The 285,201-nt window shown below is 48.9% G+C and overlaps 3 protein-coding genes across 8 annotated transcripts; all 3 read left to right on the top strand.

Annotated features, from left to right (window-relative positions):
• Window positions 1-3,739: 3,739 nt before the first annotated feature.
• On the top strand, window positions 3,740-38,689 carry IP6K2 (inositol hexakisphosphate kinase 2). 3 transcript variants are annotated; one of them, XM_006130886.4, is made up of 6 exons: window positions 3,740-3,885; window positions 29,669-29,967; window positions 32,174-32,396; window positions 33,252-33,427; window positions 35,303-35,478; window positions 37,905-38,689. In XM_006130886.4, the coding sequence occupies exons 2-6, from the start codon at window positions 29,766-29,768 to the stop codon at window positions 38,400-38,402; spliced, it is 1,275 nt and encodes a 424-aa protein (XP_006130948.1). In that variant the 5' UTR covers window positions 3,740-3,885; window positions 29,669-29,765; the 3' UTR covers window positions 38,403-38,689. The 3 variants fall into 3 exon arrangements, with proteins under 3 accessions (XP_006130948.1, XP_014432905.1, XP_025044348.1); XM_014577419.3 differs by lacking the exon at window positions 3,740-3,885 and adding an exon at window positions 4,591-4,632; XM_025188563.2 differs by lacking the exon at window positions 3,740-3,885 and adding an exon at window positions 29,487-29,505.
• A 51,035-nt stretch (window positions 38,690-89,724) lies between these two features.
• On the top strand, window positions 89,725-189,757 carry NCKIPSD (NCK interacting protein with SH3 domain). Of its 3 annotated transcripts, XM_075938841.1 has the most exons (13): window positions 89,726-89,975; window positions 129,590-129,702; window positions 131,947-132,148; window positions 138,632-138,719; window positions 142,067-142,695; window positions 165,798-165,968; window positions 167,547-167,633; window positions 168,795-168,933; window positions 182,035-182,115; window positions 182,977-183,105; window positions 185,279-185,371; window positions 187,025-187,197; window positions 188,132-189,757. In XM_075938841.1, the coding sequence occupies exons 1-13, from the start codon at window positions 89,805-89,807 to the stop codon at window positions 188,333-188,335; spliced, it is 2,280 nt and encodes a 759-aa protein (XP_075794956.1). In that variant the 5' UTR covers window positions 89,726-89,804; the 3' UTR covers window positions 188,336-189,757. The 3 variants fall into 3 exon arrangements, with proteins under 3 accessions (XP_075794957.1, XP_075794956.1, XP_075794958.1); XM_075938843.1 differs by lacking the exon at window positions 129,590-129,702 and having other exon boundaries at window positions 89,838-89,975; XM_075938842.1 differs by lacking the exons at window positions 129,590-129,702; window positions 131,947-132,148 and having other exon boundaries at window positions 89,725-89,975.
• A 17,615-nt stretch (window positions 189,758-207,372) lies between these two features.
• CELSR3 (cadherin EGF LAG seven-pass G-type receptor 3) lies at window positions 207,373-283,930 on the top strand. Of its 2 annotated transcripts, none has more exons than XM_075938834.1 (35): window positions 207,373-211,895; window positions 232,202-232,834; window positions 240,614-240,836; window positions 241,729-241,844; window positions 243,911-243,999; window positions 244,934-245,091; window positions 245,545-245,708; window positions 246,843-246,968; window positions 248,535-248,704; window positions 249,090-249,275; window positions 249,547-249,657; window positions 251,587-251,755; window positions 252,193-252,334; window positions 253,600-253,720; window positions 254,424-254,607; window positions 254,813-254,914; window positions 259,987-260,081; window positions 261,564-261,773; window positions 262,272-262,455; window positions 263,606-263,755; window positions 264,817-264,982; window positions 265,421-265,588; window positions 266,052-266,178; window positions 267,456-267,662; window positions 267,883-268,057; window positions 269,581-269,693; window positions 270,516-270,595; window positions 271,503-271,629; window positions 274,326-274,439; window positions 274,871-275,007; window positions 275,357-275,463; window positions 275,960-276,133; window positions 276,573-276,773; window positions 278,012-279,170; window positions 279,996-283,930. In XM_075938834.1, the coding sequence occupies exons 1-35, from the start codon at window positions 207,455-207,457 to the stop codon at window positions 280,021-280,023; spliced, it is 10,857 nt and encodes a 3,618-aa protein (XP_075794949.1). In that variant the 5' UTR covers window positions 207,373-207,454; the 3' UTR covers window positions 280,024-283,930. The 2 variants fall into 2 exon arrangements, with proteins under 2 accessions (XP_075794949.1, XP_014432917.2); XM_014577431.3 differs by having other exon boundaries at window positions 264,814-264,982.
• Window positions 283,931-285,201: the final 1,271 nt, after the last annotated feature.

Genomic DNA, 285,201 nt, shown 5'->3' with positions numbered 1-285,201 from the left:
CAGGGGGCACTCATGTACTAGCAGACCTGTAAATATTTGATCTGGGGAGCTGGAGACCATGCTTTGTTTGACAATAAACCGGGCCCAGGTGCTTTGTGTCTTATCTGATTCTGTGGTCCTTGGGGGTTCTCTGAGTCTGCTGTGCTGCTATCTGCACACAGCCAGTGCAATTCACATGCAGCTGAATGGTTATCGTCATTGGACAGAGCAATATATTGTCAGGACAGCACACTGATGACACGTAGCCACAGTTTATACAAAAAAGTTAGGTTGGCATAGTCAGTGCTTAATTTGTAATAAAAAAGATGCCAGGGCTCAAGCAATTAGGTGCTGAGGTTCAAGCAGTTTTCTTATTTTCATAACCGAAGCAGCAAGTCCAGGTGTGCCACAGCTATGAACTGCCAACCTTCTAAATGCAGGGACTCCATACCAGTACAAATTAAACACTGAGCTTAGCTAAAGCATTTAAGGGTAAATTCACAGCCCTGAGCACCAGAACTATGCCACCCTAATCGCCTCTGTCTTTCAACCTGACTCATGTTGCTTGGGGAGGCAGAACTCCTACAATGGTGGAAGCAGTTTTACAACAGCATAGTAGATGTGCTGCTCTAGTGTAGACATGCCCTTACTGTAGCAAAAATAACCTTCGGGTAGTGAGCTGAATCTGTCTTCATCTGGTAGTTCTTCACTGCTCTGTGTAAAGGGAGTGAGTCCCACAGCCTCAGATATGTGCTAACTTCTCTCTCCCCCCAGCAATAATTTTGCTTTTTGTTGACCGTCTCAGCAGAAAAACCAAACAGTAAATGTGTATGAACGTCCTGTTAAAGGGTGTTCCTTTTGGGTCACGGACAAAGCACAGTGGGGGAATGAGACGCTTGCACTGCTGCTCCCTGTGCTGTATCAGTTCTGTGGATGAACAGAAGAGTCTTTAGTTTTCACAAATGTCAATTTGACACTTCTCACCAGCTCTTAAAAGAAAAGGCAGATCTTTGTGGAAACATGTGGTGGTTCTTTGTTTTGTGAATGCGGCACTCTGAGAAGCACTTTTGAGATTGTCTGGATCAGTAGAATTTTCAGTGCTAATTGGTGTCTACAAGGTGCACCTTCCTTGTTTATGCAAGGAAGTAGTTTTCCTGTAGCTCTCACCTCTGTTCAGAATTAAATGTCTTGTATAGAATGACAACAAGACAGAGCCCAGGGTGAGTGTTCAAAATAAGAACTATGGGGTCATCTGAAGTGCCACGTTACTGAAAGATTGATCCAATCGGGTCACCTGCAAGGCCAGGTTACCAAGGCATTGACACTGTATCCATCTCTCAAAATGTAACCAAGTCATTAGCTAATGACGGAGCTGAGAGGTACAAAGGGCCTTGGAGGAGGATGGCATCTGTTCAGAAAATGAACATGAGAGGAATATAATCAAGGGCACTAAAGCAATGAAGGGAAGTGTGAGAACTGAGAAGTAAGACACAATATTGCACCTGCCAAATGAGGCTCGGCGTCAACAATTTATTACAGTCATGAACCATATCGAGGAACTGAACATAGGAAAATGAGAGGAATTATGGCATCTGAGGGACCATCCCATAACTGGACTCCCCTTACGTACATCTATATAAGAAGGACAGAGAAAGGTGCAATGAGAAACAAGGCATGAGGAACTCTAATACTGTCATTATTAATATGATAATATACTCACCACTCTGGAAGTATAATAATCGCTCATGGACAATGGGCTCAAAGGGCCACACTTCTGCATCTACTTCTGCATCGCATTTTGTGGCAACTGCATGATTTCTAGCGCACCCATGACCATGTAAACAGTAACTAAAATATGCAAAACTTACTAAAAAAAAGTTGCCCCAAATGAGAAACTGCCAACCTAACAAGCTATGATCATACTCCACAGCCACCTTGAGAGAACAGAATTTAGAACAGAATCATATGTCCCCAGGCTTGGGAAAATTATTTCCAGAGCCAAAGGCTTTTACTGAGAATAATGCACAAATTTCCAAACAAATCTGGAGGCTCTTAATCTCACTATTGCTGCAACATGGAGTGAAGGGGAGTGAATTTTTGGTTAAAAGAATCTAAGGCATACAATTATTGTTTATATTGTGCTGCACCTGTGTATGGTTAAAACAGATACAGATGCCTGTAAACCTCATTTGTGAAGTGGCACTGCACATTTCCAAATAGGTATCCCTAAGAATAATTTGTCCTTTGTTGCTTGGCGATGACTGACATAGGAATTCACAAATATAAGAGGTTTGATGTGAGCATCATACTGCTCTGCAGCATGCTCTGGGTGTTCACAGCAGTGCCAAAGTGTCTGATATCTAGAGATGGCACAAAAGGTCCAACCATTACTTTTGGTACAGAGTTCTTTACTGGGTGCTTTGTGAAACAAAATTGCAGTGGCTTTTACCACATTTAGATTCTATTTAAAATTAGCACAGAATGCTAATAATTTTTACCTATGTGGATGTATCTGATCTCATGACTAAATTACAGCTGTCAAACGATTAAAAAAGTCTTAATTAACCATGAGTGTAACATAAATAGTTGTTTAATCACACTTAATTAATAAAATACCAATTTAAATGTAAAAAAAACAAATACTTTGGTAGCACTTTAAAGACTAACAACATGTTTTGTTAGTCTTTAAAGTGCTACTAGACTATTTGTTGTTTTTTGAAGTTTTTCCTGTTACAGACTAACTGGGCTACCCCTCTGAAACAATTTAAATGTATTATGAATATTTTGGATATTGTCTGCATTTTTAAATATACTGACTTCAGTTACAACACAGAATGCAAAATAACAGAATGTGTTATTGTTTAACAGTGTGATTAAAACTGATTAATCATGACTTTTAAATCCAGTTAATTTGTTTTGCATTAATTGTGACTGAGAGCCTTAGACTCCATAGATGACAGAGAGAGTCTGTTGCTTAGTAAACTGAACTGCAATATTATTATTTTATTGATTTTATACTTTCCTGGCAGCTCTATTGTCATAGGTCCATTAATGGGGTTGCAATTGGCCCTCTATTGTCACTTCACAAAGCATTCAGCCGAGGGCATCTTTTTACAGTAGGGTGACCACTCCGGCTGTGTCCACGAAGAACAGGAATAAATGTTTCGGGTGAATGAGATGGGTTTTACCAACAGAAACAAAAGCAGGACTAGGACGTAAGCCAATATTTGCATTTTCTGTATCATTCGATCCAGCTTTCGCTTTAGCTGGCTGCAGATCGGCTTGTCAGAGGGGCAGTGGCAAAGGGGGCACGTTGCACGTGACGGTATCACTAAAGGCCCCGTGAGCCTTGTGACAGCGCAGGCTGCAGTGCTGGGTACGCACCTCACCGTTCAGTGCAACGTGAGAGCTGGAAGCAAGGCCAGTGAGTGGGCCACCCGAAGGAGGGCTGGCTGGCTGGCCGGCCGGCCACATCCGGCGCTCACCTGGGGCTGAGGAGAACCAGAGCTTATGGGGTCCGAGGGAGAGGAGCTGCGAGGGAACCAAACCCATATGGGCACCAAGCCCCCGCCCTTGCAAATGGAGGGCAGGGCGCGAGCCCGTCTCGAGGGAGCACCGCACAGGAGACAGCTTAGCGCAGCTCAACACATCCACCACCTCGAGCATCCTTCCCCCTCCCCCCGTCACGTGGCACGCGCTGCCGGCCTGGCTGCCCTAGTAACAATGCTTCTCGCGGCCATCCAATCAGCGGGCTGCTGCCGCCGCAGAGCCAATGGGAAGGCAGGGGGGCAGGGGCGGGGCCAGGCCTCAGGGAGGGGGCCGGGGGCTGTCCTGCTCGTCGCCGCCATTTTGGCTACAGAGAAACAAAAGAGGTGAAGCCGCCGGCTGCGGGCACCGGATACTCAGGTAACTTGTCCCTCCCGCCCCTGCTGGGGCCGCACCACCCCTCTTCCGGTAGCTCCCCCCGGTTCTTGGGCCCAGCCCCCGTTGCCAGCCCTCATAGCGGTTTGGGCGGCCGCGCCCGACCCGCCCGGAGCCAGGGACGCTGACAAACCGCTCGGTAGCCTGGGAAAGCGGGGCCGGCCTGTGCAGGTTGACGCTCCTCCCACGGGGACCCGGCCCGGGCCAGCCCAGCTGAGCTAAGCGGATCCCCGCCGCTCCGGGGTCGGGCTGTGCAATGGGCCGAGTCCGCAGAGCCCTGGCCCGCGGCGCTGCTGCGGCCGCCCAGATCCTGTTTCCTCGCGGGACGCGGAAATCCCCAATAATTCTCTCCCCCCCCCCCCCCATGGGCCTTTCATCCGCTGCCTAGTTCTGCCTTCCCTGCTCCACCCCCGACTTCCTCTGGGCACCTCTCGTGTGGCTGGCGTTGGTGCTGCGCCAGGCATCCACGGAAACATGGGCCCGCCTGGTCCTAATGTTTGGCCGACGTAACAGGGAAATCACTTCCTAAAATGCCTCAGTTTCTTTGCGTGCGGACTGGCTTCTTGTTGCACCGGTTTCCACTCTCGGTATTGAATGTTTCTCTGTAGGGGGGTGGGAGCCCTTTAAGCGCCCCAGCATCCTATCTTGTAAGGAGACAGTTCAGTTCCTCTTTTGTCTTCCCACAAACAGCGTTGGGACATTTGGTGCTAGTTTCTGGATGTCATCAAATAGGTAGGCAAAACCCCCTGAGTTTTACGAAGAGTGGTTTTATGCTCAGACTAAACGTGGATAATTTCACTCCTTAAGCAGTACTGTTCAACATTAACTGCTAAAATAGACTGGGGATGAGGGGCTGGGTTTTTTCAGTATAGTGGATACAAATTACATTTAATATTTATTTCAAAACCACCGAAAAATTACAGAAATGCAAATAAGGTAATTACTTCTCTTGCGTAAGGCAACACTTGTCGATTTCAGTGCATATTGTTAAATCGTGGTTTCAGTGAACAAAACCTGTTCTACAAATGTTTTGTAAAATCAAGGTCTCACAAAATCAAGGGAGGGTGTAATAGTGTTCTCAAGTACAGGGGCAAAAAGACATTTGGATTAAGTGAGGTTTTGTAATTCTGGGGTTCATAAAATGTGGTTTGTGTTGTGTTAACATTGCTGCCAAAATAAACTCCAGTTGTAGTTATGTGCAAAACAATCCTACTTTCCACTTTGTCTTCTCTAGAAAGAAGGTGTGTTTTCAACACACTGACACATATTAAAATACACGTTTATTTCCTGGTTATACACTGAATTACTGTATAGCGATGGGCTTTGTCCTTTTTGTATGATACAGTGGCCAAATATATTCCACAGTTATTTCAAAACCAGTATTTTAACAAATGAATATTGTATTCTTGTCCTTTGAATATTCCAGAAAAGCCATGAGGCGAACTTGTCTAAAGAGACAGAGTTTTGGGAGGCCTTTTTCTTATGACAGGGCATCCTCATTAGAAGTCACCCCTGTATATATCCGTTCCACACTAAAGTTGTTGACATTTGTAGGAACTGATGTGTTAAAGTCCTTTTATTCCCCTCTATAAAGCCTGTGAAACACTCCCCCCAATTTGCTTAAATGGAAGTCAGATGCAGGGAAAAAATTCCCAGTTTTGTTTCCCTATAAGGGTATATCTGCACTTGCACCCTCGTTCGAACTAGGGATGCAGATGCAGGCATTTGAAATAGTCAGTGAAGTGGAGATTTAAATATCCTGTGCTTCATTAGCATGATCTCACAGATGCGCTAGTTCGAATCACAGCTGATTCAAACCAGAAAGTGTGTGCTGGGACACGTTAGTTGGAACTAAACCCCTTGGTTCGAACTAAAGTTACTCCTCAAAAAATGAGGAGTTTGGTTTGAACTAACATGTCCGGAGTGCACTTCCTGGTTCGAATCAGCTGTAATTCGAACTAGCATGCTGGAGAGATCATGCTAATGAAGTGCGGGATATTTAAATCCCCACTCCATTGACTATTTCGAATGCCTGCATTTGCATCTCTAGTTCGAGCTAGGGTACAAGTATAGACATACTCTAAGTCCCAAGTTTTTTTGGAACCTATCTTGGATTTAAAGCAAGGATGGCCTGTACTTAGTTTGTCTCTGCAACTTAGAACTTGTGTGTGTGTGTGTGTGTGTGTGTGTGTTTTGTAGTTTAGAAAGCTTCACCTGCTGAATAAGATCAATTTTCAAAATCAAAGGGTGTCTGAAGTTATGTGGCTATAAAATCATGGCAGAGTTGCTGCTAGGAATATGTGGGAATTGTGCATGCTGAATGTGAAGCTTAGAAATGATCTTTGACCTGAGTCGACTCTTTTATTCATGTAAAATTCATTGGCATTTTTGTTTTGTATCAATTTTGTAAAATGTACAAATCTCACCCCATTTACAAGTTATTTACAATTGAATATATTGTCATTTTAAAATAAAACAAATAGCGGTTACTTTTGTGTATCTTGCTTTCTGTTATATTTTGGGAGTATTAGCTTAGAAACTGGCTAGAAACATATAATACGTATTATATATTAACACAGTTCCCTCTCCCTAACTCGTTGGAGAGGAGAATTTTAAATTTATCAAAATACAGGACTATGTAGCACTTTAAAGACTAACAAGATGGTTTATTAGATGATGAGCTTTCATGGGCCAGACCCACTTCCTCAGATCAAATAGTGGAAGAAAATAGTCACAACCATATATACCAAAGGATACAATTAAAAAAATGAACACACATGAAAAGGACAAATCACAGTTCAGAACAGAAGGACAGAAGGTGTATGGGGGGGGGGGGGGAAGGTAAATGTCTGTGAGTTTATGATATTAGAGGTGTGGAAAGGTAAATGTCTGTGAGCTAATGGTATTAGAGGTGATAATTGGGGAAGCTATCTTTGTAATGGGTAAGGTAGTTGGTGTCTTTGTTGAGCCCCCGTGGAGAGTGTCGAATTTTAGCATGAATGACAGTTCTAAATGAAAGTGTCATACATTTAGAACTGTCATTCATGCTAAAATTCGATGCTCTTCGCGCGGGGGGGGGGGGGGGGGAGGCTCAACAAAGACACCAAGTACCTTACCCATTACAAAGATAGCTTCCTCAATTATCACCTCTAATACCATTAACTCACAGACATTTACCTTCCTTCTCTCCCCCCCCCCCCCCCGGCATCCCCCTTCTGTTCTGAAATGTGATTTGTCCTTTTCATGTGTGTTCATTTTTTTAATTGTATCCTTTGGTATATATGGTTGTGACTATTTTCTTCCACTATTTGATCTGAGGAAGTGGGTCTGGCCCACGAAAGCTCATCATCTAATAAACCATCTTGTTAGTCTTTAAAGTGCTACATAGTCCTGTATTTTGTTTCAGCTACACCAGACTTAACATGGCTACATTTCTATCACTATTAAATTTATCAGACACCCACTTGCTAGAGGTTTAAATATAATTTAGTAGTGGATAGCCCATTCTTTCTCATGCATGTAATTTTCAAAGTCAAAAAGGTTGACAACTTAAAAATTGGATATAACAGTCCAAAATCTAAAAAGAAGTTTTTCAGCTTTGCCTATAGCCATTTCCTTAATTTCATACTGACTCAACAGATATTCTGTGTTTCAAGAGTGCATCATAGAATGACAATCTTACTACCCTGAGCAGGATTGAGGAGCAGCACTCTAGAAAGAATTTCAGCAGTGGGGTGAGACTTGAGTGTCCCACTAGGGATTAAACAAATTTTCCTTCAGACTAATATAACTAGCACACAGGAGCGTAAAGAGATTGCGTATCTAGAAGGGCAAGTTCAGTAATAGTGTTGGTTGGCTTTTACATTTGTACATCATAGTATTTATCTATACATTTGCACATAAGAAGCTTATAGTGAAGGGAGTAAGTTGCAGATGTTCTGGAAACTAATATTAAACACCCAAATAACTTAAATGTCATATAAATAAGAAAATCATTTATTTATACAGGCCAGTTTTCTCTAAGGCCACATCTGTGTTAGGATTTGTATTACAATAGCACCTAGAGCAGCGATGGGCAACCTGGGCTGGTGAGTGTGTTGCATCTGTGGCCCTCCTTCATCTCAGTGGGTCACAATCTCCCCAGATAAAGTATTTTTCTAACTATGCGTGCATGCCTAGAATTTGTGGAGTACAGCGATTGAACCATAGGAATACGTTGAAAGCAGAGGGAGTCCCTGGTTCTCACAGTCAGTGTTGTGTGCAGTCAGCGCACACTGCACTTTGCATGCCCTTGCTTTAAGTACATTTCACTTTCATAATACTAAATAACATGAACTGAAACAAGCAGAATCTGGCATCCCCACACATGCCAACAGTTTAAAAAAAATGTCTCATGGGCCACCCACTGCTCACCACTGATCTAGAGGGTCCAGCCAGAATTGTGGGCTAAGTTGTGCTAGATGCTATCTGTAACATAGGATGGTCCCTTGTCTTGAAGAGTTGAATACAAGAGCTTGGTGGGGAAATGATTTCCCCACCGTTACAGATAGGTAGTAGCAGAACTCTGAGCCGAGTTATCCTGAATCACCATCTTGTGACCTGTCCACTGGACCACACTACCTCCTTTTATTATCATTGGTTTTATTATCATTACATGTGGGGTAGCAACACTGTGGGAGTATTAATATAGCATAGTGGATGTTACATGCACCTGGAAAATGGCGGGGGGGGGAGACAGCCAGTTTCTGCCTGCCACCTTGCTCCCAGGGAGCCAGCTGCCACTCCATGTTACTGCCTCTGATACATAGCCAGCAGCGCAGGGTAGCAACTGGCTCCAGGAGCAGGATGGGAGCCTGTGTATAATTGTGAAGAGTAACCAATAAATCCAGACTTATCGGTTAACTGTTTAAAGGGTTATACTTTTACATCCCTAGTATGGAAGGCTATCCTACAAGCATGTTTAATATTGTTTCATCTAACTCTGGTAAGAATTGATCTAGAATACATGGTGTCCAAAATTGTAGCCTCTTCCATCACTGCTTCTACTAGTAAAACTCACTTGGTGGCTATAGTGGGAAATTTTATGGAAAAAAATCTTGGTATAGACAAGGTCGCAAGATAGGGTTTTTTTTTTCATTTTGGTATAGTTCATTTTAATTTGTTGCAATCTTTAACATTATTTTAAAAATTATTTTTTTTCAGGATCTCAATACAGATTGTGTGATTTGACATGTGCCTTTGATTTTTATTGTGTTTTCTAGTGTGAAACTTGTTCAGTAACTAAGAATGTGATCTAAAAATTCAGCTATCTGGTTAAATAGCGTATTCAATATTTAAATGATCATTTTTATTATATTTCTTTGTTGCAGTGTTATTAACCATGCTGCCTTGGTAATTCAACTTTTTTATTTAACTCTGAGTAAGAATGTTAAATTGCAATTATCTGGTTCATCGTGTAGTCGATGCAATTTTATCCTCTCTGCTATTAGTAGATATGGGGGCCTTCCGCAGAGCCACTGCAGGAGCTGGCCATTTCCCCCTAGTACTGGCTCCTGTTCCTCCCCTCCTCCTCCTCCTCCTTGCTGCCTCACATTCAGAGGTAGAAAGAGGGGAGCGAGTAGATGAGAGCGCCATTTGTCTGGGTAGTTGAATAGTCGACTACTTGCTTACATCCCTAACACTGAGTTAGGAATATGGTTTAGGAAATTGGCATTGTATACAATCTGTCCTTCTATTCATAATATTAGGGTAGATGCAAAGCCTGCTGGGTTTCAGCTAGGTGGCTTAAAAGCTGGTTTCCCCCCCCCCCCCCCCGCACCATCTCCACAGTGCAGGGGGAATGGACAGGGGAGGCAGAGGCACAATGGGATACTCGATGCAAGCAGGGACTGAAGCAGTCCTTGCTTGTGACGAGTCCCAACAGCTGCACCTCTGCCTTTGAAATGTAGCAGGAGCCGCAGGTGGCTCTTACTACATTTCAAAGGCAGAGGCACATTGGGGATAGTGAGTGCCCCTTTCCCCCTTAATCAGCTAATCGAGTAGTCATTAGAATTTCTATTGACTACTCAATTAGTCAATAATCAAAATTTAACATCCCTAGTTCCAGAGCCAAGGTCAGTTGAGATAAAGGAATATTGTGTTCTTGTTGATTATTATGGCTAGAGTTTATCAGTATTTTTCCATTACTTTTGATGAGTTTCTGCTAAATCAATCTTAAGCAGTCCCTTACCAGATTAAGATGTGTGATTTGTGCTTGGTGTGCAGAGGAGTAATAAAATAAAAATCCTTCTAGTTTAGTTCATTCACTTGTCTATTGTTTTATTTTGCTGATGGTTAGTTGTCTCTATTGGCAAGAGGTGTGATTAGTATCTAGGCAACCCAAGTCCAGCTAAGCATCTCTGCAACCTGCTTCAAGAGATTAAAATTTTCCATCGCAGGGGAAGAGGATTTTTCCTTTCTACCTAAATTCCTTCACCTGCTTGTTGTTTTCTGTTCCAGATTAATATATTTTTGTAATTATGCAGGAACAATGTGTAAGATACACTATATAACTATTTAACTACAGTTTTTTGTGTGAATAGTTTTAAGGTATGTTGAGATGTGTCAGTGCAGATTTTGACAAACATCAGGATTTTTTGTTGGGATTTTTGTTGAGGTAACATTTCATTTTTATTTGTTTAAAAATTGATCGCTCTATCCTGTTCAGTTACAAAAATTCATATTACCAAGAGAGAGCATGATACGTTTACAGTGCATGTCCACCGCTGTTAATATGCTATAGGAGCTACAAACCGTTTTGATTTGCCAGACAGTGGTTTAAAATTCACTATACTTCTTGAAAGTGGAAGAAAACAAGGTTTGCTAAAATTAAAACTCTATTGAGTGCTTGTAGTCAGGTGCTTGGCTACATATTTCTGGAGGCATTGATTTGATGGCTTAATCACTAAAGGTTTTTTTTTAACTTCCTGCTTCACACAGCAATGGTTTTTTGTCACGAATATGTCTAGTTGTGTTAATGATTGTGGTAGATCTAATGTGATAATATACTAATCCTCAGAATGGATGAGAGTAGTAGTCTTGCTTTGTAAATATATGTAGATGGATTGTTACCTTAGATGTTTGTTACATTTATCTTTATTTAATAAGTTAAAAGACCTGAAGAATTATAGCATAAGTAGCATCAAAATTGCACAAGTTAGTAAAGTATATTTGATCACATTGTTTACTTTTTAATTTCAAAATATGCTATTCAGATCAGTAATGGCCACCAGAGCCAGGGTTATCTGTGTAGAGGAAATTTCATTCTTTTCACAAAAATTAAACAGATGTCATTTTGTGCTAGTCTGCATTTCAGGCTTGTAACTTCAGGCTCTGTTCGTGTGACACTGATTTTTCTTCCAGTGTCAAATACTTGTTCAAAGACAAAATACTGGGTAGTTTAAATTTTTTGTGAGTCCGCAATAAGGATGTTAAGTATCATGTAATTGACTAATCGAATAGTCGATGCATTTGTGGGGTTTCAAAACGGCAGTACAGCATGGAGCCCGGGACCCTGGTGGGCTCCATGTGGCACAGCTGCTTTGAAGTCCTCCCCTCTTTCCTCCCCCCTCCCTCCCCCTGCTGCCTCTATCTGATAGAGGCAGCAAGGGGAGAGAAGCAACTAGTTGACTATCCTGTGGACTATTCCTTAACATCCCTAGTCAGCAACACAAGATTTGCTGCTTGCAGTCTGGTGGATGGAAAAAGGAGATTTTAGGTAGCCATTTACCTAATGTTTGAACCTCTTAGCTTCTCTTCTCTGGTCTCCTTTCCTTTCATCCAGTCTGTCCAAAATTCTGCTTCTTCTCCTGTTTGTCTTCCTGATTTGCCACTTTAAGTACAAGTTCCTTGTAGGGATGTAAGCAACTAGTCAGCTACCTGATAAGCATATCCCTGTTAAGGATGTTAAATACCGGTTAATTTACTAGTCGAGTAGTCGATGGACTTTTCCTCGAGTAGTTGATAGGCACTTTCATATTCCTCCTTTGAAATGTACAAGAAACCCTGTAGGTTCTCTTGAACATTTCAGAGGAGGAATGTGGAACTCCATGTGCAGCCCTGAGCCAGCGGGAAGTCCTGCTGACTCAGGGCTCCACACTGGCGCTTCCGCTTTGAAATGGGCTCTTGTGCATTTCAAAGCAGAAGTGCCTGCATGGAGCCCAGAGTCATGGCCCCGGGCAGCAGGCAGTGTGCCAGCTCTGAAAAGTACCAAGCGTGCCCGGTGGGTGCTCTTGTACATTTCAAAGTGGAAGCACCCACATGGAGCCTTTAAAATGCTTCATGGAGCCGGGGTCATTTCGGGACTCCCCAGCTGATCCCAGGTTCCACACGATCCTGCCGTTTTGAAACTCAGCAGCAACATTTCAAAGGGGGGCAGCACCACGCTGAGCCCGGGATCAGCAGTGCGGCTCTGCCCCATTGAAATGCCGCCATGGCATTGACTAGTATATATAATGATTAAATGTAAGCTTATAATTTAAAAGCTACCTCCCACATTTATATTGCTAAAAATGTCCCAGGATCTTTAGCTTTTTAGCTTTATTAAATCTTTTACCAACTAGAATTTGTCATTTTTCCTATGCTCTATTTTAATCTGTTTTCATTATGCATAGAGGGTCTTGACTAGAATACTTAAATGGCTATGCAGTAGTATGATGCAGAAGGCTTTTACAGTATCTGAGGTTTGTCAGGAAGCGTGGGTGAATCTTTGTTTCATGTTCATTAAAAAAGAAGACTTTCTTTTAGCAGTTGATCCTGTTTTGTGTTTGGATCAATTCCAAATGTACAAATAAATCATGTGGTCATAGAATTTAATTATTACATCAGTTAGATTAATATAGTTCCTGGATACAAAAGTAAGAAATGCTACTGTTTACAAACTCCCTGCCTACTTTGTTTTCTGAGCCTTGCTGTAAGACAGGGGGCTCACTAGGGGAGCCAGATATCGCTCCTTTGGAGCTCCAGCTCAGCCCCCCCCTAGTTCCTCCTGCAGCAGGGAGTCAGTGCTGGTGCTACAACCTTGTGGCTCCCCACAAGATTGGAACGCCTATGCTGGCTTTCTGTGGGGGAAGGGGAGGCAGGGGGATCTGGTGTGCGGGGAACAAGCGGAGCCAAAAATGGCTCAGTGCACTGGCATTTTCCTTCCCCTGGCTGGGGACCAGCCTCAAAGGCACACACTTCCTGCAGGCTTCCCCTTTGCTCCCAGTCCAGCAAATGGGAGCAGTGGGGGGCTGTGTTATACAGTGCCTGCAACGTGGCACGGAAGCAAGTAAATGCCCCTCCGCACTCCCTCATGCCCAGACCCTGCATTTCTACCCCTTCACTTACCTCCTGCTGAGACTCAGCCCACTCCTGCCCCCAACCTTCTCCTGCTCTACCACCTCCCCCCCAGCCAGACACCCTACTCACAGCCTGCTTCTGCACCCTACCTCCCACCCAGACCTTGCACCCTCACCCCCTCCTGCACCCCATCCCTATCCCACTTGCTGGCAGCTCTGTCCCGCATACTTAACCCCTCATTTTTGGCCTCAACCCAGAGCCTAGAGGGGCCCAAAATCGACTAACCCTGGAACCCCAGAAGAGTAAATCTGGCCTGAGACTTTGAACCTCTCAGTCCTCCCCTGGACTGGAGCACCAGGGGAGTGAGGTGTTTCAGTTCCAGGGGGGATGAACATCACTGAAGGCTGGGGATTTGTGGAGGTTTTTTTGGGCTTTTTTGGGTTTTTGCTTTCATCTGATTTTTCTGTGGGACAGTGGCCCCTGCCCAAAAAAGATTCTCCACCCCTACCATAAATAAAGACAGTGTTGAAACCTTTTGTGGTTTTTTTGTGACACATAATATTTTACTTTATTTAAAAATGAACTCTGGCCAACAAGCCCCTAATTGGGGCCCAGCCCCTATTTGGCTGCAGCGTCATATCACTGCTGCACCCTCCATACACACCAGCCCCGAGCCCATCATACTCCTGAACCCCCTGCCCTGAGCCCCTCATACACACACATCCCCAGACTCCTGCACCCCACACATACCCCAGACTTGTGCCCTGAGCCAATCATATCCTCAGACCACCTTCCCTGAGCCCCTTATATGCCCCAACTCAGATTTCTGCACCCCCACATCCCCAACCTCTGCCATAAGATTGACAGAAGACAGCCTGAATACGTGCATGAAGCTGGATTTGACCAGTTATAAATGTGAGAAAAGAGGCAGCAACAGAAGTCCCATTAAATTAAGTTTGTGAGTACAATGTTTCATTTATGCTATTATTAATCGTTATGTCAGTTATCAGTAATAAGCTGTATATTTTCAGTCATGTAAATAGGCATTCTTATATGGCTCTTTGTTGACCACATGTTCTAAATTTTTATGTAGTTTGGCTCTTTGGTTTGAAAAGGTTGCCAGTCCCTGCTATAAAGAAAGTTGTGTCAATTTAACAAACGGTGTGATTTTAAACTGAGTTAGTTAAATTGGTGCCAAAGGTTATATTCTTATTTTGTTTTAAACTAGATGTACATCAGTTTAAGTTGATTTAGGAATCTGTTTAGGCTGTATTGAAATAAAGTACTTTTAAACCTAAACAAAAGTGTCTACACAAGGCTTTACACTGGTTTAACATCATGCCTTAATTTTAAATTAGTACATTTTTTTTATTTAGACAAGTTCTAGACTCTAACCTGTGAAGAAAGCAAAGTAACCAAGCTCTAAGTATTGTCTGATGGTATTAGCTAGGGGTGTGAATGGGTACACAGTTAACTGGTTACCCAGCATCTGGGAGCAGCCCCCTGCCAGTGGCCCGATGCAGGTAGAGGGTTGCTCTAATCTTGCAGGGCTGCTGGCTCTGGGGATTTGTCAGCCTTGCTGAGGGGCAGGGAGTGGGGGACAGGGCTGCCAGCAGCCTTTGTGGGGAGGGAGGGTGGTTGCTGATGGCCTCTTTCTCCAACCCCTGCTGCCCCTTCTAGTCCTTTGTGAAGCCACATGGGGCGTCAGAAGCAGCAGGGCTGGAACAATTCCTGCCAGCAGCATTGGGGCCACTTCAGGCACAGCCATGGCAGGTTCAGGTCGGGGCACACCAGCCCAGCAAGTTGGAATGGTCCCTTCCCACCCCTGTTTAATCAGTTAACCACTTAAACGTAATGTTTAACCGGTTAATTAATTAAACAGGATTTTACAACCCTAGTACTAGTATTAGTAGATACTTTTAGTTAAAAAGGAGTTTTTTAAACAAGTAGTTTATGTTGTCTAATTTATTGTTAAAAGTAACTTGAAAAGTAGTTTTAAAAAAAAACCTGAATATATGCCCTGTATTTAGTGTCATGCTTTACAAAAAATGCTTCCCTTCCTGTAATGACACTCTCCTCACACTCTAGTCCCAGAGCCATGGGAGGGAGGGAGGGACAGGCTTGTAGATTTTTGTGGCACCCCCCAGGTTTTGGGGTGGGGCAAAATGCGTTCAGTATGTGGGAGGGGGATGCTGGGAAGCAGGCTGGGGGTGCAGAGTCGGTGGGCAGTAGGGTGCAGGAGCAGGCTGGGGGATCTGGACAGAAGGAGGTGTATGAGGAAGATGGGGTGTATGGGAGGGAAATGTGGCTCCACTCCCCCACCGCTCCCAGGTAGCTTCAGGGGAAAGCCTCCAGGCCAGCACTTTTTTGCATTGCCATTCAGCCAGAGGGAAGGAGGAGCGGCAGCACACAGAACCTTTCATCCTTCTGCCAGGCCAGTGTTTATCAAACTGTGCTCTGCGCAGCCCCAGGGCTCTGCTAGACATCTCCAGGGGCTCCGCGAGGTTGACAAACTGGAAACATCAATAGGTACAACACATACAATCAGTGGACCGCTGGGGCTCCTCATAAATTTGTACACATGTAAAGGTCTCCGGAGCCCAAAAAGTTTGAGAACTGCTGTGCCAGGCAAAGCTTGTGAGTCAAATTTGGCCCTGGCTTGTCTAGCTCTAGTCCACAAGGGTTGGGACTCACAAGGGTTGGGAAGCTAGGGCTGCAGCCACATGGGGGGGATCTTGAGGCTGAGCATCAGCTTGGGCTCTTGATGCTGGGGTGGAGCCCTGGGCTGCATGGGGTGGATCTAAGCAAGCTGTGGACTGGATCTGGGTGGTAAGTTTCCCCATCTCTGCACAGGGTCTTCACTCAATCATAGTCTTCCGAGATAGAAAAGGCCTGAATTTCTAAAGCATAAAACAAACAGGAAAAAACCCCTACAAACTTGGAACAATAAAGACATAAAATTAAAAAAAATCAACCAAGCTCTTTCAGGCCTTTATTACACAAAATAAAGAACTCAAAAAAGGCACTGCCCCAGTTTTTCACCTTTAAAACTGTTAGGAGGTTTGATTTAACAAAGTTGCCTTTTCCAGGATTTATGTTTATCCTACATCAAGTGCTAGTTGGTACTAGGAACTCTGTTTTGAGAAAGCTGGTGGTGTACATTTAAGGTCACTTTTATGGGGTTTATATTTTATATCTGTATTGCTTTTTTATGTCATACTGTACATACAGTTGCAAAGACAGCTACACATTATCGATTTCTCTACCTGACATAGGCATGGACTCAATATGTTTTGTAATCAAAATAATTTTAAAGCATTAAAAAGGTGATATAAAATGTTGGAAAGTTCTTGAGCTGGGCAGGTCTGTGCAGAGTTACTAATAGTTCATTTTGAGTGAAAAGATTGAGGATCCCTGGTTTTGGCATTACACTACCACTTTGAAAAACGTGCTGACTGGTATGGTATTCACCATTGGAATGTCTTGTTTACTTTGAGAATAGACTGCTATCTTCTATTTAGATATCATTTATATTTATACTGGATTCCAGAGAGCAGATATTAGACTTGTCATCCTCCCCTTGTAGTGAATGTGATCCTGTAGACTTTCCAGGCACATGCCTGTGCCTGCTGGTTTCAATTTGCACTTGCTAGATTGCTTACCTTGTTCTCATTTCCATGCATGTAAAACTCTTTTTAACAGAATATAGAGGGAATTAAAGCCAGGCAGAGTTACAGAGTAATTAAAATATAAGTCATAGACCTTCTGAACATACCTTGTTATCTCAAGCATGGAAAATATTTGATCTCTTCCAGCTGACATCATTTCACTTATTTATCTGTCTGAATGCATGTGAGAGTGCAATCCTGCAAATTAAAACAAAAACCTATGATGAAATCTTAGTCCCATTTAAATAATTGTTTTCAGTAGGGACAAGCTTTTATCCTAGTCATCAGCATATACAGAAATAGGTAATGTGCTGCTAACTACATTAGTGCTGGATTCTTTCAGAAATTCAAGCCTTGGGGAATTTAATTTTCATTTATAATGTTCTCCAAACTTTTCACCCAGTTTATATCTGGTCTGTGATCTCAAATTAGTGATCCAGGATAAATTTGCCTTTTTCTATTCATAGAGGGGCATGACAAAGCTACAAGAGATGATGCTATATAGCTAATTTCAGAAGAATTGGACCAGAGGAGGAAGATCAGTTTCCATTTTTTATTCTCAAATAGGTGCTGCGCAGAAAGATAGCAATGCTTTAGCTCTTTAAAATAAAACTAGAGTTATTGATTTGTGCTTATGTGAATCAGTACATTGTGCAGGATTAATTAAATTATGTAAAAAGATTGCAGTTCTTGTTTACAGCTGTGTTTAAAAACCTTATGAGCAGATGTTTAAAATGTCAGCAGGTGAATCTAGTGAAAAATGTGAAAATCTCCTGTATATGGAAAAGGGTGGGGGAGTTAAAAATACTCTTTTACGGAGTATTGTTCCCAGAATTCATGGTATCATAATTTTCTCCCATAGAGGATTTGGTAGATGAATGTGCAGGTTTTTTTTATTGAAGGGTCAATACCTTTGGAGTAATTTGTCCATTTTGCTTTAATAATATTCTTAGAGCCAAGTGGTATTTTCTCAGAATATGAAGTGGAAATGTAAATGAAAAGAATGTTAGAGAACTGTGCAAAGACTCCAACCTCTAGCTAAAATCCAGCATTTCTTCTGTCAAAATGCTCTGAAACAAACACTACAGGCAGTCCCTGGGTTACGTACAAGATAAGGACTGTAGGTTTGTTCTTAAGTTGAATCTGTATGTAAGTCGGAACTGGCGTCCAGATTCAGCCGCTGCTGAAACTGACCAGCGGCTGACTACAGGAAGCCCGAGGCAGAGTTGCTCTGCCCCGGGCTTCCTGGAATCAGCCGCTGATCAGTTTCAACAGTGGTTGAATCGGGACGCCAGTTCCGACTTACATACAGATTCAACTTAAGAACCCCAGGCATCCCCAAGTCAGCTGCTGCTGAAACTGATCAGCGGCTGATTCCAGGAAGCCCGGGGCCGAGCAACTCTGCCTCAGGCTTCCTGTAGTCAGCTGCTGGTCAGTTTCAGCAGCGGCTGACTTGGGACGCCTGGGGCAGAGCAGCTGGGGTGCTCCTGGGTTGCTCCAGTAGCGCCGCTCCTCGGCGCTACCGGACCAACCCAGCAGCACCCCAGCTGCTCTGCCCCAGGCGTCCTGATTCAGCTGCTGCTGGTCAGTTTCAGCAGCGGCTGACTTGGGACGCCTGGGGCAGAGCAGCTGGGGTGCTGCCGGGTTGGTCAGGTAGCGCCGAGAGCGGCGCTGCGGGACCAACCGGCAACGCCCCAGCTGCTCTACCACAGGCGTCCCGAGAAGAGCCTGGTCTGCTGGGGGGGGGGGAGGGGGGGCACACTAGCTGCTCCCCCCCCCCCAGCAGACCAGGGAGACGCGGAGCAAAGCCGTGGAGGACTGGGTGGGGGGACCGCCCAGACGCGCCGCGGTCCTGCCGCCCGGGTCCTCCGCGGCTTTGCTCCGCATCTCCCTGGTCTGCTGCCCCCCCCCCCCCCCCCCCCCCGCAGACTAGAGAGACACGGAGCAGCTTTTCTTGCCCCGGAGGACGCGGGCGGCAGGACCACGGCGTGTCTGGGCGGTCCTGCCGCCCGCGTCCTCCAGGGCGAGAAAAGCCCCGTTCGTAAGTGCGGATCCGACATAAGTCGGATCCGCGTAACCCGGGGACTGCCTGTATTAGTATATCATTTAGGGGACAAAAGTCCATATTCTTGGCTCATTATGGTCCGTGAATGTCTTACTGGTTATGGCTGTTCCCTAGCTGTGGAAGGGGAAGTGGGCAGTCAGCAACCTTCCCCTAAAGCAGTGGTTCCCAACCTTTTCCGGATGATGACCCATTTTGACAATTCAGGAAGACTTGGTGACCCAAGGCAATTCAAAAACGGGGGAAGGCAGCGGAGGTAGAGCCACTGGAGAGACACTTGGCGACCCTTTTGAAATGTAATGGCGACCCATATTTGGGTCCCGACCCATAGGTTGGGAAACCCTGCCCTAAAGATTCCTTGGTTCTCATTTGGGTGGGGGATTGGTCCTGCCAATAGCTTTTTGCCTGCAAAATCCTTTTGGATCCTTAGTTTGAATTAAATAACATTAACCACCTTTGCTTGTAGTGCAGAAACACTTCTTTTGTGATACATTTCTGGTAAAAAGTGATATATACAGGCATAATAATGATGTGGTCATTCCTCATCAGGTGGGCTCTGCAGGCTGGGCTTTTGGCGGACTAGTAATGTTTTATGTGCATATTCATCATTTGCATAATAAATATGAAAATAAAATGTTACCGGTCTGCCAAAGTTTATGAATGGGTTTGCTGGTCCCCTGGACTACCTGATAAGCATATGCTACGTGCTGCCTCTCTATTAGAGGCAGCAAGGAGGGCAGGGAAGCAGGAGCTGGTGCTGGGGGGAGCCAGCTTGAAAGCCGGTTCTCTCCAGCATTGTCTACACGGAGTGGAAGGGGACAGAGAGGCAGCAGCATCACACTGCCCCTGGGAACTACCTTCCCCCTTCCCTCCCCCCCGACTCTGCAGTCTAAATGTAGTAGGAGCTGGGATCCTAACAGAGATCCCAACCAATGATTGAAGTACTATTGAATTTGACCTATTAAAGTGTAGGTGGAGATGTTACTTTTTAAAAATAAGACCTTTGTTTAACTATCTCTATATAAAAAAAGTTTTTCCTGCAGGACAACAGAATGACGTCGTCACATCACTCTGCATCCTGCCTGCCTCCTCCCTCCCCTTTCCCCAGTGCTCAGCTGCTACAGGGTGAGGAGTGGGTGGGCTGAAGCTGGGAGCCGCGTGGCCTTTCCTCTCCCCACACCCCCTGTGTAGCGGTGGGGGTTCCCAAAGCCAGGAGATGCGTGACCTTTCCTCTCCTCCCTTCCCAGTGTTTGGGGCGGGGGGGGGGGGTGAAACTGCTAGCCATGTGGCCCTGGGAACTGCTCAGCCACGCCCTTCCCCGGTGCTCGAGGGGAGCGGGGGGGACACCACACAGCCACACTCTTCCCCAGCCCCCTTCACACACACACTCTATGTTGGGGGGAGAATGGCAGCCAGAGGGGTGGCGAGAGAGAGCCAGATGGACTTGGGGAGGGGGAGAAGGGGTGAGAGAGAGCTGGGGTGGGAGCCTTGCAGCTTTCCTCTTCCCCTCTCGCAGGTGCTGGAGGGGAGGATGGGAGCTGCTCGGCTTCCCCACTTTCCTGTGATCTTGGGGAGAGGGGTGGAGCTGTATGGCCTTCCCCTTTCCTGGTGTTTTGGGTGGAGAGGTGGGAGCTGCATGGCCTCCCCCCTCCCTGGTGCTCTGGGGGGCAGGAGGGTTAGTTGGAGAGCACAGCAAGCAGGGGGCGTGGCCCCCTAGTAATTGTTAGTGAGTTTTTGCTTAGAAATCTGTGTGTCTGAAAGACTCCTGAAGGTGGGGAGTGCTTGGGAGCCAAAACTATAGTTTTTCTCTTATGTCAGCCTTGGGGCAGTTTATCAAAGGGTAAGGATGATTAAAATTATTTTGTGCAAAAAATTCAAGACAATTTTCAATACACTTAAAATTTCTCTCCCCCCCCCTTTTTTTTCCCCCAGTGGAGGTGTAGTGTGGGGGAGGGACAGTGAGGTGGAACAGGAGACACGTTTTTTAACAAAGCAAGGGGGAAAAAAAGTACAAGGGAAAGCAGAAAAATCGAACCAGAACCTTTCACTCAGAAATTTTTATTGGAGAAAAATGAAATGTTAACAAATTTCTGCAGTTTTTTGGTCAAAAATCAATTTTTTAAAGTTTTGAGAAATACTCAGCCAGTTATAACAAAATGCGATGTGCATTATTATAATTGTAGAAGCTCCCTCCTCCTCCCACCCCTCTGGGCATGCCACACGCAGAAACTCACATGGCCCTGGCAGCTAGCTGCTTTGAACAGTATGCAGAGGCACAGCAAGCAGGGTTGCCTGCCCAAGGTCCTCGCTGGGCTGCAAGATGGTGGGGAGCTGAATGCAGTCTGCGAGCCATATTTTGCCCACCCTTGCTTTAGTCAAAGTTGCAGCTTTGCAGATAACAGTGGTGTTCGGGTGTCAGAAGAGTCTTTGATATATTGTTGACTTGAAATTGAACTCAGGGCAGGAACAGATATCTGATGTACCCTCTAAATAATTTTCTATTCCATTAAAAATGTATGACTAGGTAGCAGTATTACACTAAAGTGACGTGCTTGGAACACTGGTTGTTTCCTTAAATGCATTTAATATAGTTTCTAAGGTGCACCCTGGGGGCATAACCTTATAGCTATTTCTTTGGAGTACAGCCCCACTGTGCCATGATACATCAGGATTTAGAAGACTAGGAATCTGCTTTTGAAAACCTTTATTTAAAACTGTAACTAGTCACAAAAATTAGACATGAAAGCCCCTTTCTTTAAATTGCCTTTGTAGTATGACAAGTGGCTGCAGAATACTATGCATATTTCTCTTGTTCATTACAAGCCATACCTTACTAGATTTTGTGGTGATGATGTGTTTGTCACTTGTCTTTTTATAATAAAAGAGGGCTAGTGGTTTACAGGCATTTACAAAAACTTAATTTAAGATTGGATTTTCAAAGGAGCCTAAGGAGTTAGGCATGCAAATCACATTAGAAGTGAGCATGATTTGGGCACCTTATTCCCTTAGGCTTCTAAATTTGAAGTCCAGTTTACAGAGGTACAACCTGTAATTCTGGTCCAGCAGCACCTGGGCTACGTCTCCACTGGCATGATCCTGCGCAAAAACTCTTTAGCGCAAGAGTTCTTGCGTTAAAGTAGTTCCGCAAGAGAGCGTCTACACTGGCATGTGCTTTTACACAAGAGATGTGCTTTTGCGCAAGAGCATCCTTGCCAGTGTAGACGCTCTGTTGCGCAAGAAAGCTCTGATGGCCATTTTAACCATAGGGCTGTCTTGCGCAAGAAATTTATGTACCCTGTCTACACTGGCCTCTTGTGCAAGAACAGTTGCACAAAGGGGCTTATTCTTGAGCGGGAGCATCAGAGTTCTGGCGCAAGAAGCCCTGATTTCATACATTAGAACATAAGTTTACTTGCGTAAGACCACATGGCTAGTGTAGACAGGCAGCAAGTTTTTGCGCAAGAGCAGCCGCTTTTGCACAAGATTGCGCCAGTGTAGACACAGCCCTGTAGTTCGGCAGGGCCATGGATGTTCCAGGATTGGGGGGTGAGGGAACTGGAAACTCAGCATAATGTGGTGGTGGGGTCGGGAGTCTGGTTCATAGCCCAGCTGGGCTGCTGGGGGAGCCAGCCAGCAGCAGGGAGGTCAGAAATGACCTCTCCTGTTCCAGCAAAATCCCTCATCTGGCACCAGTCAGGTCCTGAGTGTGCCAGACCAGGAAGGTGAAACCAGTATTTATCTTCTTAAAATATGTTTTGAGATTCAGATGTGGAAGAGCAAGAAAAACATTAGGATTAGGAGGATGTGAACTGAATGTAAGAAAAAATTCTTAGTTAAAACAATATTGCTGTTGTACAGAACTTCGTAAAAGATCTTTGGGGAAATGAGTATTTAGTGTAATAAAGCTCTTCATACCAGAACATGTTTGAATTCATGAATTCGCAGCACAGCAGGGAATTCTTGATATCTGAAAAGACTACTTTGTAAGCTGAAGGTAGCTGCAGTTTACTATTACATATTGGTAAAATGGGTGGGGGATTTGTAGATTTGTTTCATAATCTTCTCATAAAGTGAATTAATATGTAGAGTTATACAGGTTTCATTAGGGAATTTAAAAAAAAAACATTTTGGGGGGGAATGTACCCAGAGGAAGGCCAGAGAAATTACGTCTGTTAAATGGAAATAGAGCTGAGTTAGAGAAGACTGAAATTGTGGTGTTTCGTAAAGGTGAATAATGAAGCAAATATTACAACATCATATGTACGTTATAAAAGTTTGTATATAATTAAGTGTACAGCATTATGTATTATGATGCCTATTATTCAGTAATTCCTAGTATTTACAGTTACACTCAAAGTCCTAGCATTGTTTCCAGTCATTCATGTATGCATAAATGCAGCTGTCCTGTTACCCACTATGGTTGTCATCATGTAAACAACTACACGATCTTGTCAACTACATACATTTCTCTCCACCTCCCTGCTGTCTCCGTATCAGAGGAAGCAAGGGGGAAAGTTGAGAACCAGTGTCTGTGAGGAGCTGGCTTAAAAACCAGCTCCCCACAAGCACCGGTTCCGCCTGCCCCCTCCTTGGTGCTGCTGCTTCTGATAGAGAGGCAGCAGCGTGGGGGGGAGGGAGGGACAGGCTGAATTGAATATGCGCCGGGAGCCAGCTTTCAAGCCAGCTCCCTGGGTGTATTTGCTCCCACAGACCTGTCTTCCCACCTCTTGCTGCCTCCTGCAGATGTGGGGGATGGGGAGGAAGGCGGCACTGGCTCGGTGGTGTTGCCTGCCTGCGCTACTGCTTTTATCTGGTTCAGTGTGTGGGACAGGGTAGCCAGAGAGAGGGATGGGGGTGCAGGATCTGATTAGGGGGTGAGGGTGCAAGGTCTGGGTGGGAGGTGGGGTACAGGAGCAGATTTGGGAGTAGGTTGTTTGGCCAGGGAGAGGGAGCAGGAGTGGGCTGGGGGAGGTTGCATGAGGGGGCTGGAGGTATGGGGGTCTGGGCATGTCAGGTTGGGGGGCACTTGCCTTTGCGCTCTGTGCTGTTCCCAGTCATGGCCTCCTGCTACTCCGATTGGCCAGATACTGGCAAACCAGGCAACATTGGGTATAATCTTAGTTTTGATATTTTCTGTTAAATAGAGCTGTATCTGACTGACACTTACTGGGTCTCTTTTTCCAAACTGCTAAAGTGGTTGGTATATTTCTTGAGACTAAGCAAGGTTATAAAGGGAATACAGTAAGCAATGCACTTGTCATTTTCTTTGCTCTTCCATTACTTGTTTAGTTTCATGTTTTTTCGGGCAATAGCATACTTGCTTGTCTTCCTCTGGATACTGCTGAAAATGGCAATTGGAAGGAAAGTTAAGGTGTTGCTGTTACACTGGGTCAGAATAGGAAGGAGTAAATATGAATATTAAAATGAGAGGCAAAGGTTAAGTCTTCATGTTTTATGTTTAGGTTGTGAGTTATTTGGCTTGGGGACATTGTATCATGCATATCTGTGGGACTATAATAATGAAATGGGAACTCTTATGAGGAGTTTGGTGGAAGTGGAGTATGTTTCTTGTATTATGCATTCATCACATTTTAAAGAGCATTGAATTCCTGCTCTTATGACACATTTTCCCTTTGAATCAGGGCTTGTAGGCATTTTCCCTCTGAGTATATAAGGTTTTTAATGGAATGATAGGAGGGGAGGGGAGTTCTTAGCTTTTCTGAGGAACATATTTTGTTCTAATGAATTTGTTTCAATGATGCTGTTTATGTCAATCAGACATATAGGTACATTGCAAGCAAACCTGGTGAAATTCTTCATGGGTTGCTTTGCATTTAGCAGCTATGATTAATATAAATGATTAGTCATTTTATCAAAACTTAATCCAGACTGATATGCTTTGGATAGTCATATGATCATATGAGAGAATAAAATTAATTCATTGAAATGTAGTCTCCACTGAGCAGAAATAACATACTCTTGAGATACTTTACATGATTTCCTTCAGGTCTTTACAGTTGAATATCCAGAAGTGTTAGTATCTTAATAATGACATCAAATCATTTGTTGGGTTAGTTTTTAATAAAAACTATTTGAGTTTAAGTCAAATCCCTCTGACTTCCCCATTTGAATTGTGTGATTAAAAGGAAATGGTTAAATGCATACTCTGTTTACCTGTGTCTCTTTTGCTGGTACAGCTGATTACCAAAAATGTTGCTAGAAAATTACTCCAGAATTTAGCAGAGACAGAGGAATGCTGCTGGGAACACTTCTGAGTCAATTCCATCATGTTGACTCACTGTGTCACTGACCTTTTGAAAGTCACTTAACCAAATTGTTATTTCTGTTCTCCTTCTTACCTAGAGCGCTGGGAATTAATTTGTTAGTACAGCACATCTGGGGTACAGAATCCCAGATTTATATAACACTCTCATTGAGTGAATCCATTATAATGTTTGGCACTCAGTCTGAATGTGAACTTGGTTTGTGAGTAAGTAAAGACAGGGTTTCTTTCCTCAGTCTGTTTTTGAGAATAAAGCCAGGTTCCAAACTGAGTTTTGTTCTCTTGAGTGCTTGTCTGCATAGTAAAGTATCCCAACATAATCCTACTACTACAGCTATTCTGGCATAAGGGCCTGTGTAGATACTTATTCTGTGAGAGTGGGTGATTTTTCTTGCTTAGTTTATACTCCTCCAAAGTACTCTGATTCAAGAGAAGAATATTCACATGGAGAATTTATCATATTTATAGCAGTAAATTTCCTCATGTATCCCAGCCTTAGGATTTTAACAGAATTAGCTTTGTTGAAATCCTCAGTCTGGCATATTTCTAAACCATATTCTTATTTCTTATATCAGTACTTTGTGAACACAGATGCAGAGCATACATATTGTTTCATTAAATATGAAAATATAAGAGGAGCTTGTGTAACACAACCACAATAAAGTTACCTTCCATGTTTTTTTCCCGCCATTAGGAAGGATTTATACTTACCTCTTGCACTTAGTCAAAATAGGACCTTTTTTTTTTAGGTACCGAATTTTCTGGCGTATAAGGCGACTGGGCGTATAAGACGACCCCCTAATTTTCTAGTTAAAACATAGGTTTTTGTCTTATACTCACCGTATAAGACTACCCCCCCTTAAGAGGCCAACCGGCAGCGCCCCTCCGCCTCCCCAGCTTTGCTCCCGGTGTCCCTGGTCTGTTGGAGACGGTCCCCAGCAGACCAGGGGCACCGGGAGCAAAGCCGAAGCGGCGGCGGAGTGCCGTGCTTCTGAGGCTTTGCTCTGGCAAAGCCTCAGAGGCGCGGGACCCCGCCGTGGCTGCGGCTTTGTTCCCGGTGTCCCTGGTCTGCTGGAGACGGTCCCCAGCAGACCAAGGACACCGGGAGCAAAGCCGCAGCGGCGGCGTGCAAAGCCTCAGAAGAGTGGCACCCCGCCGCCACTTCGGCTTTGCTCCCGGTGCCTCTGGTCTGCTGGGGACCGTCTCCGGCAGACCAGGGACACCGGGAGCAAAGCCTCTGAGGACGCCGGCAGCAGGACAGCCGCGGCGCGTCTGGGCTGCCCCACTGCCGGCTTCCCCCGAGGCTTTGCAAAGCCGTGGAGGGGCTCGGCAGTGGGGCAGCTCAGGCGCGCCTGGGCTGCCCCGCTGCCGGAGCCCCTCCGCAGCTTTGCTCCGCGTCTTCCTGGTCTGCAGACCAGGGAGACGCGGAGCAGCTTTTCTCGCCCCGGAGTACACGGGCAGCGGGACCGCGAGGTCCCGCAGTCCATGTCCTCCGGGGCGAGAAAAGCCCCGTTCGTACCTGCAAGTCGGGGACTGCCTGTATACCCGGCATATTAGACGACCCCCGATTTTTGGGGGATGTTTTTTAGCATAAAAAGTCGTCTTCTACGCCGGAAAATACGGTATCTGTGAACTGATCACCCAAATCTTCAAACTCAGAACTTTGCATAAATATGAAATAAGTAATTTGATAAAATTTCACATAGGACACAGCAATTATGAGAATATATAAATTGCTTAATTCTGATTTAGCACTTGCAGTAGATATTGCATAATATATATGGTGCCCTTATCAAATACTTTTATCATTAGAACTAGTAGGATTTTTTTTTCTGTTGAACTGCATACTGGCTAATGTCATACCCAAGTGACTAGTGTTTTCTAAATACACAGTGTGCAAATACCTTATGGACTGTTTGGGTCTATATAAAAGAAAACAAGTTATGGAGTTACACTGAAGTACTAATGAGCTCACTGGGGATGTGAGGGAGGGACATGGGTTGTTTTAGTTGTCTTAGGCGAACTTTCTCCTTTTAGATATTTACTTAATTTCTGTTGTGATGCTATAAGCATAATTTTCAATATAAATTTTGTTGTTCTGGAACAAGATTCGTCAATCTCCACACAGATGTTGTATCAGTGTAACTAAGTTAAAAATATGGTGCTTTTTTAGAAAATTGTTTTTTTGGTTAAAATAGTTATTCTGTTACAACCTCTATTGTGGACACTTATGCTGATATAAAAGTGCTTACACTGGAGTAGATTATTTCCCTTTATCTACTGGAATAAGCTATTACCAGTATAATAATGTAGGCACAGGGTAATGTACAGCTTTTAGATTTACCTTATAATTAAAGCAATATAGTTTTTATTTCTAGACAAGCCTTTGTTATCTAAGATTGAACAAAATTCCAGACAGCTGGATTTTTTATTCCAGGAAGCATGATTAAATACTTGGGGATTTTAAAATTAGTTTGAAAAAATGTGTACAAAATAATTTTAGTAAAGTGTGCAAGCAAGCCTCAAAACAAAAAACTTTGCCCATTGAAATTTAGTGCTCTCTTAGAATCACATTGGAATATCTGTTTTTCAGTAGATTTTCATGCTTTCTCATATCTCAGAAATTGATAAGTGTGTACTGATGCTTGCTTGTAGCAATCTCAGTAGCGGTCAGCATACTGATATATTTTCATAAGATGGCTAGAAATGCACTAGAAGTTCAAAGGATGTATTCTGTAATTTGCTGCAAGGGAAAAATACTATGAGTGCCATCTTCTGGATAAAAGAGTATTGCTTAAATTGTCTGGGTCAGTTCGTATTCATGTAGCTAGATTATCAAATATAAAAAAAACTGTGCAAGATTGTGAGTTCATTGTTTTAAGCTAGGTTTTAAATATCTTTGCCATAGAATATATTCAGTCGATCAATTTGCTTTTGTTTCTCTAATTCAGTCTTGATATAAAAATCTAGTTATTTTATTTTATTTTATTTTGGAAATTTGCAATTTTTATATATGTTAACTTAAGTATGCATGGGAACAATTCCACTGGCAGAGAGAGGTGCCTTAGTTAAAGTATATTTTCCTGCAGTCATAATTAATTGGTTGACCCATTGTTTCTGGTAAATTAAATTAGGAAGGTAAACAGGTCATTGCCTGTCAGACCTGTGGTCACTGCCATAAGCTTCCAGTTCTTGAGTTTTAAAGATAAGCCTAAAGCTGCTAAATATCTAAGAAGGACAAATAAAAATAGCCCAGCGACCTAGAACACTTTGTAGTTTCTTTGAATTAGGTGCCTTATTGTTTATGTAACATTCTTTAAGATGAAATAAAGATGTCTGTTCAATTTTTAGATACTAAAGTTAATTATTAAAATAGGCTCTCAAATTAGAATTACTCAACCTAAATTTGGTAATAAGATTTATGCTTTGTATGATTTTTTTCATGCTGTACTGTTTTATATGTAAAATTAAATGATAAAATAATAGATGACTGAAACTGATTAGTGGTAGTTGATTTGCAGCTTTCTGGGTGCGATGTCTGTTTTCTACAAAAGATTTCTCTGCCTTTAGCTATGAAATATAGTACATTTAAAAATTGGTGAATGATACAAAAAGTTAAACTGTTTAAAAGCTTAATTACTGTGATCAGAACTTTTTACAGGTAATAAGAACAGTGCACAGCATATTTTTATATTAAGTTACTTTTAAATAATATATTGTAGAAAGTTGTGCAGGGTAGATTTTTATAGGGTCTTTTTTTCAGTTCCTGGAAAAGAGGATTTGTCAGTTTAGTGGAAGTTTTAAACTAGTCTTTCTTTATAGCTTGTGTTGAAAGTTTAGTAAAACATCACATGTATTAAATGGAAACCTATGCATGGATTGACAGCGATTGTTTTGAGTAGTTCTGTAAGTGTATACAGTAGCTTATATCTAAAGTGTAACTTGGATCTAAACTCTGCTTAGTACCTACATAATATGAGTATGTGGCATGAAATGCTAAGGCATGAAGTTTTATCTTTAGTTTGCCCTATGGTCCTTTCTTATTGATAAGAAAATGCTGTCAGGGCTCCTAAGAAGAAAAGCTGACAGAAGCAGTATGTTTTTCATGCCTCCTTTCTTTTGTCTCACCTCCTCTTGTTTCCCCTCCTTCATCTTGGTTCAGCATAGCAGCTAAATTTAATTTCCATTGGCTGAGGCTTTGGTGGGAGGGGTAAGTGGCTTTGTTTTTCTCTGCTTGTATGACCTCACTTTTATTTGCCTCAGCACTTAGAGCTGTAAGGTTCTTTTCAGTTTCATCTTTGCATAGAGGATTGTATACATTCAGTTTCCTTTCCTGTGCCTTCATTTTGAAAATACTGTAACTGTTATTAGCATTGGCTGTTCAGACCTCAACATATAAAGTTAACACAAAGGATTCTGTTATATTTATTTTAACAGACTTTTTGAACTGGAATAAATACCTTTTGGGAGACATCTACTTACTTCTGAGCTGCCTTCACCACTGCCACATTGTTTTATCTAATGTGCTACAAGGATGAGCCCTGCATTTGGAGCCATGGAAGTGGAGCACTATGCCAAGGGAGTCCTGCTCGAGCCTTTTGTCCACCAGGTTGGGGGTCATTCCTGTGTCCTCCGGTTTAATGACAAGACCATCTGTAAACCCCTCATCCAGAGGGAACACCAATTCTATGAGACTCTCCCAACAGAAATGCGTAAATTCACTCCACAGTATGAAGGTATGTTACAAAGCCTTAGAAAGGGGTTGGGGCTTTTCTCTAGTGTAACTCTAAGTGTGCTCTCTTTCCTCTAAAATCTCTTCTGAGCAGAAGAGATTTTAGGGGTTTTCTTTTCATGTATTTTGATGTTGTCTGAGCCAGGCTGTGGAGATGCAGGGTGGAGATGCTTGCCAGTGGGTCTTTGGGCTGACTAACAGCATTAGAGTAGAACAACTCTGCTGGTGACAGCCCATATATCTCCCCTAGGCACAGACAGGTAAGTAGCTAACAGCTTGTAAATGTTCTCAGTAATACTTTTGGGATTTTTTTTCTCATTTGTATATATATATATTTTAAATTTTGTTGGCTCTTTATTTTAATGTGTGTCTTCTAGGACTGGGTAAGATTGCTTGAATACATGTTGTGTGGAAGTTTAGTTGTATTGTTTTGTGTTTTGGATTGTCCTCTAACGCTCAAATATTTATCTCCATAAATAACAATATTGGTACAGCAAAGAAAGTTGAAAAGTATTTTGTTAAACATTTGCAGTTTGTTTCTGCCTTTAAGGAAACGAAAATTCGAAGCATTTAGGTAGGCAAGGATCAAGTAGCCGTGATGAGGCTGAGTCAGATGGTATGTAGGAGTGGAAATTCCAGTTCTTTTAAGCATTGCACTAGTTAAAATGCTTCTTTCTTAGTAGGGTTTGCTGTTAACTGCTGTCTGGAGATTAATTGATAAAATAAGTCTGGAGCATTTATTTATTTTGAATTGTTTTTTAAGTATTTTAGACTTGAACACTGAATAAGGGTGACCAAGTTTCTTTAATATTGATTGTAAAATTGAAGGAAGACCTCAGAGAAGATGTTTGAAAGTTACATTGTTTGAATGTTCACATAATTGCTGAGAGGTTTGAACACATCTTTTGGAATTGTTGACAGAAATGTGGTCTATAAACGATACTTTACGAAATGTTATAGAACAATTGTACTAGTATATGTGATTTTTCTCTTTTGGGAGGTATGGGAGGAATTTAGGGGTAAGGGGCCTCATTTGGTCCATCTCTGTTGTTTTTTCCAGGATAAAGCCAAAGGCCAATTGCTAGCTGGCTCCCCCATTTTTTCCTGTAGTCCTTTCCTATGTGGCAGCAGGACTGTCAGTCTGAGCTTCTGCACTCCCTACCCCAGCTACTATAGGTCCCAGAACTGCCTGCCCAGCTCAGAAGTGCCAATCTCTCGCCGAGAACTCTCTCCTCCGGCCGAGTGATGAGCTGCAAGAACTGTGCAGAGTGATTGATTTGAGGATAAAGAGAAAGGACTGAGAAAAATAAACCCTAAAAAAAACCCCAAAAAACCAAACATTCAGCCAGTTGTTACGGCTTCTTCGATAATCATTGAAACTTTCTAATATGGCTCTGGGGGCAACCCTGTCACAACTTTCCTCTAAGACTCTTAATATACAATGCAGTGTTCTAGAGACTCTTGAGATGAGGAGGAAAATATGCTTTCAAGGTTCACCATGTTTCTATGTACTACAATCAGATTTGCTTTGTATTGCTTTTTGTTCTTTATTTTACAAAACTGCTGCATAACCAACATCAATAAAATCTATATCCCAAAAAGGAAAAAAAATGTAAAATTAAACGTGGTGATTCTAAATGGAAGCCATTGAACTAGTATCTGTTGTAATGTGTGACGTTTTTCTTGTTTTGCTCTCCTTACAAGCCTTTCCTTGCCCTTGGAATCTATTCGCAAAAAAATCTGGATAAATGCTTTTTGCTTTGCTGTCATGCAAAACTGAAAGCTTTTGGTGTTTCTATGCAGGTTATTTTTCACTGCAAGATGTAAATATAAAATGTTTTACATCTCTCCTAAGGTCAGACCAGTCAGACTTTTTTAAATTAATAAAATTTTTCAATAATTGAAATCGTCTCCTGTTATTATTTGATTCGTATTTGACTCTGTACATCAGAGAGAGAAAAATCTCTTCTGTCACAATTGTTTTGTCTACATGATAAATTGTCTTCTCTGTGAGGTGTCATTTGTGTCTAGATGTTTTGATATTTGTTAGGTTGACAGATGAGTTTGGCCTGTGGCAAGATTAAAAAACTAAGGACCTGGGTAAGAGAAAAACCAAAAGTTGCTATATTTTTAGTGAAAAATCATGTTGAATAAAATGTTTGCATGTCATTTCATTGATTACTAATTGGTCATCTCCTTTCTTTCCCCAGGTGTTGTGTCAGTTAGCTTTGAAGAGGATGAAGATGGAAACCTGTGTCTAATAGCCTATCCATTAAATGGGGACCATGATAACTTGGAAAGCATAGATAATTCTGATTGTGAACCCAAAAACAAGTTGTTACGGTGGACTAATAAAAAGGCTGTATTATTAGAAAATGACAAGATAACTAAAGAATGGGTTCGACAGCACAGGAAAGAGGAAAAAATGAAAAGGTAGGTCAAAAGGAAGTCAATGTAAAGCTTTGAAAGATAACCATGATATGCTGAATTTTATTCATATCTGTTCTGATGCAGAGATGAATAAAATTCAACATGTGAGGGCTTTGTTTCAATTCTAGAATGGAGGTTTTATCCACTTTTCCTGTTTCTTATGCCGTATGTCTCTTCCTCGCACTCTCATTTCTGTTTATTTTGTCTCCATTGTGAAACACTTTCAGTAGCAGAAGTGGTTTCCATTCAGGTGAATTTCATTTGTTCTCCTTCACAATTACCTTTTTGCAGTGGTCAGTTGAGGAGGGTTCTAGGATTCTGATTATTTTCTAACTGTAGTATCAGCAAAAGCATGGCTGTTCAAGAGAGAAGTTCTGCTGTGTTAAATGAGTCTACTGAAATCTTTTGCATGAATGAATGAGGAAAAATGCAGTTAGAGGTAAAACAGGATTCATGCAGATCTGTTCCCAATTCGAAATCTCTGATCTGTGATGCACTGTAGAGGCAATTACCAGAGAGCTGTAACAAAATTGAAATCTGGAAGACTTATAGCTGTGCCACTGTTCTGCACACTTCTGTCTAAGTAGTTCAATCATCATTACTGTTTGTTTCATAGTCTGTTGAAATCTGCAAATATAAATTAGCATGGAAGCAGATTTACAAAGAGCGAAATATCATTAATGGGAAATTGCGCAGACCCATGTATAATGCAGTAATGGATTTTGTCATTTTGAGATACATGAATAGGCTGAGATGTTGAGGGTCTGCAGCGTGTAATATGTAAAGCTAGAACAAATTGTATTTTTTATTTTCATTTGGCTTCTAACTACTTCTCCCTATTTTTATTTTTATTTTTAGTCACAAATTAGAAGAAGAATTTGAGTGGCTAAAGAAATCTGAAGTCTTGTATTATAGTGTAGAAAAAAAGGGGAATGTCAGTTCACAGTTTAAGCATCATAACCCTTGGAGTATGAAATGTCACCAGCAGCAGTTACGGCGGATGAAGGAAAATGCAAAACATCGGAATCAGTATAGTATCCTTTCCCAGAAGTGTGTGCCAGAACAAGGATGGAGTCTGCTTTTTTGTTAAGATGCCTCCCCATCCCCTGCCAAAAAGCCCAACCCATACTGTAGCTGTAACACTGACAATAGGATTATCTGAAACCAGGATTTGTCCAATAGATGGTGACTATGAAGGGATCATTACTTTTTGCTGGAATTTGTGCTGGGCGACTCAAGGAATCTACAAATCTCTGTGAATCTCTGCTAGTAGACAAGATTCCAGCATCCTAGATAGGGATGTTAAAAATCATGTAATAGGGTAACCGTATAACCGCTAAAAATCTTAGCTGGTACTCCTGCTGCAGGCTCTGCAGTTGTAAAGCCTTTGCCTGCCAAATTCCTGGGGAAGCTGAATATAACCGAAACCATTAACTGATATGCATCATCTTATCCATTAAACAGTTAATCAGGTATATTCGAACATCCCTAATCCTAAGTAAGTTTCCTAATGCATGAGTTTAGAGGAAGGGAATTCTGCTGTTGCTTTCCTAGGCGTAGCAGTTATATATTTGTTGCATATATTAGGATGATGTCAAAGGATTTAGCCTCCACTTCCCCACCCTCTCAATTCTAAAAATGCTATTTTTTCAGATACTACTTTAAAAAGTATAAGGAAATGGTTGGCTTTTAAATGAAGACATCAGAGGTGGAAAGTTTTGATTCCTTGATTGAGAGAGTTCCTTTTGCAGAGATATTTTTTCAGGCTAGTCTGCTGATTCCTAGTTTCAGCTAATTTTTTGGTAAAAGCAAACAATCTAAAATTTAACCTGGGTTTATAGATGGGAAAAGATGAAAATCATTAGTGAATGCATGCTCCTAGAAGCAGATTATACTTATCTGTTCGAAGGGTGTAGGGTTGTTCAGGTGAGGGAAAATGAGATTTCCATGTTCCATTAATGCCAGTGCAGCCATCAGCGCATGCACACTCAACTCCAGTGATGACAAAAGGAGTCTATATGCATGTGAATGTTTACAGTGATGCTGCTTCTCTTCCATAATGCACATATAATCTTAAATATGTTCTGCTTGCAACGGGCACAAATGCTGTAAAGATCTTAAAACCTACATGTTTAGGGGAGGGAATCTTGTGTATAAGGAGTTAAGTATCTGAGGTATTCTCAAAAGCTTCAGTTAAGTCTGTAACTAGAAAAACTTTAAAAACAACAAATAGTCTAGCTGCACCTCAAAGACCAAACATGTAGATGGTATCATGAGCTTTTGTGGGTACAACCTACTTCTTCAGATGACAGTTGAGGTATTCTCAGATATCCATCAACTTCTCATAACACCCTTTTGAGAGAAGGAAGTGCTATCCTCATTTTAGAGATGAGGAAACAAGGATAAAGATTTGTAGTGACTTTCCCAAAGTCATGCAGGTATTTGGCAGAACAAGAAATTGAACCCAGATTTAATGAGTCTCAGTGCAGCATCTTCCCCAGTGAAACATTTTGCCTCTCTTTATAGAAACAGAGCGTCAGCTTTATTTACGCCATAGAGAACTTAAAATTAGATTCTGGTTTGCCAGAAAAAAATAATAGTAAATAATGCAGCCCTGGTGATTTTCATCTCTAATTTGGGGGTGCTTGTAGAGTGATAGAGAGCAGTGCAACCTGGAACCTGTGGTCTCTTTGGGCTTCACTTCCAAATGAAAGGCTAGGTCATATGCAGTCTACTTTGTTTAATGCAAAGTAAGTGTATCTTTTTGGTTCCGGGTAAGCTTGTTGCTAAGGTGCAATCATTAGGCAAAGTTTGGATGCTCCTGTTTTGTAGCCTTTTCTCATTTGCAATGGGGATGACCGAATGCTTTTTAAAACAGTTATTGTAAGGCTTTTCCCTTAACCAGTCAGAATTTATCTTGCTGGAAAACCTAACCTCCCGATACGAAGTGCCATGTGTGTTGGACCTTAAAATGGGAACCCGGCAGCATGGAGATGATGCATCAGAAGAGAAGAAAGCTAACCAGATCCGGAAGTGTCAGCAGAGTACTTCAGCGGTTATTGGGGTTCGAGTGTGTGGCATGCAGGTGCGTCTGAAATTGACTGTGGGTAGGAATGGGCACAATGGGTTATATTTGAAGAGACTTTTTTTAAACACTTTCTGCTAGTAACACTTTTTTGGGGAGGGATAGCTCAGTGGTTTGAGCATTGGCTTGCTAAACCCAGGGTTGTGAGTTCAGTCCTTGAGGGGGCCATTTAGGGATCTGGGGCAAATCTGTCAGGGATAGTACTTGCTCCTGCTATGAGGGCAGGGGACTGGACTCAATGACCTCTCAAGGTCCCTTCCAGTACTATGAGATGGTGGTATGGTACTATTAACAAAGATTTTAACTTTCTTCTGAAACAAGGCTGCAGCTGGTCAGAATGAGGAAAATATCTCTCTTCCAAGATTACAAGTATGGTTGTCTGGTAATAGCAGGAATGTGAAATCAGTAATTTTCCAAACAATCACAAACAAACCATTACAGTATTATCTTAAGTCGGCAATAGGAAAATACATTTTGTTGCTTTCTTAGTCCATTATATTCTTTGCATTTGTAGCCTTAGACAGCTATTCATTATCCAATCATCTCACTTCATGTTCCTCCTCCTTGAGAGGGTCTTACCTTTTAGTCACCTTTCTAATTGAAGGACATTTAATTACTTTCTTCACAACATGAAGGATATAATAGCACTAGTCAGACTGAGGAGCAACTGCATAGTAATCTGCAGTTCTTTCTCTGAATGCCTCACAGTAAATATATCCTGTGAGCTGGAGATCAGAAAACAGACATGTTTGCCGCCTTTCTCTGTGCATGGATCTTACATTTGACTATTAGATCAGCAGCAACAGCTTTTACAGTTAGTACTGTCCTGGAGACTTGTAAAGTCTGGACTCTTTTCACTGCTGAAAGTAAACTTTGTGTAATGTGTAAACAAGAAGTTGATCATTAAAGAGGAGTGATAAGATTTATAGTGCAGATACAGTGAGAGCAGCAGCTTAGGCTTCCATTTAAAGTAATATCCTGTAGCTTACTTATCGTTCTGTAGCAACTCAATGATTTGATTCAGTTCTAAGAAATGCCTTAACTGCTTCACTGCTGCTCCAGTGGTGTTGAAGAGCCACAACTCTCCTGGAATGCTGGCACAAAAGGATGCCCCAGCAATATGGGGCTACATTGGAGGCATAGGTCTTCCTCAGGTCCCTCTAAATTAGACAGCATAGAAATGGTTAGACAGCATAGAAATGGTTAATTAGTTTAGGAATGAAAAGGCGGAAAGAAGCAGTAGTATGCCCTTAACAAATCTCACCAGATGTATACATGACCACTACAACTGATGATGATGGGTCGCTTTACACTCACCTGTTTCCTAGGAAGGTTGAGTGAATCTCTAATCTGTTTTCCTCTTCCCTGCTCTTCTGGTGCTCCCCTTCCAGCTGCTGTGTGGGAGAGTTTAAGCCTCTTCCCTTTTATTTATAGATATTGATAGAGAGGGGGCATGCTTTTTCTTCCCAGAGCTCTGAGTAGGTAGAGAAAATTACTTCTCTACCCACTGCCATTCACAAAAGTTCCACCCTGGGCAGTTATTTGGGGTGCCTCCTTTGTCATCCAGTCAACTGCTCCGATGCCTGATGTGTTCACTCAGCATTCCCTGGTCTGTTTGGTAAAATGAGTGTTTCTGGGATGACACTCAGCTTGCCGCTGCCATTAACTCATGTATCGAGCAGAGGAGGCGCAGTCATCAGAAATGGATGTAATATTTGTTAACCATCATTATCAGTGCTCATTTGGGGTAGAGATTCTGGTTTCCTGTTCCAACAATTTAGAATGTGTGTGCTCTTGAAACATGGAGGCCTTTGCGGAAGAAACATACAGAGCTGTAAGTGATTGTTCCATTTACAGGTCTCTGCCCTGTAAATATAGACTCTACCTGGTCTGTGGGTTTGATATTTTCAAATGACATTCTCAATTGTTTAAAGCAATGATTGCTGATTGTTAAAACCTTTTTCTTCTTCTTGCTTCAGTGTTGCATATGGGCAGTTGCTGTTGTTCAGACTTCCAGCAGTTCTGGAAATAAGTTTGGAAAGGCTGCCAGCAGAGATGTGCTGTAGTTGCTTATGGAGTGGCTGGCCTACATGTTGTAACATGACTTCAGAAATCTTGGCTTCAGCCTTCCTAATCCTAGTTAAACTCTTCATCCCCTTTTTTTAAAATGGAAACGCTCAAGTCTAAGCCTGAGGAATTTTCAGTTTCCTTTGTGACTAGCAATACTTTGGATATTGGTGGGCCTGTGGTTGCTAGCATGCTCTTCTCACCAACTGCATACAAGCTGTTTTAAGAGACAAACACATCATCTTGATAAAACTTGCTTTTTTTCTGGTGGGACATTGTTAATTTTTTTGAGGTGTTCTTCAGAGTTACTATTGTTGGCATCCAACCATTCCTTTTGTTCTTTTTTTCTCCCTGTCCAGGTCTACCAGACGGGCACTGGCCAGTTAATGTTCATGAATAAATACCATGGGCGAAAGCTTTCAGTCCAAGGATTTAAAGAAGCACTTTACCAGTTCTTTCATAATGGCAAATACCTGCGCAGGGAACTCTTTGAATCGGTTATAAAAAAATTAACTGAACTCAAGTCTGTCTTAGAAAAACAAGAATCTTACCGTTTCTATTCCAGCTCCTTGCTTATCATTTATGATGGCAAGGAGTTGCGGGAAGTTGCTGTGGACTCAGATCCAGAGGACTTAGAGGATCTCTCAGAGGAGTCTTCGGATGAATCAGCTGGCGCATATGCGTACAAGCCTACTGCTAGTACTGTTGATGTCCGTATGATAGACTTTGCCCACACAACCTGCAAGTACTATGGGGAAGATAGTGTGGTGCATGAGGGCCAAGATACAGGTTATGTTTTTGGACTTCAGAACTTAATAGGTATTATTAAAGAAATAAGAGACGAAAGCAGCGAATAAACAGTTTGAATGCACATCAGTAGAAAGCACTATAGTGACTCTTTGTATTCCAAAATTATTGGCCACTTTCTAGTGGTAGGAGTCTTTGCAGACTCTGTTGGGTTGGCCCTGTCAGAGTCAGACTTGTTCAGAGGAGGGCATTTACTTACAATGGTGCTGGACCTAGCACTGGCAAATCTTGGTATCCTTATTTATTTTAACTTTCTGAAACATTCCATATTTGACTCAAATACCTCTGTTATCCCAGTGTGTATATGTTCCAATAAATTCTTTTTGTTCATTGTAAATGATGCTGGTGTCATTTCTGGTGTTTAAGAAAGAGAATCAGTGTTACCATATTTTTCCAGTCATATATTAACCGAAAGTAGGTTTGATCACTGGCTATTGAGGGGGAATAAGAATAAATAAGAAATAATCTGCTTAAAAATATCCAATACATTGTTTTACAGTAATTCAGGATCTCATTTCTGTAAATTTTATATGGATAAATAGCCCCATTTGGATATTCAGTAAAATATTACCATAAAGATAAATTGAACCAGAGCATGAATGAGAACCCCGCCAAGGGTTAATCTTCCGCTTAGTTTTAGTTTAGTCACAGCTGCTGGATTGCTACATGATATGAAAACCCTTCTCCTAAAGAGCTTGAAATCTTATGAGACAAGATGCAATAAGAATGTGTGACAGTGAGGTAAGACAAGGGTAACTCACCCCATTTCGGATTACCTATTATACAACCTGATAATGCCAAATAATCTTCAGTTTTTAAGAATACACATCAGCTGCTCCGAATTATGCACAAACTGATAGGCTGCTCTACTGTATATGTCACTGTAAAGGTGAGTCTTGTGGGATTTGAGGGAAGAGTGAGTAATAGCTTTTATGGATCAATTCATGGACAGAGTTCCATGCGCAAAGGGACAGCATGGAAGGAAAGGCTAAGTTGGTACTGTGTAAACAGCTGATATATGTGTAGGTGCTGGCAGAGTAAATGAGGTGATGTGATGGACAAAGTAGGCAAGTTATGAAGGATCCAATGCAGAGATTTAAAAAGGGAATGGTGTTGGCAGAGTGGGCCAGGAAGATGATCTTAGAAGTTGAATTCACATGCATCAGAGGGGAGTGGGATTTATGTATTGAGAGAAGCCAGAGAGAAGGGTGTTGCAGTACAGGCAGTCCCCGGGTTACATGGATCCGACTTACATCAGATCCCTACTTACAAACGGGGTGAGGCAACCCCGCACTAGCTGCTTCCCCCCCAGCAGACCACGGAGACGCGAAGCTAGTGCCCCCCCCATCAGACCAGGGAGACGCGGAGCGGCTTTTCTCAGCAGACACCTCAGCTTGAGAATAAAGGACTGAGGGAAGTGAGGTGTGGGAGAATAAAACTGAGCTCTGGAGAAATGTTTGGCTAGAGTTTCCCCTACAATATGTACCAGTTCCGACTTACATACAAATTCAACTTAAGAACAAACCTACAGTCCCTATCTTGTACGTAACCCGGGGACTGCCTGTAGTCGAGATGGAAGATGGGTTCTGCTACTCTTTGGTCTTTTACTGACACACATTGATTTGCAAAGTGATGTTACCTTCCTCTATTCAAAGTCTACAATTTGCGGTCTTCTGTTCATGCTTACCTATTGAATGGCTGTAACTGTTTAATATTCTTAAGAGTGCTATTCTAAGTTTCTTTTAGAGATTCATAAAGCCTTTACTGTTGACTTGTGTCATAGTTTTGTTTTTTATAGTAGCCATCGGTATTTGGCAGTAGTTAAATATCAGTTCATGTTAAATGAAAAATCTGCACGCAGTGAAATCATCTGCTCTCGTGCTTTTGGAGTAAAAATAATCATGCACCTGCACATGTCAAACTCCACAGCCCATGTTAACCTTATCTGTGGTCTTTCTAAAGTGTGCAAGATGAAACAGAATCAAATGAGTGATCTTTCAGTTTGACTTTTTCACATGGACCTTACTCTCAAAAGAGTTTGGTCTAATGTAACTCAGACATTTGGTGATTCCATAATGAGCCCTTCTTTCCTATGCTTCACTTCAAGTCATTTGAGGATCCCAGGTTCTGGCTGGAGACAAAAATGGTAGTTCAATAGTTGTTGATTTGAGTTTAGCTTTACTGGATGGCAGTGGTCTCACTTGATTACCAGGGATCTTGGAGTCATTGTGGATAGTTCTCTGAAAACATTCACTCAATGTACAGAAGTAGTCAAAAAAGCAAACATGTTGGGAATCATTAAGAAAAGGATTGATAAGACTGAGAATATAGCACCCCTATGTTAACTAGTCAGTGCTATTAATTCATCGTTTTTATCAGTATCGTCCATCTTTTGGTTATGGAGTTTATATATATATAACAGCCCAGGATTGCAAAGCAGCAGAAAAACAATTGGAGGTGGAAATGCAGATCTAAGGAACTTCTTGGACATGATGTGGGTGGGTGGGAAGGAGGGAAGGGCAAGTGCGCCATCAATATGAGTAATTGATGGCTCAGTGGATGAGACAGTCTGAGCAGACAAATAGGCCTTGGCTTTTTTTTCCCCTTTTTACTCAATTATACAAGGGAAAGTGTTGAGCTGGTGTCACCATAATCCCAGCAGACAGGCTGAAGTCACAGGGCCTCTGGTGCAGAAACCCCAGGGATGTTCCCGTCGGCAGCCACTGTCAGGGTTTTGGGCAGCAGCTGGGACTGATGTTCAGCCTGAGAGAGCAGGATTTTTGCAGCCCACAGCTTGTGCCAGGCAGCAACAAGTGCTAGGGAGAATGGGCAACAAGCGCATGGAGGGGCACATTTGCCGTGTACATCAATGTTTCCTGTTTTCTTGCTGTAGGCTGCCACCTCTCCCATTGAGAGCTGCTCCATAGACATACCATGAGCAGTTTCCAAGGGCATCATAAGGCTGGTTAAAATTGCTCTAATCCTTTCACTAATCCGTGAGTCACTGCAAGCATCAGCAGGCAGGCATGTGACTCAGGAAAGACTTTGAAAATGTAATTTGACTGCAAAACTCTCATCAACATGGCTGCCAAAGACAGCAGAAACATCAGGCCCAGGGAGAGGCTTCAAGTGTGCACTGGGGGGTGGGAAAGGGAGATACTCACTGTCCTGTTTAATATTGGTGTCCCACACTGCAGGTCCATAGGTCTAAGGATGTCCCTTTAGTATCCACAGACTTCCTCTGTGGGGCCAGGTGTACTGCTGGGAGGGTGCATGCAAAGCTGCATAGTCATGGACTAGCTAAAAAGGGAGTGTGTTACACAGTAGTTGATCCAGACATGCAGAGAGGGGGCTGCCTGTTCCCCTGCAGACAGAACTGCATGCTCTGAGGAGGCTTCTGGTATGACCTCTGGGCCTGCACAGGTGGTCTGAGGACTTTGGGATGTGACAGATGTGATGGTCTCTGCTCCAGCAGCTTTTGTGCTGGCTATAGGTGTGTATGCTATAGGTGTGTATTCAAGCCCTGTTGCTTTGCAGTGTAGACTCAGCACTACTGTGCTTTGGAAGTCTGTCAAAACCTTCTTTGTCAAGAGTGATGGGCAATCAAGTTTTTTTCACCCTGCACCATAAACAAAAGGCTAGAGCAGCCTTATTTGGGAAGTCAGTGGGAAATCTGAATTAAAGGCAGTTGGACTCGTTTCCACAATTCCTAACCTTCAGCTACAAATGAGTGGCTTGTTCACTGGTTCATAGACACTCAAGCCTGACTGAGGTAGACAAACACAGGGTCTACCAAACTGAGTTTGGTTAATGCTGGCCTGACCTTGCAGTGTAGATGAACCCTTAAGCTCCTTTGAGACCCCTCCCCCCCCCAGCTTGAGTTAAATAAAACCTGGGAGGAGGCCAGTGTCTCCCCAGAGCAAACCAAGGCTGAGACAGAAACAGCTGAAAATAGGTCCTGCCGGATCCTAGAAGTGTAACTGCAGCGTACCCAAAGGGGAGCTGTGCAAATTCAGTCCCAGAGAGGGAATGCCCCACAGAAACTTGTGCTTACCTCTCCAGCCAGAGGCTCCACTGAGTATTGTACAAACGTGTGAAGACACCAGCAAGGAGACTGCCCGAATGACTAAGCCAAATGTTTCTACCCCATCCTGCCCTAAAGCAAAATGTGGAGCTTTCTGATGACACAGGCGAGAGGCCTCAGAGGCCAGTTTCTCAAAAGAACCCAGCACCCACAATCACAGCCAGGCGTTTCAATGGTGCTGCTTGTCTCACAAGCTGTGGGTGCTCAATAAATCTGGCCCTTACTTAGGAGCCTGCTGTGAGATCACCTCTTGGGTGAAGAGCTTCCTATGGGCTCAGCCCTGGGATCGGAGCCTTTCTCCGGCCTCCCACAGTTCAGTGGTTGGATTTCTGAATGTCTTGTTCTTGGAGCGTGGTTGTTTTGGGATGTTTCTCCCCCAATGTGAGGTGGCTGGCCCGGACTGCCCCCGGAGTTGGCTGTCACTGCTGAGTTCAGGGCAGTTCAGAACACCTGGCTGGATGGCGGGGTTCTGACATCACAGGGCACTGAGCAGAGTGCAGAAAGGGCTTCCATCTCCTCCATGTGACTGCAGCAGGGTTGTTTGTGCTCCACCTTCCCAAATTGTTTTTTCTCGTCTTCTGAGTGTTGTGGCTGTAATATCAGTCATGAAATCAGTGCAGAGAGAGCCCCATTGGCCCTATTCTCACCCCCAGAGTGCCTCCCAGTACACTGCATTTGCTGGGGTTCTGTTTTATCTGACCCTAGCAACGGGACTTTCCTTTCAGAGCCTGGCAGAGTCTCTTCTCTGATGCCCCGATAACCACTGAATTAGCCTTTTTTGTGCCTGTGGAGGCGTAGGAAGGTTGTAATATCCGGGCCTGCTGTGCTGTGAGCTAATCTTAGACCCTGTTTGGTGACTGCTGTTGGTGCTAAGCCCCTGGGCGTATAGCTGGTCCGGATCTGGAGCCCTGAGCTCCCTCCCTGCCTGAATGGTAGAAGCAGGAAGAGTGGGAAATCCCCCTCCTCGCATAGTTTCCTTCCCGCCCCACAGCATGCAGCTCGCTGAAGGCAGGAGCCAAAGCCAGTTTCTGGGACTGAAGCGAGGTGCCAGAGGGAGAGCAAGGCTCCTCACATCAGGCAGGCAAGCGCAGGGCAATGTGCGGTTAGCTAATTAGCTGGGGCTTGGATGTGAAGCCAGCTGAGGCCTGCTGTGGGGAGCCCTCCCTGCTGCTGGTTCAGTGGTGTCCCCTGCCACCGCATCTGTGTCCTATTTTAGGAGATGAGGCAAGGGCAGGTAAGTGGGGGCTCTGAGGCTCTCCACGTGCCTGCCCCCAGCCGTGCACTGTGCCTCTGGGGTGGCGGGGCACACGTGTGCGCTTTCCGGGCAGGGGAAATGTCAGCCAGACATAATTTAATCTGAGCAACGCAAGCCCAGCGGTAAGAGGGCAGGCAGTGAGGATGCAGCTTCCCGGGGGGGAATGCAGACAGCTTTAGCTCAGAAGCAGAACACAGAGGGAAAAAATAGCTCGGTAGGGTCAGTGCAGCCAGGGCTGGCTGTGAGTACAGCTGTTCTGCTGGGCTGGGCAAGTCCTGCTCTGGCAGGGGGACCAGAGGGAGAAGCGCCCACAGCCCCTTCACCCGCTGCTGGAGCATGGAAGCCTGCTCTGGCTGGAGCTCCACCAGGCCAGGCCAGAGGGTGGGGCTGGTGGAGGGGAATGGAGGCAGCATGGATGGGGGTGTGCAGGGGCTGGGCATGGGCATGCCCCTCTGTGCAGGTTAAGCTGTATTGAAGGGAAGTGGGCTGCAGGACAACCTGAGAGGGTGCTGAGTACCCAGGGCTGAGTATCCAGTGACAGAGGACAGGTGTTGAAGTGCAGCTCTTCTCTGGGTAAGACTGGGCTCTTCCTACTCAGGCACTGTATGGCTAGTGTGAGGGGCTCAGAGCCACTCCCTCTCCCCCCAGCTGCTGTTGGGCTCAGAGCCATTCTTCTTCCCCTTCCTTCCACAGTGAGAGTCATTCCCTCCATCCTGGCAGCCCAGAGCTGCTGCCCTCCACTTCTAGGCACTGTTGGACTCAGCTGGTGCCCCCAGCGTGATACTGGGCTCAGTTACTGCCCTGGGCACTACTGGAATCTTGTTTGCTGGCCGCAGAGATCGCTATGAGGTTTTTTGCCCCTCTGGCCAGCAGAGCCAGCTCAGCTCCAGGGAAGGGAGCTGAAGTCAGTTCCTCCTTGTGCATCTTCAGCAGAATCCCAGAGCCAGCCCCTATGGCAGTGCAAACCCTCTGGCTGAAATGTCCTTCACAGGATCCTGCAGGATCTGTACTGCTGTGCTGATGCTCAGGTAGGAATGAACCTGTGGATCAGAGAGTAGCAGGGGAATCTGTGTGCTGACAATTAGAGAGTCCCTCTCCCTTTCCTTGGAAACTAAACTAGCGCCACTGAGAGGTCATGAACACAGAGCCCTAACTGGGCACGCTGCAGAGGAAACCCTTGAGATTTTCCCCCATCCACTCTTGCCCATTTTCCTCCGGTCCCACCCAGCTCACCCAGTTTTTCCATGCCAGCCTCTTTCAGTGCTGTCTCCTGGTGTCGCCCAGGGCCGTAACGAGGGCGAGGCAAGTGAGGCACTTGCCTCAGGCGTATAGCTGAGGGGGCACAGAGAAATAATATAGAAATCGAATTATTTAAAGACAGCGCCGCTTCCCTCCCCCGCCCATTAGCATTGGCCAGCCCGCAGTTTACATGTCAGGCTGCACGTTGTCGCTCCGCAATCCAACAGTCACCAGCCCTGGTGGCCGCCCAGTGCATCAGCTGCTTCCGAGTGGCGCGGGAGGCCGGGCACTGGCTCAGCAGTGCCAAGTGCCACCTTAAGGTGCCTAGCTCAGTTCCCGGGCATGGGGCCAGAGGACAAGGGGCTCAGGTTGCCCTGCACAGGGGCAGAGGTGCAAGGGGTGAGGTGGGGGTGTCAGGCTGGGAGCCAGGACTCCTGGGTCTTGTCTCAGCTCTGCCAGGAGAGTGACACTAGGTCTTAGGGGTATGAGATTAGAGCTGGGAGTCTGGGAGCTATGATCCCTGGGTTCTGTGGGTCGGGGTCCAGGCCTTTAGCCCGCTGGAGTCATGGTTTCCCCTCCAAAAACTGAAGCCCATGCTGCTGAACCGCCCGTGCCAAGTGCTTTGAATGTGCTACAGAAACCAAGGGGATAAGGCAGTGACTGGCTTCTTGTGAAAGAAGATTTAGTAAACTAAAATGAATTAAGAACTACCTTTGAACATCTCCGGATCAGAAGAGATTATCAAATATGTCCATTTTATCAATAGAACACGAGGTAGCAAATAATATTAATTTCAATGCAATTATTGATGAGTTTGCCTCATTAAAAGCGCACAAAGTACAATTATAAACAAATACCTAATAGTACCGGACATGGTGATATTTTATAATTATATGTATATATGTATTAATTGTTTCTGCAGATCTCATAACAATAATAATTAAATGTGGTGGTGGTATTGTTGCTGTTTATGTATTTTCTCTTTTTCTATGAAATAACTACTATGAATATATACACGAGGGGGCACAATTTTATATTCTTGCCTCAGGCACAAAATTAGCTAGTTACGGCACTGGTGTCACCCTTGCGTGATTGCCCCAATTGCCAGGTGGGCTGATGCTGTGCCTACAGGTGCCCGTCATAGGATGCTCATCCTGCAACACACACACACACACACCTGTAGGGAGAAATCCCATCTCATGCACTGGCTGCAGATCCCAGTACTCTGGGGCAAGAGTCCTGAGGAGCACTGCCTTGGCATGGCATTGCCTAGCATGGCGGGTTCCTGTCCGTGCGTTGGGCAGCTGGAGGAAAGCTGAAATCGGCAGTTTTACTGACTGCATTCTTCCCCCCCTTGAGTCCTGGCCCAGCCAGCTCTGGGCTCAAGGTACAATTTGTCAGGGATCCTTTCCTCACTGGCTGCTCTAGTGCCTTTCCCAGGCACCTCCAGGCCTGTCCAGTGACAGCCAAGTACTGTTGGGCCACAGGACATCTCACAGTTGAGATGAAAGGCAATGCAGTGGAAATGTCACCTCCTTGGCAGGATCCTCTCCATGGCCTCCTTACCGTAAACCCTTATGGGGCAGCAGGAATGAACTTTGCAATTCCAAGAGCAGCTGTGTCTGTCTGCAGACGGGGAGAAGCCTGGCAGAGGCGGCAGGAAGCCACCGGATTTTACTTCTCTGCTTTCCTAAATTCTTCTGGCTCTGGGAGGACAGCTGGGGTGGGGGCTGCACTGCATGGAGGGATAATGATACTGTCTTTGTCCTATCTTTGGCCTCAGAATACCACCTCATATTGCTCCCTGGCTGTTCCCCCTCAGAACTGGGGCCTGCTGGTCTGGCGTTGCTGATTCCTTGGTGGTCCCAGTGTAAGTGCCTGCAGCTCTAACTCAAGGGGCCAGGGCATTGAGTCTTTAATGGAGATTTCCCTTCTCCAAAATGTTTTATCCTCCCCTCCAAGAGTTTGAAGAGTAGGATTGAGAATTCTTTCCTCCAGCTCTCCCTGGCTTGGCTCTAGGGGCATCCTCATTAGGCTACTGTTCAAACCCCTGCTGACACCTGGTGGGCTGAGAAGCTAGTAGGACTGGAGGGTCACCAGGCTCTGCCCCCTTGGCCAATCACATTATTTAAGCCAGAAAGAGGCCCAGGAAATTGTCTGAGCAAAAGGTGATTTCTTTTTGTTACTGCACCAGATCCTGTTGTGTCTGTCTGCTGCACTTGATCCGCCTCACCACTGCCCCCACCAGACATCTGCTCCCTGCTTGATCTTCCTGCCTCCTTTACACCTCGCCTACAGCCATCAGTTACTAGTCCTGACTTTGACTCTCGCCTCCAACTTCTGGCTCTGGCTTGACACTTGGTTCCAGCATTTGGGTTCTGACTCTCAACTTTGATTCCTGGCCCTATCTTGACCCCTCACTCTGGGAACTAGCAGTTGACTCAGTGCTGACCTTCCCCTTCATTCCCCAATTTGAATGCCAGCTCTGCCCACTAGATATGACTCCTATTCTGAGTGTTGCCTCCTTCCTGGTCCATGATACACAGTCAGTTAAGCCTGGAGATAAAGACAACCTCAGAGGAAACTGGCCAGCCAAACAAAGCAGATTGCAATGCTCTGAGACCTGACTGTACCCAGCTACTCATTCTGCACAGGGCACCTCTAGCACAAAGCATCACCCAGGCTAGTGGAGGGGGTAAGAGCGGCCAGTGTCTGTTGAGAATAGCATTCCTTGATCATCTGCCACCTGATGAATTTGCGAGGGATTAATGACTGGAATCTCACAGCTCCATGTGCATTGGTGAGCCAGTATTACCCTCCTGGGAGATAGAGGCACAGTGCTGAGTTCACTGGCAGAAATGATGTGTTAAGTCCCTGCATCAAACAAATGAACACTGGCCTTTTCACCCAATGCTAGTGGTCAATGAGTCAGGTTTAATCTCGTGACTCTTCGCTGGGCTTGAGAAGGAGTTACAAAGGGGAGAATCAACCCCAAGGTGAACTACCCGGTACTGCAGGTGAAAGGGGACTTGTATGCAGCCCAACGAATGAAAACCAGCACTAGTTTGGAGAAATCAAAAGGCAAGTCTTGCCCCAAGCCTGTATGTGGAGGTATGCCCTGGGATCGGTCTGTCTAGTCATCTGCCCATTGCTGTGGATTCAGAATGCTAACAGCAGCGAGAGAAGCAAACTGGTCCCCTGCGGACCCTCCTCTCACCCTCTCCCTTGTCTAGAACCCCAGAGGCATGTTGGGATTGGTAAAGCAATCTCTTTCCTTTTCTTCCCACCTCCTTTTTTCTCTTCCACGCACTCCTCAGGTTGGTCCTTGGTCACTGCAGGGAGAAGGGGCTTATACTCTGCTGTAAACATGGCATGATTCAAGCTCCTCTTGATCCCCAGAGATTAGTGGGCATGGCTGTGGGTTGGAGGCAACAATGCTGCCCCGGAGTTGCCTGCTCTTGTGCTCAGTGTGGCCCACAATCAGCTTTACATACTGCTGGGCTACAAGCCATCCAGCTCTAACCTGTCCAAGTGCATAAGGCATTTTAATTAATAAAAAAGGATCAAGACTTTTAATTAACCTCCTCTGGTGAACTGGTGGCTACAGGAAAACACCAGCCTGCCGTGGGTCTTGCAGCAGAAAGCCAATGCGCTAGCACTGGAAAATTCCTGTCAGTTCATCTAGTGACTAGTCTGTTCCATGCCGTGGCCAGTGCAGGATCCCAAAGATCTGCAGTCACTGAGTGGGGGCAGTGCAGAGCTGGGGCTAGGCAGCCATGTTGCATCAGGCACAGAACTAAGACTCTAGGTGGCTATTCTACATGAAGGGCTGTTGGGCCACTTTCTGGGCTCTCCCTCAGGCTAGGAGGAGAGACTCCACAATCCAGCCTGCAAAGCTTGGTTTCTGAATTACCAGGTACTATTTCAAGGGCTGCATTTGGCTGCTGTAAAGAGACCCCTTCTTATATCGGGGGCATGTGAAGGGGCTAAAGAACAACTTAACTGTCGAAGCCAACCCTGTTACATAAACTACAACCATGCCTGGGATGACAGGTGAGTGTCGTTAAAACACACGGTAGCAGCTGGCTGCCTTCCCCTGCGAACAGAGGCGAGAGATGCTGGGACGGGGCGTGGCAGCGCTTGGCTGCAGAGAGGTGTCTTGGCTCCTCTTTCCAGTTTCAGTGGTAAGCAATAGCAATGATGTGGATCAGAATGTCTGTCGGATTGCTCGCGGCCTGGCTGAGCAAGAGACGGAGAAGGAGGAGGACACTTATGCTGGCAGGGTGGAAGTCACCTATGGTCATGAAACCCTCTTGCTTCTTCTCTGGTACCTCTCTGAGTGCAGCGCCGTTGATAGAATGTCCATCCCAGCAAGCTGCTTCCCCCTGCGTACCGCAATTCACTGTCATCCTCCGGAGCCAGCTTCCTAGTGCCATGTGAGCCAGCCATCTGCTTCCTTCCTATTCTGTGCATCACAGTCAAACATCCCCTGCCTCCTCTCCAGCAACCCTCCTCCCCCTCCATCCTCTTTCCCACTCCTTTCTCATTTGCCTCCTCTTCTGCACTTCATCCCTGTTAGTGCATCAGTGGCACCCGCCTTCCCGCACGGGTCTGACCTTTGCCCATCACCCTCTCTCACCACACAACATAGCAGCTATACTGAGATGATACCTGGTCAATGTGTCCCCTGTACCAACCCCCTGCAAACCCAGGATAGAGCCCCTGCTCTAGAGACTGCCTCAGGCATAGAACTGACACAGGGTGTGATTCAGGAAGCTCCATAGCAGGGATACAGTAAATGTACCATTGCCCCCACCAGCCGCCTCCTGCCATGACTAACCCAGGGAAGCATGTCCAGTCCTTGGGAGCAGTAGAGTTCTGTAACCAAGCCAAGAGTTTCTAGGAGGTTAAGGGCTAGCGGGTTGCTTCAGTGCCATTTTCCTCGCTGTCTCTGCGCTAGGGTGTTGTTGTCTTTGCCCTGAGGGTCTGTGTGCTTAGGGTTGCCAGGTGTTCGGTTTTGAACCGGACAGTCCAGTATTTGAGCTTTCTGTTTGGGAAACAGATTGAGAAAATAGAAATGTCCGGTATTGTCTAAATAAGATGTAATGTAGATTGTGAAGTAATGTCAAGTGTGTCCGGTATTTTTGTTGAAACCATCTGGCAACCCTATGTGTGCTGGCAGGAGTAGCTGTGTCTGGTGGCAGCCTTGCTAACTCTCGCACAGGCCTTGGCCTCCTTAGTCTTCCCAGGAGCTGCTCTGGTTTTGTATTTGGCTCCTCAGTGAGTGTCCCTGTTTGCTCTGCTCCCTGTGCTGTGTGCGGGTGAAGCTATGGCCTGTGGGAACTGGAACCTACTCACAGTTGCTATTAGTGGTGGGGGGTTGCTCACTGAGCAGCGCTGCAGTGTCACCTCAGGGAGTATTATCGCTTCCTGTTTCCTGGCTTCCCTTAGCACTTCAACGCCTGAGCTGTGCACAGGTGTGTGAGCCCCTCTCTCGTTTCTCAGGACCCTGATCTGAGCTGGTTCGATGACTCATGCACCTCTGCTCTGCTCTGAGAAATCAGTTGCTCTCACCTGGATGGGTCCCTGCGTGTGCGATGGGGGATGCCAAAGGGCACATGCAGCCTAGAGCCTAGGCCTGGCAATACCAGGAGAGCCTGTGTAACACACAGGGGTGGCCCTAGACTAGCTGCCAGCAACTGGCACCCTAGGCAAACCATGCAATCGACGCCCCCACCTCCAAACCCCTCAACCATATTGTGCCACCATTTAGCGCCCCATTTAACTTGGCACCCTAGGCAACCGCCTAGTTCACTCATATGGACGGGCCGCCCCTGGTAACAGCAGCCTAGCGAAGGTTAGAGACCCGGGCTGGATCTCTTTGCCTGCTGGTTGCTTTCTCCTCTTGCCTGTTCTCTTCCTGCTGTCAGGGAGAGGGACCAGGCTCCTGGCCTGCATGCTGGCTACTGCTTTCAATTCTCCCCTGCTGCTTCCTGGCTGCACACACAACACTCTGTCCTGCTCTCCTTTAGCGTGTGTACGTGGGTTAGCCCAAAGCCAAAATGGAGGCAGGAAGAGGCTTCTGTGAATCGCCACTGGCCATCTGGGCAGACAGGAAACATTCACCAACCTCTCTCAGAAATTAATTTCTGCTTTGATCAGGAGTCAGAGGCCGATTGCACAGTGTGAAGGTCTTTGTCGTCTTCCCGCCTTCCACCTGGGCATCCCGTCTGCCTCCAGCCTGTCGACTCTCATGTAAGGGGCTGGTGGCTGCAGGAGGCAGGTCACTCCTGCCTGCAGTTTCAGCTGCTGAGTGCAGCATAAGGCAGCAGAACCGGCCTGTGTCGCGCCTTCCTTTTCCGGGGGCAACGACCCCAGGGACAGAGACCTGTTAGCAGGGATGTCAGTGTCTGTCCTTCTCTCAGACCTGCCGGGCGTCTCGAGCTTTATTCTCTGCTCAGATTTGGCAGCTTCAGCAGGGCTACCTCCTCGATAAGGATGATGTCATCAGCCAGGAGAGCATGGGAGGCTCACCAAGCTGGCTTGCTGAACTGCAGTGTGGTCTAGTGGTTCTGGTGGGGGACTGGGCACCAGGAGCTCATTGGTCTTGCCCTGGCGGTGCTGAACAATCCAGTGAGGGGTGCCCTAGATTAGAAAATCTGGTATGTGAATCAGTTGACCTGGAGCAAATCACTCAACTTCTCAGTCTCCCCAGCTATACGATAGGGACCTGCCCTGTAATGAGAACACATTTGTTAATGGCTCTATAGGAGTTTAACTTGGCTATGAACACTCCTCTCTTCCCAATGTGGGCAGAGAAAATTACTGTTAGTCCTGTGATGTGCTTTGGGAAATGACTGATCAGCCTCATGCCCGAGACTGGTGACAGCAGCTGCCGTCTCTGGCAGAACCTAGCAAAGGAACAGAAGTTCCCATCCTGAAATGCAGCTGTGTCTGGGCTGGAATAAGATAACTGGTCCTCAGCAAACAGGACCGCAGTGCAGCCATGTGGGACAGGAGGTAAAGGGACCTGCAGGGGCATTCTACATTGGCTTATTGCTATTTCCTAAGGAGATTTGTTTTGGCCAGGACACTAGAGCTAGCTGTCACAAACAGTGAAAACGACATGTCAAACACAGCACCACTACTGAATGACTTCTGCCATTCCCTGACTTGACTGGCTGCTCCCTGGAGGTCTCGCAGCCAAGGGCTGACCAGGCCTCGCCCTGCTTAGCAGGTGGGCTAGCAACACAAAGTGGGGTGGCTGCAGGCAGGAAGGGGCTGATGTGCTGCGGAGGATGGGAGTGAAGAAGAGGCAGCAGCACCTGTGCTGCCTGGGGAGGTTGACGCTGGACCCTGCTGCACTGTGCCCCCAGGGATCGGGGAGGAAAGGGTAGAGCAAGGCTGCTTTGCCAACACTCTGTGCCAAGCTGCACTGGCCTTGAGGGAGCCCCTGCTCTGCGATGTTGTTCAAACAGCCCCTGGGTTATTTTGAACAGCTGACATCACAGCCAAAGAGCGAAACAAGACAATTAGGTCTTATACAATGAGAGCAAAGTATTTCCTCCTGCCCTGAGCAGGAGCATCTCAGCAGGGAGTAGCTGTGGTATCCTCAGTCCGCCAGGGGCTTTCTGTGTCTCTGAACCCTGTAGGAATAGATGGGCCTCTGCTGAGTCAGTGTAGGTGAAGCCCCAGAGAGAACCAGCTGGGGTGAGCCACCCACAGCTCCTAACTCCCCCACTCTACAGAGCCTCCTCCGTCGCCAGCCCCCTCACTTCCTACCAGCGCCCGAGGTGAGAGCCTTGGCCTGCTGCCACGGTCTGTCCTGCAGGACGGGGTGTGGTGTGTTTGCGCTATGCCTGCCGCCAGAGCTATTGAATAGCAGGCAAGGCGCCCGCTTGCCTGTTAGTCTGAGAGAGGCAGGTTTCGCTCTGTCTCCTGATACAGACTCCTCCTGCCGCTCACTGCAGGGCATGTGGATTTCAGTCAGGGCCTGGGAGTGTTTGGTTGAGGAGCTAGCAGTGCTGCGTTGGTAAATCACCTGGCTTCCTTTGGCACCTGCCTCTGCTCTGCCAGGCGACCAGGTTCCTAAGTACAACTGGGTTAGGAGGACTCACCTGCTCATTATTTTACCTGTGATGAAGGACAGGGGTCGGCAACGTATGGCCCGTGTGCCGTAAGTGACACACTAGATGGTTTTGAGTGGCACACTCCCTACTGCTGGAGCCTCACTGTCGGCATGCAGCGGACAACGCCCTCCCACTTCTCCAGCAGCAGGTTAGGCTGTGCCATGCCCAGTGGCCGTGGGAGGAGGTGATGCTAGGGCTGAGGCATTGGCTCCTCCGGCACCTGGGGCTGGCCGGGACTACATGTCCTCCGGCGGCCGGGGCTGGGGCCAGAGCTGTGTGGCGGCTGCTCCTCAGGCAGCCAGAGCCACCACCCAGGACAGCTGGAAAGTCACCACATGGCTGTGGCCCCAGATTCAGCCCTGGGGAAGGGCTGGACCTGAGTTAGGGCCACATGGTAGCTGCTCCTGGGGCAGGCCATGGAGCAGCTGTTGGGACTGGACCTGGGTCTGCGGTGTGGCATGGGAGTGCCAGGGAGCTGCTGTGGTGGGGATCAGGCTGCGATTCTTCTGCTATCGCCACCAGCAGAGCAGCACTGGAGACAGAGGCCTGGGTGCTGCTTAAAGTATCCACCTACGAGCCTGAGATCGGCGAACTCGGCAAAGGAAAGCAAGGCCAAGCATTTGCATCTTAATTTATTTATTAATGAAGCTGCTAAAATGTAAGTAGGATTATTAATGACTTTCAAAAGTCTCAATGGCCCGCAGATCCGCAAGTAGAAGGGAATAAGTTAAATCTTGCCATGCCACTTCCGAAAGGCTGCTGACCCCTGATCTCAGAGATACTTTATAGCCATTAGGGCCTTGAATTGTAGACCATGCAGTGGATATAGCACATGTAGTGACCACATGGGCAAGGGTAGCCATAGTATGTCCGAGTGGATTTTTTGGATGCACTCGTATGCTCACCCAGTTCCAAAAAGTGAGGCCTAGCCCCTGTGTTCTCAAGACGCTAGCAGTCCAGTGGTGGGGCCCCAGGAACCCTCCCCACTGTCCCTGCTGCTCCTTTAGCAGCTGGATACAAGACCACACGGTTTGAAGGTAGAGGTGCACTCTTTGCAGAGCTGTGCCCTGCAGGGAGCGGCTGATAGGGAAGGTGGCATCCCTGGAGCTAGAATGATTCTGGGAGCAGGAGCGTTTTCAGCAGCAGTTTGAAAGGGAAAAGGACCAGGTGAGCGAGCAATGCTTTGCAGGATGGGAACAGCAGGGAAGAAGGTCTGAGGCTGGGGAGGAGGGAGGCAGACAGAGTCGGGGGAGGTTGGCTTAGGCATTGATTAAAATTGATTTAACCCTTCAAATGCTACTCAATTTGCTGGAAACTGGAGCTGCAGGGGGAGTTGCTGCCAGGGCCTGGTGAGGCTCTTTCCTGGACTTGGAAAACAGGGAAACCTGCAGCTACAAGGGGGAAGTCTGGCCACGTGCCTGGGAATGCAGGGCTGGTGTGCTGGGAGGGGAGCGGGGCTTGTCCTGAGGCTAGGGAGGTAACAGTAGCGGTTGGCAGCTGCATCTGTCTGGGAAGGCGTTTATCTGGCTCTGGCACAGTATGGACCTCGTCAGGGTGCTTTCTGCTGTGGTGTCTCCCCTCCTGCATTAGTTCTGGGGTGCCTGGCTCCCCACATTAGTCCTGAGGCAGGATGTTCTCTGCTCAGTTTGGACTCCTCTAATGCAGGGTCAGCTGACAGCCCGTGTCTGTGCTGTGCCTCCTCGCCTCCCCCTGGCCAGACGCCACCCTCTTTCTTGAGGTGGGGGGCAGCAGTGCCCCTCACTGGCCCCACAGAGTGGCCCAATAGGCTGATTTCCCTGCAGGCCTGAGAGCTGGCAGCTCAACGGTTCCTTTCAGGAGAGGGCAAAGATCTCCTGGCTCAGATGGTACCGGCTGCCACACACCCACCCTGTGCCCACAGCAGTGACGCAGGCCACAGGGAGCCACAATGCAGGGGTTTGTATGGCACACAATGGGGAGGGACAGGGCTAAGGGACTTGCTGAGTAGAACAGGCTGGGACTCAGCCACTGGGCCTGGGCTCAGAGAGACGCTCCCAAGAACATTTCATGTGCTGCTCTTCCCGCTCCCACCAATGAGTGCAGCATCCACCCCGCCCCCTGCCAGCATGTGCAAATAATCCCGTCTCAGCACACTGAGGACATGAATACTCAGTCGCCAGCAGCCTCCTTCCACCCACTGAACATCCCCACACTGCAGAGACACTAAAGGTAGAACCTCTAGAACTCAACTAGCCTAGAGACCCTCCTCGCTGGACCCCCCCACTCTCCCTGCTCAGGGTACCCTGCAGTCTCTGCCTGGGCCTCAGTGCTCCCCCCAGGCTCCCACCTCTCCCCGCACACAGAGACCTAGCCTCTCAGACCCTGCATCTGGGGACCCTGCACACCCCAGCCCCTCCACATGAAAATGGATCCCTCCTGGCCCTACCCTAGAGGTGTTGCATTTAGGGAGGTGCTATTAGGGTGCTGGTTGTCATGCCCAGGCAAACACCCATGCTCAGAGCTGGGTCAGCTTATCCCCTGAGGCTGCCTGCCACCCCCCTCAGCACTCACAGGCACCCAAGAGCTGGGCATGGTGACCCTCCCGGCTCTAGCATCATTCCGGGCTTATGGACACAGTGAGGCTGCTGCGGAAAGTTTATCGGAAGAGAGAGGACAAGTAAACATCTTGTGTCCTGGGATCCGGGCTAAGAATAGGCAGCTGGGGGAAGCCACCTTCCTAGGATTGTATGGTAATGAGCGGTATGTAATCCTCTGCCCTAAGCTCCTCTTAGTCAGGTCTGAGTGGGATTTCAGCACAGGCAATGACATGCAGGGAGCAACAGCTGAGAGCTATAGGTATCTTATAATCATATTATATCCCCAGCATGGCCTAGCCAGGTGACTGGCCAGTTCAAGGCTAAATACACAGGCTCTGTCCCAGGGTGGGGCATGGGTTTTATTCACCAGCTGGAGTCTTTCTTACCTAAACACCTTACGCTGCAATTGCATCAACTCCTCCGGGCTAGTCCAGGCCAAGTGTGGTCAGTGAGGAGTCCGTCGTTAGCATGGAGTCTGTCGTTCAGCAGGGGAGCCGTGCTGCTGGCTGTCCCAGCTGGGATTTGGACAGTTCCACATTGCGTTCTGACAACCTAAATGCCACCTCTAGCTTCACGTGGTTATGGATGGGCTACTACTTCATCTTGTGTCCAGAACAAGAGAGTCAGGGTGTGAGGTTAAACAGCTGCAGCACTTCACACCAGAGGTGGCTGCATTTCAATGGTGGGAAAAGTGACAGAGTTAGGGCTAGAGTCTGATCTAATTTCCTCCTATATAAAACCAGAGCAGCACTACTGAAGTCCCCAGTGAAACAGGGCTCAGGCGCTGGGTAACATGCTTTGGCTTGATAAGGGACTCGTACACGTCAGCTAGGCAATATGATTTTCCTTTGGGTAGCCTGGTCACAATGCTGCAGGGGGCAGGTTGCTCTGGGACTTGCTGGGAGTGTTTGTCTAGCTCAGTACATGCCTGGCCCCAACACTAGAGTGTCTGTGCAGCTCAGGCAGTAAGGCCTCTCTCCTCCCAACACCCTGCACGGCAGGGGAGTGCTGCTATCTTTGTCTTGCGCATGGGGAAAGCAAGGCCCACACGGCCGAATTGGTTGGTGCCCTGCTGGATTTTTACACTCGCTCTGTAGCAGTAAAAGATCTATCAATCTGCATATCGATCGTATCTGCAGTATGCCCCAGCATAGAGAGAGCGGCCAATAGGCACAGAGTCAGGTCAGTGCCACCCCGTTGCATGAGCCCTCAGCAGAGTGGGTGGGTTAGGACATGGCACAGAGTAGGACGATGTGGCAGGTCATTCCTATGACCCTGCTTTTCCCAGATGCTTATACAGCCAGGTGCTGGTAAGGACAAGCCCTGGGGGCAAGGGGCCTTCAGCAGTCCCTGACTGGGATAAAAACCACCTTTATTCCCCTCCTTGAAATCCTGTGCTGAGAGGGATAAGCCCTCAGAGATCATGTGATTTGCCCAAGGGATGAGCTGCAGAGCAGGGTGCTAGCGTGCAAAGCATAGCAGATTCCAGCTTGCTCTCCCCTCACGGGCTCAGGGGGTGGAGAATTTGTATGTTAGGAGGCTGTCAATCTAATGGGCTAGCGATGGCAGGGGGGTGGCTCACAAGCAGGGATGAAAGTAACTTACATTCTTACAGGTACTGTTGCAACCTCCCCCTGCTGGGGCAGGGTGGGGGGAGGGGGCTTAGGGCAGGAGGTTGGGGGGAACATTCAGAGCCCTGTAGCCAAAATGTAGTATTTTAGTGTTGGTATAAGAATATAAGTATAATGCTAATAACACGTCCTATAAGATTTGCTCATAAGCTTTGAATGCTTCTATTTCACTCTGTCTCTTGCAATGAGAAAATGTTTGCTGCAAGTCTTGCTTCTTGTTAGCATTACAAATTAAGTTGTATCTCTTGTTTGCATCACAAACTAAGTTGTCCTTTTTTGTTATTCCTTTAGTAATTATAGTCCCTTTTAAACTCTAATCTTGTCTGAAACTGCAAAATTGTTTGGTGTGAGTGGAGGATGTGTGGTATGAAAGCTGTCACAAATGCGCACATGGTCAAGAAGAAGTGAGAACCTTGAAGATAACCAGGAAACATCCATTGTACCAGAGACTGAATTAAATTAGCAGAATTGACAGAACCCTGGAGACAGGCAGACCCCCGAGAGCCAGACACAAACAAGAGATAAGGATGGAAAGCCTGAGGATAGTTCTCAAATGAAAACTGTGGAAAGCCTTGAGATTAATACCATTCAAGGATGAATGATTGCAGCATGACACTGCAATAGCCACAGACTCAAATGGGAACTTACATGTTACAACTTACAATGGGGGGGCTTTTGCTATTAGACTGAGTTTTGTCCTGCAAGCCAAGCCTCAGAGGAGTCTTGACTCACAATCAATAGACCCCCGACTCCTTACTCAGCCTTACCCTGGCCAGTAAGACTGACTTGAGACACAACAGACTGGTAACTATACGCCATCTGCAGGACCCATGCGTGTGCGTGTGTGTCTGAATGAATGCATATGCTGCTTTTCATGTACCTTCAATAAATGCTTCATATTGCCTTTTCCCCTGAAAAAGATCGCATCTGCTTCTCATAAGCATAACAGCCCTGCCCCCAGCCGGCCACTCTCTTACCAGTGTGCCACACGGGGTGCACCAGCTTACTTTCACCTTTGCTCAGAAGAGGCTCATGAGCTGCGTAAGGAGCCATTTTCCCAACCTAGGCACCTCTCTAAACAATAATAACCCCCTGCAAGGTGCCAGAGCCTCTGGTGCTGAAATCAGGAGGCCGAGGTTTTAGTCTTGGTTCTTCCTCTGATCCAGCATGTCTGAGAGAGGGTGGCAGGAGCTAGGCTCTCTTAGCTCCAACCCAGGAGTATTAAAGGGTTGGAGCCTGGGGGAAGTGGGCATGCCCTGGCTCTGAAGGGAGCAGTCTAGCCCCCCTGCGTGCCTGCTGGTCCACGGGTGCAGAGGGGAAGGGATGCTGTATATGTCTGGGAATCTCTGGGCAAAGAATTTCCCCTCTCTGCCTCAGTTTTCTACCTGTAAAGTGCAGCGGATACTGTCCCCCTTCTGTTAAGTGCTTTGAGACCCAGGGACAGCACATACTGTGGAAAGTTTTCATTGTTAGTCCAACGACTGATGCTGGGGCGGGGGCTTGTTGTGGGCTGGGGGGAGGTGCAGTGCAGTTGTTTGGGACTGGAGCAGAACTTGTGGGTATTTGGGTAGGAAGCAGAGCAGGAGTGTGGCTTGGAAGGGTGGTGGGGTGAGCAGGATTGGGGGGTTCTGGAGATAAGAGTGTTTATTGGGACAGCAGAGGAGAGAGGTAGTGGCAACAGGAGCTGACAGTTGCAGAGAGTCTCAGATCTGGCCAGACCTGGAGAGGGGAGTGGTGTTTCCTCCCGGAGCCGGCAGCATAACCATCAAGCAAAGTGCTGAGTAGTAGTCACTCCTGTCCTGGTGCATGAGGCAGGACCAGCTTTGTCTTCAGCTGCTGCCTTGTTACCAAGGGACTGTCTCAGGAGCAGGAAAATCTGCTCAGGGCAGCTGAACAGAAACTCAAAGGCTCCTTTCTCCTGGGAGAACCTGGCTGCTAGTTTCCCGCCCAGTCACATTGGCTGGGGTGGGAGACACTGAGGAGCTGCAGGAATCTGACCCCCTAGTTTATCAAAAAGAGCAATGGGCTCAGGGTTTCTGGAGCCCTGTAAATCCGCCCCCACCCCCACCCCCAACCCCAACCTTGGGAAGCTTCAGTGATTCCAATTTTCTGATCACGGTCCTGAAACTACAGACAAGTACCCTATGTCTGCCCAGCTATACAAAGAACCTGCACTGCTCCCCCACACACCGTGTGCAAAATACCGGGCAGATTCTTTGCTGGTGTAATTGCCCTCAAGCCATGGGCTGCTTCTGGGATGAATTTGATGAGAAAGAAACTCCTTTTCATTCACCCCACTGGAGCATCGTGCCGGACTTGGACTCATTGGGGGCCAGTAGCCATCTGAAGGTCGTTATTGCCCCTCAATCTACCATCAGACCAGTAACTGTGTGTGGAAGCGCCAGCCCTTTTATTGGATGTTAATGATTAGAGAACCCTGATGTCCCAAGTTTCAGAACAGCTGGGACCAAGTCTAGGTTGTTTTCATTTTGCATTGTGACAGTGGGAGCGGTTCCTTCCAAGCTGTTTGGTTTGAGCAGCAAGCCCAGCTCTGTGCAGATGTACTGCAGAAACTGGAACACAGGGAGCCAGGGAGGGACACAGATGGGATCTCTGTCTGCCTCTCGTGGCAAGCTTTGTGCTTCACTAGTGCTTTCCTCTGCCACACACAGCTGGCCCATTCTGGACATGCAGTTATTCAAATGGGAATGGCATCGAGTGCAGTGTTGCTGGTGCATGAGGCTGGATGGAGGCCAATGATAAACCAGCACAGCAGCTGCATCATGCACGATGCCAACCAGCACTGTGCTCCCTGGGTCTGCGTTAACTTACCCTGCTCTGTGTAGTACCCAGTGTGTGTAACAAGCCACAATTGCTCTCTGACTTGCCTGTTTTGCTGTGATGCATTGTGGGACCTTGGTGTGTCTGCCTCTCCAGCCACTTGCAGCAGCATCACTCGCAAGCTGATCAGGCCTGAAAGGTGCATTTCAAACATACACACAATTGTATAATCTACCCTGTGGCCCCCTGCCAGGGCAGAGACACTGACTTCCATTCCATGTCCAGATCCCCTTCTTTCCTTCCCGGCTCTCTCACGCCCCCTGCTTCCCAGCCCAGCTCTGGCAAAAGCTTTCTCTTGAATTAATTTCTCCCTCTCTCCTCCTCAATGCAACTCATACTCCAGACCTGGCGTTAATCATCCTATTTGTAGGCCTGGATGGAGGGGAGTCCCGTGCTACCATGTAGTTGCTCTTGGATGCTAAGGAATTGTATTCTCCACTAGACCAGTGTGTGGTCTTCAGTGGGGTTGCATGGGAGTAAAATGAGAATAGAATTTGGTTCCATTGCTCTTTGATTTTCCAGTTTCTTCTGTCTGCAGATCTAGACCAGCTTCCCAATCTCTCCCCCAACGTGGGGGAAGCTTCTTTCTCTCTGCTTTACAAACATTGCCGCCTATCTCTCTGGCTGATGAGCTGACCGAACCGACAACACACATGCCTCTGTCACAGGCTGCGGGCTAAGGGCTGGATATGCTGGATCCTGTGGAGCGCGTCTGACCTTGCTCCTGACGTGGCTCTTGAACACTGACCTCAGGCCCTGCTCTGGCTCTTTTTAAAGAAAATCATTGACTGCATCTTGGCTGGGTCATTTGTTCCAACAGCATCTGGGGCTCATTAGGCCCTTTCGGCTCCCTATAGTGCATTTGGATGCTGTACACGCCTCTGCTGTGCTGAGACAAGATGGGTGAGGGAATATCTTTTATTGGCCCAACTTCTGCTGGTGAGAGACATAAGCTTGCAAGCTAGGTCAGTTATGCTGTGCTCACTCACCTGCTGGTGTCCCTTCACTGCAGCAGAGGAACTAAGAGGTTGAAGGCCGAGCCCCCTACCCAACCTCTCCTTGCACGCATTGATTTCCAAGGGCATGTCTCTGAGTGGGGACGGAGCGAAGTGCTGTGTGCAGGGGATCTGGGAGTAACCACAGCAACCCATGCTAGAAGCTGCCCCTTGGTTGCTGTGCGGCTGGTCTTTTAACTGACACCAAAGGCACCTCAAGTTTTGTTTAGGTGATTTGTAAGGTGTATTGTGAAGACACAGACGAGGTCCGTCCCATAGCCTCCTCTTCCAGGGACAGAATTATTGCCTCCATCCTACTTTCCAGGAATTGCTCCGGTCTAGTTTGAAATGCCCGAGCACCAGGGCCCTTTGAAGATGATTGCAGTCGCTCTTAGGATGTGGTTCTGATATTTCCATCCTACATTCTCCTTGACAGGGTTTCATCCCATTATTCTACTTCTGCCCATTTGTCCTACTTTTATCCAGTCCTCGCTTTCCTTGGTGTATCTTGGTGCTTGTGGACGATTCTGTCCCTTCACAGTCAGAGGAGGAGGAGATGGATCCATTACAGGAAAGACGCTGGCTGCTGGTTACTTCTGGCAGCAGGCGGTACTCCACCCCTACTCCCAACCCACCTACCATAGTGACGAAGAACTGTTATGCTGTCCCAGCAACGAGGAATCACCTTAAACATGGAGGAGGAGAAGCTGTTTACCCCAACAGCCAAGAGGATAGTAGCCACGTCTCCCAGAAGGAGACATAGGGTAGTGTTGGTGGGTGACTCTCTTCTAAGAAGGACGAAGCTGCCCACCTGTCAGCCTGACATGGAACTCATATCTGAGACATTGCAGAGGGATTATCGAGGATCATCGGGCACCTCTGACTACTACCCCATGCTACTCATCCATGTGGGCACCCATGATACTGTGAGGTATCACCCAGAGCAGATCAGAAATGACTACAGGGCTTTAGGAGTAGGAGTGAAGGAGCTGGGGGCTCAGGTGATGTTCTCTTTGATCCTTCCGGTCAAGGGTAGAGGCCCATACAGAGACAGATACTTCTGGAGGTGAATACCTGGCTGGGAGGATGGTGTTGCCAGGTTGGCTTCAGCTACCTTGTCCACAGGAGGCTGTTTTGGGAAGAAGGGCTGCCAAGTAGAGATGGGGTTCACCTCTTGAGTAAGGAGACTCTCATCTTTGGATACAGACTGGTTGACCTATCGAGGCAGGAGACAAAGCCTACAGGTAAGTCAAAAACATGGAGACCTGGGAGAAGGGTAAGAATCTGGGGGTAGCATAGGCCATTATGGCATGGACAAGAGAGAACATAGGAGGAGAAATCAAATCATTATCTTAGATGCCTCTATACTAATGTGAATAGCAGCGGCGGATTTGGAGCAGGGCGAGCGGGGCGGCTGCCCCGGGCCCTGCGCTTGCAGAAGCCTCGTGCATGCGCCGTGTCAAAGGGGGGGGCCCCGCGAAATTGTGCTGCTTCGCAGTGCTTCCCGGGGCCCCACGGCACTCTCATCTGCCCCTAGTGAATAGTATGGAGAATAAGCAGGAAGAATTAGAAATGCTAATTAATAAATGCAGCTATGACATGGTTGGCATCACAGAGACTTGGTGGGATAATATGTATGACTGGACTGTTGGTACAGAAGGGTACAGCTTGCTCAGGAAAGACTGGCAGGGGAAAAAAAGAGAAGTCTTTTTACCTTGTATATCAAAAATGTATACACTTGGGCTGAGGTTGAGATGGAAATAGGAGTCAGACTTGATGAATGTCTCTGGGTAAGGATAAAAGGAGTAAAAAATAAGGATGACATTATGGTAGGGGTCTACTACAGACCTTCTAGCCAGGAAGAGGAGGTGGATAAGGCCTTTCATAAACTAATACTAAGCCAGGTGATAGTTGGAGACTTCAATTACCTAAACATGTGTTGGAAAAATATCACAGCAGAGCAAGCATTATCAACAAGTTCTTGTAATGTATTGGAAACATATTTTCTTAATTTCAAAAGGTGGACAAAGTCATTGGAGAGGGGTTGTGCCAGATTTGATTTTGACAGGGAAGCACTGGTTGAAAAGTAGAAGGCAGCTTGGGTGAAAGTGATCATGAAATGGCAGAGTCATGATTCTATGGAATGGTAGGAGGGAAAACAGCACAATAAAGATAATGGATTTCAAGAAGACAGACTTCAGCAAACTCAGGGAGCTGGTAGGTAAGATCCCTTGAGAAGCAAGTCTAAAGGGGAAAACAGTTCAAGAGAGTTGGCAGTTTTTCAAAGAGATGTTATTAAGGGGACAAGAATATGCAGTCCCACTGCATAGGAAAGATAGGAAGTATGGCAAGAGACTTAAGCAGGAGATCTTCAATTATCTAAAACTCAAAAAAGAGTCCTGCAAAAAGTAGAAACTATGTCAAATTATAAAGGATGAATATAAACAAATAACACAAGCACATAGGGACAAAATTAGACCAAGGCACAAAACAAGATTCAACTAGCTAGAGACATAAAAGGTAAAATGAAAACATTCTATAAATACATTAGAAGCAAGAGGAAGACCAATGACAGGGTAGGCCCGTTACTCAATAAAGGAGGAGGAAACAATAGCAGAAAATGTGGAAACTGCAGAAGTGTTAAATTACTTGGTTTCATTTTTCACCAAAAAGGTTAATAGACATTGGAGCATCTGACATAATAATTGCCAGTAAAAATGAGGTAGGATCAGAAGCTAAAATAGGGAAAGAACAAGTTAAAATTACTTAGACAAGTTAGATATTTTCAAGTCACCAAGATCAGATGAAATACATCCTAGAATACTCAAGGAGATGATTGAAGAACTATCTGAGCCACTAGCTATTATCTTTGAAAAGTCATGGGAGACAGGAATGATTTTAGAGGACTAGAATAGGCCAAATATCTGGCCAATCTATAAAAAGGGAATAAGGACAACTCAGCAACTTACAGATCAGTCACCTTAACTTCAGTACCCAGACATATGATGGAACAAATAATTAAACAGTCAATTTGCAGATACCTAGAAGACACTAAGGCAACAAGTAAGAGGCAGCATGGATTTGTCTAAAACAAATTATATCACTCCAGCCTAATAGCTTTCTTTGACAGGGTAACAAGCCTTGTGGATGGGGGAAGCAATACATGTGGTATAACTTGACTGTAATAAGGCTTTTGATACTGTCTCACCTGACCTTCTAATAACCATACTAGGGAAACACCAGGAGCTACCAGAAGGTGGATACACAACTGGTTGGAAAACCATTCCCAGAGAATGGTTAGCTATGGTTCACAGTCAAGCTAGAAGGGTGTATTAAGTTGGGTCCCACATGGATTGGCTCTCGTTCTGCCTAATATTATCATCAGTGATTGAGATAATGACATAAAGAGTGCTGTGGCGGGGTCCTCCCCGCCCCTTTCCCTTCTTCCCGTGATTAAAGCGTTAGCCACCAGCCCGGAGGCCTAGTCTAGTAGCCGCAACGGGCCCGGAGGCCTAGTCCACAGTCACAGCAGGCCCTGTGGCCTAGTCCACACCCTGAGGGGTTGGGGTAGGGGGTCCGGGCCCTCCCTCTCCACCAGACCCCAACCCAGGGCCCTAATGGTGGTGGGTGGTTCCCACCACTGGCTCAGCGGGGGGGGGGGGTTCTCCCCAAAACGTGCTGAACCCACTGGGGGTTTCCTTGCCCCTTGCCCTGGGTTGCTTCCTACCCCAGCCTTGTGGCCGACGGAGGTCCCACCTGGCGATGCTGGGTTGGCGGTGGTGGCCACGTCAGCTGGTCCTGTCTCTGGGGCAGCAGCGCAGGGGGTGTCTCCTGCAGCGGGGCGGGCGGCCTCCCCGGCATCGGCATTGGGGGCGTGCTCACCCCGGGGCTGGTAGTAGCAATAGCAGCGGTCCCTCCGGCTCTGAATCTGGCGGCAGGTCCGGCGGCGGGCCTGCAGCTTGGGCCGGACCTCCTTCCTCCCCAGCGGTCCGCCCCAACTGAGCAGCCCGGCAGTCTTTTATAGTGAGGCTGCACTTCGAGCATGCCCAGGAGGGCTGTGGGGAAGGGGCGTGCTCTACCCAATAAACGGGCTCCTCTCCCTCCTGCTCAGTGCGGGGCAGGTTAGCCCCGTCACAAGTACACACAAAAATTGCAAATGATTCCAAGCTGGCAGGGGTTGCAGGTGCTCTAGAATAGTGTTTCTCAACCAGTGGTACGAGTACCTTTAAGGGTACTCGAGAGAAGTCTGGGGGGTACATCAATACAACTGAAATTTGGAAAAAACTGAATTTTTGTTTTAAGTTTTGCAGCGTTTTATTATTTTTGTACTTTTTACACTAAAAAATGTCATCTCCCGCCCAGCTCTTATTAAGTTGTTTAAACAAATGTGTTGCAACGGTAGAAAAAAATTGTGTGTGTCTGAAAAATATTGGGAGTATTTCTAATTTTTTTTTTGAAAAAGGGGTACTTTCTAAAAAAAAAGGTTGAGAAACACTGCTCTAGAAGATAGGATTAAAATTCAAAACGATCTGGACAAACTGGAGATATAGTTTGAAGTGCTCCACTTAGGAAGGAACAATCAGTTGTGCACGTACAAAATGGGAAATGACTACCTAGGACGGTGTACTGTGGAAAGGGATCTGGGGTCACAATGGATTACAAGCTAAATATGAGTCACAAAAAAAAAAAAAAAAAGCAAACATCATTCTGGGATGTATTAACCGGGGTATGGTAAGCAAGATACAGGAAGTAATTCTTTGGCTCTACTCTATGCAGATTAGGCCTCAAGTGGAATACTGAGTCCAGTTCTGGGCCCCGCATTTCAGGAAAAATTGGACAAAAAGCCACAAAAATTATTAAAAGTCTAGAAAACATGACCATGTTTGTTTAGTCTGGAGAAAAGAAGACTGAGCGGGAACATGGTATATAAAAGGTTGTTACAAGGAAGAGGGAGAAAAGTTGTTCTCTTTAACTTCTGATGACAGGAAAAGCAGCAATGAGCTTAAATTGCAGCTAGGGAGGTTTAGGTTGGACGTTAGGGAAAACTTTCTGTCAGGGTGGATAAGTGCTAGAATAAATTACTTTGGGAGGGTGTGGGATCTCCATCATTTCAGATTTTTAAAAGCAGGTTAGATAAACACCTGTCAGGGGTGGTCTAGATGGTGCTTGGTTTGCCATAAGTGCAGGGGAATGAACTTGATGACTTCTCAAAGTCCCTTCTAGTCCTAGGTTCTATGATTATTTGGCCAAGTTAGATGTATTTAGCTCTTTTAAACTTCCCTGGGAAATTAGAACTTCCAGGCCCTTAACTACACGCACTATTTTCCCCTGAATTCCCTTAGGGTATGTCTACACTACCCTCCTAGTTCGAACTAGGAGGGTAATGTAGGCATACCTCACTTGCAAATGAAGCCCGGGATTTGAATTTCCTGGGCTTCATTTGCATAAGCGGGGAGCCGCCATTTTTAAAACCCCGCTGGTTCGAACCCCGTGCAGCGAGGTTCACGAGGAGTAACTAGGAAGCCTAGTTTGAACTACCTAGTTCGTGCCCCGTGTAGCCGCGCTGCACGGGGTTCGAACCAGCGGGGTTTTAAAAATGGCGGCTCCCCGCTTATGCAAATGAAGCCCGGGAAATTCAAATCCCGGGCTTCATTTGCAAGTGCGGTATGCCTACATTACCCCGCTAGTTCGAACTAGCGGGGTAGTGTAGACATACCCTTAGTCTTCTCCATCTCTTTCTGGTTCTGAGGGACCCAGAACTAAACCCACTATTCCATTGATCCTCAAAATGGTGCTTCGGTAACCCAAAGGCAATTGCTCCTGTCTTTTTACTAGATTGTTGCCACACTTTGGCTCTCTAACATGATGATTGATAAGTCAGAAGATGACAGGAGCACAAATCTCTTCTCCTGTCTTTGTGAATGGAACACAAGAGGTGCCTGAGGGAGGGCAGAAGTTTGCGTACCTCAGTCCCAAGGAAGGCAAATGCTCCTGAAATGGTGACTGAAGAATTGTTTACTCCCAAATTAAAATTGCTGGACGATCATGGAGAAGCTGGGAGACATGATACATATACCAGCTGGCTATTGGCACAGAGTGGTGGCTAGGAAAAAGCCTGTCCCATGGGGGGGAAAGCCTAGTGTTGAGCCTGTTTTTGAAGTCAAGGCCAATAATATGAAAACTACTTCAGAAGTGGTGCCACCTTCCAAAGGCCTGAGAGAGAAGATATGGAGATGGTTCAGGGAGACAGTAGGCCAGAGAGCTGGGGGGACTTGTTATGGGGAGGCCTGCATGGGATGCTGCAGCTGCAACCATGGTGACAGAGGCTGGCTGTGAGGCCACAAGGGGTGTAGGCCAGGCTGTAGGAAAGAAGAAGAGGCTGTGGGCTTCAGAAGGTACCATGGGGAAGTTGTAGGGGCATGGTAGGGAGTGTTGCAGTCGGGGGAGCAATTATGGGCTACGTGGGGAGGGGTATGGGAGGCACCAGAACTATTTTAAACTCCTTTAGTCTCTGGCATTTTAAAAATAAATCCATCTATTTTAAAGGGTAAAAATATAATCTCGGCAGCCCAATGTTTATTCAGCTCTGCTGCTGCAGCCTCCAATTATCTCTCTTATGCCGCTGTATAATTTATTTTCCTGAGGTGAAGCTGTTGTGATGTGGGAGGTAAAATCTCATGAGTAGTGACCATGGTACCTTAAAATTACCCCGGCGCCCATTGGGTGTCATTATGGCTGCTTCAGAATAGGCTGTGAGCTGCTGGCTGCTTGTTCATATTTTTGTCCAAGAGCTCCATGTGTGATAGAGCCATCCTAGCCGCTAAGCAATGCAACCAGCTCCTCCCTCCCCCTCCAAGAACCTGTGGCCAGGGAGGATGAGCTGGGGTGATGAGATGATTCTGTTGCTCTGGGAAGCGGCAGAAGAAGCCAGAACCCAGCCAGAGCCGTGGATGCACAGGGTATAATTTCCATTCAGTTGGTGGTTCCACTCCCTTCTAGGTAACTCGCATCTTTGAGTTCACTCACCGCACTGTGGGGCTGGATTTTAGGTTTCTGTTGCAATTGGGTTAAGTGTCCCTGAAGGAGCCAGCTGGACCCACCTAGCTGCCTGGAGCTGTCATGGCGGCTCAGAAGTGACTCTCTCCATTTGTCTAGCTTCAGCAAAGGTTCAGCCTGGGAGCTTCTTGTCACGTGTGCGTTTGCTTCTCTTGCCCACTAGCTTTGCCATGGCCTGGCGATTTCACCTCTAAATGTGAGAGAGGAGTGAGTCTCCATGGCCCTCCCCCCCATCCTTAGAGCCTCTCCTGAGGCAGTCAACAAGGGGCCACAGAGGGGCAATTTTTGTGATGCCCCTGGGACTGGAGCGCGAGCTCCCACTCACATCACAGAGGGATTCAGACGGTAATAACTATCGGTCATTCCAGACCCGCTCCAGAATAGAGTCAGTGGAAGACTCTGTAGCCCATTCTTACAGCCTCTAAACTAGCTCATCCCCTTTAATTCCCTTTAACAAAAGTCCTGCAGTTCAGTCACAAGCCTCCATGAGCTGTCTTCTGAAAAGTGCTCTGGGATGAACCACCTTTTATTATTGCATGGGCCCGGCACACTGGGAGGATGAATGACTCTATAGATGAATCAAAGGCCTGGGAGTTAGGACTTCTGGGTTCTAGTCCCCAAAACTGCCCCCCACACTTGACTGTGAGCAATTTAGAACCCCAGTTGGTGTCTCCATTTCTGGGAGGTTATATCTGTAAAATGCTCTGCACTCCTGCAGTAGAAGAAGCCACTGTTGAAGATTAGAAAATCACATCTCTAAAAAATCATCCCTCCTCTCAGGCTGCCATTGGGCATAGGGGCACCAATTTAACAGTATTATTGGGACGGAAGAATCCCAAGCATAGTTACAAGCTGGGGACCAACCAGTTAAGTAGTAGTTCTGCAGAAAAGGACCTGGGGGTTACAGTGGATGAGAAGCTGGATATGAGTCAACAGTGTGCCCTTGTAGCCAAGAAGACTAATGGCATATTAGGTTGCATTAAGAGGAGCACTGCCAGCAGATCCAGAGATGTCATTATTCCCCTTTATTTGGCTTTGGTGAGGCCACATCTGGAGTATTGTGTCCAGTTCTGGGTCCCCCACTACAAAAAGGATGTAGACGCATTGGAGAGGGTCCAGCAGAGGGCAACCAAAATGATTAGGGGGCTGGAGCATATGACTTATGAGGAGAGGTTGAGGGACTTGGGTCTGTTTAGTCTGCAGAAGCGAAGAGTGAGGGGGGATTTGATAGCAGCCTTCAAGTTCCTGAAGGGTGGTTCCAAAGAGGATGGAGAGAGGCTGTTCTCAGTAGTGACAGATGGCAGAACAAGGAGCAATGGTCTCAAGTTGTGGTGGGAGAGGTCCAGGCTGGATATTAGGAAAAACTATTTCACTAGGAGGGTGGTGAAGCACTGGAATGGGTTACCTAGGGAAGTAGTGGAGTCTCCATCCCTAGAGGTGTCTCAGCTTGACAAAGTCCTGGCCAGGTTGATTTAGTTGGGATTGGTCCTACTTGCAAGTAGGAATAAGAGATCCTCCAGAAAAGGGCTTTATTCCGGAGGATCGCGCCAGTCTAGACGCTCTTTTCCGGCTTTTCCCCACACCGGAAAAAAAGCGGCGGCCATGTTTATTTAAATCCCGTGGGGGATATTTAAATCCCCCGCGGATTTCCCTATTCTGACTTGCCTGCTTTGCATGCCTATTCCGTCTTATGTGGCCAGTCTAGACGTAGCCTAACAGAAGTAGAGCTACAACTGCATTTCTCTCTAGCCCTTGGCTCTGCCTGGCACAATGCTGGCACTGGCAGAGATGCCATTCATGTCCCCACGGCATAAGAGGGAGGAAGCAGAGCAGAGGAAAGCTGCTCTGAGTCTGCTTCTACCTCTTTTTGCACTCTCCTCATTTTGTTAAGTGTGTTGGAGTAGCTGGAGGAGGAAAGAGGCAAATCCCAGCTCTGTGCCTGCCTGCCTATTATTTCTGCCTCCCCCTAAGCAAAGGCAGTCAATTTTCTCTGAGGTTTTATATCCATAGCTACAGAAGGCAGAGAGATGTAATTCAGGCCAGCCACTGGACCATGGACTAAGGAAATAGAGCAGAGAGCTGGCCCCATGGCACTTGACATTGCTTTTACAGGTGGGGCACACCTGCCTTTCCTAAACACTGTGACCACCAAGTGAGTACCAGGCAACAAACTACATGGTGGGTCACTTTGGTTCTATAATTACATCTCTACTTTAACCAATGCTGGTGGGGTGATATACAAGCTCCTCAGGGCTTGGGAAAAAGTAAATGTCAAGATGCAAATAGTATGTGCAATCAGCAACAGAGAGCAGCTGGGTGAAGGCAAAGAGCTTGTTTTAGTTGAGCAGAACTATCTGGAGCAAGCCAGGCAAAAGGCTGCGGTAGTTTGTCGTGAGACGTGCAGTGTGAGTGTGCATAGAAGGTCCCTTTGACTGCACACTCCCACACGCCACTCTGGGAGAACTGGCTCCCTTCCCCTGCTGTGTTCCCTGGACCCACACAACCTTTTCTTGTCTTCGTTTCTAAGAATTCCAGCTGTTAACAGCAACTGAATGTTCCTTCTTGGCAGTCTGGAGGGAGGGGCCCAGGGTTTGGAAGTCTATAGAGTCTGATAACATCAGATTATGCAAGAGAACTCTGAGAGAGAGAAGGAAACAAAACAAAACAGCCCTCCCTCTCCCTTCAAAAAGGAGCAATCCAAGCCAGCCAGAGTGGGCTGGCATGCTGACTTTGGTTTCTGTTTACTTCTTGCTCTCTCTCTGAGAGTTAGGACTGGAAGCAATGGCTGGCAGGGCGGTGTCTCAGTGGTGTTTTCAATTAGGGCTCCCTTCCTCACAGGCTCCCTTTCCCTCACCCCTTCCTGACAGCCTGCTGGCCTTGTTTACACTGAGTCCCCATGGCCTCCACTGGAAGCTGTTAAGATCATTTATTCTCATTGCGAGGCAAGCGCCTTTCCCTTGAGGCTGGCAGGAGGCCTTCATTTTGGTGCTTGTCCTCAGTGGAACTAGGGAGCGGAAGCTGCATGAACAAGATCTTACCAGTTAAATTCCCAAGGGTTAACCACAGACTGTCCCAAGGAACATGGAAGTGAGTTCAAAGCAATTCTCCCAGCTTGGAACTACATTGCACTTACTGAAGGCCCTGTACATAAACAAAGTCATACATATGCAGGACCACAACTGGTCTCCCACGCCTTCTTTCTTTCCTTGTTTGTTTCCATGCTGTCTGCATCTCTGCTTGACATCACAATTACTTTACCTTGGGGAATTAAAGCTCTCCCAAGAAGAATTCAGCCCTGGCAAAAACATATATCTAGCCATTGGCATCTCTGCAGCACCTGCTGGCTTTTGGAAACAGCATACGCAAAGCATCTAGCTCAGCAGGAGGTCAATTTGAGCTTAAGAAGGAGCCAGAATTTACCATTATACTTCGTTTGAGAGCTGGTAATATGTCAGGAGCCCCCGTCAGTTCCCCCCTCCCATCCACAGCATCTTCTACCCATCAATCAGCACTTCTGCCTCCCTCTCCATGCCTCCTGCACACCATAATCATTTGTTTCATGGTGTGCAAGAGCCTCTGAGGGGAGGGGAGAGAGGGCACGGCAGGCTTGGGGGAAGGCATGGGGGCATTAGGGGAAGGGGTAGAGTGGAGGTAGGGCCTGGGACAGAGCTGGTGGTTGAGTAGTGAGCACCCCCACTCCCAGCTGGCACCTATAGCTCCAGCCTCAGAGTCGGCACCCGTTCACGGAGCCACATATTATCTTCTGAAGAGCCACAAGTTGTCCAAGTCTGATGTGGTTTCTGAGCATGGAAAGGCTGCCCACCTATTTGAAGTGATTGAAGACAGAAAGGGTTGTAGCACAAGTCTGGTTGCCATGTGGCTAAGCAAGAGAACTTGCACGTTACGAGAACAGCCTCAGCTTACAGCTGAGAAGTACAGTAGACTTCCAATAACCCGGAACCTTTGGGACCTAGGTGGTTCTGGATTATCGGATATGCTGGACTATCAGGAGGTACTATAAGCTGTTTTTTATATATCTATTTATCTCTATCTCTATATACTGTATATAAAGTGTTTTTAACCCTTTTTATTGTAGCACAAGCACTGTCCAGTGTCACACAATGCCAGTGACAGACTGACTCAGTCCCATTCAGTTTCGCTCGGTTCAGCTGCTGCCGCTGCTGCCTAGTTACTCATTTTTTGCCGAAGCTCACTCACTAGGCTCTTGCCATTTTGATGCCGGACTATCGGGAGTGCCATACAATTGGATGCTGGACTATTGGAGTTTTACTGTACCAGTGTATCCAGCTCCAGGGCACATTGAAACTCACTATCTTCTGCAGGGTTCTTCCCCAGATCCTGGATCCTGCCCCTCTTTCAGAGGACGAGCCAGCTGACGCTGTGGGGAGGAGAAACAGTTATTAACAAACCTAGTAGTGAAACTATCTTCAACAAACATATGTGAGCAGCTGCCCATATAAGTTGGCCATACATGTGACTGTCTGCAGCCTTGTGGACAGCCTGCCAGCTTGGAAGATGGATAACCTGGGTTCTAGCCCAGTTCTGCCACTGACTGCTGTATGACCATGGGTGAGTCACTTTCCCTTGCTGTACCTCTCTTTCCCAATCTGTAATGTGGGCATGGCACTGTTTCCCCTCCTGCCATGTGCTCTCTGGACAAACTTGCTGGGCACTATTCATGTGTGGACTGGCAGGCCCACTGGATCCTTTCCCATTAAGCCTTCCCTTGCACGCAGTGTGGTGTTGTAGTGGAGGTGCCATGCACTGCAATGTGTTGTGTGCAAACAAAAAGGAAGGCAAGAATACATATTTCTGCCTGGCAAGAACAGGGCAGCACCACCATCCCCCAAGCTCCTGGATGATTTTCAGTGAACAACAGTTTCCTCTTACTCAGGCTGCACACTTAGCTCTTCCTGCAATGAGAGAGGCTGGGGGAACAATGAAGCCCTAGCTTGCCGGCCTCAGGTTCATCTGCTATGCACTCCCCTCTGCCCCGGCTGCTGCTGCTATTTGCTGAGTGCCAGCAATGAGTTTGCTTGGTGCAGAATGCAGGGTTAGGCCCCCACCCCGTCCCAAAGCGCTTCCAGTCTACAAAGGCCGCAGCAAATGCTACGTGGCCAAGCAATGGAGTCACTGGAGCTTAGCAACGGACTGAGAGTGAATTCATGAGCTGGACATTTTCATTTAAAAGGTTGAAAATGAATTTCAATGAAGTCCCGCTAGCTGCCCCTTTCTGACACCCCTCTTCCCCATTAGAGTTTTTTTCCCCAAAATCTACCCTGTAAAAGTACCCTCAGGTTAGAAAATCGGAAAGTGGAGAGGTCAGGCTTCTGTCTTGTTCCCCACTGCCAGGTAATCCCCAGGCATTCACTGTTGCCACACAGCTTGTTCCCCTTCTGTGACTCTCTAATGGGAACAGGCTTCTGGTGAGAGCTATTGTCCGTGAAGCGTGTGACACAGATTTCAAGTGGAATTTAGTCCCGGGACCCACTAAGTGCTATCAGAGGCCACTGCTGTGCAGCAGTATCACATTTTATGACTAGACATGCCATGATTTATCTGTGTGCTATCACGAACTGTGTTGCTGAGTCATTGCAGGATTACGTCAGTGCGAGCAGAGCTTGTGCTCTCCTAATTTGGCTGGCTCTCACCTGAGCAGTCCCAGGACTTGTGAAGCCAGCCCAATAACACTAGCAGGGGAAGAGATTTGAAAGCAGAGGGAAGACGCTTGTTGAGCTGGGACTGGGAGGGCATTCTAAGGGCAGGAGCAAGCATAGAGTCAAGTGGAAGGGTACAGTTGATCATCGGGGGCAGCAGCAAAGGAGAGATGTTCAGCGCAGTTGTGGAGAGCCTTGAATGGGAGGAGGAGGAGGAAGAGAGCTGGTTTGGGTCTGTGTAGGGAGACAGGTAGGCCTTGCAGGTCTGGGCTCCAGGAATACACCCCCACCCTGCAATAAAGCAAGGGGCATATGTTGTGAACTACAGATGGGCTGGCTTGTCTAGATAATCCAAGTGGCAGCAAGAGCATGGCTCTGACCTGGCAGCATTGCTAACTGTGTGCAGCAGAAGCTGGGCCATGCAAGTCCTGCCCTCACCTGCAGCGAGGGCCCACGGACACAGGAAATGGCATGGATTAGACCCGGAGGAGAGCGAAAAGCCCAGAGTGCTGTGCCTTCAATCCCTTTGCAGTACACCGTGCCAAGCACAGGGTGAGGCCTGGCACTGCCAGAGGCTGTGTGGGAGGGGTGTGTGTATGCGTGTGGGGGGGGGGAGCTGCATTCACCTCATGGCACATGCTGTGCTGCTGACTTCATGGAAATAAGGCTCTATTATCCTCCGTGCAAACAGCAGCTGGGCACATTCCAGGGAAGGCGCTGCCTGCACCTGGCCCAGGAGGTGCCTGCTGCGTGCAGAATGGAGACTGTGCTGACAGCCGGTCCCAGCAAAGCCCTAGGCTAGCTGCCGGGCCAAGAGAGTCTGGGTGGGGGAGCCCCATGGGTTAGCTTGACTTGGGGAAGGCTTGTGTCCTACGGCAGGGGTACGGGTGGCACCATTCAGCTGGTGAGCAGGTTGTGTGTGGGGGGGGAGGGCGGCGGGGGGTTCTCCTTAGCAGGAGAGAGACACAAATGCTGCTGGAACCAGAAGACTCTGGAAGGTTCCCTTCAGTCTGGGCAGAAAAGGGCCAGGCTGTGAGGGAAGTGCATGGTCAGCAGCAGAAAGCCCGGGAGGAGGTAACATGGGCAGAATGAGCAGGGGCAAGAAAGCCAAAGGAGACGCCAACAGGCCTGAGGAGAGAGGACATCCCTCCCCCAACAGATGAATGCAGCTCAGGGGTGGGGGATTGCCCCTGACCAGGGGTGGCCCGTCCATGTAGGCAAACTAGGCGGTTGCCTAGGGCGCCAAGTTAAATGGGGCGCCAAATGGTGGCGCAATATCACTGAGGGGTTTGGAGGTGGGGGGTGCCGATTGCATGGTTCGCCTAGGACGCCACTTGCTGACAGCTAGTCTAGGGCCGCCCCTGCCCCTGACAATCAAACAAATCTTCTTCCACCCACTGCTCTCCCCCAGCTGGGTGAATTCTCACCCCGAGGTGAAGGGGCACGTTAGAGATGTTAGCATATAGTCATTTAAACAATTAACTAATAAACCTGGGCTTATCGGTTAATTCAAACAACCACACACATCAGCCTTGCTGCCTCTGTATCAGAAGCAGCAAGGGGGTGGAGGGAGAGGCAGGAGCTGGTGCCCCTGGGGAGCCAGCTCCTGGTACATGCCGGTGCCCGCAGAGCGTCCTGCTTCCCCCTCCCCACTGCCTCCCACAGAGGCAGTAGCATGGGGGGCAGGCAGGAGCTGGTGCCTGAGCTGGTGCCACTAGCCCTGGATCCCATGGAGCCACCTGCCCTTAGTGCTGCTGCCATTGATAGAGAAGCAGCAGCATGGAGGGTGAGGGAGTCAGGGTATGTCTACACTACCCCGCTAGTTCGAACTAGCGGGGTAATGTAGGCATACCGCACTTGCAAATGAAGCCCGGGATTTGAATTTCCCGGGCTTCATTTGCATGAGCGGGGCGCCGCCATTTTTAAAACCCCGCTGGTTCGAACCCCGTGCAGCGCGGCTACACGGGGCTCGAAATAGGTAGTTCGGACTAGGATTCCTATTCCGAACTACCGGTACACCCCTTCCACGGGGTAGGTTCCACGAGGAGTAACGGTAGTTCGAACTAGGAAGCCTAGTTCGAACTACCTAGTTCGTGCCCCGTGTAGCCGCGCGGCACAGGGTTCGAACCAGCGGGGTTTTAAAAATGGCGGCTCCCCGCTTATGCAAATGAAGCCCGGGAAATTCAAATCCCGGGCTTCATTTGCAAGTGCGGTATGCCTACATTACCCCGCTAGTTCGAACTAGGAGGGTAGTGTAGACATACCCTCAGACAGGAGCCAGTACACACAGGAAACTGACTCCCTACGCTTTATTAGAGGCAGCTGCGTGGAGGTGGGAGCTGATATGCCTGGGGAGCTGGCTCCCCCAAGCTGCCTGCCCCCTTCCTGCCTCCCACCAAAGGGGGGGGGGAAACGGGAGCTGTCTTAAAAGCTGGCTCCCTGCGAGCACCAGCCCTGCTGAGCTGCCCCTCACCCCAAATGATGCCTCTGTATTGGACGCAGCAGCGTGGGAGGGGAGCAAGCAATTTGCTGGAGCAGCCTCTGTCTGTGGGGAGCTCAATTTTTAAACTGGCTCCCCTCGCGGACCTGCTCCGCCTGCCACCCCACCCTGCTGCCTATGATACAGTGGCAGGGGGCTCCCCAGGAGTGGGGCTGGGAGTGCACTGGCTGCCATCCCCACCCCCAGAGAGAGCATTTTACTAACCGTGTAATGGCTACAAATTGTAGCAACTACACGATTACTAAAATACATGACTTCTAACATCCCCTGCACAGGCGCCGGGGAGGGGAGAGCAGGCTCCAGGTTCTGCTGCTCACAGGGTATTTGTGTGACACAGTGTGTGGATTAGGCCCAACAACCACAGCAGAGGTCCTGGGTCACTCCTTGCTACTACAGATGGGAAAAGTCCTTCTCCAGTGCAGGCTTAAATCGTTGGGGGCAGAAAATAGCAGCGCAATGGCCAGCTTCCTAACGAGCCAGGAACCTGCATTGCCTTGATCCTGCTCTGCTGCCTCCGAGTCTCCAGCTGTAAAGCCAGAAGGGCCCATCTGATCATCTGTCTGACCTGTCACAGTTCTAGGATTTCACCCAGATACCCCTGCACAGAGCCCAGTAAATGGTGTCTGGCTGAAGCATATTTTCCCGACAGGCAACCAGTCTGTATCTGAAGTCTTCAGAGTGGGAGGCTTCATCACATCCCTGAGCAGTTTGTTCCAATGGTTAATCACCCTCACTGGTTTACTTTTTTTTTAAAGGTACCTTCTTTCCAATCTGTTTGTCTTTAACTTCCAGCCTTTGTTTCTTATTATGTCTTTCTCTGCTAGATTAAAGAGGCCTAGGGCAATGCCAATTTCCAGTCCAGTTCCTCGTTAGCCATTATAATGTGCACTGCCACCTGGAGTTAGCTGGCACGCTGATCTGTAAGTATGTGATCCTGAAGGTCTGAGTTATCAATAATCTAGTATAGGTAGTAGGGTCACTCCCCCACCACCACACACACTTCTTTCCCCCACTCAGACCCTCCTAAACAGGCTGTAGCCAGCGATTGTAACATTCCAGTTCCGGGAGCTGTTTGTGCCCTTTAAAGGCCGTGCACGTCCACAAGGCTGCACGATGGGCTCCCCAGCAGCAGAACTGGAAGGGACAGAGCCTTGTTTACACACAAACCTCTGGCTGATCTGCAGTGCTGGGAAGAGGCAGGCGAGCCTGCAGGGCTCTGGCTGAAATCCAGCTTTGTCAGAACAGGGCCGGGTGTCTTGGCAGAGGCCAGTGCAGACTTTATCATTCCACCTCTTTGTGTCTTTTAACCGGCACTGAACTCCCCCAGTCAGTGGGGGAAATTGCCTTTGTTTTGCGGGTCTTGCTATCACTCCCTTGTCTGCCTCTGTGTTGAGGTTTCTGGAGTTTGGGTTTGGCTGTGTGAGGGAAAGTCTTTGTCCCGCTCCCTCTTTGCTCGCACACAGCCCCTGGTGTTTGATTATCTGACCTGCCTGGGCTGCAGGAATTAGCTGTGATTCAAGGCCCTTGATGTTGTGCTGTGGAGCGAGAGCTGAGGTTCTGTGCTCTTTGCCACATGGAAAACTCCTGTTTGTATCCTTACAGTTGCTCTGTGAAGCTGCTGGGCTCAGTGCGGGCAAGTGACCGTGACGGGGAGAGGCATTTTAGAAAGAGGTCAGAGAACAATAGCAACAAGCAGCAAAGTGCAGTAGATATAGCAGATCCCTGCCCTCCTCCAGAGGGTGCAAGCTTGCTGCCAGGACAGATGCAGGGCAGGGAGACATTCCTTGTTCATCAGGAGCAGTTAGCTGATGTCCATAAAGCATTATACCATGGCGCCTTGCCCAGGCAAGCGTGGCCACCCACTTTTCCTCAAGGGCTCGCTGGAACATGGGTCCAGGAGTCCCAAGCAATGTTGCCTCGAATCTTTTCCATCCATGTGCAGAATAAATATCGTATGTGCACTGAGGCATGTGCAAATGTCCACCACCAATAGAAATACAAAACCTTGCTGTGCACTCTCTGCAAACCAGCTGAGCGGCATTTGAATTTCTCCTGAGCAGCTGCACAAGTGAACAGCTTACAGGGAACATTGGTCCCAAGGGTTTGTTCCTTCATAACATGAGGTTGTGGTAAGGAAATGTTGAGAACCACTGTACTCTACAAGTGCCAAGGTTATTTCTGCTTTATCTATGACCCCTTGGCTGACTCTCAACAGCACAGTGGTCTGATCACTCTGGGTATGTCTACCCTGCTCTCAGGAAGGGCGTCTGTAGCATCCATAGATTTTGCTGAGCTTTCATCAAAGCTAGTTCAAAAACAACAGCAGTGAAGCCAGGGCAGCACAGGCAGCTGCATAGGGTAGCCAGGCCCACCCAGGACCCTGGGTGCATGTTCAAGTGGCCAGTGCTGCTGCTGCTTCATTGCTATTGTTATTAGAACTAGCTTTGATCTAACTAGATCCGTAGTGGGAATAATTTTCACAGGGGGACCACTTCCCACATTTTGGTATGTGGTCGCAGGCCAGCTCCAAGCTCCCCGGAGGAGGAGGAGGGAGAGAGAGAGAGAGAGCATGTGCAGCAGTGTGTGTGTGGCATAGAGACTAGGATAGTGTGTGGCAGTGTGTATGTGACGCTGGTTGTGTGTGGGGCACTGACATGGTGTGTGTGACAGTGACAGAGAGAGTGTGTGTGCTAAGTTTCTGAGTGAAGCCACCAAGGGAAATCTGTCCTGATCTGTTTTCTCCTCACCCCCACTCCTCTGAGTCACAGGCTTCAGATTGGAGCAGCTCTGCTGACTGTGTGTCTCCCTCTATGACCCCTGCTATGCTGAGATGGGGTACAGGGGCAGGGGAACATCCTGACTTCAGTACTCCCCTCTCTCCCTGGCCTGGTACAGTTAGCAGGAGAATCCTGGAAGCAGCTCGGCTGCAGGATGGAGCAAGGTGCGGAGAGGGGCAGCTGAATACACGCTGTCTGCAAGTATGCATTCTCTGCTAATCAGCTGGGCAAGCCAGAGAGAAATGCTTGAAGGGCCAGATGTGGCCTCTGGGGCCTGAGTTTGCCCACCTCTGAGCTAGATTAAAGTTAGCTCCAATCAGGGCCGGCTTTAGGCCGATTTGCCCGATTCCCCCAAATCGTGCCCCGTGCTTAAAAGGGCCCCGCACCCTAAAGCAAGAGGGCCCCACGCTGTAAATCTGGAAGTGTGCTGGTGTGCCAGGTACGCTGCGGGAGGGGGCGGTGGCCCCGGAGGAGTGCGGCGGCATCTGTGCGCCGCAGGAGGGGTGTGTCGACCGCAGGGATTTCCCTGCGCTGCGGGAGGGGGAGTTGGCCCCTAGGTTTGGTGGGAAGGTGGGACTCTGCCCTGTAGCTGGGGATTTAAAGGGGCTGTGACTTTTTTTTTCCTCAACCAAAATTTGTGGTGGTTTTTTTTTTCTTTTTTGGTCAACAAAAAATCCTGGTTGCTGGGGCCCCATCAAAATGATTCGAATTGGGCCCTGCACTTCCTAAAGCCGGCCCTAGCTCAAGTATATCTACACTTGCTGCAGACACCCTTGATTGTAGGGGACATCCTATCCCCTGAGGATGTGTCTACACTTGGAGCTGAGGTATGATTCCTAGCAAAGAGACACTGGTGCTAACTCTCAGTGAGCTAGAGTGCTAAAAACAGAGTGTAGCAACAGCAACACAAGCAACAGGAGGGGCTAGCTGCTTTGACTACATGCCTACAGTCTGGGATGTGTGTGTGCTTGGGGAGGGTAGCCTCTCCACCTGGTTGTACAGCCACAGCTGCAGGCTAACTGGCTTGGTCTCAGCTAGTATGAGTATAGCTCCTCGAGCTGAGCATCACACCCCTGGTTCAGAGTGTAGATGCAGGTTGAGAGGCACAGGGAGTGCAGAGCTGCGCACTCAGAGGGTTTTGCTGCTTTGATGAAATACTTGCTTCATTTTTGTTGCTTCTTTGCCTGACTTTCGGGATGGTTGCATGCAGGGGAGGCTTCAGCAGACAACCAGGTTCCTCCTTTCCTTTTCCATTCCATTTCCTTTTCCATTCCATTTTACACACTCTTTGAGATAAAAGATTACGATAATCAAAATCCAGCTGCTAGCAGCTTCCACAGCAAGTTCCATTCCTTGTGAGGCAGACAGTCTGCACTGGACAGAGTCTAATACCCAGAGACAAAGCTAATCTCTGGCCTCCCCCCAAGCTTAGCTCAGACCCTCTCTGTAGAAAAACCTGGCTGGAGGGGCTACCTGGCCTTGTGCATCAGGCTACCTCAATCTTTGCTGTTTCTAAAAAAATACCAGTGAGAAATAAAGGGCTAAATGGCAGATGAATGTCAACTTATACACTTTCCCTCTCACAACCCACTTAGCGCCCCTTCTTCCAGTCTTGGGACTGCGTGCCCTATAGAGGATACTGCCAGAGCCATGCTCTGCACCAGCCATGCCACTGTACTTTGAGAATCTGACATCTCTACTAGCCATGTCTCCCTGGGGATGGCAAATGGACACAGCTCCTTGTGGGAAGGGGTAGACTCTTCTCTGATTTATGACTTAGGTCTAAGCAGCTGGTGGTGTGGACCTGCAATGGAACCAGCCCTCAGGAGCCTTTTCTGTTCTACACAGATATGCCTAGGATGATAGGAGACATTAATCCGACTATGAGGACCATAGAAAATGGGTCTGATACTGTCTGAAGTAAGGAAACCTTGCCCTGAAATACAAGCCAGCCTGTACGGAAACACAAAGCCTGGACTTTGAGTCTTCACCTTTTCTTTCTTTTCTGGAGCCAGCACCAGATGGTTTCTAACACTAGAGTGGCTGGGAAGGGAGGAGAGTGACTATCTCCTTGCCAAGTGAGTGGTAGCAATAACTTATAAGGCCAACGAGACTCTTTCTCTTTCCTGGGAATCCCTATGATGTATACATAATAGGGCAAATATAGTGCCAGTCTACAAACAAGGAATTGCAGATCAGTCAGCTTGACTTCTGTACCCAGAAAGACAATGGAGCAAAAAATTAAGCAAATAATTTTACAAACCCATTGAAAATAATAAGGTGATAAATAACAGCATGGATGTGTCAAGAACAAATTGTCAAACCAACCTGAGCTTTCTTTGACAAGGTACATGCCTTGTGGGTAGGGGGGAAGCAGTAGATGTAATATATCTTGACTAGTAAGGCTTTTGATTCAGTCTTGCCTGACTTTCTCATAAACAAACTACGGAAATGCAGGAAAAACTTAAAAAGCAACAAATAGTCTAATAGCACCTTAAAGACTAACAAAACATGTAGACGGTGTCATGAGCTTTTGTGTGCACAACCCACTTCTTCAGATTACCAGAGTGTTGGAAGTCCAGATCCAAGAATAAATAAGGCAAAGAGGGAGGGGAGAGAAGGAAAAAAATGGAGGGGAGGAAGAAAAAAGAGACAGTAAGTAGATAAGCTTCAGAGGGATAGCCCAGTTAGTCTGTAACAGGAAAGACATAAAAAACAACAAATAGTCTAGTAGCACCTTAAAGACTAAATAGTTACAAGAGGCTGATAAGAACCATTAGTTTGCACTTGGAAAGAAAGATGACCAACTCCAGATTCTACACAGTCATCAAGAACCATTAGCACCTTCATTGTTTGGTTGGTTGATAATGTGTGAAATACATGGAAATACAATCTAGATGGAGCTACTATAAGGTGGGTGCATAACTTGTTGAAAAACCATTTCCAGAGAGTACTTATAAATCGTTCACCGTCATGCTGGAAGGGCATATCAAGTGGAATCCTGCAGGGATCAGATGTGGGTCCGGTTCTGTTCAATATCTTCATCTATGATTTAGATAATGGCATAGAGAGTACACTTATAAAGTATATGGAGGATACTAAGCTGCATGAGTTTGCAAATGCTTTGGAGCATAGAATTAAAATTCAAAATGATCTGGACAAACTGGAAAAATGATCTGAAGTAAACAGAATGAAACTTGGTAAAGACAAATGCAAAATACTCTGGATAGGAAAAGAACAGTCAGATGCACACAAACAAAATGGGGAATGACTACCCAGGAAGGAGTACTGTGGAAAGCAACCAGGGAGTCATTGTGGACTACAAGCTAAAACTGTTATAAAAAAGTGAACATCACTCTGAGATGTATTAGCTGAAGTGACATAAGTAAGACATGAAAAGTAATTCTTCTGCTCTACTTCTGCTGATTAGGCTTCAACTGGAATACTGTGCCCAGTTGTGGGAGCTACATCTCAGAAATGAGGTGGACAAATTGGAAAAAGATCAGAGAAGAGCAACAAAAATTATTGAAAGTCTAGAAAACATGACCTATGAGGGAAGATTGAAGCAGCTGAGTATTAGTCTTGAAAAAAGAAGTCTCAGCACGTCTACACTAAAAGGGAAGGTCAACTTAAGATACGCAACTCCAGCTACATTAATTATATAGCTGGAGTCGAAATTTAACATCCCTAAATGTCACTTAATTCTTTGACTGTTTTGTTGGGCTTTATAATAGAATAGAATCACAGAATACTAGAACTGGAAGGGACCTCGAGGTCATCGAGTCCAGTCCCCTTCCCTCATGGCAGGACCCACAACCGGCTAGACCCTCCTGGGTAGATGTCTATCTAACCTGCTCTTAAATACCTCCAGAGATGGAGATTCCACAACCTCCCTAGGCAACTTATTCCAGTGTTTCACCACCCTGACAGTTAGGAAGTTTTTCCTAATGTCCAACTTAAACCTCTTTTGCTACAGTTTAAGCCGATTACTTCTTGTCCTATTCTCAGAGGCTAAGGAGGACAATTTTTCTCCCTCCTCCTTGTGACGCCCTTTTAGATACCTAAAGACTGCTATCATGTCCCTTCTCAGTCATCTCCTTTCCAAACTAAACAAGCCCAATTCTTTCAGTCTTCCTTCCTAGGTTGTGTTCTTTAGACCTTTAATCATTCTTGTTGCTCTTCTCTGGATCTTCTCCAATTGCTCCACATCTTTCTTGAAATGTGGTTTCCAGAACTGGACACAATATTCCAATTGAGGCCTAATCAGCACAAAGTAGAGCGGAAGAATAACTTCTCATGTCTTGCTCACAACACACCTGTTAATGCATCCCAGAATCATGTTTGCTTTTTTTGCAACAGCATCACACTGTTGGCTCATATTTAGCTTGTGGTCCATTATGACTCCTAGATTCCTTTCTGCAGTACTCCTTCCTAGACAGTCACTTCCCATTCTGTATGTGTGAAACGGATTGTTCCTTCCGAAGTGGAATATTTTGCATTTGTCCTTATTAAACTTCATCCTATTTTCCTCAGGCCATTTCTCCAGTTTGTCTAGATCATTTTGAATTATGACCCTATCCTCCAAAGCAGTTGTAACCCACGTGGCCCACTCACTAGTCTTGGTTGTGCATCGCTGGTCTAGATAAAAAATAGTCCAGCCACAAGTGCAGGAAACTGGACTAGATGACCTCTTGAGGTCCCTTCTAGGTCTATGATTCTACATGATAGGGAGAGTGAGTTGATATGAGCATTACAGTATTGCCAGCCCCTATCTTCAGCAGTCATGAGTGAGGTCTCAGCTTAAAAACGCTGAGATAGTTAACGATTAATACATGTTGCACTGATTTTCTTCGCCCTCTGATTTCAGAGTTTTCGGGGTGCACTCAAGTCATGTTCTCAAGCCTTTCTCTACAACCACAAAAGCTAGAAAAGTCTTTTTAAAAGGTAAGCCAATTTCCCCTATTTAAGAATTTGGAAGCTGGAACTTTAAGGAAAAGCATCAACTGTCACCAGATGTGATAAATGATGAGAGCTGGCAACATGCACTTGGAAGCTCTATTTGTATGCTCTGTACATTTATTGTACTAAGGGTCTCATCCAGGCACTGGGGCTCTCTCCCAGCGTGATTCAAGCCACATCTCATCCCTATTCACTGCATGTGACAGCCTCACAACCATGGACCATCAGAACATAAGAATGGCCATACTAGGTCAGACCACAAAGGTCCATCTAGTCCAATATCCTGTCTTTCAACAGTGGTCAATGGCAGGTGCCCCAGAGGGAGTGGACAGAACAGCCGAACAGGTAACCATCAAGTGATCCATTCCCTGTCGCCCATTCCCAGCTTCTGACAAACAGAGGCTAGAGACATCATTCCTGCCCATTCTGGCTAATAGCAGTGCCCATTTCCCCTTCCAGAACACAACTAAGCCCTTTCTATTCTTCCATCATAAAGTTTGCTGAGCAGGCTCAATCATCTGTATCAGGCCTGCTTGTTTCTCCACTTCTATCCAGTCTCCTAGATCTTACTGGCTTACCTGTAAGTTCTTCTCTACTGTGTTGCCATGATAACCTCTTTGGCTTTGCACGGTCTCATTGTGACACCATCTGTGATCTCTGCTCTGATCTTTCCTGTCCTGAAGTCACTAGCTCTTCTTCACTGTCCTAGTCCTTCCCTCTGAACTTGGTGTCATCATTAAAGAACCCACTTTCCATGCCAAGATGGGTTCCTTTGCTTTGCTCCTTGGACTGCATTCCCTAGGGTATGTCTACACTGCAAGGCTATTTCAAAATAAGATATTCAGGAATAGTTATTCTGAAATAACATATCTACGCTGAAGGGAAGCCTCAAAATTAGTCTGAGGCAGGCTTTCCTAATGTAGATCTGCTATCTCAGGAGGCACTGGGGAGGAATAACTTAGAATGGCCCTGGTGAAGGGCTATTTCAAAATAGCAGCAGTGGAGTGTGTACACATGCCTTATTTCGAAATAGCTATTTTGGAATAGGAGTTATTCCTCGTGGAATAAGGTTTACAGAAGTTGGAATGAGCCATCCGTTATTTTGGAATTATTTTGAAATAATGGAATGGCTATGGAGATGCTCACATTGTTATTTTGAAATAACGCTAGTTATCTTGACATAATAGTGCAGTATAGACGCACCCCTAGCTGGCAGATACCTCTTCTCTTTTCCTCACTGACTGATCCCGGCTCACCCACCCCACTGACTGATCCTGGCCTCACTTGAGGGATATAAAGTCAGAGCACAGTCCTTTTAGCATGGCCCTCAATGAGCAGGAGCTGGCAGAGGCTGCATATCCCTCAACCATCCCACTGTGCTTCAAAATTCCTACATGCAGCTCTGCCCCAACATCTATTTGCTGCACCAGGCCTTTAAGTCCAAACAGTGGCCAGGCCTCTCAGCTACACTCAGAAAGTTTCTCTGTCTTCCTGCACAGCACTGACTTAGGGGCATGCTCACTGTGTGCCCAGTGTGCACTGTGCTGTGGTTATTCTGAGCTGTCAGAATATGGATAGCCATTCAAGGATGGCAGACTAGTGGTTTGTGTGCTGGGGCTAAGTCACACCAGAAGCCAGCTGGGCTTCTGGCAGGGTCTAGAATTCAGAGGGACACAAGTGGCACAGGTTAATTGTGTGTAAATTTACCTTAGCCTCCTGCCCTCTATCCACTGGGTGATGTCTCTTGAAAGACAACACTAGGAATCAGGGCCTGGGTGTTTAGAAGGTCGAGAGGAAGCACAGAGCCTGAAAACCTGCTTCGAGGAAACTGCTCCACTTCTAATGGTCCCTGTGTCCGTGCTGAAGCATAACATTTGAAAGCCTAGTGCTATGGTTTATTTTCATGATTACCCAGAATGCTCTGGGAGCCATTTCACAATTGTTCACTAGTCTCCATGTTGGGAATAAGCCAAGTGACACAGATGTGTTTTGATGCACTGAGCCCAGTCCCAGCCTCTCATCTGCTCACACAGCTCTGGTAACTCCTCACTGTGACTTTTCTGGAACAATGTTCTGAAGTACAGAAGACTGACAATGAACTGTGTTCATATTGTTTCATAAACCTTTACTGCCCTCTGCTGGGTATTCATCAAACCAAAGACTGCCTCATGTCCATTTTTGCATTGTTTGTATTGTTTTTTGAACTTTGTCTCGTTTTAAGTGATGTTGTGATCTCTTGTTTTGTCATTGAATAACCTGCTGTATTATACAAGATTACTTCCCAAACGTATCTGGCAGCAGCCATTTCCTGGATCGAATGGATGAGAGACTGATTTCAGAACATAGTAATTGCTGCACTGAATCAGACCCTAGTTTCACCTAAGCTCATTCCCTACTTGTAATGGTAGAGGTTGACTTCAACACTAAAGCAAGAACGTTTATATCCCTGTTTAATTTTATTAAATTATATTCTTCCCATCCATATACATGTCCAGCCCCACTGCCAAGTTCCTATGCAAGTGAGTTGCACAGATTGTGTGTTGTACAAAGAAGTATTTCCTTTTATCAGTTTTGAATTTGCTGTCTTTCAGTGTTATCAACTGTTCCCTTGATGTGGTGTTATGGAACAGGAGGACCTGATCTAACATAGAAAACTTAGAACTCTGAAAAATCTGCTTATAGGTGTCCCAGACTGGGCATCTGAAATCAGAAACCTTTGAGTAGCACTAATTGGAAAATTTCTGGCAAAACATTTTTTCACCACAAAATGTTGATTAATCAACATTTAAATACGCCATGCAAATGTGTTGATTTTTAGACTAGAAAAGTTGCCAATGGAACCCTGCATGCCTAATTTCAGCCTATCTGGTGGGCTGACAGGGAATAGAGAACCTGGGAGCTCTGAGTGTTTTGACTATGAAGCTCACAGCTCTTCTGCAGTCCTGCTCTGGAGTCAGGGCTGCCAGGGCCCTGCCTCTGGTGAACTGCTGTGGAACCCAGGGACCTACACTTTCTCAGGGAGGTTAGTGGCCAATCTCCCACCTGACCAGCTCTCTGGGCTGCCCTCCATCCTGGCATGCTGGTATTGGGTGAACATTTCTGAGATTTTTATCTCTTGTTTTGCTATTGAATGAAAAAAAAATTGAAAACCTCAGACTTGTTAATAGAATAGAAAATACTGTATCCATTCAGATCTGCTTTTGACCTTACTTTCTCTGTGCTTTAGCTCTGCATCGGTAAAATGGGGATAGTAATAATCATCTCACTAGAGGGTTGTGAAAATAAATTAATGTTTATGCACCACTCAGATGCTAAATTGGGGAGTACTACAGAAGAGCCCGTGAGGAAATCAATAAATCTATCTTCAGACTCAGAGCAAGGTATTGTAGAAGCTATTTTATGTTTAGCTAGAAGCCATCTTGTATATCAGAAACCATTTCAGCTTTTCTCTCAAGCACGTAGACCAGAGTGAACTTTCTGTCAACCCGTGAGAAGAGGCCTACAGGATGGGTTATTGGTATGTGTTAATTGGGCTGGTTGGGACAGGAGATGTACTCCCTCGTACCTGTCCGCCATCTTGTTGATAAGGCTTTGTTTTTCCAAATTTAATTGAGGATTTCTGTAATTGGATGCCCTGACATCAGACTGTTTGGCTAAGGGTATAAAGATACTAGGATTGATTGTATTAGCAGCCTTACTGGGCCCGGCTTTGCTGGGACCACGTTTGGCTCACTTTGCTTTACTGATCAATAAAGCAATCAGTTGTTAGCCGCCTAAACAGAGAGGAGCGTGTATTTGCTTCGACAGTATGAATAACATGCAGTAAATAAGGTGTAGGGGCACACACTGAACAACAAGATGAACAAATATTGAATAGCTGCCCATTTACTGAGCACCATACCTATGCACAAAATGAGGCAGGGGTTTGGTGAGCAGGGTATGGGCACATGTAATTAAAGACTACCACAATGCAGATGCCCAAGGGTGCCCAACTTTTTAAATGATCTTTAAATATCACTTTTGCTTGTTACATACTGCTCAGCTTTCCCTTTGATATTTATATACCCACTGCTTCTTCCTCCTCCTCCCCCCTTCCTTATTTTTGGTTCTGGACATCCAACACTGGTCATCTAAAGAAGTGGGCTGTGCCCACGAAAGCTCATGATACCATCTACATCAGTGGTAGTCTGCACCCCTTTGGTTCTCAAAATATGTTCTCGTACCCCTTATTAAAAATCGTTGAAATAGGTCAGTTTTAAATCTAAGATATATCATAAAAATCTGGCATGTCTCACACCCCCACAAAGGGCATCTTGCACCCCCAAGGGGTGTGTGCACCCCAGGTTAAGAACCACTGATCTACATGTTTTGTTAGTCTTTAAAGTGCTACCAGACTATTTGTTGTTTTTTAAGTTTATCCTGTACAGACTAACTCGGCTACCCCTCTGAAGCTCTTAAATATCACTGTTATCTTAAATATCACTGTTATGTGTAATGCCATACACTTGTAGCATGTCCCCTCCTATTCATCTCCTAAGGTAAATATCCCAATCTTCTCAAGCTCTTCCTGTGTGTTTTACTAGCTCCTTGATAACTTTCCTTGCTTTCTTTGAACCTGCAATATTCTGCAATAGTCTTTTTGAGATGGGGTGATCAATACTGCACAGGGTATTCTAGACAAGAGGGAACCTGTGATTTATATAATGGTACTGTACTATTTTCTGTATTATATCCAATCCTATTTCCCCAGCTGTGGCAGATGCTCTAACTTACAGCAAATTAGTGGGAGTCCAATGAGCTGTTCTGCATTCCAAAACAAAGTGCTGTGGTCTTGCCCTTCCTGGCCCTCCTAATTTGGCCCCCATACTAAAGGTAACAAGGAGCTGGGAGAGAATAGAGCCATGTATGTCAGACCTATGCTACTCTTGCACCGTGCTAGTTCCATTTTATACAAGTTCTGTCCACATTCCAGAATCCGGGCTTTGTGGCCTGTGACTAGAGTCCCATACAGCCCAGGGGGGAGGAAGGCAGCAGGGCAATGGGGGCTTGATAGTGGAGCCCAGGAGGGAGCAGTGGGAATGATTAAATGCAGAAATGTCTCTGCAGTGAGCGCAGCCACACAGCAAAGGGTTGGCTCTATGTGGGGCCAGGTGTGGCAGCGGTCTGATGTGATGTGGGGCAGGAGCCCGGAGTGATGTGACAGGGCGGTAAACGCTTGGGGGTGACGGTAATGAGGGGGTGGGGGCGCTATGTGCAGGGGTGAGAGGAGGCCCGGGCAGGAGCCAGGACCCGCATGGAGGGGAGCTGGCAGGGGAGGTAATGCCCCATGGCGGGGAGGCAGGAGCCACGAGGGAGGGGAAGGGAAGGCTCATGCGGCTATAAGGGGGCAGGAGTCACACGGGTGGAGGGGCTGCCCCAAGTGGGAGGGATAGAAGCCAGGAGCAAGGGGAGGGGAAGCCCCCTGCGGGGGGGCCACGCAGGCCTGAGGAACACGCGGGTGCAGCCGCTGCCTCCCGCAGAAGGGGTTGGGGGCGGGGCTGACCCGTGTGCGGAGGCGGGGCCATGCTGGGGGCAGCCGACCCAGCAGGGGGCGCTCACGCCCAACAGACTGGCCAAACCAGGAGGCGGGGCCACGCGGTGACGTCGACCGACCAGATGACGCAGCACGCTGGTGGGTGGGGCCGTGTTGACATCGGGAGCCGGCACCTGCAGGGCCGGGCTGAGCCGCCACCATGTACCGGGCCCTGTACAGCTTCCGCTCCGCCGAGCCCAACTCGCTGCCCCTCGCCGCCGGGGAGACCTTCCTGCTGCTGGAGCGCAGCAACCAGCACTGGTGGCTGGTGACCCGCGCGGGCTCCGGCGAGACGGGCTACGCGCCGGCCTCCTACCTGCAGCGGCTGCAGGTCAGAGCCGGGCACGTGGGCTGCGAGGCGGGCTCGGCGCCCCGTCCTAGGGCAAAGCCGGCCCGGGGGGCTGGGCGGGTTGGAATGGGGGATGGGCTGCCGGGGCGAGAAGGAGAGGACAGGTTGGGGGGGCTAGGGGGGGAGAGAGGACAGGCTGGGTTGGGGGGGCTAGGGGGGGAGAGAGGACAGGCTGGGTTGGGGGGGCTAGGGGGGGAGAGAGGACAGGCTGGGTTGGGGGGGCTAGGGGGGGAGAGAGCACAGGCTGGGTTTTGGGGGCCCTCTTCTAAAATGGCTGCAGCCAATCAGTTGGGCGTTTAGGGATGGGCATTATCCTGGCTGTGGCATGCCAGAGGATGAAACGTGGCCTCTTTGTAGGATGAGGCTTAACGCTAATAACAGAGAGACTGTACTACAGAGACTGACTGAAGTTCTGTAGTGCAGTCTTTAGAGGGCATCTATTCTGGGAACCAGCTACTTTTTAGCCTCTTTCCTCAGAAAGTAACAAGTCATGGGGTGCTGTGCTAGTAACACGGTCTATGCACAAGCTTTCTGTCCCACACAGAGGATGTCCAAATTATAGTCATGAAGTTCTTGAATCAGCTGGATCTGTGCAGAGGAGATGCAACCACTCCTGTCTGCAGCTGTAGAGGATAATGAGGTTAAGCCAAGTATGAGGACCACTGCCTGAGAGGTCCACTGTCGTCTTACCATTTGCTGAGGTGACAGTTTGGGTGTTTTGGTTGCCAAGGACCAGGAAACACTGACCTGGTGATGCAAGTTATGCACTAAACTTCTGTAGGTCAGGACCATAGAGAAGAAACATGGAGCTTTACTCCAAGGACATAAGTTATATGTTGGCCCCTACATATAATGGGTTAGAAGACAAGGGAGTTGGGGGTATCGGTATGGAAGAAGTTATATGCTGGTTCTGTATCCTCTGCTCTCATGAGAGTATGAGGGGGAAAAGGAAAAGTTCACATGGCCTGCACTAGTGAGACTAGATGTATAGTTGGTCGACTCCCCGAGGTTGAGTCAGTGGATGATAGGCTATGTGCTGCTTTTAATGTCTGAATTTACCATTAAGTATTGCTTCTATATTAAGCAGTTATTGTCACAATCTGTATGTTAGAGCAAATGTGCAGAGAATTGCTTTGAAAATGGCTATTTGTAGCTTCTGCTGTGTATAAGTGAGAATGTTTAGCAGCAGATCAGTCACACACATTTCACTAACAGTTAGAATAATATGGGGGCTAATAACAGGCCTGTCCCAGCACTGATGTGGGAGAAGCCAGAACAACCAGCTGTAATGATAGTGGCAGTAATTATAGTCAAGTCAGTGACATTAGTAATTATAGAAAATAAGAGGACAGACTCTTCCAACCCTAATAGGAGTCAGAATGATGAGAGCTCATGCAGTAATCACAACAGCAGGGAAAACCCATACATTTTTGTAGGTGCTGTAGAACAAAAACTTGCATTTCACTGGATAACGTGGGATATAGAGATTACGAGAAGTTAATGCATGCAGCAATTTACAAGCATTTCATAGAGTTTAATCACATTCTTATAAGTCTGATGCCTATCTTGAGTTATTACGAATGTACAGGGGAACTGGTCTGGTTTCCAGCTATGACTGTGTTATGAATTTGATGCCTATAGCTTTGACAAGAGCTGGCACCTGGTCTGCCAGTGTGACTCTAAGATTAGACCTTTGTACTTGAGTAAGGATCCTATCCTGCAACTCCTATTCATGACAATAGTCGGACTTCAATTGGATTACAGGCAGTCCCCGGGTTACGTACAAGATAGGGACTGTAGGTTTGTTCTTAAGTTGAATCTGTATGTAAGTCGGAACTGGCGTCCAGATTCAGCCGCTGCTGAAACTGATCAGTTACAACAGCGGCTGAATCTGGACGCCAGTTCTGACTTACATACAGATTCAACTTAAGAACCTCAGGCATCCCCAAGTCAGCTGCTGCTGAAACTGATCAGCAGCTGATTCCAGGAAGCCCGGAGCAGGGGCTTCCTGTAGTCAGCCACTGGTCAGTTTCAGCAGCGGCTGACTTGAGGATGCCTGGGGCAGAGCAGCTGGGGTGCTGCTGGGTTGGTCCAGTAGCGCCGCCGCTCCTCGGCACTACTGGACCAACCCAGCAGCACCCCAGCTGCTCTGCCCCAGGTGTCCTGATTCAGCCGCTGCTGAAACTGATCAGCAGCGGCTGAATCAGGACTCCTGGGGCAGAGCAGCTGGGGTGCTGCCCGGTTGGTCCAGTAGCGCCAAGGAGCGGTGCTGCGGGACCAACCGGCAGCGCCTCACCTGCTCTACCACAGGCCTGGGGCTTTGCTCCACGTCTCCCTGGTCTGCTGGAGAGGGTGGGGGGGAGGCCACTAGCTGCGTTCCTCCCCCGCCCCCCCCCCCAGCAGACCAGGGACACCCGGAGCAAAGCCGCAGCGGCGGCGGGGTGCCGCGCCTCTGAGGCTTTGCTCTGTCAAAGCCTCAGAGGCGCGGGACCCCTCCGCCTCTCCGGCTTTGCTCCAGGTGTCCCTGGTCTGCTGGAGACGGTCCCCAGCAGACCAGGGGCACCTGGAGCAGCTTTTCTCACCCTGGAGGTCAAGGTGGCGGGACCGCTGCGCTCTGGGTGGTCCCGCTGCCTGCGAGCTCCGGGGCGAGAGAGCCCCGTTCGTAAGTGCGGATCCGACATAAGTCGGATCCGCGTAACTCGGGGACTGCCTGTATTCATGTAAGAATCAGGTGCTGAAATATTTCATAGCACTTACAAAGCTGAAGTTGTAATTAAAACAATATATTTTTAAAATAATCTGTGGACTTGAGTGAATGTACTACTTGTGCAATTTTTTTCTCCATTCTCTTGCTTCATCTGCTCATCTAGTAGTGCCATGCCTCCTTTTTGTCCCTCCACAAAGTTTCACTGTGGTTGGTGCAGAAGTCATATTCACTGCAACTCCTGCCTTCTGGAGCAATCTTCCTGTATTTCTTTGCCTCAAGCACTGTAGTTTAAAATCTCATCTGAAAACCTCTCTCTTCCTTTTTGCCCTTCTATTTTGCTTTCACACTGAAGTACTTTCAAGCCACGGGTTGCATTAAAGATGGTTAGAATGGTTATAGAGATAGTATATTAATCACAAATATTAAAATGAATGTGAAAGCAGGGTTATGACATGTTATGAAAATAGATTCTGGTACTTCATATTTATTCTCCTTTAGTTCAAACATGACTTTCCAAACTGCTATTTTAACCTGTTACCAGGAAATACAGAGGTGGCAGAAAAGCTCCATGTTATTTGACAATAAAGGTTCTGGAACCAGAACTTGACTTGTGATCATACGTGCATGAGGCAGATGAGAATTCAAATAACTGCTCTGTAATTATATCAGTGCTTAGTTACATTGACTGCATCTCATTAAGTGATTTCAGAGTGCTTTGAGGTCAGCTTTTCAGTTCTGTCTGGAGTCAAAATTTGCTTTTATTAGTAAACTAAGTAGACCTGATATGGAAAAACCTTTTTGTGACTTAAGCCTTGCTTTAGACAGTTGAATGGACTGATAGCGACAAGAATGCAAACAAGATACACCACCTCTCTATTTAATAAGTTTGATGCTAATTAAACAGAGAAGTAATTAATGTCACTACGAGCACTACAAGAATAATGAAGCTAACAATTAGTGACAGGGTGTACTGAGCAGGCAAAGAGAGCATGTCAGCAATGGACCGTTGCAAACAAGTCAGTAGGATCATTTATAGTGCAGTCAAGTTATTGGTAAGCAGTCCATGTTCCAACAATCACAGTCAAAATAAGTAAACATCTTATTGCTATTGCTTCCCAGAGGAATCTCATAAAAAAGGATATAGGGATGTGAATGGTTAACCAGTTAATCTGTTAACTGATAAGTGTCACTTTTACCAGGTGATGCTTACCAATTACAGTTAACCAGCCTGGCTAGCACAGTGGAGCTAGGGGTGTTCTAGCCTAGCTAGAGTAGCCCCCATCCTCTTGCTCCCATTTAAGTGGTTTACCCACAGGTGGGCAATTGGATTGGGGTATCGCTCCAAGATTTTAAGAGGTCAAGGGCCGCATTTCTGTGGGGGGTATGTGGAGTCTGGGACAGAGGTTGGGTGTAGAAGGGAGCTTGGGGTAGGGAACTGGGGGTGCAGGAAACCGTGTGAGGTCTGAAAGGGAGTTTAGGTGAAGGAGGGGGTTGTGCTGTGGGGTGGGGAGATGGAGTGTGGTGCAGGACCCGGGAGGGGGTTTGAGTGCAGGAGAGGGAGAATTTTAGCCTGGGGGAGGCATGTATGAGGGAGTGCAGGGTCTGGGAAGGAGTTGTGACCTGGAGGAGGTGGGGAGAGGGAGTACAGAGGGTTTGCTTGGTGACCTGCGGCAGGAGAAGATGGTGACTTGGGATATGGGAGGAGACTTTCCTCGCTCCCCTGCCCCTAGGCCAATTAGGGCTTGCGGACGGGGGAGTGCGCAAAGCCTCCTCTGCTCTCTTCTCCCCCCCCCCCCCCCAAGCAGCGCCTGATGCTTCAAAGCACCATGTGCCCCTATACTGAAGGAGGCTTTGCATGCTCCCCCACCCCCAGGCCAGATAGTTCTTGCCCCCCGCCCCCAGCCTTCTTCGCTCTGCCCCTGCCTTGTGAGCAGCGTGGTGCTTCAAAGCGCCGCATGCTCCTAGTAGGGTGGGAGGAGGCTTCGGGGTGGAGGAGCACGCGAAGCGCTGCATGCTGCTCTCAGGGCGGGGGCAGAGCAAAGAAAGCTTCATGCCTGATTGGCCCGCACCTGGCCCACAGAGGCCATTTTGCCCACCCCTGGTGTAAAGGCAGTCCAATTTGTCCAAGGTACATGGTAGAAGGGCATTGCTGGCACATGATAGCACATATATTAGATATGCAAGTGAACAAAGCCTTGCTGGTATAGCTGATGTGGTGAGGTCTTATGATGGGGTAACTAGGGTAGATATGGACAGTTGGTAATGGGGTGGTTGTTGGCATTGGTTTCTGGCTTAGTGTTTCTGTTACGGGGTGTGAAGTTGATGGTGAATATTTGTTTCAGATTGAGGGGCTATGTATTTGGCAAACCATTCCAGCATAAGATGTAGCTTATACTGGAATAAACATGTTCCTGCTGACACAGTTTATACCAGTTCACCAAGACAGATGAGCTATGTGGACAAAAGCATGTTTTTGCCAGTATAAACTGCATGCGTGTCAGGGTGTATACTGGTATAGCTTTTCTGGTTAAAGAAATAAACCCCTCTTCTAACCAGCATAGATTTGTTGGTATAAATTTTAAGTGTAGAACAAGCTTGGGGGAAAGAACATGGGCCGCCTCCTACTTTTTGCCTTAGAGCAAGCACAGAATTTGAAGCAAAAGTAATTGCTTGCTTGAATTTAGACTTTGTATGAAGTCTTGGCTGAGCACTAAACTGCAAATAGAGATGTGCTGGCAGACTCTGAAATAGCAATATTTGCAAGCAAAACTAACAAACTAGAAAGCTAACAGGTGCTGCTGATCAAACAAGTGAGAATCTACACCTGACACTGAGCTGTCCAGTAATGGCACAAAATAATTGCCTTGAGTTACTGACATAGCAGAGACAAGTGCTGCTAATAGCTAATGCCAGGCAGATGCTGTTGTAGTGAAATCATCAACACAAAAGCTTGGTATTTTCTGATTAAATGGGAAGGAGCCAATTGGCAGAAGGTTTAGTTTTTCATCACAAACGACATGAGTGACACTGAAGTGGTTTCTGAATGGCAGAAGAATATGGAGATTAAATTGGAGTCTGGCTTTTCAGTCCGAGACAGTCATTCATTACAGAAGATGAGCCTTTTGAAGTTTTTTACGAAGTAGTAAAAATTTCAATTTAAAAGCTTCCTCTGGAGCAGGGTTTTTATTCTCTGTGTCACGGAGGAGAGTGGCTGGCTGGTGAAAGAGGAGAAAGATGAGTGTAACGAATAACAAGGATCCTTTCACTGGGTTAAATAGCCCATATGTTACTATCCTAATGCTAAGATGTGTGATTACTTAATGGGAATCTGGAACTGTTCCAAGTTCCGGCTTCCAGCCTATGAAGACCTGAATTGTACCACCACAACAGTAGAAGCTGCTTACTTGCCATCAGTGAGGTCGATGCAGTTGACGACAAGGCCAGAAAAGGCCACTTGGTACATAGAATCTGACCCGCTACGGTTTGCAAGGCTGACTGTAAGAGAATAGTTGCTTTAGCTGTCTTATTAATACTTGCCTAGCCTTGGTGGCCAGAGATTCAAGCATGAAGTTTCAAACACCTAGGTTCCTGGGGATAAGTTTGAATCTTGGCAGGGCCACCTGAGCCCTTATATATTCCATGCAGTTTATAGATTACTGGGCTTAAAGAGAGACTTTAAAGGGTAGGATTTTTGTCTGCTCTGTGTAGACTTTAATGATCTCTCCTGATGATTTTTTTCATAAGTTAGGGTTTGCCTTTCTGTTCTTAGCTAATTTTTTCCCTCCTGTATCTCACTATTGTGCATTGTTACTGTGTGCTAGATGATTACTGCCTGCCACCCCAGAGCTGACTGCATGTAAAAAATACTATTTTGTATACACTGAAAAGCATTTTAGCAACCAGAGAGACTAAATACGTGTGAAATATTATCTAATCTTTCCTGATATCACTGCAGTCAGGGAGCTTCCACTATCCAACTACTGACTCTAAAAACGTTTCTCTTAATATGTAACCTGAATTCTTTAGTTACTGGCTGTTCCTTTTTGTTCTGTTGTTTTCTGAAACGGAATAATTCCTCTCCTTCTTGTGAAGGTTACTATGAGGGTTCTTATGTGTGGTGAAGAACAGAAGGTTCCAGTAAGATACGAACTACTGATGACACTTGGTTAAGAGGACTAGTGTTGCAATCTCTGAGTCCTGTATCCTCGTGGCTCTTTTGTGACAGTCAGTCTCTCATGGGGTTTCCCATGTTGCTGGCTAAGTATGTGACTGAAATGACAAGACTGTTATAGGGAGGGGCTACTGTTTTTCCTCTAGAGCGGTGGTGACCCTGAGATATCTGTGATAGTTAGGCAGGCAGCAAACTAGTCCATGATATCAAAAAGGATGAGAGATCTTGCTGTAGAGGTATCTGGTATTGGCCCCAAGCTAGTGTCCAGATTCTGGATCTGATTGACCACTAGGATCTGCTACTTCAGGTCATACTCTCCAGGCAGGCATTATCTCATGAATACCCTTGAAATAATAGACTTGTTGCTGTAGATTTGCAGTGACTGCATTAGTGGACGGTGTATCAGTTAATTGGATTAATGGGTAAATCTTGTCTTATCGAATTATCAACTAGTTGACTACTTGCATTCTCCCCCCCCTTGCTGTCTCTATATCAGAGGCAGCAAGGTGCAGGGAAGCAGGAGCTGGTGCTGGGTGGAATGCACTTAAGTCAGTTTCTTCCCCCCCCACCTCCAGCACCAACTCCATGATGCTACCTGTCCCTCCACATTGCTGCCTCTGTCTGAAGCAGCAGTGTCGGGGAGGGAGGCCCAGGGGAGGCTGCTCCCCGTGGGGTCCGAGCTCCCCGCGGACAGAAGCTTCAGCAGATCCCCCACAAACAGGGACTGCTGCTGGAGCAACTTGCAGCGGATAGAGGCTGCTTTGCAGCAGCCTCCCCCACCCCCTTTTCTCCAGCAGCCTCTGTCTGCGGGGAGCTCGGACCCCTGTGGACAGGGCCTGCTGCCACCCTGCGTTGCTGCCTCTGTACCACAGGGCAATAGGCAGTTGGTCCACGAAGAGAGCTAGTTTTTAAATTGGCTCCCCTCATGGACCAGTTCCCGCCTGGCATCCCACACTGATACAAAGGCAGCCGTGTGGCGCGGCAGGGGGCTCCTCGGGAGTGGGACCAGGTTGCACTGTCTACCATCCCCATCCCCAGAGACTGTAGAATAGTTGAATAACCACTAAGAATTCATGCTGTTAGTTGACTGTTCTGTTACCTGCTGTCAAACATCCCTAGCTTAAGTAACCATGTACCTGCTGAAAATTTCAGTGGGGCGCAAGCGGTTCCTGTCTGCCCCCCCTTTCCCCACACTGCTGCCTCTGATACAGGTGGCTCCTTGGGGACTGGTTTGCACGGAGAACCGGCTTTTAAGCTGGTTCCCTGCACTTACTTGGAGGCTGCTTGTCACTGTGAATGTGTACATGGCTACACTTTCACATCCTATCCATGACTAGGGCTCTTAGATACTGATGTTATAGGTGTGGTAATAAAGTGATGGGCCTAGATGGGAAATAAAAGGGATCTAAAGCACTGACTGTGCAGAGATAGACTTAGTTTTTCCTTTAGCTTTGGGAGACCCTGTTTACCAGAGAGGTGATCTTAATTCGTTCTCTTTTCAATGTAAATACATGCCCTTTTGTTGTTCTGGGACTTTTGTTTTTTCCTTGTAAAAAGGAGTGAACTTGTGGAAAAATGACCATTGTGATACCATGGCTGTCTAGGAAGGAGCATGGCGGAAAGGGATCTAGAGGTCATAGTGGACCACAAGTTGAATATGAGTCAACAGTGTGATGCTGTTGCAAAAAAAGCAAATATGATTCTAGGTTGTATCAACAGGTGTGTTGTAAGCAAAACTCGTGAAGTCATTCTGCCGCTCTACTCTGCACTAGTTAGGCCTCAGCTGGAGTACTGTGTCCAGTTCTGGGCACCACATTTCAAGAAAGATGTGGAGAAATTGGAAAGAGTACAGAGAAGAGTGACAAGAATGATGAAAGGTTTAGAGAACATGACCTATGAAGCCAGGCTTCATGAACTGGGCTTGTTTAGTTTGGAAAAAAGAAGATTAAGGGGGGGACATGATAGCGGTTTTCAAATATCTAAAAGGGTGTCACAAGGAGGAAGGAGAAAATTTGTTCCTCTTGGTTTCTAGGGACAGGACAAGGAGTAATGGGCTTAAAGTGCAGCAGGGGAGGTTTAGATTGGACATTAGGAAAAAATTCCTGTCAGGGTGGTCAAATATTGGAATAAATTGCCAAGGGAGGTGGTGGAATCTCCCTCTCTTGAGATATTTAAGAACAGGTTAGATAGACATCTGTGAGGGATGGTGTAGACGGAGCTTGGTCCTGCCTTGAGGGCGGGGGGCTGGACTCGATGACCTCTCGAGGTCCCTTCCAGTCCTATGATTCTATGATTCTATGATTGTGAATAATCAACCTTCCTCTTTCTCAGGACAAAAGTTCCTGGCAGAGAGAGAGAGACGGTTCCACGTTACATGGCTTCCTCCTGTAAGAAGGGACTAGTCACTCAACTTTCTGTTAAGCTAATTATTAGAGAAGGCAAGGTTAGCGCCTCAAGATTGGAGAAGGGCTTCCTGTTTGCAGCTGCTATGCCTCACTTTGATCTCAGTGCCTTAATCAGAGCCTCTGAGGCCCAACTTGGCTTTCACATAATTTATGAAATATTTTACTCAGGACTTAAAATAGAGAAGCTTCTCTCTTTTCCCAGTGCTGTGCAGTTTGAAATAGCTGTCTTTTTCTGATCTTCGACCATATGCTTAAACTTCAGTTTTGCTTTGCCTGTGTGGCTCAGTTTATACGCTGCCCCAATCCCTAATTTATTATTAAAAACAAGTGATTAATACCACATTGGGTACGGTGAGGAGATAATGTCAGTCTTGCAAAACACTGGCCTCCTTTTGCTGGACCAGCATTTATCAAAAATAAGTGGCAGTTTGATGTGGAGATAGTTCCCACTTTAGAAAGAAACATTTGTCCTGAAACAAATGAGCTGCTGCATGGCTATATTAAGGGAATAAAAAATAGCATGGAAAATATTACACTACAGTTGTCAAAATCATTTGAGCCCTCCCTAATTTGTATACTGCATTTGGTTCGTGTTTCCCTATCTTTAAAAGCAGGAATATAGGTGGTCTAGAGACCAACCAAAGTAAGATAGTGAGTAGGACAGTGTTTGTGTGGGAAGGGTGGTGAAACAATATGGACTGCCTAATTTGGAAAGGCAGATCAAGAGAACTAAAATGTTTAAGGAGTGTCTTGGGCTGCTATTTACCCTGTCCTTTTATATCTGAGTACACAGGAACATGATTAATTTAAAATACTACTTCATGCAGTCCATGTGTGAGCAATCTGTAAAATTCGTTCTTGGAGCAGAGTATTGAGAATGGTATTTTAGTGATGTTTAGACAAGGACTAGCTATTTATTTATACACCTAGGAATAACAGTGTTAGCTATATGACCCAGGTTGCTTTAGGGTGTAAACTTGAGGTAATTCTTGAAACTCCCCATTGTTTTATTAATTTGTATTGCGGGATTGGAACTCCATTCATGGGGGCTAGGTGCAGGTAATTTTTGGTGGTGCCCAGAACCACTCCAAGCAAAGCCATCCCATCCATAGGATGGACTGGGGCAACTGCCTGCTTTGTGGAGTCCTGTGCTTTAGGGAGACGTGGAGTCCATGGCAACCTGGGGGTCGAGCCGGGGGCCTGGCTCTGGCAACAGCAAGCAACCTTGCACAAGCCTGTTCCTCTCCACTCTGCCCATACCCATTCCACCCTTCCCTGCCCCCATTCCATTCCTCTTCCCCCTCCCCCTCGGCCCTGCCTTGCCTCATTATGGCTCTGAAAGTATAAGCCCCAGCATTGGTGGGGTTGGGCCCACGTTCCTGAATATTGGTGGAACACATGCACTATGGGTTTATATAAATCGTTGCCTGTGACCCCATTGCTCTGGGTGAGTTACAAAAGCAAAATAAGGCAGTTCCTGTCCCATAAAGCTTATTTTCTAAATCAGTGAATTTCATTCATTTGGATGTGCAGATCTGTTAAAACGTTTTCAATGGAGGCGTGGATGCCTCTGCAAATTCAACCACCCGTCTGCGAGCCCTTACCATAGAAGACTTAGACTGAAAACTGACTGAACAGAATTCAGTGATAAATATTGCACATGCTTGGCATGATATTTTAAGGCGGCATGAAATAGGGCACTGAACTGAGAGCTTTTAAGATAATGACAACACGTCCAGCTTTTGACCTGTAGGGTGGGGAATTCACTTGGGATATGATAGCTTACATGCCCAGGCTCATCAGTGAACTTTCACAGTTACACGCAAGGCCCCCTTGTCCCATGCTGTTGCCTCTGTATCAGGCAGCAGAGCAGGGGGAAAACAGGTGAGAGTTGGTGCTCGTGGGAAGCTGGCTTTTAAACAGGCTCCCTGCAAGCACCAGCTCCTGGGGAGCTACTTGCCCCCCTGCATTGCTGCCTCTCTATTAGTGGCATCAGCATGGTGGTAGAGGAGCAGGAGGGTTACTGGCTTCCATGAAGCTACTTGCCTCCCCATGCTGCCCGTGTGGGTGGGTTGGGGAAGAGCAGGCAGCTGGTGGGAGCTGCCTCCCCTTGCATGTCAACATGTAACCACTGAACATTTCAGTGGCTACACATTTACAGAAAAATATTTTAACATCCCCAGTATTCACATCCTTTTGATTACTCAGAAAAACAAAATGCTTTTCTGTGCTCCGAAACTTTATTTGTATAGTCACCTTTCATGGACCCCTTAAACATAGTGTGCGGGTCACCTGTGATCTATGAACCACAGGTTGAAAACCACTGATCTAAACAGTGAAGTATGTCAGATGGCTGAGCTAATTAAGGAGGAGGTGGCAGACGAGAGTGACAGCAATAAGAGCTCGAAGTTACGAAGTGCTCAGTGTTGCACAGTTGACCAGAAGCTCTGTAAGGCTTTTACTCTTTCAGATGCAGCAAGTACTGGTCGCTTCCTGCGGTCATGGAGCGAGAGCAGTTGTGGCAAAGTTCTGCCTAATAAAGGCTCTCTGCAACAACTGTGTGTCATTCTGGTCCTCTGCTGTGACTTTTCACAATGAGTTCAGTGAGTACAGTGTATCACCCTATGTAACTAGAGTGTTCCCTTGTAAGAACAACAACTCATTCTTCAACAGTGCCGATAAATGTACATAAGTGCAATCTGTATTGTAAATCTCTTACACTTCTGTAGAACTTGAATAATTTTTTCTATCTTCTGATATGGTGGAGGTTCTAATGGAGGAGAGAGCCTAATCAGGGCATTGACCCATCGGGATCCTGAAAAAGCATTTAGGCTAAGAATACATTTTTATTTTGGGGAATAAGCAGCTGATAGTGATTTACAGCTGGCTCTGCAATTTTAAGTCCTCTCAATAAACTGAAATAAACCAGCATTTCTTCAGGCTGTCAGGATAGCGGAGATGATATTGTGTAGGGCTGCTGATGCTTTGAGATGAAATTTTATTTGCAAGTAAATTACTCAGTCAAGGGAATTATAACCCTTTGTAATTGCTGCAGCTAAAGACTTAATGTTTTAACATGAATATTTCAGTTTGGAATGATGATGAAAGTAGAAATACACTATTGATCTTTAGCTTTTTTGTTTGTTTGACTGCTGTGAGAGGTTCTCCTCACTTATGGCATATTGATTAAAAATAACTAAGCTTTTTTGAATCCAGTGAAACTTGTTTCTGTGCTGTGGGTTGCTGTATATGATCTATGTTCGTGGCCCACAAGACATACCCATTACTCCTGAACAAGAGGCATTTATGAACATGCTTAGTAAATGTGTACAGTGGTCATAAATGGGTGGCAGGAGGGACCATCAGAAGTCTCAAAGTGATAGCCTAAACATGGAGATTTTACATTGAAACCAGTTAAAGCAGTGACTGTCAACCTTTTCGGACTACTGTACCCCTTTAAAGGATCTTGTTTGTCTTGCATATCTCAAGTGCCATCTCCCTTAAAAACAACTTGCTTACAAAATCAGGTATAGAAATATAAACGTGTCACAGCACACGAACATTCTCTCCACCTCAGCCCTCTTCCACGTACTGAACCCATTTTTGGCTCCACCTATGAGGGCTTGTTGGCCCTAGGCGCTTGAGGGGAGCAAGGTGAATGTCTCCTCCTCCCCCCCCCCCCCCCCCCCCCCCGCCACCTTGCTTCTCTGTTGGCGGCCAGGTCCATGAGGGTGGACTGTTCGTTGGTTTGTTTTTTGCACTTCTAACTTGTATGTCTCCCACAACTGACTTTTTTCTCTGGGTCAGTGATCCCCAGCATGAAGTTCTCCACCCTTATTTTACATGTTATGCTTCCACCTCCCTTTCACTGTACACAGCTTGGGTTCTAATGTCTGTACCCAAGAGAGAAGAGCTATCGTGCTGCTTCTGCTCCCTCACTCTCTCCTCCCTTCCTTCCTCCCAGCCTTTTATATAGCCTTTTATATAGCTATATTAGGGGCAGGCTTTCTGTTGCCAGCTCCATTTTACTTCCTTTAATGACAGCTGGTGTGACAGAGGCCTGAGTCAGCAGTTCTTGCCCAGCACTTGTCACATACCTTAGGGAAGTGGTCCCCAACCTTTTTACACCCAAGATCACTTTTTAAATGACAGAACAAGCCAAGATCTTCCTTCCCCCAAGACCCTGCCCCTTCCATGAAGCCCCACTCGCCCTCTCTATTCTCCTCCTCTCCATCACTCCTCCTCTTCATTACTGGCTATCCCCAATCCATATACTGCTGCTTTTTTTTCCAATTCTTCTGTAGGAAGAGGTTTTTCCAACATTTTGCCTATCTAGACAGGACCAAATGTCAGGAAAAACCCCTTCTTTTGGAAGCCCCCTTATTCCTCATGGAAAGAGAAATATAGGGGTTACCAAAAGAGCATGTTTTGCTTTTTTTTTTTTTTTTTTTTTTTTTTTTTTTAGTGGAAGAGCAAACAAACACATTCCTGGATGCAAAAGAGTTTTTCTGGGATATCTCTGGAATCCTGAAACTCCCGCAGCCTAGCCATACACTTGCTGGGTTGAGACAGGATGTGTAGGCTCTGGGGTGGGAATGGAGGGATTTGGATGTGGGAAGGGGTGAGGTGTGCAAGCTCTGGGAGGAAATCTGGATGCAGGAGGAGGTGGAGAAAGGGATGCTGGCTCAGGAAGGGGGCTCCAGGTCAGGCAGTGGTGGGGTCAGATGGAGGGTTGGGGTACTAAGCAAGCCACAGACTTCTGGATGTGAGGGTTCAGGAATTTTGTTGGTGTATGTGAGGGGCTCAGGGCAGGGGGTTCCAGTGTATGATAGGCTCAGATCTAGGGTTGGGTGGACAGTGCAGGAGTGTTATGATGCTGTGGCCAGATGGGGGCTTAGCCCCAATTGGGCGTTTGTTGACCAGGTCTCATTTGTAAATAAAATACTATGTCAAACACAAAAAGTTTCTGCATTGTCTTTATTTATGAGAAGGGCAGGGAACCTGTTTTGAGTCAGGGGTCACTACCCCACAGAAAAGTCAGTTGGGGCCACACAAGTGAGATGCAAAAAAAAAAAACCCTCCTCCAAAACCCCCCCAAGCCTCACTAATGTAGCCCCAACTGTGCTGGTGGGAGCAGGGGTCATAGTGCAGGGGAAGGGTGCTAGTGGGTGCTGGGGCAGGGGACGGGGTGCCAGTGGGGGCAGAGAGTCCCCTGCACCCACCTCCTCCCAGGACTCCTTCGCCCCCCACCCCCACAGAGGAGGGAAGCCCTGTCACATGCCTCCTCCGGGTCCAGCGCGTGCCTCTCAAGGAGCAGGGAAGCCCCTGTCACTCGCCCCTTCTGGGCCTGACTCCCCCCTCTTGCGGAGAAGGGAAGCCCGTGCCCTCTCTGGGGCCGACCCCCGCGTCCCCCACGGAAGAAGAAGTCCTGTCACATGTCTCCTCTGGGGCTGGCGGGTGTCTCCCACAGAGCAGGGAAGCCACTGGCGCGCGCCCCCTCTGGGCTTGATTCCCCTCCTCCCACCACACACAGAACAGGGAAACCTGCACTCCCTCCAGAGGAAGAAGTCCCGTTGCGTACCTCCTCCAGGGCTGCATGAGCCTCCCACAGTACAGGGAAACCCCCATCGTATGCCCCCTCCAGGCCCGATTTCTCCTTCCCGAAGAGAAGGGAAGTCCCAGCGTGCGCCTCTGGGGATTCTCCTGGTAAGTTCCTGGCACGCTGCAGACCTGGGGCAAGGAAGCAGCCAGTGCATTTCTGGAACCCCTGGAAGTGACGCACAGCAGCAGGACTTCCATCTACCCCGCTGGAAGCTGCCACTACCTCCATTGTTGCTGGAGGTAGGTAGTGGGGCTTCTTGGGGGTGGGAGAAAATGGGGGGCCCGGAACGCCTCGCGATCAACTGGTTGAGGCCTTGTAATCAGCCAGTCGATTGCGATTGACAGGTTGGTGACCACGGCCTTAGGGGCAAGAGAGATGAATACTTACACTTTCCCTCTACCTAGTGGGCAAGGAGAGCTAATAACGGATGAAGCCTGAGTTGTTTAATGCTTGTTTTGCTTCAGTCTAAATTTAGATTAACTACTTGAATAGTCGATGGTATTTCTATTGACTATTCAATTAGTTGATAAGTGCGCCTCTGCCTTTGAACTGTGGCAAGAGGTACATTTCAAAAAAGCCCCCACGGGGGACGGGGAGGCAGCGGGAGTCCCCCACTGGCCCTGCGCTCCCTGCAGGGCTTCTGCTTTTGAAATGTACAGGCGCTCTTCTGGAAACTGATTCAGTCTCCACTCCTGTCATTTCCTGCTGTGCCTCTACCTGCTCTGCCCTGCCTCCCGTGGAGATAGGCTCCCCCCTTGCTGCCTTTCTCTGATAGAAGCAGCAAGGGCAGGAAGCGACTATCAGATAGTCGGCTAGTTGCTTATATCCCTACTTCAGTCTCCGCTAAAAACATTAATGGTGAATAGATAGTCAACACAACAAGAGGGAAAGAATATTTAGATGCTTTAGATGTATTCGGATTCACAGGCTTGATGAAATTCTTCATAGGCTACCTAAGGAATTATCTAAAACAGTCTTGGAACCATTAGCAAAATCTCTTTGAGAACTTATGGGAGATGAGTGAGCTTCCAGAGGCCTGGAGAAGGGTAAATGTAGTAAAGAGAGAACTGATATTTAATATCCCTAAAATGTAGTACCTGTCTTTAAAAAGCAGGTCAGTGAGGACCCAGAGGATTATAGACCAGTCAGCTTATCTTTGATACCTTAAAGATACTAAACAAATTATTAAACAATGTTGAGGATAATAGGCTTATAAGGAATTGATAGAATGGATTTGTCAAGAGCAAATCATGTGAAACCAACTTAATTACTGACATAGTGTTGTGGGGAGAGGTGGAGCAGTAGACATGACTTATCTTGATTTTTTTGGTAAGGTTTTAGCCAGTCTAACAAGCAAACTAGGGAAATGTGGTCCAGGTGAAATTACTATAAAATGTATGTACAACTGGTTGAAAGACCATACTCAAAGCATAGTGATCAATGGTGCACTGTCAAAGTGGGAAGGCATAGCTAATAGCATACCACAAGGGTAATTCTTGGGTCTGCTGTTCTCATTAATGACTTGAGCAATGTTCCCTCTAATTTTTTCCATCCGTGTGTGGAATAAATTTTGTGTGTACTGAGGCAGGTGCAGGCATTCAATACCAATAGAAATCCATGGTGCTTGCTGTGGGCAGTTAGTCAATCAGTTGGGTAGCACCTGAAGATTTGTGGGTGGCCACCTACATGCTCCACTTACAGGTACCAATGGACTTTGATAATGGAAAATCCACATAATCCTTGATAAAATTAATCACCCTCACTGCTAAAACTATGTCTTTTTCTAGTCTCAATCTGTCTAGTTTCAACTTCCAACCTTTGGGTCTTAGCATACCTTTCTCTGCTACACTAAAGAACTCATCAGCAAATTTCTCTTCTCCATGTCGATATTTAAAATCTGATCAAGTCATGACCTTAACCTTCTTTATTTGGATCAATAGATTGAGTTTCTTGAGCCTATTACTAAAGGCATGTTTTCCAATCCTTTAATCACTCATGTCTTTGTCATATATATTGGGATGATTGATTAGTTTGAGTGAGAAGTGGTTGTGTGGCAGCGTTAGTGGTTCTCTACAGGACCCTCTGCAATAAGGTGATGGAGTAACAGCTTGGAGTTAGAAAGGAGTTCATTGGGAAGGGAGGAAGATATGCACACTTTCTTCTGTTTGCAGCTGACTGATAAGGCACAGTGTAAGCTAATCAAGACTAGTCCCAGATACCGCATCTTAGTCCATTGCTAATCTTAGGACAATCCTTGCATAATACAGGTATATTTGTGTGCCCGTGGGGGGGGGAATCAAATCCCAGAATATCAAGTAAGCTTTGTCTGATGCTGAAATTTGGAAAACGCATGAATCTGCTTCTGTTCCAAGAAACAACCTTGCCTTTCTCTTCCCTTCCCTGTATAGCTAAGAATATAAACAGAATTTTTAATAACATCTTGGCTTATTCCCCGATGAAGGATTTTAACTTTATGCTATTCCAAGACAAGATTATGTATTCAGTAACTGAGCTATTGGTCTGGGCAGTGGTAAAAGGATCAATTCCACAAGGGGTATTATTAGAAAAAGAAATACAAATAGCCTTAACACAGAACCATCACACTGTAGTCTGCAAGAAAATTAAACTTGAGACAAGGTTCTATATAAGCAATGTCATATCCCAAATTTTGAGTGTCAGATTCTAGTGGAGTTACACGTGCAAAGGTTTTAAACTCAATGCACACGCTCTATAGTTGTTCCAAACAGGGTGTGGGGGAGGTGCTTATTCTGAAACCTTTTTTGTCAGTAGACATTCCCGTTGTGTAATGTTTTACACTACAAGATGCATTCTGAATGCAGACTTCTTACTGTTGCCAAGGGCCAAGTGTGTCCACTTCCAGCTTGGCACTCAACTGGTACTCCGGCTGTAACAGATCTTCCCCAGATCAGTGTATTTCACTGTTTTATGTCTGATCTATTATTTATAGTAGTGTTTGTTGCAAAGTGCCTTGTCAATTCAAAGGGATAGGAATGCCCTTTTCAGTCTAGTTTAATTGCTATGAGAAGAGTACCTTTCTCCATGACAGGGGTAGCTGAAGCAAAATGCAGGACTATGTAGCACTTTAAAGACTAACAAGATGGTTTATTAGATGATGAGCTTTCGTGGGCCAGGCTCACTTCCTCAGATCAAATAGTGGAAGAAAATAGTCACAACCATATATACCAAAGGATACAATTAAAAAAAAATGAACACATATGAAAAGGACAAATCAGTGTATTAAATGTCTTGCTATGTTCTGTGCCTGCAATGACTCTGCTTTGAACAAATGCAGTAAACATGCTGTATAGCATGAAGGGAGGAAACTGATCTAACAAGGGTGGGTGACAGACTGCAATTCTTCTTGTTGTGTGTTGGATTTGGGATTATTTGTTAAATGTATGCATGTGGATTGCTTTGTCATCTTCTTCAGGAGTCAATGAGAATTAACTTCTAAAGGGGAAGGAGTAGCCACTTTCAAGTCTTGGCAAGTGGATGAAGATTACAGTTGTGTAATTGAGCAAAGTAGGAAGAATTGTGCAAGTAAATGCATCTTTCCCAAGAGTTTATATTGATGGGATTGAAGGAGCAGCAGAGATATAATGAGAAAGATGAGTCTGGCATGTTTCCCAGTCCCTCCCCTAAACTTGATAATCAATACAGAAATCCCCATTTGAACCCTTTGCTAAGATGTTGTCCAGTTTCACTTTCACAAACTTTTGAATTAAGTGTAATCTGAAAACCTCAATGCATTTTACAAATACTAATATGGTAAGCCTCACACCTACGCTTATAACACTAGGTAAATTTTATTCTCATTTTACAAGTGGGGAAACTGGGGCAGAGAAGTGACAGTTTGGTGATTTACCAAAGGTTCCCCTGGAAGTTAGTGTTGGGGCGGGGATTGGAACTTGGGTTCCTGACTCCCAGCCCTGTAATCATCATGTCACATAGAGGCAATATGAAACTTGGTGCAAAAGCTCAGTTCCCTTTTCCATCTATTCTCTTCCCATATAGGACTGGAGATGAATTCATTCTTTTTTGGCTGTGAGCGGGACTTTCTACATCATTGTTGACCCATAAATTGGGGGAGATACAAATATCTGACCTAAATTTGCAGTCTACATAATCTCAGTTATCAGTAGAAGTGAGAATCCTAGATAAAGCTCATGAAAATATTTTATGTTTGTCTTGAGGACTGCTGGGATTCTTCTGAAATAGGGTCCTGATCTGTGTGGTCTGCAGGGATGTAAAATCCTGGTTTAAAAAGTTAACTGGTTAAATGTTAAGTTTAACTAGTTAACTGGGATCCCACAGGTGGAGGTCTACTCCAGCCTGGCAGGGTTCTGCTTCAGTGATGTGGGTAGGGGGGCTGCTCTTGCACAGCTGGGCTGGCCATGACGTATATAGAAATCTTTGGTCAATGTAAAGCGTTAACTGGCTAACCAGTAAGTCTCACCCTTAATGGATGAGGTTTATTAGTTCTGATTAATCAGTAGGGGCCAGAAGCAGCTCCCTGCCTGTCCTCCTATCCCCTTTTAAACTGCATTTTTACATCCTTAACCACTTACCCACGAAGCGTTAACTGGCACATCTGTCTGGGCTGGATCAGCTTCCCTGCCTGCCGCACAACCAGCTCGGCCAGGCTGTTGGTTAACTGCTTACTTACCAGGTAATCAGTTAACCTTTTGCATTCCTAATGGATTGACCAAGATTTCTATATATGGCTGTGAACAGCTTCCTTATGCACCCTTTTGGTCTCCTAGGGGAAAAGTCTTTGTGGGACTACAAAGCTGGACAGTGCCATCTTGGTGAATAGGACTTTGCAGGAACTCCTATAAATCTGAACATCTTGAAATTTGTGTTTGTAGCTGTAGACCTCTGTCTCAGAATCTTATGTGGGATCAAAATACCATGAGATCTGGTCTGCTCACAATGCTTCTAGACTTCAAATGCTAAAATTCAGAGAAACTGGATCTTTTAGTGTTTTGACGCCCATAAGTGGCTTCTTGAGGCAGTCTGAGGGGATGTGAACCAAATTCTACTCCTTGCATGCATTGCGTTGCTTAATTGCTCTGTCAGTGGATAGCCAGCCTGAGCAACTGGTGCAACCTTCTTTCCCCCTGCAGTACAAAATTGTCAACTATGCAGTTTTTCAATTTAGAACTGAGTTTGATCAGTGCTCAAGCCCACCTTCTCTTTGGATGGAAATGACTTCTGATGTTGCAGAGCTAGCCCCATGGGAGGAATCAAAACCATGTTCCTTTTCAGCAAGTTCAGGAGTAGGGGGAACTCTGAAATGCCAGATGTGCGTTGAAAGTATTCCTGTGTGTGTTAATTGAGATCTGGTGAGTGAGACCAGCTTCCTCAGAGATTGATGAAGATGAATGCAGTTTTTTCTCAATTTTTTTTATATTATTTTGCTCAGTCTTTGGACTGTTTTGACTTTGACCACTATGTACCCTGATTGTTTGACCATTCTTATAATGGCAGAAGCATCAGATTCAAAAGTAACACAATTTCACTTCTGCTGTTGCTGTATCTTGAATAAATACAAACTTTCTCTTTTATGGAAGAGACCTGCCAAACCACATTTTCCCTGATTTATTTCACACAGCAAAACCTTTGTTACAAAATGGTGTGAGACTTGTCATGTGGGAGGAATAGAAATGAGACTGAAAACATGATTCATTAGCTACTGCATCTATTTCTCTGTGTTTCCCTCTGCCCTCTCCTCCCCATGGTAGCATGCAATAGTATTCTGAGCAAAGAGCCATTAGTTGCTACATGAGAAAGCTAGTTGCCCTGAATCCAAGGTTTATTAACTTGCAGCAGTGATGAGGGTTAGGTGCATCTTAATTTTGTATTCACTTCGTGCTGTATGTGGTAACTGGGTCACTTTTTCTTGTAAAAGAACAAAATACTAGATTGTGACCTTAAGAACCCCACAGTACAAACCATTATGTGCACTCCTGACACAATTACTCTACCTAACACACTACTGTCATAGTATGCATCTGTAAGAAGTGTCATGTGTAGTATCAAATTAAAGCTCATGATATGGCAGTCACTGATACTGTGTGATTCATGTGTGGATGGTGTATAAAGAAGTGTGTGTGTGTGTGTGTGTGTGTGTGTGTGTTGGAAATAAGTTCGGAGTCAGACTTCCTTAAGCTTTGCAGAATCAAAGGTATTGGAGCAGAGAGCTCTTTTCCAGTTGGTCTGAAGGTAGCAGAGTTCCTTGGCGCTTTCTAGTTTTAAAAAACAAATCTTAGAGGGGTAGCTGTGTTAGTCTGTAACTTTAAAAATGAGTAGTCCTATGGCACCTTAGAGACTAACAAAAATGTATAGTGTCATGAGCTTTCGTGGGCAAAACTCACTTCATCAGATAAGCTGGAGTGGAAATAACAGAAACCAATTAAAAATATATAAAATAAAAACAGCTTCCCAAAAAAGTACCTGTCATTTGTTAATGAAGTGTGTCTGCCCTAGCATCTTTATTAACAAATCCCAACACTGCAGACTTCGTTGGAATTGATTTCAGGCTTATTTTCTTCATTATCTTGATGGCATGAGATAAAAGCATTTAGAGAGAATTGTGTGGCTGTTATCCAAAGGATGATATTGTGTGCTCCAGTGAGTGGGGGGATGGAGGGAAATTGCTTCCAGCTATGAGATTTGGAAAGCCTATACTTGTGTGTGATCTTAAGCTGTTTCTTGTAAGAGTTCCCCAGAGTGACTTGGGCAGGCTTCAGGGATTATTATATGTGTAGACCACATTTCATCTTGCTGTATGAATTCTGACATGCTGGCTTAGAAGCTTCACTTCTTTTTAAACCAAGGGATTGCTGTTAGCCTGACCCAGGTGTAATGGCTTCCTAAAGAACGCATGGTGGAGAACTGAAACAGTGCAATTCTAGACCTAAAGATGAACCTTTAAGTGCCATATGACACTGTCCGATGCCAAACCCCAGATGTTGTCCCCTTTTAATGTTTTCTCTGAAAATTTGCTCCTGCATGTGGGCAAATATTGCTTCAAGGGCTTATTGACTTGTGCAGGGATCTTATCCTGGTCCCAGAAGTCAAGATGGCAGCTCAGGTAATGCTTGTGTGTCAGAGGGTCTCCTTGTTGATTAATGGGACTCCAGTTGACAGAAATGTCAAGTGGTTGCTGCACATTAATCTGAGCCCCTCCTCCACAATGTCGTCATTAATTGGCTAGAATCCTAGATCTCATGATTAAATCTTAGTTTCCTAGATGCCCAGACAAGAACAGACCTCTCGGATCATCATAACTCAGGCCAGAGAACATCCCCAAAATATTATAGAGCAGATCTTTCAGAAAAACAGCCACTTTTGGTTTTGAAAATACCAATAATGGAGAATCCACCGTGACCCTTGGTATGTTTGTTCCAATGGCTCAATACCCTCACTTAAAAAAAAAAAAAAAAAAAAAAAAAAATTACTCCTGATTTCCATTCTGAATTTGTTTAGCTTGAAGTTCCAACCATTGGGGCATGTTACGCTTTTCCCTGCTAGATTGAAGAGCCCACTGTGAGTACTTTGTTCTTTAGTTACTGGTCCCTCTGTATACTGTACTCCATGTACCTGAGGCGCGAGAATTCTAGCAGATAGTGTCTCTGTTGGTCTTTGCCTGCTCCCTTGCTCTCATCCTGCTGCATACCAAGGGCCTGAAGGGTCAGTGCAGAAACTTCTCAAGTTCCTTCTTACTCGCACATGGTCTGAGTTAGAATTTCTAGAACTGAAACTTCAGCGATTTTCCTGTAAATATTTCTAATATTTGCATAGTTATTTGCTATTGTTAGTAGTTTTTATGTGGTAGTTAAAATCTCCACCCTAGGAAATCCTCTGCTCCCTGATGCAGGTTTTAGAGTATGTCCAATGTTCTGAGCTTTAAAAATTCTGTTTCCTGCACCTAGTTATTTTTTTGGTCAGCAGTGACCACTAGCACAGCCTCTGTTTCCTCATACAAGCTCTTATCTGTGCTAAAAGTGGTACTTGCCATTCCTTTCTTAGCCAAATGTGGCAAGCATGTGAACTCCAGATTTGTAACCCAAGTTCTTATGCCCAGGACACAGGGACTTAAGATCTCCTATCTCTTGTGGTCAGGATCAGCAGGCATATAAAAGCAAGGCCTCTTTAGTACCATTCTCCACATCCCCTATTACAGTACTGACAGAGACAAAGCATTGGGTGCCAAAGACTGTGACCCCATTTGTACAGATGATGATTGCTCAGTTAAAGGGAGTAGTGTCACAGCCTCAGTAGAAACCACCAGTTTATTAAGAGTCCCAGTGCATTGACCTTGGTGGTGCAGAGCAGTGAGACTCCGCCTTTTAAAGCACCAGAATCCTAACCCGCTCCAGAAGGAATTTTTATCTTTCTGACCCACATCACTCTCTTTCCCCCATTGATGGGCCTAACCCTCACCCCATTCACCCATTCCCTCTACAAGCGTGGGTGGAATGAATAGTCCAGGGGCACCTTAAAGATTAGCCAACTATATCGAGAACCATGAGCTTTCATCTGATAAAGTGGGTTTTATCCACGAATCAGATGAAGTGGGTTTTACCCATAATTCTATATATTTTGGTTAGTCTCTAAGGTGCCGTAGGACTACTTGTTTTTTAAAACTACAGCAGGGGTTCTCAAACTTTGTGATACCACCTAAAGTGCTAAATGAATTTGTGAGACACCCCCCCCCCCCTCACTGCCCTGGGTTGCCTCCTCTCCCCTTTCTCACCAGATTCCTTGCCCTCCTGGGATTCCTTCAAGGAGTTTGCGGTCCTCAACGCCCTTCCCCCCTGCAGGCTCCTTCCCCCAATCTTTCTCCTCTGTGCCTCTTTCTTTTCCGCTCCCCGTCCGTTCAGTGGGCTTCCCCCGCCCCTCTTCCTCTGACCCCCACGTGCCCTTATTTACCTCCAGGTCCTATGCCCCAACCCAATCCCCCAACCGTTTCCCAGCCACCACTTGCACGTCCGCTCCGGCCTCACTCTCCCGCTGCCGTGCCGCCTCCTGCAGCTGAGCTACGCTCCTGGAGTCCTGCAGCCCCAGCCACGCTGTGTGGCTTGCTGGCGGCTGCCTTCCACAACCCTGCCACTCTTCGCGGCCCGGGGGAGAGGGGTCGCAAATGAAAAACCAAATCTCCCCCCCCCCCGAAGTTGCTCACGACTCTCCTGGGGGTCACAACCCACTGTTTGAGAAACGCTGAGCTACAGATTAAAGCTGCTCCTCTGAGATTTTTTAGCTTGGAAGATGAGCCCGTCTCAGTACTGGTAGCACTGCTGATAGACCTAGACTCGACTTTCTCATCTTTGGAAGGATCAGGGAATGCCAGTAGAAAAAATATTCCCCTCCACCAAAGCAGGATCGAGAATTTCCTAATACTGGACTCGTCCATTGAAGTGAGGATGGCCTCCTATGGGCCAGGGACAGCCTTGATGCTGTAGTAAGTGTTTATGGTATAGCTTCGTAGCACTTCTAGTGCAAACTTACCCTCGTATTGACTGTTGAATATATTCTGTGTCCAATACACTGAAAATGCCTTTTCCAGCCATGCTGTTAACTGGTCCTATAGGTGGCAGGCTCTCGTTGATTCACAAGTCCAGAATAATCCTTGTTTAAGTAACTTCTCATGGCCTCTTGAAAGCTTGTGCTGATGTTAATGAAAGGTGGGTAAAGAGGCGGTCTGTGCTCTCGGGCCCTAAGGTTCTACAGTTGCTGAAAAGGTCTTTGGGATTTTCTGTCTCGTTGATGGTTCTTTTTGTGCAATTCTCACATCTGTGCAGGAAGAAAAATTAAGTGATGGCTTTCTGCTAAGTCTGCTCCTTGAGGGTAAGAAGTGCCTTTTGCTTATTAGTGGCTTTATTAAAGTACATATACCTGAGAACTGCATTTGTCCTACATGTGGCAGACTTAGTCTGGCCTGGTCTAAATCCACAGCTTACCTACCACCTTCATTGATTCCTGTCTCTCAAACCCCTAGCTTTCCATTTTCTTTGCTCCTGGCCAACCCTGCAGATGATAGAGGTGCTGTGAGACTGTTGGCAGTTTCCCTTTAATAACTGTTTGCTGACTGTTGCTATTGATCTAGCAGCGAGCCGTGGCTCAGGGGAGTGAGGTCAGTTTGGCTTTATTTTTCTGACTTTCTCCTTTCAAGTCAGACCCTCTCTTGAAATGGTTGAAGCAAGTTGTAGAACTTGCTAATATCCATGCCTGTGGATGTCGGCAGTATAAGCATTAATAACAGAGCAAGGTCGTGATTTTTTTTCTCCCTTGGGGAAGAGAAACAACTGGTGGGGGAGGGGATACAAATAAAAAAACCTCTATGCAAAAAGTATTAAATAAAGCACAATGCATAGCATGTAATTGATAGTCCTATGCGGCTACACAATGTGTAGCTGCATCTACATCTGTATCCACAAAAATGAGCTGTGAATATCTGCATTGACGTCCATGGGTGTGGGTATAAAGTGGATATATGCAAATTTTCAAAGTTGTAGAGATTGAAATGTGTGCTATGTTTTGACCAGATTTTCCTTGTGCTTTGTGTGCATTTCAACAGAGGAGAATTTTTGGACTTTTGTAAGTAGTATTACTAATTTTTTTCACTGAAGGTTACACAGAATGCTGAACATCCATATGTCAGAAGTTTCGAATAATTGTCCTTGCTGAATTCTATGCTTTTTTACTGAAGTCATGTAAAGACCATCTTGTCATACTTTTCATTCTTGAGTGGCATCTTCAGCAAACAGTCTGCAGTTACCTTATCAGCTATAGAAACAATAGTTGAAAGAGAGTGCATGTTTTCCCTACGTGGGTGTTTGTAATTATCACCAAGTCAGTTCTCAAGATTTGACTTGCATTTTGTGCTTGTGTTGATGTAGATTCTTTTTATAACGTTCTTTTAAATTTGTTCTCGTTTCACTTCTGCCTCCTTGTTTCACTTCTGCCTTCTAGTAGAATGTGAATTTAAATCTGTTCTGAGGAGCATATTCAGAATGAAGTGCTTTGATCACTTCTTTAAACTGCCCGTTTTTTACTGTATTAAAATTATGATGATAGTACGAAGGATGCAGGTCTGATGTGTAGTAATTTATAAGTACTGTATATGACATCGAACCATAGAATATTAGAACTGGAAGGGGCCTCAAAGATCATCGAGTCCAGTCCCCTGTACTCAATGACAGGACCAAGCACCATCTAGATCAGGGGTCTCCAAACTTTTCAGCCCGAGGGCCGCATTAACTATCAAACAGCAGTTCGGGGGCCGACTACACACTTGAGGTCCAAATAAAAAACAATCAAAACATGGATGTTGTTTTTAATTATGTATTTAATATTATTTTATTCAGTTATTATTTAATAACACATTCATACACTACACATGAACACCTGTATTAGTGTGAATGGTGAAATTGTTTCCTGGATGCCAAAATAGCAGACATTTCTGGCTTTAGATTTGTTGTCCCTAACATCAACAGTGACCTGAGATTATCATCGGACAAGTTTGTTCTCAAATTGTTCTTCACGTATTTCATTCTTGAAAATGTTTGTTCACACAGGTATGTTGTTCCAAAGATTGAAAGGTACCTTGATGCAAAAGTTTTGACATTAGGAAAGTCTTCCTTGGGCAAAAACTGGTAAAAACCCACCAGTCCTATTTTGAACTTGTCCCTAAGGAGGTCATTTGCTTGCAACTCAATGACTTCCAGCTGCAGTTCATCTGGGCAACTGGCCACATCTGCTTCAAATGGGTTTTGAAACAATCTCACTTCTTCTGCCTTTGAATCCAAAAAGGTCTCCACGGGCCGGATGAGAGGGCCTCGCGGGCCGCATCCGGCCCCCGGGCCGTAGTTTGGAGACCCCTGATCTAGATCATCCCTAATAGAGGTCTACCAACCTGTGCTTAAGATATCTCCAATGATGAAGATTCCACAACCTCGCTAGGCAATTTATTCCAGTTCTTAACCAAGTTATTGTCCTGCTGAATTATTGGATGCATATGTTGCTGCCTTGTTAGTACAGATCTTAAAGAATAAGCTTGAAAAAGTACAGTATGTAATCTTTCCTAGGTAATGTCCATCTCTGATCTTTGAGTAATAAAGAATAAGTTTTGTATTGTACCATGGGCCTTGGGAGCATTTGTACTGGCAAAATAAATATTCTGATTTCAACAGTGCTATTGCACCAGAGCTAAGCTGCTAATGGAGTGCTTGATGTTCATACTACTGTCAGCAGAATCTTAGCAATGACATGGTGGTAAAATCATCTGAACCCCTGTCTATGCGTGGGGAGGTGGTGGAATGTCCATTGTTTACAAGCAGGTTAGACAAACACCAGTCAAGGATGGCTGAGAGAATACTTAGTCCTGCCCTGAGTACAGGGAACTTGTCTAGATGACCTTTCAAGGTCCCTTCTATGCTATCTCTTGAAGCATTGCTAGCACTGAATAAGCTGCACTGCTGCTGGAAGCTGTTGAAATATGCATACTGACTTCGGCATGAAGAATTGGGGAAGATTGGTAGAGGTGGAATATCATTACTTGCTGTCTGACCCTCCCAAAGGCAAGGAAAAGCTTATTTTAAAAGGGAGAGTTTGGCAGGGCCTGTCATACTGTGACAGGCCAATGAAGTAAATATGTAAAACTTGCACATGTATACACACAGAGCATGGCTGTAGTCCATTGTCTGTTAGCTCACTCAAGGTCTATTTGTCTAGAAGAATGCGTCTCTGAAAGATATGATTATTCTGGACTGCTGAACAAGTTTTGCTCTGTTTAAAGAGCCCACACATTTTAATGAATGACACTTTCCTACTTCTACGTTTTGTATTTGTTTGCAAGTGATTTTGGGTGTATTGGGGGAGTAGTGAGAGGACTGTTTAGAATGTCATTGTAGTCAGTATACCCCCTAGGGTTTTTTAAGAAATGCTAAAACCCAGATTGTATTTTAAATTTCTACTCCCATGTCTGGGAGAGGTATAGCAAGAATACTGACACATTTTGTACTTCATTTTTCAGTAGGGAAAAAAATCACATTTCAAGAGGGCTTAAGAAAATATTTAAGACAAAACTGCCATCAGCTGAATGAGGATGTCTGGAATGAGAAGTGCATGTTAGCATTTGTCCCAGTGCCTTTGGGACCTGGAAAGGGTGTGCTGCTGTGGTCGCAGCAGATTGAAGTGTGCTACTGATGGGCTGTGCAGAGCCATGATGGAACAAAGTGTAAATCTGTGTTAGCCTTTGTGATGTTTGCTGTCTATTCACTCGTGCTTTCGGTAGAGAGATAGGATTACTGATTTATGGATGGTTCTAGAATTCCTGTGTACAATTTAAGTGCATAATTTAAATGTAACCTGTTTGTTACATGTGAAATTCATTTACAAGAGTCTTCTCATGTTTGAGGATCATTTTAGGTGATGTGTAGAGCATAAGATCTCTCTGATGCAATTTTGCTTAATGGATTTATCAAGCTTGCAATTAATCTCTCCTAGTATAATGTTTTTCTGGAATGAAAATCAATATAAATGCTTTTTCAGGTAAAATCTCAGTCACTACTGTCATGGTTACCAGGGAATCTGCACCGCTGTTCCTTCTGTGGTTCTGATCAAGTGCTCCATCTTAGGGATGTCAACATGTAGTTGACTAAACAGTTAACTGATAAGCCTGGGGTTATTGGTTAAATTTATTGATTACAAGCACCCCCAGGCACCAAGGCGGGAAGAGGGGGGGAATTGCAAGGTTATTATGTGAGCTATCAGCCTCCATTCCTGAGCCCTACATCACCAGAGTCATAGGATGGTTTGGCAGGGCTGCCCAAGGCTCCATGCTTTGGGAGGCTCTGCAGTAGTGGATAACCAAATTTTAGTGGTTACACAACTATTCGATAGTCCCTGGGGATGGGGCTAGCAGCCTGGGGAGCCTCCTGCCACCTTGTGCTGCTTCCTCTGATGGAGAGAGCAGCGCAGGGTAGCAAGGGGAGCCGGACTGCGAGGGGAACCAGTTTAAAAACCAGCTCACCTCATGGACTGGCTGCCTGTCCCACCGCGCTGCTAATTCTGGTACAGAGGTAGCGGGGCGGCAGCAGCCCATGTCCGTAGGGGTCTGAGCTTCCTGTGGGCAGAGACTGCTTTGTGGGATGTGGAGCAGCTACTTCTGCCCAGGGGCAGGGCGAAGTCAGGAGGCTCCACAGAGCTGGTACTCACAGGGAGACAGCTTAAAAGCCAGCTTTCCCCAAGCACCGGCTCCTGCCTGCGCGCGCGCACACACACACACACTTCTGTAGGAGGCAGCAAGGGGAGGCAGGTGGATTTGTGGTGCTGGCACATGAGGAGAGCTGACTTCTGGTGCATATCGACTCCCACCTGCCTCCCTCACCTTCTGCGCTGCTGCCTCTTTCAGAGAGGCGCTCCCACCTCTCCCCCTCCTTGCTGTTGTGCCTCTGATACAGAGGCAGCAAGGGGAGGGAATGCATGGACTCAATAGGATTAACCAATAAGTGTAGGCTTATCCATTAATTGTGTAGTCATCTACACGTTGACATCCCTACCCTGCAGCAGCCACCTCAACAGTCCTACAGATGAGACCCATGGGCTTAGGGCAGTCAGGCTCAGGGCAGAAGCAAGAGGTTATATTCCCTTCCCCCACTCACTGTGTCAGCAGGAGCCAGAGCAACACAGCAGCCTACTCCACTCTGTCGCCCATCTCCCAGCCTGCTGTGCTCTGCAGCAATATAACCTGGCCCCAGCTGCTCTACTCTGCTTCCCAAGTGATGCAGCCAGAGCAGGCTGAGGCCAGACCTGGGGTGCTCTGCTCTACTTCTCATCACCAGTGAGGCCTGATCCCTGCTGTCCCCTCGCACCCAGGTAATCCTCCAAGTCACATAGCTTTGGAGAGGGGGGCTTCTGGGAGGGAGTACAAGGGAACAGGGCCTGGTGAGGGTGGGGGTGGGGGCAGGAGGGCAGGTCTGCAGTGGTACGGCTGCAGCATGTAGACCTATCCTAAGTGATAGCTGGAATTACACCTTATTCGATATTCTCAAACCGGAGGGAATGAATGTACAGTAAAACTCCGGTGGTCCAGCATCCAGTGGTCTGGTACGCCTGATAGTCCGGCACCAACTACAACGCGGAAGTGCTCCTGCAGCTGCTTCAAGTTGTTAGTATAATTGATTAAGTGCGGCTGGATCCACAGCCGACACGCAGTTAATGTACCTTTCCTCTCTACTGCCGGGAAGGGGGGGGGGGCGGTGGGAACGGGTAGATCCGCGGGTGACAGGCTGCTGCTGAAACTCACAAGAGATCATCTCCCCTCCCTGCTGCTTTTACCAGTAGACCGATAGTCCAGGATAAAAAGATCAAGTGAGCGAGCTTGCGCAAAAAAACAGAGGCAGCAGTTGAACTCTACTGCCCAAAGGAGGGAGAGATGGGAGACGGGGGAGGGTAGGGATCGGTGGGGTGGGGGTGTGTGGATATATACACTCCCCCTCTCCCACCGACCCCTACCTTCCCCTGCCCCCTCCCCTCCAGGCAGTAGAGAGGAAAGGTACATTAACTGCGTGTTGGCTGTGGATCCAGCCGGAGTGAGTGTAACTGATCAGAATGTCCTGAATGTGGCTGCCTGCCTGTCACCGTCTCTCCTCTTCCACCGCTCTCCTCTTCCACCGCTCGCAGGCTCTGCCTCCCTGCAGCAGGAGGGAGGGTTTGGCACACCCCCTCTCCCTCCCCCGCTTTCCCTCCGAGACCCGCCCCTGCCAGAGTACCTCCTGATAGTCCGGCATTTCTGATAATCCGGCACCACCTGGGTCCCAAGGGTGCCGGATTATCGGAAGTCTACTGTATAATGAAATGCCTCTGAGAAAGATGTCAGCAGTGGAGGTCAGACTCCACACCTCTGATTCTAAATGCATGAACCTCTACTTCCAGAGTTGAAAGACCCAGGCCTGTTAGAGCACAGGCTGTAGCAGATTCATAAACCTATAGTCCAGCCAGCAGAGTGACACAGCCATGCTACGCATGTGTGGATTATATATGCATTAACAGGGTGTGCATAATCCTCAGCTGATACTGCTGTTGAGAAATTCTGCCCTTTTGCTCTTGAGCCCCATATCTCCTGCATTGTGAGGGCATGCAGGCAGTCTCCTCAAAGAACCACAGTCACTGTGCTAAGTAACGGCTCTTTTTAAAGTACAGCAGGAAAAGTGTAAGGAAAAAGAGAGGAGATCAGGCCTTTAAGTGCAGATATTGCTCTTGAGTTTCTGAGATGGCTGCTGCTGAAGCTATGGAGGAAAAGAATTTGTAGCTAAGACATTTGTAATCCTAACTACAAATTTTGCCCGAATAGAATCCATGGTGCTTTCTGAATCAATGGAGCCTCACCTTGACAATCTCATTTTGATTGACCTCAAGAAATGTGTGGGTGACTTACGCTAGCCATTCCTGGCTAGTCAAGTCTGTGGTGTGACTCTGTATGATGATGATTATATGGTAGTGCATAGGGGTCAACTGAGGATGAGACTCTATTGTGCAAGGCAAGAGTAAGAGAGAATCCCCTGCCCTGAAGATCTTGTAGTCTCAACAGCCCAGTCACCCAAAGAGTAAGGTAATGTACAAGCAGAGTTAAATGAGGTAGATAGCAAATGCCATATTGTTTCTGTGCCTGTGTTTTTCTGTCCTTTCAGTGGCATTAGTTGGATGATAAGACACAGGTTTGGAGAGGCTGGAGCAAACAGCCAATCACCACAAGGTATGCCACACACATAAACAGCACAGCAAGCAGGGTGTTTAATAGGCCAGAGAGGTTGTCCTTGGCCTGAAGAGGTTCCTGTCTTAGGGTATGTGTACAAAAACAACCTGGAGTGTGAATGCTGCTTGTTGGCAGGAGTGCTTGGTTGTAGACAAAGCAAAGCCCCCTCATTAGGAGCAGAAGTATTTTTGTGGACAAAAGTGCTGATCAATAGCATTCACACAGGCAGACTTATAGTAGGGATATAAAATCCTGTTTAAATGGTTAACTGGGATCCTGCAGGCGGGGTGTTGGGAGCCTAGCCCAAGTGGCCACCCACCCGTGAGAGCATGGGCCTGACCAAGCTGCTGGCTAACTACTTACCCAATAAGCATCACCCGGGTGAAGGTGATGCTTACGGTTTACTGGTTAACTCTTTATATCCCTAAGTTTTAGCAAAAAGGCTGTGTCAACAACTTTGTTGCTAAAAGCTGTGTAATCTAGTCATGCCCTTAGTGAAGATGTAACTGAGCAGTGATTGACTAAAAAGCAATGGCACTTGGAGTGGTGGTGAGAAGTGAATTAAGTGTCATTTGCTCGTAGTGTGCATTTTGGGGGTGGGGTTTGAGAATTGTTTTCATTGTGCAGTTTGTGGGTGAGGCAGTGGATTGATGTGCTGGGAGTTGAGTGCATCTTTTGGTAGTAAGCCCTTTGGTACTAGTCCAATGATGGGTTTGAGGGCTATAGCAACTGTTGCATCCCACTTTCAGTCAGGAAGCAGGGGCTTTGCAGGTGAAGGGTCTAAAACATTTTTAAAAGAGGAACTGTTTGCAGCTTTCAGAGAAGTAGTCCTCCCTAGATTTTTTTTTTCTTTTCTGCTTTTCCCAAAGGAATCTCAACTAAGTTTTCTCCTGTCATCTTGAACACGAAAAGCCTTTTCTGAAATGCTTTGTGTTTCCCTTCTCCACACAATATATTCAAGAAAGCTCTGCTTTGGCTTTTAAATGGGATCATTCATTAGAGGTGGAAAAGCCTGCCTAGGAAGGGAAAGGTTGGGGAAGCTTTCTCCCAGGCTGCATGCTGGGCTGTTAAAGGTAGTTCAGCCATATCTGTGGTATGTAATGAACAGATATTTGTCTCCTAAGACAGATTCCCCTGCTGGTTTCTCCTTATCACTTGTCTTACAAGAAAACTAAAAATATTCTCTTTGAAAAACTGAAGTGTTTCAGAGAGGCACTTTCATTCCTTGTCTTTTTTGGTGTTTTTCAGTGCTGTCTGCAGGTAGCTGTAAATACACATTTAGCTTAGTAATTATTCCATACATAAATAATACATAGTGTTATCAGAGCCTGCACTCCAGTGCTGTGAAGGCAGCACATTCGACCCCGTGAAGAGAGATTGCATTGCAGCAGCCCCTTCCCATAGCCAATTAAGGTGCATCCTTGATGAGCTTCCAAATGTTCCTCTTTGGCCATATAAATGGTTTCTGTGATATGGGCAGGGCATAAAGCTTGCCTTAATTTTTCCTTGCTTTAACATTCAGACAGAGTGGACCTGATTAAAACCAAAAATCCACATGCACTGAAGTGAGTGCAGGCAGTGGTGATGAATGGTCAGCGCATTCAGTTGGGGTTAGTACTCACAAGTTTTACTATTGACCTGTTTTGACCTTGCACAAATGACTCCCCATACATGGTCTGTCCTGGACCGCAGTTGCCCTATGCCTAAAAGTGAGGCTTGTGTTGATGATTGTCAGATATTTAAGCCATGTCTGTTCTAGAGATAAGGTCAAATATATTAAAGTTGATTTTTTTTAAGCACCTGATTAAGTCAAAGGTTCATGTCCCCACTGTGCACAGGTATTTGATATACAGGTAGTTCCAAGTAGCATGCTCCTACTAGGATAGCTACTGTCTGCTTTGAGAGTTTTGTATTGTGGGTAGCTATCCAGTGCCAACACCCCTTTGCATTCTGGGTTATGCTCCCAGTGTTCGCTGGAACCAAAGTTGTGCAGTGGGTGGTTCTGGGGACATGTCATTAGTGTACCATAATGCACTCATATCCTCCTCCCCCACCCCAGCTTGAGAGCAACAGCAATCTGTCTTTTTGCACCCTTTATTCCCTTGGCTATCTGCACAGACCTCCTAACAGGGCAAGCATGGAACCTATCGTGGATCCCACTGAGCATCAAAGCATTATGATAATGATATTAACCATGCTGCATCTAATGCTGGGATATGACCAGAGCATATCCAGGGTCTGCTGGAGCAAAGATGACTCTTGGGAGACTGTGGATATACTCTTCTGCAAAGCACATGAGTTGAGTGACTGGCAAATGCTGCCAGCATTTGACCCTCTGGACGCAATGGAATGCAGTTCTGGAACCGTCAGAGAACTACAGACTGCGGGGCAGGAGAGGCCCGAGGCCGACTGTGGCAGCTGGCGCCCCAGGCGGAACATGCGATCAGCACCCCCGCCTACAAGGCCATCAATGGCCGTGACGTAATCATCGGGTGTTCTGTGACATCATTGAAGGTAGTGCCCTAGGTGACCGCAGAGTCTGCCTATGCTCATGGGCCGCCCCTGCTGGTGGGACTAAACAGTGATGCAGGCATGGAACCAACAGCTATGGCTGCACAACTTCCATATGAATAAGATAACTTTCATGGAAGTTTGTGAATTGCTTTTCCCCCCATCATAAAGCATAAGAATACCAGTGTGAGACCACCTCAGACAGTGGAGAAGTGTGTGGCCAGTTGCCCTGTGGAATCTTGCAACACCAGACTGCTACTGGCCTGTTGGAAATCAGTTTGAAGTGTGGAAATCTACAGTCGGTGCTGTTAGGCTCTAAGTAGCCAAGGCATTCAATACCCTTCTGCTACGGAGGGCAGTGACTCTGGGAAACGTTGGAGGGCTTTGCCACACTGGGGTTCCCGAACTGTAGTGGGGCAATAGATGGAACACACATTCCCATCTTAGCTCCCCTCCATCTTGCCAAGGAGTACATTGACTGCAAGGGGTATATTTCAATGGTGCTGCAGGCCCTGGTGGATTACAAGGGCCGCTGCACCCACATCAGTGTGGAATGGTTGGGAAAGGTGCAGGACACATGCATCTTTAGGAACTCCTGCCTATTTGGCAAGTTGCAAGCTGGAACTTTTTCCCCAGACCAGAAAGTTACTATCAGAGACCTTGAAATGCCAATAGTGATCCTTAGTGACCCAGCCTACCTCTTACTTCCATGGCTCATGGCACCATACACAGACAGCCTGGTCTGTAGTAAGGAGTAGTTCAACTACAAGCTTAGCAAATGCAGAATGGTGATAGAATTTGGGGTTTTCTGTGTGTGTTTGTTTATAGGGAAAATTCTGCATTCTGTTGACAGACCTCAGCAGTGCAACATTCCTGTTGTGGTGATAGTTGCGTGCTCCATAATATTTGTGAGAAAAGGGGGGAAGTTATTTGTCAGGGGTGGGGGAATGGCGAGGCCCAGCGCCTAGCCAGGGTTTTGAGCAGCTAGATACCAGGGCAATAAGGAAAGCACAGCAAGGAGCAGTGCAAATCAGAGAGGCTTTCAAAACTGGCCATTCATAAAATTATCTTTCAAAGTCATTCATGTTGCTCTCAACAAGGTGCCCATGCATTCAGTGTACCTGCCTTTAACTCCCCTCCCCTTCCTCTTGCCCCTTCAACACAAGCAATAAAAAGACTGTTCAGAAATCGTGTGTGTGTGTCTGTTTATATTTAGGGAATGCAGAAGGGCCAGAAAAGGACTCTAGGATGGGAGCTTTGGAGGAGGAAGGGTGGATCAAATGCAAGGACAGCCTTTTGCTTTGTGACACAGCCCTGATTGAGTGTGGGGCTGCCCTTGACTTCCACTGTCTCCCCGCATTCTAGGGCCCCTGAGAGAGGAGACTATGGAACTTGATGAGGAGAGAATGTTGCCCCACAAGGGAGTGCCTAGAAAGCCTCCATGGGGTGCATCACAACCACTATGGATGGCAAGACTCTCCTGGTTCCTCGCTTCCAGTTCCCTGCATGTTGTCCTGTCCTCGTGCTCCCCGCAGATCAACTACAATAGCGGATTCCACTCGCTTAGGCACTCCCTGTCCAAGTGGGCAGATTGTATTTGCCCCTTGAATATGTCATCCCTCGTCTGTGTTTTCCTGCAGATTTGTGCTGGTCAGGGGCCAGGAGGGTGCACAGCAGGCTCACTGCTGTTTCTGCTGTCATGAAAAGCGAAGGAGATACACTGTAGAGCATAAAACCTAATCAATTGGAGTAAAAGCAAAATGTGTGACGATGTTATGTACAAAGCCACAGTTACGCTTTCAAGTGGCCACTGTGCAGCAGGTATGCCACATAGTTTTTAGGAGAGCAGCTGGACTCGCTTTGGTGGCAAGCATGGTAAGGGTTAGACTGGGGCATGAGCCTGCAGGAGGGAGAAGGTCCAGGCATGGCAGCAGGGGCTCATATGGCACGCATGTGTTAGGCAGCCCTCCCTGTTTGCCAAGAGATTGCAACTTTCACTTCCTGCAGGATTGGGCAGATGCGGAGGTAGGGCTGTGCATGGCGGCAGGGCAGTGGCTCAGGGCATGCTTCATTGGGGATGAGCAAATGGAGGTTTACTGCAGGAGTATTAGCTAATATCTTCCCCTACTTCATCCAGGTTGCCATGCGAGATCAGTCTTCTTCTCCTAATCGCAGAGTGATCGGGAGCAGGTGCTGACTATGTGGCGAGCAACCTGGTTCTTATGCTCCAGTGCTTCGTGCTACAGTGATGCCAGACCACGTACTGCTGGCTTGGTGTGGAAAGGCGTCCTACCATGGAGACTGGAATAAGGCAGGTCTCTCCAGAGACCTTGTGAGAAGGATTAAATAGCTCCTTTATGAGCACTTTATGGAGATGTGCAGGACAGATTCCCGTTCCATCTCCAGACATGTTAACAGGCTGTTTCGGGGTCCTCCTGCTGTCTAGGCAGAGTGGCCACCACAGATCAAACCCAATTGCCTTAACCCACTTCTAGCAAGATTAAAAAATGTGAATTCACCAAAAGTCCTTGGCTCTGTGATATCAGTTACTCTGTTCACCTGCTGATCATTCTCCCCCTCTTCTTTATCCATGTTGTCCTCCATGCTGCCGCTGCCTGAGAAGCAGGGCTGGCCTCACCATGAGGCGGCTGCCTCAGGTGCCAGACTTTGAGGGGGCGCCACTAGGATTCAGTGTAGAAAATGGTGTCTGCTGCTGTGTGTATGTATTCTCTCTGCTCTAGATGCACAGAGATGATGGAGGGCACAGAACATAACAGACAGGCAGGAGGAAAGGTGGCATGGGGGTGTCATTTGAGCTCCCCCTCCTCAGGTGCCTAAATGTTGTGGGCTGGCCCTGCTGAGGAGCGTCTTGCGAGAAATCCATGGACTGGCTAGGGAAGCTGGTCGGCTTCCCCCAAGGATATCATGCAGCAGCTCGTAGAAGCAGCATCTTTGCGGTGATTATCTAGGCCATCCGTTTGCCTCCTTTGTCTTTTGTATGACTACCTTGGCTCCTTTATTTTCACTCTGCACTATAGGATAACCCTGGCGCATCCTTTCTCCTCCATGCCCTCTGCAATCTTGGCATAGATATCTGAGTTTCTTTTGCTGTTTCATAGCTCTGCAAGAATAGATTCCTCTCCCTGCACAGCAGTAAGGTCCAGGATCTCTTGAATGCTCTATGCTGGTGCTCATCTGCAACCCTGGGAACTCATGGAACTCGTGGTCATATGTGCTGCCTGCTTTGAGGTCTTGATCGCCCTGCTGACCAGGGCTTTTCCTAGGCTTTTCCTGTTCATCTGGGGAACAGTAGAGTTGAAAGTCCAGGCCAGAGTGGTCAACATGGGGCACTGTGGGACACCACCAGAAGGTCAAGAACATCAACTTTCACAGCACTGTGTCTGCACTATTGTAAAATCAACCATGCAAGGTTGAATTTAGCATTACTCCTCCTGAAAGCAGGAGTACAGAAAATGACTTTAACAGCCTTGAAGTTGATGGAATGGGCTTGATGGTGTGGACTCACTGTTTAGAAAATTGACTCAATGGGTCTAATTTTGACCTGAACTCCCAGTGTAGACCAGGCCTTGGAGAAATTCAGGTGGAAGGTGCTGAATGTGTCAAGTCTTACTAGCCAAAACCTTATAGGAATATTTCAAGAATAGAGGCCAACTGAATCTTTCCTGTCCTTTCATTCGAGACATTCCTTGTAATGCGAGACATTTGCTCAGGTCCAACTTGCCTATGTTGCTAATGCCTAGCCTGAAAGTTCTGTAGTGTGGTGTCTGCCTCCATTTCTGCTAGGTGGGTTGGGAGAAATGGATCTAGGATTTAAAGTCTGAATAGATAAAACCATAGTGCAAAACAACTGGGGAATGGAAGGTCCCAAGCCATGTTAAAGGAAGAATGAGCAGTAATTAAGGCTAAGATTTAGTCATGTGTATTTTTAATAAGTCACGAACAGGTCACAGACATTAAATAAAATTCCATGTCCTGTCCATGGTTTTTTACTATATACCCTTGACTAAAACTTGCAGGGGCCGCCCTGGAGGCACTACAGTGGCTCATGGAAACATAGCTCAGAAGGGTGCCATGGATGCATGCACTGGAGAGTACCAGCCCAGGAGGATGCTTCAGATACTTGTGGGGAGAGGTGGATGGAGCTGGGGTAGGCTTGCTCGTGGGCTCAGTGTCATGTACTGCCTGTGCCCCGGTTCTGCAGCTCCCATTGCCTAGGAACCATGGTCTGTTCCTAGGCAATGGGTGGGGAGGCAGGGCTCGCAGGCAGAGGCAGCATGTGGAGTAAGGAGATGAGCACCCTCCCCCCACGTAAACCCTGCCCTCCACCCTTCCCCTGAGCTTCCCAACATCCAAACTCTTGCTGCTGGGGGATAGAGTGGAGCAAGACTTTCTCAGCAGTGGCTGGTGTGCCTGGCCTGGGGGCTGCCTGGAAAGAGCTCATGGAAAGTCACAGAATTCGTGACCTCAGAGACACAAGCAGAACCTGAGGTGTAAGTCAGCTAGGTTGAGAAACTGCTTAAGTTTTAAATTTTGTCAGTATGGTGTAGTATTGTATTCCTAAATTCACAGCCACTATGATTGACACAGTTAAATCTGTTCCAAAACTTTTGGTCATGGTCTGACTGATGAATTAAATGTTTTCTAGTGTTTTGTTTTTTGTTTTGAAAAGCTGGTGTTATATTTTCAATAACAACAAAACGTGCTAAATTTGCTGGCAGGCATGTAACTACAAGAGCAAATAATACAATGATTGCTTAAGTGGGAATCTGAAAGTTATTTCAGCAGCAAAATTAATAGAAAAATAGTTAGAAAAATGTGAATAAAAGGGCCAATGGGACTATAGCCAATTGGCATGAGAGGGTCTCCAGATATATGGGCTCAATGTTATTCCAGGGATGGGTAGGTGTAGCAGAAGGAAATGAGCATGCTATAAACTGTGTGTTGCAGTAAAAAGTCAGAAGCTTATTGTGGCACTCTGGATGTGAAATTGATCTGAAGAGCTGTTCCATGCTCTTTGCAATTGATCTACATATAATAAATTGTTGGATTTCAGGCCCCAGAAGGCAAGTGCATGAAGCTGTGTTGTGTGTTTCGTCTCTAACAATAAATCTCAACTAGACAATCCATTTTGTGTACACCTGCACATTTAAAAAAATCAATTTTTAAAAAGTTGATTCTTCAAAGAGGTAGTGAACAGGCCAGGACAGTGGACGCTGGGTATAATCATACATGTTCAGGGCAATTGCAACCTTTATCTTTTTCCCATTAGTCAGCTGAGTTCTCTGTGCTGCCTGTTCCTGTGGATTTCTTATGCTGTCAACTTCACTTACCGTAAAGTGCAATGGAAAGGAATCTCAAAATGAAGAGATGGTAACGTGGCACGTTGTGTTCTTTAGGTGCTGGAACAAGATGTGGTTTTACAGTCCATTGACCGAGCCATTGAGGCTATCCACAATGCAGCTATGAAGAATGGAGGCAAATACAACTTGGAGCAGAGGGATGTCCTCCAGTAAGTATAGTTTGGAGAAGAGCTAGCTAAGTCCCAAAGAGGCAGGGAAAGTGTGAACTTAGTGGTACAGCCACGTGGTGAGGTTATGCATGTTCCAGGCCTGGGTGTGGTTAACGAGGGATGGCTGGGTTGGCCGTTGGTGATTAAAGCCCCACTCTGCTAAGCAAACAAAGGACTGCAGTGCTGTGAGGGAGCCCTCCCAACTCATTGATGTGAGAGCCAGGTGATGAATGGCTGAGTGTCCAGTCGCCGCTGCAGCACCTTGTCTGTCTGCCCATAATTCCATTTTCCGCCAAACCGTGCAGCTTCTCCAAATCACTGGGCACCTGTTTGCCAGTATATTCCTCCACATGTGGTTTGGGGCATCAGATCAGCTAGAAGTTTGCTTGAGAGTTCTCTAAGTGCAAGGAACTGGTTGGGAGGGGGGGGTGTGTGTTTGTGTGTGTGAATATTCCAGTTCAGTTGCAATCCAGATCAGGAGGAGAGATTTTGCACCTTTTTGGCTCTTCCGGTTTACCCTCTCGGATGCAGCTTTCCTGCTGGTTCAAGGTCTGCTGACTGGAGTGGAGGGAGGGAAGAAGAGGGCAACATTGCTGTTAGTGCCGCACAGCACACTCCAGCCACCTCGGAGGGCTGCCTGGGGAGGTGGGGGTGCCGCACCGCATGTACTGGGCAGCTCGGGGAGAGAGGGGGATGCAGCAGTTCAGGCAGTGCGAAAGACTGGCTGCTCCCAGCCCCACCCCTTCTGGGAGCTTGGAACCTTGCCCAGAGGCTCAGCATGGCTGTCTGCGCTCTTGATTGGTTCCTTTCTCCCTGCCCCCAATCTGTTGGGTCACTTGGCCTCAACCTTTATCTTTAAATCTGCTTTTTGTTTAAAAAATCCCTCCCCTGAAGTCATTGATGCTGTGTTAAGGTCTAGACTCCTTGCTGCTTTCTTCCCTTAGTCCTTGCTCCTTCAAGGCCAGGACTGTCTTCTCTGGCAGTACCATCGTAATTGTACCTTCTGCGTCTGCTGTCCAGCCAGTGACCCTGAAACAGCTAGGCGCTTTCCAGACGATCGCTTAGAGAAGTAATACTTCAAGATCCTGACAGTACTACTAAGTGGTTTCAAGGCTGAATTTGCTACATACCTCATATGCAAAAGACTATGCAGCTAGTAGAATGGCGTCTAACTGCCCTGCTCTGAAATAAAAACCTACCTGAGCAGTGCTGGTCTCTGCAAAGTACATGGCTTGCACATCCTTGCATTGAATGATCTGAGTTGAGTTTAAAGCTCCAGATGCGAAGGGATTGATTCCATAGGCACTGATGATTTTTGTGTATGTGAGTCTTGCCCTCTTTCCCCACAATACACAATTTTGTGGTTGTTTGCTCCAAAAAGGGCATCTCTAGAAACTCTCTCAACTGTTGGACAACGGACCTCAACTCCCTGCATCCCCCCCAAGAAGCCTGAATACATTACTGCATTGTACACACAATTTTCTCCATGGGAAAGAGTCTGAGGTAGAATAGTTCCACATGTGACACAAATCAGCCATATTGCTTAGCCCACTTCCGGAAGACTCTGAGACACTGCAGTGCTGAGGACAGTGTAAAAACCTGTATAGAAACAAAGAATAGATATTACTTTCAGCAGGCAGCAGTTTCAGGGTAACCCTTTAATAGCCTACTTCTGGGGAACAAAGCAAGTGGCATTCAAAGGTGGAGAGGCTGAACTGGTATGAGAGCTTGCTGTAGCGGGGTTTCATTGGGAGGAGCATGTTGAAGATTTGGTGTATATTTTTTCTTTCATAGCTTAAAAATCTAAATCTATTTGAAGTAGCGAAGTCAGTGTTTGAGAGAGGGGCATCTTTGTAATACACCATTAACAGTTGCTTGCTGTGAGACTTTTGATACCTCTGTTGAGGTATGTTTGCTTCACCTCAGATCAGTCAATCACAGGCACTGTAAGAGAGCCATAGAGCTAGGTACAGGCAAGTCTAAAGTGTATGGCACAACAGCTAATCCTCAGCACCATGAAATGGCAATAGGTCTCCTGTGAACACTGATTCACAAATTGTGTGCCTTTTACAAAGACCCTTCCTTCCTCTGAGAGATGCTTCCTCGATAGTTCTGTGGAGATGGGCTTATTCCATCCTCAGTAAAGCCATAGTCCAGTGTTGAACTTCTGCTTCTTGGCATTGGACACTAAACTGATTTCTTCACCCATGTCCCTAATGCCCCTGTTCCCATTCCATCTGCCAGGAAACTGATCCATCATCGGAAGGAAACTGTGTCACGCAAAGGTCACACACCAGCCAGTCAGGGAACGATTATGACCCCATCCTCCAGTGATCACCATTTGGATTTAGCACGGCAGCCCAATGGCATGTGCCGGACAGGATACGAGCGACACCACAGCCTGCCAAACACGGAGATCCAAGAGAATGATGAAGGCCTTTACCAGGTAACACTATCTTGGCCTCTTCTAGATTCCTTACTTAAAGGATCCCTTCCTTGTTTATCATACATAATGTTCCCTATATAGTTTCAGTTGCAGTTGTTGCCTTGAACTATAGTGTCGTTTCATTGTTTGCTGTTGTACAGGCATGGCAGGCCTGATCCTTGTGTATGCTTTATTCCTAGAATGCTTTGGGATCCCTGAGGATACAAGACTATGTACACATGAAAGATCTTCTCTTGTTTATGCTGCTGTTTCTTTTTTGACACCTTTTAAAACAGTTGCTGATTCTTCATGGAATACTTTGAAAACGTTGTTTGTAGAGAGAGTTCTGCTTAGGTCTCATTTTACCTGTGTTTTTATTTCCTTGTTAAATATGCATAAAAACAAGATCTCTGTTCCTTAGTAATTCCTCTGTGCCTGCTTATTCCTGTGCTCAACTTGTGAATAGTGAAGTTCCTTTTTCTCTTGTGGACATCCCTAGTAGTAATGGATTTGGGGAAGAAAAACACATTAAATGTGACTTAAAAGCAGAATTTTATCTAAATGGAGCAAAGTTACTTTGAGACATCAACAAGTCTTCACAGAGGCATACCAGGACAGACTTAGCAGCAATTGTTTGGGATAGGTTATGATTACATGGTGGCAGGTAGCAAAGAGATGCGAGTTCCCCTCAGACATGGGACATGTTGGTGTAGGGTTGCTGCATCTGTTTTGGAGGAATGCATTTATAGTGGCACCATTACTCTGTCACTGCTAATAGGTAGAGCTTGTTATTGACTTATTGAGGAAACCGAAGTCTGGAGATAAAAAGGGGCTGGAGTATAGGGTTCCTAACAAATCCCTTCCTTCTTTACCTTAGTACTCTACTCCGTAGGCAACCAAACCAATCCAATGTGGAAAATATCTGAAAAAGGAGAAAACTGGTTCTGCTTTTTTAGGATAACTGGATGCTGCTCTGCTGTAGCCTCCCTCGCCCTCTTCCCCTGTCCCCACCCTGATACAGAGGCAGTAGTGCGAGAGGAAGGGGAAAACTGGTGCTTGTGGGGAGCCAGCTTTCTGTGAGCGCCGGCTCCTACTCCCTCCCCACCTTGCTGCATCTGTGGGAAGCAGCAAGGTGGGGAGGGACCGGCAGCTCTGCCAAACCAGAACTAGTGGCTAGGATGTTGGACACCAGAGCGCTAGCCCCTCACCTCAAGGGCAAGCTATAGTTCATAAAGGTCACTCCTCAGTGTGGCTGGGTGTGGTGCAAGAGGGTATGGAGGGACTCAGGCCTACCCGCTACTCTGGGTCCCAGCCCAGGCACCCTCTGGCAGCAGCCTTGTCCTGCCTCCTTCTCTCCCCTCTACTGCCTCCTGCTCCCTGGGCCACTTCCCCTGTAACACCCTGCATCTCCCTGGCCCTTGCATCAAGGCCTGCTGCCTGGCAGGTGTCATGCTGGAGCCTCCCTCTCTCTAGCTCCCCTGAACCTGCCCAGCACTGCTTTCTCCATGTGCTCCTCTGGGAGCTGATCCTGCACCTTCCCTGGTCAGGCCCCAACTGTTCCCTCTAGGCTGAGTAACTCCTTAAAAACAGGGCTGTCCCTGATTGGCTCTGAGTCCTTTCCTCATTGGCTGGAACTCTGCTCAGGCTCCCTCTAGCCTGCTTTAACTTCTTCCCTGCTGGACTGGGGCAGGTGCCTCACTATGGGGTGTTTGAGCCCCTCTGCCTTGACCTTCTAGGTCAGTGTGTGGCAGCGACATGGTCTGGAGGAGGGGCAGACTGGGTGGGCCTGGCATAGCGCTGGGGAAGCCTGGCTGATGCAGGGCAGGAATCCCAGCTGGCGGTGGTGGTGGAAAGTGGGGGTCCCAGCTCCTTGTTCAGCTTGGGCTACATAACCAAGGTGGTGTGTGGCTCTCCAGTAAGCTGTTGCCTGTGATGTATGTAAGCAGCAGCAGGGTAGGGAAGGAGCAACTTCGTAATATTGATGGCTTCTCTAGTGGTGGTAGATGGCTTTATAGACTGGGAAAGGTCAGAGGAGCTAGAAAGTAGACTAGGGGACTACATGTAGCAGCAAGTGGTAGGGCGGGGGGCCGAGAATGAGACAGAAGTCAGTCTCTCTCTCTGAAAATTACTGTAACCATCATGCAATTGGAATTTTCTCACTGGCCCAGTTGGCAACTACACGCAGATCTGTGAGCATGGCTGTTATCCCTATTCCACTCTTAACAAAATGTACAGAAGCAAGGGGTCACTGGGACTGGACTGTTCCTAGCTCTGCCATTGGCTTGGTGATTTCACTGCTCTGTATCTGTTTCCCATGTGTAAAATGCAGATAATTATGTACAGTTTTTTGAGATCTAATGATGAAAGCATTGTAGAAAAGCTGAGTCTTTCAGTTATAACTTAGCCACAGTAGCGTATCCACTGAAAACATAATTAAGAGCTACAGCTGTCTAAATGACCATTAACTCCCAACAAGCACTACTTTCTATTTTAAAAAAAACTAGGAAATTAAATGGCAAAATCCTTTATTAACATGGAGTTAAGATTGCTTGGCAATAGCTTGTGCCCTTCCAGAATATCAAGTTGAGCAAAACTCAAACTTCGGAAACCCAGGAAACCCAGATGTAAGGTAAATGCCAACATAATCTTAACTCTACCCTCTTTTAATTTATGCCCTAACACACACTTCTACTTACTTTTCATTTTAGTTCAGGTAGCACCTGTCCACTATAACACTGTGTCTACTCTTTGGATAGAATTTCACACATTTAGCATTTTAAGGGCCACTTTATACCTTTTTATAATCCCTTCACACTTGCACACAGGATACCACCTAATCCTATCCAGCACTAACTCCACAGTTTGCTGTCCTATCCCACCTTGCTACTGCTGGTACCCATGACAGAAGGCCACACTGCCCTGCTATCCACAACCTCCGCAATTCTGTATTGAAATAATGCAGAGTGGAACCTCATGGTATGCATGCAGCTCTCCAGTGCTCCTTTTCCTTCCCAGGCAGTGCTTGGAGAAGCACTGATTTGTTCCTGCAGCTCTCCTGCCCACTTTGGCCAGAGAAAAGTTCTGCATGTGGTTGCAAGGGAACATGAATGGGTTTGGGAGTCCCTCTCAGACCCCTACTGCTGGAAGGAGGAAGTCTGCTGGGATTCTTACAGGGGTCTTCCTGGAGGTTTTTTTTATGTGTGTGTACAAGTCTCCATATACCAGGTATCAGATCAATTTGATGCCTTGTCTCACTGGCTTGGGATGGGAAGGGGATGGGAATGAGAAGAGTCTCTGTTATATTCCTCTTCCAGATTCCCCTTGTTTGGAATCTTGCCTTTGCTGCTTTGCCACCCATCAGCAACATGAGTCCTGATTGACACCTTCCCTGCATTGCATTTTGGTCCATTTCACTGAGCTATTGAGAGCGAAAGGCATAGCAATGAAACTCTCAGTGCTGCCCACTTAACAGTGTCACAGTTGTGAACGGAACCCTTGCAAATGTGATCAAGGTGTCGCCACCTTCCTGAGTGTGCAGAGAGAACACCCAGCACCTCTGCTGTTGCTCACCACTTTGCTGAACCGCAGAGGTGCTGCATGTTTTTTAAGAATATTAAAGAAAAGGTTAGATTCTGCAGAGATCAATTGTTCTAGCTTACCTACTCTGGGCAGGAAAGATTTCCAGAGCTCCATGGCACTTGGACTGCTGTATAAACAGTACTCTTATAATTGTTGGAGTCAAATATGTGACAGGTTTGGTAGGGTGAGTGGAGCCAGTGTAGTGTCCTAGAATGAGCCTGTTCCCCCTCTGCACCCAAATAGCATTGTGCTGATCTTATAAACGGATGCAGGCTTCTGCTTTGTGATTGTGCTGAGCTACACAGCTTCATGGCCATAAAGACAGAGCTGACCTTAGCACAGCTGCACTTACAAGAGTCTAGAAGGGCCTTTTGCCAGCATTTTACAGAGAGCTCTTCTGTTCTAATTGTGCCTCACACAGCTGTGCTGTCTCTTGAGCCAAAGACTAATAATTTTTAAAAGGCAAGTAGGTGTAATGCTGGATTCTGGCCAGTTCTGTATTTAGATCCCACTTAGTATTCTGACTTAAACTATAGGGAAGAATAGGTGGAAAATAAATGAAAAGCCCAGGCTGGAAGTTTACATTGGACTCTGGTGTTGCTTTACTAGTATAAGGTGTTTATTGTGGCAATTTGTTGAATTAATTGATCTCCTCTGTCCTAAAAGTATTTTTTTAAAAGCTGGGTGGCACAAAGGGGTAAGAAACCGCCTCCGTGCCCCATTTATCTCCACTCCCAATCTCAATTGATACAAAAGCATGTCATAGCTCTGCATACTCATGTGTGTTCCAATTGGTATCCCTAACTTTTATAGGGACGATGAACTGGAACATAATAGTTCCTGAACCTCCAAAACTAACATGCTCTCTCTTACCATTGCAAAACAAGCCTTTAGTCTTGCCACAACATGATCTAGATCTAAGTAAATCCAGGCCCTGAACTTAGGGGGGAAAGCAGATTCCTACAGTCAAGAATCTTTCATTGAGGAGAATCTGCCTCCAAATCAAACCCCCCTTCCCACTTAAGCAGAAGCTGAAGTGTTTCCATTTGATCTCAACTTTCGCTGTATTGTGTGAGTGGAGGGGTTGTGTCTGAAGTGACCAGAATGTAACAGGTTTAATGTTTAGGTTAAGGCTGCCTCTTTAACTGAACCCAGAAAGAAGAAAAAAATCAGGCAGCCCAGATTGCAGAGCACAGGTGAAATGAGATCTCATTGAGCATGCAGCTGAGACTTACAAGTAGAGCAGCCCATTGGAGTGCTTTGCAGTGATCTGTCTGGGGGAAGTTGTCACTTTAAGAATGGTGTCACTATGCTCTTCTTGGAAAGTTTCAATCTCTGAAGCCTAATGGTGCTAGGAATGTGCTCCAGATGGTGCTTGGTGGGGCCAAGTCATGGTTTACCTTACGCCAATGTAGTTCCTTTAGGCCTGTGTATATTTATTATTTAGGGCTCTTACTCATTCAGATTTCTAACCAGCCTTATTCAGGGCAATACTGCCAACTTTTACAGTTACACTACAAGTCTTGTGACATTGTAGTAAAGCTCTAGCTGCTGGGGTCATGTTATGAGAGCATCTCGTGTTTCATTTAGAACAAAAGTTTGACCCACGTGGTTGCAGAGAAACACTTGAACGTGTCCCCAGGTGGCTCACAAACAAGCTGAATAAAAAGAACCTAAAACACAGCTCTTAAAATCACCTTATTTTTGGAGAGCCTGGTTCAAGAGTTTGATATCTGGTAATACTGTATGCACTTTACAGGCATTCTAAAAACATGGAGAAATTCAGGATGTCAAAAAGACCATTCCCTCCTCAGCCCATCAATATAAATACCTCTCCTTGCAAATACCATTGAAGAGAGAGACTGAAAAAAAGGAGAATTGTAGCATGATCTCAATGTCACCAAACCAGGGCTCCATGTGACCACGCTTGAGTTAAGGTAACTCATTGAGATCACTGGCACAATCCTTCCTGTCTGATACCTGACTTCCAGTATGAGCACTTCTGAGTTGAGCAGTTGCGCTATCACATGAGGACAGAGGCATCTCTCAGGCAGCCAGGTACCAAATAGTGTGTGTCTTTGTAGGTCCAAAGCCACATGTTCAGCCTTTACATGGAGATCAGCTGTCTGCCTGGGCAGATCGCCGAGTTTTGGTGCAGTGTCCTTCCTTGAGGGGAAATACTACTTAAATTGGCTGCTATATTCAATACTGGCTGCAATTTCCTGTACATGGAGCAAACTGCAGTCATGCACATGCTGAGCAATAAAGGTATGGTTAAGCGTGGTGAGATCCCTGTATCCATAAGAAAAGGTCAAACTTAGAATCTTGCTAAGTTGAGAACAAGCTGTTCAGAGTTTTGTGAAACTCTTGTTGAAGCTTCTGCCAACAAGGAACAGCAATGGGATTGTGGCAATGCACAGCTACTCTAGCCCTAGCTTCTCAGTGTCTGTATAAGAAATTGCTGTGGAGGTATGAATTAGGAAGGAACTTAGCTATCTGCAGTCCTTAGCTTTGTCTTTCTGCAAGGATATTTGTAGCTGATGTAATGGATCTTTCCAAAAGCGTGGTTAAATATGCTCACTGTTTGCTGCCTCTCTGGGGCTGTTGAGATCACTGTAAAGGCATGGTGAATGTGTGGGATTGCATCTGGAATAAGGAAAAAGTAATGCTTGGCAGGTCTGTGTGACACACATACTGTGTGCTGCTGAACATAGCAATTAAACATGGGCGGCTTTTCCTGTCAAGGGGAGGGAGTAAAGCAGGGTTTCAGAGTTTCTGCTTTGTTCTTGTAAGAAGCTGCCTACTAATATCTATCTGGAATGATGAGAGAAATGTAGGAACAAATTAACACACACCCAGGGTTTATAATAGGGAGTTTATTTTGATTGTAACTTTCTTTGATTGCTCTAAAATCTTCCCTTTTAGATCCCGCCACAGCCACGACGTGCTGCTCCTGTCACACCCCCACCACCAGAGAAACGCAAGAATGTGCAGATGGAAGCACACATTAAAAGTAAGGAAAAGCTTTGGGTTATATATACAAATTTGGGGCAAGAAGCAGCCAACACTGAAGTATTGTATAGGAAGAAGTGTAATGGTAGCAGCAACTCTGGCTGGTTTTGGTCTGTACCTCCAGTAAAGCATCTCTTGGATTTCTGCTCAGATGCATGTTGGTCTGAAGTTTTGATCAGTCTTAATCAGAAAGCTCCAATGCTGGGGACTAGTGTTTCCTTAGGTCATTTCCTGGTCCTTCAGAATGATTTTTGGCTGACTGGCACCTGTGCAGCTTCTCCTACCAACTCTGGATGCTGGGCATAGTAATCTCTGGACTTCCTAGGATGGGATTAATTTTGGCAGAAGACAGTGTTTGGAGAAGAAGCTCTAGAATATTTGTTCTCACAAACATAACTAATGTTTTGGGGCCTTTGTATTTATTCGCCAAGGAGTATCATAAAGAGATGTCAACGTGTAGTCGACTACATGATTAACTGATTAAGCGATAAGCCCAGGCTTATCTTGTCAACTACATTCACTTCCCCTTTCTCCCTGCTGCTTCTGTATCAGAGGCAGCAAAGGGGGGAATGGGAGCTGGTGCCTGTGAGGAGCTGGCTTTAAGCAGGCTCCCCATGAGAGGCAGCAGTGCGGAGAGTAAACAGGCAGGCTGGCGCTGATACGCGAAGGTAGCTGGCTCTGTGGACCTGCCTCCCCCCCACACTTGCTGTCTCCTATTGATGGCAGTGGGGAGGGAGAGGTAGGAGCTGGTGGTAGGGCGAGCCTATTTAGAGCTGGTGCTGGGGGAATCGGCTTTTGTAGTGCTGCCTACCCCCCCTCCCCCGGCGCTCTCCCTGCTACCTCTGATGGAGTGCGGGGGGGGGCAGGGACAGGGCTGGCTACCTCAAAGTAGCCTTTGTCTGCGGTGGCCTCGGCTGGTTTTTAAACTGGCTTCCCTGGCACCCTACACCTGCCACCCTACACTGCTGCCTCTTGATACAGAGTCAGCAGCGCAGGATGGCAGGGGGCTTCTGGGAGCAGGGCTGGGTTGCACTCTCTGCCGGCCCCGCCCCCATCGAATAGTCATGTAACCACTAAGATTTCACATGGTTACACATCTATTCAATTACACTATATCTATCATAGGGATCTTTCTACAGGGCAGCATGAAAATTTGTGCTTTTGAAAAAAATCTGGATGTGATAATGCCATTACATCACCAGGGGGCACTCACTATTAATACATCGGTGAAAGACTCTGTTAAGAAATGCTTAGCAAGTAACTCTGCTAGATGTCCATCTAGGTCTTTGTGCATGTAATAGCCATGTCAGACTTTTACATAATCAGTGGCTTGTGTCTGCAAAAGACAGGTGTGTAGCATCTTCAACCCGGAACCCAGGGAAGATCAGCTTTTCATGTGCTGCAAACACCATAACTGTTGTTAGTGAGAACTTGCAGTACTGATCAGTAGAGTGCTACTGGGCCAATACTAAGCAAAGCAAAAAAACTAATTTGCATCCTCTAGGGATTGAACCTATTGGAGATGTTTGTGAAAGTTATTTCGTTGTGACACGGTTCATGTTGTGGTTGTGTATTGCCCCAGTGCTACATTGTGCTCATACAGTTACATTGTCATAATGAGAAACTCTCCCTACACAAAGGATGTGAATGGTTAACCAGTTAACCAGCAAGCACATGCGTGATGCTTACTGACTATGATTAACCGGCAGGAGCTGGAGTAGCCAGCCCCTGCTTTAAGTGGTGAATTGGTTAATCATAACATTTAACCGATTAACTGACTACCCAGGATTTTACATCCCTGCCCCAAACTCAGTCACAGATTGGTTAATATCCTATAAAATGAACTTGCAGGGTGCAGTACAGATTGATCATATTGTGGGCAGGCCATTGAAATTTGGATCAGGCAGCACCTGCCTCATGGTAATGAGCCATTCCACACTGAAGTAGTGAGCAATTCTGCCCTTCAGATTGATGCTTCTCTTGAATCCATGATGTTCCTCTGATTCCATTGAATCTACTGGAAGCACATGGACGATCTTCTTGAGGAGGAGGAGGAAGATGAAGAATGATAGTTAATCTCCATGGGAGATATGTAGAGCTGAATAAAAGCACACGTCTTTGGCCTGAACAGTTGGAGTAGCCAATCCTGCAATACCCTTGTTCTGGATGGAAGGCCTGTTGGTGTGTGTGTTAGCCAGGGATATGCAGCTACTGTTCTGGCTCTTGACTTAGAGGAAAGATTGTGAGATTACCAAAATGTCACCCATGGCCAGCAGAAAAAACAAAGACTCTTCCAGTGGTGATTGGCCCTTTAGCCCAAGAGAATTTCTGCCTCATGAGTTTGGGAGGATGTTTGTTGCCTAAGGAGATGATTATTTTTTGTGGATAATCAGAAGTAAATGAGGAGCAGTCACTGATGGGTGAACATTCACACATGCAAAATGGGAATAAATTCACCTGGAAATCCATGTGCCTAAAGCAGTGCTTTGATTGTCTTACAGATCTAGAATATTGCTGATTGGTGCCACATTTTGCCCAAGTAACTGGGCATGTGATAAAAGTATCCATAGCCTCATTTTTACACGTTATCGGACAAAGTAAACAAGTAATTGAATAATGAAAATTTAGGCTAGAAATTAGGAAAAACATCCTAGCAGTAAGGTTGATTAGATAGTGGACTAATTTCCCTAGACAAATGGTGTAAATATCAATGCTAGAGTAAGCCAAAACGCAACAGGAGAAAGCACTCAGAAATGCTTCTAGCAAGTACTCGTGTGCTGGCTGAGAGGGTGGTAAGAGGGAACAGGTTTGTAATCCGATTACCTAGAGTGCAGAGACTGGGCTACAGATGCCTGTCAGCCAAATGTTTTTTTTCTTGCTGTTAACGCCAAGCAGAACATACAGGTAATGCTGCAGGGAAGGAGCTTTACAGAAGGGAGAGACTTGCTGCAATGAGTAATCTTCTGTACTTTGAAATTTTCAGATACATCCATCAAAAGTGCTGGCTACATGCAGTATGTTGGGGAGGGTGAGGAGGAAAAAGTTATTGCTTAATCCAAGGGGAAAAGATTCCTTTCTCCTAGTTATGTTTGTCCTTAAAATGGTGAGCCTTTTGAAGAGAATTCATCTCCCCAGAACAGCTTTCTTCCCCTCCTGAAGAGGTTACTTTACTAGAATGCTCAAGAGAGACCTAATACAATTTTGCTTTGAGATAAGTGAGCCAGGAAGAGAAGTCAAACTGCTTTGGTAGCATGCACAATGAGCTTCTTAATGGACTCTACCATGCCTGTTTGTTTTCACCTTTTTCTTTGATGTTGTTTCTAAGGTCTTTTAATTGTTCTTTTTCAGATGCTGTTGAAATCGCCTCTGGGTCTGTTTCCAGTGCCTCTTCTATGAGTACAGCTTCCCTGGATACCTTGTACACTGGTTCCACTGCATCAGAAGCTGGTCTCCCAACAGCCACTTCCAGCCCCTCCAACACTCCTCCCCCAGTCCCCAGCAGGAGTGCCCACACTACAGTATCGCGCAGCTTGGATATTAGCTCTTCGGCCCACCTGAAGCATGGGACTTCAGCAAGGGGTGGGGCAACCAAATCTCCCCAGACCAAGAGGGCTGCCCCAGCACCACCTTTTGAAACAGGGAGTCAGAGGTCTCTCCATATGGATGGGGAGAAGAATCAGCAAGTCAAGAAGACAGCACCAGCTCCTTCTGGGGGCTTAGAAGCCTTCAACTCTCTTTGCCTTGATGATAAGAAGGCAGCTGCTTTGGAGCTGTTGGCACCAGAATCCAGCAGCCAGGCTGTGTCTGTGCCAAAGACAATAGGTGCGGAACTGATCGAGCTGGTGCGCAGGAACACCCACCTCAGCTATGAGCTGTCGAGGGTTGCTATTGGTGTAGTGATTGGCCACATTCAAAACTCCATCCCAGCAATCAATAACATCATGGAGCAGATCCTCATCTCATTGGTGGAAAATAAGGTAAAGGAAATGCTGAGCTCTGGCAAAGTGGGACTGGGCAAAATATTAGAACACGATTGAAGTAATATTGTGCATTTTGCTCCTGGAGTTCAGAGGCCTTCTTTCTTTAAGAAAGAAGAATCTGAAATAAAAGAGAGTGTGTGGAGGTAAAGAGCTATCAGAGAAGAGTGTGTGGAGAGGGAAGAAAATCCAAGTAGGTTTAGCTGGCAACAAGCAGAGAAATTTGGAAAAGTTTGGTTGAATAAGTGAAATGGGATTGGATTTATGGAGACTGATATGATGGGCATATGTGGAATGTAAAAATTGCTGTGCTATACTTGTGCAGGGGAGAGACTGAAGTTGAGGCTCTAGGGTTGGGCAGCAGATAGAAGATAATTTAGGGATGGAGTGAAGTAAATATTCGTCATTATGACCTGGCCCAGCACCTTCTCAGTTCTTTCTTGCTGGCTACTCCAACTGATGGGAAGGTGACGGTCTGGAACGGATATGAGCAACACCTCTACGAGCAACATACTCTGCATGCCAAGTTCATAAGAGAATTAGCCAAAGAACTTGAGCCATTAACAGTTGATTCTCTGAAAATTTTTAAAAACAGGGAAGGTAGCACAGGATTGGAGAGGAGGTTGTTATGATGGAGGTCTTTTGTTGTTGTTGTTGTTGTTGTTTTTGTTTTAAAGTGGCAGTTATTCTTCTGCAAGTGGAGGAACAAATATTAATGCAACATCTGTAAATGGAGGAAAATAGAACCATGAATAGTAATAAAAGGATGTTTATAAATAACTTCTGTTAAAATAATTCAGTGCATGAACCCACTTTTCCCTCCTCCAGCCATGTTAGAATTACTGTGCAGGGTAAATGTATGCATAGTTATTCAGCATATGTGGATGTAATAATTAAGTACCTTACTTTTTTGTGACCACAGAGTATACTGAACTTACTTTGCACCTTTTAGACTCTTTGAATCTTTGCAATCCTGATGGGAAGACCAAATATTTTTCCCCAAGACTGTTTTTTTTCTTGCTCTCTTGGCCTATTCCACAATACATTTTTCAGCTCTCTTTTAAGCCATTTAGGGAATAGTTGCCTAAATCATTTGCGTAATACCACCATCTTGAAGTAATAACAAGCCATTACCATTTCACTCTATTCTATACATGCATGGCCAAAAATAAGAGAAGAATTCATCTTGAAGTAGTCCTTGAAACAGACAAGTGTCTGAGTAGGGATAATCAATCCCTCCTTTGAATGGAGGGTAATAAATTTCAGCTCCCATTTGCTAAATTCAAGGAGCGCATTACCTGTAAACATCTAACATTAGAATTCCATTGCTGATGGCAAGTTTACAGTGAATTGTTCAGATATAGTCAGATGTGCAAAGCTATGGGTATTCAACATTTAGAGCAAATCATAATCCGGTTAATTATCCCATCGGGTAATTGGTGTCAAACTCAGTATGCTTACTAGGGATGTGAGCAGGTATCCATATACAAAGTTAACTGATGAGCCTGAGCTCATCAGTAAACCCTCATGTTTACACACAGTCTGCCCCTTACCCTGTGCTGCTGCCTCTGATGGTGCATGTAGGAAGAATTTCAGTGATTGCATGTTTACAAAAACACATATTTTAACATTCCTAATACTTACTCTCTACTCTAGATTCAAAAAGAATTTGTAACTGATGTTTCATGCAGATGTTCTGGATCACATCCAAAATATATAAATCCCTGCTCAGTTTCCTTTTCTTCAGACCCAAACAACCATCTAACTGTACTTTGTGCTTCATCATGCTCTGAGAGATTTTGTTTCCTGTATTTGCAAAGCATCTCTAACTTTGTGGCTTGTAAAAGTGGAGATAGTGTATCAAGTTCCTGGAAGTAGGATTTTAAAGCATACCTCTTCTGTTTTAGAGCTGTGGTCATGTCAAAGAGAACATGGGATTACATTTTGTAATGGGGGAGGCCATATGTTTGTATTTTGTACTTGGTACTATAAAAGAAACAAAAGACACTATCCCTGTCCAGAGAAATGTAGTCTGTCAGTATATGTTCAGCAGTGTTTCTCTGAGGGTAGACACCAAGGCCTAGTCTACATACACAGTATTTGTATTAATATAATTATTTGAGTCAGGAGGAGGAGGAGGAGGTTTATTAACCAAAATAGTTATGCTAGTACATCTCCTACTGTGATGTAATTATTCTAGTACCAATGTCTCTTATGTTGGTAGAGCTTATTCACATTACTGTGTAAGACTGGCAACTTTATTATGGTATAACCTCAATCAGTGTGTGTGTGTGTGGGGGGGGGGAGGGAAGGTGGTGTTGTACTGATGGAATTATGCCAGTGTAATTAAACAATACAAAAATTGTATGTGGGCAAGACCAAAATTAATGATCACTATAAGCTTATGTCCTTGGTAATATAAAATCATTCCATGTTCTCAAGGGGATTTTATTTACAGCATGACACAATGTACAGGGTTGTGGCTCAGTTTTCAGGTTTGTCAAGGACATATTTTTTTAAAACACTTCATAAAACTCTTTCGATCCTCCTTTCATTTAATACAATACAAACAGTTATCCATGGGGTATTCTTTTTTTAAGTGAAGTGAGATGACATTGATTAAAGCATCAGGATACATGGTAGTGATTCTCATGTTCATTTCAAGCTTTGTATTGCGTTCCTTAATTAGTTGGGTTTTTTCTTCTATTCTAGTTTTAATTTGAAGTCAAATCACTGGTTTAGTAAATCAATTTTAGACTCTGTTACCTCTAGCTTATTCCCAGCATGCTCTTCTGAAGATTGACTTGCTTGTGGTGTTTTCCATTCATTTGTAGTGCTCCTCTTGTGTAGAAGAACCTGGTACAATACGCTGATCTAGGAGGAAGAAATGATCTTTCGTGCCTCTGACATTTCATTTCCCCTAAGTTCGTCTGGTGGGTATCTGATACTCATTTTGTAATGGGAGTAATTTCCTTCCACACTGGAACTCTAATCTTGGATGTTTATAGGGAATTCACTCCTTGGCTGTGTCTACATTGGCACCCTTTTCTGGAAAAGGGATGCTAATAAGACACTTCGGAATTGCAAATGCCGTGGGGGATTTAAATATCCCCCGCAGCATTTGCATGAACATGGCTGCCGCTTTTTTCTGGCTCGGGGTTTTGCTGGAGAAAAGCGCCAGTCTAGACGGGCTCTTGCGGAAAATAAACCCTTTTCCAGAAGATCCCTTATTCCTACTTTCAAGTAGGACCATTTGCAGCTCTACTTTCAAGTAGGAATAAGGGATCTTCCGGAAAAGAGTTTATTTTCCGCAAGATCCCGTCTAGACTGATGCTTTTCTCCGGCAAAACCCCTAGCCGGAAAAAAGCGGGAGCCATGTTCATGCAAATGCCGTGGGGGATATTTAAATCCCCCGCAGCATTTGCAATTCCGAAGTGTCTCATTAGCATCACACATACAGGCAAAAACTTGCCTGCACTAATGTGAAGGGTGAAACTGAGTTCTGGACTGCAGCACATAGGCTAGGTCTGGTTCAAAGGCAGTGGTTTTGATGCACAAAATGTCACGCAGGTGAGAGTCACTTAGTCTTGTCCTCACGCGGTTCTTGTTAAAGTTCATAGCAGAGAATGTCTTCGCACACACATACGTTGAGCCAAACAAGCTCAGCATTTTCTTAGCCAATGTTCGAATCTCTTGAAACCGGCTCTTATCCAGTTGGCGGTAAAAGTTCACAAGAGAGAGCTGTTGGTGACGACTGCGTAACTCGCTGTCACAATGCAGCTCAATGAGCTCGAGCTGCAGCTGATCTGGAGCATCATTGGGGTCAACAGAGAATGGAGAGGAGAAAAGGCTGATCTCCTTTTCAATAGCTGCAAAATCCTGAAAGCGCTGTTTAAACTCCCCAGCCAGAGATGCGATGTCTGCTGCATACCTGCTCGTTTGCACACTGATATTGTCCTGTGGAAAACTGTTCATTATTTCCTGCAACACTGAAAAATGTATAGTATTGGGCTGTGTTTGTGACAACTGCCTTATGAAAAGTTGCAGCTTTGTTCCAAAGGCTTTGAGGTGTGAATAAAGCTGGTTCACCGCTGCATCTTTCCCCTGAAGACTCGTGTTCAGTACATTGATGCTTTATGTCAACTAGAAACCCCAAATCAGCCAGCCAAATAGGATCAGATAGTTCTCGCATTGGTTGTCCCTTTGTTTCCAAGAATTCTCCGATTTCCTTTCTGAGAGAGTAGAAACGCTGCAGTGCAGACCCCCGACTGAGCCATCTTACATCGTTGTGATATAAAACATCTTCATATTCAGCCTGGATGTCCAGTAGAAACTGTTTAAACTGGCGGTGGCACAGGGCTTTAGAGCGAATAAAATTAATAGTCTTTAGCACCGGTTTCATAACATGATCATATTTGAGATGTTTAGCACAGAGAACTTGTTGATGAATATACAATGGAGTTTAATAGCTTTGCCTCCTTCTTCGATCACCTTGTTACAGATTAGGGTTGATAATCCACTTCGTTCACCAGCCATGGCAGGTGCCCCATCAGTAATAATCCCAGTAACTTTGTTCCAAGGCAGTTTCATGTCATCTATGGCGGAACTAACAAACAAAGAAATCTTTTCCTCTTGTTTGGTCCGTAAGGCTCTAGAGGTCAAGTAGCTCTTCAGTCACATTCATTTCATCGTCCACCCCTCTCATAAAAATCAGCAACTGAGCTGTGTCAGATAGGTCCGTGCTTTCATCACAGGCTATTGAAAAGAAGTCAAAATCCACTCCTTTGGACGTCAACTGTCTCTTAATATCTGATGAAATCTCTTCAATTCTCCGTGCTACAGTGTTACGAGCCAGGCAAATGTTGGCAAACTCTTGCTTCTTCTCGGGACAGAGATTCTCAACCATTTTCATAACGCATTCTTTGATAAAGTCACCCTCAGCAAAAGATTTGCAATTTTTAGCAATTAACGTTGCCACCTCATAGCTCGCCCTTGTGGCATTTTCATTCGACTCACGGGTTCTTGTGAAAAATCGCTGTTGTGACATTAAAACAGCTTCAAATTGCTTCAACTTTTCACTGCGGTCGCGCCCTGTTAGCTTGTCGTATGTGCTATGTCTCGACTGGTAGTGTCTCTTGACATTAAATTCCTTATAAACAGCCACAGTCTCTTGGCATATCAGACAAACACAGTGATTCCGTATTTCAGTGAAGAAATATTCCACTTTCCACCTGTCCTGGAAACGGCGGCCCTCACTGTCAACTTTCCTTCTCTTATTTACAGTCGCCATTTTTTAAATTGACCAGAAGGGGAAGGGATCATGTGAGCGCAGTGCCAGAGGTTTTGATCTAAGTGTGTTCGTCCGAGCACTAATACACTGCCCAACAAGAATTCTCTTGCCTTTGTGGCTGTGTGTGGTGAAGTCTCAGGATGAGCTTGGGCGTGTTCGCAGCTCCACGTGCCCGAGCCCGCCAGGAAGCTGACAGCGCGCAGCGCCAATCACAGGTACTGAGACACTTCCCAATCTCTGCAGCTGTGGACTGGGAAAATATCTCAGTACTTGTGATTAGCGCTGCGCACTGTCAGCTTCCCGGCGGGTTCGGGTACGTGGAGCTGCGAACACGCCCGGGCTCATCCTTAATCCTGAGCGGCGCTCGGAGATTCGTTGGGGGCTGTGAGGGGGAGGTCCGTCCCCACACTCTCAGCCCCGAGGCGGAGGGCCCGCGGGGTCGGAGGCGGGTGGAGAGCGCAGGGCACGCCGGCCTCACGGCGGCCCGGGGGCAAGGCGAACCCGCAGCCGAGCTGGGGAGCGGAGCTGCGGACGTGCCCTACAGGGCAGGCTCTAGGACCACGGAGGCCACGGGCGGCGGCGTGGCCGGAAGCGGTGCACTGGGCGCACCAGTTCAAAAGAGCGCTGGGGAGCCAGGAGAGGGGGAGGAAGCAGGGGTGAAGGCGGGCGGAGTTCTTCCTCTCCCCACAGGCAGCTCCAGGGGGGCAGCGGCCGGGGGACGCGACCCCGAACCGGGGAGCACGGCAGGCTGACCCAGAGGGCGGCGGAAACGGGACGGCTGAGCGGGCCCAGCGGGATGGAGTGAGGCTGGCCGGACTGGACGCCCAAGGGCCGGGAAGGGCCGAGCTCGGGTGAGGGCGTTCCGAGCCCGACAGCCAGGATACTCAGGCGGAGCGCAGGGGGCCCCGAGACTCAAGGACCAGAGAAGGGAGCTACCCTCCCCCGGCGGACTTTACAGGACTGAGACTGGGGCGGGCAAGAGGCGAGAGACGGGCTGGGGGAGCACGTCTCGCCACAGGGGCCATAAAAGATAGATATTACCAAATTACCTGTGGGGCCATATTAAACCGGGACACGGGCCGCAATTGGCCCGCGGGTCGGACTTTGGACATGCCTGGCCTAAGGTATGGTCACTCTTCTCTTGTTCTTGCCTTCTTTTTTAATGAATTACACAATTAATAGGTGATGAGAATGAGGGAAATGAAAATCTTGTGCTTACAAAAGTATTTGCTGAAATGTTTGTTTTGAAAAATGTATTGAAATTGGCATGCATAGGAACCCCGTTATGTTAATTGAAAACTGATCACAGCCAAAGGGTTACAATAAGCACTAACGTATCAGGCTTTTAGGAGCTGTAGGGTTTGGAGTTAGGCAGTAGCACACAGAAAAGTCAGATATGAGCTTGCATTCAGCTCTGGCCTCTGATTCCAGGGCCATATTTCCCATGTGGAGGGAGGAAAGAGTAACACAAATATCTCAGGAATGTCAGGAGTTGGTCTGAGGATTTATTGGGCTGAATATCAGACACACAAATGTGTATATACCATATAAAATATATGGGATAACCAGTCCAGGTGCTGCACTGCTTGAATAATCTGAAACTAGACTAAACAAAGAACTCATAGGTGTGTCCTTACAAATCATATTTAGCACTCAGGCCCTGAGAGTGAACAAGATGTAATGGGATAAAGCTCCAACTCCCTTGATTACTGTGTGAAATCTTCAGGAGTGTAGGAATTGCCACATCTGACCAGAAGACTTCTCATCCAGTGTCCACTTCTCATCCAGTGTCCTGTCTCTGATGGTTGCTAGAACCATATATTTGCATAGAAGGTGTGAGAATCCCAGTGGGTAGGACAAGGGTGGGCAATAAGTAGCCAGGGGGTTCACCTGGGTCGACAGACACTTTATTTATCTGAGATTCTGCAAGTAGGACCATTTGGAGCTCCCCGTGACCATGGTTCACCGTTCTTGGCCAATGGAAGCTGTGAGAAGCAGTAGCCCAGCCCTGGGAGAGGGGGACAGTCTGCCTCCTATATTAGTGCTTAGCCTGGTCTCCAGAGTTTAACATTGGTTTAAACCAGGGGTGGAGAACTTCTTTTGGATCAGGCCCCGCTGAATGCAAAGTACTCCACTTAGGAATGAACAATCGGTTTCACACATACAGAATGGGAAGTGACTGTCTAGGAAGGAATACTGCAGAAAGGGATCGAGGAGTCGTAGTGTACCACAAGCTAAATGAGTCAACCGTGTGATGCTGTTGCAAAAAAAGCAAACATGATTCTGGGATGCATTAACAGAAATGATATAAGAAGTCATTCTTCCACTTTACTCTGCACTGATTAGGCCTCAATTGGAGTATTGTGTCCAGTTCTGGGCACCACATTTGAAGAAAGATGTGGAGAAATTGGAGACAGTCCAGAGATGAGCAACAAGAATGATTAAAGGTCTAGAGCAGTGTTTCTCAACCAGTGGTACGAGTACCCTTAAGGATACTAGAGAGAAGTGGGAGAGTATGTCAACACAACTGAAGTCTGGAGAAAACTGAATTTTTGTGTTAAGTTTTACAGCGCTTTATTATTTATGTACTTTTTACACCCAAAAATTGCATTGCCCACTTGGGGTATGTTATCAATCGGCAAACCTTGGTTGAATCCATGAACTTCTTCAATCCCTTAGCTGTATTGAGTAGAGTGATATGCGCCTCCACCTTACAGTTCTTTGCTGGAAGACCATTTTACTATTGTGTTTAGGGCAACACAATCAAGTGCATTTGTTGACTATATGGTGACGTTTGACTGTTTGAATTTTGCGATGTTGAACGGTGGCTCCCTATGCTGCCATCGCCTTGGATAATGTTGAGATGTTACACGTTACACAAAATGTACATAGGTGCAGCCATTTTGCTTCTAATAAACACAGTTAAGTAGGTCAAGTAGTTCTGCTAATGGATTTGTATGTAATACAGACGAGGTTAGATGGAGGTACGGAATCGGCCAAGTGGTGATGAGTGGTATGTTATTGGCAAACTTCGTTCATCTTTGGCATGTCTCGCTACTAGGTAGCATCAGTAACTGCCAGCATTCATAGTGGATGGATGTAAACAGTTGAATATTACGCTTGTTGCTATCTGAAGTAAGTGATAAAATTGCTATTAGTACAATTTTAGTTTTGGATTTAAAATGGACCGATTTTCTTGTGAAAACAAAGAATAAAACTGCAGATTTGGAGGAAGGTAGTACATCAGAAACAGTGTCAGAAACATTTGAGGTGGGAAAACCAGTAGTGAGAGAACCACACAGCAGTGGTGGAAGTGGAAATTCTTCTGAGATAAGAAAAACAATTCCGAATATCTTAAATTCAGGTTTACTACAAACAGAAGTATACTCCCTTTGCATGATTTGCTGTGAAACTTTATCTAACCACTGTATGAAACTGTCTCTGTTGAAATGACACCTTAATACAAAGCATCCTACATTAAAAGATAAATCCATTGACTATTTTACAAGAAAATGTGAAGGTATCAATATATCTAGTGCTGCTATGAAAAAATTATGTATAGTGAAATAGAAGTTGTCAAAATTTAAAATATCCCACATTCGAATGATACAATAAAAAGAATTGACGAAGTGGCAGAAGACATCATAAAACAAATTACTGAAAAAATTATTCAGAAGAAACAGTTTGCTTTACAGCTTGAATCATCAGATATTTCCAATTGAAAATAATTAACGGTGTTTGTCAGCTACATTGACGATGAAGACGAAAAAGGAATGCGAGCAAATAATACTACTGTAAAGACTTTGACCTAAAACAACAGGGGAAGACATTTTTAACTGGTTAAATGAACAGATTTTGAAACACGGATTATCATGGGAGTGGTACGTATCTGTGTGTACATATGGAGCAGCAGCAATGGTAGTCGACAAAATGGTTTTATTGCTCGATTTAAAAACTATAAACTCTTTAATAAAGCGTACTCATATCATTCGCAGAAGCATTGGCTTTAAAACAGCTGAATGAAGTTTTAAACTCTGTGCTAGAGATTGCAGTGAAGACAGTTAACCTCATAAAGTCACAGGCTCTAAATTTACATCTTTTTTTTTTTTATCACTGTGCCATGTTATGGGATCTGAACATAATACTGTATTACTTCATGCCAGTATTCGATAGTTGTTGCATGGAAAACTGCTCAACCATCTATTTGAGCTAAAGGCTGAAGTTGCAGTTTTTCTCACCGAAATCAAATTCAATTTAGTACAAAATTTTGAAGACTAATTATGGATTTGCAGATTAGCCTGCCTTTGTGACATATTTGATAAAATCAGTAACCTGAACCTACAGTTACAAGGTTTTCATGCAAATATCTTAATCTTCCATGATAAAGTACAATCATTCAAGAAAAATATTAGCATTCTGGAAAAATAATGCTTTATTTGGAAATTTTGTGTCATTTCAATATTTCGGAATTTTGTGGGGAAAATGAAATTATTTAGGATGAATGTCAAAACATCAATAAAGGAACATTTTGACAAATTTGGAATTAAATTTTGAACGATATTTCCAAGCTTTGATGAAGCTGAACACAGGCAGAAGCTTTGGATTTTGAATCTGTTTGATGAAAATGTTATTTGAGAGCAGAGATTTCAAAAGAAATAAAGGAGCAACTTTTTGAGCTTTCTACTGATAGTGTACTAAAGATGCAATGCATGGGACTTGGCAACATTGCTGTGTTCAGGCAGAAAATGAAAAGTGAATATAAATAGAATAACACAGCTCTCTCAGAATTCCTCCCATTAGCCTATTTATGTGAGGCAAGTTTTTGGCTATGACTGAATTAAAAACTAAATTATGAAATCGTATGTCTCCAGAAAACTGTTTAATTATGGCCATCAGCATTTTGAAACCTAGGTTTGAAAAATTGGTTTAATCCAAACAAGCTCAAATTTTGCATTATATTAATTATAATTTTCTTGTAATTTTATTGATCGCTGTTCATTTATATTTGTATACAAATATATGCACGTGTGTATGTGTGTACAGGCAGTCCCCGGGTTACGTACAAGATAGGGACTGTAGGTTTGTTCTTAAGTTGAATCTGTATGCAAGTCGGAACTGGCATCCAGATTCAGCCGCTGAATCTGGACACCAGTTCTGACTTACATACAGATTCAACTTAAGAACCCCAGGCGTCCCCAAGTCAGCTGCTGCTGAAACTGAACAGCAGCTGATTCCAGGAACCCCGGGGCAGAGCAACTCTGCCTCGGGCTTCCTGTAGTCAGCCGCTGGTCAGTTTCAGCAGCGGCTAACTTGGGGACGCCTGGGGCAGAGCAGCTCGGGTGCTGCTGGGTTGGTCCAGTAGCGCGGCCGCTCCTCGACGCTACTGGACCAACCCAGCAGCACCCCAGCTGCTCTGCCCCAGGCGTCCTGATTCAGCCACTGCTGAAACTGATCAGCAGCGGCTGAATCAGGACTCCTGGGGCAGAGTAGCTGGGGTGCTGCCGGGTTGGTCCAGTAGCGCCAAGGAGCGGTGCTGTGGGACCAACCGGCAGCGCCCCACCTGCTCTACCACAGGCCCCAGGCTTTGCTCCACATCTCCCTGGTCTGCTGAGGGGGGCACTAGCTGCGTCCCCCCCAGCAGACCAGAGAGACGCTGAGCAAAGCGGTGCAGGACCCGGGGCCGGACCCGTGGCGCTTCCAGATCAGCTTGAAGCGCCGCAGGTCCGGCCCCGGGTCCTGCGCGGCTTTGCTCAGCGTCTCCCTGGTCTGCTGGCTCCCGCAGCAGACCAGGGAGACGGGGAGCAGCTTTTCTCGCCCCGGAGGAGGCGGGCGGCGGGACCAGGTGTCCCGCCGCTCCAGTCCTGCGGGGCGAGAAAATCCCCATTCGTATCTGCGGATTCGACGTAAGTCAGATCCGCGTAACTCGGGGACTGCCTGTATATATGAATAAAAAAATTGGACTTATTTTATGTTCACCTAACTTTTTTTATTTATCCTTTTTGCACAATCGTAAGTACTATGGCAAGTTTATTGCCTATAGGCAATTATGATTAAGGTGTTAAACAAATGTGTTGCAATGGTAGAAAAAATTTGTCTGGAAACTGTAGGTACTGGGGGTACTTATAATTTATTTTAAAGGGGTATTTGATTCAAAAAAAAGGTTGAGAAACACTGGTCTAGAAAACATGACCTATGAAGGAAGACTGAAAGAACTGGGCTCGTTTAGTTTGGAAAGGAGAAGACTGAGAGGGGACATAATGGTTTTCAGATATCTAAAAGATTATCACAAGGAGAAGGGAGAAAAATTGTTCTCCTTGGCCTCTGAGGATAGGACGACAAGCAATGGGCTTAAACTGCAGCAAGGGAGGTTTAGGTTGGACATTAGGAAAAACTTCCTGTCAGGGTGGTTAAACACTGAAATAAATTGCCTAGGGAGATTGTGGAATCTCCATCTCTGGAGATAAGAGCAGGTTAGATAGATATCTATCAGGGATGGTCTGGTACTGGGTCCTGCTGTGAAGGCAGGGGACTGGACTTGATGACCTCTCAAGGTCCCTTCCAGTTCTAGTGTTCTATGATTCTGTGACCCACAGAAAAATTAGTTGGGGGGCCTCTCAAGTGAGAAGGAAAAAAATAAACCCCTCACTGACATGACCGCCGACTAAGAAGAAGAAAAACACTCCCCACGTTCCCCTCCCACACCAGAGCCTTGCGGGGACGAGGGGGGGGGGGGGGGGGCTCAGCCTAATAGATTTTGTGTGTTTCTGCCCTGTGGTGGGGCAGCAGGGAGGCTGGAGTGCCAGCGCAGGCTCCCCAGTGTTGGGGGGGAGGAGGGGTCCTGAGCCTTGGTGGCTGGATCCGGGCAAGCCAGGGGCCGCATCTGGCTAACAGACCTGAGGTCCCCCATCCCTGGTTTAAAGCCTGAAGCATAATGTTTAATACCCTTTCAAACAATTCCGGTTATTCTTGTTAGCTAGATAAATGTACACTAGTCCCTTTTTTAGATGTTGTAAAGTTCTTGCCCTTTTAGTAAGACTTTCTATGCTGTCTCACATTACAGTCTTGTAAGCAAACCCAAGAAATGTGGTCTATGAAATTACCACAGGATGGGTGCATCACTGGCCGCAACACTGTACTCGTAGTAGTTACCAATAGCTCACTGTCAAAGTGGGAGGGTGTGTCTACTGGAGTGTTGCATGGGCTAGTTCTGGATCTGAATATTATTCAATGTTTTCATTAATGACTTGGATAATGAAGTGGAGAATATGCTTATAAAATTTGTAGATTATGCCATGCTGGCAGGCATTCAAATTCTTGGAGGACAAGATTGGAATTCAAAATGACCTTGACAAATTGAAAAATGGGTCTGAAATCAACACAATTAAATTTGATAAGGACCAAATGTAAGGTAATACATGTAGCAAGGACAAATCAAATGAACAAATTTCAAAAAGGAGAATAACTGGCTAGGTGAGAGTATCGCTAACAAGGATCTGGGAGTTGTAATTAATAGAATGTGAGCCAACAATGTGGTGTATTTGCAAAAGTGACTAATGATGATCTGGAATGTATGAACAGGAGTATTATGAGTTATACACTAGGGCTACGTCTACACTGGCCCCTTCTCCGGAAGAGGCATGCTAATTTACAACTTTGGAATAGGGAAATCCGCGGGGATTTAAATAAACATGGCCGCCGCTTTTTTCCGGCTTGGGGAAAAGCCGGAAAAGAGCGTCTAGACTGGCGCGATCTTCCGGAATAAAGCCCTTTTCCAGAGGATCTCCTATTCGAAGTAGGAATAAGAGATTCTCTGGAAAAGGGCTTTATTCCGGAGGATCGCGCCAGTCTAGACGCTCTTTTCCGGCTTTTCCCCAAGCCGGGAAAAAAGCGGCGGTGGCCATGTTTATTTAAATCCCGCGGGGGATATTTAAATTCCCCGCAGATTTCCCTATTCCAAAGTTGTAAATTATCATGCCTCTTCTGGAGAAGGGGCCAGTGTAGACGTAGCCTAGAGGTTTTTGTTGTACTCCATTCAACGCTGGTGAGGTCTCAGCTGGAGTACAGGTTGACCATCTTCTCTGGTTCAGTAATATTTGTGATTCAGCATGATTTTAGTTGGCCATACTCGTGAAAAATGGAAATCAGGCTAAGTTTCCTGTGGTCCCATAAAGTTGGTTTCCAGCCACCAGTCCTGGTTTTCAGTGTTCTGTGCTATTAGCTCTAATTTACTTCTAAATGTCTTCTAAGAGCTCAGTAAACAGTGAAAGTGTTTGGTGATGTTGCTAAACAATGTTGACCTCCTGTGGTCCGGCAAATTCTCTGGTTCAGCATTGGTCATGTTCTGAAGGTTCTGGACTAGAGAAGTTCAACATGTACTGTGTCTAGTTCTCAGCAGCATGCTTTAGGAAAGAGATCTATTGGAGAGAGTCCAGAGGAGAACAGCAAAAATAAGATTTCAAAAACCTGACTGTTTAGAATAAAAAAAAAAAAAAAACCTGGGTATATTTAGTCTTGAGAAAAAATCAGAGAGAGAGGGATACAGAACAGTCTTTACCTATGTTAAGGGCTGTTATAAAGGGGATTGTGATTAATTGTTCTCCATGTCCACTGAAGGTAGGACTTCTTATCTGCAACACGGGACATTTAGGAAAAACTTTCTAATTGTAAATGTAGTTAAGCTCTGGAATAGGCTTCTGAGGGAGATTGTGGAATCCCCAACTTTGGGGGTGTTTTAAGGACAGATTGGACAGACACCTGTCAGGGATAGTCTAGATTTCCTTGGTCCTGTCTCAGAGTAGAGGGCTGAACTTGATGACTCCTCAAGGGTCCCTTCCGCCCTTATGTTTCTGTAATTTATCATATTATGTGACAGCTAGTTACATAGTCTGCCTACACATCGTGTGAAACTGTTTCCTTTTGTCGGTTTTGAATGTGATACCTTTTTAATTTCATTTAATATCTCCTTGTTCTCCCTGTCACTACAAGAACAGAAGCTCCTGATATGCCGTCTCCTGACAATTCATTATTTTATGTACTTTTATCATGTCTCCTATTATTCAACTTCTTTCTAAGGCAAACAATTGCGATCTTCTCCCTTCTTCCAGTGAGTTTTTCTGAGTCCCTAATCGTTCTCATTGCCCTTCTCTGATCTCTCTCTAATTCTGCAATATTTTTTTTTAGCTGGAGTGACCAGTACTGCACTCCATATTCCAGATGAGCCTGCATCATTAAATTACACAATGACATTACCTTATTTTTCTTCATGCCATTTCTTATGCATCCTAGTGTTTTGTTGACTTTTTTGAACAGCTGCACGTTGAAAAGTCTCACCAAGCTATCTGTGGGATTTAGTTAACTTAGAGCCTTCTCTGATGCATGAGTAATTTAAATTTTGTTTCTGATGTGCGTGATATTTTCTTCTAGAAGAAGTTAAATCTGTCTCCTGTTAAATTGCAGTGACACAAAGGTCCATTTATGACACAGGAGTAAGGCTCCATCTGCATGCCCATTATCATCAAGCTATAAAGCTATTGACCTGTAATGTAAGCTCTGCTTTGGTCAAAGGAGTTCCAGCTGTAACTGGATTGGCACAAGCCATGTTAGAAAGCATTGGGTCAAACCAAAATATCAGCGAGCTGGTCTGAGACGCCAGACTACATTAGAGCCCTGTTTGGAGATAGCCTGCACATGTCAGAAATGGCAAGCGCTGAGCCTGAGCCCTCCAAGCTAACCCCAGGAGTGAGAGACCCTGCTCCCCTGGACACACTCAGAATTCACCAGTCTGCTGTTCCCAAACGAATGGAACGCCTCAGTTTTCTAGTTGCATTTTAGGATTATCTCTTGGTTCCATCTTACAGCACTTAGATTTGTTTATAGAGAAAATATAAAATAGAGATTGAAGAGGAAGTCAGTAGAATTAATGGAAAGAAATGGGTTCTTAATTTTAGGCTCCAGCAAAAATGTTAAGTAACAAAATACTTGCCTGTCTCATAAAGATTAGCTCACCCAAAGTTTCTCTTCCAGCATAAAACAGCAAGACTAGCTGTGATGCTCTGTTTGTAAAGCAAGCCAACTGGCTGCTTGTCTCCCTTCACCTAGAGACCTGTATGTTCTTCTGCACCTCCAGATATATGGTAAAACCTTTTGTAGAAATCACCTCTGAAAAGAGACCACTTGTCATAGTGACTATTTGTGACTATTTGCGGACTATCACCATGCTGTGGTGTGCAAAACATTGCAACGACACCACCTCTTAGACATAATCCCTTTTGCTAAATCCCATGAGAGCTCACTCTTGCCATGTTTTACTGTAGGTCTAATCATCCATTGTCTTCACTTATAAACTGAGTACCCTCCACCAGCTGGCATAAAGACACAGCATAATTTTCAGTGTATGTACAGAACTCCTTGTATAGTATCCACACATACCTTTACCAATGATTATGATGAACAGTGTGAAACAGGCTTTCAGTGGAGACCTTGCCATTGTCATCTGACAAACTTTAGAGACCAAGAGGGGATCCCCATAACACTGCGCACCCTGTAGGTTAATACCAAGAGGTCTCTAGGTCACAGGGACCAGCATGTAAATCCATTAATATCCTGTGGATTCTTGCTGGCTCTGGTTTGTGATGCATTTCATGCATGTATGTGAACTTTGCTCCTTTCTTTCTGTAACTAACCATGACAGATCTCATTGTTCACTTGTCCAAATGTTGCTCCACCTTTGCCCAGTACTGTTGCTCCTGGAAGCAATCTGCCCTGTGCACTGAACTCAGTTTCCTTCTGTAATTGTGTTGCCTAAGTCCGATGACATTTTTGTCTTGTTGGAAAATTTCTCCCACTCTGCACATTTATCTCTTCCCAGCTGAGAGAGACTCATTCCCTGGCTCATTTGGAAGTGTGGGGAGTTCAGGAGGATCAGTGATTGGGAGGCACTTGTACATCAGCTTTGCTCTAGCCTCAGACCAAATGAGGTTCCTGTAATACCTCACTGAGAGACGTCATGCATATTTTCAAAATTGAGGGCTCAGGAGGCCTACAGATGGCTGGAATACCTGATAGGCGAAGTCTGGAAGATGCTACTGAAGTGTAGCTAATGTGGTGGTCAAAAGCCAACCAACTGCTCTCTTCCTGTGACATGCGTGAACATCTGTACACACCAGACTCTGCCTCTCTGTAGAACTATCCTGCTCTCTAACAGGATTATATTTTCAGTGAAGATTTCTTTAATTGACATGCCCAGCCAGGGAGCAAGATTTTGCTCCTAAATGAAAGTGTCACGTGTTCAGAGGGTTATCCTGGAGAGTTTGGCTCAATAAATTAAATTAAGTGTCTCTGTTAATCTGTACTAGAGTCTCGTGGGGAGAGCTGTCGAGGAGACCAGCTCTTCTCTGCTATTTGTTGAAGGGGGTTAGCCCCCTCTTGTAAGAAAAGCTGCCCTCCAGCCTTTATTTACAGCAGCACAATGTGAAATGCAGAAGAGTCTCTTTTGTCTCCTCTTGGAGCTGCTGTTGCTAACTGCTGATCTGGACGGGCATCTCTGGGAGGATGTTGATACTCAAAACACCCTTGATTCTCCAGAACTGGTGGCTTGAGGAGAAGGGGGAATAGAAAAGGAACAAAAAGAGGAGGAAGCAGTGGGAAGAACAGCGTTGTCGCTCTGCAGCCGAGTTTGGAGACCAGAATCAACAATCAGTTAGCAGTGGGGATGCAGTGGCAAGAGAAGCTCCTGAAAATAATCACGTTCTGTTAAGCAGAAAGAAGAGCCCTGCAGCAGTGTGCAGTTCTCCTGGCTTTCAGAGGGGACCAGCTGTTTTGTTAAAAACAACAAACAAATGCCAAGCAAATTACGAAAATGGTTCCGTCCACTCACTGAAGGTGTCTGTTGCCTTCCCAAGGAACAGCCTGATTCCTGGAAATGATCCTGCAGCGTGTCCGTAAGGCTGTAATAGCTGCCAAGCTGCTTAATAAGCAGAGACCTGGCCCTGGGGTTGGGAGAGATGAGAATGGTGCTGAGATTACATTAAGACAGCTCACTATAGTTGTTAGTAGATTAATCTCATTCAAGTCCATTACTGCTTGATGTTCATTGCAGTTGGAAGGCCTGTGGCGGGGGGGTTGTAAAGGCAGAGATTTGAGTGTTGAGACTAAGAAGAACATGAGTTTAATCATCAAAAACAAGTACAGTGTAAAAAGGCATCCCAACTGAGCTCTGTGCTGAGCAGACCTGCTTATTTCTGGACACCTACTAAGAGATACTGGCCCCAGTTAGCCCCTTCACAGAGGCTGCCCCTTGGATGTAGAATAGTCTCCTAATGAAGCTCGATCACTTTGGGCACTTGAAAATAAAGGTGTAAAAAGGGTTAAAAAATACTAACCCTGTAACCGATTACAGTTCCATCAGTTACATTATTAAACAGGTTCCCAGCCCCAAAGGCTTCAGGCTCTGCTGGCCTTGCAGTCTGCCCAGCCCTGTGAGAGTTTAACCGTTAACTGGAACCAATAACCATCAGCTTATTAGTTAACCAGTTAAACCCGTGGTCACCAATCAGTAGATTGCGATCTACCGGTAGATCTCAGGGGCTCTAAGAGTAGCTCTTGATCCCTCTCTGAACTGCGCGCCTGCTCAGTACATTTACATTAATTTCCTCATTTGAGGAGCAGCTACTCACCGAGCAACAACACAGGTGAGTAGCTGGGAGGAATAGTGGGAGCTGGGAGGTTGGAAGGGCTAAAACACCCCAGCCAGCTGACTGTGGCTTTCAGCTGAAAGAGGCTGCCCCATGCTCCAGCTGATCGGCGGCTTCTCCTCTGAGCCTGCCCACGTGGAGCTTGGTGCACCCTGGCTGAGCGCCATGGCCACCTGGCTGGGCAGCCACTTCTCTTCCCTCCAGCCCAGCTGCCCTGCACTCAGCCCAGGGAGGCTGCGTCTAGCTCCAGCTGTGCTGGAGCAAGCTTCCCAGGTTGAGCGCAGGATCACAGATGCCCATCTGATGGACTGTATACGACTAGCAATCTCAGACTACAACCCAGACTTCAAGACACTGGCAGATACTGTTCAGTCACAGGTGTCACACTGAGACTTTGTTATTGGAAGAAAAAAATATATAATTATCAATACTTCATTTTAGATTTACAAAATAGAGAACAAAATGTATAATTGTAAATGCTTCATTTGATATTAAAATAGCATGCATTAAAAACAGACCATTTATTTCATAACTATAAACGTGATTTTTACTTTTATATATTGCATAATTAAAATAAACTGATTAACAGAGTGTATAAGGGCTGGGGATAGCAAGTGATGGACAGGAGAATAGAGAGGGCGGGGCTTCAAGGAAGGGGCGGGGCAGTAGACTTGTTCTGAGACTTAAAAAGTGATCTTGGGTGTAAAAAGGTTGGAGACCACTGAGTTAAACTCTTACATCCCTACTTGAAAATGGGCTTGTCAAAGCTCTTGAGTTTGTGCTGCAGGAAACAAACCTACACATGCAGAGATTAGTATAGGAGTCTCTTCCATCTACCTTCTGTGATTTTTAAATCACTGTTCAGTGTGTTTGTTCTAATCAGTTTGTGCTTTGTTTTTGAAAGACACCTTCTCTCAACAACCTGCCAGTACAGGCAGTCCCCGAGTTACGCGGATCCGACTTATGTCGGATCCACAGTTACGAACGGGGCCCTCCCTCTCCCTGGTCTCCAGCAGACCAGGGAGAGGAAGCAAAGCGGCGGAACACGCGGGCAGCGGACAGCCCAGACGCGTCTGGGCTGTCCGCTGCCCGCGTGTTCCGCCGCTTTGCTCTGCTTTGCTCCCCGTCCCCCTGGTCTGCAGACCAGGGGAACGCGGAGCAAAGCAGAGCAAAGCCGCGGAGCCTGAGGGCAGCAGGATAGCCACGGCGCGTCTGGGCTGTCCCGCTGCCCCCGTGCTCCATGGCTTTGCTCCGGACACCTGTGGTACAGCAGCTGGGGCGCTGCCGGTTAATCCCGTAGCGCAACTCTGGACGCCACTGGACCAACCCGTCAGGACCCCAGCTGCTCTGCCCCAGGCATCCTGATTCGGCCGCTGCTGGTCAGTTTCAGCAGTGGCTGAATCAGGACGCCTGGGGCAGAGCAGCTTGGGTGCTGCTGGGTTGGTCCAGTAGCGCCGAGGAGAGGCGGCACTACTGGACCAACCCAGCAGCACCCCAGCTGCTCTGCCCCAGGTGTCCCCAAGTCAGCTGCTGCTGAAACTGACCAGTGGCTGACTACAGGAAGCTCCTGCCCCGGGCTTCCTGGAATCAGCCGCTGATCAGTTTCAGCAGCAGCTGACTTGGGGATGCCTGGGGTTCTTAAGTTGAATCTGTATGTAAGTCAGAACTGGCGTCCAGATTCAGCCGCTGTTGAAACTAATCAGTTTCAGCAGCGGCTGAATCTGGACGCCAGTTCCGACTTACATACAGATTCAACTTAAGAACAAACCTACAGTCCCTATCTTGTACGTAACCCGGGGACTGCCTGTAATCTAGCTGGCCACTCGTCCATCCACAGTGTCCCAAAATGCCTTTCTCAGGAGTATTCAGTGGATTGGGATGAAGTTAAACCAACTCATTCCCTCCTTCATTAGCTCAGCCTGACAAAGATCATGTAATTAACAGTGTCAAGAACACTTTGATTCAGTGCTTCAATTATGTAGTTTAAAAAAAAGTCCTAATTCATACCTCAAATGCCACTAATCAAATTATGAACAGTGTATCTCTAATAAACCTGCTTAAGCATTGCACTTAAGTTTGCAGTTCAGGGTTTCTGGGTTTCAGCTGCATTGGCAAGAGCTTGTTCCAAGTCCATGATTTGAGACAACTGGGCAGCATTTGTACTATATTAAAAAAAGATTTCTGCTCTCTTTTCTAATATGAACTTGTGCTGCTCTGGTTTCTAATGAGTTACTGCTCAAAAGTTTTTCTGGCCGAGGTGCTGCGTAAGTGGCAAAAATGAAGTTGACTAGATTCATAAGAACATGAAAATGGACAAACTGGGTCAGAGCAAAGGTCCAACTGGCCCAGTATTCTGTCCTCTGACTGTGGTCAATGTCAGGTGCCCCAGAGGGAATGAATAGAACAGGTAATCAAGTGATCTCTCCCTTGTCACCCGTTCCCAGGTTCTGGCAAACAGAGGCTAGGGGCACCATTCCTATCCATCCTGACTAATAGCACTGATGGACCTATGTAATTTTTTTTGAACCCTGTTAAAGTCCTGGTCTTCAATATCCTCTGACAAGGAGTTCTACAGGTTGACTGTACATTGTGTCAATAAATACTTCCTTTAGTTTTTCAAACCTGCTACCTGTAAGTTTAGTTCTCATCCTCTCTTGTCTCTCTCTGAAGTCCGAGCCTGGTGCACATTGTACCATGCATGTAATGAAGAATCAATTGTTCTCAAATTGAAATAGTGATGACATGAGGATCTTCCCCCCCCCCCTCCCCCCATGGCACAAAGCAATGCAGTTGTTATTGTAAACCATGCTCTTTTGTTCTTTTGTCTCATCAATGTGGCCCATCAACTTAACCATGTCACTCCCAATTTGAACTTTTTATGCCTTCCTCCATTTCATGAACTTTAAGCTCCTTGTTCTGACCTTCAAGGCACTACATAATGTTACCCCTTCTCAGGGGTGAAAGGAACTTGCATTTCTTACAGGTACTGTCCTATCATAAGCCAGGTCCCTGCCAACTCTTTAGCTCTCTGGTGGCTTTTGCCGCAGCTCAGCCACTTCTTGCCAGAGCTGCACACTGGGTACACCCCCTTCCTTTCATCTCTGCCCCTTCTACTCTTACCTCTTCTGATGCTGTGCCTTCCCTACCTGTCCCCTGTTTCACTGGTGCCATCTCCACTTCTACCATGAAAGTCACAAAAACTAGTTGGGTTATAGCGAACATGTAGGCTAAACTTACATTTACAGACTAAGGGTACGTCTAGACTACATGCCTCTGGCGAAAGAGGCATGTAGATTAGGGTACCGGACATAGTAAAATGAAGCGGCGATTTAAATAATTGCCGCTTCATTTAAATTTACATGGCTGCCGCGCTGAGTCGACAAACAAAGCTGATCAGCTGTTTGTCGGCTCAGCTTGATAGTCTGGACGCTCCCCTGCCGACATCAAAGGTATTTGTCGACCACCCAGGTAGGCCTCATCCCAGGAGGTAACACATGAAATTCCATCAAATTGTGGTTGGCTGGGCTGCCACCTGTCTCAGTAGTAGTTTAATCTTTCCCTGATCTTTGTCTCTTTATTTCAATTCAGGCCCCTTCATGGCAAAGATTTGGCTATCTTGGGGTTTTATATGTGCGTGCATGGGCAGTATTTTGGACATGGTAGATCCTACCAGACATGTTGTTGTTAATCTAGGAGATCTGTACTGAAAGTAAGACCTGGTGATCTTTGTGACTACATACAAATGCATAAACAGTGCATTGTCATCTCGTTTGGTTATATAAAGAAAAGCAGAGCCTAAGCAAATTGAGAGAACTGATTCCTGCACAGATTAATCCAAAAGGCAGTAACCCTAATACTTAGCACTTACTGTACTTTAATATCTTTTGAAGTTCTGTACTAATATGAACTCATCTGTTATTTATGGATATAATGAAAATCTGTCAGTTCAGAGTCTGAGAAAAATGCTCTGTATTGCTGGGATCACATCCCAAAGGCTCCTGGTGGAACTTCCAATTTTGTAGGTCAAAACCAGGTCTTATAGAAGCGTGCACTCTGCTGATTGACCTGGCTCCAGTTGTCCAAGCTGGTGTACAGTATGAATCCTGTATCAGAGCAGTTTCTCTTGCTGTTCTTGGCCTGGCAATCTGCATTTATCCTGTTGAGTTCAAAGGATGTCCACCCATGAGCTTATAGACTTATGTGCTTGGTATCTGCGTCTCAGAAAAAGGTGGGTTTATTGTTAGGGCATTGGATTTTTACCCTCAGAATAATAGAACTCAGGTGAGTGTTGTGAAGTTAAATTAATATTTTTAAAATGTGTTGAGCTGCTCCGATGGAAAGGAAAGTGTTATTACTCTGCTGTATGTGGGGAAAGTAAAAATGGAAAGCAAGCTGGCACTACAGGGTGGAGCCTCCAGTGTGGTGGTGGGTTGTTTTTTTCCTTTAAATATTTTGAAATTGACAGATTGTAGTGGTCAAAACAAGCAGAAGCTGATAAACTACTTCACTCAGCTCTGTCCTTCCAAAGCACCAACAAAACATGCTCTTTTGCAGACATATGGCACTTCCATTTCCTTTTAACAGAGAGGGAATTATTTTTATGTACTGAGCTATAATTTTCCAGTCCATACAACCCCCAGATATGTGCTCCCATGGCTGTAAGAATGTTTGTTAGCGCTGTCCAGCGTTAGGCTTCTCATTGATCCAACTGAGACGACCAGCTGCTGTGTTGTCTAGCCTTGTGTCTGCAGTGGAAGCTCCGATGAGAAGGAAGCGTGATTTTTATACCCTCCGAAAGCAAACTGCCTTTCCAGCATTGTGGTCAAGATTTTGGAGCTGTAAAGATGGGTTCTGACTGCACCTCTGCAGCCTCCTCTCACTGGTTCAGTAAATGCATTAGCTTTGCAGGAATGGGAGGGAGAGAGAACCAGAAAACAGTATTGGGAAGCTAACATAGCGATGTGTGGGTGAGGGGGAGTGTTTTAAACTTGCCACCCATCTGCTGCTAGTTAAGTGAATAAGCCCGGACTGAGGCAAAGGATACCCATGAAAACAATCTGCAAAAAATGGCTAACTGTCAGGACCCCTGTTACTGGTATTTCTTTTCTGTCCTCTTGCAGAATCTGAGTTCTGGGCTGCCTTCGGGGCAGATCTGCCATGATGAGCAGCGGCTTGAAGTGATCTTTGCAGATCTGGCCAGGCACAAAGATGATGCTCAGCAGCGCAGCTGGGCACTATATGAGGATGAAAACGTCATCTGCTGCTACTTGGAAGAGCTGCTCCATATCCTGGTGGGTTACTTTCAGCAGGTTTAGTGAAGCTGGATTCCTCTCTCCGTATTCTTTCCTGCGGGCTTGTTTCTGTGGTGCGTTTGTGGTTGGCAAGCCAGGCGTGACTCAGTAGCACACTAGCTTGTGGCACAGTAAGTTGGTGTTTGGTCTCTGCCATGGTGCAGTAAAAGTCCTGGAGTGTGGCTTGAAAGGGCAGGATGCTATGCTGCACTAAGCAATGTCCACACAGTGAGTTAAGCTGAAGCATGCTGGGGCATTGTAGTGTCATACATTAGCTTGTGCCACACTAACATCCCTTGTGACAATCCCTTAGTGAAACCATTAGACTAATTGCTTGAGGGCTTATGTTGCTGTTTATTAATACCCAATATTAGACAAGTGCTGTAGTAGGTATGTATATATGCTGTACTGCAGCCTGGGACTTAAGTTGCAAGCTTCAGAATAATGCTCTGTCTGCCTGAGGTCTGCAATGCTTAGGAATCATGTTTAAATCCACTGTGCAAAATTCTCCTCCACCCATGTTTTACAGTGATAAGTATGTTGTTCAACCATCTTTAAAAAGTTAAAGCCACCAAAACCTCTCTGCATACAAGTAGGTCGATAAAACTCTTCGAGGTTTGTTAAACAGGAGTCCATTGGAAACTTCTTTCATGGCTTGGCTGGCCAGCATGCCCAGGCCAAACAATTTCAGTGTTCTAGCCTAATGTGCTAACATTGCCTGGTTCTGCCGGTGTTCTGGAGGCTATTTAAAAGCACTGCTTCCAGCCCTGTATAAAGGCCAATGGGGAAGGTCCTAATCCATGAGTTTCAGCTGCTTCTCCAAGGGCACATTTATGCTGCAGATGCTAAAGCAGCATAACTACAGTGCTTAAGCTGTGCCTTAGCATAGATGGTGGTTATGTCAGTGGAAGGGGTTTTCTGCTGATGTCGTCAATCCGTCTCTCCCAGAGACAGTAGCTAGGGGCTGGACCAGCACTTAGCTGTGAAAACCTTCGTGCCCTCTGAGCAGCATAGCTAGGTTGACGAAGTTTTGAAGTGAAGACTGGCTGTAAAACATACAGCTTCTCAGCCTGGGCTTAATCCAGCTTCCTCCATGTTTCCCCTCCCACCTTCTAACTCTGCAGGGTGAGATCTTCCACGTTTGAAGAAGCCAATACAAATGTGACCAAAATGATTATACATTGCAAGCTCAGTGTGTGTCTATAAACAGAGCTCATCATGACAAGCCCAGCCCTGAGTGGCGCTTCTGGGTGCGACTGCAACGCAAACAGTTTTTCAAAACCTTTCTTTGTTCACCTTTTCCCGATGCTTTTGGCCTGTAAAATAGAGAGAGACTGCATGCTAATTTGAGGCAGTTCCAGGAGTTCACTTTTTGTCATGGCATCTCTAGGGCAGCTGGTTCCCCATGAGGTGTCTTTGTATTGTCCTCCTAATTTCTTTGTAAGGTGGTTGGGTTGTCGAGACTGAAATCCTAGGGATGGAGAAGCTGGTAGGATAGGAAGAGAGAGTTGGGGCTTTTCTGTGTTCCTAATAGACACCAATATGTCAGCAATCTCACCTGTTCAATTGTGTTTCCAGACAGATGCAGATCCTGACATTTGCAAGAAAATGTGCAAAAAGAATGAGTTTGAATCAGTCATGTCCCTTGTGACATATTATCAGATGGTAAGAGACATTGCATTCTTCCTACTTTCTACTGGAGGTTTCCTTGTAGACCTGAAGGAGAAAGGTTAACAAGTATGAAATGTATGAAAAACTTTTCCCTGTTTGGACTTTGAACTACACGGAGTTTCAGAAAACCTTTCTTGCGTGTTTACACAACTGTGTATTATACTTGTGGGTTGTGTAAAGCTTACATGGAAGATGGGGAGGTGAAACTCGAGTCTAGTTTCAGGAGCGGTGTTTAGAACTGTACCTGCAAGCAGTCGGAAATGTAAAGATTGCTGTTTTCTCTGTAGCCCCACAAAGGAACAGAAGTGTAGCAGCTCTACTGTAATATAAAGGAAGGATTTCCGAGAATGCCTTGGGAATGCTGACAGGCTATGGTTGCTACTTTCTTAATTGATGCATGGCTCTACATTAGTAAACAGTTCTGATTAGGCAAGTGGGTAGTGAGGAGGAGCCCTGGGACTGAGGAAGGAAATTGATGTTCAGAGGAAGAAGTGGGGAGTTTGTCTTCCGTGCCTATGGAAATGTTTCTCTGCATCATTCCCTACCGAGGCTTACTCAGACATGGATAAGAGAGCCTTCCTTAGTCCCCAGCCACAGCATAGCAAATTTTAGCGCAGTTAGTTTTTAATAAAACATCGCTCAGTATACACCCAGAACTTGGATACGGTCATGAAATTTCTGCATCCCTCTAAGAGGCACAGGCATTCAGAGTGAATCTGGACCTGGTTTTGGTGGAGCCATAATAAGGATCTTACAGCCAGGTCTCTCTTCATCTGTCTCATCACAACAGTCAAACTATGGGATGAGATGCATGGTATTTCAGAGTGAGCTACTGCTGCCAAATACCCTTTGTTGGCCTCGATAGTACAGTCATTAGTAGCTGATCCCATCACAAAGATGAGGGTTTTGTTGTTGTTGTTGTTTTAAATTTGTAGTTTTTAAAAGCTGGTTTAGGAGCAAGATCAACTTGTGCATTGGAAATATCTGAGCCATATCTAATAACATGTTGAAGCTTTGGGTTGCCTAGGACTTCTGCTCATGAGCCTGCACTGGTTGCAATAAATGTGGATTTGCAAGCTGCCTGATGGGCTTTGGTCTGGCACAGAGCACTCAGTTGTGGTTTTTGTCTCATGGGAAAGATTCCTTTCTTTCTAGGAGCACAGAGTGCCATTGCGGCTGCTGTTGCTGAAGTGCTTTGGAGCAATGTGCAACTTGGACGCTGCTATTATCTCGACTCTCGTTAACTCTGTCCTTCCCATGGAGCTGGCTCGCGACATGCAGACTCACACGCAAGGTGAGCTGTAGTTATGGACTGCTCCTAAATGTGACTCCCTAGGGGCTTGGCTTTCCATTAGAAAGGTTATATGCTACTGGGGAATTCAAGTTTGGGAGTTCTAGCCCATCCTTAGCTTCCAGTTCAGTGTACCCTAAGTATTCTCAGGGAGATGTGTGCACTTATCTGTGTCTCCCCGTCTCCCCGTCTGTCTGTCTGTGTGTCTGTGTGTGTGTGTGTGTGTGTGTGTGTGTATATAATTTAAAAAAAGTTCCTGCCAGATGACAGAATGATGTTGTCCACGTGCCATCATTGCCCACCTTCACCCTCAACCACTTGCTGTGGCCAGCCTCTGCACTGTTCCCTCTGGGCATGGGCTGCTCCTGCTTCATGCTTTGGGGGGCTGTGCTGCTGGGGGGAAGATGCTGGGGCTTGGTCCTCTCTGCCATCTAAGCCTGACTCCCCCGCCGCCCCCTCACTCCTTCTGCCGAGACCCTGCATCCCCAGCCCGCTCCTGCCCACTCTCCTCTGGCCAGACACCCTGCTTCCAGCGTGCCCCGTCCCTATCCCCTTGCCAGACACCTATCCCCAGAGTGGTGGGGAGGTTTGGCAAGTGTAGCGAGCAGAGGGTACAGACCCCTAGTTTTAAAGTAAGTATCAAACTGATTAAACCTTATAAAAATTAGCTTTGTTTTTAATCCTTTGAAGGCACAATCAATAACATTTTATATTCTAGCACCTCACATTATTGTTGAATATATGGCTGTGCAGGAAGTGGCATAAATTAATTTCAGTTTATTTCTGTCAACCATTGCTTATGTATTTCTGCCAAGAAGCTGTAGATGGGAATAAATCCCATCTTCCATTCCTGCAATGCTAGGAGTCAATGCAGGATTGTTCCCAATGCTACACTTCTTCACCACTTGTCCAGACATGTTTTCAGTGCAAGCAGTGGAGGTGATGGGGCCTGACACATCTCCCCAGTGTGACAGTTCTACTACATGTCATTCTTCTTTTCTTTAACTGATCCCATTACTGCATGTATACGAATTTGAGCAATTGTAAACTCTTCCTCTGCAGTAACCCTTTCTTGTGCATTCTTACGGGAAACGTGCCCTCTCGCTGTGCAGTGCAGTTGTCCCTTTTGTAGGTGTGCAACCGTCAGTATTTCTTCCATGCTCTTGGCTTCTTAAGATGAGATTTCCCTCTGCAGTAAGTGGTCAGGGACTGCTGCTAAGGGGACAATAGCATCACTCTTACTGCCAGTCTGGAATTGGTGGTCTCCCACCTTCAGATGCACTGGTTACAGTAGGAATGGGATGTGGAAATCTTGAACCTGTCCCTCGGGGGAGTGCATGCAGGTAGCCTGTGTGAGGTGGTATCTGTCTGAGCGCCATGCAGAGCACATTCTGAATGTATGCAGTGCTCCTGGCTCCCAGATAGAGAAGATGACGTGTCATTAAGATGAACAGAAAACCTGGCTAGCTGGGGTCATCTGCACCATCGCCCTGGGAACACACACGTTCTCCCCCCTCGGAGGCCAGCTGAATTCAGATCCCTCGTGTAGCTGGAGTATAGCTGACATCTGGATGCAAGTGAAAATATTCTGCCATGACAGGAGTGGGCTGGTTCTAGTGTGTGGGGCTGTCACTATAGGTTGTGCCAAACATACTGGATTCAATACTCTTCCAGGAGCACTGCTAATCAATTTAAGCTCGTTTATTCTGCTGACTATTCCTCATCTACTACCTGAAACTAGACAGTTGAAAACAACTCCCCCAGATGGCCCCTAATGAGGAGGAGGAGTGGGAGACATGTGAAGCTAATGTGCCAATGTGTACAGTTTAATTAAGGGAAGGGGTGGTGCTTCCATGTCAAACACAAAGAAAAGTGTTTAACAAGCCCCTCTAGGCTGCTGACTCTTAGAAAAACCAAAGAATAAACCTTACAGCTGGAAACTCCCCTGAGAACTTGTTCACTTGCTCAGGCTGAGCACGGTTCTCTTTTGCCTTGTGTTACACGATGCCCATGCTCAACATGACCCTTAGTGCAGGAAGTGAGGATGCTGTCACTGTTTGCCTGCCTCTGTACGAACAGCCAGATGCAACACAGGAAAGGAAAGCATTAACGAATGCTGTGTGAAAATGGAACAATGGACTTGTGTCCTCCTTTGCATCAGATGTAACTCTAAAAACCACACCGAACTGGGAGGGAATAACGGGAATATCAGTCCTTATCCTAATGCAAGTGAAAAGCAGCCCCCTCAGCCCTTGGAAGGAATGGCATCAGGCAGCTTCCAAAGTCTATCTGCAACTTCCACTTGTGTAGCTTTGTGGTGTGGAGCGGTGGGCTGACAGCTGACCCAGAGGATGGTGTGCCCTTAGAACTGGGGGCAGAAGGGGTGCTTTATTTCTCATCCTGACTCCTGAATGCACTGTACAACCTAGCCGCACTTTGCATGCATTAGAACTACACCGCTGCCAAGGACTTTCTGCTTTCCCAGCTGTCAGGGCCATTCTCTCCTTATTGCTGTCTATTTGATGTGTTTATTTTCTTCAGAAACCTGCCTTGTCTCTTCCTGTTGGTTTTGGTAGGAAAGCTCTGTTTAGCTAGGCCTCTGTAATGCAAGAGAGAGTGTTCAGAGGTTGTAGTAAATTCAGATCTGATCAGAGTCTGTTTTTGACCTGTAAGACAGATTTTCAAACCTCTGCCTCCATAGGATTTAAATGAATTAAGGGCAACTCAGCATTTAACCAGCCACTAATATTAAACATAATAGCATGTCTCTGCAGCACAGACCTCATCTGTAATAGATTGGGCTGCCTTACTGTTATGCCATTATTCCCTTCACTTGTTTCTCTTTTCTTTGTATCTTCAGCTATGCGGTTCTGAGGGAGGGTTTTGACTTCAAGACTGGTTTAAAGTGTGTGGGGTTTTTTTGTTTGTTTGTGGCTTTTTTTTAAGTTCCATCTACATAGCTCCCAAACTTTTCAGGTAACTGACCAGTTTAAATAGTGCTAATTGGCCTGATCAGCCTCTGGATACCAGGCGATGGACATTATAGAAATGGTGCTATAATTCTGGGTTAAGGCTCAGTTATATACTACTACCAGTCATCCTAGGAATGTCAGGCCACTCTTGCCAGCCCTTATGGAGCTTAACTGTAGGCTGGGGTGTGCACAGATGAATGGGGATTGGGTAGTTGCCAGGGGCCAAGCGCAGAGGTTCAACACTAATGACAAGAGTAGGAGATCAGAGTGCCAGTTACCAGAGCCTGGAGTGTCCGTGAAGTGGTTAATTTGCTTATCGTAGCCTTCAGTAACTTTGCTATCTCTGGATTCTACTAGGACTAAAAAGAAAGAGCAATTAGCTCTGAAAAGCTGTGACATTTTGTGATGAGAAGCAGTAGCAATGCTAGTCAGTTCCTTAAATGGTAAACGGCTTTCTGTGCTATCCAATACTCTGGTCACTGTACCACTGTCCTCTGCCTTAGCAAGTCAACAGGCTATATCTGGACTTCCTGTTCCTCTCACACCACTGTGGAATCAGCCTATATTCCATTTGCCTTGTCTTCAGTGGAAGGTGTGGAGAATATAGAAGGCTTATGCAATATTCTTAGAAAATGTTATTTTTGTGACTGTGGTTTAAAGTCTATCTGGAGAGAGTCTCTGACAGCAAGGAATAGGCAATCTGAGGGCTGGGGGAGGGTGTCATTTAACTATGCCTGGGATGGATAACTGGGCTATTAAGAACAGTCAGCAAACGAGTGGAGCCTGCCATGGAGAAAAAATGGAGCCTCACAGCCAGATCATAGCAATTGGTCCTCACTCACCTTGTCTCAACCAAGCCATTCCTGGTTTGGCATAGGGATGGGAGATGATGTTTCTGACCCCATAGTCTTTCACCTGCCTGATCTTGGGGAAAGAGCAATATCCCATGGAAACCGGCTGGGTTACTGGGACTTGAGAGAGTTGAGGGGCTCATGTTAGTAACTTGCTGTCTGCAGAGGGGGAGTCCTCTCTAATGTGGGTCTCCTGCATTCCACTGGGCAGGCAGGAAGGAAGATGCTGTCTGACTTAATCAAATCTGGCAGCATGCAGGCAATCTCCTAATCCAATATTAAGTGAGACTTACCAGGGACGAAAGAGGTAAGATTCCTGGGTATAGATTTTAATTCAATTTCTCTGAGTGCCAAGCTAAGGAGCCATTGAGAGAAATGCCCCTTGATGCCAGGGATCAGAGTAGGAGGGCCGTAGGGGTCCCCATGAGCGAAGTGGAGGCCCACAGCCTATTGTGGTGTATGTTTACACTGCAGTCTCTGTATCTGTCAGTCAAGAGTAGATGCTTTCTACATTAACACAGGCTTTTAAAATTAATGTGTAATGCATCTGAAAGAGGTGTTTTTCTCAGCTATATCTACACTAGGGGTTATGTCGACCTAAGTATATCGAATAGAACATGACCTTTTGCACAACCCTGAGCAAAGGAGCTTGATCAGTCTAATTATGAAGAGTAGACCAATCCGAAGAAGAGTGCACTTATGAGAAGCTGTGGAAGGGTCAGAGACCTAGCTTGCCCTGTGAATCCTTGACTGGCAGCTGCTGGTTGTCACAACATGTTCAGTTCATTCCCTTAAATTTGGGGCTTTCAGTGAGATGGTGATTCCTAGCTTGTTCTACTGGGGCGGAGCTGCTCGCATTTAGGAAATTAAGGGCCTGACCTTTATAAAGTAAAATTAGCATAGTAGCTGGTATGTTTGTGTGTGGAAGACTGTAGGCCTGTGACTTAGAGCAGCTTGAGATGCAAAGCCGTGTGGCCGGCGTGCAGTAAACACATCATTTTAAATCTCTCTTCCCGTCCAAAAGAAGGGTTTTTTTCTGATATTTGGTCCAGTCTAGACAGGCCAAATGTTGGAAAAACCTCTTCCTACAGAAGAATTGGGGAGGGGGGGAGGGGAAGCAGCAGTATAAGGGTTGGGGATGGCAAGTGATGGAGAGGAGGAGAATAGAGAGGGAGGGTGGGGCTTCAGGTAAGGGGTAGGATCTTACCAGAAGGGATGGGGTAGATCTTGGCTTGTTCTGTCATTTAAAAAATTATCTTGGGTGTAAAACGGTTGGAGACCACTGTTCTACTGAACTGCCAGGTGGCCATCTAATGTCAGTTGCAGTGTTTTTTGGTTTAACATTGATACTTAGCCTGTTAGAAACTGGATAGAGAACCCACTGCCTCACTTGAAATGGGGGCTCACTGAACAGCCTGTCAGTTGGTGGTAGCTTTTAGTCATTGTCCACTTGGGCTAAATTCGAACCAGTCATGAAGTGAAAGTCTCTTCCATTATTAATACCTTGAGCCCAACCTGTGCCCCTTGCAGTTTTCTGTAGTGTTAATACGCAGTGATAGCCTATGGAGTAGTTTTCGACTCAGTGAATGAGTCAGTCTCCCCTTCTTGCACAGGTACCCTGGCTTGAAGTCTATCATGCAAGGAGATGTTTGGGCAAAACTTTAAATTCTTGGGCACATCTCAGCTGGTTGTGAAACCTGCCAGAAGCGTGACCTGTTGTCCTCCGAGTGAGCGCCAAGGTTTCCAAAGGGACTAATAAGATTATCCTTCAGTTTGGAATGAAGACCATCAGACGCATTTCCCTGGAGCTAAGTAAATTCCAGTAGGCTGCCTCTGAGAGCTGGGATCCTGGAATTTAACCATGTCTCTAGCTGACCGCCTGCCCGTACTAGCCGTGCACACTGTGTAATGGAAAGGATCGATATGGCTCATTTGGTGGCTGAATGGTCCAGTGGCAGGAAGATGAAGTGAGACAAATTCAGACTGGTTGTTTTTCTGAAAGATCCACTCTAGGAATTATTTTGGCAACGTTTTCTGGCCTGTGTTATAGAGGAGTCAGCTAGATGATTATAATGCTTCCTTCTGGCCTTGGAATCTGTTGAGAACTTGGTGAATGAGGGCTGAGCCTAATGCAGTGCCCTTTGCACTCCTCTGTGCTTAGACTCTGACATTATGCATTTCAAAAGGGGAATGATTGAAAAATGCTTGAAACTTGGGGCAGCACAGGCCATATGGGAATCATAAGGCAAGGACTCAGGTCGTTATGCTTATACCATATAAACTTTCTCTTTATATTCCATTGGCTTATCAGTCACATTCAGCACATATGACTCATTGTGTTTCTTTCTGCCTGAAGGAGAGATGCTTGGAGCTGGAGCTCTGTTTGCTGTAGCAGGGGGCTTGTTTCCAGGTCAAAGCTACTGCTGGTTTGCTGCCATCTAAAAACAAAATTTCTTTTGCATCCACCACTAATTCATAAAGTTTGTCTCCAGGCAGGTGTGTTTGTGCCGGGGCAGTGCTGCACCGCGCTTGAACAGGCTGCAGCATTCAGCCGCTCTCCGTGCAGCAAAGGGAGACTGGCCTCCTGTCCTGTGGAGCACCATGGCATTGCTTGTTAACTGGCCGGAGGGGACACTGTGAAAGGACGCTTTTTCCAGGGTCTCTGTGGCTCCTCTAATTGGTCTTCAGTACTGAGCTACAGCAAAGCACCTCAGTGGAGACTGAAACAGCTTCATGTTCTCCTGTTGGATTCCTGCCCTGCAGCCTCCAAGGAGATGTCTGTGCTGTTTCAGATTCCAGTGTCGCTGAGCTGGGGTCCACTCTGTGGCACTGAAAACAGTACAGATGTTGTGCCTCAAGCTGGAGCTCAAGTTCCGAAGTCTGGGAAACAAGCGCTAACACCGCTGCTTTTAGCGGCAAAGCGTGAGCCCCGCAAGCCCAAGTCTAGAGATCTGGACTCGGACGCATTCTCAGTGTCTCCTTCCTCCCTAACCATCACCTGATGTCTTCAAACTGTAGTTGCATTCTACCAGCGTGAGCCTTTGGATCCATTCAGATGGTGGGGGGAAAAAATGCACCCTGTTAGCCAACACCTTTGGCGCCCAAGCTACAAGGTCCAGATCCACACCCTGATCGTGGGAGCTCTGGGCGCATGGGGTGCTCCACAATGAGCCGCTGCTGCGAGTGTGCGGAGTCAGTCAGTGCAATGCCCGGCTCATGAAGCAGCTGATGGTGTCTGATGCCATCATACAGTCTAGAGACATTTACACACAGCACATCACGGGTCACTGACGGCACTAGGACGAGTGAACGAGACCTTCAGTGAGACGCGGCCAGGGAAATAACACACTTCCTTCCCTGACCATATCTTTCTAAAGGCACCCACAGATCAAGGAACACACTACACCCATATACCTATCCCATTTCACTGCCGCTGACTTGACTCTGTCTGCACTATAGAGTGTCATACCCAAGAATACCGGTTCTCTGATCCCTGAGAACTCTCACCCCTATCTGGGACAATGCTGGTTATATATCTTGTGAACCGTGTAACTGGTACTTGCAATTTCTCATATGCCAAGCTTGATTCCAGGTGCCCAGTGCCTTCCTTTTTGACTTGTATAACATTAACCTGACTTCAAACATTAGCATGAATAAAACTTAAATCTAGTACCAGAGAAAACACATCAGGGCAAGCTCCCATTCTGCCTATAGGGAGTGTTCATGTTGCACCTTCCCTTGCTTGTGTGGCAGAAAGCAGAGAATGCTTTTAGCTGGGGCAGCTATACAAACTCATGGCTGGATTGTGTGCTGTGTGTGCCAGATGCAGCTCATCAGGTGTCTATTGCCTGTGCTGCCCAAACACCCTGTGTGTGCTGAGGTTCCATTCACTTCAATAGGCGGTTCATTTAAACAGCCGGGCAGAGAAAGTGGGTGGTAAAAAGTGATAATACAGGCCAGTATTCTTGCCCCTGGCAAACCTGCAGGGTATCTATTCCCCTTCCCCCCCAGACACAGATTTGTGGTGCCTTACAAGTATCCACATGCCATTCGGAGCTATACACTGAGTTCCTGTCCCAGAGAGCCAACTGCAAACAGCCTCTTGAATTCAGTGACCTTGAATCGTGAAGTGACTTAAGCTTAATTTGGGCCTATCAGCTCCTCCATTGTCTGACATTGAGAATATCTAATCCCTTTTGTGGATGGTAGGGGCCAGAGCAATCCATGCCAAGCCTCACGCAACTGGGGAAGTAAAGCTGGCTGCAGGAGTTCCATGGGGGCCCGCCTCACTAGCTACAGATGAACACTTGAGGCTCAAGCTCTCTGCATGGATCCCGGACGCCTTTGATGAGAAGGCACTTTACCCTGGGGTTGATACAGGCATGTTGGCTGCTATCCAGGTCTTCTGGCAGATGCTTTGGTTTTATTGCTCCTGGACCGTCATTTTCCTGCTGGCTTGCAGATCTATCAGTGTGTTGTTAGAAGGGCTTATAATAAGACACAGCGAGGCAGAATTAACCCAAACAATTCTAAGGAAAACAGATGGTCAGTCTCTGTAATCATTACCGTCCCCTGTTGCAGTTCAATATACACACAACTCTACTGTCAGATCTTTTCAATTGCGCTTGGGAGACAATCCGCTGCCTCCCTGCCCCCATCTCTGGGCTTGGCATTTCATAGCCCCAGCACCTCTTGCTCTGTCAGTGATGAAAAAACTGCCCTAGCAGCTCTTTCATTACAAATTAAGCACCTACCCTGCCCGGCTTTTCCTTCGTTGCATTTTGAGGTGGGGAGAGGTGGGCGCTGTTAAGACCTTCAAGAAACTTGGGCGAGTTTGAGAAATGTGTGACAGGAATTCACTAGCAGGCCTTATTGCCCCAGCAACCACTTGAGCGGGTTATGTGCCATCTCCTGTTAGGAGAGCCCCTCAGCTGCATTAGTCGTGTATTCTTCCACAAGAATTGTATTAATGGTATTTTTTCCCTTCCATCCATTGGTACGGTCCTAAAAAAAAAAAATCATGATTAATTATTGCCTTAGTTCAACACAGTGCTGGCAGTGCAGAGGATACAATGAGTATCCAGTATCTCGAAGGGGCTGGAATGCCCCAAAACACCAGCCTGATGATAAATCATCTACTTGCATCTGTAGTGGGATTACCCTGCTCTAAGGTCGGCATTTATTCATGTCCCAGCATTGCGTTCAATGCTCAAGCACAAACCAGAGCCTAAGAAGAAACATAGGCAGGGTCCAGTGTATTTCCCATGCCAAAGGCCCCCACCAGATGGTTGAGCAGAGCAGGTAAGACAATTACAACTGGACAGTTGTGATACAAAATTTGTTCACAACTTCGGCTAATGAGAATAGGTGACTGGTGCCTCCCTATATGGGGCAAGGAGCTGTCACCAGCTATAAAGGGAAAGACGCATGGCTGCCCAACCTTTCTCCCCTGCCCAGCAACCGCTCCTGCCCTGTGCCCAGCCCAGGGCCACAGATTACCTGGTGTGGGGGCTTTTCCTGCACTTCCTCCCTTCCCTCCCCCCCAGCAAGTTCTGCTTCTCCCCTTGTTCTTGGAGGCTGGGCAGGGAGTGGTGGAGCTGCTTCTGCCTGAAAGAGCCTAGCTGGGCGGTGAGGGTGTAAGTACATGAGTGAACCACCAGCCAGGCTCTTTAAGGCAGAAGCGTCTCTGCCTTGTTTCACACCCAGCTGCCAAGGACAAGGAGAGCAGCCAAGTGTGCCTGCATGTAGGGGATGAGGGGACAGGGAGAGGAGGGTAGTGAGACTCTCCCTGCTCCCCACAGGCTAATCTGGGGAGACACTTGGTGCGCGCGCACACACCACACTCCCCAATCCCCACCCCCCTGGCATCGCCTCCATGACATGTTCCCATTATTCATACAAATGTCCAGACCTCTTTTAAAATGTAAAGTAAGCTCTGGCCTCAGTTATATCTTGTAGCAGAGAGTTTCACAGATTAATTCTGAATTTTGTTTTTCAGAATATTAATGAACATTCCTCAATTTTGTGTTGAGAGACTAAATAGTTTGACCTAGACAGCCTCTACCCAAGGAGTTTAAAATCTGAAAATTTCTGGGCAAGCTGCTTGAGTGTAATTGTGTTGCTTTCTTTGACTCCAGACTGCAACTAGATTCAGTCTGGGTGTAAGAGACTGTTCATACGGAATGCTTTTCAGGAGTATTAGACTACGTGGTTGTGACGGCGCGTTGGGGGTTCCCCGTCTCCTGCACCCCGAAATGGCACAAACAGACTGCACCAGCCAGTGGAATTGAGGGTGGTTTATTGCTCCTCCAGCACAGCGCAGCACAGATGTAATCTGGTTACAGGAACTGGGGCTAAGAGGCCTCAGTGCCCCCCCCTTGAGATAGGGGAGTCCCAGACCCCTCCCCAGCTCCTTATCCTCTGCCTTCCAGACCGGAACTCACAAACCCTCTCCAAGCCCTGCCCCCCAGCCAGGGCAGCATTCCACCTTCCTTTTGTTCCTCTCCATAGGGGGTGTCTGGCCACTGGTTCAACAAGTTTGGCACTACCTCTGCCTAGTGAGGTTTTCCCTGCTGGGTCTTGCTCCAGACAGCAGAGGTCACCACAGCCCAGCAAGTACCCCCACTACGTCACAGTGGTTCATTGGCATCATCTTCTCATCGTACAGTTACTGCACTAAAATAAAGTGCTCTCCAGGTTTCAGTCCATTCCAGTGGCAGTAAGATACAGCACTGATAGTCTGGATGCAAGAGCAACCTCTGTTTGGCACAAGACCCTTTGCTGCTGGCATGTTTAGAGTAGGGATGTAGTAGTGTAGTCAATAAGGAAAAGCTTTGAGATTAATGCTATAGACTACATGCATTCTTCCTCTCAACCCCCTTTCTCTCCCCCCCCCCCCCCCCCCAGGTAAACTTTTTTTAGCAGTCTGGCCAGCAGCCCGGCTCACTTCTGACTCATGCTGGGTCTGGGAGCTCAAACCTCCACTTCCCCCGGACAGGGGCTGCTGCCACCTCGCACTGCTGCCTCTCTATCAGAGGCAGAAGTGCAGGGCGGCAGGCAGCTGGTCCACAAGGGGAGCTGGTTTTTAAACTAGCTCCCCTCATAGATCAGCTCCCGCCTGGCACCCCACGCTGCTGCCTCTGTATTAGTGGTATGGGGGCTTCTCTGGAGTGGAGCCAGAGTGCAGTGACTGCTGGCTTCACCCCCAGGAACTAAAAATAGTTAACCAATATTAAACATCCCTAGTTTAGAGCTGGAAGGACGGAGTGGGGGCATGTTAAGTGATGTACTTTAGAAATGAATTAGAGACCGTGCCTCTTGTAATAAACGTGATATTGTTATGGAAATACATGTTGGATAGAAAAACTTTTTAACGAATCTACACTTTCAAAGAGTAAAAAGGATCTTCCTGCCCAACCTGTTAGGGTCTGTTTTTCTTCTGTGTTTCGTTTTATATCTGATGTATAAATGATCCAACCACTATCAGGTAGTGAACAGAATAGAGTAACTGAACAGAATAGTTAGCCTTTATCTTGTACTCTGCACTTCCAAAGCATAGCACAAACATTAACGCTCCACTTGCTAAAATCTCCATCTGGAATTGAGGGGATAGATATACTGTATTTCATTTTGACATATGTGCTGTCATGTGGTTCTTCTATAAACCCCTTCTGAAGCACACCAGCTAATTAAGATTCAGGAAAGGCAGTGGTTGGGATTCTGTGGAGCATTCATGTATAGCTACTGCCAGTGCAAATTGTGCTAGATTTGCAGGCTATGGGACAGATTGATACATAAGAGAAGCGTATCCTGGAAAGCCAGCAGAATGCACACCTTGAGTCTTGAGCTTTGTGTGCTGGAGTCTCAGGTGACTTTAAACAAACTTAGACAGAGCTGAGCTATGGAAACAGAAGAATGCAGATACAATAGCAAAGAAAACTAGCTGTGACATTAACAATTGAAGCAGGGAGTATTTAAAGATAGCTAGAAGGATGGGTGCTTTTCTTGTTTGTTTATATAAATTGTTGGAGGTGTCCAGGGATGGCTTAGGAGACTTTAATTATTCATCTGTCATGTTTGCTAAGAGCCTCCCGAGGAAAAACCAAGAATGTTGGTTATGATCCTCAAATGGACTGAAAACACTTGTCTGCCATGTTCATTCCCACTCTATTACTTTTGCCTCTTCTGTTTCCATTGGAGCACTTAGCTGGTGTGTTGGTGTAGTTCAGGAGTATGTCCTCCAGAGCTGGATAAATTACATAGTTTCTATAGAAATAAAATGTATCAAAGGAAACCTCTGCCCATCAAACACCCTTTGCCCTCCCCTTCCAACACCCACACCCACCACACACTGTATTTTCCAAATTCAATGGTCTGTCTTCTCTACAGATGTGGGTCCAAATCCTACCTTGAGTCATAGATAAAAATGGGTTTCCTCCTCTTAACCCTGACTACCTTTTATGAGCTTTTTGTCTAATCTATATTTTTGTTAGTCTCTAAGGTGCTACAGGATCACTCATCTTTTAAGTCTCTTTCTTGCAGGTTCTGATGTAGAGATGCCATATGTGTTAACTCGTGATTGGTACTGGACCTCATGCTCACAAGGCGTCCAAGATTAGAATAGCAGGCGCAGTATATGTCAGAACAGAAGAGTCCTGGCAGAACTAGCCATGTGCTTGTGAGAATGAAAGAACTGGATTAAACTAATGTAGGTGGTGTAAGTCAGATCTGAGGTACACTAGGAGAGTTGCAAGGAAGAAAAAAAAAAACCCCTCATGCTGCTTGTTAGTTTGTTTTTTTAATAATGGGTGTTGGGAAATTAAATACGGCAACTGAAGTGGGAACTGAATCTAGATTTCCTGAATAATCTCACTGAGCCATTAACAGATGTATTTATCATTGCAATACCCACTGGCCTCCTTTAGGATCCAAGCTTGTTGTGCTGGGTGCTCTCAAAGACATAGGAAGACGTGACTCTGGTCCCTCAGAGTACACTGGAATATGATCAGTGGCATATGAAGAGTGTAAAAAGGGATGCAGTCAGATTCATGTAACATTAGACACACGTGTGTCTTGCAGCATGTCACCAGTCCTGACATGCCCCTCAGCTTCACCATCATGAATTGTCTGGATGTCTTTTCTAGGCATCACACCTGAGATTCCTCCTAGAGGAAGGGAGGAATTGCCAATATGTCTTAAATAATTTCTCACCTTGAACCAGAGGGCAGATACTTGGCATGCTTGGGAGTATTAATGGCCGGATTTATGATTTTATCTTGCAGACCATCAAAAGATGTGCTATTCTGCACTGGTGCTGGCTATGATATTCTCTATGGGAGAGCCACTGCCATATCATCATTATGGTAAGAACTGAATGCATTGCAGAGGGAAAGCCACTACCTAGGCCTCTTGCAGGTGGTCTCCTGATGGCCAAGAGCTCTCCAGAGGGCTACGGGCATACATGGGAGGAAAGAGAAAGAAACCTCCTACATTTCTCTACTCCCTCTCCCAATTTTGCACCAGCACAACATAGGAGAATTGTTGGCCCACCATTGCCAAGAAGCCTAAGGAGTTGTCAGCCCTTTAAATGCTACAGTGGCATGGCTTCAGAGGGACGTACACTACAGGAATAGGAGGGATTCACCACGTCCCTGAGAGATGTAGCTTCTGGTAGAGAGGTTTGTGTGGGAGTCTCCTTAGCCTGTTCACTAGACTCCATAATAAAGGTGCATGATCTCTGGAGTCAGTGAAATGGGAAGCACAGAACGATGCTCTCCAAGCTTTCAGCAACACGTATTCCTCTCCTAGTATAACCCTGTGATTATTTCCTGTAGGTGGTCTTGTTTGCATGGGCTGCTGCACTTGCCTATTAGCTAGGTAATTACTAATGATTTGGATTAATTTTAAATAGTTTAAAGAACTGGGGAAGAATATAAATCCCTTCTTACCCCAGTGCTTGGTAGGTGTGCTGCTGGCACAGTCACTAGCGTAGAATTTGAGAGTGCTTTTATTCAGCATAATGGCTCCCAGCACTGTTGTTCATCTCCTTCCACAAAGGCCCCCACTGCAGGCCATCCAGTGTCCAGAGTGTTGCCTCCTGAGTGGCTGAAATTGCCGCTGATTTGTGCCTGTTTGTGTAAAAGAAGCAGGTGATGTCTTGCGTCGGGGAGGACCGTGCGTTTGATCAGCACAGAGACTGAAAGCCCCTTTCTCCTCCCATACAGAGCAGCTCAATTCGCAGTTCGTCCAGTTCCTGTTGGATGTGATTGAAGATGGGCTGCCCTCAGACACCACAGAACAGCTGCCTGACCTATTTATTAATGTCCTCCTGGCCTTTAATCTCCACATTCCAGGTCAGTGGTGGTACAGTCCTTTTCCTACTTTCACAGGATTCCGGTGGGGCGAAGGAGGGGTCTCTTGATCTCAGGGTGCACTGTGCTAACTTCCCTTTATTCCCTCTTCCTGCCAAGCCTTCCATTGTGAGCATTGAGCCAGGACCTAGAGAGAGAATGCCTTTGGGGGCAGGTGGTGATTTGAATTGCCCACTAAGGGAAATGTCTTCAGGCATGCGCGTGAGAGAGAAAACACGCTCCCCAACTCCTCCATTACCTGGCCTCTGCTTACAGTGGAGTCAGGGAATGCAACCCCACCTGTGATTCCAGATGAAAATACAACCAACTGAACAAGAGCTGGTCACAAACCAGTTAGCCCCTTGGGCCGGGCCAAGCCCACATAATTTTCTCTACTCTTTTAGTCAGTTATTTTGGTGGGGTTTTATATCATGCCATGCACTTGCATAGGTTAACTTCACAGGAACATATGAGGTGGGAGACAGACTGCTTCAGTGTATGTATCCATATAATTGCACAACTACTAATCTCCTCTCTTCTTCGGGCTATTGGCAGAGCTGCTACTTATCCCTGGCTGTGCCTCCCGAATCTCATTAAACATAGATACATTAGGGTCAAGCTCATAAACATATTTTGCTAGGCATCACTTTCTCCTGGATTTCTTGATCCTTCATCATGCCTACCATGTTGAACTCCTTAAGAATAAGCAGAAGATCTAGTCTTGTGGAAAGAAGCTTAACTGTCCCAGCTGCTGCTATTTGCAAAGGGTTTGGTGTCCGTAATCATTAGAAGATGGAAGTGTAACATTAGGGCCTAGTCTTGGATTCTGCTTGTTAATCCTGAATATACAAGATCCCCTGTTGCTACATTGTAATTGTCTTTGGTTGTTTCCTTGCTGCTGTTCTGTACAATGCCCCTTTCCTTGACCTTATGGACAGGAAGGCTAAAGCAACTGGGACATATCCAACAGTTCACCCAGTATTTTGTGTTCTGTTTTGTTAATATTCCAGTAGGACTTATTTGTTTCTAATTTTGTATGAAAGTTTATTGCGCAGAGTCTGATTACGTACGCTCTCTGTTGTTTGCATTCATTAGCCTTTCTTACTGTTTCCCAGTGCATTTGCTGGCTTCTGTAATTAGGCAGTAACACATGATGGGTGATGCATTTCTGGGAGATTATTGCCCACCTGGAGAGTCAGGAAAAGCTGAGAACAGAATGGCTTGTACTCCTGTTCTGAGAACTTGCTAAATGATGTTCAGGCTCCTTATTAGTAGGTTGAATATTTATTCCCAAGCCTCCAGAGTATCAGCCCTTCACAAAGGTAGTTAAAACTTTCTTAGGATCTGTTAATAGACTAACTCCTTTCAACCTGAAGAATCCTGAAGTACTTTACACCCTAAGCAATATAGACAGGGATCCCTGTCCCTCACACAAACACTTGAGCAGTTTCCACCCAATGGTTCAGAGCAGTAAGAGACAAATAAATCTGTATTCAAATGAAATCTTATGCAAGCAATTTAACTCAAGTGAGAATTTGGTCAGGATGCTAGGATTAACCATCTATTCTTGCAAAAATGTACATATTCCTCTAATCTATTATCTCCTATCAAGAGTTGCTCATTCTGCCTCAGAGAACAGCTCTTGCACCAAGCCAAGGCTTTAGGGCAATTAATGTGGTGAACGTCATCAGCATCTGGCTTTTCCTTTGGGGAGTGTTACATGAACACATGCCCAGCCCTCATTTACTTATGAGGTTTGAAAAGGTGACAGCCTACAATGGGCATTGCTGACCAGGTGTAGTGGGGGAGGGGAGAGTCCTCTGGCTTTTGGTGCTGAATCTAAAGCAGAATGAAAGTGATGATGTTTCAGAAGAGAAAGTCTTGCAGAATCTTGCAAAGGCTTCTCTGTTCCCCTGCATGGGAGACAGCAGCAAGCCAGCTCACCAGGCATGGACAGTGTCAATTCCAAAGCAGTTTTGCATTCAGTTTGGAAGACATTGCCTGGCATTCTCATTCTGAGCACCACAGTCGTTCTGTGCACACCCCAGTTTCCCAGGTCAGTGGCATGAAGACAGGTGTAGCACTTTGTTTCTCTTCCTTTGTCGCTCCCTTACGCCAACCTGAAATCTGTTGCAAAGAGATGGGTCCTGGCTAGTGAGCCTGTTTCATCTCTCAGTTCCAGAGCACAATGTGATCATGACGACAGTGAGCAAGCACTCCAACGTCAAGACCTTCACGGAAAAGGTGCTGCTGCTACTGAACAGGGGAGGTGAGTGTCTCTGCAACTTTATTACATCCTCAGCGGGTGGGAAAGGCTAATGGAAGCACCGAACTAGCGAGATGAGGCTGATATCATTGAGAGGTCAGAGAGAGGGGGCGGCTGGCAGATGAGCTCCTGGCTCCAGTCTGGCGTGCTGCTCTCGTACAAGTCTCAGTGTGAAGTGGGCAGCGCTGCATTCCTGAGGAAGAAACTGTCTGAAATAAAGCCCCGGTGATGACACCTGCTAAGTAGCTAATCATGGCAGCTGGACTGATGTTCTCTTGCAAGCCGGTCACCTCTGACTACAGCAGCTGGAATTAGTGCAGCTTTTCTTGGGAATGGCTTGGCTTGGCTTGGCAGGGTTCGGTTTTAATTGACAACTGTAGGCAAAAGTCCATTCCAGCCAAGATCAGTTGGTTACAAGTGTGCATGCGCAGGGTTCAGGGGTGTCCCCCACACTCAACAGCCAGGAGCATCCCCCAGCAGGAACTATTCAGCAGTGTGATTGCTGCCCTGGGAGCCAAGTACTCCTCCTTGCAGGACCACAGCCTTTCCCACACCAGCATAGTGTTAAACCTGTTGCATTTGTAACGCCAGTCATTAGAAACCCACAGAGCTCAGCTCCCAGTCTGCTCAATGTCAAGTATTCCTACCCCTTGATCTGCCACTGCACTGTGCCTTTTAATACCTTCTGGGGCACAGGGGCCCTGTTGCTTTGCTTTGCTGACATACTGTTAAATAACCCGTCCTGTGTCTGATACTTGCAGTTCTTTATTCTGGCTTCAGTTCATTTCCGGGTTGTAAATCGTGGTTTTGGACCGCATCAGTCAGACTGCGGACGGCCCCCATGCTGTCCACCTGACTTTCTTCCAAAGCCTTTGCTTAACTCTTTCACTGCCCCATTGCCCAAGGCGACCACCTCACCCTGAGCAGCTGCAAAAACCAACAGGAGTTTATACCTTTTGGTGAGACTTAGTCTAGCTTCCTTCTTCCCCTTTGGCAGAGGAGAGGGCCCAGAGTCACTTCAGAAGTGGGGGTGTGAGAAGATTTTGCTCTGAAGAGAGCAGAGATGCGGCTGGCCTATTTAAACGTGGAGGCTTTTATTATTTTCTTGCTTCTGGGTAGGTGATTAGCCTGGTCTCCATGGTGAAAGCTCATTTCCAATACAAGCTCAGCAGGATGTTATGGGGGGTTTGTACCAAAATTAATAAACCAGGGAGAAGGAAATGAGGGTGGCTGTTCAGGGAGACCAGCAAGTTCTGTGGGGTGCTGGGTGGTGCTGAAGTAATGAGCTTTCCCTGGGATGTTTTAATGAAACACAAATAATGATCAATACTCAGACTAACGTATGAGTTTGATCTTAGCCCAGTGCCCTGCAGAGCCCTCATCCCAATTATGCAGCCCTGCCTTAGGCACACTGCTTGCCGGTGCTCTCCCAGGCACGGCACAGTGTCTGAACTAGCGCTTTGGAGTTGCCGTGCTACCTCCGGGAAATGTCCTCAGTAAGGCACATGGAGGTAAAATCCTGGCTCTGTCCTGGTGCGGAGATTTACCCCAAAAGGTGGCTGGAGGACTTGAACAAATGCCGACTCTAGATTTTAACACAGACCATTTTTTCTCTACTAACCTGCCTTCCATCCCTTCCCCCGGCTTGGCCCCCAGATGATCCGGTTTGCATCTTCAAGCACCAGCCTCAGCCGCCGCATTCAGTGCTGAAGTTCCTTCAGGACATCTTTGCCAGCAAGGATACCGCAAACATCTTCTACCACACGGACATGATGGTGATGATCGACATAACTGTGCGGCAGATTGCGGATCTCTCCCCTGGGGACAAGGTGCTGAGCCAGAGAGGCTAGGGCTGGGACTGGGGTGGAAGAGGGCGTCACAGAGCAATGGAAGATGAGGTCTCTTGCTCCCCGCAGCCATGGTGGGAAAGGGAGGAGGAGGTTTCTAGCAGTGAAGCAGAATGGCGCGGAGGAGTAATGGGTGGTGCCCTGGGGTAGGCTAATCAGGGGTTTCTGGGTCCCTTTTCTTTCTTGTCCTCAGCCTGCTCAGCAGGCTGGCCTTAGGCCAAACAGCGCACAGGCACTCCTTGGGATCCCCGGCCCATTGCTAGCTCAGCAACTCTAGTCCGGGCTGTACTCTCTGGCAACAGGACCGGAGCGTGTGGCAGGACCAGTCTGCCCTTGTGGCAGCAGGAGGAATGACACAGTCTGGGTACTTGACTGACCACTCCTTTTAGAGAGTTGTTGCCCATTCTCCTATCATCTTAGAGCCCCTGCATTGCTGATGAGGTTTTCTAGCCCTTGGGACTGGTGATCAGGAAGCCGGGATCATGTGTGAATGGGGAAAGGCAGGAAAATGTTCCCATCCCTCCACTCTCAGAAAGCTGTAGGAAGAACTTACCCATGAGAATCATTTTTCTACTTCCACTTGCTGTGTTCACTCCCCACCTGGGTAACTGGTGGCTTCCCCTTCCCTCTGGGAACTCCCAAGGGGAAGGGAGTTCCTGGTTCTAGCCCCCTCACTAGAAGGACATGATGGGGGTCTGTGGATGTAAATGTTGAAAGCTGCTCTGGGAAAAGCACCGAGATGCCATAGATACTAATGAGTCCCACGGAAAAGCAGGTGCTTATGCTGGAGTCTCGCTCTTGGTGGTAACACAGCAACATCTGTTCAGTGCAATGCTTTTTGGAAGCCGCAACGGTTGTATGTCTCATTCTAAATATTGCATTGTTTCTCTCTCTTCTCCCCCCCCCCCCCCCGCAGCTGAGGATGGAGTATCTGTCTCTGATGCATGCAATCATGCGTTCCACACCCTACCTGCAGCATCAGCATCGCCTCTCTGACCTGCAGGGTACCTTGCAGCGCATTTTGGCTGAGGAAGAGGAGGGGCAGCAGTGCCAAATGGACAAAATGATCATCTGGGAAATGTATAAGGAGTTCCCAGAAATCTTGCCAGGCACCAGCTAACTGGCCACTGGCTTGGACTGGAAGAGAGAGCCACTTGGAACAAAAATGTCTCATGTTGACACTTTTCCCATCCCCTTCCAGTCCTGCTTATACTTTCTATTCCTCCGGGTGAGGCCGAGGGTTCAGGCAGGCCCTGCAGAAGTGTCAGTGATAGAACACCCCAGCAGAAAGCATTTTAAGGGCATGGAAGGAAGAGGACGATTGGCCCTAGTGCCACGCTCTGACTGGGGCTGAAGGCATTCATCAGCCAACAGCTCTGTGATGGCACAGAGGATGAGTGAGGGACTTCCTGACCTGGCTGCTGGCTGGCTTTGGATGGTTAGCAGTGCTGGGGTCTGAGGTCCCAAAGTAAAAAGCCTTGGTTGTAGCTTGGTTGACCCTTGTCCCGGCACACATCTCTCCCTGCATTACCAAGTGGAGTAGGCCAGTGTTTTGAAGAAGCCTTTGTAACATCTGTTTTGTTTTCTGCTGCTAGTGCAAATGTGCTGCAGTCCTGGCAAAGGAGCTAGCTAGCTGCGTCTCCAGTACTGCGTCTAGTGAGCCTTTCACTTCCTCCTGTCCCCTGGCTTCTCTCTGAGCGACAGCCCAGCACCTGGGGTGCTAACGGCCTCGTCCAGCAGCTGCTTTTTCCCGTAGTGATGATTAACTGGGAGTGTCTCACTGTGCTGGCAGAGTAGTAACCTTTGTCCAGGCAGTGTTATTTTTGCAGAGGCATCTGGCCTAGATGCAGCACTAAGGTGTGCCCTGCTAACTGAAAGCTGCAGCATGTCTCCTAATGTCTTCCCAGCCTCTGGAGCACCACAGAGGTGTGTATTGTAGCTAGGCCCGTGGGGTGTTCTCTTTTTAAAACCTGTGGATTTCTTGCCTTGAGCTTAGTAGCAGTTGGTTCTGCTTCACTGTACCTCTTCTCCATGTGCCAGCAGCCTGAAGCTTGCTGGAGCCTGGTCTCCAGTAGCTTTGCTTGTGCATAAGCTTGGAGGGCCAGCGTCTCTTCGGCTCTAGTGAAAAGGATTAATCTGTGTGTTACGGACGTGGTCGCAGGCTGACATGGGTCTGTAATCTCTTGTTCTGCACAGGCTTCGCGTAGAGGCTGTTAGAAATGAAACTGGAAACACTTAGGCAGCTGTTGGTTGGTTTGTTAGCAGCTGGATGAGCAAAACTTGAAGTCTGTGTGGTGAGGACTTGGGCCCCACGTGTGATGTTGGTGTGAAGCCCAGAAAGGGATCTTGTGGTGGCCCTCCAGCCTAAAGAGGGGGTGAGTCATGAAATCAGTGTTAGAGGATCCAAAGCTAACAGGCAACCCTGATAGAAACCAATCTATTTTCCCAATCAGAATGTCTGAAGGTCAAAGGGAGCTGTATTTTCTTAATCACTAACATAAATGTAAACCTGCAAAGGAATAAAACCGTCTTAAAAGCTGGACTCCTGAGAACACTTCTGTTGTCTGCTGCATCCGGTTACTGTCTGAGATTCTTGTATCTTCTTGTGGGGACTGAGGAAAGGCAGTGCAAAATTGTATGAGCCGCTCGCCCCCGTGCTTGATTGTGTTCACTACATGTTAGTACAAAGTATGTGGTTGCACATCTTTTAGTGGGAGTTACCATAATGCAGGCTGATTTTCAGAAACGGGAGCTCTATGCAGGGAAATACAGGAAGCCCAAACCCAATTCCCCTCCCCAGTCTCCAGCAAAGGGTGGGGAAAGCAGGGATGGAGAAAGCGAACTGCTCTGGCCTCTGAGTAGAAAGGAGTAAAAGATGGGAACATTCCCATTCTTCGGGGAGGAGATTCCAGTGAAAGGACTCTGCCCAGCCTGGAATGGACAGCAGCAACCAGCCATTCTGTTCCAGCCCCTTTGTGCTGCTCGCCATGTTGCACTCAGCAGCCTGCAAACTCTCCTCTCTCTGGTAGCTTAAGTGTTTGAGTTGAATGCTAGTGCAGGTCACGTCCTCCAGTGCAGACATCCTCAGTCTAATTCCAGCAGAGCTTCCACCTCACTTGGCAGCCTGCTTCACCCAAGATTTGAAGGGTCTTCATTAAGCACTATGGAATCAAGCTGCTGCTGTTGAAGTTAGCTATGTATCTGTTCCCAGAGCCTCAGCCCTTCCCATGGGGTAGATAAAAGGGAGGTGGGGATACGGTGGGTGTTAGAATACGGCCTGCTAGGATGGCTGTGTTTTGAATGCTCTGGTGAGAGCTGTCAGTTGCCTGGGAGGTAGGACTCTGGCTGGCACTTGGAGTGCCGGGCTCTGACAGCTGTTCTAGGCTTATGGTAATTCCTTTCTGTTTCAGCCCATCTGAGGGGGGACAATTTCCCAGAGCATTGGGCTTGCCTGCCAGCCTCCCTTCTCAGACAAAACCCACCAAGGGCACTATTTCTTGGGGGGGACAGTTGCCGTCTTGAGTCATGCCATGTGGTAGGTCTGGGCATCACAGCGAGAGAGGAAGAGGCCTTCACACCCTCCTCCACTGGTGGCAGCCAGATCAGGTCCCCGCTCAATGGGGGCTGGGCCGCGGTGCCTGTGTCTGGAGCAGGCAAGAGGGGCAAAAAGTTTGGAACTGTAGGGAGCAGGGAGGCAACACTGCGATGGGACACGTGCAGTCCCTGGTGTGGAGCTACACTGGCTCTGCCCTGGTCTGGCCACTGATGCCTGTGAGTCCCCATGGTGGTGGGAGGCCAGATGCCAGCTCTTGCCCAGGCTGCAGGCGTTGGCTAAGAACTGACAAACTCATAGCTGGAGACCAGACCAGCTTGCTTGTATGTTAGTTTTGCTCAGGATAGGCATTCGTTTATCAGAATGTATTCAGTGTTTACACTCTATGAAGTGCTTGGAATTGCTTCTTGCAGGCATCTCACTGGTGACTATTCCAGGCTAAGGAAAATAGGTAAGTTTTGCCTTCTAACTTTGCGAACATTTGCTCTGAACTTGTGGGCTGCCCATCCAGAAGACTGTCAAAATCAGGCCAACAAGGAAGATGGCAATGGAAGATTGGTTAGTGTCCCTATTGAACCTTGGAAATGCTACGTGCAAGGAAGCTCGTCTGGTGTACTTGGAAACGGAATGAAGGAAACAAAGTGGCAGGAAAATATGGCCTCTTCGCTGTTCGACCCCTCGCAGGGCCTGAGCCACCAAACTTAAGCCAGAGATCCCCAGGGGCTGTATGCAGGTGTGGCGGGAAAGACTTAGCCCAGTGGGGCAGCTTCCCCAGTGAAACGCCCTGCGCTGTTGCCAGCACAAGAGAGGGCTTCCCCCAAGCACGGGTTCCCCAATGCATGCCAGGGCGATACTGAGCTCTGGCTTTATTCGAGAAGAGAAGCTCATATAGAAGGCAGTAAGAGGGTCAGCAGCTCCCCAACGAGCCTCCTGTCAAAGCCCCGCCCCATATTGCTGTGTCTCAAGGCCACTCTATTTCCTCTCTACACTTCTGCTCCAGGCGCAGCGGAGAATGTTTCTGGGTATCAGTTTGTTAGAGACCACTTCTCCTACTGGCTCCTGGTCCCCTGCCAGGCTGCTGGAATTCAAGGCTCTCTCTCCCTGTGTCAGGAGCTGTCTGAGCTCGGCCCAGCAGGAGAGTTTGTACTTTGGGGCAGGAAGCTCTTCTCAGCACTGTCTCCTCTTGTGCCAAGGACTCCAGCAAAACCTGCTTTGGCACCTCTTGGAGAATAGTGTGCACCAGGTCCCCATGTGGGCTAGGGAGCTCCAGCCACATGCATGGGGGCAGTCTGAGGATCAGGGTGATGAAAGCTGCTGTTCACATTGATCGGAGCTGAAGGATTCTTGTGCTGCCCCAAACTTCTCTGTGGCAAAGGATCCCTTTGTGCGCTCCCTGGATCTCAGCGGTTCTGGCTGGGGCGGGTGGGGAAGGGATTTGGCAATATGAAAGGTTGATCATAAACATCATGAAACGGGTCACCTGGCCCGGGACTTACATTTCAACAAAGCAGCTTGTGTTGCTGGCTGTTGATAACCCGCCCTTTACACATTTCAGAAAAGCTGCTTGTCTGTCAATGGGTGTCACTCTGCTCCTCCTAAGAGTGAGATCCGGCAGTGTGCGGAGAACAGAAAGCGGGTTGATGAGTGATTTCCAGGGCACTGTATGAAAAGAGTGGGTGGACAGCTTTTGTGTAGCCTTGTAGTTCTGTGAGCCCAGGTGTGGGATCTCCCCTCTCGTGATGTGGGAGAAAATGGACAGGAACAATGGGATTGGGAAAGCCTGACCCTTCTACCACAGGAGATCTGTGAAGTGAAGGAGCAGAAGATATCTGCCTGTGGCGTTTCGTGAGCACAGGATGCCATCGGGGAGAGTGTCTCTGCCCCCAGCCAGGATGGCGAGGAGCTGTGCAGTTTCCCTCAGTCATTGAGTTTCCGGGTGGATGGGAACCCTGTCAGTTAATCAGTGTAACTGCAGTGAGAGAAAAGGCCTCAGCAATCAAACTAGCCTCCCCTCTGTAAACTCATTATCCTGGAGCCTGGTTAGCCTTCCCAGGCCGAATGCAGGTGACAGGCGCAGATAACACACTTGAGTTTTCATTATGTTTAATGGGCCATTATTAGACCAGCATCTCTTCAGCTGTGTGTTTTCATTGTGCCCCAGCACTGAATGACGGCGGCTGGCATAAGGGAAGCTACCGTTGTGTCTGATCCTTTGCGTGGGTCTTATTGTCTGCAGTGAGTCAGTGGCAACTGTTGCACTGTGTCTATGCCCTGATGATTCCTAGCCCTCCCCAGTGACATGAACTGAGTAATTAGAACAAATGCACTGGGAAGCCTCCTAATGTTTCTAACCATCACTCCCCCCATTGGATTTCCTGACACACACCCTGTGTTTAAGGAAGTGTGATGTGCAATCAGTTGGATGGCTGAGGTTCTCATTAGTCTAGGACATTTCTGTTATGGGCTGGCACTTACACTGCCCCTCCTTTAAGATCTCTGGGGATTTCTCAAGCACAGCTTCTCTTCCTGCCTTCCTCATGCAGGATTGTTACTTTATTTTCTTCATCCAGGCCACCTGTGTGGCAGGCACTAGAGCGCTGCTTGCCGGGATCTGCGTGACACCTCTGGGGCAGATGAAGCCCATGACTGTACAAGTTGGACCGCCCTGGTCCAGCACCCTCAGGACCTGACTGGTCCCAGATGAGGGATTTTTCTGGACCAGGGAAGGACGTTTCAGGCCCCCCCTGCTGCCACTCCTCCCTCCCCTTCCCACTCCGCCCCCCTAGGCTTCCCAGCTTCCCCTGCAGCCCACACAAGCTGTGCGCCAGTTCCTATCCCCTCCCCAGCATTGCTGAGCCACGCGCCAGCTCCTGGCACACTCCCTTCCCCTCCCACACCAGCCCAGATCTCCCATCCTCCACCTTCCCCATAACCCTGCTGAGCCCGCACTCCCTGGGACTCTGCCCCCACCCCTTGCAGCCCAATGAGACATGCACTGGCTCCTGGGCTCCGTCCCCCTGCAGTGCACTGGGATTCTGGTCCTGGAGCATCCAGGGTCATGCCAGACCACAGATGTTGCTGGACCAGAGAATCCTGGATTTTAGAGGTGCAACCTGCAGTCTATTGGCCCAGGGTTTATGAAGTGGGATTTAACTTAAAACCATTTAGTGACTGGCTAGGAAACCTCCATTTCTTGTTTGTTTGCCAGGCCAGGATCAAACACCAGACTGAAACCCAGGACTTAAGTTTCAACAAAGCAGCTTGTGGTGCCGGCTGTTGATAATCCACCCCTATTCATTTCAGCAAAGCTGCTTGTCTGCTGTTCTGTGTCACTGCTCCTCCTAGGAGTGAGATCCGGCAGAGTATGGAGGAACAGTTAGCAGTACAGAGAGCGGGTCGATCAGTGATTTCCAGGGCACTGTATGAAAAGGGTGGACAGCTGTTGTGTAGCCTTGTAGTTCAGTGAGCCCAGGTGTGGGGTCTCCTGTTGCAACATGGTTAACCAGAGACACTGGAATAGTTGGACAACAGCCAATGCACTCTAGTCTATCACTGATGTTCTCGAACCGTGGATTGGGACTCTGAAGTGGGTTGCAGCCAGCAGGGCCAACAGCCACCAATGGGCCCAGGGTGGTGTGGTGGGTGGCTCCGTGGTGCTGCTCAGTGCTGCCTGAATTGCAGTCGTGCCACAGTGTTGATGGCAGCACCTGGAGCCCGAGGCCCCTCTGAATCGGCAGGCCCCAGGGCAACTGCCTCCTGTGCCATCATTGGACCTGGTTGTGGCCCCGTTTTAATAGGGTTGCCAGGGCCAACATTAGTCCTGCTGGACCCTGGGGCGGAAGCTGAAGCCTGAGCCCCATGGCAATGGGGCTCGGGCTGATGGGGTGATGCAGTAGCTTTGTGGTCAGAAGGGGGTCATGGCGCAATGAAGCGAGACCCCCTGGGCTATCAGGTGCAGCCTCAGTGACGTCTCTAAGGGAAGATGCCGTTGGGAGCAGAGCTCGGCCTCTTCCCCTGCAGCGATTCTCTCCTTCCTCATTCCCAATGGGCTTTGGGTGACCAGCAGGAGCCCCGAGCCTCCTTGAAATCACCTTGGGACGTTTGTGTTCTCTTGGCTCCCGGCCTTGTTAGATGCTGGCTTCTTCCTGGGGGTGCGTTTCTATTGCCGCACTCTGCTGTCCTCCAGCTCCCTGTGTGTTCTCAAGCACCGGCCTGGCGCTCTGGTTGATGGACTGGCCCTATCACGGTGACTGATTTCCTTGGCTCTCTGGGGACCGTGTGTAAATGGTGCTCTGTGCACAGCAGCAGGAAGGGATACCGTGGGTCTTTCTTAAATGATGGCTGAGCTGTGCTCTGTCTCTTAATCAGTGTCGTGGGTTTTCGTATGGAATATGCAGGGAGTCTTCCACTTGCTTCTCTTCGGAAATTTATGGGGCAAGCCCTCAGATTCTCACAAAGCTGCTGCAGGCAGGGCCGCCACAGGGGGGAGGGTAGGAAGAGGGCAATTGCCCAGGGGCTCAGGCAATTGAAAAGGGCTCAGTGCTCCCTGCCACTTTTTTAAATCATGGCAGTTAACATTGCGGTAGCCGGGGGAGTCCCAGGGCTCCCTCCCGCTTTTAAATCACTGTAGCAGCGGCAGCTAGTGTGAGCCGTGTGCCTGCACCGTCCAGTGCCGCACCCGTGTGACGACACCATGGCGGGGCCAGCACAGCAGCATGGGGCACCACAGCTCTTAAGAGGGGGCAAAAGCTCACAGTGAGAGGGGGAAACTGCCCAGGGTCCGTTAAATCGCCACGAGCTCTGAGCCGTGCAGAAGAGCTGGCGGGGGAGGCGAGCTCACAGCACCACCCCTTCCACCCCGGATTTGGCTTTTGTGAGTGGTTCTGGTCCGTAGGTGCTTGCGGTGGCTCTTGTGAGCATCCTCCATTCTGACACAGATTAATTGGGTATCAATGTGACCTGTCTCCTGAGCTGTCCAGTGCCAGGTCCCACTATCTTTTTTTTCCCCATACCCAGCTGGGTACCTAGAATGTGATTTCTCCTTTTCCTAAGGATATTTGCTCTGTCCTTCCCACCCCCCCAGCAGCCTGCTGCTCTCACTTGCCCCTGACAGCCTGCATGAAGTGCTCCACCACCCCTTCGGTGCCTTTACCTTGGGAAACTGTCCCTGCCTAGTAATATGCATGCTCACTAATTGCCTTTCCCAACCCCAGTATCTAACAATGCTAGACTGCAGGTACACAGAATGACCACTGCACAGAAATTGAAATACTGTGTGTGTTCAAGTGGTTCCCAGATAGCTGTCAGCTTTGACTCCTGTGTGTCCATCTTGGCTGCACAGCTGCCTAATCCCTGCTCTCCCACAATGCACTCTGCAATGTGATACCAGCAGCCTGCTGTCCAATTAAGTGCAGCAAGATGAGACAGCAGCGTATTTGAATCTGCTGGGGTGTGTCTGGTTGGACAGAGACTAAATGTGATCTTAGGCTAAAACAAAACTCTGCACCTCTGTGCAAGTTTTCTGCCTCTTGTATTTCGGGGAGGGGGAGAGAGGGAAGGGGGTCGCATTCCTTCCCCCAAACAAGCTGCCCTCTCTCCTTGAAACTTTGCTTTTTGTTCTTTGGCTGCAAATGATGGCTCCATACCTGCCCAACCTGCATGTTGTGATCTGGGCCTTTGAGAGACCAAGCCAAAGGTCTCCTGGCCTTGGGTAGAATAAAGAGCATACTGTTTGCATGAAAGGCAGAGCAGTGCTAGGAAAATCCTGTTGCCTGCAGTTCCCCAGGCCTATGTTGTGGACTAGCTGGCTGAGAGGGTGGCCAGAAGAGGGAGAGCATTCAGGAACTTGCCACTTGTAGCTTTCCTAGAGATACCACTTGAAACATCACACCCATAACAAACCAAACTGGCCTTATTAGTTTTGTTTGTCTTCTTTGAGCAGTGCCAACACTCTCCTCATGGGGAGGCCTGGCCATCACTTTCCCAAGTCATCTTTAGTCCCTAGAAGCTACCCTGGGCAGCAAGTGTTCTTGCTTAGATGTCTGCTGTTGAAGTGAGCTGAAATTTCCCAGTTTGCCCCTCTCTGTATTGCTGCTGGGGTGTTGGTGACCAGCCAGAGCAGTGTGTGCATTGTTTTGCTGAAAAGCTGAAACTGACTTGTACAAATGAATGTGGGGTCTCATATGCCTTATTAAAGTATTTTAGTGACTGCTGATGAAGTAAGTGTGTGTGTGTGTGTGTGTGTGTGTGTGAACTGAGGTTACCCACAACTGTCCACAGCACCGTACTCCCTAAGGTTGCATCAGTGCTGTACATGATGTTCTACATTTGCATTTCAGAAATGAAAAATCGCTGGAATCACCAACAGCCTTTATCGCTTTGGATTTATTTTCATAGCACCCAAGATGGCAAACGAGGCCCTTCTCAGAGGCCATGTAAGATAGACAAAGTACAGTGAAATGAAGCTGATAAACAGTGGGAAGGAATGAGGGGAACAGAAGAAAAAGCATGTGGCTACTCTGTGTAAACCACGGGTATTAAATCTACTATATACTTGAGTTTGTCTGTGTCTCTATCTAGTCAAGAACTCCTAAAAGGAAAGAACTAGGCCCACCAAATTTGCTATGCAGCCTCCCCTTATCATAACTTAAAGCAAGGTAAGAGTTTGGTTGTGCCAGGAAAATGGGATGTGCTATAATGGGCTTGTTTCTCATAAAACCATACAGAAAAAAGACAGAAATCACCAGGCAGGTAGAAGGAGCTGGCTGGGATACTCCTCTTCCTCTTCCCCCTCCAGATGTGCCCCAACCCCAAGCCTTTTACCACCCAGGAGCCCTTTTGGGAGGGCTAGGGGGCTAAAGCTCTTCTACCCCCATTCCCCTGATTCTTATGGGAACATTGTTGGCTGTTCCCCTTCATCAGGAAGCACAGGGAAGGCTCCTGCCTGCCACCCCTTGCTGCTGCCTCTGATACAGAGGCAGCAGTGTGGTGTGGCAGGGGACTCCCTGGGAGCGAGGCTGGGAGCACACTGGCTGCTAGCCCTGCCCCTGGGAACTATTGAATAGTCCTGTAACCAATAAGATTTGGTGCAGTTATATAACTATTCAATTACATGACATCTAAGATCCCTAATATCAATATACTGCAAAGTATGCAAATTAGGGAAGTGCTGTCAGTGAGGCCAAGCTGCAAATGGCATAGAGGTGGAGGTAGTGTCTGCCTTAAAATTACCTGGCATCAGTGTTCCCTGTGAGCTGTGCACTTGTGTGGCCACTCATGAGAGATTAAAATGTTGCCCAGCTGATTAGCTGAGTACCCACAGCAAGGTGTGTTGTTTCTACTGGTGGTGCACATTTGCATATGCCTCGATGCACATTACAAATTCTGCATGTGAATGGAAAAGATTAGAGGGAACATTGCTTGTGAATACTCACCACTATAGACAGTAGTGGGACTAAATTCATAGTCACTTTGCAGACTCAGGCTTTTCACAACTTTCCTCTTCATTATACATCCTCTGCCCACTCCTGCATCCCAGCCCCCCAGCTTCTCAGCCAGATCTTGGATTTTACTTTCTTAGAAGTGACTGCTGCTGTTACTTTCTTCTGACATCTAGTGCTGAACACTAATGAGGATGTAAACCCCTGTTATTCCTAAGCCTATTATAGGCTTCAGTGGATTAGATGGCAATATTAGTTGATTGAGATTAAAACTAAGTCATGAGACTGACAAAGTAATAAACCACTACTGCTGAGAGCAGCCCCAAAATTAAAAGTTGGGGTGTTTTTTTTCCACAATTGGCAGGGCAGCTTCCCCTCTAGTCCTGTTCTTCCTGTAAAATGTTAGATTGTCCTGCCAGGGAGCAAAAACAGATTAATGAAATCAGGGCTATGCACACATGCAGACTTGTGCTCAGAGGAGAAGCTAAATGGCTGCAGCTGTTATATTCCAGATAGCCTGGCATCCTATTAGCAGTGTCCTGGAGAATCTCTGCCCTCCTGATAATATCAACCTCTGCTCAGCTCCTTTTCTCATGGAAAAAAGCCGCCTCTTTTAAATGGGTTTTACTGAAAAATCTAAATTCAAAATCACCCCCGATGCCTGACCACTGAAATCCAGATTAGAGCACAGACACTCTGGGGCTGTGAAATTCTGAAACAGCTGTCTTTTGGCACAATGCTTTGTTACTGATATCATGTGTTTTTACCTGATTCCTAATGGCTTTCCTAGACCTAGAGAAGTGTGGAATAGTGCCGCTGTGATCGACCTCTAACCACTGCAGCCCACCAGACTATCCAGTCCTGCCTATTGTTGCAGATGGCACAGGGTGGGTGTGTCTTTCTATTATTGCTTTGTTTGTTTTTTTTGTCTTGAGACCCAAATGGCCTGCCAGAGTAGAGTTACCCTAATTATGAGAGTCTCCTCAAGCTCACCGGCTTTCCCATCCTGGGAGCTGGCACTTCAGAGGGAGCCAGCTTAGCCCTTTAGCTTGTTCTGCAAGGGCAGGGAGGAAAACAGCAGCGTCACACAGCTACATCTGTAGCTACATCCGTGTAGACTAACACGGCGACGTCTCTATTACTATTCCACACAGCTAGGGGCAGACACAGGAGCCAGGAGAAGAAAATGTTCCCAACAGATTTCCTAGCACCTACCATTTCATGTGTGTACCATGTTGGCTGGAGCCTAGTGCTCTTTAAATAGCACCTGGAGGGAGCTATGGAGGGAGGCAACAGTGACCGGTGGTAACACATTTTACCCATCTCTGCTCTGCTCTGCTTTCAACTACAAATCGCTTGGTCCATGTCTCTCAAAGGCCCTTGAACATACCCAAAGTATTACTAGTGAGCCTGCTGCTTCAGCATTCCAGCATTGCCTGTGGAGCCTACCCAAGAGTTCAGGAGGGAGTTGTCTTGCAAGAGTCCTTCCCCCCTCCCCAGCTGGCTGTGGAGGGATGAGTGCAGCTCTCATCACTACATTGCTGGGCCAGCAGCAAGGCTTCCCTCCTTCAGCTCGTGAAGCCCTCCACCCCCATTTCTGCACCATTCCACTTCTCGGCCATTGGGGCTAGAGACAGATTTCAAGCCTGTTCTCTGCATGGCACGGTCTGTGCTTTTGCTAGACGCCTGGGCTGTGTCCCAGGGGGCACCTCCAGTACTTCAGTGGGGGGGGGGGGGGGGAGTGCCAGTTTAGTCGTCCTCTTCTTGCTCCGTCATCCCTCAGCTCGCCTGCTCCTCTTCTGCCTGCCACCACTGGCTGGAGCCTCCTCCCCACCTCTCTGCCCTGAGCCCAACCCTCCTCCGCTGATGCGTTAGTGCATGCGGCACCCCAAACTAGAGGGGGTGGGGGAAGACCTGGTACAAGCTCCCTCCCCTTCACCCAGGATCGGGCTCAGCTGTGTGTCAGGTTTGGGGCCCCGCTGCGGGGGTGTGTGTGCAAATGTTGCCTTTGCCCCTGGGCGCATAACACCCTCACTATGCCTCTGGTCCATATGTCCAGTCTTCTTTCAATGAGCCCACTTCACAGGTCCCATTGTTCTTGGATCTGACTTCCATCCCCTCTCCAACCTTTGCAAGTGCCCAGAGGTGCTTGTCTTTCATGCCTTATCCAGTAACACGTTCACTCAACAGGACAATCAAACAAACAAAAAGGGGTACAAAGTCTACAAGATACAAGGTTTCTATGTCAAAAGACTGAATACAAAGTTTCTATATCGGGGTTGCCAATCCATGGCTCTTGAGCCGCATGCAGCTCTTTGATTTAAAAAAATGTGGCTCCTGCTGCTTCTGAGCGCACACCCGGACTGCTCAGGCCAACCGCTCTGCACAAGGCACCCAGCGCATGCTCACGGCCAGGCCTCTCTGCGCACAGTGTCCCAGAGCGTGTTCACGGCCGGCCGCTCAGCGCATGCACCCCAGCACCTGGAGGGAGAAGTGTGTGGTGGCAGCGGCTCTGGGACCCAGGCATTAAGTTAGAGCTGGGGTGTGTGTGTTGGCTCTGGAGGAGGGGAGGAGGATTGGGTTGGAGTGGGGGATGGGCTGGGAGTGCTGGGGTGCCTGGCTCTGAGGAAGGGCATTGGGTTAGAGCAGGGGGCTGGGGGTGCCTGGCTCTGGGGGAGGGGAGGTGCCTGGTTCTGGAAGAGGGGAGCGGGATTGGGTTAGAGCAGGGGGTGGGGGTGCCTTCTCTGGGGGTGAGGGGAGGGGCATTGGGTTGAAGGTGGAGCTGAAGCACCTTAAACTCAAAGTCTTCATGGATGCAGAATAAGGCAGCCAACACAGATGTCACATTTAAATTCCAGGGCAAAAAAAGAATCCGCATGTACCTGGTTTACACTGTGTTTCTTTAAAGAACATTCAAAGGTTATTGTTTGCCAGGCTGAAGCAATTATTCTGAGAGATGAGTTTCTCCTTTATTGTTTCTGAGCCTCTTATATTTGCAGTCTGAGACAGGTACTTCAAATTGTGCTAATTTACTTCTCTGTTCGGTTTAATTTTAAAAAACTCATGGGACATAATAGGGCAGTAGTGTTAAATTTAAAATAGATGGTGGGGATGGTGTGTGTGTGTGTGTGTGTGTGTGTGTGTGTGTGTGTGTGTGTGTGTGTGTGTGTGTGTGTGTGTGTGTGTGTGTGTGTGAGAGAGAGAGAGAGAATATTACTGTATTTTTAAAAGGTGTTTTGTTTTGTTTTAATTTGATATTTGTTCCTTGTCAAGTACCCTGAAGATCTATGGACTGGCCGTGAATTTTTTTAAGTGACTAGAGACTTTTGTATTGTTTTTTTGTACGAAATTTTCTGTAATGTTATTTTTATCACTACATTTTGTGTACTGTATCTATCTATCTTTCTATATATAGATATGTAAAAATAAATATATAATATGTGGCTCTTCGCACTCTATCCACTGCTATTTTGGCTCTTGGTCTCTAACTGGTTGGACACCCCTGTTCTATATGAAAATATACAAAGTCTCTATATAAAAGGACTTAATACATCAAAGCTAAAGACTTATTACAATGCTAAAAGGAATTGATACAAAGTTAAAATAAAAATTTCAGTGAGAAAATGATAAATACAGAGGTTAATGAGATGTATCTACAATAGGGTGGGGATAGGTCACGAAGAACTTGGACGTGGCACTTACAAGTGTCTGGACTGGCCCCCAGAGGAGACAGACTGGATGACATTTTCCATTGCTAATTTCTCTCATTCTTTCTTCACAGATCTGCCTTGGAAATGCAATCTGAGTTCAGCTTTTTCCTTCTCTCCTCATGTAAACAGAACAGGAAGACAAGCTGGAACAGAATCGATTTTGTGGCTTTAAGGCTGGATCCTCATGATAACACTCAGAACTTCTAAAGAACCTTTTTATTGTCTGGAATTTCTCATTTAGTAGGACCTAGATGCTCTAATCGGGGACCTGTTGTATCAGGTACTGTACAAACATGACACAAGGAATTTCAAAGTGCTTCACAACGGTCAATAAGTATTGTCCATAGTACAGCTGAGGACACTGAAGCTGAAAGTAGCCAAATAATTTTTCCAGCAAGCCAGTGAAATGGGCTGAAGTAGAATTTATATTTCCCACTTTTACTGCCCATCACACTACCTTTTTCACTACAGTTTTGTTGGTTTGCTTTAGTGACCCTTGTCCAAATGTGTTGATGCATTATTTGCAGCCCATCACTGTGATATTGGTGCCTAAGTTTTATGATGTTTATATTTAGGATTTTAATGAAAAATCAAATGTCAGCTTCTGCAGTATGTATATAGCTTGTGCAGTGCTTTCCCAATACAAAATATTGTTAGAAGCTAGTCATCTTCAGAACCCCATTTCAGAAAAATGTGTATAGTACTAGACAAAGTTGTTCAAGCTCTACATGTAATCAGCGCTAGCAACTTGTAAAGTCAGATTAGAACTCTTTGTTCTCCTGCTTGTTCATTTCTTGTACCGGCTAAAAGTAAACAAAATGCAATCTGCTGTAGATGCTGGCCAGTGAGTAAACTCCAAGTCATGTATATTCTGACTGCTTGCTAATATTATGATGACTATACGGGGATAACAACAACGTTACCTTAAAAAGTATGGTCGGTACATGTTCTTGGGATAGCAAAGTGAATGGAGACTTATTCCATTCACATCCAAAGGACTATTCCTACTGCATAAAATTCCTTTTTAGCTGGAAGAGCTAAACTTTAAAGGAACCTTTCAAATGAGGTGAGCTGCAACAACTTCTTGCTTCTCTCCTGTGCCCCTCTGTTTAAGCAGGTCCTAAAGTTTTCACATCAGTAATTGACTGGGCTGTGCAAGGTGATCTCTATCTGTGTTGCATAATTGGATTTTGCAAGAAGGCAAGATCACTCCCTTATTTAAATGCAGAAATTTAAATAAAGAGTAATGTCTACACTTCAGATTAAATAGGCCCGAACCCATTACATGCTATCTCCATTGAGTAAATAATTATTGCTTAGATCTTCTTCTGTATTCTGGGCCTCTGGGTCTTATATCAACAGTCATTGCTATAACCTGTCAGATATTTAAATATTAATCCAGTCTTCTCTTCTGCAAGTGGGAAGTGACCATGGTACAGAGTGTGGGGAAACCTGATTTGAAACGCAAGGCACTAGAATGCCTGCTTTTTCTGACTCCACAGTGTAAACTCCAAATCTGAAACTATAAGACTAAAAGGGACTGGTTCAATGGCCATTGCTAGGTGTTGGTGTGAGTGAAGGGGGTGGTTTCTCTCCATTGTGATAATGGGGACAATGAGGCTCTGATTTGAATTCTCTTCCTAGCCCTGCTTCTGTTAAACCTCTGCAGCAGCCTATTAGCCAGTGGAGCATTGGCCTGTGCCATCCACATGCCAGGGCTAGGGGTGGTCAGGGCTGTACCATTTGAAGCCATCATTGGAACTGGCAATGGAGTATTAACCCTTGGGGTGCCCTAGCCCGTGATCAGTTCTTAAAAACGATAATAGTGGGCATCGCTTCTGCTCCAGTGGCACAGATGTGTCTGAGAAACATCTAGAGTTTAAATCTCTTAAGGAGGTTTGAGTTAAAAATAAATCCTCTGTAATAGCAATGCTCAGCTCTTTACAAATAGTCATTGATTAGAAGATTTACCCAGTGTTGCTTGGGTCCTTCAGGGCAGCAAGCTGTGGATAGGGGTGATGCAAATGTCAGGGGAGGGACTTGGTGATGTGAGGCTCAGGGCAGGGGCCTGGATGTGTGAGGAAAGCAAGAATCAAGGTTGAGGTGGGGAGGAATTCAAGGCAGGGGGCTGGGAAGGTGGGGGTACAGGAGTCAGGGCAGGGGGTTGGCAGGTGTGGGGGACCATGCTGCCCTGACAGTGGCTTCTCCCTGGTGCCTGACAGGACAGTTGCCCCCTAGGGCTGGCACGCTTGCTGCCCCCCTGTGATCATTCTGCAGTATAAGAGTTCTGTTATTAGAGCCCTCCTCTTCCATTTGATGTGAAATAATCACATTCCATACACATCCCATTGTCCTGGCACAACTAAACCCTGACCTTACTTTAAATTATAATTATGCATACCAAATTTGGTGGTCCATTTAGCAGGCATTATTGAACAAATGGATGGACGGACTGACAGAGACACATCTCCCTAAAATGTATAGTAGATTATGCCTAGGCCTAGGGCGACCAGCTGGCAAGTGTGAAAAATCAGGCCCCACCCCCCTCCCATTTATTTATTTATTTATTTTGAGAGGGGGATGGTGGTAGGGATAGTTGCATAACTAAGACAAACACCTAATATCAGGACATCTGGTCATCCTAACTGCCTCACATTGCCCTTGTGTTTAAGTTAAGTCAATACTGTTTATCCCCATTTTGCAGATGGGGAAACTGAAGCAAGTAAGTTCTTACTTAGCTAGGTCTGAGGAAGAAGTCACTGTCACAGTTTGAATAAGAACTCTGGAGCTTCTGGCTCTCCGTCTTGAAATTTAAATTCCTGTGAAGGTATCATAAAAAGGATTGAATCTTTAGATAAATAATAGGAGCATCCCTAGTTACTATTGCTAGAAAAAAATTAAAATAATGTAAGTGTTAGAGACCCACATGCCTCAAAGCATAAACCAACTACTAACTGCTTGGGATTAGAAATAAGCAGATGCCAAAAGGGGAAATTTACGTAACTGTCCACTATGAGGTTGCTTGCATCTTCTAGTGATAAAGTTGAGAGTGGCTACTTTCAGAGTCATAAATCTCATATGGGTTGGCAAGCCATATGTCTAGGAGCTCTGAAATCATAGGGAGGATGTGATAGAAAAGAGAGGGAAATGGCCAGAAGGAGATCTAATCTAGCTTTCTCTCATGTCATTTCTGATGTCTGATTTCCCATGTGATTTTTCTATTTACATTGGCCCAGGGCTAGGGTGAAGGCTTCTCATGAGGGACAACCTCCTTTTATATAATTTATTCTTGTCTTTAATATCTTCTCTTAATGTTTCTTGTGTGGTACAACTCTAAATATGCTAGCAGAAAGAATAAGCTACAAAAGAGCAATGAAATTTTATATTAGAATTGAAAGTGAAAGAAGGCTGCGCTCTGTAATTTGTCTGACAGGCTGTTTCCAGGAAGTATCTGATGAAACTGATCCCAGAGCTTGCTGTAATACATAAATTAGCCTCCTCATAAAAGCGTTATTGGAGCTGGTGATTAACTGAAAGTGACTCATGGGCAAGGGGTAAGGAAGTAGGTGAAAGATAATGTATTTGCTAGCATGACCTGTATCCTCCATTAATTTAAATGGAATTCTGGTCATTTGCTTTCCTCCCAATGTTCTTGGTCCCTGTTCTCTCAGCCCTAGTTTCTGGTTTTCCTTTTGTGCCTGCAGGAAGCACATTTCCCTCTAATGATCAAAGGAAGGAAGAATTTCAAGGCAACCATATGGTGATGGGAGGAATCATGTTTGTCAGTTGGGAGTATAGAACTGAATCCAGATTACAAAACTAGTTGTGTGACATTCAGTGTTTGTGATACACTATTATCGCAATGGTTCTCAAACTGTGAGTCAGGAGCCTAAAGTGGGTTGTGACTCCCTTTGAATGGGATTGCAAGTACTGGCTTAGACTTCATGGGACCTGGACTGAGGTCCACGGCTGAGCACCCAAGCCCAAGAGCTGCAGTCTTGGACAGTGGTGTTCAGGGTTCAGGCCCTAGCCTGGGGCTGAAGCCCTTGAGTTTCAGCTTTCTCACCCTCCACCCAAAACAGTGAGAATCAAGCTTTGGCCCCATCACTAGCAACTGTTGGGCTCTCAGATGGGCCAAAGCTTCAGTTCTCCCTCTTGGGGTTGTGAAGTAATTTTTGTTGTGAGGAGGTAACAGTGCAATGAAATTTGAAAACTCGGCATTATCTGATTACTCATCTTTTGTTTATTGTCAGGTCTGAGTCTTTAGGTGGGGGTTGAGGGAGTAATCTCAGACAATTTATAGGGATGACTAGTTCTAGCTTGTATTACATCATTCAGTTCCTTTCCCAAGGTTCAAGGAAATATAATTCCTATTATCTATTCTCTAAAAGATGGAGAAAATATTAGAGAGGTAAATTTAATCAAAAAAGGCGAGGATGCAGATCTGAGTTTGTGTGCACCTCCTCTTCTCATTTCCATCTACCCCCTGGCTATGAAATTCACTGTGCAAATTATATGGTAGTATAAACAGCATCTGAAGTAGCCATTATGTTGGCACTTCTAGAAAAGAAGCAAAAGAGCTGGACAGATCAGGCAGGAATTAGGGAAAAATAAAGGGGGGGGGGGTGAGAAATGCAATCCATGTGAATGTACTGTAATTTTCTGCTTGTGTGTTTTTAGTTTATAAAGGAAGATGTCAGAGCACGAGTTGTATCTTTTCTGTATCAGACAAACTCAGGTAGGGGTGATATGCAATGCTGGTTAGGAACAGAGATGAAGGCTCCTTGTGGACTGATATGTCGAGTTATCTAACCACCCTCCTACCTGTTCCGATCTGGCCTAGGAGGGCAAGCAGTGGCCTGTGGACTACTTAGCCCTTCTCTTACATTAGCTAGTGCTGGAGGGTAAGGAAGGGGGAGTAGGTAAGAAGTGAATAGGGTTTCTTCATCCTCTCCAGTCATGCACCGTCTTCCTACTCCAGCCACTGGCACCCTGCCTTGCCTCCCAGCTCCCCAATCCATCCTTTCCTCTAGTCCCACCGCTCCTTTGCCTGGCTTCCCCGCACTCCCCCCCCTCCCCTTCCCCATCGCCTACTCCTGCACCTACTTGACCCCTTCCTCGCAGTGCAATCCTCATCGCCTTCCCCTCCATCCCCACCAGAACCCCGCACCCTTCCCCCCTGCATTCTCTCCCCCCCCCCCCCCCCCCAGGACCCAGGGCTCCTTACTGCCTTTCTCTCCGCCCCCTCCGCTGCGCGCGCCGCCCCTCCCCCGCCGCAGCGAAACACGCCCTTCAGCACCCTGGCCAGCTCCGCCAGCTTCCCGCCTCCCCCCCCCCCCCCCCAGCTGCCCACAGTGAAAATGGCGGCGGCTGCCGCCTGCGCCGGGCGGGCGCTACCACTGCAGGGCGGCGGGAGGGGAGCAGGAGGGCGGAGCGGACCATCGGGGCAGCCGGGAGCCATGTTGGGGCTGCGGGAGGAGGCGATGCCGCCGCCGCGGAGCAGCCCGGCCCGCGCGGGAGGCAGCCGCCGCCTGTAGATGGTGGCGGGGCGGCGGGGGCAGAGCAGAGGCGGAGCGGGGCCGAGGGAGCGCTGGGGCCTGGCGCCCGCGGGCGGGGAGGGAGTCGGGGGGAACATGGCTGAGCCGCCGTCGCCGCTGCCGGGACCGAGCCGCCGGGGGCGGCTGCTGCTGCTGCTTCTCCTCCTCCCTTTGTTCCCCCTCGGCCGGGGGGAGCGGGGAGCCGAGCGGCCCGGGGGCTGCGCCCGCCGCGAGAAGCGGGAGCCCGGGGGGAGCCGGGAGCAGGAGGGGCCGGGCAGGGGGCTGCCGTGCGCGGGGGGCGGCTGGCGGGGCTTAGTGCTCCTGGGGGGGCTGCGCGGAGCCGGCCCGGGCAGCGGGGGCTTGGCGGCGGGCAGGGGGTGTCGCTGCGGAGGCCCCCTCCGGCCGGCGGGGGGGCGGTGGGGCGCCCTGGCGGGGAAGCGGCGGCGGGGTTGGGGTGCTCCCTCAGCTGGCTCGGGGCCCCCGGTGTGGGGCACGAAGAGGACTCCGAGCCCAGCAGCTGCCCAGGGGGAGCAGGCCGGCGGCCCCCCCTGCTTGTGGATTATAAACGTCCAGGCGCTGCCCCCGGAGCTGCCGGTCCTGGCACTGAAGGGCGCTGGGCAGCCCGGCACCCAGAGTCCCGGCGGCTGGGTAGCCGCGCCGAGCCCCGGCCGCAGGACTAGAGGGAACGGCTGCCCCAAGCCGCCGTGGCACCAAGGCGGAGAGCTCGCTGAGCAGACAAGGAGCGGAGCCGGTCCGGAGCGCCCAGGCACCTTCGCCTCCGTCGGGGCAGACAGCGGCGGGATCCGGAACCCCGCGGAGGAGGCGAGCGGAGAGCGGCCGGGCCCGGACAATGGGACTGGCTCCCTGGACAGTGTGGGCGGCCAGACACACAGAGCCTGCTGCGGCTGTACCAGCCAGAGCCATCTCCGAGCTGCCGAGGGGCTCCCGAGCTGCCCCGGGGGCTGGCCGAGCGCGGCTGCGGAGGGCACCCGGCGCTCCCTGCACGGCGAGAGGCTGTGCGTAATGCAAGTGCCCAGTCCCGTCGCGTATAACTGCACGGATCCCTGGCCGCTGGAAACCTGGCAGCCTCGGCACCCGGAGAGGGACCCGCCGGCCTCGGAGTGCCGCTCCTGGTTTTCAAAGATGCATCTCAGGCCGCCAAGCCGCAGGGAGTGGCTGACCCTACTGACCTGCCTTGGGCTGTGTGCAGGGAGGCAGCCGCACGGGGGCACGTCCTGCCGGCGCGCCGGTGAGTGCTGGGAGGCCAGCCCCGAACTGGCTGTGCGCTCGGAGGAAGATCCTCCAGAGCAGAGGGAGGCTGGGGAGTTGGAAGAGGCCGTTTCAGCACCACCAGCTCCCGGGACAGCTCCCGGAGCGGAGCCAGGACCCGATCCAGCCGGCGCTCCGAGCCTGCCAGGCTCGCCGCCCAGAAAGCGGGTTCCCTGTCTGTTTCTTCACCTGTTTGATTCCACCAAAGGGTGTTTACAAACTCTTTGCTTTGCCGTGGCCTTTGGGAGCCCGTCAGCCCAGGATCTCCTTGCTCACTTGCCATTAAAGTCTAGTCCAGCTATGCAGTTTGCTCTACCCCATTATGCGCCTGCCAAGCAGAGGAGGAGGAGGGAGAGTGCGTTCCTACCATTGTTAAGGACTGGCAGGGCAGCCAACCGCCACCCCCACTTCCCTCAGTATAATTACCAGGTTCAGGTGGCTGAAAACCAGCCTCCAGGGACTCCTGTGATAACTGTGGCAGCACAAGACCCAGATTCTGGAGAGGCTGGGAAGCTAGTCTACTCCATGGATGCCCTGATGAATAGCAGGTCTATGGAGCTGTTTAGCATTGACCCCAAGAATGGTCTCATCACCACCACCAAAGCTTTGGACAGAGAGACTATGGACCTGCACTATTTCCGGGTTACTGCTGTGGATCATGGGGTCCCCCGCCTGTCTGCCACCACCATGATTGCTGTTACTGTTGCTGACCAAAATGATCATGACCCTGTTTTTGAGCAGAGTGAGTACAGAGAGACTATTAGGGAAAATGTAGAAGAAGGCTACCCTATCTTACAGCTAAGGGCCACAGATGTGGACTCCCCACCCAATGCAAACATCAGGTATCGATTTGTGAATGAACAAGCAGCTCACTCTGTTTTTGAGATAGATCCCAGGTCAGGGCTGATCACCACCAGTGGGCAAGTGGACAGAGAGAAAATGGAAAAATATTCTTTGGTGGTGGAGGCGAATGACCAGGGTAAGGAGCCTGGGCCCAGATCTGCTACAGTTAAAGTCTATATCACTGTTCTAGATGAGAATGACAATACCCCTCAATTCAGTGAAAAGCGCTACATTGTCCAGGTGAGAGAGGATATAAGACCCCATACGGAAATCTTGCAAGTTACTGCCACCGACATGGACAAAGACAATAATGCTTTAGTCCATTATAACATCATCAGTGGGAACAGCAGAGGTCAATTTTCCATTGACAGTGTGACGGGAGAAATACAGGTAGTGGCACCTTTAGATTTTGAAGTTGAACGTGAATATGCCCTGAGGATACGTGCTCAGGATGCAGGGCGCCCTCCTTTGTCTAACAACACTGGCATGGCCAGCATCCAAGTGGTGGACATTAATGATCATGCCCCAATTTTTGTCAGCACCCCTTTTCAAATCTCTGTCCTGGAAAATGCCCCCCTTGGCCATTCAGTGATCCACATCCAGGCAGTGGATGCAGATTATGGGGAGAACTCTCGTCTGGAATATAAGCTAACTGGGGTCTCAGCTGACACCCCCTTTGTGGTGAACAGTGCCACTGGGTGGATCACAGTGAGTGGCCCTTTGGACCGTGAGTCGGTGGAGCACTATTTCTTTGGGGTAGAGGCTCGGGACCATGGTTCTCCATCCTTATCTGCCTCTGCTAGTGTCACCATCACTGTCATGGATGTGAATGACAACCGACCTGAATTCACCCAAAAGGAGTATTTCATCCGACTAAATGAAGATGCTGCAGTAGGGACCAGTGTTCTCAGTGTCACAGCAATTGACAGGGATGTGAACAGTGCCATTAGCTACCAGATAACTGGGGGGAACACCCGGAACCGCTTCTCTATCAGTAGTCAGGGAGGAGTGGGGCTGATCACTCTCTCTCTACCGTTGGACTATAAGCAAGAAAGGCGCTATGTGTTGACAGTGACTGCCTCTGACCGGACCCTACAAGACAACTGCCACATTCATATCAACATCACAGATGCCAACACCCATCGGCCTGTGTTCCAGAGTGCCCACTACTCAGTGAGTGTTAATGAGGACCGTCCTGTGGGCAGCACTGTGGTGGTGATCAGTGCCACTGATGATGATGTGGGGGAAAATGCGAGGATCACGTATTACCTAGAGGATAACATTCCTCAGTTTCGTATTGATGCAGACTCAGGCGCCATCACATTACAGGCAGAGCTGGACTATGAAGACCAGGTCACCTACACCTTGGCCATCACTGCCAAAGATAATGGGATCCCTCAGAAAGCAGACACCACTTATGTAGAGATCATGGTGAATGATGTAAATGACAATGCTCCTCATTTTGTCAGTGCTCACTATCAAGGCATTATATCAGAGGATGCTCCTCCGTTCACCAGCGTGCTCCAGATCTCGGCCACTGACCGTGATGCCCACACCAATGGGCGGGTACAGTACACTTTCCAGAATGGGGAGGATGGAGATGGGGATTTTACCATAGAGCCCACCTCTGGGATTATCCGCACTGTCCGCAGGCTGGACCGAGAGAGTGTCCCAGTCTATGAGCTGACTGCCTATGCTGTGGACAGAGGGGTCCCCCCACAAAGAACCCCTGTCAACATTCAAGTCACTGTTCAAGATGTGAATGACAATGCCCCCATTTTCCCCGCTGAAGAGTTTGAGGTTTTGGTGAAGGAGAACAGCATTGTGGGCTCTGTGGTGGCTCAGATCACAGCTATTGACCCAGATGAGGGACCTAATGCCCAGATCATGTATCAGATCGTGGAAGGCAACATCCCTGAGATCTTCCAGATGGACATATTTTCTGGGGAACTCACTGCCTTGATTGACCTGGATTATGAGACAAAACCCGAGTATGTAATTGTGGTCCAGGCCACGTCTGCCCCGCTTGTCAGCAGAGCCACAGTCCACATCAAGCTCATTGACCAGAATGACAATAGCCCTGTCCTCAAGAACTTCCAGATCCTCTTCAACAACTACATTTCCAACAGGTCCAACACCTTCCCTTCTGGGATCATAGGGAAGATCCCAGCCTATGACCCAGATGTGTCCGACAGGCTCTTCTACGCTTTTGAGCGGGGCAACGAGCTGCACTTGTTGATTGTAAATCAGTCAAGCGGTGAGCTGCGGCTGAGCCGAAAGCTGGACAACAATCGGCCCCTAGTGGCCTCCATGCTGGTGACAGTCACAGGTAAGATATTTAAACTCTTTGGAAGGCAGTGATAGTGTCACATTTCCTATGTTCAGGTGGTTCCAAGCTGGAGTGTTCCAGGCAGTGTGTATCTTGTAGAGCTGAATTTACAGCATTTGGGCTATTATTTTACTTAAAATCTGAATGAAACAAACATAAAATGGGTGTCTATGATAGTATCCATTCTACGGGAGCATCTGGTCAAGGGCTTGAAATGTAAGGAGGACCACACTGTGTATCAGCAAAGTGTTATTTAGCTAGAAGATCAGTTAGTTAAAGCTTTAAGCATGAAGTGCTCTCTCTAAATGCACGTATCTGTGACATGCTGGCTTGGGAAGCACACTGCTTTCCCTGGTGGATGAGCAGACTGCTCCTGCTGGTTCCTAGAAGCTGCTGGACTGAATGTGCAATCTTTGCTTTGCTTTGAGCTCCTCCTAGCTAAGGGAGTGAGCCATTCCCATCCTTTGGGGCCTGAGCATGCCCTTGTCATTGTGCTTTCAGCAGTTGCTGATTCAGGAAGTGAGGGATTAAGCTCAGGGTTCAAACTCTCAACCCCTTAAAATGTCTTATTCAAATATTTACTGCTCCCTTTGTGTCTTCAACCCCCAGTTTGTTCTCCCCACCCTTCCAAAAATAGTTCCCATTTCAAAATTCTGGTTGTGGATTATTATTACTACAAATATTTGGCGCTAACTTTTCAAACGCAGCTTCTACAATTTTGAATTCATTTTTTGGAGTCCAAGTTGTTGCATGTACAGACACTGGGTGTAAAAGATTGTGTGCACCATTTTAGAAGAGAGGATTAAAATGTATCTCCTAAACTGACTGTGTAGGTTCTTGTGTGGTGGTCATTTAATGTATGCATGCATACAGAGAATTATTATTTTCCCCACTTTACAGATGAGGATGAAAGGCAAAGATGGAGTAAGTGACTTGTCCAAGGTCACACAAGAAACCAATGGCAGAGACAGAATTTGAATGTAGATCTCGTGCATCCCGGTCCCTTGCCTTTACTATAAGACCATCCTTCCTGCCTTGTAGATGATGTTTCTTGAAATGGATTCCTAATTATACCAAATAACCTAAGCATGACTTGTGAAGGAGGTGTGGGAGGTAGACTTGCTAGATACCTTCACAAAAAACCCCAAACACGGCTGGGGAAAAAATTGGTTGAGCAAAAAAAAGAAAAGAAAAAAAATGGGGGGCAAACCAAACTTGTTGAGCAAATAAAAGGCCGCTGCACCCCCTCTCCCTCCCCCCCCCCCCCCGCCAGATGTGGCAGAGGGGAAATGGTCTTCCATCCAAGAGAAACAGAAAATACGAGACATTTTACATGTCTGGTATTTTCTGGTTTTTTTACTGGACAGAAGATGTGATTTCCAGACTGTCCAGGCAAAAACTGAACACCTGGCAACCGTACTGGGAGGTGTTCATTTGCAGGGTGTTGATGACATAGACTAAGTTATGTAGCTGTGTCTAGGAGGCTTACATTATTCATGACTTTCCACAGATCCTCAGCCTCCATCTAATCCTCCCCCCCCCCCTTGTACCCTACCAACTTGTTTAGTGAGTGATCTGGGCAAATAAGGCCCTATTTCTTCCAAAAGATGGAGTATGAGCTTTAAATGGTGATGTATTCAATCCAGTCCGGGATACTCCGACGGCGCCTCACTAGATTGAAGTTCTTTAGGGGTTAATTGTAACTGCAGGGCATGGTAATATCATATTCAGACAAACACATGCACAGGCTGATTACTAGAGCTGGGGGGAGATGGGTTGACCTTTCTTGCTTCTGCCAGAGTGTGTTTATGCAGAATCTGCCTCCTAATACACTTAACCCTGCACAAAGGCAGGAGAAAATCACATTTCAAGGCCTTGAACTAAACTGCCTTAGAACAACAAGGCTCTTGAAATTACGATGTCATCATTTTCCAATGGAAGTGAGGCTAGCAAAGGCTATGCTCACAGCAGAGAGAAAGATAAGAAAGGAAGCCCAGTTTTGCAGGAGCGAGCCAGAATGGAAATGTGCCTTTTGTTGGCTAAGGTGGGTGCTAGGGGTGTTTAGTTTAGGCCCTGTTTTGTAAGGATGTCACCTTCCTGTAGCCCTTGCATTTTTTATTATTCTGCTATTTATTGACCACCTTCCATGCCCTTGATGCTTTATAAACATGTAGTATTGGAAGGCCCAAAGCTCACAGCCAGAATCAACACAAAATCATAATTACACCTAAGGGAAGGGGCATTTTGTAGATTTTAAAATGAACTGAAATTAACATTTGATTACACTGTTCATTTCTATACAGTGCAGTCTGAAAGCCACTGCACAAAAGTGAACTTCGTTCAGTAACATGAGTACTTTCATTTCTGAAGATTCACAATGATAAAAGGCCATTGGTGAGATACTGTGTGTGCTTAAAATACTAGAGTGCTACCGACTGGAAGGCAGGGTAGTATGTAGCTCTAAAGTAACGAATGGACTCTACTACGTCGCTGAATATAGGAAACAGAATCTACCACTAAATTGAAGGCTAAGTGCCTATTCAGTCTCCGTCTTTGTTTGGCTGCCAGCCGTATTTGTTATCTACTAAGACCCTGTCATTGGTAGGGTTAATATGGTGTGAGGAGGAAGGGAAGACTTTGATGGTAATAAAGCAATATTATTCCATAGGGACTGAAATCACAAACCCACGGATAGAAAGAAAAACAATAGAATTCTTTGGCTCAGAGGAATAAAGTGTTTGAGTTGGAGTGTCAGGCCTCAAAGGGAAATGTATGGATGATTCCTGAGCTGTTTCATCTGGGTGCCCCATAATCCCTCTGAAAGTCCCTATGTCAGAACTACACTCTGACCAAAGGAGTCTGGGTACAGCTCCTTACACAGCCAATCATCATCCCATTGGGGTTATTGAATCTTTGTTTTAAGCATCTGCCACTATTGAGCCAAGATACTGGCTCAGATGAGCCATTGAATGGTCCCACTTGGTATGGCAAGTCCTATGGCAGGAATTGTTGCATGAGACTTTTCCTATGAAGTGACAAGATTAAACCTACTCTCACGATAGCCAGCTATTCCAGGGCAGCTAGTATTTGGCATGAAACTTTGTCTCATCAGTGCCTGAAATCTTTCACGGTGGGTATCAATGCACAAACCCCACATCCTGGCAGGAGGCCCAACTCTAACCAAAATGATTTGTACTTCAAAGTCCTGCTGTTGCTCCTCCCGGACAGCTCTGGTGGTTTGTCTTTAATATCAACTAGCCCGGAGCCTGAGAACTTGCAGCTGTCAGACACAACTTTGTTATTCCAGGCTGCACTATTGTAATTAGGGATGTTAAAATTTGTTTATTCAAGTAAACGTGCACCCACTGAATTTTTTTTTCAGAGGTTACACGCTGGGGGAAGCAGTCGGCTCCCACCTGCTCCTGCCCCCCTGTGCGCTGCTGCCTCTGACACAGAAGCAGCAGTGTCGGAGGGGGGGGGTGTCTGCGTGTAACTGTACAGTAAACAACGAGCCTAGACTCACCGTTGAACTGTGTAAACGGTTACACTTTCACATCCCTAATGTAATGTGCTCTATTTAGGGCTACCTCTGAAGTTCACCCTGAAACACCAGCTGGTTCAGTGTGCAGATGTCCACCTGAAAGTCCGGGTGGCTCACAATGGGCATATAACATTATGAGCTCAGGTCAGCCTCCTTTTTGCTTCTCCGTGCAATTCAAGGTGTGGGTGATGCTCTTTAAAGCTCTGAAAGTTCTGGGAAGCAGTTTTTTAAGGTGCCGCTTTACCTTGTATTTCACAGTGGCATTTAAGATCAAGTGGGGCCTATTTGTTTATACACTCTGAGTCAAATCCCTCTGTTGTTCCCATGGGGCTGAATTTGCCTTCCATTCCTGTGCCAAGTTTTTCTCTGGAGAAGACCTGCTTTTGAAATTCGCTCCCCTTGCAGGTCCATCAGAGCCCAAGGCTAGTAACCTTTAGGACATGGCAGAACACTCACTTTAGGGTAAATGTTAAGTAACAGTGTGATGGTGTCCTAGGATGGTATGTTTTAATCTACATATTTAAAGCTGCCAAAGCAAGAGGCCCTGTAATTAAATTAGTGATAATATGCAAGTTAAATTTGACTGGATTCACAAGACCTCACAATTCCTTCAAATTAAGTATATCAGAAATTTGAAAGAGCAGCTGATGCCTCCTGGAAAAGAGAAACATTTACCTCAGGAACAATTCTCTCTTAGTTTCTCTTTTTTTCCTTGCCTTATTCCTAAAGACATTTTCATAAAAAAGCCACCAAGATTTTTCCAACACAGGCATCTCTCTTTCTCTCTTGCTCCTTATTCCCACATGTGAATGTTGTGAATCTTTATTTGTGATGGCATAATCATCTTAGGCAACTGATTGTGATGCTACAAACCAGATTATGACATGAGATGGGGAAAGAAACATCAGAAGCTGCTGAGCTAAAAGACAAAAGTCCCAGAGGACATACCCAAAGCTGATATTCAGGGAGAATTGTTTCTGTGAGATATTAATTTCTCTGTATCTTTGGCTTATGGGTCCTGGTGATTGAAGTGTTAGTAAAAACAACAGTAAGGTTGTGTATTTGGCATCCCTCACTGTTTCTGATTGGCTTGGTGTTGGGCACCAGGAAAAGACATGTTCAGTCTTTGTCAGAGGGAAGGGGACAACTGAGACATTCAGGCTTTTATACTAAGCATAAACTGGGCTATCCTGAATTGAAATTGTTCCCTGTACTTTGGAGATGGGCTTCAAGCATGCAGAGCTAGCTGCTGAGGGCTGCTTCCTCAAGCGCCACTTGTCACAAGAAGATGTAATTGTGTCAAACTACTCACTGGGGCCAGAGATTTCAGTGTGATTGGTGGCTGGCTTTCTGAGAAGCTTACACTGAGTAATTGGCACCTTAGTTAGAACAGCAAAGCATCCTTACCCCAGCCCCAACCTGAATTCACTTTCCTGGCGGTCTTTTATCCTAATCCCATATGTCTAATAGAAATCAATCGGGATGTCCATAACAGTAATAAGTGATTATTAGACTTAGCTGTTGTGTGTTTGGGGAGAACTCAGCCTGCAAGTAGGAAAGAATCAACAAAAGAATGCATTCTGCTATTCAGGTGCATATGTGACTGATGATGCAGATTTATTGACAAGAGTTTAGACCCCAGCCTCCAAGTGAGGATCCTGGGATTTGGATTAAACAATAAAGAACCATGGAAAAACCTGTGTGTGACTGCAAAGGATCAGGAGCTCTGTAATACGAATGGCCCCACTGGACCTTATGCTCCCAGCCTGCCTACCATGGCTGTGGTGCCACTAATCTCAGTCCTGCTTCTGACATCTTGTACTGTTGGAGAGCAGTGTCTTGGGACTGTAACTTTAACCTCTACAACCAGCTAGGCCAGCGGAGCAAACTCTTGTTGTCCTCTGTAAGCACTATCTCTGTTGGTCAGCAAAGATGGCAGGAAGTATAAGTCTGGAGATCAAGGAACCAGTTTCTGAGCAGTTCTGAGCTGCATGTTAAGTAAATGCAAACTTGGAGCAAACTTGTTCCCATAGTCCTTGTGCCATGTCACAGTGGAATGTTTCCATGGGTGCATGGTTCAGACTGCCTTGTCGAGCTTTCTGTTGCTCAGTCATTGGGTTTTTTATAGATGTGTAATTGCACTTCACCTGTCCTATATCCTCACACTCCCATTTTCCCATCACCATTGGCAATAATCAGAGGCATGTCAGTGGAGAGTAATTAGGAGCTCATGCTGCTACCAGCGATGCAAAGGAGATAAAACTGCTGGTTGTGGCCAGGGATTCAATGTTGTGTCTTTCTTGCCATCAGAGAGCCAGAGGCAGGGTTGTAAAGACCATATAGGAAGGTCGTTTATTTGCCCAAATACTGGCAACCTTTTGTCCATGATGCCAATCACCAATGGACTCACCCTACTGGTATGGAGGAATTCTCTGGAGCAGAGGGACATAAAGCTCAGTGAAAGCTCTCGCACACATTCAGGCTGACCAACAAGTGGGGGCAACTGTTCCAGGGCGTGACGATGCAAAGGGTCCCAGGGCTTTGGGCGCTGATGCTGCTCCTGCACCCAGAGCTCAGACCCCTTTAAATCACTGCTGGAGCTCCGTGGTGTACTCCAAGTGGGTCTTAGGGCTGCCAAGGATGTAAAATCCTGTTTAAGATGTTAACCAGTTAAACTACATATTTAACTGGTTAACCAGCCCGCTGCAGGCAGGGGGTCTGCTCCAGCCAGGCCAGATGCCGGTTAGCCAGTTACCAGTAAGCATCACCTGATAAGGTTTAACCATTTACATTTCTAGAAGGCAACCGCAGTCCAGGCGGAGCTGAGGACTGGCTTCCCTCAGCCCCGTCCCTTCCAGGAGCACAGAGCCGTCCCCCCAACCTGGCCCTGGGGGCCAGCGTGGCTATCAGCTCCCTAGCGCACACTAATGTTCTCTGCTCTAGGGGGCTGAATGACCAACCAAAGGATGTATGAGGAGGGAGAAACTGAGAGAGACCCAAGCTAGGCAGCCCCATGGCTGTGGGAAATCGAGGCCCCAGTGTGAGTGAAGAGGTGAAGATGTGAAGCTGCTTTAGCAATGCTGGAGCCCTGCTGCTCTGCTCTGCTCTTTTCTTTCCTTTCCCCTCCAGAGGGCATTTTGCAGAAAGTGGCTGCAATTCTATTGTCCGTTCTCAGGCCATTAACTCAAGAGCAGCGGCCTAGCTCTCTCAGCCTCTCTTCACTTGCAAAGTTAGCATGGGATGGCCCTTCATAATGCAGCAGGGAGTGCCTCGTGGATTGAGAGAAGGTCAGGCTGGTGAATGAATGGAAAAGAACCGCCTCTCCCCCCACCCACATGAGCTCAAACCCTCTCCACCTGTCTGAAAGGAGAGTGAAGGAGGTGGACGTGTGAGACCAGGACAGGCAGTGGCACAGCTTGGAAGAGGAAGAGGAAGTGAGGAGCTGACAACTGAGTCCTGTCCAGCCATACAGACGGATGCAGTGAATGGCTGAGCAGCATTATAGCTGGGTCTCGCCTGGGGACGTGAGAGAGACAAAATGAGTGAGATAATGTCTTTATTGGCCCCAACTTTTGTGGTGAAAGGAACAAGCGTTCAGGCAAAACAGAGCTCTTCCTGGGAAGATTGTTTCTTCCAGTGACAGAAGTTGGGCCAATGAAAAACATCCCCTCACCCAGCTTGTCTCTCTAATATCTGGACCAACACAGCTACAACTGCTCTGCAAACACCTGGGCATGGAGGCATACAGGCCCATCCGGGGCTCTTGTTCTAGAAGAATGGTGGATCACTCTGAGCTGCTCCCTCCCTCTCCAGAGAGACACAGGAAGTGCCCAAATTATGAATGAGTTGTGTTCCAAAAGTTCATTTGTAAGTCGGTTGTTTGGCACTCGGAACACATTTTCCCATAGAAACACTGTTAAAAATGATGGTCAGTTTCCCAGGCTAGCCCACAAAAGCCTATTGAAGCCATAAAGTAGCTGAAACACTGTAGCTACGTCTAGACTGGCATGATTTTCTGCAAATGCTTTTAACAGAAAAGTTTTCAGTTAAAAGCATTTGCGGAAAAGAGCGTCTAGATTGGCACAGACACTTTTCCGCAAAAGCACTTTTTGCAGAAAAGCGTCCGTGCCAATCTAGACGCGCTTTTGCACAAAAAAGTCCCGATCACAAAAATGGCGATTGGGGCTTTTTTGCGCAAAACAAATCTGAGCTGTCTACACTGGCCCTTTTGCGCAAAAGCTTTTGCGCAAAAGGACTTTTGCCCGAACGGGAGCAGCATTGTATTTCCGCAAGAAGCATTGATTTCTTACATGAGATCGTCAGTGTTCTTGCGGAAATTCAAGTGGCCAGTGTAGACAGCTGGCAAGTTTTTCTGCAAAAGCAGAAAAAGCGGAAAAATTTGCCAGTCTAGACACAGCCTGTCTCTTAGAAATGATAAATAGTAGAAAATAATACTGCTGCAATACTAAGAATTAAACAACGTAGAAAACCAATAACATTCACTAAGAAATAATTTTGTATTTAACGTTGAATGCAGGTTGGTATTTGAAGAAAGGCAGGTTTAACTAGAGGAAGATGAGGACGTAGGTGGAGATTCTGAAGGGGATTTTTGGGCATCCCCAGGCTGCAGGGCTAGATTAGAAGAGGTGCCTGGAGTTGTTAGATTTTTTGAGGGGCTTCTTTAGGCTGAAGGGTGGGACCAAAAGTGAGGGGTTCAGAGTGCGGGAGGGAGTTGTGGATTGAGGGAGGGGTGAGGGCTCTGGGGTGGGGCTGATGGAGGCATTTGGGGTACAACAGGGGGCTCCAGGCTGGGGCTCATGGGTTTGGTGTGGGAAGGGGCTCAGGACAGAAGGTGGGGTGCGGGCTCAGGGCAGGAAGTGGAATGTGGGAGGGGACTCAGGGTGGAGGAAAGGGTTGGGGAGTAGGATTATCATCTGGGGCAGCTCCCCTTGGTGGCACAGGCCTGCACAGCCAGGAGGCGGTGAGTGGTGTGAGCGTGGGCCAGAGGAGAGGAGGCAGCTGGAGAGAAGCAGTGGTTTAAAGTGACCCTTCTTTCCAGTTGTACGGCTGCCAGTGCCCCCACTTCTCCGGCCCGCGTTCATGTCACTCGCTGCCTCGTGCTGAGCACAGACTGGGTGCAGAGCACGCGTGGGGGTACAGCTGGGAGCTGGGGCTACTGGAGCCGGCGCTGAGCCTACATGAGGGTGCTGCTGGCCTGGGGGTGGGGCTGCCAGAATCTGTGCAGTGCCCATGGGTGGAGAGGTCTGCCAGGGGGTGGGGGTGGGAGCTGCGAGAGCCCCAGGCTGAGCCCACAGGCAGGGGGAGGGCAGCTAGGGGGCGGGTCTAGCTGCAGTCCTTCAGCCTTCACTCACCACCACCTGCATCTCTTGCCTGTTGCCCTGAGGCTGCAGATGAGCACTCATTTCTGCGGCCGTTCGGGACGCGCCTGTATACCTCTCCAGCTGTGAGCGTGGCTAGCGCAAACCTCCATTAATTGCAAACGTAGCAACTGCTCCTCCACCGCTCCTGCTGCCAAACTGCATGTGCCCTGCGGCTGGAAGCTCTCTTCCCCCTCTTCACTCCCTTCCCTGGAGGCAAGTTTCCAGGACACTCCTTTCTAGGAAATGAATATTCAACAATATCTGGCTCTCTGTCCATTCACCGGGGCCTGGCTTTAATCAGAATGGCTGAGGAGTCTGGGATTAAATGGTTCCCGGGGGTGTTAGTGTCTCCAGCTGGCTTTGTTTTTGGAGGGTCAGTCCCGAACCATCTGCTTCCCCTCAGTGTGGCATAGACAGGAAGACCCGGCAAAGGCCTGAGCTCCAGGCAGGGCAGTGCTGCCGGTGGGACGCATTGTCTTGTGCTCAGTGAATAGTGAACAGCCCACATGGGGTCACTTGCACTAGCAGCCCCCTTGTGTAATGCAGGGCCTGGGTGGTGTGTTGCAGATCTTCATGCTGGTGCAAGCAAGGAACGCGTTGTCCAGGCCCGGTGGAGTGTGGAAGCACCATCTGTGGTCTGGATTCTGGTGTCACTTGCTGGCACAGGTGAAACGAGTTTGCCAGCATCAGCCCTTGTCTGCAGCACTAACATGGCACACGTCCATTCTGTGAGGGCAGGAGGAGTAGGGGATCCTACAGAATGCTGGTCCCTGTCACATCCCATTGGGGGCTGGGGTGAGAAGGGCTGATTCCACACAGGCAGTCCTGGTGGTGATGCCCAATGGTGAGATCCTTCATTTCCCAGGCCTGCAGAGAAGAGAAGGCCTGAGATGAGCCCAAGGCTGGCTGCCTGACTCTCAGTTATTGGTGCTGTAGCACTAGAAAGGTGCAGCGGGGGTTGGAGAGATGCTGAGCAGAAAAGTAGGAGCAGCTGCTGGGCAGCAGCTGCAGCACGTGGGGAATTCCCTGTTTCATCACAGCTTCTGAGGCCCACTGGGTCGATCAATCTGAGGTATTGACGAGATGTTGACAGTCCTGCTGTCTAAGGCTGGATAGACGCCTTGTCCCTCCCTCGCCCAGGCACACATCAGCCACAGGGGAGAGATCACCGCTCCCTGAGGACAGTGGCGGCTTGGGGGTATGCGCAGAGCTCTGTGGGGATCAGGTGCAGAGAGAGGGCAGGGGAAGGCTTTTTCCTTGTGCATCAAGGGGCTAGGCAGCATACTAGGGGTGTGGGCAGGAGCCCCTCCTTTCTCCCTCCTTGGACTCTTTCTGCCTGGCAGCATTGTCGATGCGGGTACAGAGAGTTTTGTTGCCTCTCCCTTCCCATGTGTCTCTGCAGCCTGCTCACTATAGCCTGGAGGCAGCAGTTCAGGGAGGCTGAGGGGCATATCCCAAGTCTAGCCAACAGCACCCAAAAGGGGTGGAGAGCTCATTGCCTTCATCCAAAGGCTCCTCTAGACGGGTGCTTATTGTGCTTCCAGTCTCAGGGCGAAGGAGAACCAGAGCCAAGTGCAGCCTCCCCCCAACCCCTTGGCCCAGCGTAGCATGTCGCCTTTCACTGCTCAGTGCTGCGCTGGCTTCATTCTCCTGTCTGACCCAGAGCTCAGACCCACGCCAGCCGAGCCCTAATATCATCTATCGACCCGGCATGTGCCCCTTGGCACTGAACACCTCTGGGGCATGGTGAAGGGAGCTCCTCTGTCTATGGGTAGGAAGCAAGTGGGATGGAAGCAAACACCCAGATTGTGCTTGTAATTCTGGGGAAAGAAAATGGATGGGGAAAGAGGAGGCCATGTGCTTGCAGTGCAGAGGCTCAAATCCCCAGCTCTTCTCCAGCCCTGGCTGAAATGCAAGGTCCTAGCAAGCTCCCCACCCTGCGGGCTGCCATGCTGGACCCTCCGCCCCTCCTGCTTCTCACAAGGGTGCTACAGGGGGGTTGAAATCAGCACTAGAACAACAGCCTCCCTGAAACGCGGAGTGACGGAGCAGAGCAGGAAGGGCCAAAGGGCTGCTGTTTATTTGGACCTTCGGACCTAGGACCTGTAAACCTCCCATTTAGCATTTTGCCTCTGTCTAGCACCATGCACCCCACAGGCCTGTGACAGTGCTGGAGTAGAACCCAGGGTATGGCTACACTGCAAAATAACTCGGCAGCAGCGAGGTCTATTGACTGGGGCTGGGGCTCCAGGGCAGGGTGCACATTTGCTCTTGGGCTGGAATTCAGGCCTGGAACGCCCTCCCCATTTCATAGCCCAGGCTCCAGCATGAGCAGGAATGTCCTCCCTGCTAGAGTCCAAGCCCTAGGCACCTGAGTTGCTCCAGGCTCTGGGCCTCATAGCTGCCCCCTAAGGTACTAGCTACTTCCCTCTGGAATGGATTTAACTGGGGGGGGGGAGGGACCTGGCTGCTCAGTGCCTTAATTAGGCAGTCCACTGATGAGCTAATGAGAGCAATCAGCCTGTCAGCTGGGAACAGTTAAAGGCCAAGAAGGATGTGTAAGGGGGAGGCTGGCAGGGAATGATCTTCCCCTCCCCGGGGAAGTGTACTCCTGAGCGTATGTTGCAGCACAAGGCTGTGCTGATGGAAGGGACTCAGTAAATAGCGCAGGTGTCTAGCAACTCAAAAACTTGCAGCCTGTTTGTGGTGGTCCGCACAGGGCCGGATTAAGGGGGGGGGCTAGCCAGGCAGCTGCCCGGGGCACCAACCTACAGGGGGCACCTGATGGCAGCTGTAAGGGGCGCTGCACGCCTGGCCACACGGCGCTCCTTAGAGCTGCCATCAGGCACCTGGGGGCAGGGCCGTGCATGCGTCGTGTGCCCACTGCCCGGGGCGCAGGAATGGCTCGAGCCGGCCCTGGGTCCACAGGGAGGGGAAGGTGGCCTGTTAGAATGCCTATCTCACTGCACTGAGTACCCCTGAAATGGCACCAGCACCAGTGGGGTGGGGAGGAAGCAATCAACACCCAGCACCTGCAGGGAAGGGGTATGGGGCAAATGTCAGTTCTCATGAAAGTTCCCAGGGATCTGTCCTGTCCATGCAGGACAAACGTGAGCTCAGATTTTAAGGGCTGCCGCACTGTAGAGTGGGTGAGGCTCCGTTTACCTCAGATGAGAGGAAGAGCTGGCATTCATACCTGCCCAGACAGCCTGGGAGCTTCACAGCCTTTGGCTGTCTCCTCCAGCCAGGGCCAGATTAACTCTTTTGGGGGCCGGGGGCTATTAGATTTTGTGGGACTCCTAGGCTCCAGGGCGGGCCAAAATAAGGGTTCAGTGTGTGGGAAGAGGCTGCAGATTGAGGCAAGAGAGTGGGTGAGGGCTGGGGTGGGGCTGGGGATGAGGGATGCAGGTGGGTGCTCCAGGCTGGGGCCAAGGGGTTTGGAGTGTGGGAGTGGGCTCAGGTCTGGGTGGGAGTCTGGATGCAGGATGCTTACCTGGGGCATTTCCTGCTTGGGGGGAGGAGTCTCTACACTACCTCTTGCTTACCGCATGCACTGTCCCCCGCCGCTCCTATTGGACATGACTTCCAGCCAATGGGAGCTGTGGGGATGGAGCCTCCGGGTGAGGGCACCACAGGGACAGAGCTTCCAAGGGCTTGCAGCGATACGGTTCCAGCCTGTGGGGAGAGAAGGCAGCGCATGAAGCCTCCTCCTCCCACTTCCCCCCACAGCCAGGGAGGGCTGGCCTGGAACACAGGGCCATTAGGGACTGCAGCCATGGGACAGGGGGCCCCCTTAGCCTGGGGCTCTGGGCGACAGCCCCTAAAGCCCTTTAATCTAGCCCTATCTCCAATGCCTGCGGTCTGGATTTCCAAACTAGACTGATGGTCCTGTGGACTTTCCTACACAGCAAGGCGGCAGTAGAGGAGTCTTCCCACCCACCACCTCCTGCCAACAGAGAGACTCCCCCTAAAGCTGTCAAGCGGAGTTTATGCTCCATGACCTAGCCTGTCCTTGATTTCTCTGATAGATGTGGGCTTTGTAATACAGTTCCCTCTCTCCCCCTGGCCCCCCCCCAGACCAGGCTCAAATTCAACTCGCAGCGGGGCCACCAGTCATCCACTTTTGACAACTTCTTGTCCCCACACTCTCCTTGTCTGGGATTCAAGTACACCCAAGAGGGAGGAGAGCAAACATACAGGGTGCCCAAATGGTGGCTCTTAGCTAGATTGTGTTGCTTCTCTCCCAGAGACCTAAACAGGTAAAACGCATCCTTGTGGTACTGGCTGCACCCAGAGTGCTCTTCTGCTGTGCAGATGACAGCGGTTCCCTCCATTATCCCCACCACCAACTCCTCTGCCTCTGAGTTGGACAGTCAGTGGTGCAGGCGCCACAAAGAGAACTCGGGCGAGATTTCCTGCCTTGCTTCCACAGGGCGTGTAAGGAATTGGATTTAAAATGAGACGCAAGCCCCCAAACCATCCACCAGATTAGCTCCTGGATGATTGCTATGGTGTCTGTGCTCCCCCTCCCCCCCCCATGCTTTCCTCAGCCCCGTTTGAACCTTATCTCCAGAGCGCCAGTGCTGGCTTTTGTGCGGAGGAGAGGATTTTCCACCGGAATTTTCAGGGTTACAGAAAACCAGTCACCTTTGAGAGACAGCGAGAGCGGCAAGGGAGACATTTCAATCTTTAAATCCTCCCCAGCGCTGGACTTCAGAGGGGGCTGAGGAAATCAAAAGGTTGGCGTCTCCGCACAGCAGCCCAGCAGAGAGTGAAACAATACGGCCAAGTTGCGCAGGCAGCTCGGAGGCAGCATGGGCCTGGTGGGGCTGGAGGAGTGTTGCAGCGGTGTGGGGAGCTTGGTGCTTAAATCCCCTGGCTGCTCATACACTCAGACAAGCTTCCAGTTAGAGCTTCGGCGGGTTTGCCAGCTCCCAGTGCTGCCAACAAACCTACATCCTCTCCTCTGCCGCATAGTGACTCGTGGTAGCACTCTGGAGGTGCACCGCCCCCCTGGCTCCCTGCCAAAATTTTAAATTGCTAAATGGGGCAATTTGGTGCCCCATTTGGTGGCCCTCCCTCCACCAGTCGCCCCTGCTCAGCAGTGGCCATTTGTGACAGATTGTGCTGTGGCCTGTGGTTTGGAGCCGTGTGGAAGAGAGGTTAGACTGAGCCCCCCACACTCATTTCACTTGTGAGGCTGCTCAGTAAGCTCTGAATGCAGCTGTCTGCTGGCGGCAGGCTGGCGTGTCAGCTCTCTCGCACATCCCCGCAAGGCCCGTTTGTTGTATGCGGCACACAGACGCCCGGGTTATGTCAGCGCAGCAGGAGATAGCAAATGCAATTATCTCCCTTTCGGCAGGGCTGGCAGCACCGGCAGGGAGAGAGGCGCTGATAAGATCCTCCTGCTGCGCTGTCCCTGGGCTCTGTCTGCACCAAGAACTGCCCGTGAGCTTGGCTCCCCCTTTCACAAGGCCCAGGGGCAAACAGTGTGGGGACGCCCGAAGGACTTTTGGGTCCCCCCAAACCTTCCATGGAGAACGTAATGATGCTTCTCTGAGCAGGAGCATGGGGAGGGTGGGACAGAGCTTGTTAATGGATGAGGAGTCAAAAAGCTCTGTGCACTTATGCCCGTAATGAAGAGAGCTCCCCCCTTGGAAATGGTAGGGGCCATTCTGACTGTTGCATGAGGAGGGGGAAATGGTAGGGGCCATTCTGACTGTTGCATGAGGAGGGGGAAATGGTAGGGGCCATTCTGACTGTTGCATGAGGAGGGGGAAATGGTAGGGGCCATTCTGACTGTTGCATGAGGAGGGGGAAATGGTAGGGGCCATTCTGACTGTTGCATGAGGAGGGGGAAATGGTAGGGGCCATTCTGACTGTTGCACGCCGCTAATGGAGTGGCTACGCTGGCTGAGGCTCCGGAGCCGCTTTGTTACAGCGGAGAGGAGCAGGCAGCTTGGGTTAATAGACAGGCCGAGTGGCTGAGAACTCATCTTTCAGTTTCAGCTTCAGGAAAAAAATATGCCAGGTGTATCAATAAAAGCCCAAAGAGAGCAGAGATGTATGGGCCAGAGCGCAGTGACTTGACTTCTAATTCTCCAGAAGCTCTTTTGCTGGCGAGAGCCATTCCATCACCGTCACGCTGTCCTGGGGCTGCTGCTGTCACAGGCACTGCTCTCGTGCATGGAGCACAGAAGAACAGGCTAGGAAAGAGCCAGGAGGGGAAAAGTCGAGCTCCCTCTCCTCTGGACCCTGCCACAGCTCCAGGGGCAGTGACACAGTAAGAAGCTGTGAAGTATGTATGGAAAAACGAGTCCTGTGTCTCTCACTGTTCGGTGGTGCAGGAGAAAGTCCCTGCATCGCAGCGCTGTGACTGTGGGCGGTGGGGTGAGCTGAGATTGTTGCACAGGCCTGGGATCCTTTGGGGTCACAAGCTAATGGTGCTGCAAACAGCAACATCTCCGGGGAATCAGGACTATCCTGGAGAAAATAGGGCTGGTGGCCGTAGCAGTCTGGGGAACCGGAGGCTGGCAGTTCAGCTTGAATGCATTGATGTGTTGTGGAAGGCAAGGCCATGGGACATGCGAGACCCTGCAGAAATGGGTTGATGGACAGGTCTAGGAGGCTCCTGTTTGTGTGAGCTCAGGCAGATCATCAGACCAGCAGCACTGAAATCTCTGAGGAGAGGTCAATCACTGATGCATGTTTTACCCCAGCACAGCTGGGGGATTGATCAGGATGTCATTGCTTGGGGGAGGCCATTCCAGCAGGGCCACCCTGAGACCTCCTCTAGTCCATTGGCTTTAGTTCTGTGTAGGGTTGCCAGGCATTCGGTTTTGAACTGGACAGGCCAGTATTTGAGATTTCTGTTCGGGAAACAAATTGAGAAAATCGAAATGGGAAAATAGCAATGTCTGGTATTTTCTAAATAAGGTGTCATGTAGATTGTGATGTCATGTCAAGTGTGTCCGGTGTTTTTGTTGAAACTATCTGGCCACCCTAGTTCTGTGCCCCCTCTGTCTGGGCTCCAGCCTTGACTAGGCACCTTCTGTAGATGGTGACTCTGGGCAGAGGGATCTGTTCCCTCTCGAGTTCAGGGTATTGGCCTGTAGGTGCCCACTGCTGATTTCAGCTCGTCATAAGGATCTAAAGGCACCGTCAGAAAGTGCCCCCCCCCCCACTGCTGTAGATGCTCCCCAGGCCATGGAGCTAAGAAAGGGACTGACAGTGTGTGGGCTCCCCAGTGCTGCAGGTGGGATACAGAGGGGTGAGCAAGAGGAGGAGAGGCAGTTGCAGAAGGCGGGTTCCCTCCCAGACCATGAAAATTGTCCTAGCCACAATGGCGTAGACCCATAAATCCACGTGCTTTTCCTGCCAAGAGGAATGTCCCCTTGCCACTCCGAGCTGTGTCATAGCACAGAGCTTCCCGCCCCTCGGGGTGCTGGGTCCTGAGCCTCAGGATATTCCCTGAACTTGGCACCAAACTGTTAACTGTAGTGTGGATTAGAGACGCCCCGTGTTCTCGTGAGAGCGAATGGGCAAGGCTGTTGCGAGGAATCCATTTTCCTGTCAGGCACCAGGCCGGTCTTTCTGCAGCAGACAGGGGAAGAGTAATACCCCGTCCAGGGCACCGATCAAGGCTCTTCCAAGTGGTGCTTTGCAGAGACGATTGCACTGGCTCCGGAAGGGGCGGGGGAGATTGGAGGGAAGGACATGGATTCTGTAGCCTGTAGGCCTTGAGTGTCACTACAGAGGACCAGCTCCATCGCATTCCCAGCACTTTAAGGGGTGTTGGGGTCTGAGGGAGGGTGGCTGAGTTTGGTCTCAGTTGCAAGTCCCCTCTCCTGGCCCAGCGAGGTGCTGGTTGGCCTGAGTCGCTGTTGCCATTCTAAACACCGAGGCTGGTGTGAATATTCACTTGCTTCGTGCAGCCTCTTTTCTGAGGAAGGTTTGTTTTTAAATCTGGAGTTTCCCAGACTCTGTGCTGACTCTGATACCTGACTGCAGCTCACCACTGCCCATGGGAGAAGTTCACACAGCAGCCACCCAGGGAGTAGGCACCTGAGGAACAGAACCTTGTATGTGTATCGGATGAGGGCCAGATGGCACCGGGGCAGCAAGACTGAGGACAGATTGTTCCATTAGATGGTGAATTGCAAGTTTTCTTGTGATTGTTATAAAACATTCCTATAGCATTGTCAATGTCCTCACCAGCAAGCGCATCCCTGTTCTGATGAGCTTTCTGGCTCAAGAGCTGGAAAATGCACCACGGGCAGATAGACAGGAGGATTACTTGTAAGAGAAGCAGGGTCAGAGTCATCCCTGGTGACACGCAGCTGAAGTCACCAATGAGTGGGGTCTGAAGGGAGAAGGGGTCATGGGAAGAAATGTCTTCCAAGAAAAGAAGGAGGAAAGGGAGAGGACCCTGGTGGGCGAGGGGTGTGAGTGGGCTGGATCTGTGATCAAATAGGGGCCCTGGAGTATTTCCTGACAAAGCCTCTAATTTGGGATCCAGTACAGAACAGTTAGTTTAAAAAATAAAACCATTATGTAGCCATGTCTACACGAGGGAGCTTCCAGCCGCACAGCTGTACCGATGCAGCTGAATGACTTGTGTAATTCGCCCATCGACATAATTAAAACTAGGATGTTAGATATTGTGTAATTGAATAGTCCTGGCTCGCCACGGACAGAGGCTGCTCTGTGGGATGTAGAAGAGCCTCTGTCTGTGGGGAGCTCAGACCCACTGCGGACAGGGGCTGCTGCTGCGGACAGCAGCCCCTGATAGAGGCAGCAGCTCAGGGGCAGGGAGGCTGCACCATGGAGATGGTGCTAGAGGGGGAACTGGCTTTTAAGCTATTTTCCCCCCAGCACCGGCTCCTGCCTGGCCCCCCTCGCTGCCTCTGTAGGAGGCTGCGAGGGGGTGCAGGCAGGTCCGCAGAGCAGCCATGCAGGGAGAGCCTGCTTGAAAGCTGGCTCCTCTTGTGTATCAGCTCCAGTCTCCCCTCCACATTGCTGCCTCTTAAAGTCGGCTCCTCACAGGCACTGCCCCCTCTGCTGCCTCTGATACAGAGGCAGCAAGGGAGAAGTGCATACTGTTGACAAGATAAACCAATAAGTCTAGGCCTACCGGTTAATCATGTGGTTGACTACTTGTTGACATCCCTAAATTAAACCACCCCCAAGGAGCGGCAGATAGCTAAGTTGTAAGGAGAACATCTCTCTTACCGGCGTAGCGCTGTCCCACCTGCGCTTCTATCAGCGTCATTTATGTTGCTTAGGGAGGGTGTTTTTTTCACATCCTTGAGCAACATAAATTATACCAGCAAAAGTGCTTGTGCGGATGTAATAGAAACCTACTTTTCTTCAGTTAGTCAGGGAAAGTTAAGAACCGCCAGACCAGACACCAGCAGGCTTAATACAGGGTAGGGTAGTTAGCAGGATTGAAAACTATGACCCAGGGCATTCCTGATCATTAAAGAACTCCTGTCATTTTTGCAAGTTTCAGGGTGTTAATCTCTGTCCTGGCAAAACCCCAACGGGGTAATTATAGTCTTCCATTCTGGGACTAAACCCCACTGTGGCGCTACCAACCTACCTTCCTACTCATCCCTGTGGTATTTAAGTTGTAAGCACTTCCTGTGTTACAACCTTGTGTAGTGTTGCTGGGGAGTGCTGCTGCGCTTCACCCAAAGCCAGACGTGTTTCAGCGGTTGGAAAAGTGGAGTGACGCCAAGTTTAAAGTTGGGGGAAACTGTCGGCTGTGAGCAGTCTGGGTGCCAGGGGAAGGGGCAACCAGCTCAGGATGCAGTGTGTGGAAAGCGTTCCTCCCATGAACTGAACCCTGTGAAGTATTTGGAGCTTTGCAAGGTCCTAGAGATATAGAATCTGTTCATAATAACGGAGTAGTAACAGTATTAGCCCTGGGAGCCCTGTGGCCTTATGTTCTATTGTCGGCATTACTGGGTGCAGCCTCTCATCACCAGGGAGAGCCGGGGCAGGGATTCTGGGACAGGACTCTCTGTCCCTGCTGGCCTGGAAGGGAGCCTTGCACAGCCCATTGCCTCGGTTGCACATGGCTCACTGAGATCTGCGACCTACAGGAGGGCCCCTCTCCACTGCAGGCCTGCCCCGTGCAGGTGGCCAGCTGGTGGCTCTGAATGTGAAGTCAAAGGCCTGCTAGCTGCTGGCAGCGTAGGCACCAGGAGGAAGGACCAGCCAACTTAGCAGGCACCATGGATGTGCTCACACAGAACAAGATCCCAGAGGCTGAATTCTGTTTGCGAGACAGATAAAGATAAAAGAGAATAAAACAATCCGAACTGGGGGAGGAAGGAAGAGCAGGATGAGATGGGGAGCAGATGGGGAGGAGGAAGGAAGCAGTGAGGCAGGCACAGAGCCTTTGAAACCCAGGAGAAGCAAGGAAGAGGACGAGGGGGGAGGACAGAGGGAAGGCGAGCGGGAAAGGCAGAAGCAATGAAGTGTTGGAACACTAGTAGCCAGAACACATTGAAACCTTGTCATGTGCTCTTAGCTCACACCATCCCCGTCCAGGCTTCCTCCTCAGTGTCCAGCCCCTCCCCAGCTGGCCCTGCTTCTAGACAGCACTGTTGCTCACTCACTTTCATGAGCACTCAGGTTGCCTCTGGTGCTGGGGCAGTATCTGATCAGTGTGCTGCATACTGCTAATGATGCATTCAGGCCTCATGCATTCTGTGATTCCAACGGGTGGCGCGGAACCAGGCTCCAGAATCCCCGCTAAAATTAGGAAAAATCTGGCCCTGCTGGTAGCAAGGGAAACCTTCCAAATGAGACCTGAATGTAAACAATGCAACGAGGTCTGCCTGCATTTGCAGAGTGCCTGAAACAGCAGCTCTGTAGTGGATCTGCCCTCTGACTCTCAGTGGAGAATTAATTGTCAGGCTTAATGATGTCCATTTAATGATGGCTCCGTTGCTGGCTAGTTCTGTCAGTCATTTCAAAACTAGCATCCTTAGGTCCATAACCCAAGCAGCCCTACTCGACTATCAGAGACCCAGCTTCCCTCTGTCCGCCTCTGTAGCAGTTGTGGTGCGTTGTTAATACATGATCGGTGGCACGCTGAGAGCTGTCCATGCAGAGACAGGGTGATGAAAGTGGGTTAAATACCAGTGTGGGATGAACTGGGCTAGGTGGGTTACTCACTCACAACACAGTCACACCCTCCACTACTCGGTGTATCAAAAGTCCTTGCAGATTCCTCTCCGGGTGCCGTGGGCCTGGCCATGGGGTTTAGGCCAAGCTTGGAGCTCTGGTTACTTATGGAGCTCTGTCTCACTCACGCCCTCGTCTCCCAGCCAAACAGCTGCTGTGCGCTAAGGTTTCTCTTGTCTCTTCCGCAGATGGGATCCACAGCGTGACAGCCCAGTGCGTCCTGCGTGTCATCATCATCACGGAGGACATGCTGGCCAACAGCATCACGGTGCGGCTGGAGAACATGTGGCAGGAACGCTTCCTCTCGCCACTGCTCACCAGCTTCCTGGAGGGTGTGGCCACGGTGCTGGCCACACCCAAGGAGGATGTCTTCATCTTCAACATCCAGAATGACACGGATGTGGGTGGCTCAGTGCTGAACGTCAGCTTCTCAGCACTGGCTCCCCGTGGCGGCCACTTCTTCAGCTCCGAGGAGCTGCAGGAGCAGCTATACATGAAGCGCATGACTCTGACCTCCATCTCCATGCTGGAGGTGCTGCCCTTTGATGACAATGTCTGCCTGCGGGAGCCTTGCCAGAACTACATGAAGTGCATCTCTGTGCTCAAGTTCGACAGCTCGGCCCCCTTCATCGCCTCCCCATCCATCCTCTTCCGGCCCATCCACCCCATCACAGGCCTGCGCTGCCGCTGCCCCCAGGGCTTCACCGGGGACTACTGTGAAACCGAGATCAACCTGTGCTACTCCAACCCCTGCCATAATGGGGGCATCTGCACCCGCAGGGAGGGGGGCTACACCTGCATCTGCCGCCAGCACTTCACAGGTAAGTGCCTGAGCCCCGCTGAGGGGGAGGGGCACGCTGCATGGTGGGCACGGTTCTGCCAGCCCGCCAGTGGGAGGACGTGGTGGGAAGGGGCTCTCTGCTGTCCCAGAATAGAGACCCGCTTTCTAATGTGTCTTTGCCACATACCCTTCCAGCAGTAGTGATCCCCGCTCTTCCCTATATAAACCGGGCTGATTGGTTCCGGCCTTTGTATCGGAAACAGCTGCTTGTGAGTGTCAGAGTCTTGTTGGGAATGACTCATTACAACCACAGGGGCAAACGCTGGCTGGGGCAGCTTAAGCCTCCGTCCTTCCAGAATGGGGGTTGGGTATGTGTCTGTCAGACCCTGCCTGGATGGACGAGAGGGAATCTAGGCAGAGACCTAGGGAAGGGCTCTGGGAGGAGACCTCCGGGCAGTGTGATACTGGACTGATCAACTCTCAGTGCCAGGCTGCTGCCCTCTCCTCTCACAGGAGCCCCAGTGTTTCCACGGTGCTGTATGTAGCAGGGCAAAGGCGAGTGATATTGACATGGTCTCAGGAGTCTCCTGGTTGCTCCCCATCCCCCTCACTCCTGAGGAATCAGCTGCTAAGTGCTGCAGACTCAGTGAATTCTGCTGCTGTGAGTTTGTAAATGTCACCTTGTGACCTGGGAGGTGTTTGGCCAGGGCAGGAGGCACTAGGTACCAAATGCCCTATGCCTGGCACCCGGTCTAACAGGGAGTCAGTGCCACCGAGCTCCCAGCTCTAGGGAGCTGTTTGTCATGCAGCTGAAAGCCTTTGACTAAAGCCAAGTGCCTTGTCCTAGCTGGGCCTGCCAGGAAGTGGGGATTTCAGGGGTACCCTCTTTTTCACTCCCTCGCCTTCTCAGAACCCCACTTTCCCTGGGGCTGGGGAGTGTGAATGGGGTGCGGAATGAAGGAAGCAACTGTTTGTGCTCGTCCTCCCTCTGGCTTTGCTCATGGCTGCAAGGCTGCAGATGTTCCAGGCTGGCAGGCATGACACTCTGGTGCCACCCACGCATGGAATCCCCCCTCAGCTCTGCAGTGGCTGGAGCTTTCCATCCTCCGCCGCCTCTTGCTCTGACCAGTTGGAAAGTTTCATTTCCCTTGGGAGGGGGAGGGGGGAGAGGAACAAATTGCTAAGGAGCCTGCTCCTGTGAGTCATTGCTGCAGGCTGCACTGAGGGAGCAGGAGGGAGACTTGTGACGGAGGCTCCAGCCTGTGACGGTCACAGTGCGGCTGGCAGGGATGCCCAGTCCTGTCGCTCACTCCCGCCAGTCAATTTATCAGCCTCTGGCAGAGGCACTCAGTGTATTAGCGCTCTGGTGAGTTAGGTCCCCACCCCCAGCAGGTGGGAGGGCCGGAAGGGAGCCGTTCTTAGGAGAGGAGGGAAGGCTGGCTGGTGTGTGGCATATTCCACAGAGGGAAATGCCGGGGGCCAAGCCTCCCTCCAGAACTGCTGGCACCCCCACTGCTTGGGAAGGAATGGAGAGGTCGGGCTGCTAGGCAGTGAGTGCGAATCTGTCCCCCAGTGCCAGCCCCCGGGAGCTCGTACCGTGACTGGGCTGGGGAGCATCGGCAGAGCTGTGGAGGGCTGGGCCAGCCTGGAAGAGTCAAGGGGCTGCAGACATGAGCTGCTTTAGCAGTGCTGTGGGGATCCCAGGGCTGCAATAGACAGGGGTGCTCTTGGACAGGAGTGAGAGACATGGGGAGAGGTGCAAGGGTTGGCCTAGCAGAAGGGTTGGCTTCCTAAGCTGGCCCTGGGCTTGCTGCACAGAGACATGGGAAGGGAGCCTGCAGCCGCTGTGGAGTGAGGGTCTGATGTGATGGCTCCCTGCACTCCCTTAGCCGGGAAGAGCTGCTTTGGGGGATGGGGGAGAACAGATGGCAGGGCTGTGAGCAGTGTCGGGTGGTTACTGGTGAGATAAGCAAAGGCAATAGTCATTAACCCCCAGCATTTAGAGTGTGACCAGCCGCAAGCAGAGGGGTTAATGAGCTCGGTCCCTGTCACTTCCCGCCGCCTCCCCATCCCCCACAAGCAGGTAACAGGATTTAGTGCTCCAAGCTTCCCTGCTAAGCTCTGGAAGCCCCGAGGAGACAAAATGGGAAGAGGCAGCTTCCCCCAGATTCTAAGTGCTTCCATGGCCCTCGTCAGCACCTTGTTTCCAGTCCCTCTCCCCTGCTCTGTGGCCTGAGCCTGGGCTGATGAAAGACTTGGTGCTGGGCAAGCATAGCTTAGCCAGTGTGTCGGGAGAGGGTGTGTCCAGCCTGCCCCAGCCAGCGCCTGCGTGCACACAGCGTGCATTACACAATCTGTGTGCATCAGCCAGAAATTGTTGCCGGATGTGAGCAGGGCCACAGCAATGCCCAGGACTTCCACCTCCTGTTCCTCGCTCTGGTCCTTCTCCCTCATGGACTGGGTTTTCTTGGCCTGTTGCTCTCTCCCTTTCCTTCCCAGGAGTGTCTCTCCAGCCTAGTTACATGCAGGGCTGGCCTTACCATGAGGCGAACTGAGGCGGCCGCTTCAGGTGCCAGACTGGGGGGGGGGAGAGGGGCGCCACTAGGACCCTGCTGGTGTCTGCTGCTGGTGCAGTGAGGGGACATGGGGGCATCATTTGAGCTCCCCGCCTCAGGTGCCAAAATGTTGTGGGCCGGCCCCGGTTACATGCCGATGTGGTTAGGAGTCCTGAGCCTACATGCACACTTCCAGGAACCGCGCCTTCCACTGGGCTCCATATTCCCCACATGGGGCTACTCTTGTCCTGACCCTATAGTGGCCCCAGTGTCCTAGCAACAGCAGCAGCTAACATGCTGTGGGCTGACAGCACAGAGTCCAGGCCAGGCCTCACCCAATACTGAAGCTGACAGCCGAGGGCTCCCTGTGTGCTGATTCCCTCCGAGTAAGGAGCTGGTGATTGTCCGTGCTAATCTCTGTGCACTGGAAGGATGCTGGGGTGGGCCTGGGTTTCTGTGCTCACTAGAATCTGGCTGCTTGCCCCACAACACATTGCCAATGTGATGTTAGCTGGGTCTGTTTGATTTGTGCCAATGTGTGTCACCGGGGCGGGGGCTGTGCAATGGGCCCAGGCACACCCTAGGCTGAAGTTCAGGGCCCAGAAATGGATTCTGGGGATGGACCCCAGCTGTGCTCTTGCAGCACAAAGAGGATGGGGCTAGTATGGGGCGGGAAGCCAATAGCTGTTGCACCAGAGTTCTCTGGAGACGGGACAGGTCTGGGTGGTACTTCAGAGGCAGCCCTGGGTGGGTGGGTGTGAGGGACAGTTGCTGTTGGGCAGGAGAAGGGTCAATGCAGTAGATACCACAGAGGTGAGACAGACCAAGAGGGGCGAGCAGAATCCCAGACTCCAAGCACTGGGCTCCAAGGAGCTCTGCAGCCTCTGGAGGAAGAGGGGAGGAGGGCCAGGACTTCCCAGCTCTGCAGTTGGGATGAATAAAGCATGGTAACTGTTTCCTTCCTCCTCCCCCCCAGTGCCAACTCAGTAGAATACATTCCTGACCCCATCAACGGGAGGGAGGCAAGGAGCGTGCTTCCACTTCAGAGACAGTGAAAAATGGCTCTGGCTCCATGGCTGCCTGTTCCCAGATTTAAAGAGACGGCAGCTCCCCCTTCGATAGCTGCATGGCTCGGCCTTGGTCCGAGGCAGAACAGAGACACAGGGTGGGGGAAGACAGAACAGGGGCTGGCAGTGTGCCTGGGAATCCCCTGTCCTCACAGTAGGAAGGCTCCGGTTTGCAGTTGGCAGCTGTGAGGACTTAGCAGATATCAGGATATGCGGCTTCTCAACGGTCACTGGGCTCAGTGCAGGGACAGTGTTGTGTGAGGTCATTAGAAACAAGCTGGCGGAAAGGGGTGTGGCTGGCTTGGGGGCGGGGAATGGGAGACAGCGCCTTCCGCCTCCAGGGCCCCCACTCCAATGGGCCTGGCTGTTCCAGGGACTGGACAAAAGAGTGACAGGGCCTCTCAGCTGCCCAGCAGTTCCAGCCAGGCTCCAGCCAGCGGTAGCTGTAATTGTGAAATGAGCGTGAGGTGCTGGGCTGATTCCTACAGGCTCACACAAGTGGTGTCCAACCCAGAGAGGCCATGGAGAGTAAATGCCTCACTTCTTGGGGACCGAGTCCCTCCAGGGCAGAACTGAGGCACGTGGGCAGGGCAGCATGGGAGGGAAGCCTGCCCTTACCACCTGGGCCATGCCCGCTTGGTGGGTAGATAAAGCTGGTGCTCTCCAACCTGCCACTCTGCACTGGCATGAGTCACAGCTATAGGGTCACAGGCCCAGCTCCTCCCAGGAGTTAGGATCCTAACTCCCATTGACATCTGTGGATGTTAGGAGCCTAACTGTCTTTGAGGGTCTGGGCCAGCTTTTTAGAGACCTTCCCTGGAGCTGTCCTAGGACAGGACTCTGGGAACTACAGGGCATTTCCCCTAAGGGGAAAGGGAGCCTGCTGAGCGTGGTCATCCTAGAGTCCCTGAACAGAAGTTTCCTGTTGAAGAAAGGAGACCCAGCATCCTCCACTAGTGGCTGAGAGAGCTGGGCTCATTGCATTGGGAGCCTATGCAAGCTTGTGAACTCAGGTCTGCAGGGCTAGATGCACTATGGCGTATTCAGCCATAAAACCCTGCGTGCACCAGGAGCTAGTGGGAGTTTGACATAATGCCTCCCTCTCTTCCTGGCGTTCTGTGGTTCTCCCTTCCCTCTCTGTAGCCACAGGCAGCAGCGGGAAACCCTGCTGGAACTGACATTTCCTGCCTCACAGACCATGGCAGGATTCAGTTTGTCTGAATTATGGAACAAGCAATCTGGCAGGGCCCTGTTGAAAGCCAGCCTTGAGTGGCAGGCAGCGCCACTCAGTGGCCACTCTGCAAATGACAACAGTGCATCCACTTGTAGCTGCGTGTGCCCCATCATACTGGAGAGACGAGGTAGTTGAGCTAATGTGGCTTTTACTAGACCAACTCCTGTTGGGGAGGGACAAGCTTTTGAGCTTGAAGAGCAAAAGCACATCTCTCTCAGCAGCAGATCTCAGAGGAGTAGCAGGTGTGGTGCCAATAAAAGATATTACCTCCCCCCCTTGTTACTCTAACAGCATGTGCCCAACAGATCTTGGTGTAACAGCTCAGGAAGTAGAGATGGAAAAGATCCATTAGGTCATTCGGCCCCTCTGTCCCAGGCCAATGCAGGATTTCTGCCCCAAGCCAGTGCTCCCAAGGCAAAGGAGATTGCTGCTAAAGGCAGAGAGGAGATCTTATGCAGTCCGCAGCCTTTCTGCCGAGCCCACCCTCAGAGAGCTCAGCTGATGGCATTTATACCGGTGGTTTATAATGAACGTCCCAGTCCATTAGGCAGCTGGACTGAAAGCCAAGCCCTGTGTCCTGTTCCATGGGTTCCTGGCTCTAGATTGGGTTCCGGGGAGGAGGGGGTTAACCTAGGTTCTCTTACTCAGGTGCACTAACCCCGTCCCGTCCTCACTCCGTGGAGTGGCAGCATGTGCCCGTAACTCCTCACACCACTGCCCAGGCAACAGGTTGAAATAAGGAAAAGAGCTGGGGTCAGTGCCAGCAAATGCTGACCTGCAGTCCCTGCTGAGCCTGTGTTCCCTTGACCTCTGCCAACTCTCCTCTGTCCTGACCTGCACTGCCCCTTCTGTTCCAGTTGTGGGCCCACACGCTGTGTGGCCAGTGCAGCTTGATCGACCCCTGCGGCGTGCCAGCTACTCTAATGCTGGTCCCCGCAAAGCTCTGCTCATGTCCCACAGCTCAGACCTGCAGCCTCCCTCTCTACATTCTTGGGACTCCGCAGATGCCCCTCCCGTCTCACTTGCAATCCCCCTTTTATCCAAGGCCTCTCCCCTCCAAGCAGAGACCCCTGGTAGCTTCTAGGTTGTGGACAAACCTCCTTTCGAGACTAGGCTGAGGACAGCAAACTCATTTCACCTAAGCTGTGAGCCCTGGGCTCTGGAGGAGACAGCCACCACCAGTGCTGCAGCAGAGTGTAAGGTTAGAAGGAGCCTTTGCTGTGTCTTACTGGCCTTTGCAAAGCATTTCCATCTGTGTGGGCCTCTTTGCTATGCAGCATACTGGCCTGTTAGTGCTTAGTGCCGGGGTGTAGGACCCCATTAGATGGCAGCCAGGGCTTGGAGAGGGAAAAGCTTTGGGAATCTCCAGGCCGTAAGTGCCCATCCCACCCAGAGCAGAGGGGATCTCTAGCGGCTTCTGGGGCCTCCAACTGGTAAGATCAGATCTGCTGGGCTTAACCACCAGCAAAGCCTGGCCAGGTGGGCAGAGGGGTGAGGTGCTGGCAGGGATCAGGTCACATCCCTGCACTCGGGGTCCGAAGAGAAGTGCTTTCAGTGAATGAATTGGGTGGGGTGAGGCATGTATGGGCCCAGCTGGCTGTGTGACAGCCCCTGAGACTCTGCATTAGGATTCCCTCTGGCTGCCCTCCTCATACCTGCAACTGGATTGCTCTGCTGTGTTGCATTGTGATGACTTGGGTCTGGGCTTGTCATAGGAAGAGCCCTCTGACCTGTCCCAGCCGGGAACCAGGTCTGTCCCACCAGAGGAAAAAGGGGGATTTATGGGAGGCCCTCTGCAGCTGGGGAGAGAGGAAGACGCAAGCAGGAGAGCAGTCTGTCAGAATTGCTGGGTGGTGGGTCTCTGGGGAGCAGTACAAACCCCACTCCCAGCCTAAAGGGCACTGAGTTCCAGCAGCCCCGAAGGCAGACACATTTCAGCTCGGGGCAGAAGGACTGAAACCTCAGAGCAACCCCCTGTAGCCCCATTGGGCTGGAGAGCTAGTGCTCCAAATTCAGAGCCCTGGGACGTTAGAGGCTCACCCCTGTGGTGATTAGGAAGGGTGAGGGAGGGCCTGTGCTGCTGGGGAGAGTTGCCTGCAGGCTCTGCTGCCTGCACTGGACTGGCCTGGCTGCGGCGCTGTTCTCTGGACTGTGCTGGATCTGGAGCAGGAAAGCACCCCCAGGGTACTGGAGGCAGGGTACAGGCAGGGCTGGGAAATGTCTCTTCCTTAGGGGGGCAGCTGAGCTCTGAGGCCAGGGTGATGAGCAAAGACCTGCCTTGTGCCTCTGCTGGGGTCTAGGGGAGCTCTCTTAGCTCGGCGGGAATCCTCCTGCATCGTTCAGCTGTGTGCAAGCTGGCAGGCTGTGCCCAGCTGCCTCAGGCATAGCGATAGGAAACACTTAGCCTCGGGGCGGATGGGCACCACTGAGATGGCTGAGACCTTCAGCTTTCTCCCTGGTCTGCCAATTGTGCTCCTCCACTAGGGAGTGAGAGCAGAGAGCCCTGCAGGTCTGTCCTACTCCCCCAGGGGGCAGCGTGACAGGTGGGATTTACCTGCCCACACAGAATGTGACCTGCAGCCCCCCGCCCTGTGTCTCACACAAGTCTCTCAGTGCAGCAGGGCAGGGCTGGCCAGCGCTGTGCATGCTGGGGAGCAGGGAACTGGCATGAGGCTGTGTGACTCTCACCGTCAGGGAGGCTGTTTGGCCAGCTCTCAGCCCCGTGCTAGGGGGACTCTGTACAGAGCCCGGGAAGGGCCAGGTGCCCCAGCTCAGCCTCGCCCCAGGCCTGGTGCTGCTGTGCGATGCTCATGCTGCTATGGGGAGGAGACTTGTTCAGCTGGCTGGGTCCTGTCCAAGCCACTGGGGAGCAGTGACAGTCCCTGGCTGCTGGGAGCTCCCAGCTCTGGCTCCCAGTTCCAGGTTGTGTCCTCAGCCTCTTTCTCGGTTCTTTTCCCCACCAGGTGATAACTGCGAGGTCGACACCCGCTCAGGGCGTTGCCTACCCGGCATATGCAGGAACGGAGGCACCTGCACCAACTCTGCGGACAGCGGTTTCCAATGCCAGTGCCCCTCCGGGGGCTTTGAGAAGCCCTACTGTGAAGTCTCCACACGCTCCTTCCCACCCAAGTCGTTTGTCATGTTCCGGGGGCTGCGCCAGAGGTTCCACCTCACCCTCTCCCTCTCGTGAGTCCTGCTCTTCCCTCTGCCTGGGCCTGCTGCCCTTCGAGGGGGGTGGTGTGTGCGCCCAGGGCTCTGCCAAAGCACATGGGGAACCCCAAGCCAAGGACTTTCTAGATCAGGGCCCTGCTGAAGCACCTGGAGGGACAATTGATCTGAAGGCTCCTGTGAAGTGCCTAGTGCCCGCCAGCTATGGGCATGCCCCAGGGGCCGCCTGTCCTGTGAATTGCTAAAGTGCCCAAAGCCCTCCCCTCTGAAACGCCTTGCTCCTGCCCAGCCCATGGGCCTGGGAAACATTCCATTGCGATCTATCAGACCTTCCCTCCCAGGAAAAGCTCTTTTCACATTGCTGTCAGTGGCCCCCGGCTCTCGGCTCCTCTTTGGAGCCCCGCTGGTTGAGCTGCACGGGGCCTTGGTGGGTTTCCTCTCAATGCTCTTGCTCAAATAGTTTGATGGAGTAACAGATGTGCCAGGTGTTGCTGTGACTTCCCATTCTGCTCGAGGGGCATTTCCCCCTGGGATACCTTCTACCACCCTCTATCCTCTGGAGGGTGCCGCAGGGAATCGATGCTGTGCTTATACCTCCTCCTCGGAGCTGTGTCCTGGTGTGAGTACAGAGCCCTTCTAGCAGGGAGTTTGTCCACCACTGGGAATCAGTGGCCAGCATGTGCTTGGGTGCTGCTGTCAACATCTTCCTGCAACCCCGTGTGTGATGACAACCCTGACCGCTCTGGGCTAAATGCACAATGCTGGGGGTAAATACATCCTGGAAAGCATTGTCGCAGGGGTCCCTGGCTGGTTCCCATGGAAAGGGGTAAAATAGCTGGATCACCTTATCCCCTGTGAGTCTCTAAGGGGCTTTCCTGTGAGTGCACCTGTGCTCTGCTGTCTGTGTTAGGTTCACCACTCTGGAGCGCAGCGGCCTCTTGCTCTACAATGGCCGCCTGAACGAGAAGCACGACTTTCTGGCCGTGGAAATCATTGATGGGCAGGTCCAGCTGAAATACTCCACAGGTGTGTGCACCCACATCCCATGGCCCTTGGGCGATAGCAGCAACTTGCATGAGAGCCTCTCCTCATGCAGATGTGAGCATGGAACAGCGGAGGTGTGCACCTAGGGTTGCGGATACGAGAGAGGGAGTGCACACCTGCGTGTGTGGCAACCATCGGAGATGGCAGGAAGGTGTTTGTGCGCAGAGGAGTCTGTGCGTGCATAGGATTGTGTGTGTGCAGGAGCATACGCTGGTGCAAGGAGTGTGAATGCATGCATAGGAGGGCACGTGTGTCATTGCCATTGAAGGTGGTGGAGGGCGGATGTATCTGTGCAGAAGTGATTTGGGGCTAACTTCCACTTACATTCCAAGTCGAAGGTCCTTTCAGATTTCAGGAAAGCCCATTTTTGCTGCACTGCTCTCCGGGTAAAGGGCTTGGCTCTGGGAAGAGGAAACTGTGCCCTGGTTTAAAATGGATGGCCAAACTAAACAATGGCCCCTACAAGCCCTGATTTCTGAGCCAGGGTTTAAAGCCAACTCAGTCTCCTGCCTGTTGACACCCCCAACCACATTGCCTTTTGAGGGGCCCGTCAGGCACAATAAAATATTGCACAGACGATCCAAGCTCAGCAAAACCAGCCAGCTGCAAATCCACTAATGTCCACTTCCCAAAGGAAACAGCTCTCTCCTGTGTGGATGTGATCATCTCTGGACGGGATCTCCGCTGCCGACTGGCTGCTCTCCCAGCAGCGCCTTCCTGGGGGATCATTGTCTGTCCTCCCAGACAGATCATTGTCTGTCCTGTCCTCCCCTGATGTTGTTCATCTGCTCACTAACGCTCTCTCTAAATGGCTGAGCCCTCAGCTCTCTGGCTTAGCTGCCTGAGAGTGCAGAGCGAGCCAATCCCTTTCTTATTTCGGTGCTGGGCCGGCCTCTTTCCTCTCAAATTAGCTGGCAGGCACTTCCTTTCTCTCTGAAAAGTAGCAGAAAGCTGACCAATAGTGTCGCTGCCTCCCAGAGACCTGTCTGTGCATCAGCTTTTTTCAGGAGGGCAGCTCAATGGGAATAATCCCAACAGTGGGCAAGTCAGGAAGAAGATTAATAAGAAGGTAGGTTTCTTTGCTAGGACGCCTGCCAGAGAAATACCACAGCAGACACTGTCTTATTTCATGGGGATCAAAGAACAACACTAATCACTGTGACCAGGGAGGCAGTGGCCCATCCTGTTATGCTCTGATAGAGGCCGAGTGACCTTTGTGTCTCTGAGCTGCCTTCTAGGAGGGGGCACTGCAAACGTTCAGCCAACAACTTGGAAGCTGTAACTTCTTCTGCTGAAATATTGGAGAAGGTTCAGAGAACAGCCATGAGAATGGTTAAAGGGTGGACAGCATGATTCTTGAGAACCGAGGAGATCACGCTATTTAGCTAACCAAAAAAGAAGTTAAGAGTTGACCTGATCACAATCTAAAAATACCTACAAGGAGAACAGAAGCCAGACACTGGAGGGGCTGGAAGCTGAAGCTAGACCAGTTCAAACTAGAATTAAGGCACAGATTTACCTATGTGGACGATTAATTACTAAGACCGGGGTGGACAAAATTTGGCCCTTGGAGCATCATGGAGGAATGCAGCCCTTGACCACTAAATTCTCGGAGTGTGCTCACCTCTGTACTAAGGGTTCAGGTGGGTTCCCCATGGCTGGGATTGTTTAAATCAAGATGGGTTGGTTTTTTGAGAGGTTTGCTCAAGTTTAGCCACAGCTATTGGAAGTGAAGTAGGAATTAGTTCAGGGAAGTCCTGCGGCCTGTGTTCTGCAGGAGATTAGAATAGATGACCACAGTGGTCCCTTCTGGCCTTAAAATCATGACTCTCTGTTGTTTGGACAGGTGTGGGTGGGTGTGTGCACTTATGTGTCAGTGTGTGACTCCATCAGAGTGTATACGTGGGAATGACATGGTGTGCAGGGGACCATTTGCAGGGAATGTGTGTGGCCCTGTGGATGAGCTCATGCCCTCGTCACTGAACTGCTCCCTTGTGCATGCCAACATCCATCTGTTTTACAGCGTGTAACAGTGCTGTGCTTTGCAGGTGAGTCGAGCACCCTGGTGACCCCATACCTGCCGGGGGGTGTGAGTGATGGGCAGTGGCATACAGTGCAGCTTCGCTACTACAATAAGGTACGTGCCACCTTTTGTTTTCTCTCCCTGGGATTATCCTCTTTGTCCCACTGGTGGCAAATCTGGAATTGGTGAGCTGCAAACACTGATGGAGCTTCCTCAGTCATGTTTTGGGAGGGCTGAGGGACTGGGGGTGTCCAGAACAGGAGGACCTTAATTTATGAGGGAGGTCCCTGATGGTCCTGTCTTCCAAGCCCTGACTCAGCATTCTGAAATAGACACCAGTCTTTCTGGGTCTGATTCCCTTAGCCAGGGGACACATCTTCTCTCCCTCTTTGGTCTCATCACCAATGGCAGCGGGGTCTAATTTTTCTATCTTTGTGGAAGGGATGCAGGCTCACAGGCCACCCAGAGAGAGCTGCAGATCTGAGGCAGACATTAGTTATCCTGCTGACAGGGGGATCCTGGGTAAAGTCTGAAGAGTAAATTCCATGCTGTGCCTGAAGCACATCTAGCTCCCTTGTAGGTGTCTGTGTCTGACTCATTGGGTTGCTGCTCACTGCTCTGCCTTGCCATATGGAGTCCCTATCCCATTCGCTCTCCTTCCCCAAGCTGGGGTAGGTCTTGTATTATATGCAGGATGAGAAATGGGATGTCCCAGTTAACCTACAAGAGTCATTCATCCACTTAGCAAAAGTGATTGGTTGGTACTGGGAGTGACATCGTCAATACTGATGGTCCCTGATTGGGTGGGCTGGGTCACACTTATGGAGGGCATACATCCATGAGGGAGAGTCTCTCATGCCTTGAGGACCACCTGTCAGCAGCTCACGGAGAATGGGGTACAAAAAATCCTTCCTTGTGATTGGCTGAACTGTTGTGCTCATGCTCAGTTCTGCGTCCCCACAAGGCACTGTGCATGGTGCGTCCCTTTGTGCTGAAGGAGTTGGCACTGGGGGAAGCCCCCTACTAACTCCTTGTCTTTTTGTTTCAGCCCAAGATTGGTTCCCTGGGGGTGGTGCAGGGGCCTTCCAAGGACAAGGTGGCCATCCTGATGGTGGATGACTGTGACGCGTCGGTAGCGCTGCAGTTCGGCCGTGAGATTGGGAACTACTCCTGCGCTGCACAGGGCACGCAGTCCAGCTCCAAGAAGTGAGTGTCCCGAGGGCCTGCTGCTCACTGCAAGGGGATGCAGGACTCAAGGTCAGGAATAATCTGACTAAAAGGGAGCTCTGAACTCCCCTTGGCCTGGCAGGAAGGAGCCTATACTGCTCCCACTATCAGCGTATACTCCACTTGACCTGGGAGAGCTGGGGCTCCCCCCACAGCCCTTCTCTCTGGTTTGTCCCACGTCCTGCATGCCTGGCTGGCAGGACAATGTAAAAGCTCTAAGTTACTGTTGGCCTCCTAGTGTCATGTTACAGCATTAATGAAGGGGCCACGGCATCTGAGTATGGAGCGCCCCTGGCCGTGGGCACCAAGAACGGGGCTTCCGTATCCCCAGCCAGTTATATGCACCTGCTGCTGCACTGAGGGGGACTGAGCAGTGCAGGGCTGTCTGGACCTCTGCAGCAAATGCCCCTGACAGGCTTTCTCTTCTCGTAGGTCCCTGGACCTCACAGGGCCCTTGCTTCTCGGCGGGGTCCCCAATCTGCCTGAAAACTTTCCAGTGGCCCACCGGGACTTTGTGGGGTGCATGAGAGACCTGTACATCGACAGCAAACGGATCGACCTGGCTACCTACATCGCCAACAACGGGACCTCTGCAGGTAACGCATGTATGGCTCCTCTGCTCCCTGCCAAGGCCCATAGGGCTGCACATCCTCTCTGCTGTCTCCCCAACATGGAGCTGCTTGCTAATGACAGCCCAGGGCACAGACTCCTCTGACCACAGCCAGGGCTGCCTGGCCTCTACTAGCAGCAGCTCCAGCTTCCTCACAAGACCCCGACTCTTTCCAGGAAAGAGAGAGAGAAAGAAGGAAAAAACATTAGGGCTCTGTCTACACTGGCCTCCTATTATGGAATAGGCATGCAAATGTAGCACTTTGGAAGAGGCAAATCCGCAGGGGATTTAAATATCCCCCGCGGCATTTGCATTTTCATGGCTGCCGCTTTTTTCCGGCTTGGAGATAAGCTGGAGAAAAGTGTCCAGACTGGCGTGATCCTCCGGAATAAAGCCCTATTGCAAGTAGGAATAAGAGATCCTCTGGAATAGGGCTTTATTCCGGAGGATCGCGCCAGTCTGGACGCTTTTCTCCGGCTTATCTCCAAGCCAGAAAAAAGCAGCGGCCATGAAAATGCAAATGCCGCGGGGGATATTTAAATCTCCCGCGGATTTGCCTCTTCCAAAGTGCTACATTTGCATGCCTATTCCGTAATAGGGGCCAATGTAGACGTAGCCTAGGTGTCCTGAACCCCTTGAGAGTAGAAGTTCAGTGCACGCCAGCTGTCTAATGTTCTTGCCACTGCACAAGGACCAGGACAGACAGAGCTTACTTCATATCCCATCGGCTAGTCCAGACCTGGGCCAGATTCCAGCCAGCATCCCAGTGATAAATGATTCCATATCTCACAAATAGCCCCCGTTCTAGCCTTAAATAGCGCTTTGCCGTGCTGCACCATTTGGGAGCTTCACACCTGGGAGCACATCTGGGGAATGCAGAGCCAGCCTGGGTCCTGGGTGAGTCCCTGGCAAATGTAATAAGGGGGCCTGGTTACCAGACACAGAGCATGGTGGCTATATATAGACAGGGTGTAGAGATCTCAGCTGCGGCTTCCACCTTGGAATGCTTTCTCCCCATCTCAGTGTTCAGGGTGCTGGGAAGTGAAGGCCAGGGCTGAGCCATTGCAAATAACACCTCCCTCCTCTCCCTCCCTTGGGCACGTGTCTGCAACCTCCCCAGGATGCCACGCCAAGCACACGTTCTGCGATTCCAACCCCTGCAAGAACGGAGGCACCTGCTCGGTGGGCTGGGGAACCTTTTCCTGCGAGTGCCCCGTGGGCTTCGGGGGGAAGGACTGCAGACTTGGTGAGTGAGCCCTGCAGAGAGGCAGGCTGGGGGGGCACTGGTGAAGTGGTTCCACAGAGATCCCCTGAATTCTGTCGGAAGGGAGAACCACTGGGGCTGAAGGCCCTGCATGGTCTCATCTGCACATCAGCAGGATTCACCCGACGGGCCCCCACAGTGTGTGATGTCACCAGCAGCAGCGGATATAGGGCAGGGCGAGTGGGGCGGCTGCCCCGGACCCCGCGCTTCAATAGGCCCCGCACCAGTGCCAGAGGCGCACTGGCCCATCCGCTGAAGGGCCGGCTGGCGGCTGCTGGAGGAGCGGGGGCGGGGGGGCGGGAATGTGGCGGGGCGCCGCAGCCCCACACTTTTGAAATTCCCCGGCGCTGGCCAGTACGGGCCATGTGGGGCCGAGGGAGCGTGTGCGTGGCATGCTGAAACGCCGCGCAACAGCTGAGAGGGGAGATGCCTGGGCGTGGCGTGGCGTGGCTTGGTGTGACACGACACCATGGCCCGGGACTTTAAAACCGTGTGGTCCAGCATTGCACCGCACAGTTCGGTACGTGGCCTGGAGCCTGGGCTGGGGCCGCAGCCGCCCTGCACACTGGAAGGCAGAAGGTGGATGGCAGAGGAAGGGGCTTGTGCTGAGGGAAGGGGGGGGGCAGGTCAGGAGAAGAAAGGGGAGGAGAGACAAATGCCAGGGGTTCAAGTGAAGACAATGAGGAAAAGGGCAGGAAGGGAGGTGTTAGTGGGAGGGGGACAGGATGATGCTGGGAGAGGAGAGGGTTAGGGCATTGGGAGCTAAAGGGGGGAGGGGGAGGTGCTGGGAGAAGGCTTGAAAGAAGGGGTGGGCGTGAGGAAGGCGGGGATGGAGCAAGGCATGTGTGAGGTCACGGGCATGAGGGGAATGGGGGCAGAGGGTGGTAAGGGGGCGGGCATCAGGGAAAAAGAGGGCAAAGGGCGCAGGGGCAGTGAGGGATGGGGGAGGCACCAGGAGGGTGCAGGGGTAAGGGAAGGTGCAGGTGTCAGGGGATTCTGGGGATGAAGCAGAAGGGCAGACACCTGCAAGGGAGGGACCAGCACCAAAGGGGAGAGGCAGGGCAGGTGTGTAGAGGGAAGTGTTAGGAGAGGGGATGAGGAGGGGGTAGCTCACATGATCAGTGTGGGGCTACTGGAGGAGTGGGCACAGGGGGGGACCCCTTTTTCTGTTTTTTCTCCAAAGGGGGGGGGCCCGCGATATTGTGCTGCCCTGGGCTCCGCAAAACTCTCATCCGCCCCTGGTCACCAGCACTCTTGCTTCATTTCCCAGAAGGGAAGTAGCCAGTTGCCCTGGCTACGGGTGCAGTAGAGATTGGAACAAAGAAAGAAAGAAAGAGCACCGCTTAAAGGCCGGGGTCTCCCATGGATGGCAGTGTGTGGAAGTCCCTGCCCCTCGCTGGAAAGAGGTGCAGCCGGGCTCTGGCCAGCTCAGACCCTGCAAAGACTGAGCCGTCTAGCCTCCCTTGCTGAATGAAGTGTGAGCCGGATTTAGGCTCCCCACATCGCTCCAACCTTCCCCAGGCCTCATGCTCCTGCTTTCCCTTCCAGCCATGCACCATGCTCACTATTTCCATGGCAACAGCCTCCTTTCCTGGGACTTCAAGAACGAGGTGAAGATCTCCATGCCGTGGCATGTGGGGCTGGCGTTCCGGACGCGCCAGCTGAATGGGGCGCTGCTTCAGGCTCATGCTGGCCAATACACCACCATCCTCTGCCAGGTACTGTCACTGCAGCCACACAGGCAGCGTGGCCAGCAGGGCTCCCAGGCTGTGCCCCAGGCTCTGCGAGGAATATCTGTTCACTGAATGCAGAGGGAGCCTGCCACTTGGTAGATCTGGGGGCCAGGAGCGGCTACTGCAGCTTGGGTGTGTCAGGGGCTGGTTCCTGGGACTTACTCTCCAGTCTAATGCAGCGCCAGGGCTGACGTGCTGTGCGTCACCACAGATTCCTGGCTGGTGCAGGGATGGGGAGACTTTCAGGCTGCGCTGGGGACCTTTCCCCCTGTACAGAGCACACCTGAGGGGACATGGGGAGGAAGGGGAGTAACCTGAGCTGGCATGGGCCTTGCTCACCATTTCTAGAGCTGGTTCCCTGTCTCCTCAGCTGGACTCGGGCATGCTGTCCTTCGTGGTGAGCAGAGGCTCTGGGCACACCACCAAGCTCCTCCTGGACCAGATGCACCTGAGTGATGGGAAGTGGCACGACCTGCAGCTGGAGCTGCGGGATGTTCGCAGCGGGCGCGACCCGCGCTATATCATCACCGTCAGCCTGGACTTCGGGATCTACCAGGTCAGTAGCCTCACGCCCCAGCCAGCGGGATCGCTTGGGAAGGGCCGGGGTCCTGGCTGTGGCGTGCGTAACCTCTCATCTGTCTGTCAGTCAACGCATTGCTGATGTGCCCCTCACTGGCCTCGGGGGTAGATGGGCATGCTCGGCCCCACGGACCTGACTAGATCTCTGCACAGGGTTTGTGTGGAGCAGGGAGGATGGAGACCTGCACACCCAGGCTGGGGGCCTGGGAATGGCCTGGTGAAGCTCCTGTTCTTGGCCTCTTTTGCAGGACACAGTGGTTGTTGGAAATGAGCTGCATGGGCTGAAGGTGAAGCATCTTCACATTGGGGGGATCCCAGGGTCTGGCGAGGTGCAGAGTGGCCTGCAGGGCTGCATACAGGTGAGTCCTCAGGTCCAGCAGCCCCCCACACTGGGCAGGGTTCAGAGAGAGGAAATCAGAGTCCCCAGGCCTAATTGCTGAGGCTGCTCCTAGAGCCTATTCCAGATGAGCACAGAAATCCAGTCCAGGGCTCTCCGTTCCCAGGGGCTGCAGCTAAAGTATTCAAAGTTTGCAGACGATAGTAAACTGCTCAAGGTAGTTAAGACCAAAGCAGACTGTGAAGAACTTCAAAAAGATCTCACAAAACTAAGGGTATGTCTAAACTACATCCCTCTGTCGACAGAGGGATGTAAATTAGGCTAATCAAAAGTGCAAATGAAGTTTAAATTTAAATATCCCATGCTTCATTTGCATAATCACATCCCTGTGGTCTTTTGAAAAAGGGCATTTCAAAAGTGAAACCATTATCTAGACATGGGTCTTTCGGGAAAAAAAACCCTTTTTCAAAAGATCCTGTAAAATGAGGAGTACGGGATCTTTTGAAAAAGGGTGTGTTTTTTTTAAGAACCGCATCTAGACGGTGATTTCACTTTTGAAATACCCTTTTTTGAAAGACCACTGTGATACAATTATGCAAATGAAGTGTGGGATATTTAAATTCCTTCTTCATTTGCGCTTTCAATTTGCCTAATTTATATCCCTCTTTTGACAGAGGGATGTAGTTTAGACATACCATAAGTGATTGGGCAACAAAATGGCAAATGAAATTTAATGTGGATAAATATAAAATAATGCACATTGGAAAAAAATAACCCCAATTATACATACAATATGATGGAGGCTAATTTAGCTACAACTAATCAGGAAAAAGATCTTGGAGTCATTGTGGATAGTTCTCTGAAGACGTCCATGCAGTGTGCAGCAGCAGTCAAAAAAGCAAACAGGATGTTAGGAATCATTAAAAAGGGGGTAGAGAATAAGACGGAGAATATCTTATTGCCCTTATATAAATCCATGGTACGCCCACATCTGGAATACTGCATACAGATGTGATTGCCTCATCTCAAAAAATATATACTGACATTAGAAAAGGTTCCGAGAAGAGCAACTAAAATGTTTAGGGGTTTGGAATGGGTCCCATATTAGGAGAGATTAAAGAGACTAGGACTTTTCAGCTTGGAAAAGAGGAGACTGAGCAGGGATATGATAGAGGTCTATAAAATCATGAGTGGTGTGGAGAAAGTGAATAAGGAAAAGTTATTTACTTGTTCCCATAATATAAGAACTAGGGGCCACCAAATGAAATTAATGGGCAACAGGTTTAAAACAAATAAAAGGAAGTTCTTCTTCACACAGCGCATAGTCAATCTGTGGAACGCCTTGCCTGAGGAGGCTGTAAAGGCTAGGAGTATAACAGGGTTTAAAAGAGAACTAGATAAATTCATGGAGGTTAAGTCCATTAATGGCTATTAGCCAGGATGGGTAAGGAATGGTGTCCCTAGCCTCTGTTTGTCAGAAGATGGAGATGGATGGCAGGAGAGAGATCACTAGATCATTACCTGTTCTGTTCACTCCCTCGGGGGCACCTGGCATTGGTCACTGTTGGCAGACAGGCTACTGGGCTGGATGGACCTTTGGTCTCACCCAGTACAGCCATTCTTATGTTCTTATATTCTTACGTTAACATGCTTCAGCCCTGAGGGCTCTGAAGGAATAGAAGGAGACTTCTGGGTGGAGCCACAGGATGTGAGCAGGAAGGAAGGGGAATTGATGGGAGCAGCTTAGCAACGTTTGCTGGGTGACTGGGAGTGCAGTTCTAGAGCAGCCCTTCTTAGATCTGCAGAAGTCAGCGTTGCTGATCAGGATGGAGACAGGATCCCTGCCTTAGAGCTGAGCTGGGTCACCCAGGCCGGGCTCCTATCACTGAAGCCCTGAGCCTTGTTCCTGAATGAGCCTGGCTTCACCATGTATTTTTGGCTTGGCTTGCAGGGGGTGCGCCTAGGGGACACGCCCTCTGGGATGGCATTGCCCAAGCCCAACAGAGCTTTGAACGTGGAAGCAGGATGCAGCGTGCCCAACCCCTGTGAGTCCAGCCCTTGCCCGGCCAACAGCATCTGCAGGGATGAGTGGCAGAGCTACTCCTGCGTGTGCCAGCCAGGTAGGGGCCATCCAACAGAGCGGCAGGCAGCTCCGGCTTCCTTTCACTCCCTGTCCCCCTTTTCTCATCTCTCTCCATTCTGTTTCTTCTCCCTTTGCCTGGCTTGTGTCTTCTCTCTCCTTCTGCCAACACTCCCGGGGGCTTCCCTCCTCCCCCCGCAATGCTCCCTTGGGCCAGCCCACTATGAGCAATGGGCCACTTAGTAGCTTTCTGGGAGGCTAAAACCCAGTCGCAGCCCGAGACTGGAACTCCCCTCAGAAAGCAGCAGGCAGGAGTCTGGGTTTGGCTCACTAGGGAGCGTAAGGCCTTGTGATCCACCTGAATAGACTCTCTTCCTCTCTTGCCTATACCCCAGCCCAGCTGCATTTTCCCAGTGGTTCCTTCGGTAGCCACGACGTCTCACTCCCTTTGGTAAAGGTCTGTGTCTGCCCCCCCAGGGTACTACGGCGGGGACTGCGTGGACGCGTGCCACCTGAACCCCTGCAAGAATAAGTCGGCGTGTCGACGGAAGCCTGGCTCCCCCCTTGGCTACGTGTGTGAGTGCGGCGGAAACCACTTCGGGCAGTACTGCGAGCACAGGTGAGCCCCAGGGCGGCCCCTCCTCGGCCGGGCTCTCGTCAGCACCAGGCCCCTCGCAGGGATCCTGATGCTCAGAGGGTGTTAGCGCTGAAGTGAGGGGTTGGGATCAGCCACTGCTCGTTTCTGCCCCGCTCATGTCAGACTCCTCCCTTTGTGGCATTTCCAATGCCTGGGGAGGAAGCATCTGCGAAGGAGGATGGTGACCTCCGGTGGCGAATAAGCTGCAGCAGCAGATAGGCACTAGCTGGTGATTGGTCCTGTTCTGGGTGTTCCCTCCCCCGGCTGTCCTGGGAGGCAGAGCCCCCTTCTGGCCAGTCAGTGCAAGTGCAACTCTGGTTGTGCTGGCTTTGGTTGCCCCTCCCTGTACCCCATTCTGCTCCTTCCTAGAGACCCCTTATTGCGTTTTCTCTCCTTATGCCTGAGGGAGGGTTGAATCCATCTCTCTTTGGTGCCCATCAGTGCTGTTCTGAACATTGTCCAATGGGGCTTCTCAAATGCAATGCAAGTCCTTCCCTCCACACCCTGCGGGTAAGCCTGCTAGGAATGTTACCATGTGGTCACTTGCACAATTAACCGATAATCCCAGGCTTATTGGTTAATTCTAATGGTTACATGCACCCCCTCCCCCTTTGCTGCCTCTGTTTGAACCCAGCTTTTAACCCCCGGCTTTCCATGCATGCTGGCTCCCATGGAGCCACCTGTCCCTCTCCCCGCCCCTGCGCAGCTGCCTGTGATAGAGAGGCAACAGCGTGGGGGAGCCAGGCAGGAGCTGGTAATGCAGGAAGCTGGCTTTCATTCTGGTTCCCTGAACGTACTAGCTCCCATGGAGCTGCCTCCCCTGCTCCTCCTCCCGGTGCTGCTGCCTATCTCAGGCAGCAGCACGGGGAGTAGGTGGGCGCCAGTACACAAGGTGAGCCAGCTTTTAAGCCGGCTTTCCATGCATGTCAGCTCCCACGGAACTGCCTGTCCCCCCCCCCCCCCTTGGTGCCCCCTTTCAAGTTGGCTCTCTGCCTCTTAAGCCAGTGCTCACTGGGAGCCAGTTTAAAAGCCAGCTCCCTGCGAGCACCGGCTCCCGCCTGCCTCCCTGCCCCCTGCATGTAAATGTGTAACCACTAAAAAAGCCTGCTGCCTGCTGGGGTCAAGCCCAGGAGATAAACTCTGCTCCCAGTCGCTCAGATTGTCAGTGCTGTGATCACTCACGAGGAGTGTCAGGGCAGGGTGGGGAGAGAGAAGGCTGCCAGGTGACTCTGGGTTTCCTTCCTCAGGATGGATCAGCAGTGTCCAAAGGGCTGGTGGGGGAACCCGACCTGTGGGCCCTGTAACTGCGACGTGAATAAGGGCTTCGATGCCGACTGTAATAAAACCAACGGGCAGTGCCACTGTAAGGTGAGGAGTAGCACACCACTCAGGCACTCAAGCCCTGGCCCTCATGCCATCCCTACGCTATCCTGCACTGGCCACACCCCTCGCACACACCCAGCCTGTCAGCACCATCCGTAGTCCCTGTCCCAGGTCCTGCCAGACTCCATTGCTGGCCAGCTGGAGCAAAGTGTGAATTTCCTGAGCCCCCCTTGCTCCCTGTGGAAACCTGTGGGTGATGGATGAGGGAAGCGACAGGCAGGTGGGAGGTGGGACGTAGTATTCACAGAACTGGGGAGGCCTGTGTGGAAGTTGGGAGGAAGGTGGAAGAGTCTCTGCATGGGCTGCTTTGCACAGGCTGGTCCTGATCCCCAAGCTGGGGAAGTGCCCAGTTAGCGCATGTTAAGTTGAAATTTAGATACCTGTCTCCCTCCCCACTCATGCTGGCTGACTAGTGCTCTTCCCTTTCCCACGGTGCCCTTCCCTTGTCTTATGCACCCCTCACTCTTCCCTTGGACCAGGGGTGGGCAAAAGGGCCTCTGCCACCCACCAAGAGGGTTGATCAATTTTTGAAGTGTCCTCCTGTCTAAAATTATTGCCCACCCCTGCCCTGGACCCTTCCACCCTGCCCTGGACCCTTCCACCCTGCCCTGGACCCTTCCATCCTGCCCTGGACCCTTCCACCGTGCTGCTCTCCCCTCCCCTGATTGGTGTGTCTAACCGCCTGCAGGAGTTCCATTACCGCCCCAAGGGGAGTGACACCTGTCTGCCCTGTGACTGCTACCCCATTGGCTCCTCCTCCCGCTCATGTGACCAGGAAACAGGCCAGTGCCACTGCAGGCCCGGAGTGATTGGTCGTCAGTGCAACAGCTGTGACAGCCCTTTCGCAGAGGTGACCCCAAGTGGCTGCGTGGGTGAGTTTGAAGACCCACGAATGTTGCGCATTGGACAGCAGTGTGAAGCCAGAACGGCATTGCCCGACCCTGAGCTCAGGCACTAGAATCCCTGCACCCCGGGACATTCTCACTGCCCTTGATACGCTCCTGTGGGACACTGCGCTGGCACAGACCCCGCCCCTCTGCTCCCACCTAACCCCAGTTCCTTCCTTTTCATTCGCAGTGCTCTATGACGGCTGCCCTAAAACCCTGAGAGCTGGTGTCTGGTGGCCACAGACCAAGTTTGGGCTCCCAGCTGCAGTGCCTTGTCCCAAAGGCTCCTTAGGTAAGTGATCCCCCTTACTTACTGCGGAGGGACATGGCTGGAGCCCTTAAGGGAACATCCTGCCGTGTCCCTCAGCAAGACAGGACCCCCTTAGCCTACAGCAAGGTTCTCAACCCCCCTCGTGACCAGCTCCTGTGGCTAGCACTGCCCCAGGCAGTTAGGAGGAAGTGCTGGGCTGGTCAGATGGGAGCTGTGGAGTCCCACACCTCTGGGCTGGGAGGTACAGAGAATTGAAGTGTGAGGGGAACGGCCACTGTCCTGAAACAGAGAGCGGGAGAAGTTGTGAGAACAGAGAACTGCACGGACCCTGTTCCAAGCGGAGCGGTGGGGCTGCAACGTCACAGTGAGAGCCAAGCTACGGGACTCGAGTTGCTCTAGGGGTCTTCTCCACACAGAGAGGATTGCAGGGGCACTTCTGTGAGCAGCCGGGATGCAGGCCCGAAACATACAAACAGCAGGAGGGGCCAAAACGCCTGGGAACAGCCTCTACCCCCACCTATTGGTGCACCCACTGCTGAGTGAGCAGATGCTTCTGGCACTGCATCCTGAGACACAGAGGAAGGTTCTCCACCCACAATCCCCCCTCCTCCTCCCTAGCTGCAGAGCAGGACAGCCCGGTCAGCTGTAACTGTCACAGTGGGGCAGAGGAAGAGCCCAGGCCAGGGAAATGACATTTAGCACCTTGAATAGCACCTGGAAGCAAACCTGAGTCAATGCAGAGTGGGGGTCTGCGGTTGCCCAGCTCTGTAGGCCCCTCTGCACAGCAGGCTGGCAGCCGCACGCCCCGCAGCTCCTCGAAGGCCTCCCCTGCTAGAGCGTGCAGTAGCGATCCAGCGGACGCTGACTTTGGACAGTGCCACATCAGAAAGGGAGAGCAGCAGCCTCCAGGCAGTGGGAGATGGGAATCCCTGGCTTCTGGGAATCCAGAGCGGTTCTGAGCCTAGGAACCACGGAGCCAAAAAGGAACAGTCCCTGCCCCCCTCCTCGGCGAGACCTTTCCCCAGAGATGGGCAGTCTTCTCCCACTGCAGGTTTCAGCTTCTAACCAAGTCGCTTCTCTTCCCCGTTCTCGCTCCCTCCTCATCAGGTTTGCGGGGTGCAGGTAAGGACCCAGTGCTGTCCCATTTCCCTCACTATGTGTTGCAAGGGCTGCTCTGTGTGGCTTACCATCCCCCTCTCCTGCCTGAGGCCCCATGCTTCCAGAGCTGCTGACTGTGTTACTAATGCTGCACCTCACGTTGGCTCCCCTTGACTGCCGTTCCCATTCCCGGGCAAACTAACCTCAGAGATTAGACTGCAGCCAGACACTGCTCCCCCTTCCCTCCCACACCCTGCATCTTGCTGCCTTTATGCTGTCTCATTGGCTCTGGATGGCTGCAGGGCTGGGATCTCTTGAGTGTTGCTGTCCCTGGGAGATGCATGAGTGGGACTTGGCCATGGGCTACAGAGGAGCTCCACATGTTTAGACTCTGAGGGGCAAGGACTAGCTGCTGGTTGGTTCACAGGGTGTGACGGGTGTCAAAGGCTAATGGGCACTTCCCTCCAGATCAGAGGAAAGGAGCTGCCCTCTCTCAGGGAAAGCAGGTGGAGGGCCAGTAGAGAGTCTGTGGGAAGAAGTGACAGCAGGAGGGCTGACCCAGGTGGAGGCTGTGTGTGGCCGAGGCAGAGGATCCTTTGCGGTACATGAAGAGCAGAAACCAATCGGCAGCTGTCAGAGAAGAGCTCCCTGTGCCTGGCAGGCTGGCTTATGCCCCGTAGGCCAGAGCAGCTGGGAAGCACTGAAACCCATGACACAGCTTCATCATGTTGCGTGTTCTAGGAGTAGAGTGGTCCCCAATCCTACCTCAGATGCCATGGTGGCAGTCCACCCTGCTAGGTGGGAAGGGCCGTTCTCGACTGAGCACGTCACAGCGGGAACCTTGATAAAGGAGGCCAATGACCAAGAATATTCTGCAGGATCCTACCTAAAATATGGCAACTGCACAAGCCCACAGGGATTGCTAAGGGATAGAGGCTCATTCTTCTGCTGAAGGGAGGGCAAGAAGCAGAGATGAGGGAGAACAGGCATCCCTTTGCTAGTGGCTTCTGCCACTGAACCCTTTCTCTCTGGCCGGGGTAGTTGGGTTGCTGCTGCTGTTGCCAATTTGGAGGAGAAGAAGCTTGTAGGACAGGGGGGACACTAAGGTCTGCAGGCCACATCCGACCTGCTGGACCCTTCAGTTTGGTCCCAAGCTCCCACCAGGGAGCAGGGCTGGGGACAGCCTTACCAGGAGCAGCCAACCCAACTCCCGGGCAGTGCAATGAGTGGGGAAAACTAGCCCCTGGCCTTTCTCTTTCTGCCCCACCCCAGCACCTTGACTGCACAGTCAGAGTCTCTGGAAGTGGTCAGGGGGCGGGGAGCATGGGGTTAGATAGGAGGCAGGGGGTCCTGGAGGGCTGGTCAGGGGGCGAGGAGCAGGGGGTGGTATGAAGGAAGTCACAGGGGGTGCTGAAGAGGGTTTGGACGGGGGTGGGGATAGGCCACGCTTGGCTGTTTAGAGAGGCACAGCCTTCCCCGACTTTCCCTAGCTGGCCCTCCATACAATTTCCTTAGCGAATGTGGGAAAATCTTTGCCCAGCCTTGCAGTAGGGAAGATCGAGATGATGGTGATGAAGGCGTTGGGAGGCTGAACATGGGAGCTCCTTCAGGCCAGGAATTCCTGCGCTCTCATCCTGGCTTTCCCACCAACCTGTATGACCCCAGGCAAGTTGCTTCCCCTCTCCAAGCCTCAGTTTCCCCATCAGTAAAACAGAGAGAATGACACTGACCCCGCTGCGGGTGCAGGGCGAGTTAGTCACAGAGCACTTCGCCCCACCTGTGCTGCGCCTGGGTTTCCTGCTGGCGCTGCTCCCGTTCAGGACATTGCCGTGGGTACTGCTAGGGCAACCCATGGCCATCCTGCATGGCCTGCTTCATAGGACAGTGGGCTTGGTGGGGTGCGAGACTCACTGTAGAGTTGGTGATGCACTGGCTGCTGCTGATCATTGGGCAGCTGCTTTTGGGAGGGATGAGGTGGACTCTTCCGGGGGGTGGTTCATGAGGATATTGGATATGCAGGTGGCTTTTAAACCCATCTGATTGATAGCACATACTGTATTATTTATATTCCCAGAGGTGCCAGGCTTCAGCCAGGATCAGGGCCCTGCTGTGCTCGTCGCTGTCTGCACACACAGTGGGACATGAGTGTGGCCATGGCAGGAGCACCGGGAGGGAGCTCGCCTAGCGCTCTGTGTAAACCACTTCCACCAGGGGAGTAGCTCACAGGTCGGGAGCACGGCTCTCGGCTCTATAGCCTGGTTTACACTGGTGCTTTACAGCACTGAACTTTCTGCACTTGGGCGGGGGCGGGGGGAGTTCAGCCAGAGAGTTGCATTGCAGTCAAGTGGCCGTGTAGACATGGCCAGAGAAAGCAACTGGCATAACTATGCCGGCATAATTACACTGCTGTAGCTATACAGGTGCAACTCCCGTGTGGACCCTCATTCCAGAATGTGTGTGGCCGCCCGGGAGATACCAATCTGACTAAAGCAGGAAAGTCACAGCACTGTGCTTGTGCCAGTAACATTCCTCATGTCAGAACGCTGGAAGGAGACAAAAGGTGGGGGGGAGAGATGCTGCGTCCCAGCAGGGATTCCAGCAAATGCAGTCAACAGTCTGGGTGGACGTGTCAGTTGTGTCTTTAGTCAGCTGCAGAGCTGTATCTAAGGGGGATGCAGGGCCTGGGACATCTCTTCCCTTTACCCCAGGCCTGCCCTCATCCTGCTTCTTCCTGCTTCTGCTCCGCCCCCACCCTGTCCCCACTTCATCCCTCCCCCCAAGCCCTGCCCCTGCTCTGTCCCCACCTGCCTCTTCCCACCCACTCCACCCATTTCCCCAAGTGACATGACCTGGGGGACCACTGGGAGGGGGGCTTGGGGTGGGAAGCAGAACAACTCAGCCTCAGCCTACTCCACTGAGCTCCCCTGAGCCCAACTCCCGTCTGTGTCACTCGGGGGAAGAGAATGGAGTGGACTGGGGCTGGGTCACACGGCTTCCTCACACCACAATTGAGCAGAATGATCCAGCTCGGAGATGGTGGGGTGGAGAAGGCTGCTGGGTCACTCCACTTCCCGGGGCTCCTGCCTCTGCTGCAGAGGGGTCTGATCCCCTGCTACTGGCCCCATGCTCCTCTGATAATCTCGCTGGGCCCTGGGGGGCCCTCCCAAAGCATGTGGCCCAGGGCAGCTGCCCCAAACTATCCTATGGCTTTGGTCAGCTGTGGGGGTCAGATGAGCGCTGGGGGAGGTACATACTTGTTTGTCAATATGCAAATGTGCATAGACTTGAGCCCCACTACCCCCATGAATTACTTACTTGTTATTTGCTGTTTGTTGTTCCCCTCTCTGGGTGTGTCTACACTGCAGCGGGAGCTCAAAATAAGCTACGCAATTTGAGCGACGCAAATTGCATAGCTTATTTCAAATCAGTTTCAAAATAGCTTATTTTGAAATTTGGCACCATCTACACAGCACTTATTTCGAAATAAATCACTATTCCGAAATGTCCCTGACTCCTCGTGGAACGAGGTTTGCAGGGATGTTGCAACAGCAAGCCCATTGTATTTTGAAATAACCGGCTTGCTCAAAAGATGCAGAATAGCTATTTCAATCCTTCCGGTGTCCCGAAAGAGCTCTGAGTGTAGACGTAGCCTCTAAGAGGTTCAGTCGGTCAGTCACACCCTGTGACGCGAGTAACCAATCACAACCCCACACACAGGCAGCAGCTTCTAAACAACCCACCGTCTGAGAGCATTTTCCCAGCTGTTGGGTGAATTGGTACAGAAAGCGGGACAGCGCACAGACAGACTCGCTAAGCACAACTCGCTAATGGAGGCCAGTTGGCTTCAGAATGGGCTCTGGCGTTATTGCCTGGCGCTGTTCTGAGTGATACCGCCTACGGCGCAGATTAGCTCTGGGAATGACACTGTTCTCACCAGCTGGGAAACTCTGTCCCACGGCTCTGAGTTCTGAATCTCCAATGCCCCCTTCTTTCAGGAGCAGCAATTCGCCACTGCGATGAAGAGAAAGGTTGGCTGGAGCCCGATCTCTTCAACTGCACGTCACCTGCCTTCAAGGAGCTCTCGACATTGGTAACTGCCCTCTTCGCTCCTTCCCTGGGCTGTAGCTTGTTGGAAGAGTGTAGCCCTGGCAAGCAACATTTTCTCACTTTGGCTCTGCACTCACCCCGCACCCAACAGCAGAGCTCTTTGGAAAATCCAGTCCCAATGGTGGGTGCTGAGCACTTGCAAATTCAGCCTTAGAGGTGACCAGAACATGACCCTGCTTCCAGCAGGAGCCCCTTTCAATACTTGGATGCTCCAGCCCTGTTCTTCCTTGAAACCGGGATTTTATTTGAACTAGAGTTTGTTTCAATTTAATATGTCAGACTGTCACAGTCACCAACTGCCCCAACAAATCAGGGCATCTCTCCCCACCCAGCATTCAGAGAGAAAGCGTCTGTAATCCTAAGACAAAAAACAGGACTGTGTAGCAGTTTAAAGACTAACAAGATGGTTTATTAGGTGATGAGCTTTCATGGGCCAGACCCACTTCCTCAGATCAAATAGTGGAAGAAACTTGTCACAACCATATATACCCAAGGATACAATTTAAAAAAATGAATACATATGAAAAGGCCAAATCAAATTTCAGAACAGAAGGGGTATAGAGGGGGGGAAGAGGAGGAGGTAAATGTCTGTGAGCTAATGATATTAGAGGTGATAATTGGGGAAGCTTTGGCAGGGGCGGATGAGAGCGCCGTGGGGCCCCAGGCAGCACAATTTCACGGGCCCCTCCCCTTTGACACGGCACATGCGTGGGGTTTCTGCAAGCACGGGGCCCGGGGCAGCCGTCCCACTCGCCCTGCCCCAAATCCACTGCTGTGCTTCGGGAAGCACGGGACCAGCGGGGGACTCAAGCAGTTCCCCGCTGGCCCCATGCTCCATGTGGCCTTTCAAAGTAGCAGCGCCACCTGGAGCACAGGGTCTGGCCACAGGCTTTGAAACAACTCTGTGTGCTCCCCCCCCGCCCCGCCTTGCTGCCTCTTTTGGATAGAGGCAACTACCGGTAGTCATTCACATCCCTACCTGAAACCACATTGGCTATGTCTACACTGTGGAGCTTTTCTGGTTCACAGTTTGCGTATCTTTTTCCGACACAACTCTGCAGTCTAGACATAGCCCTTGAAACCTGTGTGTGACGTTGACTAGCGTTCCAGTTGAGGGGGGATCTACAACTACCAGGCCCTCTTGCCCAGAGTTAAATGACGCGCACCTGCGATCAGGGGTTTCTTTTTTTTTCCATGGGGAGCAGGTTGCTGAGGCACAGTTTGCTGCCCTCTCGACCACCTGCCGTTGGCCTTGTGCCCGTGCCTAGAGAGAATCCTTCCATTGACAGGCTTGCACAAATGGCCAGCACAGTCCAGGGGCAATTGGAACCCCAAAGCCAGCAGCTGGGTCTGTAGCGCATCAGCCTTTCTCCCTGTTACCCCTGGGTTAAGCTGGGGAGGGAAGGGCGAGATTTTCACTCCACGTCGCATTGCTTCATCCCCTCTCCCGTCTGCCTGCTGGCAGCTGGAGGGCCTGGACAGGAACGAGACGGAGCTGAACACCATTGAGGCGAAGAAGCTGGCCCACCGGCTGCGCGCGGTGACGGACCAGATGGAGCGCTACTTCGGCAATGACGTTCACATCGCCTACCGCCTGCTGTCCCACCTGATGGAGTTCGAGAGCAGGCAGCGCGGCTTCGGCCTGACCGCCACCCAGGACGCCCACTTCAACGAGGTGAGCTGGGAGGAGCCCTCCTCCTCTCCTTCCCGCTGAGCAAGCCAGAGCTCATTGGCGCTGCCCCTCAACTAGCCCCAGCACAGCTGCCTTCCCGGCATCAGCCTCCCCAGCCCGGGCCTGCGCTGCACGGGTCATTCTCTCAGGTGCAACCTGTCATGGCTTGTGAGCCCTCAGGGGTGGTGCCTGCCCCCTCTCATTGCTCCGCCCCTTCGTTACTCTGAGGAGCGAAGGGTTGTGCAGTCCATGGAGGCCAGGGGAGAGCCAAGGGGTGTGACCAAGCAAGGGCCAGTGTGGCTGGAGTAAGGAAACCCTTCCTATATGGCCAAAGGTTGCAGCCGGGGATTGTCTCCTGCTGGCGTGACACCCAGCTCTGAGAACGCCCTGCCCCCTCCCGCCCGACTCCCCTGTAGCAGGCAGGGAAGAGCATGGAGAGAGGAGGCTTAGAAGATTTCAAAGGAAGGGGTTTTACCTTCAAGACTCTCCCTCTGTCTGCAGAACCTGCTGAGGGCAGGCAGCTCTGTGCTGGCCCTGGAGAACCGGGAGCACTGGAACTTGCTGCTGCAGAGCGAACACGGCAGCGTGGGGCTGATGGAGCAGCTGAGAGAGTACACGGGCACGCTCGCCAGCAACATGAAACTCACCTACCTCAACCCCCTGGGCGTGGTGACCCCCAACATCAGTGAGTAGAGGTGAAGCTGGTCGGGAGACCCCCAGAACAGCCTGGAGTGCTGCAGGGCAGGGTGCTCTGTCCTCTGAGTCAGCAGGGGTGCTGTGCTGCTGGAGGGGATCTAAAACCTGCCCACCCCCACTTCGGATCACTAAGACTCTCGCTGCTCTTTGCGCGAGTTGTAGTGTCACCCCTTCAGTCCTGGCCAAACGTGGTGGTGGCAATTGTAGCAGTTCCACCCCAGTTTATGCCCCCTGCAGTGTCAGCTACAGAAGTTATTCCTCACTGCCCTAAACTCTCTCCCAGGGGAGCCGCAGCCGGTCGTGGTTAGGGAGGGTGAGTCTGCCACAGGAAAGTTGCTACCCTCGAAGGTATTCCCAGTCTAACACAGAGCCCTGCACAGACCCAAAATTGGCGCGCACATCTGCATCTGCAGAAATTATCCGAGGATCTCTGCACGCACATCCACAGACGTGGATACCTGCAGATGCAAAGCAGAAAGTCACAAGTTTGCACGGTTCTACATCCAAAATGAGCATCCGTATCCATATCCACAAAAATGAGCCATGTGCAGAGATAAAGCAGATACCCACGGAGGCGCAGGGCTCTGTCCGTGCCGAAAGGCTCCACTGACCACAACCTTCCGCAATCCCTCCTAAGTCCTAACACAGCAGAAGGGGCCATCGTACCCTGGGCAGCCTGCTATCGGGGTTCTGAGGTCTGGATGGCTGACTGGTTCCACCCTCCCCAAACTCACAAGTGGATCTGGGCTCTGCATCCCTAGACGTCTCTCTCACACGGAGCTGGGTCTCTCCTGTGGCCCCATTAGGGAGTGTACAGGGCAGGGCACATATCAAGGCCCACCTGGTGAGCACATTGCTCCTGAGAGTGAGTGCAGCTGGACTCCCTCCTCACCCCCACAGCGCTGATCCCTCCTTCTGCTCTGCAAGGACAAGTGAGACCAGGGCTCTGCCAGGGTCTGGGCTAAGCCCATTGTCTGCCACTCATGGCCTCAGGCACATTTGAATCGGTTCCTCCAGAGGTAGAAGCCGGCGTGAGCACCCTGCATGCTGAGCCCCTCCCATTGCTCTCCAGCCAGAGTACCAAGCCTGCGCCCTGCGCTGTGCCAGGCCCCTGATTCCTCTGCCTCCTCCCCACGCAGTGCTCAGCATTGACCGCCTGGAGAACCACACCCACGTCCGGCGGCGCTACCCCCGCTACCACAGCAGCCTTTTCCGGGGGCAGGCCATGTGGGACCCACACACCCACGTGGTGCTCCCGCTCTCGCTGCTTGCACCCCCCGTGGGGAAAGGTAAGTGAATGCCTAGCCTGAGCCCCAGGGAATGACGTGGGGTAGTGGCTGCCTGCCTCCCCTGCAGGCGTGTGGGCCTGCGTGCACGCCCTGCACTATAGTCAGTACCCTGCACCTCCGGCACAGGCGCTGCAGTCAGGCAGCTGGCGGAGGGATGTGCTGCCAGACACCCAGCCTGGGCTGTCTCCTGAGTCTGTCAGAGACTCCTCTGCTCCAGGGCCTGGGAGAACAACTGTGAGTCTCATCCCAAAGGGCCCTTTCCCAGGTCGAGAGAGACAAACCCCCAGGCTCGCCAACAGGGAGAGGGGGCAAAGGGGGCAGTAGCTCCAGGGCCCAGCAATTCAGAGGGGCCTGGGGCTCCTGGCCGCCACCACTGCTACTGTGGCAGTGGCCAGAGCCTGGGGCCCTTTAAATCGCCACCAGAGCCCTGCGCAGAGGACTGGGGTGGGGTGCAGTGCAGAGGGTTGACTGCCCTTGGCCCCTCCCCTTCTGCCTGAAGCCCCACCCTTTCTGGAAGCATGAAGAGCCCCACCCCCACTTGCCCAGGGGCCCGCACATCCTGTCAGCTCCCTTGCAAACCCCTCAGTTCCTGGGCTAGGATGCAGGGCGCATCCCCTCGGTGCTGCAGCCTCCAGGCTGGGAGGAGCTGCTGAGTGTTTGCAAGGGAGGGTCAGACGTGGCTTCCTGGCTATCTCCTGGAATAGCACCGAGTGCTGGCTCCTGTCTCTGGCCTCACCGGGGAGGCTGCCATGATGCAGGGACCCTGCAGGTGGTCTCCAGAGAGACTCTTAGAGGCCCCCTCCTAATGAGAGAGTTGCTACGGCCATGGAGCTCTCCGGGCCCAGCAAGGACAAAGGGCTTTTGTCTGAGTCCTTCCCAAGACACACTGCTGTGTCCCTGATGGCGTGCTCAGGGCTGCCACGTGGCTCATGAGCCATGGCCCAGGGAGATGGCCAGTGGCACCAGGTATTTCCTTCCCCCGGCCCAACACTCTGCCTCAGAACAGGACAAGGCTCCGTTGTTACAGGTGCCTGTTCTGACCCAAGCTCTGCCCACAGCAGCTTCCACACTCACGAGCAGGGACATGAACGACACCGTGGAGAGCTCCTCCCCAAAGATGACCCTCCCGGAGCCCGAGCCTGCCGTCACCATCATCATCCTCATCATCTACCGCACCCTGGGGGGGCTGCTGCCAGCCCACTACCAGGTGGATCGCCGCAGTCTCAGGTACTGGTCACTGCGTGTTTGCCGGCAATGCGCTCTAGACAGAGAAGGCTACAAGCAACAGGGAACTCCCAGCCTTGCAGGATCTGGGTGCAGGGCTTTTCGGGGCTCCAATCTGGCCCATGTGACAGTTGCCAAGGGCCTGCGTGGAGGCTGTGGGCTCCGTCCAGAGCTGATATCTGCAACCCTGAAACCATTCACACAACCGGTCCTGTGTTGGCAGCCTCCAGGAGGCCCAGGACTGGATGGACCACAGAGGATGAACTGCCCCTCCCCATGGCCTAAGATAGGACTGAGGCGAGGTGGGCGGCTTGCAGCCTGTGCCATGGACGCGGGAGTGCTTCAGGCTGTCAGTCCAACCCTGCCCAGCCCTCGGGCATCTCTGCAATGCCAGGCCGGTCTGGCCGGGCTCCGTTACGAGGCCCTTGTGATCTCTTCCAGGCTGCCTAAGAACCCTGTCATGAACTCCCCCATAGTGAGCGTGTCTGTGTTCAGCAACCACACCTTCGCCCAGGGCACTTTGGACACGCCCCTGGTGCTGGAGTTCCGCCTGCTGGAGACGGCCAATCGCAGCAAGCCCCTCTGTGTCCAGTGGAATCATTCCAGCCCGTAAGTGCCCCGCCTGGCCATGCCCCGGGGCCATTCGCTGCCGCAGCCTTCCAGAGACACGAACTAGTTCCCTGTCTCTCCTTAACCGTCCTTGCTCCTGTGTGCTGGGGCAGAGCTCTGCCACACGGCACCCTTCGGGTGGGTGGGGGTTACCAGGGAGGTGGAACTGGCCCACCAAGGTGCTGCCTTCTGGCACATTGCACTGACCCTGCTGCTGAGGGCAGAGGTCACCAACTTCAGGCAGCATTGAGTAGCTGCTTTGATATTGGAACATGGAAACACTCTGTCCCCCTGACACCTTAGGAGTAGAGAACCTGTCCAGGCAGCCAAAGAACCTCTAAGCTAATGCCCTGCAGGCTGCTTCTCACCAATACAACCCGCCCCCACCTACTCTGCACTGGGCAGGAGATGTGATTTTGAAGGCTTGTTCCTTTGAGATTGCTCTGTTTCCTTGCGGCTGCAGGACTGACCCCTCTGGCTTCTGGACAGCAAGGGACTGTGAGCTCGTGTTCAGAAACACCACGCACGTGCGCTGCCAGTGTTCCCAGCTTGGCACCTTTGGGGTGCTGATGGATAGCTCCCACCGAGAGGTAACCCCATCTCTGCAGAGGCTGGAGGGAGGGGAGGAAAGAGGGGGAACGTGGGAGCAGGGACAGAATGGTGGTGAAAGCCAGAACAAAAGGATGCATTTCTGTGAGGTGGTGATGGGACAAGTAGCAGAAGGGAGCATCCCTGGTGCTTTGAGGACCATGATCTAAACCAGGGGTGGGCAAACTTTTTCGGCTCAAGAGCCATATTTGGCAGGGAAATTGTATGGAGCTCATGAATGTGGGGGGGGGGGGAGGTGTAGGAGAGGGTGCAGATGGCAGTCAGGGCAGGGGTTGCAGGCTCTAGCTGGGCACCGTTTACCTCAGGTGGCTCCCAGATGATGGCGCAGCAGGGCTAAGACAGGATCCCCCACTACCATGACCCCTGGGAGAAGCCAGCACATCCAGCAGCAGCTCTTGTGGGAGAGAAGCCAGCTCCATGTACTGTCCTCACCTACAGGCACTGCCCCTGCAGCTTCTGTTGGCCACTTTTCCCCATTCCCAGCCATTTCTTTCCTAGGAGCTGCAGGGAGGTGCCAGCTGCTGCTGGGAGCGGTGTAAGGTCGGGGCAGACAGGGCATGTCTAGACTGAATCCCTCTGTCAGCAGAGGGATGCAGATTAGACAGGTCGACATTGCAAATGAGGCAGGGATTTAAATATCCTGTGCCTAATTTGCACAAACATGGCCACCCCGTTTTGCCGACTCATCACTTTGTCGGCAAAAAGCGGCAGTCTAGAGAGGGAACTGTTGAGAAAGAAAGCCTTTTTCAACAGATCCTATAAACGTCCTTGCAGGCTTTCTCTCTCGACAGATCCCCCTCTACACTGTCGCTTTTTGCCGACAAAGGGCTGAGTCGGCAAAACGGGGCGGCCATGTTTATGCAAATTAGGCACAGGATATTTAAATCCCTGCCTCATTTGCAATCTTGACCTGCCTAATCTGCATCTCTCTGCTGACAGAGGGATGCAGTCTAGACATACCCTCAAGGAGCCTGCTTTAGCCCCACTGTGATGCCAGACAGGTGATCCTAAAGGCTGGATTAAAAGCACTGAGGGACTGGATGCAGCCCACAGGCCGTAGCTTGCCCACCCCTGACTGAAACGCACCAGAAGGTTCTGGGTAGATCTCTGGGTGACAGACGTGCAGACAGCGCCTGCTACAGAAACAGGGCAGAAAATGCCAGGCTGCTTCTCCATCTAATTCCCAGCTGGAGGGAGAGACGCGTGCTCAGTGCTTTCTCGCCTGACTCTGCCTTTTGTCTTGGGTTTCCATCTGCAGCAACTGGAGGGTGACCTGGAGACCCTGGCCATTGTCACCTATTCCCTGGTGTCTCTTTCTCTTGTGGCCTTGCTGCTGACCTTCTCCTTCCTGACATGTCTGAAAGGCCTCAAGTCCAACACCCGGGGCATCCACTCCAACATAGCCGTCACCCTCTTTTTCTCTGAGCTGCTCTTCCTCTTGGGCATCAGCCGCACTGAACATCAGGTAAAGGGTGGGAGGAGACAGTCCTGAGTGCTGCTGGGTGGAGGTGGCACTGTCAAATGAGGAAGTCCAAGGGGGTGGGAAGAAGGCCCAGGAGAACAGAGTAAATGCACAGAGCAGACTGGGGCTGTCCGGGGGTGACTCTGCCAAGCAAGGAGGGGCCCTTCCCCTTTCCCATCTGGATGGGCTGTCCCTGCTGAGAGTGATGATTTGCTCCTTTCAGTTCCTCTGCACTGTGATTGCCATCCTGCTGCACTACTTCTTCCTCTCCACCTTCGCCTGGCTCTTCGTGCAGGGCCTCCACATCTACCGCATGCAGACTGAGGCACGCAACATCAACTTCGGGGCCATGAGGTTCTATTACGCCATTGGCTGGGGGGTGCCTGCCATCATCACCGGTAGGTACCGCGTGCTGGGTGATGATGCTTGGGAAGACAGGTTCCCTTTCGGAGGGAGGGAGGAAATGGACAAGACTTGCTTCAGCATGGAAACTGCTTGGTCTTAGGCTATGCCAAAGGCATTGGCCTCAGAAACCCTCTTCGATCAATACCAGCGCTGAACTTGTTTCCTTTCCGGTTCTATGGCCATGTGTCTGGTGGGGGAAGAGGTGTACAGGGGATGTATGTGCATGTCTGTGGGCATCCATATTTGCCACTGTGTGAGTTTGTGCTGCATGAGTCTAGCCAGGAGCAACCCCATCGACAGCCCCTAGACCATGGAGGTACAGTGAGCTACGTGGTGGTGCAGGAATTATTTAGCTGCAAGGCAGCAATGAAGACACTATGGCTACGTCTACACTGGCCCCTTTTCCGGAAGGGGCATGTAAATTTCACCAGTCGTCGTAGGGAAATCCGCGGGGGATTTAAATATCCCCCGCGGCATTTAAATAAAAATGTCCGCCGCTTTTTTCCGGCTTTTAAAAAAGCCGGAAAAGAGCGTCTACACTGGCCCCGATCCTCCGGAAAAAGTGCCCTTTTCCGGAGGCTCTTATTCTTACTTCAAAGTAAGAATAAGAGCCTCCGGAAAAGGGCACTTTTTCCGGAGGATCGGGGCCAGTGTAGACGCTCTTTTCCGGCTTTTTTAAAAGCCGGAAAAAAGCGGCGGACATTTTTATTTAAATGCCGCGGGGGATATTTAAATCCCCCGCGGATTTCCCTACGACGACTGGTGAAATTTACATGCCCCTTCCGGAAAAGGGGCCAGTGTAGACGTAGCCCTTGTATTTATACCACCCCTAATGGTTGATAGGCTAGATGTCACCGCAGAGGACAAGCCGTTGTTTTCCGCTGTGAAATGTCCCTGGGGTTCAGAGACCTACAGAAGAACCTACAAGGCTTCTCATCCTTTCTGACCCAATGGCCATGAAGCTCCTGCCATTCTAAGGTTCACAGCTTGGGACGCAGATGTTCTTTGGTTATTCATCTTGTTCATTTCCCAGTGGCCATTTCTACTAGGGGCATTGTGTTCCTGGCAGCAAATACCCTGGTGTGAAGCTCTGCTCACGGGGACATCTCAAGGCAGTAAGGCATAGGATGCGGCCCTCCCGAAGCAGGAGAGACAGCTTAGCCATGGGCAGATGTTTCCATTGATACAGCAGCTCAACCAGAAGCCCTGGCTAGAATGGGAAGGAGAAGCACTGGCAGCAAAGAGACACAGGTTCTGTCCCAGCTTCTGCCCCAGCTCTCTGCTGTGGCCCTGGGCAAGTCATTTCCCCTCCATACCGCAGTCTTCCTCGTCTGTGAATGAGGACAGTGCTGCTGCTCTCCAAGGAGCATGTTGAGCTACATTGGCCAATGTTTGGTCTCTGCTTTTCGAAAGGTCTGTTCCTCCGGCGGAAGAGGCCATAGTGGACGTGTAAAGTGACCCGTGTCTCGTGGGTGACTGTCTCCTGGGGCTGACCGTTCCCTTCTTTCCCCCCCAGGACTGGCAGTTGGCTTGGACCCTGACGGCTATGGGAACCCTGATTTCTGCTGGATTTCTATCCAAGATAAGCTGGTCTGGAGCTTTGCAGGCCCCATTACTGTCGTCATTGTGGTAAACGCCTCTCGTTTTCATGCCGTGTCCCTACCCAACGCTCACGTCAGCAATGGGCAACCTCGGCTAGGGAGTGGGCCGCATGAGTGGCCTTCCTTCATCTCGGTGGGCTGCTTTCAGAACCCAGGCAGCCTCCTCGGATAGGGGAGGGGCTGGAGCGGGAGCAGTTGCATACTTAGATTTTGTAGGTTTGCTGATGGACCAATAGCGGCTCTTCGATTGGATGCAGAGGGAGCACATGGCTTTAACAGTCGATGTTGTGTGCAGTCAGCATGCACCTCACTTCACGTGCCCTTGCTTTACATGCGTGTCACTTTAGTAACACTGGTACGAAAAAATGACATGGACCGAAACTGGCAGAAACTGGCAACCCTGTGCATGGGCACATAGAACCCTGATGAGCCGGCCCTTGGGCCACTGGTTGCCCACGATTGCCCCACGTCCTCCCCTTCTTTGTACTCTGTGTGTCGGCAGCCCTTGCCTTCCGCTTACCCGCCCCTGGTTTCTGCTGCATCTTCCTTTCATTGCTTTGCCGCCTCCATTTATATTTCCTCTGTCCCTTGCGGTTTGTACCTTTCTCTTGTGTCTCTTCCTCCCCCTTGTCACATGTCCCCAAGCCCAGGCGGGAGGATGTAGGCCAGAGAAGTGGGGCTTGTGCAGAGCAGATGGAGGAGGAGTTGGGTAAGCCCAGGCCTGCACAGAGCTCGGCTTCCCATTCAGGAGCAGGTGGAGGAGCTTGTGGAGGTGCACAGTGGAGATGGCAGGACTGGAGAGCAAAAGCCTAGCAACAGAGCAGCTTCTAACCAGTCTCTCTGCTTTCAGATGAATGGGGTGATGTTCCTGCTGGTGGCCAGGATGTCATGTGCCCCCGGCCAGAAGGAGACCAAGAAGAAATCAGTTCTGTGAGTATGGCTTGACCAGGATCCCTGTGGAAGGTCTGAGCGACTCTCCCTTCCCCACAAGCCATCCCCTTCTCCATCCCTGTCAGCATCTGCCTGGCTTCCCTGTGGTCCAGATTCAGCCTGGGATGTCGACTTCCACAGCTGTCTCTTTTGCCAATATCAGTCGCTTCTCTAACCTCTGTCCTTGCTTCTCATCCCTGCACCCATAGACTCTTCCTGTCAGGCCCCCACATCTCACTGGATTCCTCTCCAGTCTGTCCATCTGTCCTCTGCTGAAAAATGCTTCCTCTCCCATTGCTCCGCCCATGTGAATCCCTCTTCAAACCCTTTCACCGGCTCCCCATCACCTGCCCTCTTCATTCCTGCCTCCTGTCCTTGTATCCAGGGCTCTGATCCAGCCTCTGTCTCAGTGCTTGTTTCTCTTTCTCCCCGTCTTGCTGCCTGCACTCTACCCAGCCCTCCAAAATGCCCCTTTTGCATCTTCTCCACTCGTGCCTTTGCTGCTTTCTTCCAAGCCATGCCTTCAGCCTCCCCAAGCCCAAATGGCTGCCCTGCGTCTACTGGGTCTGAACTGCCCTGTCTGTCTCATCCAGAAAAGAAGCATCTGGGGGCTGTGGCTGTGTGATCCTACATGCTTTGTCAATGCTCCGCTAGGAGCGATCTCTCCAGACTGGGTGCGGGACCGTGGGCTGGACACATGCTGCAGCCACATGGTGTCCATGCTGCAGGGTGTGTGTTGTCACGCTGTGGTGCTGGTGAGCGGTGTGGGGAGCCGGCGGCTCAGGGCCAGAGTGTACTTCCCCTCTGTCTCTGTCTCTGAGTGCTAGACTGTAGATTTAACGAGAGGTTCTAACTGCTCCACCCTGTCTCTGTGTGTATCTGTCTGCCTCTCTCTCTGTCTCTCCAGCATGACCCTGCGAAGCTCCTTTGTTCTGCTTCTAGTTATTAGTACTACCTGGCTCTTTGGCCTCTTGGCTGTCAACAACAGTGTCCTGGCTTTCCACTACCTCCACACTGTCCTCTGCAGTCTCCAGGTAACTCTCCATCCTGCCTCCGCCCCCAGAGGCCAAGCAGGAACTCTGCCCCTCTCCTCAGGGGAGTCTCTCTCACTGGTGCCTTTGGACAAGGAACAGTGATGGGGAAAATATGGGGAACAATGGAAAGGCAGGTTAAAGGGCAACCAGACAGAAAAGAGGAGGGCGGGAAAGACGGGAAACTGTGAGCTGGGGTCTGATGGCACCCACTCCTGTGCTTCCTCTGGCTCTGCCATGCATGCACCCAGCCCAGTCCAGCGCTGCAGTACTATAGCAGCCCCCAGGGGTTAGTCTTCCCACTCCAAGTGCTGCTCTGCACTGAGCTTTCACCCGGCAAGCAGGTTACCTTAGGAAAGCAACACAAAACAGATTCTTCCAAATGTCTCAAATCCCCATCTGCTGATGGGCTCTGCCACGCATTTGTGCGCGCACACACACACACAGATCTCTCACACACACACACACACACACACACACACACACACACACACACACACAGATCTCTCTCTCACACACACACACACACACACAGATCACACACACACACACACACACACACAGATCTCACACACACACACACACACAGATCTCTCACACACACACACACACACACACACACACACAGATCACACACACACACACAGATCTCTCTCTCTCTCACACACACACACACACACACACACAGATCTCTCTCACACACACACACACACACACACACACACAGATCTCTCTCTCACACACACACACACACACACACACACACACAGATCTCTCTCTCACACACACACACACACACACACACACACACAGATCTCTCTCTCACACACACAGATCACACACACACACACACACACACAGATCTCACACACACACACACACAGATCACACCTGCTGATGGGCTGTCACTCACACACATTTGCACCCATGCACACACCCGGACCATTACGTGGTGATGGGCTCACTCTCATCACATGCGCGCACACACACACACAAACTCTCTCTCTCTCTCTCTGGCTGTTCTTGCTTCTCTGGTACATGTCACAGAGACAAGCTGAGGTTGGTGCACACTTCAGACACATGCACTAATACAAACGCAGGCACAAACCCCGCAGCCCCTTGTGCTTCCCCTGTGGGTTTGGCCCCCTGCCTTTGGAGTGTTCCCCAGAGAGCAGCTGCACCCACCCTCCCGTGGTGACTGTGCCCCTCCGTTCTGTCACTCCTCTCTGCTCACTAGTCCCGGAGACCTCTGGCTTCTGCCCTGGGAGCTGCTGATTTCAGGCACCCTCCTGCTGCTCTTCTCACTCATGAGCTGACTGCTCCCTCCGGTGGCCATTGTCCATGGTTGCCTTCTAATTCTGTAGCCTGGCCCAAGGGTTTTCAACCTTCTTTTCATTTGTGGGTCCCTAAAAGCCTCTTTGGAAGCCTCCGACCTAATCTGCAGCCCCCGGAGGGTCCTCAGGCCACAGGTTGAAAACAGCTGTTCTAAGGAAACAGCAGCCTCTCAAGGGCCCCCTAGGCATGGTCTGCGGACCCCCAAGGGTCTGTACGCCAGAGGTTGTAACCACGGCTGGAGAGGAACAGAGATCTGCTGCACCAAGAAGAGACTTCAGGTGCAAGCCCAGATGAGTTGGTCATTATGAATGAATGATGCCCAAGCTGAGGCAGCCCTGCTCCGGGACATAATGGGACACGAATGATCATCTTCAGAGGACTTTCCGTGGTTAGAAAAGAGCTCTGTTTTTGAAGTGGGAGCACAAGGGCTGCTGGGAACTGCAACCAGGGGCAACCTAACAGCCGCTAGTTACCCCCATCCCAGCCAATGACAGCCCATCCCCAAAGAGACCCCATCACCTCCAAAGCCAAGGTCTGCTAAGGCTCATTGCTGTCACTGTGACCTCCTGCTAGTCTGTGGGCCCTGTGGGCCTGGAACAACTGCTGTGTGCCTGCAGCTGCTGCTGACCACTGCGTGCACAGCACAGAACCAGGGTTGCCCAGTCTCAGTTTTCCTTTGCCACTTACCCCTTAGCTCTTCGGCTGCCCCTCTCCCCACTCTCCTCTCTCCTGGGCCCAGGAGCTTGCAGCAAGCAGGCCTCCTTGTAAGTCTCTGGGGGCCCAGGGAGGAGGTAGACCTGTGAGCCCAAGCTCCTGGCACTGAGTCATTGCGCCGGCTGCAGAGTGCCCGTGTTAGCAACTGTCTGTGGCCCAAAGCTTTGTCAGTCCCCAGCAATTCTACCCTCAAGCACTGGTTCCTGGAAAGAGACAGTGGATCAGCCACTGCTGGGTCTCATGCAGGTGTGATAGCAGGGCCAGAGAGCCAGAGGGAATTGGCCTGCAGGAAGAACTCTCCAGGGGGGACCCACATGCTCCCTCCTCTTCCAGAGGCTAATGAATTAGGGGCCACCCAGTCACTCTGTGGGGATGGTGCCCTGTCAGGGCTCTAGGTGCAGCGCTCTGCACTGTGCTGGAGGCCAGGGAGTGGTGTAGATGTGACTGAAATGCAAGTAGCTGGATGCAGTGCCAGGCCGTGCGGGTGAGGAGAGCTGACTGATTCCATTAGCACACTCCCAAATGGCCAAAGCCAACCTTCAGCACTGCCCCGTTGCCAGGGAGAGTGCAGGTGCGGGGCTCCTGGCCATGTCGAATGTTTTCCTGCCCTCACCGGGCAGGCTCACAGCCTCCCTTCCCCTCCCTCCCAGGGTCTGGCCGTGTTGGTTCTGTTCTGCGTCCTGAATGAAGAGGTGCAGGAGGCCTGGAAACTGGCCTGTCTTGGCAAGAAGAGTCAGGGCGAGGAGGCGGCTAGATCTGCTCAGGTGAGTGTAGAAGGGCGCTGCCCAGCATGTGAGCCCAAAGGCAGAGGCCTTCTCCGTAGCTGAGACTGCACCTGGCTTGAGAGGGCATCCCCCACTGGGCCCTTCCTTGCCCCCAGCATGCAGCTCAACAGGACCCTGCTCTCCTGCTACAAGAGGCTGGGGGAGATTCCTCTACCAGGCAGCTCCCCCTAGGCCCAGTCTGTCTGAATTCTTGTGCTGTCATATGCTGAGCGCTGTGCCTCATGGGAAGCCTGCTGGGACCCTTGCCAATGAAGGAGGGGAGCCCCTTCCCTGGGCCTGACACTGGGCATTCCTGAACCGACACAGGCCACCCCGCCCAGTCCAGCGTTGGGCCGGGGTGGGGAGAGAATCTCGAGACTCGGGTGCTCCAAAGTCGGCCTAACAAATTTCCCACGTCTCTTCCTTGCCAGGGCCCCAACGCCTATAATAACACGGCCCTGTTTGAGGAGAGTGGCCTCATTCGCATCACCCTGGGGGCCTCCACCATCTCCTCGGTCAGCAGCGTGCACTCAGCCCGCACCCATTCCAGCCAGAGGGGCTACCTCAGGTAGGGAGCAGCCAGAGGGGGAGGCATCTGGTAATGATCCCACCCACCTAGCCACTGCTGAGAAACTACAGACATGCAGGGTGATGGGAGCAGGGCGCACCATGGAACGGGGAGGGCATTGCCTCTTCCGCTCCAGCCCTCCGTCCTGGGACACCCTGCCCAGCTCTGCCAGGGCCCCCGCTCCTGCCCTGCAGCACTTGCTGTTCCAGGCCCGCCCCCCCGCCGGGCTCTGACCACACGGGTTGACTCTCCGCCAGGCACAGGTGCGCGTGTGGGAGGTGAGAGCAGAACATTCCGTTACCCCGGGACAGGGGCCGGTGCTGCCGGTCTGAGTGTTTCTGTGTTTCAGAGAGAACGCGATGGCGCGCCAGGGCTCAGCCCTCGATCACAGCCTGCTCGGTCACGCCGGCCCCACCGACCTCGATGTGGCCATGTTCCACCGTGACGCAGGGGGAGGTAAGGCTCAGACCAGGCCGTTTGCCCGGGCCTGTCTGTGGCTGTGAGAAGGCCCAGGGCTGTGCAGCAGCTGCCCTAGCAAGTGGCCTTTCCCACCCGAGTGAGAAAGGGCTTGGAGGGGGATGTTTCTGGCAGATCCTTGCAGCACCTTTGCAGCCTGGACACCAGCCACTCCCCACGGTCTCTCTCTGACTCTGGAGTGCGCTCCACCAGCAGGGAGGAGGGAGCGCCCAGGTCTCCAAACAGTGCCCCCCTCCAGACAACTGGCTTCTGGGGGGGGGAGAGAACAGCAGCCCCCTTACCCCCAACTGGGGTCATGGCCTGGGCTGGGCAATGTCCCAATACAGCATCCGTGTTTTGTGCTAGATTGGGGGGATGTAACCCCAGGACACTTGCAGGCAAAGCCCAGAAACCAGATTCCTTCCCTCCCTGCCCTGCTCAAAAGCCCTCCTCTTGCCCCCATCCCCACTGCTTCCCCCTGCATGTGCCCTGACAGACCAAGACTCTGACTCGGACAGCGACCTCTCCCTAGATGAGGAGCGCAGTCTCTCCATCCCGTCCTCGGAGAGCGAGGAGAACGTGCGCCTCCGGGGCCGCTTCCAGCGCCAGTTCAAACGGGCCGCGCACAGTGAGCGGCTTCTCGCCAACCCTGCCAGCACCACTCCCAAAGGCAAGTACCGAGGGAGAGCCCTGCCATGGGCTGGGGGCTGCCTGGAAGCCACCGTGGCCACCTGGGTCCAAGCAGCTTACAGGGACTAAACGGAGGGTCTCCTCCCATGGGGTGTTTTTCTGATGGTGCCTGCTGTCTGATGCAATGTAAGGCCTTTCATAGGCAAAGACCGGCTTGGGGGAGTCCTGGGAGCAGGCCCCTTTGGCGGGGGTGGGTTAGGCCCCCCTGGAGAGGGGATGTCTCCATCAGAGGCAGGAAAATCGCCCCTTCCCTCCCATCTGGTTCTGCTCCTGCAAGCCCCGCAACTCGTTACAGTCCCAAGGGCTGCAGGACCACCAGTATCCCAGTGAGTGTTGTGTCAGACCCTGCTCCTTCCGCAGCTGGGAATAACTCTGATTCCCCTCCCCCCACCTGGGTATTCTGCCCTGCTCTTCTCCAGACACGGATGGTAACGACCTGATGTCCTATTGGCCAGCGCTGGGAGAGTGCGAGGTTCACCCCTGCGCCCTGCAGAAATGGGGGTCTGAGCGGAAGCTGGGCTTTGACATCAGCAAGGACGCTGCTAACAACAACCAGACGGAGCTGGCACTGACCAGCGGGGATGAGAACTCCCTCACCCAGACCCAGCGCCAGAGGAAAGGTAACTAGGCTCAGAGCAGCCAGCCTAGTGCTCCCCAATGGGCACACCCCCACCTGCCAGCCAGCACCATCTCCCACAGGTTGCAGTCTGGAGTCTGGAAGGCACTCCCAGACCGCCCTGGCAGGGCTGAGCTCAGCCACTCACCGTGTTAAGCACAGCAGGCAGTGAAGCCAGCAGGGCACTTGGATGTCATGGAAGGAGGCATACAGGTGCCTGTTGCTGACAGGTTGGCAGGCTGCATTGGAGCTGCCCTGTCCTTGTCCCTGGCGGTATGTCCAGCCCCCACAAGGAACAGCAGGATCCTGGGGCTCTCAGCAGGGGTAACAAAGAAGCTATTGTGGCAGCGCTTTGTTCTTCTCTTCTGAATCTTTTCTTCAGTTACCAGCTCTCGCCCCAGTGGGCAGGACAGTTCCTGAAGCAGGGGGAATGGAACTGTGGGTTTTGCTGTCAACTGGGAAATAGCCGCCTTTGGGCCAAGGCCGTAACTAACTGCCCCGAGAAACAACAGGCTGCAGGCAGGAGAGGTGCGGGGCTGGCTGTCCACCAGTAGTTGGAAAAGGAAGAGCCTGATAGGCTCAGAGGGAGACCTGGGGATGGAGGTGAGGGGGAAACTAAGCTGAGAGAGAGACCTAGGGATGGAGGTAAGAGGGAAACGTCCCTTGGGTGAATGGAGCTATAACTGCCCCTACATGATTCCAAGGGATAGAATAGGAGATAGCCTTGGTATTGTCTCCTCTGCCGTTTTAAGCCACGCTCTTACAGGCAAGCCACTTACCGGAATGGCTTCTCTTTGCGTCTAGTAGTCCAGGGCGTGCATCCACGGGGGAGGGGAGGTGGTGTTGGGCCTCAGGGTGTTGTGATCTCAAAAGCTTTGCAACATGCAAACACGCGAGGTAGTTTCCTCCGTCCTGGCATGATCTCAAAGAAGGGCAGGGCTGCCCAGACCACCAAGCTGAGTTGTTTGTCCTTGTTTTCTTGCACATGGTGAGCAGGGTAGTTTGTGCTGTCACAGGCAGTGTTCCCTCTAATTTTTTCCCATCCATGCGCAGAATAAATGTTCTGTGCACTGAGGCATGTATAGACGTGCACCACCAGTAGAAATACAAGCTGCGGGTTGCAAGTGCTTTGCTAATCAGCTGGGCTGCATTGGAATCTCTTCTGGGTGGCTGCCCGAGAGCTCAGCTTCCAGGGAACACTGGTTACAGGGGTTCTTTTCACTGTCTGCTTTGTTTGCACAGGGATTTTGAAGAATCGTCTCCAGTATCCTCCAGCTCTGCAAGGCTTACCATCGGTTGGCAGAATGGCCAATGAGCTTTCGTGGTACAAAACATCCACCCTGGGTCACCGAGCTGTTCCTGCTGCCTCTTATGGCAGAATCTACTCTGGCACAGGCAGCCTGTCTCAGCCAGCTAGTCGGTACTCTTCCCGGGAGCAACTCGACATGCTGATGAGAAGGCAGATGTCCAGAGACCAGCTGAGCAGGAACGATGCTGCAGAATGCTTGGAAGCTCTACGCAGCAGGCATGGGTCCAGGGAGGAGCTAGACACCATTCTGAAGAGACCTGGATCGAGGGAGCAATTGGACATCATCCCTAGTAGGCATGGATCTAGAGAACATCTGGAAAATATACCCAGCAGGCATGCATCTAGAGAAGACTTAGATACATTAGCTTCCAGGCATGATCAGAAAGAACATGGGAACACGCTACCCAAGAGGCAGGGTTCTAGAGACCATCTAGATACTTTACCCAGTCGATTTGGGTCAAGAGAACTACTAGACTGTGGGCCAGTAAGGGAGGTCTCTAGAGAGTGGCTCCACACTTTGCCTAGTAGGCAAATATCTAGAGATCGAATGGACACTTTACCAAGTCGAGACATTTCTCGGGAACAATTGGATCTGCTTTCAGGAAGACAGCCTTCCAGGGACCAGCTAGCCTTAGCTAGACAAACTTCAAGAGAGCAGTTGGACTTTTTATCCAGAAGATCTAATTCCAGAGAGCATCTGGATACAGTGCCTAGTAGGCAACCATCACGGGAAAATCTAGAATGTCTTTCTAGAAGACAGCCATCCAGAGAAAATCTAGAACTTCTTTCTAGAAGGCTTCCTTCTAGAGAAAATCTGGAACCTCTGTCTAGGAGACAGCCTTCTAGGGAAAATCTGGAAGCAATCCCTAGCCGACATCCTTCCACTGAGCAATTAGATATCCTTTCTTCCATCCTCGCATCTTTTAATTCTTCTGTCCTGTCCTCTGTGCAATCCTCCAGTACTCCCTCTGGCCCTCAGACCACAGCAACTCCTTCTGCTGTGCAGACTTCCTCAACGCCCTCTGTCCTGTGCCCATCAACCCCTCGCTCTGCTACATCCCACAGTATCTCTGAGCTGTCGCCAGATTCAGAGTAAGTGTTTCCTCTTCTCCAGGGTGGCTTTCAGGTCCTGCAGTCCATGCTGCAAGTTAGCCAGAGGATAGTTTGTGTCTTCTGGCTGCGGGGTTGCTCTTCAGCCCATGGTTGTTGGATAACTGAGCAGTACCACCAATGTTCCCTCAAAGTTTTTCCATCCATGTGTGGAACACATTTTATGTGTGCTGAAGCATCTGCGGATGTGCACCACTAAGAAACGCATGCTGCTGGCTGTGGGCACCCTGCCAACCGGCTGGGTAGCATTTGAATCTCTCCTGGCTGGCTGCCCAAGTGCTCAGCTTACAGGGAACATTGATTTCCACCTGCAGTATGGGATCTGAACGCATAAACCCTCCTGATGAAATGGGATCAACCCCCTTAAACTAGGTCCTAAAAGTACTTACTGGGTGGGGCATTCCAGGTCGCTCACCCACAGGGCGTCCCTAAGCTTCTCTGGCACCTGAAGGGGTTGGGTGCAGTATCACTCCTGGGTACTGTGGGAGGGATGTGGCTCTGAGCTACGCTCTTTAGGAGGCATGGAGTGTACAGATCTATCGCCTTTGGCAGTGCAGGCACTTGGGTGAATGAGTAAGGCCAAGGGCAAGGATCTGCACTGTTTTTGATGTGTGCCTGGCCTGGCCATTGTTCCGGGAGCCCCAGCCAGACCCTCCCTGCCTCATTAGCACTATTATTTATTGCACCAGGAGGTGTGCATGGTGCTTTCCCCAGCCCCTGGCCACACAAGGGGGTCCCAGGGAAGGTCACTTCAGCCTGGGGAGCAAGGCTGCATTTGTTAATTTTGTTTCCTTTTCCCCTGAGAAGAATAACGAGAAGTGAAGGTCATTCCTGAGGGGCCCAAGCTGCTGCAAGGATGAAGGAAGAAGCAGGGATGATGGCCTGGCCAGACACTTTCAGCAGAGGTTTGGAGTCCCTGGGTGCCAGGCACCTACAAGGAAAGAACTGATGCTGGTGGTTGGAGGCCCTAGTCCACCCCGCCCTGCCTACCCGTTGGTTCTGGAGAACTCGTGGAGGGAGAGCCAGGCACACCATTTCTGGGGGAAGGAGTCTCCGGTTCCAGCACCAGAATGGAGCTGCACTGACCGACTGCCTGCTCGACGGGACAGCCCCAGAGGTGGGGAGGCATCTACACCGGGAGCAAACCCAGACTGGTGCCGCTGGTTACATATCAAAAGCAAACAGACCGAACTCTTCCTTTCTGAACCATTTCTATACTGTGTGCGTGTGTGTGTGCGAGGCGAGAGAGAGGGCGGGGTGGGGGTGGCTGCAGGAGATGGGGCAGGGGAGGGTTTTATACATTTTGTATCTTTGTAATCAGAGAGAAGAGAATTTCTATGGTTATTTTTACGGACTGTTCTGTTCCCCTTGCTGTGATGCTGACAGTGTTTGTCTTGACAGCGACGCCGGGCTGTGATGAGAGGGGCTGCTGGCCTTGCCACAGGGAGTTGTGTGTGAGGCAGCCCAGATCCCAATGAGCAGCTTCCTTTGTGTTGTGTCCGGTCCCCTTCCCTTCCATATCTGGCTTACTTTCCCCTGAAAGCGACAGCCAGTGCACTAGCAGACATATGGGACAGGAAGGCTAGTCCTGGAGGAGCACTATAATCCTGACCTGCAGTACTCCCTGCTGTTCTGACCCTGGGGCCTCCACAGCCCTGCCAATACCCCACTCCTGGCATGCTGCTCCCAGGGCCTGTCCCACGCCCTCCCAGCAGCCTGGATTGGCTAGTCCTACCGATACTGCAGCTCATCGATGCATTTCAGTTCTCTGGAGGAGTCTCCTACAGTCTGAGTGCGGAGCAAAGGCTGCTGGTGGGGCCCAGCTGGACTGAAGTGTTGGGCTGGGGAGAAGCCTGTGTTTGTCTCAGAGCTGTGTGGTTACCCAGCCATTGCTGGTAGCGGGCCGAGTGGGAAAGCCCAGCCGCATTTGTGAAGTTAGATCTCAGGAAAGCAAAGCGGATCTGTACGAGCTCCTGCCCTGCACTCTGGGCCCCTCCCCCAGTGTCTGTCTCCAAAGGCCTGAGTCCCCCTCAGGCCCCTCTCACTGGGGAGGAAGAAGACTGATGGGGGTTTGTTTAGCCACCATAACATGTGCAGTGTCCTCTGTTTTCCTAGCATTGACTGGAGCAAACCCCCTCCCCACTCGCGTTCCCAGGAACTGTAGTTCCAGTCTGGCTCAGGGAGAGAGGATACACACTAGGAGTAGAGCCGGGTGCTCGGCAGGATAGTGGGGAGATTTCTCCTGTGCTGGCCCCAAGAGTGGGCAATTCCCCAAGTCCCAGGTTAGCAGCAAGTGGCCCACAGGGGAGGAGCTCTGAGATGGGCCTGCCAGCCAGGGAGCATGGCTGTAGGGCAGTGGCGTGGGCAGCATTGTTGCAATAGGGCAGCCACCTCTTATCTGCATTTTACACTCCAGTCCCTGGCACACATCTCCCTCAGACTGTACTGCAGGCTGCACGTCTGGCTGGCACGGATCCCAGTAACAGGGTGGGCGTGAGCCTGCTTCCAGGCTCCAGGGGCATGTCCACACGCATGCCCCTGTCCTCATGCTCCCCTGGCAGCTGCCCTGCCTGCTGCAAAGGCCCACAGCTCAGAATGGCCTGAATGTCCAGAGGGAGAGGGCAGCTGTGCTCAACGTGCTGAGGTTTGACATTTAAGCTGCCCTGATTGCTGATCATCCCTCCCCACACCAAAGGGGCGAGGACGTTGCTTATTCCCTAATGAGCCCTCCACTTCCTTTGCCGGGTTTGTGCTTATTGAGCCCAACCTGAAAATGGCAGGAAGCAAACCCTCGCCACCCCCCCTTTAACTGGTGTATTGCTGCTGTTTTCCACAGAGGCACAGGCATTACCTCACCCTGCCATGAGGGATGGGACAGTCTGAGCCGGTCTCTACCCATAGGCCGGAGGGTGCCAGCCCCTCTCAACCAGCCATGCAGTCAATGTTGATTGTCAAAAGCAATGTGTTTACTAAGTGAGCATGGGGTGCTATCTATGTCTCTCTCCAGGCTGCAGCCCTCAGTGGCCTCGTGTCTTTTGCTCTGGTTATCACCCACTTACAGAGTAAGACACCCTATTTACTGCCTTATTACCACAGAACACTGTAGCATAATGTTGACTCAAAATATGTAATGTTTACACAAGGGAAATTTTTCCAGTGATTGTGCAAACAGGATGGAAGCTGGTTTGCCTCTTCTGGCTCCCCTGGTGCTGCCCATGTCGCCACCAGCAGCAGTCATGGAAATGCCAATGGGGATTAAAAACTCTATTCTCAGATACGCTCCACAGCTGGCAGCTGGGGCAAAGGGCCTTGTGACCGTCCAGCCTATGTCCTGAGCAAAGTGTCCGCAGGCCGGGGAAGGGAACCGCTGCCTTGGAAGCAATTGATCAGAGCTGCCTCCTGGCCTGGGTCTGACATGAACAAGTGCTTTAGGTGTGGAGGAAACTCCCTGTCCCCACCCAATTTGCATTGCCCATCATGCATTGACTGACTGCAGCAAGTGGGGAGCACGAGGCAGCCCCTCCCAGAGCTGAGCTGGTGGGCAAGAGGGTTACACACACCTACTTGTTTACAGAAGCAAAGCTCTAAGGTGCTGTGGAGCAGAAAGCTCAGGCCACAGTATTGGTGCAAAAAAAGAAAACCCTTCTGTCTCGAAAGAGCAGGTTCTGATAGTGCTGGGGAATGCAGACCCCCCATCTGTGCTGCACATTCTCAGCACCATGTTCCTTTCAGGCAAAATCTTGTTTACACTGTTTTTTCAGGCTGTATATAACCAGAACCTAGAGCTCTGTTTGTTACACTGATTTCTACAACCGCATCTTTCTTCAAATGCTGATTGTACCTTCCATCCTGTTGTGAGTTGATGGGTATCTGTGCGATTTGTTATCACCAAAAAGCAGGTTGGGTTGGGTTGGAACCGGGTTTTGAATGGAACATGAATTTCTGTGCAATGGTTTTTCTGGAGGGGGTGGTTGGATGAATGGGTTGCTCACGCTGGAGGGGCGTTAGTTCAGTGAGCGATGGCTGAGGGAGATCACAGCCCGGTGTTCAGGAGAGGCAGCTGCCAATGTTGCTCTGGGCTGGACCTAGCTGCTGTGGATGGGGCAGGGTGATCTGAGACCATAGTCATTAACCCTTAGAATGCTGCCACTCTCCAGCCTGCTGGTCAGGTGAACGCTAGTGGCAAGCTGTATCGGCACCCTCCGAAAGCTCAGAGCTCGCCAGGAAACATCCTCTCAGAGCTCTCCACACTGGCTGCACTGATGGGTGAGCACAGCCCCAGTCTTCAGCCCCGTCCAAAAATAGCCAGCTTGCCACTGTGGGCAGACGGGCAGGAGCCAGGTGCCTCCCTCTAAGGCTTTGTAGATCACAGGAATTCACTCACCTGCCAAATGGTGAGCCAGTGACATGTGCCAAAAACGAGAAAGCAGCATCGATGTTAGCCTTGTGCCAGGCCTTCCTGGCCTCTTCTGTGCCACTGCGACCTGCTGCCTTGCAGCTCAGAATGTTCCGGGGAGGGGAGACCCCCCTCCCTCCGTCTTTGGAAGCTGCGTTTAGCTAATGACTCTGCAGATTGTATTGCTGTGGCCTCGCCTGTGGAGAGCATCCTCCGGTGAGCTGGCTGTCTCCTCTCCTCCGCCTGGTTTCTTGGCAGGGAGCGGAGAGGCCTCTGGGCTCCACCCCGGCCATGTAAAATTGTACCATGAAAGCCCCAGATTTGAAAATAAAATTCTATAAAACAGTCTTGGGCTCCCTCCTGCATCTCTGTCTGCTCCGGAGTTCACTTCATTCTGTTGCTATAGCCGTCAGCCCAGCGCGCTCCAGACACCACCGCCATGACCAACCATGCAGGGCAGAAGCCAGCAGGGACACAGCATGCACCGGAGCAGGGAAAGGAAAATATAAACTAGGATGTGGTGTAGAAAAGCTCAAGAATTGCTCCCGGCTCTGTAATAATGGCACAGAGGAGATGGGGACATAGACCCCAAAGACTCATGCACCCTACAGTGCATGGACCTTAATTAATCTCCCTGGGGAGCTGGAAGTGCTGAGCTGCCTCTCTGACCAGCTGGCATGGAGTCTTCCCCACCCGCATCACCACTCCAGCTGCCCCACTTAAAAGGGAACTTTGCAAACGAAGGGTGGGTGGGAGTGAGAGCTTTGAGTCTGCCCGTGAGTGGAAGGGGACATGCCCCACTGGAGGATGTGCAGGCACAGGCGTGTGAGGAGGGCAAGGGGGGGAAACGTTTGGAGTACTAGCTAAGAGCCCAGCAGTTAGAAAGCTGACACTGCAGCACTGGGGCCATACAAACATTTAGTGTCCTGTTGGGCCCATCCAGACCCCCGCAGCTAAACACACCCGAGAGCCTTAGCAGAGGGCAGAAGTTGGTGAGCAGCCCAGCCTCCTTGTGTTTCCCCAGCCCCAGGCAACTCAGCCAGACTCTTCACTTGCAGCCCTTTACTGCTCCAGTCCTGGGCCTTGCACACAGCCCTGCCCGGAGCCCTCTAGCCTGACCTGCAGCACAGAGCCACCAGGCCCTGCAAGGGCTGGCTCTGGGGTGAGGGGCCCATGCCAGTGTGTGATTGTGGGCCAGTTCCCTGCCTGGTTCTTTGTGCCCCCTCCCCTGGAGCCAAGGAGTGTAAAATGCTTCTCTGAGCAGGCAGCAATTCACACTTCCACCATGAGTATCTCCAGAGGCTGCCAGCCCATGGGAGCCTTGGGAGTCAAGCACATTGGCAGTGAGGAGAGGGTGCAAACCATGTCAGCTGGCTCACTGCGGCACCTCGAGAACCCAGGGGTCCGCTCTGTGCCAGGGGAGCAGCCATGGTGCTAAGCCACAGAGCACTGATAACAAGAGATGGAGAAATGTTTACAAGCTATAGACCATGCCTGAGCCCTGGCCAACAGCCCCTCCCTGTCCCGCTGGCATGCCTTCATAAGGTTCTGTTTGCCAAGGGGCAGGAGCGCGCCAGGAGAAAAGCAAGAAATCGAGCACAGAGGTCACTGTCGACC

This window comes from Pelodiscus sinensis, chromosome 11, assembly GCF_049634645.1.
Source record: "Pelodiscus sinensis isolate JC-2024 chromosome 11, ASM4963464v1, whole genome shotgun sequence".
Taxonomy (NCBI): domain Eukaryota; kingdom Metazoa; phylum Chordata; order Testudines; family Trionychidae; genus Pelodiscus; species Pelodiscus sinensis.
This window is presented reverse-complemented; position numbering and strand designations above follow the sequence as displayed.

Bases quoted from the DNA above. Each gene is read 5' to 3' on its own strand.
- IP6K2 (XM_006130886.4), top strand. From the start codon at position 29,766: ATGAGCCCTGCATTTGGAGCCATGGAAGTGGAGCACTATGCCAAGGGA. The intron at 29,968-32,173 runs GTATGTTACAAA...TTCTTTCCCCAG, and splicing joins ATTCACTCCACAGTATGAAG to GTGTTGTGTCAGTTAGCTTT. The intron at 33,428-35,302 runs GTATCCTTTCCC...TTAACCAGTCAG, and splicing joins AAAACATCGGAATCAGTATA to AATTTATCTTGCTGGAAAAC.
- NCKIPSD (XM_075938841.1), top strand. From the start codon at position 89,805: ATGTACCGGGCCCTGTACAGCTTCCGCTCCGCCGAGCCCAACTCGCTG. The intron at 142,696-165,797 runs GTAAAGGAAATG...GTCCTCTTGCAG, and splicing joins TCTCATTGGTGGAAAATAAG to AATCTGAGTTCTGGGCTGCC. The intron at 167,634-168,794 runs GTAAGAGACATT...CTTTCTTTCTAG, and splicing joins TTGTGACATATTATCAGATG to GAGCACAGAGTGCCATTGCG.
- CELSR3 (XM_014577431.3), top strand. From the start codon at position 207,455: ATGGTGGCGGGGCGGCGGGGGCAGAGCAGAGGCGGAGCGGGGCCGAGG. The intron at 254,915-259,986 runs GTAAGTGATCCC...CCCTTCTTTCAG, and splicing joins TTGTCCCAAAGGCTCCTTAG to GAGCAGCAATTCGCCACTGC. The intron at 264,983-265,420 runs GTACTGGTCACT...GATCTCTTCCAG, and splicing joins GTGGATCGCCGCAGTCTCAG to GCTGCCTAAGAACCCTGTCA.